Source organism: Homo sapiens, chromosome 9 (assembly GCF_000001405.40).
Source record: "Homo sapiens chromosome 9, GRCh38.p14 Primary Assembly".
NCBI classification, from domain to species: domain Eukaryota; kingdom Metazoa; phylum Chordata; class Mammalia; order Primates; family Hominidae; genus Homo; species Homo sapiens.
Genome location: NC_000009.12, coordinates 71,798,252 through 72,012,820, shown reverse-complemented (window position 1 = coordinate 72,012,820; position 214,569 = coordinate 71,798,252). Strand labels below are relative to the sequence as shown.

Genomic DNA, 214,569 nt, shown 5'->3' with positions numbered 1-214,569 from the left:
CTTTGTAGCCAAAAGAAAGAAAGTAGAACAAAGCCTTCACTGAGACTGGGGATGGGCTGGGGGTAAGGAGGTGAACAATAAAAATATTTAACCACTTGTAGCACGTGGTCACAGATCCATCAGCACAGAGGCCAGTTGCCAATGCCTGCTATGTGTACAAAGGTGCGAGCATAAGAGAGACAAATGTCATACTAACTTCTTCTATTCCCACTTTCCTACCTACCTGGAAGAGACAGGATAAACCAAAGAAGTGGGCCACCCAAAATCATGGAATCTCTTCTGGGGCAGTTGGGGCCTCTGCCATATCAATAAACCCAACTATTACTTCCTTTCAATCCATTCTGAGTCTACAAGTCCTAGACATTCAAGAAGTTGGCCGGGCACAGTGGCTCATGCCCAGCACTTTGGGTGGCCAAAGTGGATGGATCACTTGAGGTCAGGAGTTCAAGACCAACCTGGCCAACATGGTGAAACCCAGTCCCTACTAAAAACACAAAAATTAGCTGGGCATGGTGGCACACACCTGTAATCCCAGCTACTCAGGAGGCTGAGGCAGGAGAATCGCTTGAAGCTGGAAGGCAGAGTTTGCAGTGAGCCGAGATTGCGCCACTGCACTCCAGCCTGGGTGACAGAGTGAGACTCTGTCTCAAAAAAAAAAAGTGCTTGTTCCACTCCAACCTAAGCAAAGAGGACTTCGAGAGAACAGTTTAGAAAACCAGAATCTCCCCCTGCCTCAAATTTTGGGGCAACAAGGACTGGTGCACGAATCCTGACTGGAAGATTTTGGGAGTGAGTCTTGCTGGAGGAGGTAAGCATAAAACACGACAGTGGAGCACCCCACGCTTCTAGAGATGGAAACTCACAAATTTGAATTATTTTCACACACCCTTGAAAGAAAGTGAATCATCTTCTCTTTAATACAATTTAAGTATAACATAGAAAAGTGCACAAATCACAAGTGTATGTCTTCATGGATTATCACAAAATAAACATCCTATATAACAACTACCTGAGATCAAGAACATAAGCATTATCCCAGAAGTACCTGCCATGTCCTTCCTATTTCTCCAAAGATCATCACTATCCTCACTTCTTTTTTTCTTTTTTTTTGAGACAGAGTCTCGCTCTGTCCCCCAGGTTGGAGTGCAGTGGCACGTTCTTGGCTCACTGCAACTTCTGCTTTCCAGGTTCAAGTGATTCTCCTGCCCCAGCCTCCTGAGTAGCTGGGACTACAGGTGCATGCCACCACGACCGGCTAATTTTTGTATTTTTAGTAGAAATGGGGTTTCACCATGTTGGCCAGGCTGGTCTTGAACTCTTGACCTCAGGTGATCCACCCGCCTTGGCCTCCCGAAGTGCTGGGATTACAGGCGTGAGCCACCATGCCTCGCCTTATCCCCCCTTCTGATAACAGATTAGTTGTACCTGTTTCTGAAGATTTTGTAAATATAATTATTCAGCAGATAAGTTTGTGTCTGATTTCTTTCATTCAACATGTTCCTTCGGATTCATCCATGTTTTCAAATAACCGTAGTATACACGTTTTCATTGCTGTCTAATATTCTACTGTATGAATTGTGAAAGGAAAATAAATCTCAGGACCCCCAAATCACTAAGCCAAAGGAAAAATCAAGCTGGGATCTATGTCAGGCAAACCTGCCTCCCATTTTATTACTAAATAAGATAGCTACAAAGATAAAAAGCTACATACCTCCCTCACAATTTTCCCACATGGAAATTCCTTGTGGAGAAAGGTCAGAAAGAACTCAGTCATCCCTCTGAGGTTCACCTGAGACAAACACATATTTGATTGCTTCCTCTGCCCATTGTTTATGTTAAAATGCAGATTCACTGAGCCAGATTAAATTGTGTATTTGATATGGAAGGGGGCAGGGAAGTGCTGGGAGGAGTAGGCAGGTCCCTGGTGAGGGCTCCACCCCCAGGCCTGTGCCCATGGACCTAGATGAGGACAGGCACCCTTGCCTCTGTGACCAAATATTGCATTTCCCAAGACCACCCTGGCCTGCCATGCCGCCATCCTGCGGGTATAAAAACCCCCAGGATCCTAGCGGATATGCACACAAGCAGCTGGACGTCGAGAGGAACACACCGGTGTAAGAGCACACGGACAGATGCTGGCAAGCCGGCAGGCCATCGACCTATGGAACAATGTGGAGTTTGGCCAGGGTGGTCAGAGCAGAGCCTGGGCTGCTGAGCGGCCTGACTCCAGGGCAAAACCACCTTCCCACTCCATCCCCTTCTGGCATCCCCATCTGCTGAGAGCTACTTCGACTCAATAAAACCTTGCACTCACTCTCCAAGCCCATAGGTGATTCAGTTTTTCTGGTACATCAAGGAAAGAAACTCTCAGATACAGAAAGCCCTCTGTCCTTGCGATAAGGCAGGGGGTCTAATCGAGCAGACTAACACAAGCCACCTACAGACAGCTAAACTAAAAGAACACCCTGTAACACACGCCCTCTGGGGCCTCAGGAGCTGTAAACATTCACCCCTAGACACTGCTGTGGGGTTGGAGCCCCACAACCTGTGTGTCTGCCTGCTCCCCTTAGGGGTTTGAATAGCCAGGCACTGAAGAAGCAAGCCACACCCCATCGCATGCCCTGTGAGGGGGATAAGGGGAACTTTTCCCATTTCATATTCAGTGGAAAGCTGATCAAGGACTCAAAAGAATGCAATGTTTTGTCTCTTATCTACTTATGACCTGGAAGCTCTGGCTTCTCAGGTTGTCCCACCTTACCAAACCAAACCAATTTACATTACACATATTGACTGATGTCTCATGTCTCCCTAAAATGTATAAAAGCAAGCTGTATCCCAACCGCCTTGGGCACATGTCATCAGAACCTCGAGGCAGTGTCATGGGTGCGTCCTTAACCTTGCCAAAATAAACTTTCTAAGTTGACTGTGGCCTGTCTCAGATACCTTTTTGTTTACAGAATATATCACATTTATGTTTTTTTAAATTTTGGCAGACATCTGGATTGTTTCCAGTTTGGGGATGTTGTGAATGGTTGTGATATAAACATTCTTGTACCTGTCTTTTCTTTTGGCATATATTTCTGTGTCTATTTCATACTCAGGAGTAGAATTCTACATCTATGCAGAATGTGGTGTTCAGCTTTAGAAGACACTGCCATACATATTTGCAAAGTGGATATAAATAGTTTATACTCCTATCAGCAATGGATGAGAATTCTACTTGCTATACATTCACATCAATACTTTTTTTTTTTTTTTTTTGAGACAGAGTCTTGCTGTTGCCCAGACTGGAGTGCAGTAGTGCGGTCTCGGCTCACTGCAATCTCTGCCTCCCAGGTTCAAGGGATTCTCGTGCCTCACCCTCCTGAGTAGCTGGGATTACAGGTGCCTGCCACCAAGTGTAGCTAATTTTTGTATTTTTAGGAGAGATGGGATTTCACCATGTTGGCCAAGCTGCTCTGAAACTCCTAACCTCAAGGGATCTTCCTGCCTCAGCTTCCCAAAGTGCTGGGATTACAGGCATGAGCCACCAGGTCCAGCCACACCAATACTTTATATTGATGTCTGTTTAATTTTAGCTATACCAGTGGATTGTCATTGTAGTTTTAATCATAAATTTCCCTAAAGGCTAATGAGCATCTTTTCATATATTTATTGGTATTTCAACATCCTTTTTTGTGAATTGACTGTTCTTTTGCCCATTTTTATGTTGGTGAGCTATATTTATCAAGCTTTTTATGTGTTCCTTTTTATATTCAGATATAGGCATTGCAAATATCTTGTGACTTGCCTTTTACTCTCTTAGTGATGTCTTAGGATTAACAGAATTTTTAAATTTATTTTAGTCCAATTTATCAAACTTTTCCTTTATGTTAGTGATTTTTGTGTCCTACTTAATAAATCTTTGCCCCCACTCAAATACCTCTCTCAATAACTTTTAGGAAAAGCAGGCCGAAAACCAGTAAGAATAAAGAGTATTTGAGCAACACTATTAACAAACTTGAGCTAGTTGATATCTTTAACATAACAAAATGTATCTATCTCAGCCAATAAATAACCAGTGTTATGTTTAATGGGGAAACACTAGAAACACTCCCCCTATATTCAGGAAAAAGAAAAATATGCTCATTATCATTATTTTTATTAAACATTGTATCAGAGATATTATCCAAAAGATTTGGTGAAAAAAACACGTAAAAGAAAGAAAAAGACATAACGTTTGCTGGTTGCAAATGATATGGTTCTATGCTAGAAAATACAAAGCAATCAACTGAAAAATACTATAAATAAAAATTAAATTATGCAAGGTGATATAGTATAAAGTAATATACAATATAAATAGCTTTTACTTAACCAACATTCGGACACGATGGAAGAAAAATCCCCAATTTTAATAGGAAAAAAAAGCCTAGGAATAAGCCTAATAAGTAATATACCAGGTCTGTAGGAAGAAAATCTTGAAACATTATTGAAGGGCATAAAGGAAGACTTGAGCAAGTGAAAGACATACAATGTTCTTAAACTGGAAGATAACATCAAAGGTGTTAATTTTCTCCCAAGGGAATTTATAAATTTAATCTCCTCTTTGTCTAACGAAGAGGGTTGTTTTTTTCCGGGCAGGGGCTGGAGGGTAAGGACTAGATAAATCCTTAAGTGTATACTTAAAAAAGCTCTTACCTACAAAGGCAAGTACGAGGAGCAGCAGGACGAGCATGGCTACATCTCCCGGTGCTTCACGCGGAAATACACGCTGCCCCACCGGTGTGGACCCCACTCAGGTCTCCTCCTCCCTGTCCCCTGAGGGCACACTGACCGTGGAGGCCCCCATGCCCAAGCTAGCCACGCAGTCCAACGAGATCACCATCCCAGTCACCTTCGAGTCGCGGGCCCAGCTTGGGGGCCCAGAAGCTGCAAAATCCGACGAGACTGCCGCCAAGTAAAGCCTTAGCCCGGATGCCCACCCCTGCTGCCGCCACTGGCTGTGCCTCCCCCGCACCCACCTGTGTGTTCTTTTGATACGTTTATCTTCTGTTTTTCTCAAATAAAGTTCGAAGCAACCACCAAAAAAAACAAAAAAAAGATAGAAAAACTTTTTTAAAAGAAGAGCAGGCCGGTGCGATGGCTCATGCCTGTAATCCCAGCACTTTGGGAGGCCGAGGCGGGCAGATCACCTGAGGTCAGGAACTCAAGACGAACCTGGCCAACATGGCGAAACCGTGTCTCTACTAAAAATACAAAAAATTAGCTGGGCGTGATGGCTGGTGCCTGTAGTCCCAGCTACTCAAGAGGCTGAGGCAGGAGAATCGCTTGAAACTGGGAGGCGGAGGTTGCAGTAAGCCAAGATCACGCCACTGCACTCAAGCCTGGGTGACAGAGCAAGACTCTGTCTAAAAAAAAAAAAGAAGAGCAGTAAGCGGGAACTAACTGTAAGAAATATTGAAGCATACGAAAAAGCTTCAGTAATTAAAACAGTATAACAGATAGACCTGCAGAAGAGATTAGAAAGTTTATAAATAGATTTAAATACATGCAAATTTTTACGTTAGCAAGTGATGCATCTCAAATCCGGGAGCAGGGTAATGATTATTCAATAAACAGTGTTAGAATAACTAGTTAATGTCTGGGAAAAAATTAAGTTGGAACCATATCTTACATCTTACTCCCAGAAAATATCAAGTGGATCAATGATTTAAATGTAAAATATGAAGGCATACAACTTCTAAAAAGAAAACATATAGAAATTCAGAAATTCTTTTATAACTTTAAAGTGAAGACCTTACTAGTTATGTTTAATAGCCATTAAAAAAACGGCTAATTGCGGAAATAAACAAGAAAAGAAATAACAAAAACCAAAAAATGGCTAATTGCTAAATTCCAGTACATAAATACAAACAAAGGAAAGCTTCCTCATGAGGTGGAGTGGGAGACATTGTAAGCCAAGTCAATGAAAATCAGTGACCCTCTGGAAAAATCTTGGCAACGAATATCACAAAAGAACAGTTTATCTCCCCCAGTATTTAAAGAGCTCCTAGAAATTGTGGCTGGAGAAAGTCAGACTTTGTAAAATATTCAAGGAGATTTATTCTGAGCCAAATATGGGTGACCAATGGCCCATGACTCAGCCCTCAGAAGCTCCTGAGTGCATATGCCTCGGATGGTTGGTGTACAGCTTGCTTTTATGTGTTTTAGGGAGACGTGAGACACCAATCAACACATGGAAGATGCACATTGGCTCAGTCTGAAAAGGCAGGACAGCCAGAACAGGGGCTTCGAAGTCGTAGGCACATTCAAACATTTTCTGATTGGCAATTGTTTTAAAGGGTTTATTTTCAACAGAAAGTAATGTCTGAGTTATAAGGGGTTGTGAAGACCAGGGTTTTATCATGCAAATGAAGCATCCAGGTAGCAGGCTTTACAGGGAATAGATTATACATATTTCTTTCTTTTTATTTTTTTTTTCTTTTTTGTGAGACAAGGTCTTTCTCTGTTGCCAAGGCTGGAGTGTAGTGGCGTGGTCACAGCTCACTGAAGTCTCCACCCCCCAGACTCAAGCGATTCTCCCACCTCAGCCTCCCAAGTAGCTGACCTAACAGGCATGTGCCACCAAGCCTGGCTAATTTTAGTATTTTTTGCAGAGCCAGGGTCTCACCATGTTGCCCAGGCTGATCTCAAACTCCTGAGCAATCTGCCTGCCTCTGCCTCCCAAAGTGCTGGGATTACAGGCATGAGCCACTGAACCCAGCCTTATAAATGTTTCTTATCATACTTAAATAGTTTGTTCTATCAGTAATTCCTAAAGGAATTACACCCAATAGGGCCAAATGAGGCATGTCTGGCTCCCCCTTCTTATCATGGCCTGAACTAGTTTTTTGAGCTAACTTTGGAATGTCCTTGGCTGAGAGAAGGGGTCCATTCAGATGGCTGGTGGGCCTTAGAATTTTGTTTTTTGTTTACAAAATCAAAAAAAGAAATACCAACAAACCTGTAGAAAAATGGGCAAATATGAAGACACTGTTCACAGAAAAGGAAGTACAAATGACTGCAAATTTATGAAGAGTTGCTTAGCCTTACTCATTATAAAATAATTGCAATTAAAACTAACCTACAATACTATTTTCCCTTGTATTAGATTGACAAAAATGCAAAACAGTAATAATAAATTCTGCTGACAAAGCAATGGGAAGACAGGCACTTTTCACACATTGCTGGTAGGAGTTTAAATAAATAGAACTCCAGTGGAAGGCCACTTGTCCCTATCAAAATTATGAATGCAAATCTCTTTAACTCAGCAATCCCATTTCTGAGAATTTGTTGTGCATCCACAAGTGTATATTCTTAAAATGACATGTGTATACAAGACTATTCATTGTATTAATGTGACAGCAAAAGATCAGACACAAACATCAATAATAGATGAGGGTCTTGTTCTGTTTCCCAAACTGGAGGGCAGTGGCATGATTGTGGCTTACTGCAGCCTTGACCTCTTGGGCTCAGTTGATCCTCCCACCTCAGCCTCCTGAGTAACTGAGACTACAGGCATGCACCACCATGCCCAGCTAATTTTTGTGTTTTTTTTAATAGATGGGGTTTCGCCATGTTGCCCATGCTGGTCTCAAACTCCTGAGCTCAAGGGATCCACTCACCTTGGCCTCCCAAAGTGCTGGGATTACAGGTGTCTGCCACCACGACTGGCCAAATGGGGAATTATTCTTGAAGCAATTTGAAAATGTCAGGCCGGGCACGGTGGCCCACGCTCGGCCTGTGCTGGATATTCTTAATGTATTTTCCTTTAGTTCAAATCTTCAACTTTCCGTTTCCCTCTTCCCCAGCAGGCTGAGTGCTATGCTTCAGGGATGCCCTCTCAGCTTGGGCTGGATTGGGAAGATGGGAGGTAAAGTAGGAGGCGGAGCTTGGGAGAGTGTGATCAGTGGTATTCATTTGGCAGGTTTTCCCTCAGTAGGTCAGCTGCAAGTTGGCAGTGGCTGTTTTTCTGTTTTGTTTTGTTTTGTTTTGTTTTGTTTTGTTTTGTTTGAGACAGAGTCTCACTCTGTCACCCAGGCTGGAGTGCAGTAGTACGATCTCGGCTCACTGCAACCTCCACCTCCCAGATTCAAGATATTCTCCAGCCTCAGCCCCCTGAGTACCCGGGACTACAGGTGTGTACCACCATGCCTGGCTAATTTTTGTATTTTTAGTAGAGATAGAGTTTCATCATGTTGGCCAGGCTGGTCTCAAACTTCTGACCTCAGGTGATCTGCCCTCCTGGGGCTCCCGAAGTGCTGGGATTACAGGTGTGAGCCACCGCCTGCAGTAGCTGTTTCTCTACTTACAGCCACAGCTACTGCTGGGCAACACTCCTAAAACTGTCTAGTTCTAACAACTGCTCCCTCCTCTTTCCCCTTGAGCCCTAGCACCTATACATTTTCCCCACAGCCCTGCTTTTGCTAGTCCTGATATGCTTGATCATCTTTGTTGCTTTTCCTTAACTATACACAAAACGTTATAAATAGTCCCTCTATTAAATTTTTCTCAGCTGCCCCATTTGAGCTTGCCATCTATTTCCTGCTGGGCCTTTGACTGATTCAGCTATTGAGCTGATGGAATGCAGAAATAAAATGGAGATTTTTTTCATTGTGTACTGCTTTACACTTTTTAGTTTCTGAATCCTGTGAATCTATTGCATACTCTAAAATTTTAACATGTATGTTTTTATTAACTTTTCTTTTTGTTGAGATAGAGTATTGCTCTGTCACCCACGCTGGAGTGTAGTAGCGTGATCTTGGCTCACTGTAACCTCCACCTCCTGGGTTCAAGCGATTCTCCTGCCTCAGCCTCCCCAGTAGCTGGGATTAGAGGCACGCGCCACCATGCCGAGCTAATTTTTTGCATTTTTGGTAGAGACAGGGTTTCACCATGTTGGCCAAGCTGGTCTCGAACTCCTGACCTCGTGATCTGCCCACCTTGGCCTCCCAAAGTGCTGGGATTACAGGTGTGAGCCACAGCACCCAGCCCTTATACACTTTTCACTTTGAAAATAATCATATATTCATGGGGAATTGCAAAAAATAGTAGAGACAAGTCCCCTGTAGCCTTCAGTCTTCCTCAATGGTTACATCTTATGTAACTCTAGCACAAGATCAAAATCAGGAAATTGACATTGATATGATGTGTGTGCATATAGTCCTATGCCACTTTATGATGTGTGTAGATTCATGTAAACCTACTGAAGTTAGGATACAAAACTATCTCATCACCACAAAAACCTCCCTTGTGCTATTCCTTTACAGTCACACCCACCCCTCACCCTCACCATCCTTAACTCCTGGCGATCCCTAATTTGTTTTCCATATCTATGATTTTGTCATTTCAAGAATGTTATATCAATGGAATTATATAGTATGTGGCCTTTTGAGATTGGCTTTTTCCCACATAACACAATGCCCTTGAGATCCATGTTGTTGCATGTATCAACAGTCTGTTCCTTTTTATTACTCAGTAATATTCCATAGTATCAATGTACAACAATTGGTTTAACCAATCACATAGCAAGAGTCATTTAAAGGCTGAGTGTGATGGCTCACACTTGTAATCCCAATACTTTGAGAGGCTGAGGTGGAAGAATCTCTAGAGCTCAAGAGTGTGAGATCAACCAGCCTGGGCAACGTAGTGAGATCATGTCTCTACAACAGCAACAATAACAACAAAAGCCCGGCATGCTGGCACATGCCTGTAGTCCCAGCTACTTGGACGGCTGAGGCGCAAGGGTTGCTTGAGCCCCAGAGGTCCAGGCTGCAGTGAGTTATGATCGTGCCGCTACACTGCCGCCTGGGCAACAGAGTGAGATCCTCTCTTTCAAAAAAAAGGCATTTGGGTTTTTTGCAGTTTAGGGCTATTACAAATAAAACTTCTATGAACATTCCTGCACGGATTTTTGTGTGGACATGAATTTTTATTTCTCTGGGGTAAATGCCCAGAAGTATGACTATAGGTCATATGTTAAGGTGTGCTTAGTTCTTTAAGAAACTGTCAAAGTATTTTCCAGAAAGGCTGTATCATTTGATATTCCCACCAGAAATGTATGAAATATTAAGTTATCACTATTTGGTATTGTTACTATTTTCTATTTTAGCTGTTATAATAGATGTGTAATGATATCTTATTGTGGTTTTCATTTGCAGTTTCCTACTGGGTAATGATGTTGAACATCTTTTCATGTGTTTATTTGCGAACAATATATCCTCTCGGCTCACTGAAGTTCAAGCGATTCTCTGCCTCCTGGGTTCAAGCAATTCTCCGCCTCCTGGGTTCAAGTGATTCTCCTGCCTTACCCCCTCCTGAGTAGCAGGGATTACAGGTGCCTGCCATCACACCTGGCTAATTTTTGTATTTTTAGTAGAGACGTGGTTTCACCATGTTGGCCAGGCTGGTCTCTAACTCCTGACCTCAGGTGATCTGCCTGCCTCAGCCTCCCAAAGTGCTGGGATTGCAGGCATGAGCCACCGTGCCCAGCCCACAATTGTATTTTACAACAGTGTAGGTATAAAGATGGATCTGATCCAGACTGTATTCATTTTATATATTCATTATTATTACTATACTCATTTTTTCTTCTTTTGAGATAAATTAAAATTTAAACATTTTTATGGGCTCCTGAAAATATCCTGGGTCCTAGACACTGGACCTACTCTGCCTAATGGATAAGTCACCCCTGTTCCTCCACCAGTCTCACTGTTCACTGAGATCTACAGTCTGTGGAACAAAGTCCTAACTTTCTATCCTGAAAAATAGAAAACTCGTTGCCTTCAAAATCTGACTGCCACTTGCCTTGTAAGTCTTATTGACTCTCCTTTCCCAAAAGGATGCTTTTCCTCTGTTGGGCTGGCCTGACTCCTGTTTCTCCAACACAGTTGTTCCTGCTACCATTATTAGAGTTGTTTCTCTCCTTTTGGAATCTCCTTCCCCAAATTCTTACATCTGTCATATGGGGCCCAGTTCAATTTCTGGTGAGACACACACACACATGCGCACACGCACACACACACACACGCGCACGCACACACACACACGCAGAGAGAGACAGAATGGTACAGGCAGAACACATGAAGTAGATTTAAATAAGGTTAAATCCCTGCTCTGTCTTGAATGAGTTACTTTTCCTCTCTGAACTAAAGTTTTCTCATTTTTAAATTTCTCATTTCTATTTTCAGGATAATAGTACCCTTCTGTTAGGATTGTCATGAGGATTACCTGAGATAAAGCAGGGTCCCCAACCAATCCCTGAGCTACAGACTGGTAGTGGTCTGTGGCCTGTTAGGAACCTGGCTGCACAGCAGAAGGTGAGTGAGCATTGCCACCTGAGCTCTGCCTCTTGTCCTATCAGTGGCAGCACTAGGTTCTCATAGGTGTGTGAACACTATTGTGAACTGCACATGCGAGGGATGTAGGTTGCACACTCCTTATGAAAATCTAATGCCTGATGATCTGAGGTGAAAGAGTTTCATCTGGAAACCATCCTCCTTCTGCATCCCCTTCCCCCACCTGCCCACCCCTTAACCCAATACGTGGAAAAACCCCTCATACCAAAAAGTTGGGGACCACTGAGACAGAGTACAAAGCAAAAAACCCTAGTAAAGTATCTGGCACATAAACAAATTTCTTCCTTTCCCTTGTCACTGCTTCCTAAGGGTGCAAGCTTTCAGTGATCTATTTCTCTGCTGCAACTCCTATACTATGTGTTTAATCAAGCCCAGGCAATCTTTTCCTGGATTGGGTTAAAAATATAAATAAATATAGGGCCGGGTGTGGTGACTCATGCCTGTAATCTCAGCACTTTGGGAGGCCAAGGAAGGGGGATTGCTTGAGGTCAGGAGTTCTAGACCAGCCTGGCCAACATGGTGAAACCCTGTCTCTACTAAAATACAAAAATTAGCTGGGCGTGGTGGCAGGTGCCTGTAATCCCAGCTACTAGGGAGGCTGAGGAAGGACAATTGCTTGAATTCAGGAGGTGCAGGTTGCAGTGAGCCGGGATTGCGCCACTGCACTCCAGCCTGGGTGACAGAGTGAGAATCCATTTGAAGAAAAATACATAAATAAAATAAAATAAAATAAAATAAAATAAATATAAATAAACAGCTTTATTGAAGGATAATTGACATACTATAGATTGCACCTATTTAAAGATATAATTTGGGTCTGTTCCAAGATGACCAAATAGGAACAGCTCCGGTCTGCAGCTCCCAGCGTGATCGATGCAGAAGAGGGGTGATTTCTGCATTTCCAACTGAGGTATCTGGTTCATCTCATTGGGACTGGTCGGAAAGTGGGTGCGGCCCATGGAGGGTGAGCCAAAGCAGGGCAGGGCATAGCCTCACCCAGGAAGTGCAAGGGGTTGGGGGATTTCCTTTTCCTAGCCAAGGGAAGCTGTGACAGACTGTACCAGTAAAATCGGGACACTGCCACCTAAACACTGCTCTTTTCCAATGGTCTTAGCAAACGGCACACCAGAAGATTATATCCCATGCCTGGATCAGTGGGTCCCATGCCCACGGAACCTTGCTCACTGCTAGTCCGAGATCACACTGTGAGGCAGCACGCCTGGCTGGGGGAGGGGTGTCCGCCATTGCTGAGGATTGAGTAGGTAAACAAAGCAGCTGGGAAGCTCAAACTGGATGGAGCCCACCTCAGCTCAAGGAGACCCACCTGCCTCTGTAGACTCCACCTCTGGGGGCAGGGCATAGCTGAACAAAAGGCAGCAGAAACTTCTGCAGACTTCAACGTCCCTGTCTGACAGCTCTGAAGACAGCAGTGGTTCTCCCAGCACAGTGTTTGAGCTCGGAGAACAGCCAGCCAGCCTCCTCAAGTGGGTCCCTGACCCCCGTGTAACCTAACTTGGAGACACCTCTCAGTAGGGGCTGACAGACACCTCATACAGCTGGGTGCCCCTCTGAGATGAAGCTTCCAGACGAAGGATCAAGCAGCAATATTTGCTGTTCTGCAGCCTCCGCTGGTGAAACCCAGGCAGACAGGGTCTGGAGTGGACCTCCAGCAAACTCCAACAGACCTGCAGCTGAGGGACCTGACTGTTAGAAAGAAAACTAACAAACAGAAAGGAATAGCATCAACAGCAACATAAAGGGCATCCACACCAAAACCCCATCTGTAGGTCACCATCATCAAAGACCAAAGGTAGATAAAAATCACAAAGATGGGGAGAAACCAGAGCAGAAAAGCTGAAAATTCTAAAAACCAGAGCACCCCTTCTCCTCCAAAGGATGGCAGCTCCTCGCCAGCAACGGAACAAAGCAGGATGGAGAATGACTTTGATGAGTTGACAGAAGTAGGCTTCAGAAAATTGGTAATAACAAACTTCTCCCAGCTAAAGGAGGACGTTTGAACCCATTGCAAGGAAGCTAAAAACCTCGAAAAAAGATTAGACGAATGGCTAACTAGAATAAACAGTATAGAGAAGACCTTAAATGACCTGATGGAGCTGAAAACCACGGCACGAGAACTATGTGACGCATGCACAAGCCTCAGTAGCTGATTCGATCAACTGGAAGAAAGGGTATCAGTGATTGAAGATCAAATGAATGAAATGAAGCAAGAAGTTTAGAGGAAAAAGAGTAAAAGGAAATGAACAAAGACTCCAAGAAATATGGGACTGTGTGAAAAGACCAAATCTACATTTGATTGGTATACCTGAAAGTGATGGGCAGAATGGAACCAGCTGGAAAACACTCTTCAGGATATTATCCAGGAGAACTTCCCCAACCTAGCAAGGCAGGCCAACATTCAAATTCAGGAAATACAGAGAACACCACAAAGATACTCCTCGAGAAGAGCAACCCTAAGACACATAATTGTCAGATTCACCAAGGTTGAAATGAAGGAAAAAATGCTAAGGGCAGCCAGAGAGAAAGGTTGAGTTACCCACAAAGGGAAGCCCATCAGACTAACAGTGGATCTCTTGGCAGAAACCCTACAAGCCAGAAGAGAGTGGGGGCCAATATTCAACATTCTTAAAGAAAAGAATTTTCAACCCAGAATTTCATATCCAGCCAAACTAAGCTTCATAAGTGAAGAAGACATAAAATCCTTTACAAGCAAATGCTGAGAGATATGAAACTATTGCCACAATCAAGATACTAGATATACCTATCACCCTCAAAAGTTTCTTTGTGTTCCTTTATAATGCCTCTCTCAATCCTCCCACTCCCCATGCCTCCTTCCCTGGATAAGCACTGATCTGCTTTCTGTCACTATTGGCTAGTTTGCATTTTCAAAAATTGTATATAAATGAAATCATACAGTATATACTCTTGTTTATCACATCTTTCATTTAGCATAATTAATTTGAGATTCATTTATTCATCATGCTGTATACATTAATAGTTTGTTCTGGCCAGGCACGGTAGCCCATGCCTATAATCCCAACACTTTGAGAGGCTGAGGCAGGCAGATCAATTGAGGTCAGGAGTTGGAGACTAGCCTGGGCAACATGGTGAAACCCCATCGGTACTAAAAATACAAAAATTAGCTGGGCATGGTGGCGTGCACTTGTAATCCCAGCTAGTCATAAGGCAGAGGCAGGAGAATCAGTTGAGCCTGGGAGATGAGGTTACAGTGAGCCAAGATGGTGCCACTGCGCTCATGCCTGGGTGACAGAGTAAGACTCTGTCTCAAAAAAAAAAAAAAATCATTTATTCCTTTTTATTCCTGAGTAGTATTCTACTGCATGAAAATACTACAATCTGTTTATCCATTCATCTATGTATAGACATTTAGCTTTCCCCACCCCTCGGCTTTGAACTTTTGTAAATAAAATTGTCATGAACAACTTTGGGTGGACATATGCTTTCATTTATCTTGAGGAAATGACTAGGAGTAGAATGACTGGACTATATGGTAGATGAATGTTTAACTTTTTTTTTTTTTTTTTTTTTTTTTTTGAGACGGAGTCTTGCTATCGCCCAGGCTGGAGTGCAGTGGCGTGATCTTGGCTCACTGCAATCTCCGCCTCCCGGGTTCACGCCATTCTCCTGCCTCAGCCTCTGGAGTAGCTGGGACTACAGGCGCCCACCACCACACCCAGATAATTGAATGTTTAACTTTTCAAAGTGTTTTCCAAAGTGGTTGTCCTATTTTACATCCCCATGAGCAACGTATGAACATTTAGTAACTACTCATTATTGCCAACACTTGACATGGTCAGTCTTTTTAGTTTTAGCCATGCTAGGATATTTAATATATGTATGTGTGTTTATATGTATTAATATATTGCAAGGTTCATGGGTCGGTTACTTTGAACACAAGATACATTTCTCCTAGAAATATTGCCCTGCAACTGACACACCAGCGAAAGGCAAGTGGTTACCGGTAGCTGAATTAGTGCTCGTATTAATTGATTTTTTAACAGATTTTAAAATAGAATTTCTAAGCCTGAGACTCCTAAGCCCCAAGCTGCAACTTTAGGACTTCTGAACCTAAGTACCATACCCCCTGAGCTATGATTCCCTCTAAGCCCTGGTCTGATTGATAGAAGAAAAGATAAGGAGAGAAAGCTAGGCTTATTAACTACTTTTTTTTTTTTGAGAGGGGGTCTCACTCTGTCACCCAGGCTGGAGTGCAGTGGTGCGATCTTGGCTCACTGCGGCCTCTGCCTCCTGGGTTCAAGTAATTCTGTCACCTCAGCCTCTTGAGTAGCTAGGATAATAAGGGCATGCCACCATGCCCAGCTAATTTTTGCATTTTTATTAGAGACGGGGTTTCACCATGTCGGCCAGGCTGGTCTCAAACTCCTGACCTTGGGTGATCCACCCACCTCAGCCTCTCAAAGTGCTGATATTACAGGTGTGAGCCACTGCGCCCCAGCCTTTTTTTTTTTTTTTTTTTTTTTTTTTTTTGAGACAGGGTCTTGCTTTGCTGCCCAGGCTGGAATCACTGCTCCATACAACCTCTGCCTCTCAGGCTCAAGCAATCCTCCCACCTCAGACTCCTGAGTAGCTGGGTACACCACCACACCTGGCTAGTTGTTTTTTTTTTTTTGTATTTTTTGTAGAGAGGGGTCTCACTATATTGCCCAGGCCAGTCTTGAACTTCTGGGCTCAAGTGATCCACCTGCCTCACTCTCCCAAACTGCTGGAATTACAGGCATGAGCCACTGCACCCAGCCCTCATTTGCTTTTAAAAATTTAATGACTTTCGCTGGGCGCGGTGGCTCACGCCTGTAATCCCAGCACTTTGGGAGGCCAGGGTGGGCAGATCACGAGGTCAGGAGATTGAGATCATCCTGGCTAACACAGTGAAACCCCGTCTCTATTACAAAAATACAAAAAATTAGCCGGGTGTGGTGGCGGGCGCCTGTAGTCCCAGCTACTCAGGAGGCTGAGGTGGGAGAATTGCATGAACCTGGGAGGCGGAGCTTGCAGTGACCCGAGATCGCGCCACTGCACTCCAGCCTGGGTGACAGAGCAAGACTCCGTCTCAAAAAAAAAAAAATTAATGACTTTCATGTTTTACACAAATGTCCACATAAGGTGTCTATAAGGAATCTGACAAGCAGATGGCCCACTCAAATTGGGTAATTTGAAAAATTTAAGTAAATACACAATTTAGAAGGTCAGTATAGGGTACAGGGAACTCATAAGAGATAGGACAATACCCCAAGACTAGTCCTGCCTAGGCCTAAAGGAGAGAGGGAAAGAGTGGTTTCTAGTGATTACTAGAACCCAGAAACTTAGACAATTGTGTGGAGAGGGGCTTCAGTTGAGGGACACTACCAGCCTGCAGCCACCTTTAATGCAGGGAGACAAGGGAGTAAATCCTCTAACCTCTCCTTCCTCCAGTTCCCTGTGGATGCTTCCCAAAGACCAAACCCACAGGAAATCAGAAATCATAGAAGGCGGGTTGCTGTGGCCCCTAAATGTCAACCTCTTTGGGAATAGCACTGGAGGAGAAGGGGACAGTGTGTATCTGCAAGGCCAAAAGGAAACTTTCATTACAATCTCTCCTCTCTTCCCTTAAGCATCCACTCCTGTCCTCCAAGTGAAAAATTCATGTCCCCGACATAAGAGATATGCAAAGGCTCACCAGTAATTGTATCATCTTCTGGCGATGTCAATTCAGTCTTTTTTTTTTTTTTTTTCAAGGCAGGGTCTCACTCCTGTTGCCCAGGCTAGAGTACAGTGGTGCGAACATAGTTCACTGCAGCCTTGACGTCCCAGACTCAAGGGATCTTCCCTCCCCAGCCCCCTGAGTAGCTGCGGCCACAGAAGCACGCCACCACGCCCGGCTAATTTTTTGGTATTTTTCATAGAGAAAAATACCGTGTTGCCCAGACTGGTCTTAAACTCCTGGGCTCAAGTTTTACCATGTTGCCCAGACTGGTGTTAAACTCCTGGGCTCAAGTGATCCACCTGCCTCAGCCTCCCAAAGTGCTGAGATTACAGGCGTGAGCTACCGTGCCCAGTCTCTGTTTTCCTCTGTCACCTGTTTCGTGTTTTCTGTCAGAACTCAGCTGGTTGGGATTCTTTATCTTGTGGGGTAGCTCTATCATTGATTCCTGGTGAGTCTGAGTTCTTAGTGGTCTTGTTTTATTGGATGGCCATGTTTTCTACTGAGTAAGACTATTAGGTAAGCGAGAACTAAAGAGATGCCCCCGTGAATCCTCTGCATTCCAGCTGTGGTTCTCTTTTCCTTTATTGTGAAGTAACAACCTAATTTCTTCTGGTATCAGGATCAGTCACTCTGGCCAGTAGGATAGCTCTCTTCTCTGCCTGTTTGCTCAGAGGCATGAGAAGCCTAAAATGGTCAGGGCTACCAAGTAATTGGAATCATCACCATATTTCCTGGTGGAGAAACTTCTACAGGTTCTAGCATCTTCAAATCCTTTGAACTCAGGATAGTGGGGAAAGGAAGCAAAATCTTAAAAGGGCTGTTCGGTACAGCTGTGAGAAGGTACTCCCACATCCACCTCTTGTTTCCTATGCATTCTGGCTCTGGGGAAAAGGGCCTCTTAACGTTCACTGATGATTTAAAGCATATACTGGTAAGACAGCAACCCAGGACGGGCATGGTGGCTCACGCCTGTAATCCCAGCACTTTGGGAGGCCAAGGCGGAGGATCACCTGAGGTCAGGAGATTCAGACCATCCTGGCTAACATGGTGAAACCCTGTCTCTACTAAAAATACAAAAAACTAGCTGGGCGTGGTGGCACATGCTTGTAGTCCCAGCTACTTGGGAGGCTGAGGCAGGAGAATCGCTTGAACCCGGGAGGCAGAGGTTGCAGTGAGTCGAGATTGCACAACTGTGCTCCAGTCTGGGTGACAGAGTGAGACTATGTCTCAAAAAAAAAAAAAAAAAAAAAAAAGACAGCAACCCAAACTTACAGAGTTGGTTCCATTGATTGAATCTACAGTAGTCTAGACATTCTACCGTTTATCAAGCCACGTTATTCTAGGTAATGGGGCACATGTTAAATCAATGAATTCCATGAGTGCAAACAGATTTCTTTCTTTTTTTTTTTTGAGATGGAGTCTCGCTCTGTCGCCCAGGCTGGAGTGTGATGGCGCGATCTAGGCTCACTGCAAGCTCCGCCTCCCGGGTTCACGCCATTCTCCTGCCTCAGCCCCCCGGGGACTACAGGCGCCTGCCGCCAAGCCCGGCTACTTTTTTGTATTTTTTAGTAGAGACGGGGTTTCACCGTGTTAGCCAGGATGGCCTCGATCTCCTGACCTCGTGATCCGCTCGCCTCGGCCTCCCAAAGTGCTGGGATTACAGGCGTGAGCCACCGCGCCCGGCCGCAAACTGATTTACTTTCCTTGCCACAACATGAGTCCCTTGATTAGAGACAATGTTGTGTAAGTATGGTGGCTACAAATCAGGAATTCTCCAAGTCCAAAGACAGTGATTCTGATAGAAGTGCTGGAAGCAAGGAAGAGAAATCACTATTCAGAATATGTGTCAGATCTTGTGGGGGACAAACCACTATTCCCTCCATAATGAAAGAATCCCAATGTAATCAATGTATCACCCGATGGCTGGCTGCTGGCCCTGGGAATGGTATCATATCAGAGGCTCAGATTTGGCCTTTGCTGTGGGCAGGTGGGGCACTCAGCAGTGATGGTGACAAAATGAGGGGAAGTCTACATCTCTGAGTTCATCACTGGCTCTATTCCTGCCACTATGGCCACTTTGTGCATAGGCTCATTGAGAAAACACTAGAGTGACTGGAGAAAGAGATTACCTGACATCCACGGGACAGGTTATCTTGTCCACCATCTGTTCTGAAATATCCCTTCTCATGCTTTTCTCCCAAGCCTTCATGACACCAATTTTCCTCAATTGTTTTCTCCAAGTCCCTAACAATCTGGAATATCTGCTTCCTACTGTTTATAAATCATTCGAGATCTGAGCCATCTCTTCTTTCACACAAAGTGGACAATCGGAAGTACCATTCAAAGTTCTGCCCATTGGGAGGATTTCCGTTTGCTATGGTTTTTCACGGCTATCCCTGAATGAATCTATGCTACAGAAGCCAGCATACCTGGAAGACCTGTCAGTAAACTAGACCCATTTTCCTCCATCAAGTGGTCACAGAAATCTTCCCCTGGGGCCATGTGTATGAGGTGAGGGAGGGCAGTGAAGCAGAGGACCAGGCAATGCAGGAGGCCAGGCCTCTTGCTTGTGCAGTTTGCTTCACTCATGTAGGTTCGGGAGCCAAGTAAACTGCACAAGCAGGTTGATTGCATGTATCCCACTTCCATGTGAAATGTAATAAAAGAAAAATTTCAGCCAAATTCAATTTAAAGAAGTTCAATTGAGCAATGAACAACTGGCGAATCGGGCAACCCCCAGAATCACAGCAGATTCACAGAGACTTCAGTGCAGCCACATGGTGGAAGAAGATTTATAGACAAAAAAAGGGAAATGACATACAGAAATCAGCAGTGAGGTACAGAAATAGCTGGATTGGTTACAGGTTGGTGTTTGCCTTATTTGAACACAGTTTGAACACTTAGCAGTCTATGAGTGGTTGAAGTATGGCTGCTGGAATTGGCCAAGACTCAGTTATTGTTACAGGCGCATACTCTTAAGTTAGGTTTTCAATTTTGTCTGACTATTAAGCTAGGTTACAGTTCATCCACAAGGACTCAAATATAGAAGTACGGAGTCCTTCTCAGGCCGTATTTAGTTTGCTTTAACAAATGGAATGCTGCTGCACATGTAAACAGCTTTATGGTTCAGTGGATATTCCCATGCATGGTAGGTAGTCTGGGTCATACAAACATAGGGCAGCCCATGATAAGGCTTTCAGGCTCTACCAGGGTGCAGGAGCAAGCCAGAGCCACCTTCCAACGATAATAATCACCAGCAGGTCATAAGTTTCCTATTGAGGATTGCCAGAGGCTCCATAAGACACCTCTGTTGGTCAAAGGTATTTTGAGTATCATTGAATCTGTGGGGTCAGAAGGCTCAAGTGACAAGACAGCTGGTACCACAGCCTGGATCTGCCTCAGAACCCTTTCGTGCTCTCTATCCCACTCCAAACTGTCAGCTTCGCAGCTTCCTAGGTGATGGGTTCAAGTAGTATGCACAAATGTGGCTTGTTGCCTCCAAAATCTAAAGAAGCCCCAAAAATGTTGTGCCCCCTTGTGATCAGTGCAAAGCAGGGCAAGTTACTTCTCACTCTTAGAAAGTGAGAGACTTACCCCAGGCTATTGCACCCCTCAAAACATTACACATACAGCAGGCTCCTGAATGTTCATGGACTCTATCTCCTATCCTCTGGCATGAATGTGACTTACTAAGACTTCTAGGATACTTGCTACTTTCTGTTCCCCAGTTCCAGTTAGCATTATGTCATCATTGTAAAAGATGAGAGTGACACGATGTAGGGTATCAAGTTGATTACAGGCCCTTTGGACTGTTTTATAACAGAGACCAGGAGAGTTCATGTGGCCTGGAGACAACTAAGTAAAGGTATAATGTTGCCCTGCCTTGAAAATACGAACTTCTTCTGATTTTTGTTAATTATGGAAATGGGGGAGAAAGGAATATGACAGGTCAACGACTGTAAATGGACACTAGGGCCGTATTGATTTGTTCCAGTAAAGATACTACATCCAGATCATTGTTATTTTTGCCATCACCATCTGTTTAAGTTTGCAGTGATACACAATCATTTTCCATTACCTGTCTGACTCTTACACTGGCCAAACAGGTAAGTTGAATGAGCATGTGATAAGGATCAAAGCACTGCATCTTTTAAGTGTTCAATGGTGGCACCAACCTCTGCAACTCCCCTAAGGATGGGGAATTGCTTTCAGCTTACCATCATGAAGGAGGGTGGTGGTGCGGTTCCAGGGTCTTCACTTGGCCCTTTCTACCATAGTAACTCTCGCTCCATAAATAGGTAACAAATATGGGCATCTGCCTGTTACTAAGTATATGTAGCCCCACTGTATATTTTAAGGCTGGGAAATAACCACAATGTGGATCCAAGGTCCTACTGGACCAACCGTAAGATGAACCTGGGCCCAGACTCCACCAGTTATCTGAATGGTGGACCCCACTGGCATTTTTCAGGTCTCCTAGGATAAATGTCAGTTCAGAGTAAGTATCTAGTAACTCCTGAGAGGGTGTGTTATTTCTCTTTGCTCTATGTATAGTTTCTTAAGTAAATGGCAGTAAGTTCTTCCAGGGAAGAGGAGATGGATCATTCATGATAAACAGCTATGCCTCTACTATAGCATCCGTCCTCAAAGGATCCACCCTTTCCCTCTGTTGAGGGGCTTTGGCTAAGATCTGGGACCTAAGAGGCCAAGATTTCCCATTATGTAGATTTGAGGTTTTCCCAGTATAGCCCCAATTTTTTCACCTGTATATATCAAGAAGAACTTCAGTAGTGACCACAGATTTCATTTCAAGAGATCCTATAATCATTTAGTTATTGCCACAGATGCCTGTGGGCCAAAAATCTCTAATTACCTCTGTCTCTGTGGCTTACTGTAGCTGGTGTACTCAACTGTCTTTGACAGTTAAATGCTGCCATTTGGCCTCAGGCCTCTGGGATCCCATAGTCCCATGAGATCAGAAAACCCAGTCCTTTTGCAATTTCCCCCAAGGTTATCTCTGGCCTCTCAAGGAGAGTCATCACCTTTTCAAGCAGGCTGGTATCTTCCCACTGATGCACTTCCTGCGGCTTTGGTGACAAGCAGATGAGAGGGTGGCTGAGTAGTTGTTTGTAATAGAGAAGCACTGCTCTTTGGTATGCCAGGGAAGTTCCAACATTTTGACCTAATTAACTATAGGCCATAAGCAGGTCATGAAACTGACTCAAACAAGATTGTGCATCAGAATCCCCTGGAAAGCTTGTGAAAACACAGATTCCTGCCCCCTACCCCATAACTCTGATTCGGGAGGTCTTGGGTGGGGTCTGAGAATTTGCATTTCTGAGTTCCCAGATGATGCCAACCCTGTTGTTTGGGAACACAGTGTGGAAGCCACTGTTCGATATTTCAACCTCATTATATCAGAGGCCTAGAGAAGTTTTTCTCAACCTTTAATATGCACACAAATCACCTGCGAGGCTTGTAAAATACAGAGTTTTGCTTCAGTAGGTCTGGGGTGGATTCTGAGATTCTAGGATTCCATTCAGCTCCCAGGTGATGCCACTGCTGCCGATCCACAGACCACACTGAGTTTCAAGGCTCCAGGCCATGAGTTCAAGCTCAATTAACCAAGGCCATGAGTTCAAGCTCAATTAGCAGATCATTAATGTCACTCTTGGGTGGCCCATGCAATACATTAAATCCCAACCCATCTCTGTGAGTGTGGCTCAATAAAGCCATGTATTTTTTCTCCTTGGTCTAAGATCCTTAGGATTCACTACCCCTTAAGGGCTCCCTAGGCTCCTGACAATACAGTTTCGTACAATCCCGATCTAAACTTCTTTCTGTGTACAGGCTATCACTACTCACTTCAGGACTAGCAATTCCTTTCAGTAAAGGCCTAGTAGTAATGAGGGGCAGGTGTTGGGTGGAGGGAGGTCCTGAGGGGCACTGGCCTCAGCTTGTGTGACAACTGCCCCAGGTGCAGGTATTGAAAAATTTTTATGTAGGTAAGAACTGCTTCTCTCAAATAGTGGAGGCAGAGCTCCCTCGCATAGCTAGGGAAGTCCAAGGGAGTCTGGAGTTTCAAAATTCTGCTTTACCCACATTGATCCAGCCCCTGTTTTAAGCTCCACTCCTCTACCAGTGCCCTCACCTTGGCAGAAAAGGCCTAGTGAAGTTGGTGTGCAACCCAATTAAATGTTGTTATAATGCTCAGCATTAGGAACTGGACGTGGCCCACGGTGTCATCTGCTCTGTGAGTATAGGAGACACTTCATCCTTCAAAAGCTGCCACTTCATCCTTCAAAAGCTGCCACCCAGGCTTTCTGATTATCCACTTACAATCTCAACTGCAAACTCACAGTTTCATTTTTCCTTTATTCTTCATATACTTTCTAGCACTGTCAAAAGAAGCCAGGTGGTCCCATGGTCTATATAATCATTACTAATCACCATAATGTCAGTGCCACAGTACTTGATCTTCCAATGCCTTGCCCTCTTCCTGCTCTTCATCTCATGCCCACACAGTGATAATGTGAATAACCATGATGCTGCCCTATGACAGGGGTTATCTGTGTCGCATTTACCACTGGCAAGTAAGTAAATGCACTATCCAAACCAAGATTCCCAATCTGAGTGTCTTTCTCCTGGGGCCACCTGTAGTAGCAATTTCTATGTCAGTCAAGATCCCACAGAGGCTAGATGCGGTGGCTCACACCTGTAATCCCAGCATTTTGGGAGGCCGAGACAGGTGGATCACGACGTCAGGAGTTCAAGACCAGCCTGGCTAAGATGGTGAAACCCTATCTCTACTAAAGATACAAAAATTTGCCAGGCATGGTGGCAGGCGCCTGTAATCCCAGCTACTTGGGAGGCTGAGGAAAGAGAATTGCTTGAACTCAAGTAGCAGAGGTTACAGTGAGCCGAGATCGCACCACTGCACTCCAGCCTGGGCAACAGAGTGAGACTCCATCAAAAAAGAAAAGAAAAGAAAAGAAAGGCCAGGCGTGGTGACTCACGCCTGTAATCCCAGCACTTTGGGAGGCCGAAGTGGGCGGATCACAAGGTCAGGAGATCGAGACTATCCTGGCCAACATGGTGAAACACTGTCTCTACTAAAAATACAAAAATTAGCTGGGCGTGGTGATGCATGTCTGTAATTCCAGCTACTTGGGAGGCTGAGGCAGGAGAATTGCTTGAACCAGGGAGTCGGAGGTTGCAGTGAGCTGAGATCACGCCACTGCACTCCATCCTGGTGACAGAGCGAGACTCCATCTCAAAAAAAAAAAAAAAAAGAAAAAAAATTCCAGAGAGAAATAGATGACATACTCTGGATAGCTTAAAGAGAGTTTAATAAAGGCACTATTTACAAGGATATGAGTAGGGCATAGGGAATTCGCTAAGCATGGTACCGTACCCTGGGGCTAGTAACAGCATGGCACCATTACCACTCAGCATTAATGTTAAAATAAAGATCATAAGATTGATAGAACAGACTCTTTGTGGCAATAAGATACCAAATTATAAACAGGACCTAGGCTATGCCAGGCAAGCGTTAAGTCATGCACTCCTACACTTAAAGGATAAACTGTGCTCTAACTGCCACAAGGGTTTTCTTTTTCTCTAGCAGCTAAAGAAATGCTAGTCTTGAGATAAGCAATAGTAAAAAAACGTTGCAGCTCATGCCAACCGTGACTAACTGAACCCCTGTTGCACCAGCCACAACTATAGCCTTGATTGGACAAGAGACTGGTTTCAATAACTTTCCCCTGATAAGACCACCGATTACGGACTGGTTCTGGCTGGTTTATGGAGGTTGTGCATTTATATGCGTTCATGTCCTGAAAAGACCTTCTGATGTGCAGGACCTAATTTTTAAATGTTACGTATAGGGCCTAACATTTAAATATTAAGTCTCCACCCCAAGGTGAACATGGGTTGTATATAACATGCATGCTTGTTCAATATGCATGCGTCAGGACCACCTTCATGAATATTTATAATCCTCCTGTAACCTGTTGAATATGTATGTTTAGCCAACCCATTCATCATAAAGCTCTTACCCTAACCCCTCCTCCTTCGAAGTGCCTGTCTCTGGTCTTGCCTGGAGGCTGTGCTTCCCAGCCTGCAGGATGCCACCTTGCAAGCTATAACTCCTTATAAGAAATAAAGTCTCCTCACCTTTCCAAACTTGTAGATTTGTGATTTTTTTTTAAGTTAACAGGTGGCATGTGCCTGTGGTCTCAGCTACTCATGGAGGCTGAGGTGGGAGGATCCCTTGAGCCCACAAATTAGGAGTTCAAGTCCAGCCTGGGCAACATAGCAAAACCCCATCTCTTAAAAAACCTTTTTTTATCTAAAAAAAAAAAAATAGCTGCCCTACGTGTTCTACCCAACTCCAACAGAATGACATCAAAGTAACTGGAACATAATGGCACAGAGCACAGCATTTCAAAAGACGGTATCAGGTAAAACTGACAGCATTTAATACAGCACCAGCTGAACAAAGATTTCGGCTCTCTTTGAATGATTTCATAGGTAGACATCAGCCAGTCCAGCCCGTGTTTTTGATGCACAGTGCTTAAGATGTGCTCCCTGAAGTGAGATCACCCAGCCTGTGGCTTTAAAGTGATAGCTGAGTGATGGATGGTAATTTCCCATCTATTATGATAAGACTCCCTTTCCAAAGGATTTTTCTGCATTCTGCTAAGTGACTCTGGTTTTCATTTCCCTAACACATTTTTCTTCCCTGAATGCCTTTCTGATATGCCTTGTTTAAATAGTCAGTGGCTTATTGAAATTTTCAGGGACTTGTTTCTGCCTGCTACAGAATGATTTTTTTTTTTTAATATCACCTTGATTTGTTAGGATGCATTTGACCTCCTGTCACTGACAGGAGAAGGGGTGAGGTCTTCTTCTGCAGACAGTAAAGAGCAGGCAGTTTTATTTCTCAGATCCTTTTACAAGATTTGAGGAGTAAGGAAGAGACAGCAGATGGTTTTGAAGAGATTCAATCACCCATGGGTACTGCTGCAGAATGTGGGTCCTGCAGGCACGCAAATATTCAAAACAAACTAAACCTTTAAATAAATAGAGACCATGCCATTACCTTCTCAATTTGGGACGATAGACATTGATATATACATTTTAACTTAATATCAACATGAAATCAAAGGGCTATGTTCATCTTTTAGTGACCACAGATGGTACAAATACCAAGGTAGATGCCAAATATACCAAGCGATGGTGGGCTGGGGTACCGGTTACTCCACCTGAGGATTACATTTTATTTTTTGTAAATCTTTACTACTAACAAGTAACGCATATACAGTAAAGTGTGCAAATTTAAGAGTATGGCTCAGTGTATATATATATTTATGTGCAGTGTGTGTATATGTACTTAACTATCATCAGATCGAGAAGTAGAACATTTCTAGCACTCTGGAAGGTTCCCTTGTGCTCTCTTCTAATTATTACCACCCTACCCCCAAGGGTAATCACTATCCTGACCTCAATCACCATAGATTAGTTTCACCTGTGTTTGATTTTCACTTAAAGGAATGATACGATATTACTTCTTTTGTGTCCAGTTCTTTTTGGTTCATTATGTTGTGAGATTCAGCCATGTTATAATGCACATCACTAGTTTATTTCTTTTTATTGCTAAAGAGTATTTTATTGTAAATATATATCACAATTCTTTATTCTTTCTGTCACTTATGGGCATTTAATTTCTTTGAATAAATTTAACAAGTTGCAAATGAATATTTAGCAAATTGCACTCAGATTAAAATAACAAAATAATCTCTTATCAGAAGCTAAGAAATACATTTTCCTCCTCCTCATCCATATCCAAAGACGGTTCTGAAAATGCCTTTTCTTCTCTATTATAGCAACACCTAGTGGCTTGAGAAGGCCAGGTCTAGAGGTATGCATTTACGGCTGGGAAACACTGACCTTTAGCTTTGAAGACCTCAGGTAGCACCTAGGCGTCGGCTATAACCGCATAACAATGGTCCCCATCTGAAACCATTTAAGTCAGAATCTTTGGAGGAAGAGGCCAGGATTGGTAGGTTATAAAAGTTGCCCAGATGATTTTAATGTGCAGCCAAGGCTAAGAGCTACTTATCTAGACCAGTGGTTTGCAAACTTTTGTCAAATAATCAGAATCGCGTTTCAAACACAGATTGCTGGGCCCCGCCCACAGAGTATGTTTCAGTAGGTCTAGGGCAGAGCCCAAGAATTTGCATTTCTAACAAGTTTCCCAGGTAATATTGATGCTGCTAGTCCAGAAACCACATGATAAGAACCACCGATCTAGACTAAGTCTGTTATTTAACGCAAGAAAAAAACTGCAGGCCAGACAGTTGAAGCAATTTGCTGGAGTCATGGAGTCAGATAGTGACAAAGTTGTAACTAGAACAAAGGCCTCACAATTACTTTCCTCTCATCAGATATATCTAAGCTTGGATACTGCTGAATGTTATGCCATTTGAAGCTATGTAAAGAGATCACTCCCCCGCAATAAAAATGTAAAACAAATAGATGTTTGGAGAGGTGGGTGAGGTAACTCTTTTCCATAAACGTATTTGCAAAAACGTAAACATCCTGAGAAAGCGGAAGCAGAACACATACACGAGGACCAGTACTTGATGAGGACAAGAGAGATGGGAAACAGGCTGTGGAATTCCTTTCGGCACCCTGAATGTTAACCCCTGCTCAGGAAAGGGTGCATCTGTCTTCATCATGCCTCTCTCTCCTCCCCTCCTCCAGCCACCTCCCAAAGGCAGAGCTGCCGCAACCTGCCTGGCCCATGTGGTGGCAAGTCACCCAGTCAGGAGACACCCTGGCCAGTAGTTTATCTCTTTCTTCCACATCTCTCCTATAACACAAGATTTACTGTGTTGGTGTATTTTCCCATGACTCCTAAATCTCACTCACACTTGCCCCTTACAATAAGATTTTCCCAAATATGGCTGGCTTGTCTCCAACAGTTGTGGCCCACATCTGCCAGTTAGACAGCCCTGTGCCTGAGTCTGTAGCGCAACAGCTGTGGGGCTGGGTGTGAGCCTGTCCTCCTAGCTATGCTAAGCATGCTGTAATGACACACTACCCTGGCAGCTTGGACCTTTGCCTGCTGAGCCATTTTGGCCTGCCTTAGTGGCTCCCTGAACTGTATCAGGGTGTCACATGGCAGGAGAGCTTTGCCCGTGGAGCTGGGGAATCTGTATTTTAAATACATGTTACAGGTGATTCTAAAGTACACTTCTGGGAAGTGTGGACATTTTCAGCTCAGGATTTAAGAAGGAGCAGATTTATTCTACCAATGGGAACAGAGAAGAGAGAAAGGAAACTGCATCAACCAGAGATTGCAGGTGCAGAGCATTCTCATGTAAGATATTTAAAAAACTGTTTTCTGCAGAAAAAAACTGATGAAGATTAATTTTTGAATAAGGACATATGCAAAGACTTAAGGACTGTCTGCTATGGAATAAAAGGCAGCCAGTCTAGTGGTGGACAAGAGCAACTTGAGGGGGAAGAAACCCCAAACAGAACAAAACAAAGAGGGTCTAGAATATACCAAAACGATCTCTGCAACTACAGTGGTTACATCAACAGTTTCTTAGGAAAAATCGGGCTAATACCAAAATTCACATTTTGGCTTTGATGGTTTGCTGTATAAACAGTTTTCATCATTAAAGGAAGGTCCAGTTATTCTTTTTTTCTTTCACAAAGTCCCTGATTGAATCACCTCCTCCTTCCAGCATGTTTGTTTATTTACATACATACAGAGACACAAGTACATACATACATATATCCTATTACTGGCATCTCACTTTGACTTAAAGATGATGAAAGCCATTTCAGTCACTATCTCAGGGGATGCCACTTCCCTTACCTCCCCTGTCACGTTGGACATACCCACAATAGACCCAATACAGAAGAAAACAAAAATTCTTAGAAGTTCATACTGACTTACCTACTGAAGCAATGTACCAGATTACGTGTTCTTTACATGCCTTCCAATTCTAAAAATCTATAAGAAATCACAACTGCACACACAACAGGTGCTCTACAGTTTTGTAAATGATGCAGTATGTGCCCAGGCGTGGCAGCAGATAGACTTTCAGGCTTCAGGAGTCCAAACCTCTGTCAATACCAGGATTATTATCCACACCGTTAGTTTCTTAATGTGAAGGATATCTCAAAATTGATGTATAACACATTACAGACAGCGAGAAAATATTTCCAAATTATATCTGATAAAGGACTTGTATCTAGAATATATATAAAAGACTCATAACTCAATGGTAAGAAAACAACCCAATTTTTAAAATGGGCAACACATCTGAATAGACATTTCACCAGTGAAGATATAGGATTGGCTAATAAACACATGAAAAGATGTTCAGTCGGCTGGGTGCAGTGGCTCATGCCTGTAAGCCCAGCACTTTGGGAGGCCTAGGGGGGCGGATCACAAGGTCAGTAGATGGAGACCATCCTGGCCAACATTGTGAAAACCTGTTTCTACTAAAAATACAAAAATTAGCTGGGCATGGTGGTGTGTGCCTGTAATCCCAGCTACTCGGGAGGCTGAGGCAGGAGAATCACTTGAACCTAGGAGGCAGAGGTTGCATTGAGCTGAAATGGTGCCACTGCACTCCAGCCCGGGCTATAGAGCAAGACTCCATCTCAAAAAACAAGGAAAAAAAAAAAGAAAAGAAAAGAAAAGATGCTCAGTCAACATCATGAGTCATTAGAAATATACAAATTAGGCCAGGCATGATGGCTCACACCTGTAATTCCAGCACTTTGGGAGGTTGAGGCAGGCAGATCATGAGGTCAGGAGTTCGAGACCGGCCTGGCCAACATAGTGAAACCCCATCTCTACTAAAAATACAAAGATTAGCTGGGCATGGTGGTGTGCGCCTGTAGTCCCAGCTACTCGAGAGGCTGAGGCAGGAGAATCACTTGAACAAGGGAGGCGGAGGTTGTGGTGAGCCAAGATCCTGCCACTGCACTCCAGCCTGGGCAACAGAGGGAGACTCCATCTGAAAAAAAAAAAAAAAAAAAAAGAAATATACAAATTAAAACCACAGTGAGACTTCACACACACTAGAATGACAATAAATCAAAATGCACTGACAATTACAAGTGTTGGCGAGGATCTTGAGCCTCCTCAGTGTGGAGTCCTCACAAAGCTCTAGGATTGTAAAAGGGTGCAGCTATTACCACAAGTTTGGTGGTTCCTTAAAAACTAAATATGAATTTACCACACAATCCAGCAATCTAATCTCCCTCTTAGGTATATATATCCACGAAAAATGAAAACATATGTCCACACAAAGAGTTTGCATGCAAGTGTTCACAACAGTATCATTCATAATAGCCCAAAGTGGAAACAATCCAAATTTGAAGGGGTAAACAAAATTAGTATGTCCATACAATGGAATGCTATTCAGAAAAAAAAAAAATGATGAACTATCGGTACATGTTTTAACATGGCTCTACCTCAAAAATGTCATGTAAGGTGAATGGAGCTAGACTCAAAGACTACATATTTTATGATGTCATTTATATGAAAGGTTCATAAAAGGCAATTTTATGGACACACAAAAGATTAAGTTGCTTGGGGCTGGGGAGTGGGAATGGGGAGTGGCTACAAATGAGCATGAGGGATCATTTTGGGATGATGGAAATGTTCTAAAACTGGATTGTGGTGATAAATGCACAATGCTTGTCTATTTACCAAATCGTTAAATTATACACTTAAAATTGGTGAGTCTTACACATGTAAATTATGCCTCGATAAAGCATTTTAAAAATATAGAGACAATTATCACTATGAGAAAAGCTTTCATACAATTTAACTGACTTTACAGCACAATGAAGGCTGGTATTTTTCTCAGTAATTCCCAACCATTTCCAGGCCAAGAATTCCTTTTTAACAGCAAAAAAATCATAGCCCCACAATAGTTAAATTGAACCTTAAGCATAAATTGAGGAAATACATAATTTCAGGAATACTGTGATAATTTTAATTGAATTTGGACTTAACTAATCACATCTACTACATATAAAAATAGAATATAAATAGCAAGATATAGTAGTCAGTCTACTAACAATGTTAAGTGCAGATATAGAATCACCAGCTCCTCCATACAGGTGGGGTCTCACTCAAGGGACAGTGACTCCTGAGTTGAAACTCCTTCTAAAGCTTCCAACTCCTTAATGCAGCAGTGAACCAAGAAAAGAAAAATTGCTGCTTTAAGTTCAATTCCATGATGTTTTTAGTCATCTCTGCAATTAGTTTACAGCTGGGAAGAACATGATTTATTTTTCGGACTAGAAGCATGTCCCATGTGTGGGCAAAATTTACTTGACAAGTGGATCATAGAAAAAGAGGATGCTGTATGACTGGAAAAATATACAGAGGTTGACTGGTTAGATGCTGGTCCAAGCATACTATGGAGCTGTTTTGTGGATTCCTGATTTGTCTCTAATCTATCCCCTAGGGCCCATTTCAGTTGTACCTGCTTGTGTAACCACACAGCTACAATGCAAACTTTATATCAGATGTTCATGACCTTGCAGAGACAGCCTGGCCCCTCACTGTGGCTTGCTTCCTCTGGGATTTTCATTTTCTGTTGGATATCCTCTCACATTTACGGACAGTAGTATAGCATCATTAAGCATTTCCAGCATTACCAGTTGAGGATTTCCCACACATAAATCACTTAATAGGATCTGAAGTGTACTATTACCATGACCAAGAAAGGGATTCCAAAATTGTTTCCAAATTATTTATGAAACACTTGTTTGTTTCAGTAAGTCTTGTTTTTGTCACTGTCCACTGGCAGCCACTCACACTGCACCTGCCTTGTGTCAGCTGGCAGCCACAAGTGTTGCAGAGACGAGAAACATAGGAGAAACTTATTTTTAAACAGTGTGTAACTGTTTAGTTACACTTCTAAATAGTGAGCTCAGAATGTTTTTGGGTGAAGTATATAATATACTATTCTCCCTGTGTTTCCAGATTACTCATTATATGTTTTTCCAGAGTCACAGTTGGACCTATTGCTTTAAATTTAGAGTACTTAGCCAGAAAACATATCGAGTACAGTACACTGTTGGGAAGTGTAAATAATATAGTTTTAAAAATCATTTTATCTTATGTTTCCTGACTTTGCGGACATGTTGTAATATCCTCTGCTAAGGGATGTCAGTTTTGTCCTGTTCTAGACCATCTTTTCTAACCTCAGCTGGTCACGGCAATTTCCCCAGGGCCAATTCATTTCCTTTTTCAGTTATTTAGGTCATTGTTCCCATGTTATGATTTTTCTTCATAATGGCAAAAGAAATAAATAACTCTTACAGATTAAAGAAAAAATATAGGCCAGGTGTAATGGCTTACACCTGTAATCCCAGCACTTTGGAAGGCTGAGATGGGTGGATCACTTGCAGTCAGGAGTTCGAGACCAGCCTGGCCAAAATGGTGAAACCCTGTCTCTACTAAAAGTACAAAAATTAGCCGGGCATGGTGGCGCGCACCTGTGATCCTAGCTACCCTGAAGGCTGAGGCAGGAGAATCGCTTGAACCCGGGAGGTGGAGGTTGCAGTGAGCCGAGATTGTGCCACTGCACTCTAGCCTGGGTGACAGAGTGAGACTCCATCTCAAAAAAAAAAAAAAAGAAAAAAGAAAAAGAATTTGTCACAATAAATTTGTAACTATATTAAACAAGTAAAAATAAAAAGTGGAATACATAAGGTCATACTGAATTATGCTAAAAATTTATTTGTAATTTAAAATGCAAATTTAGAATTTGAATAAAAGTTCAGTGTAATGGAGTATGTTTTTCTAATTCACTTTCTATTTTTAGTTCAATTTTGTAATTTTAAAATATCAATTTTTTGATCACTTGATTTACTCAAGTTCCTTGGTGTGTGTGTGATATCAATTATAATTAGCAATAGTTATAGTTTTGACAAAGAAATAATGGACAGTTTATAAAGTTGTTACTGTCAATATTTTTTCTAAAGCTTGCTATTGCACTCACACCTTTATGGGTGGTATTATTTAAGGGTCTATAACTCAACAAGTATTAAAAACTGTGAATAGCAAGCCTGACTTTCCTGTATAAATGTTTTCATTGGAGGGGTTTGCTTCTGCCCTTTCAGTGTAATAGGAATTCCGTCTCCAGGTTTCTTTCTTTTACCTCCATCCAAGAGTTTCAAGATTACCTGCTTCCTACGCCCACAAAACCCCCTAGGATGATTTGAAAGGAATGTCTCAACCAAAAAGTATCAAGTAATATTTATAAACATCATGAAGAGAGTCCCTACTATGATAAGTGTTTTCTACATATTTAATACTCACAATAAGTTTACACTGTAGAAATTACAGCCCTCATTTTTCAAAGAAAGGCACACATAACATAACGTCACGAAGGTAAAGAAATGAGAACAGTGTCACAGCGGTGAGATTCAGATCATTCTGCCTCAGAGTGGTTTTATCTACTACTCTTGTTTAAGTCAAGATTTATGTTGTTTCATTTTAAGGCATGGATTTCACAACAATACATTACTACTAATTTATTTTTAAAAGTGTTATTAGTTTTTAATTGAGGTAAAACTGACATACAACTAAATAAGCAAAAAAACATTTTTTTTTCTTGAGACGGAGTCTCACTCTGTTGCCAGGCTGGAGTGCAGCGATGCAACCTCAGATCACTGCAACTTCCACCTCCTGGGTTCAAGCAATTCTCCTGCCTCAGCCTCCCAAGTAGCTGGGACTACAGGCACCCGCCTCCACGCCCGGCTAATTTTTTGTATTTTTAGTAGAGACGGGGTTTCACCATGTTGGCCAGGAAGGTCTAGATCTCTTGACCTTGTGACCCACCCACCTTGGCCTCCCAAAGTGCTGGGATTACAGGCCTGCACCACCATGCCCAGTCAAAATAAACAAATTTTAAGTGCTGAATTTTATGTTTCTGTACCTGTGTAGCTACCACCTGGATCAAGATACAGATGATTCCAGCATTCCAGAAGTTCCCCTCTTATACACATTCCCAGTCAATACCACCTCCCCAAAGATAACCACTATTCTGATGTCTATCACCATAAGTTACTTAAAACGATTTCTGAACTTTGCATAATGCGGCCCATAAAGTATATAATACCTTGTGTCTGGATTCTTTTGCTCAAGGTATCTGTAAAAAAAACTATATTTTAAAAAATGTTAGTTACAACTTATGTTGAATTCAAAGACATTTGATCTACTTTAAAAATGAAAAAAAGTGACCGGGCGCAGTGGCTCATGCCTGTAATCTCAGCACTTTGGGAGGCTGAGGCAGGCAAATCACCTAAGGTCAGGAGTTTGAGACCAGCCTGGCCAACATTGCAAAACGCTGTCTCCATAAAAAATACAAAAATTAGCTGGGCATGGTGGCGGGCACCTGTAATCCCAGCTACTTGAGAGGCTGAAGCCAGAGAATCTCTTGAAACCGGGAGGCAGAGATTTCAGTGAGCTGAGATCGCGCCACTGCACTCCAGCCTGGGTGACACAGTGAGACTCCGTCTCAAAAAATTAAAAAGTTCATTTAAAATATTTAAATGATTTACATATAAATGTTTACTATTAAAATTTAATCCATATACTTCAAATTAACATTGCTAGAGGTTATAGAAATGTTTAAACCAAGTTTTGATGAAATACTGTACCACTTGTACCACTTAGTTTAAAGGTGCAACCACATTAAAGTTTCATGTATGAGATTTGGAAAGGTATGATTTTTTTCAGTAGGTATGATGATTGACAAAATTGTGGGACTCACTAGCATAGAGATGAGTAAGCAATTCTAACCCCCTAGATTCCATCAGTGTAGCCAGTAAAAATTGTGGAAAGTGGTCCTGTAACATTCAGTATTGCTGACAAATCTGAACAATACGAGAGAAAAAAATTCTATGCCACAATTACAGGGCAATCATTCAATACAGGATTAATGTTACAAGGAAAGGAAAAGACCTAGAAAGAGGGGTAAAAGGAAGGGACAAAGATGTGTTAAAGGTTAATATTGTTATATATTTCACTTAAGAAAAAAGTTTAGGATCATGGAATATTTATAACTTTGCATAAATGTGACATCTATCAGTTTTAATTTTACATTATAAATGTATAATGTGTATAAGATCTATCTTATATAAGATTTAGGTCTTACATATATAATCTTGTATACATGGTATATCAATTCTTCTTTTGCAGAATGTAATCAAACAACCAAATTGATAAGCCTTCACTACTAATGAATCATTTTTTGATACACTGATCTTTCTCTTTTTGCCATAGCACGTAAGTGCTATAAAATAGGGTTATAAAACTTGCTGAGGTATCAGCTGGGAATGCATTTGACTGAAAGTAACAGAATTTCTAATTAGCAACAGCTTATGCATTAAATGTCTAATGAGACGTGTAATTAACTTTTTTTTTTTTTTACAACAAAAGAAACTTTATTTAAAAACTTTTTTTTACAGATATGGGTGCTTGAAAAAGCTCTGGACATGTAATTATCTTACAAGAATTCTAGAGGTGGGTGAGCCCAGGGCTGGTTAGTTCAGCAGCTTCACAATGTCAGGGCTCTGGATCACTGTCTCTGCAGCTCGTTTGGTACCCCTATCATGGCTGCAAGCTCTAGACATCATGCTTCCTCACAATCATATTCAGGTAGAAACAGCCTGTTTTGAAAAGTGCTTTCTTCTTGTCAGTGAGGTAAGTCTTTCCCAGATTGTCTCAGCAGATTCCCCTCATATGCTGGATACTCCTAGTTGCAAGAGAGGCTTTGAAAGAGAAAACGGGACAACGGGGGTACTATATTCTAGTATGTAGAGAAGTAAATAGGCATGGGAATGGCTTTTTGCCATATGCAGCTAATTGTATTTGTTACAGTTGATCAGAATCACCTGAGGAGTTGAAAAAAAAAAAATCCTGGGCTATATTCCAGACCAAATGAACCACAATATCCCAGGAATAAGAATTTTTTTTTTTTTTTTGAGATGGAGTCTCGCTCTGTGTCCCAGGCTGGAGTGCAGTGGCGCGATCTCGGCTCACTGTAAGCTCCGCCTCCCGGGTTCATGCCATTCTCCTGCCTCAGCCTCGCAAGTAGCTGGGACTACAGGCGCCCGCCACCACGCCCGGCTAATTTTTTGTATTTTTAGTAGAGACGGGGTTTCACCACGTTAGCCAGGATGGTCTCGATCTCCTGACCTCGTGATCCACCCGCCTCGGCCTCCCAAAGTACTGGGATTACAGGCATGAGCCACCGTGCCCGGCCAATAATTTTCTTAAAAGCTCCTCATATAAGTTTTATGATCAGAGCTTTGGCACTTCTATAATAAAGCACTGTAATATTTCAGAATATGTGAATGCAGTCTTGATATCCTCCTGCCAGATATCAAGGTGCAACAAATTAATGCACTACATTAAAGTGATTCATTTCATTAAAACAAAACAAAGCCTTCATCTCATTTCTGTATGTTATGATACAAACAGCTTTTGGACTAGAAGGGTTAATTCCTAAAAATATATGTAGAGGAACTAAATATAATAAAGTCTGCTTAAAATACAAAACAATCTTTCTTAGCACTAAGGAATGAAATGCAGCTATTAATATATGTCACTAGGTGATGCTCTTTGTTAAATTTTTTTCCTGGTAAAGTCATCTGAGGAATTAGTATTCATTCACATGGGAAAGAATTTATGGTAGGTCCAGTAAGACTTTAGTTGGCTCCTTAATCACAAAAGTTAAATAGTCCAGAAAAGAAGTTTATATGCAAAAAAGGAAAGCCACACAAATTTATGGACAGAAAATTTATTTCTTTTGAGACAGAGTTTCACTCTTGTTCCCCAGGCTGGAGTGCAATAGCGCTATCTTGGCTCACCACAACCTCTGCCTCTTGGGTTGAAGTGATTCTCCTGCCTCAGCCTCCGGACTAGCTGGGATTACAGGGATGCGCCACCAGGCGTGGTTAATTTTGTGTTTTTAGTAGAGATGGGGTTTCTCTGTGTTGGTCAGGCTGGTCTCGAACTCCCGACCTCAGGTGATCCGTCCGCCTTGGCCTCCAAAAGTGCTAGGATTACAGGCGTGAGGCAACACGCCCAGCGGGACAGAACATTTCTTTCAGTCAGGCTATATGTTTAGAATACTGAGACTTTCAAATTGTGAAGATAGTATTTCTATTCATTTTTGTCTCCACGTTTTTTTTTTTTTTTTGAGATGGAGTCTTGCTCTTGTCACCCAGGCTGTAGTGCAATGGCGCGATCTTGGCTCACTGCAACCTTTGCTTACCGGGTTCAAGCGATTCTCCTGCCTCAGCCTCCGGAGTAGCTGGGATTGCAGGCACCTACCACACCCGGCTAGTTTTTGTTATTTTTAGTAGGGTTTCACCATGTTGGGCAGGTTGGTCTCAAACTCCTGACCTCAGGTGATCTGCCTGCCTTGGCCTCCCAAAGTGCTGGGATTACAGGCATGAGCCAACTCACCCAGCCTCCACTTTCTTTAATGTCTTGATAAGATTTTATATTTTTGTTGACAGAGTTCTTGAATACTTTTTGATGTATTCCCAGGTAATATTTTCTGATGTCAGTGAAATGTTATCTATGTCTGCACTTTTTTTATGCTGAAATATTTTACAGTAAATTAGTATTACATCCTTAAGTATTTCAGTATGGATTTCTAAAATAACATTCCACTTAAATTATTCCCTAATATCACCTATTATCAAAAGTGAAATAGCCAATAAACACAAAAAGGGGCTCAAGCTTATTTGTAATTAGAAATACAATTATTAAGACAAAGAGATACTATTGCACACATATTCAACTGGCAGAAATTTAAAAGTCTGATACCAAGTATTAGAAGATGCAGAGTGCTGAAATTCTAATCCATTTCTATGAACAAGGGGATAAAATCTCTCCGGCAAAGTTTTGTTTTACATAGCAAAAGTGAAGATGCATCGACCTGATTCCCTCTACCACTGCTAGATACATACCTAACAGAAATGCACAGGTCTACCAACAGACACATGTAACAATGCTCATGCTAGTATTGATGTAACAGGAAAAATGTGAGATAACTCAAATGTCTCTCAATGTTAGAAAAAACAAACTATGGGCCAGATGTGGAGGCTCATGTCTGTAATTCCAGCATTTCGGGAGGCCAAGGTGGGTGGATCGCTTGAGGCCAGGAGTTCGAGACCACCTGGCCAACATGGTGAAACTTCGTCTCTACTAAAAATACAAAAATTACCCAGGTGTGGTGGTGCAGGCCTGCAGTCCCCGCTACTAGGGAGGCTAAGGCAGGAGAATCACTTGAACCCGGGAGGTGGAGGCTGCAGTGAACCGAGATCATGCCACTGCACTCTACCTGGGCAACAGAGCGAGACTCCATCTCAAAAAAAAAAAAAGTAAAATAAAAAATAAAAAATATGGCCTGGCATGGTGGCTCACACCTGTAATCCCAGCACTGTGGGAGGCCGAGGCAGGTGGATCACCTGAGGTCAGGAGTTCAAGACCAGCCTGGCCAACATGGTGAAACCCCGTCTCTACTAAAAAGACAAAGATCAGCTGGGCGTGGTGGCGGGCACCTGTAATCTCAGCTACTTGGGAGGCTGAGGCAGGAGAATCGCTTGAACCCAGGAGGTGGAGGTTGCAGTGAGCTGAGATTGCGCCATTGCACTCCAGCCTGTGCAACAAGAGTGAAACTCTGTCTCAGAAAAATAAATTAATAAAATAAATAAAATTAAAGAAATAAAATAAGAAACGTAATAAAAAAAGAAGAGTTAAAAAAAAAAAACAACAAAACCCAGACCAAGCTAATTTATATTGTTTAGGAGTACAAACATGGGTAGTAAAAAAATTAAGACAATAATGATCAAAATTCAGAATAGTGCCAACTATGGGAAGAAAGATGAACTTTTGCTGAGGGAGAGCCTCACTGGGGTGTCCTGATGCTGGCAGTTTCCTCACCGAGGTGTGTAAATGCATGAACTTTCCTTTATAATTATTATAAAAAATGCATACACTTATAAAGTGTATAAATTATATGCACTTTTTCTGTATGTACATTTCACGAGAAAAAAGTTAAAATGTGATGAAATATATAAAAATACAAAGCAGAATTGCTATACGCTTGTTAAACATTATTATTTGGAAAAAATTGCTTTTACTTTGTAAAAATTAAACATAAGCGACAGGGCTTTTGCTATGAGTCATTTATTTGAGATCATTTATCAAAAGGCACTTACCGAGGACCAATTTTTGAGGCAATGTAATAATGTTATTTTATTTTTACATGAGCTAGTTCTTATACAACCATCAATTCTGAATCTTGTTTAGTTTGATGTTAAGTAATATACACAATTTATATTGTTCATGTATGAAATTTGTCTATTTTTCCATAGCTTTTTCTGATTTCCTCATTAGGATTTCAAATATCTTTTGGAAAATACTCAAAGCCAAAAGGTGGTCAGAATTTCACATTCTAAATTGACTTTTTATTTTATTTTTTTTGAGACAGAGTCTCACTCTGTCACCCAGGCTGGAGTGTAATGGCACGAACTCAGCTCACTTCAATCTCCGCCTCCAGGGTTCAAGCAATCCTCCTGCCTCAGCCTCCTGAGTAGCTGGGATTACAGGCATGAGCCACCACGCCCAGCTAATTTTTTGTACTTTTAGTGGAGATGGGGTTCCGCCATGTTGGCCAGGCTGGTCTCGAACTCCTGACCTCAGGTGATCCACCCTCCTTGGCCTCCCAAAGTGTTGGGATTACAGGCGTGAGCCACTGTGCCCGGCAGACTTTTAATACAGTGATATTAATTCATTTGATGGTCTCCTCCTGTGTCTTCTAAATCAATATCAAAATCTAAATCATCATCACTTTCTTCATTTCTTCTGCAGCTTCTTCTATGGTTGGAACTTAGATTATTTTCAGTATGTTCTATTTTTTCTGTTTCTTTATTCAACCTAAAGATGAAAGAAAAAATTTCTATTTATTTCCCAGGCTATCATTATTTAACCATGTAGATTGAAAAGACTTTTACCACTACACTTCTTGAATAACAGAAACCTAATGAAGTAAGTATAAAGAAAAAGATCCACCTGGGAGTGGTGGCTCATGCCTGTAATCCCAGCACTTTGGGAGACCAAGGCGTGCAGATCACCTGAGGCCAGGGGTTCGAAACCAGCCTGGCCAACGTGGCAAAACCCCGTCTCTACTAAAAATACAAAATTAGCTGGGTGTGGTGGTGCAAGCCTGTAATCCCAACTACTTGGGAGGCTGAGGCAGGAGAATCGCTTGAACTTGGGAGGCGGAGGTTGCAGTGAGCCAAGATCGTGCCATTGCACTCTAGCCTGGACAACAAGAGCGAAACTCCTTCTCAAAAAAAAAAAATCATTGAACGCTAACTTGAGATCCAACCAATTATAATACTATTGTCACTAAAGTAGGCTCAAATAAATTAATATATGATGTCTATTAAAAGAAAAGTTGTTAAATAATGTGTAATTCTTTTGTAATGAATATGAATCTCACACATAAATATTTTATTTTCTTAAAAATATAGTTTCACTTTTATTGTAATGATAGAAAAATAATTTTAAAAGTCTATATTAGTTTGACATACAACTTAAGTCTAAGGGTTATGGATCACGGATCATCTCTTTTTTTTTTTTTTTTTTTTGAGATGGAGTCCCACTATATGTTACCCAGGCTGGAGTGCAGTGGCACCATCTCAGCTTACTGCAACCTCTGCCCCCCAAGTTCAAGCGATTCTCCTGCCTTAGACTCCCGAGTAATTGGGATTACAGGCGCCTGCCACTGTGCCCGGCTAATTTTTTTGTATTTTTAGTAGAGATGAGGTTTCACCATCTTGGCCAGTCTGGTCTTGAACTCCTGACCTCGTGATCCACCTGCCTTGGCCTCCCAAAGTACTGGGATTACAGGCGTGAGCCACTGCGCCTAGCAAGGATCATCTCTTAAAAGAAATTCATGTATCAATCACTAAGAGTAAAATTCAAACATAAAAGGAAACACTCACGGAATAACAATGTCTTCTTTCTTTCCACATTTTGCGCAAACTTCAAGTTCACAGGCACATGGCCTGCACATTATGTGATAAGAATCCTTCACTGTCTTTTGTAAACATTTAACACTAAAATAAAAAATAAAATGTTAACTTATTTATGTTTATTTCAGACTTATTTGATAAAATAAGATGTGTCTAAATGTATAGTTAAAAAGCCTAAGAAATCAAAATTCCTAGGTTTCAATTTCAGGTGTTTATCTTATGTCACTCTAAATTAATTATATCACATTTCTAAATAACAGTTTACAGCTGCAGAATAAAACTGCTGGATATTTATCCACTCTTAAAATTTTTTAAAGTGTCATTAAAAATGTGTTAAAACAAGATCAATATACAAAACTCAACTGTATTTCTATACACTACCAAGAAACAATCTACCAAAGAATAAAGGAATAAATCCAATAAAAGAAGTGCAAGACCAATACACTGAAAATTACAAAACATCACTGAAAGAAACTAAAGACCTAACTATACGGAAAGACATCCCATATTTTATATGAAAAGACTTAATATTGTAGGCCGGGAGTAGTGCTCAGGCCTGTAATCCCACCAGTTTGGGAGGCTGAGGCGGGCAGATCACCTGAGATCAGGAGTTTGAGACCAGTCTGGCCAACATGGTGAAACCCCATCTCTACTAAAAATACACAAATTTAGCTGGGTGTGGTGGCATGCCTGGGAGATGTGCCACAGTACTTCAGCCTGGGCAAGAGTGGGACTCCATCTCAGGAAAAAAAAAAAAAAGACTTAATATTGAGAATATTGAGAAGATAGCAATACTCCCCAAACTGATCTACAGACTCAATGAACTCTCTATTAAAATTCCAGCTGGCTTTTTTTGCAGAAATTGACAAGCTAATCCTAAAGTTCATACAGAAATTCTAGGCACCCAGGATAGCCAAAACAATCTTGAAAAGGAACAATAAAATGTGAGGATTCACATGTATTGATTTCAAAACACACTACAAACCTACAGTAACCCAGACTGTGTAGTACTGACATAAGAATAGACGTATATAGGTCATCAGAATAGAATTGAGAGTCTACAGGCAAAATAGTGGAAATATATTATGGATTTATAGAATATGTAAAAGTAAAATGTATGACAACAATAATACAAAATTGGCCGGGAGGAATTGGAAGTATATTATTATAAGGATCGTGAGGTACTTATTCTGTATGAACGTTATCAGCCAAAATGACAATTTTAGAACACTCTATACAAGAGCAATACATTGTCTTCAAGTATACATGGAACATTCTCTAAGACAGACCATATTCTGGGCCATGAAACCAACCTCAACATATTTTAAAAAAGAAAAAACTGGCCGGGTGCCGTGGCTCACGCCTATAATCCCAGCACTTTGGGAGGGCGAGGTGGGTGGATCACCTGAGGTCAGGAGTTTGAGACTAGCCTGGCCAACATGGTGAAACCCCGTCCCTACTAATAATACAAAAAAAATTAGCTGGGCATGGGGGAGCACATCTGCAATCTCAGCTACTTGAGAGGCTGAGGCAGGAGAATTGCTTGAACCCAAGAGGCGGAGGTTGCAGTGAGCTGAGATTGTGCCATTGCACTCCAGCCTGGGCGACAAGAGTGAAACTTTGTATGAAAAAAAAAAGAAAAAACCCTGAAATTTATATAAAGTATATATCATCTTGCCACAGTGAAATTAACAAAAAATCAATAACAGAAAATATCTAGAAAATGCTCAAATATTTAGAAAATAAAACACTTCTAAATAACCCACAGATCAAAGAGGAATTCACACACACAAAAAGAAAATATTTTGATTGAATGACAATGAAAATGCATCAAAATTTACAAAACGGAGCTAAAGAAGTCCTTGAGAAATTTATTTTAATACATGATTACAAATTATATTAAACAAAAAAGTTATCTAAACTTTTACCTTTAGAAAATAGAACAGTAAATTAAACTCAAAGCAAACAAAGGGGTGCTGTAATAAGAACAGAATCAATGATACTGAAAACAGAAAAATAAAATCAATGCAGCCAAACGCAGGCTCTTTGAAAAGATCAATATAATTCATAAATACATACACTGAAACATCAGGAATAAAAGATGGTACAGCACTATAGATCTAACAGACATTGAAAGAATAATAAGAGGCTGGGTGCAGTGGCTCATGCTGGTACTCCCAGCACTTTGGGAGGCTGAGGCAGGTGGATCACTTGAGGCCAGGAGATTGAGACCAGCCCAGCCAACATAGTGAAACCACATCTCTACTAAAAATACAAAAAATTAGCTGGGCATGGTGGTGTAATCCCAGCTACTTGGGAGGCTGAGACAGGAGAATCACTTGAACCTGGGAGACAGAGGTTGCAGTGAGCCAAGATTGCGCCACTGCACTCCAGCCTGGGTGTTAAACACAGCGAGTTCTAAGTTTCTCTTCAAAGAATCAGTATGTCAGTATGTTCAGTTCTTTGTTCTCCATTTTCAAGTTTAACTTCCTTGTTCTCTTCATCTCTTTGCCCCTAGTTTCAGTAAACAACCTTCCCGCCAGTTCTAATCAGTAGTTCACATCTGTTCCCCTGGTCACCTGCTCCGTCCTGAGTCACCCCTGGTCACCTACTCTGACCTGAGTCACCTTTAGTCACCTATTCCATAACCGTCTTTCCTGCCGAAACTGCTCACCCCGCCACTCTGGCTCATATCCCTGCTCTGTTTAAAATAGCCAGTTGGAATTAGCTTAGATTGTGTGGTCCAACCCTAGCCAATAGGGGAACGACACAGCAGTAGAGGCTACCTGCGTCAGGGATAAGAACCCCTTCCCCTCCTTTGTTCAGGTGTACTCTTGCCATTGCTCCATCCGCGAGACACACCCTTCTATAGAAGTAAAATTGCCTTGCTGAGAAAATTTATGTTTGAGTGCTATTTCTTTGGTGGCACCGAAAATTTATTTCTAACAAATGACAAAGCAAGACTCTGTCTCAAAAAACAAAGAATAATGGGAAAATTTTAGATTTAACTCTATGCATATAAGCCCAACAACTCTGTAGAAATAGCCAAAGTTTTGCAAAGAAAGAATATCAAAACTCACTGAAGAAGAAATAAATATACTCCTCTATCCATTAAAGAAAAATTTAATCATAACTCTAAAAAAACTCTCCTAATTTTTTTTTTTTTTTAAGGAAAACTCCAGGCCCAAATGGCTTTACTGGTAAATTCTATCAAATATTTAAGAAATAATACTGATCATATACAAATCCTTCCAGAAAAACAAATAGGAAGAAATATTTTTCAACTCATTTGATAAGGCTCTAATATCAAGACAAAAAAAAAGCAAACAAGAAAATGACAGATGAGTATTTCTAATGAACAAAGATGTAAAAATCCATGACAAAATGTTAGCAAATCAAATCCAGCAATATATAAACATCTTGCACACACGCTTGCTCACTCTCTCGCATGCTCATTCTCTTGCATGCACTCTCTCTCTCTCTCTCTATATATATATATATGCAGCAATGGATTTATCCTGGGAATACAAGGCTAATTCAGTATATTCAAAGCCAATAAAAAAAATTCACTAAAGCAATGTTCTAAGAAAAACCATATGATGATGTTATTAGATGTGAAAAAAGCTTTACAAAAATATAACATCCGTTTATAACAACTCTCAGTAAACTATGAACTGAAGGAAACACTCTCAACCTAAAAACAGATAACTACAAAGAAACTACAGCTAATTTCCTACTTAATGATGAAAGACTGAATACCTTCCCTGTAAGATCAGAAACAGGGCAAGAATATCTGCTCTCAACACTCCTTTTCAGCATGATATTGGAGGTCCTAGGCAGTGCAATGGCAGCCAAAAAAAAAAAAAAAAAAAAAAGAAAGGTCATAGAGATTGAAAAGAAGAAATAAGTGTCTTTATTTAGAAGAAAAAATCACTGTCTATATAGAAAACACCAATGAATCTATTTTTTAAAATGAACTGGACATAAACAGTGAGTTTAATAAAATCACAATATATGGGGTCAGTAAACAAACATAAACTGTATTTTTATGTTTCTAGCAATGATTAATTACTTTGTATAAGAAAAAGCAAAGAAATTACAACAGCCAAAAGAGTTATGAAAATGAAAAATGAGGTTGGAGAATTCTCACTATGTGATTTCAAGACTTATCACAAGGTAGTGATCAAGGTAGTGTAGTACTGGTGAAAGGACACACAGATCAATGGAATAAAGACCAGAAACAGACCCACGTACATATATGACCAACTGATTTTCAAGATAGTAGAAAGGAAACTGAATAGAGAAAAGACAGTCTTTTCAACAAACAATGTTGGAAAAACTGACTATCCCTAAAATTAACAAGAAATAGAACATAAATTCAAATATAAAATCAAGAATTATACAACTTCTAGAAGAAGAACCCTCAGCTAGGCAAAGACATCTTATCTACAACAACAAAACCATGATCTAGAAAGAATAATTTGTTAAATGGGCCCTCTCCAGAATAAAAAATGTCTCCTCTTCAAAACACACTCTTAAAAGAATGAAAAAACAAGCCAGAGGGTGGCACAAAACTTATTAAGTATTTTGAACATCTTACAAACGGCCAGCAAAGCTGTCTTTTGTGAGGATGATTTGCATCTGCAGAGGAAATAAAGTGAAGTAAACAACAGATATAAACAGGCTTTCTCTGAATCCCGCCCTTGTCTGGATCTAGGAAAGATCAACTCAGCTCTAAAACTTTAAAGGTCTGACAGAAACATTTACCAGAGGCCCTGTGGGGCTACCACCTGTGAGGTTTCATCTGCATAACAAGACTGCCTTTGCCCAGGTTTCTCCTCTTCTCCCCCACTCATAACTGTCTTTCCACAATATCCTGCTTTGCCACAATCTGAGCCCCCCATTCTCTCTGTAACATCAAGATGATACAAAAGCGTTAACCATCTTGCCTTTGCGTTTTTTTTATAGTCATGACTCCTGTGCACACGTATGCACACAATAAAATTTGTACATCCTTTTCCCTTGTTAATCTATGTATTATGTTTGTTTTATAGATTCAGATTACCAAAACTTCAGGGGAAAAATTCAAACCTCCCTAAAATGGTAAGGAAAAATTTTAAATTCTCCTAAATATAAATTTTTCCAAATTTCCCTTAAAAATGGCTATATTGTATTTTATGAGTCCATTGCTAAGAAAACTTCAGAAATGTCAAAATGATGATAGTTTTGCCTTCTTTTCATTTCTTTATGGAATACACATGTTAAAAGAAAAAATTCAGCTGAATTACATTTAAAGGAGTTTAATTGAGCAATGAATGATTCACGAATCAGGCAGCCCCCAGAATCACAGCAGATTCAGAGAGACTCCAGGCATGCCTCATGGTCAGAACAAATTTATAGACAAAAAAAGTAAAGTGCAGTACAGAAATAGGAAGGGAGGTATAGAAACAGCTGGATTGGTTACAGGTTAGCATTTGCCTTATTTGAACAGTTTGAACACTCAGCAGTGTATGAATGGTTGAAGTATGGCTGCTGGGATTGGCCAAGACTCAGCTATTGTTACAGGCGCATACTCCTGTTAGTTAAACTTAGGTTTTCAATCTTGTCTACCTATTAAATTAGGTTGCAGTTCATCCACAAGGACTCAAATATAGAAATAGGGAGTCATTATCAAGCTATCTTTAGTTCACTTTAACACACACAATTCCCAGAAACAATCACTCAAACAATTCTGACCATACATATACCACAACTAATCATTTTAGTGGAAACTATGGTCAAATAAAAACACAGGTCACCACTGTTTACATGTTTCTTGATAAAGGAAACAATATACTTCTTAAAAATACTACTATTGGGTGGGCACAGTGGCTCATGCCTGTAAACCCAGCACCTTGGGAGGCCCAGGCAGGAGAATTGCCTGAGCCCAGGAGTTAGAGAACAGCCTGGGCAACATAGAGAGACCCCATCTATACAAAAAACAAAAATTAGCCAGGTGTAGGGGTGCACACCACCTACCAGAGTGTAGTAGTCCCAGCTACTCAGAGGCTGAGGTGGGATGATCACTTGAGCACTGGCAATAAAATAGTAGGAAAAGAACACTAGTTTGGGAAACTGGAGACCTTGATTCTAGCCCGCCCTTGACATGTCCTTGTCATACTGACAGGACTAGCTGAATTTCCTAGGCTGACTAAGAATCCCTAAGCCTAGCTGGGAAGGTGACCGCATCCACCTTTAAACATCAGGCTTGCAACTAAACTCACACCCGACGAATCAGGTAGTAAAGAGAGCTCACTAAAATGCTAATTAGGCAAAAACAGGAGGTAAAGAAATAGCCAATCATCTATTGCCTGAGAGCGCAGTGGGAGGGACAATAATTGGGATATAAACCCAGGCATTCAAGCCGGCAATGGCTACCCTCTTTGGGTCCCCTACCTTTGTATGGGAGCTCTGTTTCTACTCTATTAAATCTTACAACTGCACTCTCTTCTGGTCTGTTTGTTACTGCTCGAGCTGAGCTTTCACTCATTGTCCACCACTGCTGTTTGCTGCCGTCGCAGACCCACCACTGACTTCCATCCCTCTGGATCCGGTAGGGTGTCCGCTGTGCTCCTGATCTTACCAGGTGCCCATTGCCGCTCCTGACTGGACTAAAGGCTTGCCATTGTTCCTGCACGGCTAAGTGCCCGGGTTCGTCCTAACTGAGCTAAACACTAGTCACTGGGTTCCACAGTTCTCTTCCGTGACCCACAGCTTCTAGTAGAGCTATAACACTCACCACATGGCCCAAGATTTCATTCCTTGGAATCCGTGAGGCCAAGCACCCCAGGTCAGAGAACACAAGGCTTGCCACTGTATCCGGAATTGGTGGGTTCTTGGTCTCACTGACTTCAAGAATGAAGCCATGGACCCTCGCGGTGAGTGTTACAGTTCTTAAAGGCGGCGTGTCTGGAGTTTGTTCCTTCTGATGTTCAGATGTGCTCGGAGTTTCTTCCTTCTGGTGGGTTCGTGGTCTCGCTGGCTCAAGAGTGAGGCTGCAGACCTTCACGGTGAGCGTTACAGCTCTTAAGGCGGCGCGTCTGGAGTTGTTTATTGCTCCCGGTGGGCTTGTGGTCTCGCTGGCTTCAGGAATGAAGCTGTAGACCTTTGCGGTGAGTGTTAAAGCTTATAAAGGCAGTGTAGACCCAAAGAGTGAGCAGCAGCAAGATTTATTGCAAAGAACCAAGCTTCCACAGTGTGGAAGGGGACCCCAGCAGGTTGCCACTGCTGGCTGGGGCAGCCTGCTTTTATTCTCTTCTCTGGCCCCACCCACATCCTGCTGATTGGTAGAGCCCAGTGGTCTGTGTTGACAGGGCGCTGACTGGTGCGTTTACAATCCCTAAGCTAGACACAAAGGTTCTCCACGTCCCCACCAGATTAGCTAGATACAGAGTGTCTATACAAAGGTTCTCCAAGGCCCCACCAGAGTAGCTAGATACAGTGTCGATTGGTGCATTCACAAACCCTGAGCTAGACACAGGGTGCTGATTGGTGTATTTACAATCCCTGAGCTAGACATAAAGGTTCTCCACGTCCCCACCAGACTCAGGAGCCCAGCTGGCTTCACCCCGTGGATCCCACTCCGGGGCTGCAGATGGAGCTGCCTGCCAGTCCCGTGCCGTGCGCCCGCACTCCTCAGCCCTTGGGTGGTTGATGGGACTGGGCTCCGTGGAGCAGGGGGTGGCGCTGGTAGGGGAGGCTCAGGTTGCACAGGAGTCCAGGGAGGGGTGGGAGGCCCAGGCATGGCGGACTGCAGGTCCCGAGCTCTGCCCCGCAGGAAGGCAGCTAAGGCCCGGGGAGAAATCAAGCGCAGCGCCAGTGGGCTGGCACTGCTGGGGGACCCAGTACACCCTCTGCAGCCGCTGGCCTGGGTGCTAAGCCCCTCATTGCCCGGGGCGGCAGGGCCGGCCAGCTAATCTGAGTGCAGGGCCCGCCAAGCCCACGCCCACCCGGAACTCCAGCTGGCCCGCAAGCGCCTCGCGCAGCCCGGGTTCCCGCTCACGCCTCTCCCTCCACACCTCCCTGCAAGCTGCGGGAGCTGGCTCCAGACTTGGCCAGCCCAGAAAGGGGCTACCACAATGCAGCGGTGGGCTGAAGGGCTCCTCAAGTGCCGCCAAAGTGGGAGCCCAGGCAGAGGAGGCACCGAGAGCGAGCGAGGGCTGTGAGGACTGCCAGCACGCCGTCACCTCTCACCACCATCTTGGAAGCAGCACACCGCCATCTTGGAAGTGGCCTGCCACCATCTTGGGAGCTCTGGGAGCAAGGATCCCCCGGTAACAATGTAATCTCTGAAAGTTACTTTAACTTCTCTGAGTCTCATTTTTTATAATGGATACTAAAAGTCCTGGCAGCTTAGCATGAACAAAAACAGTAGCATCAAATTATACTAGTAATCACTGTATCATCCCTTCCACAACCCCAGTTAAAAAACAAAAAACGCTTAAGATTTTTTTATGACACTGTTGTCATAGTAACACAACCTTTTTTTTTGGTGAGACGGAGTTTCACTCTTGTCCCCCATGCTGGAGTGCAATGGCGCAATCTCGGCTCACTGCAACCTCCACTTCCCGGGTTCAAGTGATTATCGTGCCTCAGCCTCCCGAGTAGCTGGGATTATAGCCACGCACCACTACACCTGGCTAATTTTTGTATTTGTAGTAGAGACAGGGTTTCACCATGTTTGCCGGGCTGGTCTCGAACTCCTGACCTCAAGTGATCCGCCTGCCTCGGCCTCCCAAAGTGCTAGGATTACAAGCATGAGCCACTGCGCCCAGCCAGTAACACAACTTTTTGTATTGTATAATTAAACCTATCAACATCTGGCAAATCTGTTTGAAGGAAGTAAAATTTCTCCTCTATCTTCTTAGGGTTTCCCTTTGGGACTGACATAAAATAGATTACTACTTGCTAGAAATAAAAGACTTTACGTGATTACAACTCTTCTGGCACTGCCTTCATTTCCTGGTTATTACACTTTAACCTTTAACATAATTTAGCTCCTGTCGTACTTTCATGTATGTGATGACGAGGTACTTTTGTAAACAGTGTTCCACAGTACTCCACCCTTGGTGTACAAAACAGAAACGCAACATTGCTGAAGTTTCATAAAGTCCTATTTTCCTGCAATGGCTCTAAGTCATCTGTAGTCAACATAGCAAGATCATAAAACTTTACTATGGGATAACATCATATGCTACTTAGAGAATGCTTTTAAGGAAACAATATCCCCAAATTCTAAGTATCTCGAGTATAAGAACTTATTACACAGTTCACTTCCTTGTGTCCCTAGATTACAAGTTTGAAAGTAAATGAAGAGGCTATATATACTACCTTGTCTTAATGCAGTAGACAAGTAGATTACAATAATTCTTAATTTTATTTTTTGAGACAGGGTCTCACTCTGTCGCCCAGGCTGGAGTACAGTAGTGCAATCACAGCTCATTGAAGCCTCAACTTCCCAGGCTTAAACAATCCTTGCACCTCAGCCTCCAGAATAGCTGGAACTACAGGAGCACGTCACCACGCCTAGCTAATTTTTTCTATTTTTTGTAGTGACAGGGTCTCACTATGTTGCCCAAGTTGGTCTAGCACTTTTGGGCTCAAGGCATCCTCCAGCCTCGGCCTCCCAAAATACTGGGTTTACAGCCCATAATTCATAACGGGTACAAAATATTTACCTCTGACCAAGTGTAGTTTATGAAAAATAAAAAATAAAAATTATTCAATACTTTAGGGCAGGCAATTTTAAATCAAAGCATGAACTGGAGTCCTCATGAACTGGAGAGGCATTGAAGGAAGTAATAAAAGCTCTCTACTGCTTTCACCTTTAAAGACAGTAAGACCATGGTTGTGGGCAACAAACGACAATACAGCCACAGTTTACAGTTATTTTATACTATCATGTGATACAAAGAGCTATCAATGACTAAAACTCCACTCTAGAACATTTTAATACTCTTGGAATGTGGTGACACAATTTTTTTGTTTTTGAGGCGGAGTCTTACTTTGTTGCCCAGGCTGGAGTGCAGTGGCGCGATCTCAGCTCACCACAACCTCAGCCTCCCAGGTTCAAGCGATTCTCCTGCCTTAGCCTCCCTGGTAGCTGGGACTACAGGTGCATGCCACCATGCCCGGCTAATTTTTGTATTTTTAGTAGAGACAGGGTTTCACTTATGTTGGCCAGGCTGGTCTCGAACTTCTGACCTCATGATCCACCCGCCTTGGCCTCCCAAAGTGCTGGGATAACAGGTGTGAGCCACTGCGCCTGGCCGTGGTGACCCAATTTTCAAATCACTAATTAACCTTCAGAGCCTCAGCCTGTTATAAGAAATGCTGGAGGCCAGGCGTGGTGGCTTACACCTGTAAATCCCAGCACTCTGGGAGACCGAGGTGGGCGGATCACCTGAGGTCCGGAGTTTGAGACCAGCCTGACCAACATGGAGAAATCCCGTCTCTACTGAAAATACAAAAATAGCCGGGTGTGGTGGCGCATGCCTGTAATCCCAGGTACTCGGGAGGCTGAGGCAGGAGAATCACTTGATCCCGGGAGGCAGAAGTTGTGGTGAGCCAAGATTGTGTCACTTTTCTCCAACTTGGGCAAAAAGAGCAAAACTCCGTCTCAAAAAAAAAAAAAAAACAATTTGGAACTGAAAAACGGCCAATGTGCATTGCCACACACTGGTAAACATGAAGGAACAGATAGATATGTAGAATATGGCCGGGTGTGGTGGCTTGCGCCTGTAATCCCAGCACTTTGTGGCAGATCACTTGAGGTTAGGAGTTTGAGACCAGCCTGGCCAACATGATGAAACCCCATCTCTATTAAAAATACAAAAATTAGCCAGGCATGGTGGCAGGCGCCTGAATTCCCAGCTACTCAGGAGGCTGAGGCAGAGGTTGCAGTAAGCTGAGATCGCCCCACTGCACTCCAGCCTGGGTGACAGAGAGAGACTCTGTCTCAAAAAACAAAAACAGACAAAAAAGACCTGTAAAATGTAACTGTTTACTTTTGTTTGATAAAATAACAAAAATAATAACCCAGTTTTTAAAAACTAGAAATCCAGACCCTAAGCCAACTTTCCAAGTTTAGTTTTCTTTTCATTTAATGTATATTCAAAATAGACTGAAACCTCCTTTTGATAGGCAACTTTGATTACTGTTCATGGATCACCAAAAGTTATGCAATGAGAAAAAAGAAAAAGTAACAAGAGCAAATGAATGAAGAAATGATAATTTATGTGGAACAAAAAAACAGGACATATAAAGACAGCCCGGGATTATCTGTATTGTCTATGAAAGTCAACAGGATTCTTGTTCATTTTCCCTCCATTCCCTGGTCCCTCCTCACAGGGTTTCCTATCACTGTGATTATTCATACCACTCTTCTACCTTTAAGTTTTTTCTAGACCTGTCTCTCTGGGTTTCATTTCATTTTTCTGCAGCCTTACCTTGTGTCCTCTGCATCTCTTTCTCCTTTTACTCACACCTAGCACTTTTTGCAAACTGCCCAGAATTATCTGTGGAGTCTCTCTCTCCAAATAGATGGTAAATTCCTGGGCGTCACAGATTCATTTGCTATCTTCTTTTGACATACAACACAGTGTCTTGTACATTGAGGATGCTATTTAAAATAATTGCAAATTGAACGCAGTTTCCTATCTGTCATCTTTAACAATCTTGCTTTTGCTCAGAAATTAAGAGCTCTGATTGGAATATTATTCCCCAATATAACCATGGACTGTTCCTAGAGACAATTTTGTTCTTAATACAACACGTGAATTATAGTAAATTATCTTTCACATCCAGTCCAGCTTCTTGGTTCTTGCAGGTAACAGCAGACCTGGTTACACAAGACAAGGTGTTCTAACAGGTATTATTTTGGTTCTATAAAGGAAAACTCTACTTAAGTTAGGGACCTGACATTAAAATAAAAGCCAGAAATAGATTATGAAACTTTAAAAAATCTAGATGCTAGTTTTGAGTATACTGTTTACTAGCTTACAGAGTAAGACACCTAATTTTTCTAAGGCTACCTCCTTATCTGTTCTTGCTACCTCTACAGGGTTGTTATTAGAATCCAACATATGTGACAGAGGTTTGAAAATGTTAACTTTGGCCGGACACAGTGGCTCACGCCTGTAATCCCAGCACTTTGGGAGGCTGAGGCAGGCGGATCATCTGAGGTCGGGAGTTTGAGACCAGCCTGACCAACATGGAGAAACCCTGTCTCTACTAAAAATACAAAATTAGCCGGGCATGGTGGGGCGTGCCTGTAATCCCAGCTACTCGGGAGGCTGAGGCAGGAGAATCATTTGAACCTGGGAGGCAGAGGTTGCAGTGAGCCGAGATCGTGCCATTGTACTCCAGCCTGGGCAATAAGAGTGAAACTCTGTCCCAAAAAAGAAAAAAAAAAAAGAAGAAAATGTTAAATTTAAAATAAATATCTTATTTGTCCACTCTGAATTCAAATTCTGGGGTTAAAATATATAATATATATGATGTGGCAGCCATTGGCCCTTGGCCTCTTAAAGTTTTGTTAAAAATAATTGACAAGAGGTGGATTGACTAATAGGAGAAAAGGCTATAAATTTACTTAATGTGCATACACAGGAGCCTTCAGAATGAAGATCCAAGTTCTCAACAGTTTCAGAAACTTATATAATATCTTGAGGTTATAGAAAGAATGGGGGCTTAGATTCTGGTAAAGCAGAGCAGGGAAGAGGTTTGGCCAGCAAAAGTGGCCTGGTTATGTAGAGGAGCCTCCCTCAGAGAGACTTTTAAAGGTGTCCTGCTCTCAGTCTCTCCTGGATCTGGGGAAAGAAAGAGAAAGGGGAGGGGGTATGACTGCATTAATGGAGATTCTATACGGATACCAATTTTCCCTACTTAAGACAGCTTTGCAAGGCCACTTTTGTCAGGATGGTGAAGTGGCAGCCATTTCAAAATACATCAAAGAAATATATTTTCAGGGTAAAATATTTTAATTACTGGCCGGGCGCGGTAGCTCACGTCTGTAATCCCAGCACTTTGGGAGGCTGAGGCGGGCGGATCACCTGAGGTCAAGAGTTCGAGACCAGCCTGACCAACATGTAGAAACCCTGTCTCTACTAAAAATACAAAATTAGCTGGTCGTGGTGGCGCATGCCTGCATTCCCAGCTACTCAGGAGGCTGAGGCTGGAGAATGGCTTGAACCCGGGAGGCAGAGGTTGCGGTGAGCAGAGATCATGCCATTGCACTCCAGTCTGGGCAACAAGAGCGAAACTCCGTCTCAAAAAAAAAAAAATTTATATATATAAAAATATAAAAAATATATATATAATATATATATATATTTTAATTACCTTCAATTACCTCCTTAGGCCAGCTTGAAGTACTTGGGATCTTTTCCTTTCCATTTACCCTATTTCCCCAAACAACACCAGCTTCCTGAACATTCTCTGAAGAATTCCAGCAATAATTCTCAAAATTCCCACCAATAGAGTATGATTTCTAGTTTTAAGGGACTTAACTGTTCTGGTTTCAACCTTTTACACTTAAAATTCCACTAGAAAGGATACATCATTCAGACCTTAAATAGTACAAAGACTGCACTTCCAAAATACCAGTAAAGGTTCTATAATACCAAAGCTACTTCTACATCCCAATTCTTACTAATAAGGATTTTATTGATCTAAGACATATTCTCTGCAATGCCATTCCTAATCCTTATTTGTGGAAGTGATGCTGTATCATGGCTCATGGTGGGAAAAACATACACAACTGCAGGGGTTTTCTCAGCTATTTATAGTAGATCTTTACCGTGTTTATGAGGAATGGGGAGGAAGGAGAAAGAAAAGACCTGGACTACTGTTGAAGTATTTACTATCTTTTAATTGTGCTTGGATTCTGGAAAATAGCATTTATGTTTTGACTATCTTCATCTTAATAACCTCTGCCATCACAAACTTACCTGATTTTTCAAATAAACTACACATAGGTACACACTCATCTAAAGAGAGGAACAGGCTAACAATGAAGTTTTAATCATTTAATATCTTTCTCCTGTTGTATTTTAGAACAAATTTTCCTTCCTAATTTATTATGTTCTTTGCAGCAGTAAGTAATCAGTTTTTCACTGAGTAATATGATATTTAATAATTACTTATTTCAATGAAATTGACTGAGATTTCACCTGGAGTTTGGTGCAAAATTTAACTCAATGCTTAAAAATACCAATTCTTCTGTCTTAGCCAATAAATCTTTAAAATGTAATGAATACAACTGATATGAACTTCATCTTCTATTTCCACTTAGTCTGATACCCTAAATTAATAACAAAAATAATGGGTGAAATTTGGGGCAGGATGTGAAGGGGCTTGATAATCTATCAACTGGATAAATAATCACATTGCTATGTTAGTTTAAGTGGTAAACATAAAACTATAGAAAGTCAGTCTTGGCCGGTGCTGTAGCTCATGACTGTAATCCCAGCACTTTGGGAGGCCAAGGCTGGCAGAGGTCAGGAGTTCGAGTTCAGCCTGGCCAACATGGTGAAACCTCGTGTCTACTTAAAAAAAAAAAAAGTCAGTCTTCAGGGAATAAACACACAAATTAAACACTCAATTTTAACCAAGACCTTTTACATTCTATACTGTTTCTTCTTGTCATATATTCTATCATGAAGGCACTTAACTTTGTTCATTTCTCTTTAGCTATTTCTCTTTAGAAAATATGAGCAAGTCAAAGACTCTTCTCTGGCTATGACCCTAGTATAGACTGAGAATCCCTTATCTAAAATATTTGGGGTGAGAAGTGTTCAGATTTTTTTTTCCCCCAGGTTTTGAAATATTTGCTAATACTAAGAGTTGAGCATTCCAAATCCAAAAATCTGAAATCTGAAATGCTCCTATAAACATAGCCTTTGAGCATTATGTTGGCACTCAAAAAGTTTCAGATTTTAGGACATTTTGGATTTGGAATTTGGGACGCTAAAACTGTATTATAAAATATAAAGCTTTTGTGGGCCGGGTGCAGTGGTCCACACCTGTAATTCCAGCACTCTGGGAGGCTGAGGCGGGCAGATCACCTGAGGTCAGGAGTTTGAGACCAGCCTGACCAACATGAAGAAACCCCGTCTCTACTAAAAATACAAAATTAGCTGAGCGTGGTGGTGCATGCCTGTGATCCCAGCTACTTGGGAGGCTGAGGCAGGAGAATCAGTTGAACCTGGGAGGTGGAGGTTGTGGCGAGCCAAGATCGCGCATTACACTCCAGCCTGGGCAACAAGAGCGAAATTCTGTCTCAAAAAAAAAAAAAAAAAAAAAAAAACTTTTGCATTCCCCTTCCTATTACCAATTGTGATACCCAATGCTTATTAGCATGTAAACAGTTGTTTTATTAGAAGATTCTACAATAAGGCATATAATGTTCAGATGTCCTGAAATAAACATATTCTTTAAAGAAGAAAAAACATGTAAAAATTCTTTCATAGTAATGCACTAAAAAATCCATTTATTTTTCCTTGACTACAAATGTATTTATTTGTAAACTAAATGGATTTGTATCCATTTATTTTTCCTTTTCATTGACTACAAATATATCAAAATGGAGGCAAGTCAAAGTGGTTAAAACATACGGACTATAAAAATTAGCCATTTAAATCATAGGTCTCCATTCAGATGCTACAAATTCAGATTGCATGGAGATCAAGGACTCACTTTGTACTGATCACTGCATATAGCATACATTATTCCTCAGGTACCTCCTAGTGAGTGGTATGCTCAGTTTCTAAGCACTGAGAACAAGTACAGCTTGGATGGCTACAGATGGAATCTACTGATAAATTAAATTTGGCCTAAAGCTGCCTGGGTACATATTTTAAGTTTGGCCTAAAGGTTTCTCTCTATATACTGAACTGTAACATAACTTGATGTGTAAACTGACTGTAACCTACTATTGTAACAGTAACCAAGTCTCAGCCAACCATAGTCAGCCAATTGTTCAAAGTAGGTTCAAATAAGGCAAATGCCAAGCTGTAACCAATCCAGCTGTTTATGTACTTCAGTTTTGGACAGAAAAAGGAAAATGACCTTTGGACAGTTTTGGACAGAAAAAGGTCACTTCCCTTTTTCTGTCCAAAACCGTTATTGAAGCACATGGCAGCCCTGAGAGTTGCTCTGAAACTACTCTGGTTCTGGGAGGTGCCTGATTCTTCATTCTTTGCTCAATTAAACTCTGTTAAATTTAATTTGTCTAAAGTTTTCTTTTAACATAACCTATCAAAATTGTGATTACAACTAGTTTAAGGAGACTCTGGTTTCCTTGAGTGCTTACTCAATGAACAAATATAAGTAATGAATGCCAATTGATAGACACATACAATAATACAATGCCAAGGACTGAGTGCAAGAAACTATCATGAATTTAACCATAAACTGGCCAATATATCTCTCTGTCCACTAATTTGTCTTCATTGAAAAATGAGGACAGTGATACTCTATTAAGCAACATTTTAGGGGTATAGAAATTCTTCCCTTTAAAAATAGAGGCTAAAAAAAGGAAAGGGGTTGGTTAATAAAATATTATCTTTAACGTCTTGGTTTGGCTAATTTAGTTACAAGAAAGCTTTGTAGCAAAGAGGGAGCAAGCACACGGTTAGGAAGGCAGCCTTATGGTGGCATAACTGTCAGAGGTGTGTGAACCAGAGCAACTCCATCTTGAATAGGAGCTGGGTAAAATGAAGCTGAGACCTACTGGGCTGCATTCCCAGATGGTTATTAAGACATTCTAAGTCACAGAATAAGATAGGAGATTAGCACAAAATACAGGTCATAAAGACCTGCTGATAAAACAGGTTGCAGTAAAGAAGCTGGCTAAAACCCACCAAAACCAAGATGGCCACTAGAATGTCCTCTGGTTGTCCTCACCGCTACACTCCCACCAGCACCATTACAGTTTACAAATGCCATGGCAATGTCAGGAAACTAACCTACATGGTCTAAAAAGCAAAGACATGAATAATCCACCCCTTGTTTAGCATATCATCAAGAAATAACCATAAAAATGGGCAACCAGCAGCCCTCGGCTCTGCTCTGTCTGTGGAGTAGCTGTTCTTTTATTCTTCTACTTTCTTAATAAACTTGCTTTCACGAGATCCAAGAACCCTCTCTTGGGGTCTGGATTGGGACCCCTGTCCTGTAACATAACCTATTTGGCAACATCTCAGTCCCCCATCTCATTTTCTCCCAAACAGTAACACCTTTTTCCCTACAGTCTAGAGGACCCCCTCCCCCCGACCAACCAATCCCCCCAGCCAACTCTCACATTATAGTACACATATAAAAGCAGAACTTCTCTGCTGACAAAGCTCTCTTAGCCTCCTGCTGCTAGAGTCCCACCCATCACCACTGGAGCCCTTGACTCAACTTATGTAAAATACGCTTTTTTTTTTTTTTTTCCAAGCTGGGGTCTTGCTCTGTCACCCAGGCCAGAGTGCAGTGGTGTGATCACAGCTCACTGCTGCCTTGACTGCCCAGGCTCAAGTGATCTTCCAGCCTCAGTCTCCTGCCTCAGTCTCCCGAGCAGCTAGGACCACAGGTGCGCGTCAGCATGCCTGGCTAATTTTTAAAATTATTTGTAGATATGAGGTCTTGCTATGTTGCCCAGGCTAGTCTCAAACTCCTAGAATCAAGTGATCCTCCTGCCTTAGCTTCTCAAAGTGCTGGGATTACAGGTGTGAGCGACTGTGCCTGCCTCCCTCCCCCACTTTTTTTTAAACCACTGGTTTAGTCAACTCTGAAGCCACAGAGGTATCTGAGTAGAGGTGAGATGAGATGCAACGATCAATTTAAAAGAGGAGAATTTACTTATTCAATGCAATGAAGTATGAATAGGTAAGGGGTACACTTGGGCAATCAGTGGGAACAAAAGTTGAGAGGCAATAAATCTGGTGGGGTTAAATACCTGGATGTGAGGGCCAGAAGAGTGACTCTGTTCAATTAAAATATTTAATGAAAAGGAAACAGTTTTTTAAGGAATAAAGCATCCTCATGACATGAAACTCTCAGGCCAGACATCTCTAGAGTAATGCTGGTTCCAAGGCAGGTTATATTAGCTTTTTCCTCCTTCACTTGAAATATTTTTATGATGAAATCTTCTTTCAGTGAACATTTATCACACAGCTTGTAAGGTCTGGGCTCCCTTCTCCTCATTTAGGGCAGTTCTGTTTTAGCCTGTTGTATTCATGGGACTCCTGGATAAGCGTTTTATTAAAGAATTTGACAGCTGAAAAGTTTGAAAACCACTGAACTAAGATACAGGATGTTTCAGTGCCTTGGCTTTGTGAGTATCTATCTATTCGGTACAGAGCAAGGCTTCTCAACCAAGACACTCTTGACATGTTGAGCTGGGTGTTTCTTTATTGTGGCGGGCCGTCTTGTGAACTGTGGGATGTTTAGCAGCATCCCTGGTCTCTTTACACTGTGTGTCAGTAGCACCCTTCCTGGGGACAAACTCCATCCTCAAGCCACCTCCTTAACTGAGAACCACAGATGTAAAGAATTCACAGGTCCAGTTCCAAGCTCAGACCCCAATCTGTTTGAGGACTGTGCTGTTTTATACCAGCTTCTCTTTTCTTTTCTACTACTATGGCAAGGTTAAACATTGGCTAACATTATAATGCTGGTGATTTTTTTTTTTTAATAGGTAGAGAAAAGCAGGCTCGAGATTCTCACATAAATGGGGGTATTCGTCTGCCACATTTCTAAATTAATAGGAGAAAAGGTTGCTTGGTTACCTGAAATAAAAGTCAAAAAAGGTTTCTAGGTACCAGCATAGGCATTTCAGGGCCTGAAAGCAAAATCCAATTATCTTTCCACAAGTATATGTATTAAAAAATAAAGGCAGGCTGGGCCAGGCATGGTGGCTCATGCCTGTAATCCCAGCACTTGGGGAGGCTGAGGTGGGCGGATCACGAGGTCACGAGGTGACCATCCTGGCTAACACGGTGAAACCCCGTCTCTACTAAAAATACAAAAAAAATTAGCCGGGTGTGGTGGTGGGCGTCTGTAGTCCCAGCTACTCGGGAGGCTGAGGCAGGAGAATTGTGTGAACCCAGGAGGCGGAGCTTGCAGTGAGCTGACATCGTGCCACTGCACTACAGCCTGGGCGACAGAGCGAGACTCCGTCTCAAAAAATAGAATGAATAAATAAATAAATAAATAAATAAAAGCAAGGTGGTCCTCAGCAGGATATGTGGTACTCAACAGCAGACAATGTCCATAAACAAGATAGGTGATATTTGTAAAAATTAATGAAGCATTAGGTCCAGGTGAAGAGGAGAAAAGGACTTTTTGAATTGAATAATACAATGCTGAGAAATCACTGAGAGAAAAGGAAAACAAGGCTTTGGAATCCAATCAATTTGCATTTGAATCTTACCTCCATCTGCTTTACTTTTGTCTTGGTAAGAAGTATAATCCTTCTGAGCCCAGAATAAAGAAAATAACTAATTTCATCTGGCCTTGCACTGCTTGAGGAAAGGGACAAAATCTTTTAAACATTTATATTTCTAGTACCTTGAAAAATATATAAATGTCTATAATGACTTTTAAGTATAAAAATATCAAGATTCCTTCCTTAAGATTTATACAAATTATTTAATATATTTTTACGTTTATTTTTTTCATAGGCATTACTGACTGGGATTGTTTTATATTTATAAGATCTCTTGTTTCTCCAACAATTCAGCTCCATATCGAGATTATTTACAGGTTCATGAATGACTTGGGATTGACCAGGAATGGTAATGAATGGTTTTCATTTATTTTGGGGTTCTTTTTCAAAAGTAAAAAACAAGGCACTTGAAAAATAAAACTTTATACAAAAAGATTTAGACTTTTCCTGAACCCTAATTCTTATATATATGAATAATCTTAAAGTCTGAACCCTCTTTTTCAAGTCTAACAATGCTTATGCCATCCTGTGTCAAGGGAGATACTGACAGCACCATTGCAGCCCTCCCGCAGGGAGTAGTAGGTACTGGCCTTAAGAAATGGGTAGGAGGATCTTGGTACAGATTGTGCTGACTTCTAATTAAGGGTGGTGGCTGGTCTTGGTGCTTTATCTTTATGAGCTTATCACTTTATTCCTATAAAGACCTAAAGCTTTGAGTAGTCAGAGATATTTATCTCATTACGTCAAAGGACAGTACCACTGTCACACTGTTTATGTATCGCTGATAAGTGAGATGCTTTTTATCCCCTCATCTTTCATAGCCATCATCCTATCCTCCTTCAGTACATACATAATTTTCAATTCATCTCTCTTCCAACTTAAGTTAGGACATTTATTCTTTTCTAAAAAGTCTCTGGAGATGGTCCAGGATTGTATTCAGTAACTGAGAGAAAATTCCATAAAGAACATGTTTATAAAAATACTGCAGCATGTCACCTCACTGAAAAAAGAAAAAGAGAAACATGCAATATTCTGTCAGCTACGAACGCAGTAAAATTTTTGTTTCCCATGGTTGAAACAGGTAAGTCTGAAGAGTTTATAGGTCAAACTCTTTTTCTTTGATTTAACTTTTGGCATTGGATCGCACGAACAAATGGAAATTTGCTAATTAACACGCGGTTTTTGGTGATTCACAAGGTAAACAAATGGGAGAAAAAGTTTTAATTTTCCCAATATCCAGGATATTATTACTTCTAAAAGAAATGTCACTTATAAAAAGCCCCACCATGCCCTGTATTTTATGTTGTGCAGAACTTTTCTTTATCTACATCATTTAGTTACACAATTTGTGGCAATAGATAGACACATGAAACAATATTCAACATTTTAACTGATGGAAATACTCAGCATGGCAGAAAAATAAATCTTTATACAAAAGATATATCCAAGGCTGGGTGTGGTGACTCATGCCTATAATTCCAGCACTTTGGGAAGCCGAGGCAGGTGGATCATGAGGTCAAGAGTTCAAGATCAGCCTGGCCAACATGGTGAAACTCTGTCTCTACTAAAAATACAAAAATTAGCCGGGCACAGTGGCATGTGTGTGCCTGTAGTCCCAGCTACTCCAGAGGCTGAGGCAGAAGAATCGCTTGAACCCAGGAGGCAGAGGCTGCAGTGAGCTGAGACCGTACCATTGCATTCTAGCCTGGGCAACAGGGTGAGACTCTGCCTCAAAAAAAAACAAAGACAAAAGGTATATCCAGTAAAATTCATATACAAACCCTAACAAATGACAAATCTAATTCATAAGTGATTAGCTTGAACAAAACATTAAACATTTTAAGTAATGCTACCATCAGCATAAGCAATGGATTCAAATCCCTTACAATGTTGGTCAAGTCTTAATATGCAGAGAAAGTGAAGTGAATGAATATAAGTGAGTTTTACTTTCTATAACACTCTCAATCCTGGATTGGAGTTTGAAAGCTAGGCTTTCCAGTATGTCTAATGTGCCATGTGTTCAGGACCTTCTGAAATACATGATGTTCTAGGCCAGGCAAGTAACCTCCTAAGTAATATGTTTAGACTGATGGGATTCAGAACATGCTACCCCAAAATATGGCGCTTTGGCATACTGAGTATTTTGAGCTGAAGAAATGTGACAAACAGCAAATGTAGGAAGGACTCTCTGATCCACCCCTGAAGTAGGCCATAAGACCCTTATATGAGAGGTGCCCTTCCTATACCTAGAGGAAAGGACCATGCTTATCTCTAAAAACAGAGGAACAGTAAGAGGAATCTGAATGAACAAGCCCTGCTGTTTAGTTTACTACCCTTAGCTCATTTAGTTTACTATGCTTAGCCCTTTGTTTTTATCCCCTATCACATTTTCCCCATGATTTTCCACTCCCATCAAACCTAGCATAAAACCACACAGGTTTACCCATTTCTTTGGGTCTTTGTTTCCTTATGAAGGCTTTGGTGTCACAAAAAGCTTACATTAAATAAATCTGTATATTTTTCTCTTCTTAATCTGGTTTTTGTTAGAGAGCCAAGGGTGAGAACTTAGACTGGTAGAAGGAAAGGACTTTTTTCCTCCTCTACAAGATCTTGTTTTAACTAGCAGTTTCTTTTTTTTTGGAGATGGAGTCTTGCTCTGTCGCGAGAAAACAAAATACATAAGTTCAGAAGTTCTACAGCAAAATATAGCATCTGGAAAATTTACAATAACTGATGTGATCTTTTTTACACACTGACACATTTAAAATGAAGATAAACATATAGGATTTAGCACATATTAAAGGTAAGAGATTTAAATACTGATGATGGATAAGGCAGGAATGTTTTTAAATCATTTCCTTTGTTACACAGCACTAATCTATTAAAATGCTGTGACTACATAAATGTTGTTTATTGCCTACACTTCAAATTCTTTTAGGAAACAACACTATAAAGAGAAAATGGAGATGGATCATGAAATCTTAAAATACCTTTATAGGAATAAAAACTTGTTGAAAATATTCAGAAAGCTACAAATCTTGTATGAGGCCTATTAACTAAAACTACATGATTTATTTTGCAATCAACATCTAATTACTCTAGCAGAGAACACAATTCATTCATGGAAATCTAAAATTGGGTAATGCAAATAGTTGCCAAATTTCCTTACTGCTAATTTGGGCCACTAAGCATAAAACTCATCAGACTTGTTTAAGAGTGTTTTCTTTTGGGAGGAAATGCTAGAGGAAGAAAAGACTAAAAGGAGCAAGAAGCTGGTAAAACTATTTAAAGGGGGGGGGGGGGGCGTGGCTCACGCCTGTAATCCCAGCACTTTGGGAGGCTGAGGTGGGTGGATCACTTCAGGTCAGGAGTTTGAGACCGGCCTGGCCAGCACAGTGAAATCTTGTTTCTACCAAAAAAATACAAAAATTAGCCAGGCATGGTGGTATGTACCTGTAGTCCCAGCTACTCAGGAGGCTGAGGTAGGAGAATTGCTTGAACCTGGGAGGCGGAGGTTGCAGTGATCTAAGATTATGTCACTGCACTGCAGCCTAGGTGACACAGTGAGACCCTATCTCAAAATAAATTAAATAAATAAATAAATAAAATAAAACAAAAGGGGGGTCAACTATACCTGTAATAAATACTAGACTGCTCCAAAACGGAGTACAGAAAAAAAAATCTAAAAAGCTTAAGTTAGTTTATCCTTCCTTAACACTTTTGCCTTTCAGTGTTCAAATATTTTGAAGTAAACAAATTATTTTATATCTTAAGTTTCAGATTTGCAAAAGGCTGTCATAATTTTTTAGTAGATATAAACAAAGGTCATATTGTATCTATTATTTAGACTGATTTTCTAAACTGTAAGCAAAATTTTTTCCCATAAAGGAAGAAGGAATGCATTCAAAGATGATGAAACTATTGAATAGTCAGAAAAATAAGGCAACAGAGAGCAAATATAGTCTAAATAGCTACTATATAGATTACCAAATTAAATCTTATAATGTAAAAGGAACAATGCTAATTTTTATTTAAGATAATCACTTTTCTCTTTCATGCAGCAATTACTCTCCAATATTGTCCTTACACAGCTGAGCTGAAGGATGTCAGGGAGCTGTAGAGGATGCACAGAAGGCTGATATAAGAGAACCCCAGAATTACACAAGAGTTAAGTCTGGGCGCGGTGGTTCATGCCTGTAATCCCAGCACTTTGGGAGGCCTAGGCGGGCAGATCACCTGAGGTCAGGAGTTTGAGGCCAGCCTGGCCAACATGGCAAAACCCCGTCTCTACTAAAAATACAAAAAAATTAGCCAGGCATGGTGGTGGGCGCCTGTAATGCCAGTTACTTGGGAGGCCGAGGCAGGAGAATCGCTTAAACCTGGGAGGCAGAGGTTGCAGTGAGCTGAAATTGCATCAGTGCACTCCAGGCTGGGTGACAAGAGCAAAACTCCATCTCAAAAAAGAAAGAAAGAAAAAAAAAAAAGGATTTAGGGATGGCAGGATCAGAAACAAAATCTAGTATCTTTTCATTTAGACCTCTATTCCCAAAGAAATAATAAGTTATCAATCTAGTGATTCACTTCTAATATTTAACCTCAGCCATTTCTGTAATCTTCATGAGTTGAATTAAAAGGTCTAAAGGTCTGATCCGTTTTAAGAATTGATAATTTATGGTGCATAGTATTACCTTATCAGTGGAAGACAGAATTGTAGAAAACAAATACTCTCTTCTCAGCCCTAACCCACCTTTCATGAATAAAGTTCTATAAAAATGATGCATATTTATGAAAGAATGGGGCAGGAAATGATGAATTTAACTTTTTAAATCTGTCGGCCTTCACAAACCAAGATTCAGCACACAAGATGAAATTCTACAGGGGAGAATGGAATTTTTTCATCATTTACTTTAACATTTATTTGGACACAATTTTGAAAATCAGGAAATGAAATAATAAACTATGATACATATACCACCAAGTAAGGTAATGAAGAATCTTAACTCACCACTTTTTAGGTTTTGATAATGGTTTGTATTTGCTGTATTTTACACGCCACTCAAGAACTTCTTTACAGCGCTGACATACTCCATCATGAAGTTTTGCATTAATTTTCTTAAAAACAAACAGAAAGACAAATTGAGAATTTCACGCGTGAGCCAGCATTGCAAATCCCATAAAAGAGTGTATGAGATGTAAGTTTTAAAATATAACTGAACCTTAATCTGCATAACAATTTATGATATATTATGTATTTTTATGTATATTACTCAATTTGTTATTTTTTCTTACAAAGGCAATCGTTCTTTTTTTTTTGTTTTTTTTTTGAGACAGAGTCTCACTCTGTCGCCCAGGCTGGAATGCAGTGGCACAATTTTGGCTCACTGCAACCTCCACCTCCTGGGGCTCAAGCAATACTCCTGCCTCAGCCTCCTGAGTAGCTGGGATTACAGGCGCGTGCCACCATGCCCAGCTAATTTTTTGTATTTTAGTAGAGACAGGGTTTCACCATGTTGCCCAGGGTGGTTTTGAACTCCTGAGCTCATGATTCACCCGCCTCGGCCTCACAAAGTGCTGGGATTACAGGCATGAGCCACTGGGGCCTGGCCCTCATCTAGAAAATTTTTAACCTTCCCATTGATTCTGATGTATATATGTGTCAAAACTCAAAACTGCACAGTTAAGATATGTGTATTTCATAGTATGTAAGTTATATCTCAATAAAAACATAATAATAGAAAAGAAAACCTTGCTCATATTTGAAGACTATCATTTCAACAATTCAAATCCTCCCCGTGAGTTGGAATTAAACTGAGAAATTGGGCTGTCCTGAATTGTCAGTTTGTTGAAGAGAACAGAGACTGAAATTTGAGGAAGGGGTGCCAGGGAGAAGCAGCTGGAAGCAAAAAGGCATTTCATTTTTCAGTTTTATGCTTTTGAATTCTCATGTTAAAAAAGTTTTAGAAAAGTTCCCCCTACTAACTTGGTTTCTTCAAACTTAAATAATATGTATTTGTATGTAAATATCTGTAGTGGAGAAAGGGCTTTATAAGGAAAAGTTTTTTATTGTAATTTTCTTTTCAAAATGTGTTGGGAAAGAAGGAAGATAGGAAAAATTTAAATGTGTCATGTATTTTCTCTAATAGTTTTATATTTTTGTAACATACTCATTTGATTCAGGACACAGACTATATATTTTCACTGAGTACTCTGAGAATTCTCTAGTTTGCTTTGGCTGTGAAAGCTTGGTCTTTGCCTATTGTTGGAATAATGAGCAGAAGACATTTAAAATTTTCTTTGCTTCTTTTGTTTTCTTTTAAAATTTCTCAAGGGGAGAAAGAAATGCACCACAAGTATGCAGATTCTTTGGGAGGCTATTAGATATTAAGTTAAAAGCACAATGTTTACATCAGATCATCTGAAAGAAACAATTTTTGAACAGCGCTTGATATTCTTGAAAGTTCTAAACAAAAAGATAAAATATTTGATAAAACATTTATTCAATGAGAAAATATTTTAGAAATATTGTGAAAAACCATAAATTAAGCTGTGAATATATTTCATTTTATTTAATTTTTCTCTTTCTTCAAGGAATCTTCACCATCAGGAAGTGTGAATATATTATGTTTAACTTTGTGATGAGAAATACATTCTGTTACTTACAAATTGTGTATGGGTGCATTCCTTCCTTCTGGACATAGATGGAGAGTCCCAGTTCTGCATGCTACTATATCCCCTGCTTACTCTAGGCCCCTAACTGTTGCCAGAAAGAAGGAAATCTGTGCCTACACACCAAACTCTTCGTCCTCTCAACCTTTGTACTTATTAATAGTTATCATGGACAAAGCTAGCTAAGAAATGCAGAAGCAAAGTTCACATTCATCATTTGTCTTCTCTGTCGTCTAGAACATCTTACTAAGCATTACTTATATTTCCTTAACTGAATGACTTTGAACTATGACTTCAATATGAATGTGATATTAACTTCCTAATTGGAACATTCTTAGAACACAGACATTTCACTACCTGCAATTTTATTGTATATAACACATTCTGCTTGTTAACTAGGAAGCATTCTTTGGTTCCTTGTTTGTTTCTGTATCCAATTTCTGACCAGTTCATCTTGATTTACAAAGCTGTGCAGAGTTTGGAAACTGGTTTCTTTAGGGTGGATCAACAGTAGAACAAAACAGGTCTTTGTGGGAACTTGTCCTGTGAGTGATGTGTGAAGCAGTATAAATAGATATGTTGTACAGGGTTCATATGACTAACAGGCACTACTATCAAATTAAACTTGATTTTTATGTGTTAAGAAATTAATGAGAGTAAGAATGAGAAAGAATAGTACTTTTCACTTAAAAATAGGTGCAGAAGAAAGAAAAGTATATACCTGTTTTACCATTCTTTGGCAAAACAGAAGTGAATTCCAGAGATGTGAGCAAAGAAAGTTAATCCTAGTTCTAGGAATCCTTCTGCCTGGGGGGAAGGAAATGACAATCTAACCTTATTCACATTTATATTTACAATTAACCCTATTTTGGCAATTACTTTTAGTGTATCCCTCATGGTAGAAGATCATAGGTAATTAAGGTTAAAACTTAAGTCTGTCCAAATATAAAATCAAAAGTTTTATAAATACAAAAGCCTATAAAGGTCATTTAGTTCGTTCAACAAGCTACTTTCCAGATTTGTGAAGAAAAAAAAAATCTTCAGTGGAAGAGTCCACTGAACTTAGGAATCAGTGAAAGAAGAAACCCTTACTTATCAAATGAATACTTTTCAAAGTTAGAATAAACTTAAGGAACATCAAAAAACATGCCTACTTAATATATACATAACGTCTTAAAAATGTCTTAGCCATCATTCCTACAACTTTTTTTTTTTTTTGAGACAGAGTCTCACTCTGTTGCCCAGACTGGTGTGCAGTGGGGCAATCTTAGCTCACTGCAACCTCTGCCTCCTGGGTTCATGCAATCCTCCTGTCTCGGCCTCCTGAGCAGCTGGGATTACAGGCGTGCACCAGCATGCCAGCTAATTTTTGTATTTTTAGTAGAGATGGGGTTTCGCCATTTGGCCAGGCTGGTCTCGAACTCCTGGCCTCAAGTGATCCACTTGCCTTGGCCTCCCAAAGTGCTGGGATTATAGGCGTGAGCCACCGCACCCGGCCTATACAACATATATTTTAGAGTCAGTGTTGTTATTGCTGCTTTAAGCATTCTATTTGTTGTCAAACAATATATCTTTAACACAGTAATGCCATACAGAAGTTGGGTGAGAAAGGGCCGGGTGCGGTGGCTCACACCTGTAATCCCAGCACTTTGGGAGGCCGAGGCAGGCAGATCACCTGAGATTGGGAGTTCAAGAACAGCCTGACCAACATGGAGAAACCCCGTCTCTACTAAAAGTACAAAATTAGCCGGGGTGCTGGCGCATGCCTGTAATCCTAGCTACGCTGGAGGCTGAGGCAGGAGAATCCTTTGAACCTGGCATTTGGAGGTTGCAGTGAGCTGAGATCGTGCCATTGCACTCCAGCCTGGGCAACAAGAGCGAAACTCCTTCTCAAAAAAAAAACAAAAAACAAAAAAAAGAAGCTGGGCGAGAAAGGACTTCAACTCCCAAGAAGGTAGCAAGAGCAAATTGTAAATATTATATCTGTATCAACATGCTGATGCTGAAAAATATTTTATAAAGTATCATTTAACAGAAGGAAGATACTACGGTAGTTGAAAAGAAATTTGAATACCATTCAAAAGCAACTAAAATAATTTTTCCTTAGGTTTTTTTTGTACATAATTCTTTCAGAATTGCCAAAGGTAAAACAAAGGCCTGTTTACTCCTCTTAACTGAAAACAAAAAACAAACAAAAACAGAATTAAAAAAATGAAATTCTCAAAGAAAAATGCCAATGCCAATTCCAATGCTAAAAATCTATTTCCATAAACTGGCTTTGTTCTTTTCCCTGCAGTACTCTTCTCCTAAAATAAGGTATTTTATGCCACTACTGCTGTAACAATGTTACTCCAGAAATAGAAACTTTTATATCTTATTTAATCATATTTAAAAGTAGGTACTTTGAAATTTGCTGGAAAGAGTCCCTTATTCTAAATTTGGCTAGAGGATAAAAGATCCCTGGATTTGGGGGCAAGAACTCACGTGACTAATAACAATAATGTGAAAATCTGACTTTTAGGCTGCTGCTTCCTTTTTTTTTTTTTTTTGAGTCGGAGTCTCACTCTGTTGCCCAGGCTGGAGTGCAGTGGCATGATCTTGGCTCACTGCAACCTCTGTCTCCCAGGTTCAAGTGATTCTCCTACCTCAGGCTCCTGAGTAGCTAGGATTACAGGCACACGCCACCATGCCTAACTAATTTTTGTATTTTTAGTAGAGACAGGGTTTTGCCATGTTGGCTAGGCTGGTCTCGAACTCCTGACCTCAAGTGATCCGCCCACCTTGGCCTCCCAAGGTGCTTGGATTACAGGTGTGAGCCACAGCACCTGGCTTTAGCCTGTGAGTTTCAAATCATAAACTACATTATTTAAATTCCTTTAAATATGGCTAGAACATTGTTGGACATAAAGTATCTTACAAAACACAACCAAAAAATAGAGGAGGGAATCAGAATGAGAGAAAAGTAAGGGCAGGAGGGAAATTACAAAGCAGTCAGGAGTGCAGCTGGAAAGTGCACTTGTTAGAGATGGGCCACAAATGAAATCTGAGCTTTCTAGCACCCAGTAAAACATAACTCATTGTCTGTAACATGCCAAAAATCCAGTTTCTCAGAAGCAGCACAAGTATTCTTGTTACTGAAGTGCAAAGTTTCATCTTTCCTATACCATGTGATACAGTAAGCGATGCTCGCAAAAATGTCCTTACAACACAAAGCATTTCACAGAACTGTTTTCTATCCTGGTTCTCAATGTAGGCCAGTGTTACAATGCCAAAACAGAGTGCAATACAGTTATTCTTAGGTGTACAATGTAGGTACAGATCCCTGATAGTCATAGGATCTGCAGGAATGCACTACATATAATAAGGCCATCTTCAATAAACACTATTTCTCTCAACTTAGCTCTAAAAGCATTCCCTTCTATTATGAGAAATGTCAAACTTGCAGAAAACAGTGGAAACAATAATACTAATGCATACATATATACACTCCCAGAGACAACTATTAACATCTTCTTACCTTTTTGCTTTTTGTGTGTATGGGTACAGGTAAAATAACTTATGGATATCAAGACACTTCACTTCTTAATACTCATCATATCCTAGCAATAAAGACCTTCTCGTGCTTAACCACAATACTGTTACCACACCTAAGAAAAATGAAAGATAACTCCTTAATGTCACTGAATGTAGTCAGTTTATATTGAAATTTCAACTTCTCCAAGACAGCTTTCAGAGCTGTTTTTTCCTCTCCAAATCAGGATCAATCCGTATTCAAGTACTGTATATCTGTTATCTCTCTTTTCACCTATGTATGTTTTTTCCCCTATTACATGAATATTTTTTGAAAGTAACAAGCAAGTCATTTTAGAGAATATCCTACATTCTGGATTTGTCCATTTTCTCATGCTGTAATTTAACTCATTGCTTTATTTCCTGTAAAGTGGAAGTTAGGTTTACAGGCTTAACTATATCCAGTTTAAATATTTTTTGGATCAGAATAATTCATAGGTGATGCTGCTACTGTTGTGTACTTCCTATTACTCCAAGTCAGGAGGCACATACTGTCCAGTTCTTGCCTTGTCAGCAATGCTGAATTTGATAACTTGCTTAAGGTGGTGACCCAGATCTCTTCAAATTACAACGGCTACAATAATCTATGGAGGCCATGTTAATGTACTGTACCACAGTAACACTTTCCCTCATGGTTTTGGCATCCACTCATGATCTTTGCCTGAATCATTCATTTTACTAAGTGATGAAGAATGCTAACTTGAATTCTTTTCTTTCTATATTAATTTTTTAAAAAAGATCGTCAGCTTAAATCAGTTTTGAGAAGTACATACATATCAAAAAATTCACCCATTTTAAGTATACAGTTCTAATGAATCTGACAACCAAACTTCCAATACTACCATCACTCCAAAAAGTTCTCTAATTCCCCTTGGTTGTCAGTCCTTTCTACTACCTCCCAGGTAATAATGATTTCAAATCTGCTCCTACAGTTTTGCCTTTTCCAGCATGTTGTGTAAATGAAATGGTTAAGTATATAGCCATTTGAGGAGCTCATTCCTTTTTATTGGTGAATAGTATTCCATTGTATAAATTACCATAATGTTTATTCAATTCACCAATTAAAGGACAGTTGGAGTTGTTTCTAGTTTGGAGTGCTAATAAATATTTGCATACGAGTTTTTGTGTGGACATATTATTTATCTTAGGTTAATTACTAGGAATGATATTTTTGGGTTGTATAATGGAATGCTTAATTTTATAAGAAACTATTAGTTTTTCAATGTTGCTGTACCATTTTGCATTCATACCAGCCATATATGAAGATCCAGTTTTTCTACATTATTTCCTGCACTTGAAATTTTATTTCTTACTTTAGCCATTCAAATAGGTATGTAGTATTATTTCATTACGATTTCAATTTACATTTCTCTAATAACTAATAATGTTGAACATCTTTTGATGTGTTTACTTGCCATCGTGGGTTTTTTGTTTGTTTGTTTCTTTAAGAGACAAAATCTCACTCTGTTGCCCAGGCTTGAGCGCAGTGGCATGATCATAGCTCACTGCAACCTTAAATTCCCGGGCTCAAGTGATCCTCCTGCCTAAGCCTCCCATGTAGTTGGGATTGCATGCATAAACCACTGTGCCTGGCCCCACCCTGTATTTTCTTTGGTTAAGTGTCTATTCAAATCTTTTGCGTCTTTTTTTTTTAAATTGTTCATTTTCTTATTATTGAGATGTGAGAGTTCTACATATTAATATATTCTGGATTAACAGCCCTTTATCAGATGTATGCTTTGCAAATATATTCTCCCAATCCATGCTTTCATTTCCATTATCTTAATAGTTTTTCCTAAGAGCAGATCTTTTTAATTTCAAAGAACAATTTATCAATTTTTTTCTTTCATGAACCATACTTTTTGACTCTTGAATAAAAAAGATCTTAATCTGTTTTCTTCTGCAAGTTCAGTAATTTTACATTTTACATTTAGTCTATAATCTATTTTGAGTTAATTTTTGGTTGTACATAGTGCAGAATCCAAGTAGATGTTCTTTTAAAATTATATACAGATGTACAATTGTTCCAGCACCATTGAAATGCCTTTGTACCTTTCTCAAAAATTAAGTATGTGTAAGGTCTATTTCTGGATTCAGATCCTGTCACATTAATCTATGTGTCTAGTCTTTCACCAATACCACCCTGTGTTGATTCCTGTAGCTTTATGGTAAGTCTTGAAATCAGTACTTCAATTCTTCCAACTATTTTTGTTTCCAAAATTGTTTGGCTATTCTAATTCCTCTGCTTTTCTATATAAATTTTAGAATCTGTTTGTTGATTTCAACAACAACAAAAAACCCTGCTATGATTTTGATTAGGATTACACTGAAACTGTAAATCAATCTTGGGAAGAACTGACATCTTAACAACATTCAATCTTTCAGTCCATGAACATTCCATTTCTTATTAGATAAACCCCAGTCATTTGTAATATATTGTCCTTTTTATACATTGATGAATTCCATATGCTAGTATTTGGTTAATGATTTTGGAATATATATGCATGAGGAATTGTACTCTATAGTAATTTGGATTTTTTTTTCCAATGTCTTTGGTTTTGGTTTTGTCTGTTTTGGTTCTCAGGTGCTGGAGAATTTATATAACTTAGAAGAGCACAAGAGAAGAAAGTCATACAATAATAAGAAAATCACACATAAGAAAATCATACAATAATATAGCATTGTATATATATATTATTTTTTACTGGACTTTATTACTTTTATAGATGAAAAATACCTCTACAGATCAATTTTATAGAGCTAAAACGAGTCTTTACATATAAATATTCAAAATATAGAAATTTTATAAAAATACAGATAAAGAATAAAGACAAGTCCTATCACTCAGAGATTCTACACTTTGCAGCACTTCAAGTATATATTTACATAAGTTCACATTTTTTCCACATATGTTGTTTTATAACATTCATTTTTCCATATTAATATATATACTTTCAAAGCATGTCTTTATTGTATGTACTATAGTCTCTCAGAGTAATACCATCATTTAGTTAACCTATTATCTACTCTTTGACAGTTTAAATGTTTCCAATTTCTGAATATATATATTTTAAATATATTGGCCTATAAATATCAGAAAACTTCTAATAAACATGTAAATTCTCATCCCATTATATTTATACATAACAAGTTCTGGTTCCATATGAACAACATTGTAAGAAAATACAAGCAATTTTATTAGATGCAAAATCTCATAGTAAAAAATAAATGTCCCCTTTCTTTGGTCAAGTGTGTACTACTTCTTTATTAAGCTTCTCTAAAAAGAGTTTACATGTATGGATAAGAATAAGAGAAAAAAATAGTTCATGTTCTTGTTTTATTTGCCACTGTATCAATACAGAAATCATTACAAAATGATTTTATTTTGTAAACATTGTTGCTATTATAATAAAGTATACAACAAGTCTCAAATTTGTGCATTATTACTCAACTCAACTGACTTATATTTTTAAAAAAATGACCAAACTTAGAATGAGTACACATAATTATTTGGATAGTGAGGCAAATGTTTCCTACTACCGTCCGTAAAAACTTGCTTCGCTTTTTTATCCTGGCAGTTAAGATTTTTTAAAAGAATAGAAGACACTGACAGTTCCCTTTTTGAGAAAGGAATTAAAATTCTTGCTATAATCAACTTACTACATTTCCTACAGACAGAACACCCCTACTATATGAAAACTTTCAAACCTATAAGCCCTTTTAAAATGTGATATGAAGTAATAATTTGCATGTGTACTATCCTCAAAAATACCTTATTTGGACAAGTTACTGAGCCTTACTATTTTTATGTATTTTATTATTTCACAAAATGAGCTAGTCATACAAATAGCCCAGAAATACTTTTGAAATGAGTTCTGGTAGTAAAATTGGTTTGTCATTTAAGGAGAAATATAAAATCAAAGTTATTACTAGCTTACTTCTTTTTAGGAAATTACGTTTGTTCCACATAGCTAATTAGAGAGAAATCAACACTTATAAGAATTCTTCACAAAAACTTAAGTCCAAGTTGAGCAAATTTATTACCCTAAAAAACCTGATATGCACACATATATCAATATTTCAGTAATATTTGATTTTTAATCTATAAAAATTTAATTAAAAGATATCTAAAGTATAGGTGATATAGATCTGCACTGTGAGCTAAAATAATATTCTCTGAAGTTTAGTCCCTCTTGCTCCCATTCACTCTAAATTCATCACAAGTTTTTAAAACACCAATAACAAACTGAGAAGTGAAAGTATATACTAGAAATACTCAAAATGATCCTCTTGTTCAATATACTCACAATATCTTTTTCTAGTCAAGAAATAATATTTCCCTCCTCCCATTTTCCTTGTTACTGCTAGAATCTTTAACAAATGACATCTACAAAAATGAACAATCACATTTTTATCCAAAGACTGAATATAAAATGAGTTCTGATCATCCCAAACAGAGAACCATTCTTTCAATAAGTGGGCAAAGCTATTCAGTTGCAATTATGCAGACAGGGTCTGTGTACAAACTAACCACTGATTTATTTCAGCAACCAAGCAAACTACCGAGATTTTCACTGACAAACCTAATGCATACACAAAGTGGAGCCACACCTACCTACAGGCAGAAACATGCTGTGGCAGTACCTTTTTCTGGCAGTTGAGAAAACCTATTTAAGCAACTTTATTTTCCCAAGTATATTTTTCTCACTTACTTTTAAGGAAATTAAAATAGGTTGGCATTGTATTTTAACAAATAAATATTTGCGAAGCATTCTAACAAACACTGCGCTGATAAATCTATCGCAACTTTGAAAGTTTCAACAGGCCAGGTATGGTAGCTCAGGGCTATAATCCCAACACTTTGGGAAGCCGAGATGGGAGGATCACTTGAGTCCAGGAGTTTGAGACCAGCCTGGGCAACACAGGGAGATCCCGTTTCTACAAAAAAAATGAAAATTAGCCAGGCAAGGTGGTGCACACCTGTGGTCCCAGCTACTCCAGAAGCTGAGGTGGGAGGATCGCTTGAGCCAGGGAGGTCAAGGCTGCAGTGAACTGTGATCATACCACTGGTGACAGAGTGAGACCCTGTCTCAAAAAAAAAAAAAAAAAAAGCTTGAACAAAGAACTCTAGTATGAAGATTTTTAATTTTCTCCATTCCAATTCAGCAAGGCGTGTTATGAACATTAGAAAATATTTTTAAGAAAGGATCTACAATGCAATGTTTTAAAATTATCTTTGAACTATCTTCATTATTAACTATGAGTCACTCGTAGTAAATAATAACTCAAGAAAAACTCATGTAAATGGAAACAAATAGCTATATTGTTGCAGCAGTAATATGGGAAGCACACCTTTCCTTCCTCAAAATTTTGAATGCCAATCACTTTATCTAGAAATAATATGTCTTTCCTGAAAAAAAAAAGACTCTCTACAAGTAGGGTAATACTTTCAATCCCATTTGTTCCTTCTCAAGATGTTTTGCCAATACATCTCCTTCTTTTAGTCATCAACTTTCTCTCTCAACCCTGTTCAGTCCCTTCTTTTGACACTATTTTCTCCAGGTCAACTGAATGCATAACTACAGCCTCAGCAATGAGCTCAACGAAGATTACATCCAAAACTATGTCCCTAGTGCTAACTCATGTCTCTGGAAGTTCTGATGTCTCAGATTGCAGGCAAGATACCCATTTTTCTCCTCACAGAAATCCTTGAGACACCTCAGATTCAAAGACCAAACAGCAATCACTCAATTAGCAATACAATCTGTTCCTCCTGTGTCCCAAACCTCATCTTTAAAAATCTTTAGATAAAAAAACTTAGGTCACTTTTTTTACTTCTTCCTCTTTCACCTGTATATCTCTTTACTTCCTTATATAATCTGTATTACTGAAGTGGCCTCTCAAACAGAAGATGGGTTACAGAGTAAAGACGGAGGGAGTGAGACCAAACAGCCAACAGTTATTTTTTTTCTGTTTCTCCCCTGGTAAATACACAGAGCATAAAATTTACCAACTTAACGATTTTTATGTGTATAGTTGAGTGGTATTAAATACATTCATATTGTACAACCATCACCACCATCCATGTCCAGAACTCTTTTCATCTTCCAAATCTGAAACACATAACTCTCATTGTCCCTTCCTCCTAGCCCCTGGCAACGATCATTCCACTTTCTGTCTGTATAATTTTACAACTTTAAGTATCTCATGTAAATGGAATTACAGAGTATTTGTCTTTTTTTTTTTTTTGGGTCGGGGGGCAGGGTCTCGCTGTGTTGCCCTGGCTGATCTCAAACTGCTGGCCTCAAGTGATCCTCTTGTCTCAGTATCCCAAAGTATGGGATTATAGGTGTGAGCCACTGCGCCTGGCTTTTTGTGACTGGCTTATTTCACTTAGCATAATGTCCTTAAGGTTCATTGATGCTGTAGAATATGTCAGAATTTCCTTCCTTTTTAAGGCTAATATTACACTGTATGTATATAACATATTTTGCTTATCTACTCTTCCCTAGATGGATACTTCAGTTGCTTCTAGGTTTTAGTTATTGTAAATAATGCTGCTATGAACATGGATGTACAAATATCTCTAAGACCCTGCTTTCAATTCTTTTGGGGATATACCCAGAAGTGAAATCATATGATCATATAATGATTTTGTTTTTAATTTTCTGAGTAGCCACCATGCTGTTATCCAGAGCGGCTGTGCCATTTCATATTCCCACGAAGAGTAATAAACAAAGGTTCCAATTTTGCCACAGCCTCAAAACATGTTACTTTCTGTTTGTTTGTAAATAATAGTCATCCGAATGAGTATGAGGTGGTATCTTGTAGTTTTCATCTGTAGTTCCCCAGTGATTAGTGACGAGCATGCTTTTGTGTGCTTACTGACCATTTGCATATCTTTGGAGAAATGTCTACTTAGGTCCTCTGCCCATTTTTGAATTGGGCTGTTTCTTTTGTTGTTGAGTAATAGTTATAGTATTATATATTCTGCATATATATATTTTTTTCTGAGACAGGGTCTTGCTCTGTTGCCCAGGCTGGAGTACAATGGCACCATCTTGGCTCACTGCATACTCTGCCTCCCAGGCTCAAGCAATCCTCCTACCTCAGCCTCCTGGGTAGCTGGGACTACAGGCACAAGGCACCACACCTGCCTAGCTTTTGTGTTTTTTAGTAGAGACAGGGTTTTGCCACGTTGCCCAGGTTGGTCTCAAACTCCTGGGCTCAAGTGATCCACCTGCCTCAGCCTCCCAAAGTGCTGGGATTACAGGTGTGAGCCACTGTTCTCGACCATATATTCTGGCTATTAATCCCTTATCAGGTATATGATTTGTACACATTTTCTCCCACTCTATGAGCTGCCTTTCTACTCTGTTGATAAGTGTCTTTTGATGCAAAAACATGTTTAAATTTTCAGCAAAGCCAAATACTGATAGCAGAAAGAGAAAGTGAGGCATTTATTGCAAGACGCCAAACAAAGAGAACTGGGCAGCTCATGCCTGAACTCCCAGATGGCTTACAGGTAAGGATTTTTTGTTTGTTTGTTTTGAGACAGTGTTTGTTTTGTTTGTTTTGAGACAGTGTCCTGCTCTGTTGCCCAGGCTAGAGTGCAGTTCAAGTGATTCTCATGCCTCAGCCTCCCAAGTAGCTGGGATTACAGGTGCCTGGCACAACACCTGTCTAATTTTTGTATTTTTAGTAGAGTCAGGGTTTCACCATGTTGGCCAGGCTGGTCTCAAACTCCTGACCTCAAGTGATCTGCCCACCTTGGCCCCTCAAAGTGCTGGGATTACAGGCATGAGCCACCATGCCCAGCCCAGGTAATGGTTTTTAAAGGCAGGTGACAAGCAAAGTCATAAATCAATATATGGAGATTATACACTGGCTTGACCTAAAAAGGAGGGGCATCTTGAAATGGGAGCACACAGGTCATAGGTGGATTCAAATATTTTCTGGTTGGTGATTGGTTAAGGAGGTGAAACTTTGTCTAAAAATTCGGGATCAGAAAAAAAAAAGTTAGCTCTGGCTTATGGGCATGACCTTCTGAAGGCTCTTCAAAAAGAAAATTAGAACAAACAATAGCAGTTAGAGTTTAGTTCTCAGTTCCCTCTTATCTGAGGTCTATGCGCCAGCAGATCCATCTAGTGGGAGTCCAGGTTTCCAAAAAGCAACTCAAAGACATATGTTATGATGTTATCTTTAGTTTCTACAGGGGACAAAGTATCTCCTGAATATAACTTCCTTGGCCATGTGTTAAGTTACTATTACACGTAACATGGCCCCAAAGCCCAAGAGCAGTCTAGCGATTCAGATATGCCAAAGAGAAGTTGTAGAGTGGTTCCTTTAAGTGAAAAGGTGAAAGTTCTCAACTTAGAAAAAACAAATTGTGCATTGAGATTGCTAAGATCTATGGTAAGAACAAATCTATCTGTAAAATTTGTGTAGTAGGAAAAAGTTGGAGCATTTCCTCCTGCATATAACAGGGGGATTATTCTAAATTATGAGTCACTTCTCTCTTGCTGCCTTCAAAATTCTTTGTCTTTGGTTTTCAACAGTTTGATTATAATGTATCTCAATGTGGGTCTCTAAATTCACCTAACTTGGAGTTCTTTGAGCTTCTTGGATGTTTACATTCATGTTTTTCACCAAGTTTGGGAAGTTTTCAGGCAGTATTTCTTCAAATATTCCGCCACTTTCTCTCTTCTCCTTCTGGAATCCCCAAAATATGTAAGTTGGTCCACTTAAGGGTATCCCACAGATTCTTTAGACTCTGTTCACTTTTTCCCAATCTTTTCTTTTATGTTTCTCATACTTGACAATTTCCATTGTCCTATCTTCAAGTGTACAAATACTTTCTTCTGGCTGCTCAAAAATGCCTTTGAATCCCTCTAGTAAATTTTTCACTTCAGTTACTCTACTTTCAGCTCCAGAATTTCTTTTTGGTTTCTTTTTAGGATTTTTCCTTATTGATATTTACATTTTATTCATATATCATTTTCTTGACTCTCTCCACATCTTTCTTTAGTTCTTTGAGTATCTTTCGGACAGCTATTTCAAAGTTCTAATAGATCCACCATCACTTCTTTTTCAGAGGCAGTTTCTGTTGATTTACTTTTTTCCTTTGAATGAGCCATATTTTCCTTTTCTTTTATGCCTTATGATTTTTTTCTTGAAAACCGAACATTTGAATCAAATAAGATAGTAACCCTGGAAGTCAGATTCTCTTCTTTCCCCAGGGTTTGCTTCTTTTTGTTTTGTTTTTTATTATCGTAGATTGTCTCATAAAGATGAAATGATCTAGATTCAATAAATGGTTACACAGAAAATGATTAGTACAGAGCTGAGGCAAAGTCATGACTCTGTAGAAGAGCAACTGTTAAGCCAGTTCTCAATCTCTAGTGTCTATAAGACCCTACTGAAGACTATATCAAAAATCAGATTTCCAGGCCCTACCTTCTGAGATTGTGGTTTTATAACTCAGGAGTTTCTGTTGTATAGACAACACTTTGACAACCTACAGTTAAGGGATGGGGAGTGCACTAGAGCAAGCAAGGTATGATTAATGCCAAGAAAGAATTCAGATAGAATGAGCTTCTATGAAAATAATCTCTTCCTCCCCCGACCATTTCCCAAGGCAAACTGAGTGTGTACAAACTGTACAAACTGAGTGTGTACAAACTGAGTGTGTGTGCTCCTTGGAAAGCTACTCATGTAGACTGGAGTATCAGATCTGAGCATCAAATACAGGAGAAGGTAATTACTAGAATAGTTTCATGTATGATTTGAGGAGCACATACATCAGAATCACAGATGAGTCTTGTTAAGAATGATCATTCCTGGACTCAACCCTAAGATATACTGATTAAGAATGTCTGGCACCTGGGATTCTGCATTTTAAACAAGCTTTCCAGATGATCCTTAAGCACACCAAAGTCTAAGAACCACTGCCCTAGGCAGCTAAAGCAAACCGACATTTCTAGAGAAATGTGTTCCCTATCTCACCTCTGCTACTGGGAATACTATTAAGGACGTGATATACTTTTCCTGAAAAAGAAAGTTATGATTCTTATAGTTTAAACAACACTGGTTAGTGTAGGTGAGAAATAATAAATCGCTGACAAGTGTAGAGTACCTTCTGCTTAAAAATCAATTTTTACAATTAATTAAATCATTTCCTTACAACTATCTTGAGGGATGAATAGTACTATTCCTATCTTATATAGGAAGAAACAAATCCAGGCAGGTTTAATAATCTGTCCAAGATCACACATCTACCAAATATTACAACCAGAGCTCAAGGCCACGCCTCTGACTCCAAATTTCATCATTTGCCCCACTATTCCATACTGCCTTTCTTTTGGAAACTAAATCTTAGACTGATTTTTAATTTCACCATTGAGAGCACTGATTCTTTGGGGTGATGAATTCTGAGCTCCAAACAAGTGACTTAAAGAAAGCTTTGAAACATACAGTGTTTACAGACTAAACACTGTTTAGTTACAGACTAAACATTCTGGAGACTGTTTCAGATATCTGATATATTAGTCTAGCATACGCAGAAACAGTCTCCAGAATAATCTCTGAACTGACAGGAAAAGATATGGTAGAGGCATAAGTCAGGAATCCAGAAGAGCTATCATTTAAGAAGCTTTTCCAAAATCACGTATCAAAAGGCATCACCCCCAGATGTAATTTTTCCCAGATTCTCACTCTGTATGACTAAAGTCCCTTAATTCAGACATGGATTGACATGGGTACTGCACTGTACAGAAATCAGCTGTTTTCTGGATTGACTTCCTCCATGGTCAGAAAAAATAAAGTTTACATCAGTAGTTTCTGGCCTTTATTCCTATTCCTGAAATTTAAGCCAAATCTAAACACCTCGAAGGTTGGGAGACTATTCCTTCTTCCTCACTCTTCCCACTGAATTACCTCTGCCTTAGTTATAAGTTCAAAGGTCAGACCAAATGTGCTAGTGAATCTAAAATTAGGAACATGCTAAGAAATGTGGGTAATTTCTAGATCAGTGATTCTCAACCTTTGTTTGTGTCTTTTTTTTTTTTTTTTTTTTTTTTGAGACAGGGTCTTGCTCTGTCACCCAGATAGAGTGCAGTGGTGGGATCACGGCTCACTGTAGCCTCCACCTCCCAGGCTCAAGTGATCCTTTCACTTCAGCCTCCCTAGTAGCTGGGACCACAGGCATGTGCCACCATGCCTGGCTATTTTTTTTTTTTTTTGGTAGAGACAGAGTCTCACTATGTCACTATGTTGCCCAGGCTGGCCTCCAACCCCTGGGGCTCAAGCAATCCTCCCACCTCAGTCTCCCAAAGTGTTGGGATTACAGGTGTGAGCCAACATGCCTGGCCTGTTTCTGTCTTTACTGTCCACATAGCCATACCTTCATCATCATATACAGAAAGTGGCAAATCATAATTAACGGGAGAGTAATAAGTATTTTGGGGAAAAACAGGGAATAGAGAACCTGGAACATTATCTTCCAACAGAGAATATCCACATGAAAATTAAAGGAAATATAGCTATATGCATGAGTTTCTATCTTCTCAGATCTTCTAGTATCCTTATCATTTAGCTCCCTGCTTGGTTGTTTATGTTTCTGGTCAATGTTCTTCTGCTTACTCAAGTCTGAGTGATTTTATGTGCATGGAACATGGCTGTACTTTGGTCAGGTGTCCAGACAAAAGCATTCTTAGGGAAGAATTATTTATCTACAAAGTTTATTATAAAATAAATCTTTTGGTTTTTATTATAAAAATAATAGCAAACTAAATAATTTTTATTCAAAAGACTGCTACCATAAATCTACAAACCACATGTCTAATTCTGTATAAAAATTCTCCCTGCTATTTTTACAACATTCTTGTGGCTACGAGTAGGTATAATTATCCTCGTTTTGCAGATGAGAAACCTAAGGCTCAAAGAATTAAGAGATTTGCTTGAGGTCACAAAATTAATCAGAAGCAGCAGAGGCAGAATCCATAAAAAGATATCTTTAAGTTTAAGGCATGCTATTAAGTTACAAGTGGAACATGTGTTCCTATAGCTTTTTAGATCTTCTAAATATTAAAATAAAACACATATACTACTTGGAAGAGCACACATTTTCATTGGTACAGTGTTTTGACTTATTCTAACACTGGTATATTAACTGCTTTGTAAATAAGGCCAAACATGCTGGCTTGTTCCTAGAATAACATTAGAGTATTATACATTATTTAAAAGTCACAAAATTTCGAAGTTGGAAAAGTTCATTTAGAGAACAAAACATAATTTTTGCTAAGCAATGTTCTAAGAGAGGAGGATATAGTTTTCTATGATGCTGTTCCCAGATTTTCAACATACTGAGATCTAAACAATGAAGATCTAACTAAATGGTGAGCAATATGGGCCAACCTATGTACAATTCAACTGGAATGCAAAAAGCACCACTAAAGCAGCAATTGCATAGTGTCATGAGGCAACACACATGTTTTTATAAGCACTCATTAAAAGTTAAGTCACCATTTGAGATCTTGTCCAACCGGTACGGTATGCCCCAAGTTAGTGATCTTAAAAGAGACAAACCACTGATGGACTATTGTTTAACATGTATTAAACAAAAAAGAAGAATGAGATTTCCTAATAGGGATGTATGGAGTTAAGTCTTACAAACATAATAATTGGTAATGTCCACAAACCAAATGATTTTGTCTTTAAAAAAAATCTGCTTCGTAAGTCATTTACTTGGGGCAGGTGTAAGAGGACAATGACCATCTTAAAACTAACTTCCTCAAAGATAGGTGCCTCGCTCTGGTCATATTAATATGTCACAAGAATACCCTATTTATGGTAACAATGAATTCAAGAGTCAACTCACATCAGGAAGAAATTAGATTGTACCATGATTCATTTGGTTTAAAGCTCAGTATTCACATGTGACCTGCCTAACTTCAGTTGAGAGCATTTTCTCACTCTTAGAAACAGCAGAAAGAGGATTTTGATGACAAGAATATAAAAATCTAAGGGATAAAATTAATATATATTCTTAATGAAGAATGCAAATTACCTGTAATAAAATACTACCTTTTATTTCCATACTTTTGCTGTATCTGAATTTGTCCTATAATTCTTTTCATTTTATTCTCAAATCATCCTTGTGTGAAGGAAAATAAGTGGTACTGTTATTTATTGATATTCTAACTTATAAAGAGTTGGTATAACTCACCCACAGTTATATAAAGAGTGACTCAGTATTCATGTGAAGAGTCTACTCCTGGTGTGGCCCTGACTCCAAGTTTAGGACTCCTTCCAACATATTAAACTATAAAATGTGTCACAGGTTAGAATTAAGTACAGTCTGTATCATGACCATCTCTTTATTGTCTACAGGAACAATCCAAAAAAATATGAGCTAGTATGTACTCCGCATTATGCTAAGCATCTCAAAGATTCAGAAGATTCATGATGTGTAGTCCCTTCCTCACAGTGCATTCTATAAATCTGAACAGCAAGCAATATATTCTTAGAGTTAAAATAGTGTTTAAAATAAGAAATTAACTAACTGATTTCTTCAAAGTGAGCTTTTAGAAAAATTTGCATTGAGAAGGAGGCATATAGATACAGGGCTAATTGACAGCTCGTGCAGATATTCACATAAGCCATTGCCTTTTTTTTTTTTTTTTTTTTTTTTTTTTTGAGACAGAGCCTCATTCTGTTGCCCAGGCTGGAGTACAGTGGCAGAATCTTGATTCACTGTAACCTCCGCCTCCTGGGTTCAAGCGAGTGTCCTGCCTCAGCCTCCCAAGTAGCTGGGATCACAGGAATGTGCTACCATGCTCTACTAATTTTTGTATTTTTAGTTAGAGTCGGAGTTTCATCATGTTGGCCAGGCTGGTCTCAAACTCCTAGCCTCAAGTGATCCACCCGCCTTGGCCTCCCAAAGTGCTGGGATTACAGGCATGAGCCACTGTGCCTGGCCATGAAATGCAAGTAACTTGATAAAGGACAGAAAATAAAGTAATCCAGTTAACTGTTTTTTACAGAGAGGAGAAACCCCGTGTTTTTAATGTTATATTATATAAATACTACTACAGTTCAAATATCACTTTACTAATGAACTAAAAATCTACTTCAAGAACTTATCAGCTATTTTTAATTTTAAGCTTTTTATCATAAGAAGGTCTTAGTAATATTACTAGATTGCTTACTATTGCTTCTTGTACACTGGTCTTATCTCCCAGCTAGACTATTAACACTACAAAGGCCAGAATGATAGGCACTCAGACTTTAAAATTTTGATGGCAATACTGATTTTTCTTGTTTGTGGCTTCTCCACCACCCAAACAAGACAAGATCGTTAGCTTGCATTTATTTTTAATCCCTAGGTTTGGTTGAAACCTGGAACTATGAGTTTACTTTTTTTTCTTCTAAAAGATTTACCTCTTCTATTTTTATAATTCTATATAACAACAGCATTAAATTTCACTACCATATTGTCAATCATTTTTAAAGTTAACCCAGTTTTCCTAAGTTCTTGGTTCATCAGTTTCTTCTCTCGCATCTTTTTATATTCTGGAGTACACCCCTAAATGTATACTTTTTTTTTTTTTTTTTTTGACAAACTTTCAGCCTGGATGATTTTTTGCCCTGACATATGAGCGAGCCATAGCTTAGCTCTATAAGAAATTCTAAATTCAAAATACTCCTTTACAGTATTTTGTAGACCTTACCCTACTTTTTATGATAATAGATGAGAAGTCTGATGCCTACTTACAGTTGCTTTGTAGTTAACCTCTTTTGTTCCTCTGAAAGAGGGTAGCAATTTCTCTTTACCACTGGAGTTTACCAACCTCACCATGATATGTCTAGGTAACATCTTTTTCCCACAATAATCCTAGAAAGCACTTGATAGAACCCTTCTACTTGAAGGCTTAAGATTTTCCTTAACTTTGGAGTTTTTTTTTTCTTTTTATCATTTCTTTCTTACCTTCCATGTCCTCTGTATTTCCTTTAGACAGAGCAGCTTTCTTAGCTTGAGCCTCCAAATATCAAATTTTATTTCATAATTTTTATCACTTTGACCTTTTTGACTAGGTTTTAGACAAGCCCATTGGCTTGATCTCCCAAATCACTAATTTAGTCTTTAACCTTGTCCTATTCAGCCTTTCTATTAAGATGTTTACATTTCTACAACCACAGTGGTAGTTTTTAAGCAATGTCACAGGATTCTTTTTTTTTTTTTTTTTTTCAACAGCAGTGTTTGCTGGTTTTTGGACTTTGAAAGCTATTTGAATCATTAAGGATATAATTTAGGATACTTCGGGTTTCGGGTTTTTAAAAGTACTCTTCTGTGACTTACATTACCTCTCTTAACTGGGCATGGGAGGGTTTCTAGCATGCGTTTCATGGTTTCTATTTTCCTAAAAAGTTTAGTCTGCTTAGCTCATATTTATAAATGAGGGCCTAAATCTACATTATCCAATATGGTAACCAGTATTCACATTTGGTTATTTAAATTGAACTAAAATTAAATAAAATTAAAATTCCCCAGTTGTGCTGGTTGTATGTCAAGTGCTCGATAGGGACATGTGGTTACTGGCTACCAAAATGGATAGCAATTATCGGGCATATTTCTATCACAGAAAGGTCTAATGGACAGTGCTGCTAGTGATTAAAGAGCTGTAGCTATAGAATGCATTACTAAAGCAGAATTGGGAATCACTATTGCTTTGGAAGTGAATTCAGATATTAATTATACAATCCCTGGCTCTGTTGACAGACTAAAAATTAAGAGCTATGGCTTTGCTTTAGTATACACAGGAAGCATTTTGCTTCTAAGCACAAGGGTTTCTTTGTTAAGCTCTAAGACCAACAGGGATCAGGTATACTGCTCTGCCTTTCTCTTTCATGGCATTTCCCCACTTTAGAAAGTTGTTCTTCTATCTTGGCATTATTCTAGAGTTTTACTGAAAAAACCTTAACTTCCACCCATATTATGTTGTAAATTCATACACTGTTTAGTTGTATAAATCTAATCCTCTCCATATCTTTAGTTATCTTAATTTTTAAAATAAAAGTAGAACTTATTTTGCTTTTTTGTTTAACTGCTCAATGTATATGTTACAAAGTTCGCTACATTCAGATATATAAAAAAACAGCTTGTTCATTTCTTATAGATAATCTGGCCTTTATCAGAAGCTACTGACTGATTAAAACAGTCTCTTTCAGCTATATGTTCCTTTTCTTCGAATTTTGCCTCCCTATATTTTTTCCCAAGAGAGTCTGATTGGACAACGGAGTCCACCGTCTCCTCCAGCTTCAGAGAAGGGACCTGTCTTTGTCCTGCTCTCCTTAATGCTGCTTTCTGCCGACAGAACCTTCTTCAGTTTTTTGGTATCATAGTTCTTTTTTTCTTTCTTTTTCTTCTTACTGAGATTTGGGGAAAAAGAAAACTCCTGCCTCAGCCTCCCAAGTAGCTGGGATTATAGGCGTGTACCAACATGCATGGCTAATTTTGTATTTTTAGTAGGGACGGGGTTTCACCATGTTGATCAGGCTGGTCTTGAACTTCTGACCTCAAGTGATCCACCCGCCTTGGCCTCCCAGAGTGCTGGGATTACAGGCCTGAGCCACCGTGCCCAGCCAAGAAAAGGAAAATTTTAAGTACATGTTCAGTCAGCCATTTTGAATTAGAAAAATACCTCAGTTAAATTTGACTGACTTTTCTTACTGGGCAGTGAATAAAAGACCTTAATAAATGTGTCCCTAGAGACACATTAAAATTAGAATTAACTACCACAGTAAGCCAGGAATTTTTTTTTAATATACTAAGGACTAGCTGACATTGAATCATCATATGAGAGTCAAAGAACTGCTCATTGTTCTGTATTGGTGCGTTTAAATTCAAGCAACAGTGTTACATATGTAAAAGTAACCACAATACTATTTTATATCAATAATAGATGACAACTTACCACACATGACTATTCTAGTTTTACTGAAAACCAGATTTAGCATTATTATGTCATTCAAGTTTATGGGAAACATGACATCCTATTACTATAGTGCCTTATGATAAAGACTAATGATGGTATATTGAACATTCACATATATAAGTATATACCATGATGTCAAATATATTACTCAAATTGATGACTTCAGTGGCATGAGTCATTTAAAAACAAACAAGACAGACACCTGATGTAAGCAACCTATATAAATATTCTCAGAACAACAAAGCATTTAAAATAATCCCTAGCTTAGCTTGGCATTTCATATCCATGATGCTGGGAATGGCCTACAATATCAGCTGACCTCCAAAACTGGGTCTGATTAGTGTAAAGTTGTAATTGAATTCTACTGCTGATGGACCATCATTTGAAAATTATTACATATACATAACTCCATCAACTACAAGAAGAAATACTTCTTTATGACATAAGACTCTGCAAAAACAAAAGCAAAACAGAAAATGCGTCATACAAGTTAGTTACAAAAGGACAATTTGCGTTAACATTTTAGAATGTAGCTCCAACTCTTCTAACTAAAAATACATCTGAGAAAATATCAAAGAAAATGTTTGCCATAAAGTTCTAAAAATGTCATTCCACCTCAAGAATAAGCAGATAAATTGGAAAAGAATTAGGACTAAGGTTGAGAAAATCAACTCCAAAGCTATGGGAAAGTCTAAGTTCACTTGATATTTTTAGAAGCCAAAAAACCCTACAGGGACCAAATTAATCACTGTTAGAAAATCAAATCACACTGATTTCTTTCAGCCCAAAGAAGGATTATCTGAAGTTGCTTTGTATATTTAAACAGTTAAGAGGATCTTTTGGAATGCTTTTTCACATCCACTAATACTATTTCTGAAAAGAGCCTGGTCATCTGGGTACCTGTATCTGTCCCCAAAAGCCACGACTTAAAGGTTAACATTTGTTCTATCTAGGGAGTGTTTTAATAGGAATTGTAATAACCCATTAGAGATGGAAAGATTGAGGATGCAAGAAAGCATGAACAATCTAAGGAAATTTACACATTAAATCCTTAGGTAGGCAAGATGGGCTCCAGGGTGTTGTGGAGCGGCTAGCCTCAGGGATAGTTTCATCTACGGTAATAATAAAATAAAATATATGGGTACAGACATTGGTAGTTTGATAGATGTGGTGGTGGTTTAATAAAAAGCTGAATCTAAGCAGAGTGAGGTTCTGTCAGCTGAGTACCACAGAGGGAAAGATGGACAAGGGAGCTGGGGTATATGCAAAAGAACAGTTACACTGATGAAACATAGGCTCCAAACTAGAAAAGCAGGGAAGGGCTGGGCGCCGTGTCTCATGCCTATAATCCCAGTACTTTGGGAGGCCGAAGTGGGCAGATCACATAAGGTCAGGAGTTCGAGAGCAACCTGACCAACATGGAGAAAACCCATCTCTACTAAAAATATAAAATTAGCCAGGCGTGGTGGCATATGCCTGTAATCCCAGCTACTTGGGAGGCTGAAGCAGGAGGATCACTTGAACCCAGGAGGCGGAAGTTGCAGTGAGCTTTGAGATCATGCCATTGTACTCCAGTCTGGCAACAGGGAGAGACTCTTGTCTCAAAAAAATAAAAATAAAATAGAAAAGCAGGGAAATCAAGACATGAATGAAGTACAGTAAAAAGTAGAAGGGCTAATGGACAGGACTACCCAATGGGGATAATAAATATTATCTGAGGGATATGGAAACCAGATGGATGGTGGTCAGTCTTTTTTTGAGACGGAGTCTTGCACTGTTGCCCAGGCTGGAGTGCAGCGGCGCGACCTCAGCTCACTGCAACCTCTGCCTACTGGGTTCATGCAATTCTCCCACTCCAGCCTCCCGAGTAGGTGGGGTTACAGGCGTGCACCACCACGCCCAGCTAATTTTTTTGTATCTTTAGTAGAGATGGAGTTTCACTATGTTGGCCAGGCTGGTCTCAAACTCCTGACCTTGTAATCTGCCCGCCTCAGCCTCCCAAAGTGCTGGGATTACAGGCGTGAGCCATGACGCCTGGCCCAGTCTTTTAAAAACTTTGTAAGTACAGCAGTTACCAGTGAGGAGCAAGTCTGTGGTCTGACCATGAGGGTAGACTTCTGAGGTGGCAATGAGATGTCAGATGTTGGACAGATTATCCATGTGTATGTAGCAATTACTAAGTATGATGACAGGAACTGTGGAAAGGTAGCAAGCCCAGGTACTAATGAGAAGGTGTAACTAGGAGTTTAGTACACATCTGGAGAGTATAGTAGTCTGACAGCATGTATTTCCGAGGAGCTACAGTTTTTGAGTAAGGAGAAACAAACACAGCAAATGGGAGAAATGGTTCTACATGGGAGAGGGGTGGTAAAGATGTGGGGTGAAAATACATCATCACTTAAGAGGATTACAGGGAAACAGTGCTCCCAGGAATAGCCAGGTAGGGCAAGAAAGTGAAAGACATTTTATATTCAATACTATGTCTCTATTTCATGACAACAGACTATAAATTGTAGAAGGTAAAGTGGAAGCATTAGGGGAGGGAGCATTGAAAGGTTGGAAAATTGCATCGGGTTAGGGTATGTACAAACCAAATAGGGAAAAGTAATAATGAATGATCTGGGAATCTAGGACATTAAAACACCAACCAGCCAGGCACGGTGGCTCATGCCTGTAATCCCAGCACTTTGGGAGACTGAGGCAGGTGGATCACGAGGTCAGAAGTTCGAGACCAGCCTGGCCAAGATGGTGAAACCGTGTCTCTACTAAAAATACAAAAATTAGCCAGAAGCTGTGGTGGGCGACTGTAATCCTAGCTACTCGGGAGGCTGAGGTAGGAGAATCGCTTGAACACGGGAGGCAGAGGTTGCAGTGAGCCAAGATTGCGCCACTACACTCTAGCCTGGCGACAGAGCAAGACTCTGTTTCAAAATAATAATAATAATAATAATAATAATAAAAAAAAAATAAAAAGCCAACCAAAACAAATAAATGCCTTTTGGAAGTTTCAAGAGAGTAGCTCAGTATCTTTCCAATAAATTCCCTTTCTGCTTAAGTTAGCAACTAAAGAATCCTAATGCTAATTACCTTCATGGACAGTGCCTTGCACACATCAGACCAGTAAAAAAAAGGAATGTTTATTTACTTCATTTGTAAACCAAAAAGAATTTGAGACAGGTCTCAATCAATTTAGAGGTTTATTTGGCAAAGGTTAAGGACCATGGCCCATGACTCAGTCTCAGGAAGTCCTGGGAACAAGTACCCAAGATGGGCTGGTTGGGATACAGTTTGGTTTTGTACATTTTAGGAAGACAGAAGTTACAGGCTAACACATAAATCACTGTATGTAAGGTACACATTGGTTTAGCCTGGAAAGGCAGGACATCTTGTAGGGAAGGGAGGTGGGGGAGCCTTCCAGATCATATGTGGATTCAAAGATTTCCTGACTGGCAATTGGTTAAAAGAGTTCAGCTCTGCCTGAACAATTGAATACAGCATAAAGAAATGCTTGCCTTTAGATAAAGGAGTTGTGGAAGTCAAGGTTCTTGTCATGTAGATGAAGCCTCCAGGTAGCAGGCTTCAGAGAGAATAGCCAGTGAATGTCTCTTAAAAGACCTTAAAAGGTGTCAGACTCTCCTAAGGGGAAGGAGATTCTCTACAGAATGCAAATTTCCCCCCACAAAACACAGCTTTGCAGGGCTATTTTAAATATGTCAAAAGAAATATATTTTCCGGAAAAATACTTTGATTTCCTTCAGGGCCTGCTATCTGTCATGTGATACTACACTAGAGTCAGGTTGGAAGTTGGTATCTTACTACTACAGAGTCTATTTTGTTAGTCTTAAGATCTCTATTTTAATGTTACTGCTGGTCAGTTGTGTCTAGACTCCAAATGGAGAAGGGTATGATGAGGCATGTCTTGACCTGTTCCCCACTTCCCATCATGGCCTGAATTAATTTTCTAAGTTTCTTTGAGGTCCCCTTGGCTGAAAGGGGGGGTCCATTAAGTTGGTTGAGGGGCTTAGAATTTTTTTTTTGTTTTACACATTCAATATATTTAAGTGCTATTTGGTCTGGAGTGATAAGAAAAATCTAAGAAAAGAATCTTAGGCATGTCAGCTATTCCTTTATCCCCTCCTTATTTCATTTCTTCCTTTCACAAAAGTGAAGATGTGAAAAACAGCACCAGCCATTGAGGTTGAAGTGAGCTGGCAGCTGGGGTGTTCTGAGGACATGCAGGATTCACTGTATACCTGCCTGTGACCTCACAGTAATATTTTTGCAGGTGTGGAGTCCTGAGGCTTAAAATAACAAATGCCACAGCTTGTAACTCTCAACCCCAAGGTTTTGTGTCTAACTATGCCCCTCCCTACTATAGTGTTTCTCTAAAAGGAAAATGGCCCATTTGGGGGTGAATTCATATTAATTACAACTTTCTTTTAGATTAATGAATTTACCTGAATGAAGAATTTGCAGAATAGTCTGTTTCTAAGCGTGAATTTATGTAGAAACAAATACTGGTGATACAATTATAAAATGTCATAATTAATCCAACAATAAGTATAATACTATTCCCTAAAAACAGTAAGTATAGTACTATTCCCCATAGTAGAGCAAATCAAGACAAATTAATTTCAGCTGTCATGTATTAGACATAAAATGAAGTACCTAAAATATATGATTAATGCACACAAAAAAATTATATTATATCAGGCCTCAACATTAAGAAACATGCTTTAGGCTGGGCATGGTGGCTTACACCTGTAATCCTGACACTTTGGGAGGCCAAGGCAGGCAGATCACGAGGTCAAGAGATCGAGACTGTCCTGGCCAGCATGGTGAAACCCCGTCTCTACTAAAAACTACAAAAATTAGCTGGGTGTGGTGATGTGCACCTGTAATCCCAGCTACTTGGGAGGCTGAGGCAGGAGAAGTGCTTGAACCCAGGAGGTGGAGATTGCAGTGAGCCGAGATTGCACCGCTGCACTCCAGCCTGGTGACAGAGATTCAGTCTCAAAAAAAAAAAAAGAAAAAAAGAAAAAAGAAACATGCTTTATTAGCTTCAAGTGGAAGCAACCTGGGAATCTAAGTATATGGAACATCCCCAAGCATAGATGAAATTATGCTGTGTGAAAGAGAGAAGAGAAAATAAAAGGTAAACAATAGTACGGATTACAATTCTTCAAAGCATTGAAAAGGGCACAAAGGAAAAGTAAAGAGCTTCACTAGCACTATTAGGTATAATATTATGTATATCATAATGCCTAGCACACCACAAATTATCTTGTCACTTGAAAAAATATGTTAAATTTAAAACAAATCAATGGAGGAGGGAATACATTTAACATAAACTCATTTAATAGCACTGGGAAACATATCAAAGAATATTTCTCAATTTGGAGAAAGATAAAAGAGGGTGACCTCTATAACACTAGAATCATCTGTAGAACGTCAGAGATGGTCAATTCAGATCTATGGTAGATTCTATGTCTGGCCAACTGCTTTGCTCAGTGGCTACCCTTAATTGCTGATGCCCATTGGCTGAGAAATAACACTTATTCCCATGACTGGCACTTCACCACTCACACTAAAATTCCTCACACCAGGGATTACATGAACCAATCTGGGTCTATTCCTTAAAGCTCAACATCTCTGGGCATGGGGAGACAGGACAAAGACCCTAACAACTGATACCAAGCTACCTGGACAAATAGTACAGTAAAGGTTTTTCCCACAGCAAAGTCTATTCATTCATTTTACAGTGTCAGGCATCACAACCCACGAAATTAGGATTACAACTTTATCTGAAACTAGAAAAAAATCAGTACCCAGGCTCAGTACCTTATATACAAAATCTACTTTGTAATGATCATCTTTACTCAACAGCAGCAGTCCCCAACCTTTTTGGCACCAGAAACGGGGTTTGTGGAAGACAATTTTTTCATGGACTAGGGTGGGGGTGGGGGATCAGGGTGGCTTTGGGATGATTCAAGTGCATTACATTTATTGTACACTTTATTTATATTATTATTACATTGTAATATATAATGAAATAATTATACAACCATAATGTAGAATCATTGGGAGCCCTAGCTTTTTTCCTGCAACTAGACGGTCCCATCTGGGGGTGATGGGAGACAGTGACAGATCATCAGGCATTAGATTCTCATAAGGAGCACACGGCCTAAATCTCTCCCATGTGCAGTTCACAATAGGGTTCACACTCCTATGAGAATCTAATGCCAGAGCTGATCTGACAGGAGGCAGAACTCAGGTGGTAATGTGAGAGTTGGGGAGTGGCTGTAAATACAGATGAAGCTTAACTCACTCACCTGCAGTTCAACTCCTGCTGTGTGGCCCAGTTCCTGACAGGCCATGGACCGATGCGGGGGTCGGGGGCTGGGGACCCCTGCTCCACAGGGAGACAAACTCAAACATCATGACTAGAGTTTGCAGATAAAGACTTACAAAAAGGTAAAGATGAAAAGACAATTAGAATTATTGTGACTTGTGGTTAGCTGAGATATTCAATATCTGTTAGAATGTTAACTTGTTTTTATTTCTGAAGAATAAAATAGTTGTCTTTTAAAATAGGAACACTAATATAATTAGTGTTCCTTCAACTTTCCCAAAACAAAAGGCAAGCAAACAAAAACAGAACTTTAAAACATCTAGGTGGTTCATCAGTCCTTTGCCTGTAATACCTATTTTTTTTCCCTCCCTGTGGCCCAGGCTGGAGTGCAGTGGCACGATCTCAGCTCACTGCAACCTCTGCCTCCTGGGTTCAAGTGGTTCCCCTGCCTGAGCCTCCCAAATAGCTGGGATTACAGGCGGCCACCACCACGCCTGGCTAATTTTTGTATTTTTAGTAGAGACGAGGTTTTACCATGTTGGCCAGGCTGTTTGCAAACTCCTGACCTCAAGTGATCTGCCTGCCTTGGCCTCCCAAAGTGCTGTGATTACAGGCATGAGCCACTGTGCCCAGCCTTCTTGGTTTTCTTTGTTTGTTTGTTTGCCTATTTTTGACTGAGGTAAAATTTATATCAATGTCATGCATAGGCCTTAAACGTACAATTTAATGAGTTTTAATATATTTGCTCTTATAATCTTCACTGCTCCTGCCACTCCAGAAAGTTTTCTTGTGCCTTTCTGGTCTCTATAGATGGAATCACATAGTATGCTCTTTTGTATCTGGTTTGTTTCCCTCCACATTAGTGTTTCCAAGATTCATCTGCTTTGCTTGTATCAGTTTTTCTTTTTTTTAAAATAGCAGAGTAGTATTCCATTGCATGCCTCTGCCACAATCAGCTTATATATATTCTCCCGTTGATAGATATTTGGAGGTTTTCCCCATTTTTGACAACTGTGAATAAAGGTGTGTGTAAACACAGAATCCTGTTCTGCTGTATAAATGCAATCATAACTAATCTTAAACTTGACAGCTTTCTGCCTAAATCAGGAGCCAAGAAAATGGACTAAATTAGTATCTACTTTCACATTAACTCAGCAAAAGGAGCCTCTGCTACAGAGCCCAGGCTGATGAGATGAGATCCACCCCAACCAGCCCACATGTATGGCATGTGATACTCCAGGGGCCACACCTCATGAGGAAAGACTCTCCCTAGAACATTTCAAACAAGCAATGTTTAGTATTGGTGGCAATAAACCACACTCATTTCTGTTCTGACCCTAATCTGGTGTCACACTGCTTCCATTACACCCAAAAATACAGTACATATATTTTTTAAAATCACACATACACATGGAGGGCTTTTGATTTACTTGCCCTTTGAATTGTCCTCCCACAGATCCCATCCAACCAATGAAGAGGCATGTGCTAATTATGTAACTCTGGGCATGTCATTCACCTCTAAGCCCTAATTTCCCAATATGTAAAATGGGATCATTTTGCATCTATCTTAGGGTTACTTTGAAGATGAAATTATTATAGATAATGTATAGCAAGTATACATAGTGCCTAAACATAGTGCCTAATACACTTAAGTACACAAATATTAGCTATAACAGGTTGAGTATCCCTAATCCAAAAAATCTGAAATCTAAAACTTTTTGAGCACCTATATCATGTTCAAAGTAAATACCTGTTGGAACATTTTGGATTAAAGAGTCTAAACTGATATAATGTAAATATTCCAAAATCTGAAAAAATCTGAAATCCAGAACACTCTGGTCCTAAGCATTTCAGATAAATAATACTCAACTTGTATTAATAAAACTATATTTCCAAAATTATTTAGAGTACACCCATAGACTTCCATTTTCCATCTCCATCTCAAGATGAAGACTATAGTTTCCTAAAATTAGTGAGCTCCACAACAAATTAGTTCAATAGGTATTATGTAAATCAAAGCGTTCCATAGCCAAGCAAGTTTTGGTTGAATAATTTTTTAACTGCAAAACATTGATTTATTCCAATGTATACTACGACCCACCTCTAAAAGTGAGATCTAGTATACAGTATTTCCAAAGTGATTTGATCATGAAATTTTCTCCTGCCCTATGAAGAAGATACATGACCTTGGGGCTCTAAGAAATATATTTTGGGAAATGCTATTAAAAACAATACTGACTATATATATATTATTAATAGCATCCTCAAAAGGATGACAGATGCTCCTCCATTTAGTTTAATGTTACTCATCCTTCTGATTTTTGGGGAGCTTTCCTTAACCCTCCAAACATAATCAAGACTTCATGCTATTATAGATACTCTCAGGGCTCCCTAGACCGTTCTTTCATAGCTCTTACTGCTGTAGTATTAACATACTTGAAAGATTATTTGATTAATGCCTGTCACTTCTCCCACCAAATCACAAGCTTCAATTAAGACTGTGACTGTATATTTTGCTCAACCCTATACTTCCAATATCTAGCACAATGTTTGGTACCAGATAACACATGTGGAATACAGACAGGAATACCAGAATTTCACTGCGGCCTTTTTGGCATAGTGCAAAACTGAAAACAACTCAATGTTTATTAATAGGAAAGTAGTTAAATAAGCTAATCCACATTTGTGCTGTATAATATTACACAGCCATTTAAAAAATAAGCTTAATCTTTCTGTTCTGACACATCCACTTTACTGAATGAGAAGGGCAAAGATGTATTTTATTACATATGCACTGTATCATACAGACATATCTAGAAATGTACACATCAAAGTGTTAACAGTGACTATATCTGAACAGGACTAAAACTGGGAACAGAGACTTTCACTTTTATACAGTACCTTATATACTTCTCTATTGTTTCAGTATTCTTCAACAAGCATGCATTTCTTTTCTAATTAATTTTTTTAGGCTTTGATCAACTGCAGGGCCACATAAATTATTATGGGCTTTATTCTTAGTTCTTATTTTTATCCCTATTTCTTAAAAATATTTTTGTAGCTGGGTACGGTGGCTCACACCTGTAATCCCAGCACCTTGGGAGGCCAAGGTGGGCAGATCGCTTGAGGTCAGGAGTGACCAACCTGGCCAACATAGTGAAACCCCATCTCTACTAAAAATACAAAAATTAGCCAGGCATGGTTGTGTGCCCCTGAAATCCCAGCTACTTGGGAGGCTGAGACAAGAGAATCACTTGAACCCAGGAGGTGGAGGTTGTGGTGATCCATATCACGCCACTGCACTCCAGCCTGGGCGAGAGAGCGAGACTCTGTCTCAAAAAAAAAAAAAAAATAATAATAATAATTTTTGTAATGATCTCTGTAGCAATCCTCAGAGGAAAGTAAGACAAGAGATAGTACTAACCCAGTATCATAGATTAAAAGCTATAGGTAAATTGCCTGACATCATCAAGCAAAACAAATGACAGAACTGGGGCTAAGGAATGGCTCTTTTCTCTTAGTCCAGTGCTCTTTTCGTTGGACATCACTGCCTTTCCAGTAAGGGAAAGAAGGCTGCCTTGATCTGCTCAACATCTCAGTACTAAATGACTAGAAAAGATTTAAACCTATTCCCACTGCCGACCCTCTGAATCCCCATAAGTCATTTGAGGGTACCGGTGACCAATGGCCAGAGGGACCTCTTTTAAATAACCCCAGGGAAGAGGAGGTTACAAATCCCGGCGCAAGCCCCTTCACTGTCAGATAATTCCCTCATATTGAGCTGAAACCTATTTTTGTTACTTTGATTCCCTGGTCCAAGTTTGGCCATTTGAAATGGCACAAAATTTGAATATACTCTCCTTTTCTAGAGTATATTCAAGCATATAAAGAAAGCTATCATCTGTGTCCTTTTGAGAATGAGTGCTTTACCTATATTAACTTCCAATAAAACATCTGTAATTATCCAACTTCTAATTGCAGTGAGTCCTAACAAACTGCTTGGCAGAGGAGGAAAAGAAAAACTATCATGTAGGACCCCTACCAAATCATAAAGTATTTAATACAAGTAGTCAATTGTTACTACAGTCCTCTAAGGCAGGGGTGTCCAATCTTTTGGCTTCTCTGGGCCATACTGGAAGAATTGTCTTGGGCCACACATAAAATACACTAACACTAATGACAACTGATGAGCTTAAAAAAAAAAAAATCACAAAAAAATCTCATAATGTTTTAAGAAAATTTACGAATTTGTGTTGGGTTGCATTCAAAGACGCCCTGCACCATGTGTTGGACAAGCTTGCTTTATGGGGAGTTACAGAGAACCGTGCATTTTTTATCACTCCTTTGTTAGATGTCACCAGATCAAATAGCTTTCCAGTGTAAAGAACAGGCACAAAGTTAGGATCAGATGCTTCTGACAAAGTCTTGGCTTTAGATGGCTACTCATAGCAGATGCAAGAATCTGTTATGATCACAGACAATTATTAGCTATTCATTACACAGATGAACAATCAACCGAATGATTTTTCCTCAGTAAAATATTTTGTGTTGTTTTTGTCAGAACCTTCAATAATGAAGTGGCCTGGTGGTCCTCCTGATTAACAAATGAGACTTTTTCATAACTTAAAAGAGGGAAAGGAATTAAAGATAAAAAGATAAAAATGGTCAAATGCAACTTAGTGACTGAACCTGAGACCCAGGAAAACATTTAGGACCAGAATGACATAGTTATTAGATAACACCAAGAAAATGCACAATGAAAAGTACAAGTAGGAGAAGCTACACTATAGTTAAATACTCATTAAAACTGCTTTTTACGAAAACAGACATGAAAAACAATCAAAAGCAAATGTTTGTGCACAACCTTAGGGTAAGAATACACAAGACGCAGACATCTATTTGGAATAGTGCAGCTTTTTATTTTTATTCTGGTTTACCTATTGATAATGGGAGCAAACTTGGGAAAGTCTTCCCAAATGTTGCTTCAGGTTTTCATTCTGAAAAACCTCTCAACCTAAGTGGGGGAAAGGAGAGCACTTAATTTAAAATATTCTTCCTTATTCTCCCTTACTGAGCTGTGTTGCCCTTCACCAATATTTATCATAATTTGTATTTACTTATCTTTCTGCTTTCTTTTTGCCCATATCACCTAGAAACTATAAACTCCGTGAAGGGAGAGTCAGCTCTTTTGAACACGGTATACCTATGAACACAGGGCCTTGCACACGGAAGGTGCTTATTAAATATTTGTAGAATAAGCAAAGAAAGAAAGAGGAAAGGAAAAGGAGATCACAGGTTACCAAAAACAGATGACTTTGCTTTCCCAATCAATGTCGGGAAATTAATCACTTATTGAACACTTACTATGACCTAGGCCATTTATGCATAATCATATAGTTTCGCCTCCCAACAATCCTGACAAATTTGCATTTGAGACCAAAGTAAGGCTCAGAGAAATTAAATATTATACAACTCACTCAAGCCGCACACCTAGTAAATTTGAGCTCCATAACTTTTGTGAATATTAGGTTTATCTGAGTGATGCTGGCCCCTAATATGCCCCTGTTGTCAATGATTTTCTCTCCATACAGCTATGGAGACAGGGAGAGAGATTCACAGCAAAGAGCAAATTAGTAGTTTTTTGTTTTTGTTTTTTGAGACGGAGTCTTGCTCTGTCGCCCAGGAGTGCAGTGATGTGATCTCAGCTCACTGCAACCACCGCCTCCAGGGTTCAAGCGATTCCCCTGCCTCAGCCTCCCGAGTAGCTGGGATTACCGGCACCCGTCACCACGTCGGCTAATTTTTGTATTTTTAGCAGATTGGGAGTTTCGCCATGTTGGCCAGGTCGTTCTCGAACTTCTGACCTCAGGTGATCCGCCCACCACCTCGGCCTCCCAAAGTGCTGAGATTACAAGCGCCCGCCACCACGCCCGGCTAATTTTTGTATTTTTAGTACAGATGGAGTTTCGCCATGTTGACCAGGTCGTTCTCGAACTCCTGACCTCAGGTGATCCACCCGCTTCGGCCTCCCAAAGTGCTGGGATTACAGCACTTTGAGCCACGGCGCCCGGCCTGCAAATTAGTACTTATATACAACCCAAGTCCTCTGGCTATCTAGACAGTCTGAATTTTTTAGCAGGACTTTACAGAAGTCCTGCTAAAGATAAACAGCAAAACAAGTATTTTTACATTAACCAAATATTTTTATCTTCAAAACAATTGTTACAAAACAGAAATTTCACACAATACTAGTGAGGACAGCCTAAGACAGCTTAATCATTCACATTTCCTCTATGGGCTTGGGGTTTTTGGAAAAAAAAATCGTAGCTGCATAAACTTGGTGTAAAATTTGAAAAAGCCACTCATGCCACAATCCTCGTTTCCCTCTGCTAATGTGATCCAGATGGGAACGCTGAACGACGTAACTGCCCCATCTGCACCTTAGATTTCATTAGGGTCCTGTTCACTCTGTGCAATTAGTTAAGTGTGCTGACCATCAAATATTTACCAGGAGACAACATGTCCAGGTCAAAGAAAGGGCGTGAGAATAACATTTTAGAAAGAGTTGCACTGCAGCCAAGACTAACTCTGGGCTGCGGTCCACACTCGCCCCAGCCGACTCCTCTCATTTCCTCTCTCCCCTCTCCAGTGAGCCATTCCTTCCTGGAGTCAAAGACGGTGCAACAGGCAGGTTCCTACCTTGGTCTGCACACTTTTATCGAACTTGTCATTTTTGAAGCTAAACGTATTCTGGTGCTTCTGAGGTCTGGAACGAGCCACGTTGCCTTTCTGGGAGCTCATCGCCGAAATCAAAGCCACCCCTCGCCGGGAGCAGGCAAAAGGATGAGGGGAAAGAAAACCAACGAACTACTCCCAGGAATTGACGCTTCTGTCAATGACCCGGAAGAAACAAACGCAGCCTTTCCGCCCCGGCTCTGGGTCAGCCCACGTGACTCTTCTGGGAGGTCAAAGAGCATCGCTCTGCCCTCCCTGCTGTTAAGCCAAGCCACTCCACGCGGCGCAGCCTCGACCCCTCCGGCTCCGCGCAGCCTCTTTCTCAAACCCGGAGAACAAGTCCCACTTTCTTCGAAATGAGAATTCCCCCATTGGCCCGAATGTGTAGTCCATCAAATCAAAGGGGCGGGGAACCTTTGTTCCTATTGGTTCTTCTTTTCCGCAATCCCCGCCTCCTGCTGAGCGAGCTCAGCCTCTCCTTGAGCTCAGAGCGCCTCCCACCCTGCCGGGCGGCCTCTGATTGGTGGAAGTGAGGCAAGGCTGGGCTCCGTCTCTCCCCCCGCCCGCTAGTAGGCTGGAGCCGGGGTCAGCTTTGGCACCTTCCTCCAGTCAGTGGCCAACTCCTGGCTCAGTGGGGATTGTGCTCGTCCCCTCCGTTCCCCTCCAGTCTTCCTCCCGCTACCGGAACGAGCCTCGCGCTTGGCAGGCTGAGGAGGAGCAAAGAAAGCAGGATTAAAGAGAAGGAAGACCTGGCTAGGTCTGGGTGGCGTCTGCAGTGCCAGAAAGGGAGGCGGTGGCGGCGGCGGCTGCGACCACGGCCGCGCGGGACGTGAGGCCCGAGAGCAACCGACGGGCAGCGGCGGCCGCTCCAGCGCCCCGCACCGGGGCCGTTAGTCAGCAGAACGCGAGCTCTTGTGGAGGAGCAGGGCCGGCGCGAGGCGAGACTCGGGAGCGTGAGCGGGGCCCCTGGGGCGCCGCCGTCCTTCTTCGCCCCGGCGCCGGGGGCTGTAGCCCTGGTCCCCGCTCCTCTGTCGGGCCAGTCTGCAGGCGGAGAGAGTCGGACGGCGCCCGGAGCGCGGATCTCGCCTTGTGGAGGACAGCGCGTCGGCTGCGGTTCTCTCTCGACCCCTTCTGCCCGGCGCTTCGGCCCGGGCCGCTCAGGTGCAGGTGCGTGCGGCCTCGGGGTTTGGGGACGCCGCAGCCCGGCTCGGGGAGGGGGCGCTAGGCCGGGAGCCGCAGCGCGGGAGGGACGAGCCCGGGCCGGCGGGGGGAGGGGAGCGGGAAGCGTCTTTGTTGTTGGCGACCGGGATCCCTTCTCGGCACAGGGGAAAGGCGGGGAAGCCACTCCTCATCGGGTCTGTGTTTTTGAGAGGATTCTCTGATGGTTGCGTGAAGGGGAGCGGTAGGACAGTCCCTGCGGTCCGTGGAGCGGCCGGAGTCAGGGGGTGGGGGAGGGAGGACCGACCGACACTCTAAGAAGGTCTTTGGTCCTCCTCGGTGAAGAGAAGGGTTCCATTTCATTTCCTTTGCTTTTCTCTCAGTGGATGAAAAGATGGGGTCAGGTTCCCATTCCCCTCACTGGCGCACTGAGAGATTCGCGGGTGCCTAAAAGCTTTCTCCTGAATGTCCTTATATCTCTGTCGGGCGCGATTTTAGATTGAATCTGCACGGGGCTTGGCGATTTGTGTATTCCGGTGGGGCTGTCGTAGGGTTCTTTTTCTTTAGATGGTTGGGCTTTAATCTTATTTGTTTTCGAACTCTAAGGTAGGCTTATCAGGAATCGTTTTTGAATTGGAAAATTTAAAGGTTTTGTTTGGGATTTTTTTTAACCCCGAAACAAAGTTATGTCAAATTAGATTGTACTGTGTGGGGGCTCTCGTGAAGGAAAGAGTGTATTTAACCTGGGGTTTTTGTTTAAAAAAAAAAAAAGTTCAGATCTTTGATCTTTGGTGAGATCTCTGCCAATGCCAGAAGAGAATTTTTTGTAAATGATGCTTTAAGTCAGTGTGAAGTAGATTTGGTAAGCAAAAGGATGAATAACGGAATACAGAGGGTGACCTTTAAATTTCGCTGTTTATGAAATGTGTTCCTGTTTAATACTTTTTGTGATATATGATGCTTGATCTATAGATGATTCATTTGGAATTTTTTTATGCCTCTAATAAATCTTTGGAGATCTTGTGCCAACATATGAAACTATAATACCTAATGAGTCGGAGTAGAAAGCCAGATACATGTTGTAATAACGTTAATCTGTTTAGATTAACAGGGAAATTTACATTAAAATGAACTTTTTTCCGTAAAGAGTTTCTCTACATATGTTTATAGCATGAATTTCAGTTGGGTGACATCTAATGATAGCCAGTATTTTGAAAATTGTCATGATTGCTAGTATTCTAATTTGAGACTGCTCAACTTGTTGGTAAGTTTTTATTTGGAGAATAGGGGTCGTGTTACTTAAGGAACAGCAGAGGTAAAAATCTCTGTTGTGCAGTAATTGTCATATCATTTGAAATCCAGAAGGAAATGAATGGCACCTTCACCTATATTTTGACCTCTCTTTTCTCCTACTCTAGTGTTAATAAGGTTAATTGGCAAGGACAGGATTAGATTTTTAGCAGGCTAGGCAGTTTTAATTTTGTCCCTTAGTGTGCAGTATTCTAGTTGATGAGTAGCTTGTTTCCTTGAGTATCTTTGCCCATTTTGAAATGTTTATGAAATGACTGCTGACAAAGAATTTTCTGTTTCCTGGGACAAACAAAATCACCAAAAAACATCATGAAAAAATAATGTTTTTAGTAGCTTAATGAACACAGAAGAATTAAGCAATTAGTGTCTGTTCCAAGTTTGACACTGAATTGGTCTACAACTCCAGGCACGCTATCCCACATCTGAGTCAGTTTTCTCCATCTGTAATATAGGGCTGATAAAATGTGCCACCTGCTCACTTTATAAAAAGGGGAGTGAGAACCATGTAAGCAACAGTTACTCTGGTTATGTGACATTGATATAAGTTAAATGAGAATACTTTTTAATGCAGTGCTCTTACTTTGTTTTGATATTATGAATTTCAATCATTTGATGAACAGTTAGCATAAAGATAAGGAGAATGACTCTCCCTATGCCATCATTTAAGAATTAAAATTTCTTCCGTATTAAGATTGGTGTTAAGATCTTTAGAAGCAGTGATGACAAGAAAATAGAGTATATTTTATTGGTTGGTTTATTTACTGGTAGATTTTACTTCTGATTTATCCAAAGTTTTGCTCTTAATTCTGAAAATTCCCCCTACCCTTCCTACTCTTTAAAATTTCTCACATACATTGCCCCATTTGCCTGTCGAATCCAGCCTTGTGAGTTGGAGAGAGGGAAGGTGAGTTTGTGGCCTTTTTTTTTTTTTTTTTTTTTGAGACGGAGTTTTGCTCTTGTTGCCCAGGCTGGCGTGCAATGGCGCGATCTCGGCTCACTGCAACCTCTGCTTCCCGGGTTCAAGTGATTCTTCTGCCTCAGCCTCCTGAGTAGCTGGGATTACGGGCACCCGCCACCACTCCCGGCTAATTTTTTGTATTTTTAGTAGAGATGGGGTTTCACCACGTTGGCCATGCTGGTCTTCAACTCCTGACCTCAGGTGATCCACCCGCCTTGGCCTCCCAAAGTGCTAGGATTACAGGTGTGAGCCACTTCACTGTTTGTGGAATTTTTACAGATGAAATAAATAAAGCCCAGATAAGTTAATTATTTCAATTGCCTAAAGCTAAGCAATTAGTAAGAAGTAGAATTGAGGCTTGAACTTGGGTCTTCTCTAGTCCTGAATCCTTTGCTTTGGAGCAGTGTTTTCCAAACACCTGTTCATGCCCAAGAGTTTTGTCCAAGTGAAGTGAGAACTAACATAGCAATATAAATGTTGGTGCCATACAATATAATGAATATCCATGTACCCATCACCCAGTTAAACAAACAAAACTACCAATTAAAACGAAGTGTCCGGCCAGGCTCGGTGGCTCACGCCTGTAATCCCAGCACTTTGGGAGGGAGGCCGAGGCAGGCGGATCACCTGGGGTCGGGAGTTAGAGACCAGCCTGACCAACATGGAGAAACCCCGTCTCTACTAAAAATACAAAATTAGCCGGGTGTGGTGGTGCTTGCCTGTAATCCCAGCCACTCGGGAGGCTGAGGCAGGAGAATCGCTTGAACCCAGGAGGCAGAGGTTGTGGTGAGCCAAGATAGCACCATTGCACTCCAGCGTGGGCAGCAAGAGCAAAACTCTGTCTCAGAAAAACAAAAACAAAAAACGAGGTTTCCTTAGTATGTTAATACCTCTCTTAAATGCTGTTCCCTTTTCCCCCCGATATCTAACCAGTGACCCAAAGTTGACATGCATCCTTCCTATATCCACGTGTTGATACTTAACTACATACCTTTATCCTATGAACATTATATATATATAGTTTTATTTTGATTGTCTTAAGACTATTTAAATACAGATATCTTTATTTAGCTTGCTTTCTTCACACAACTTGGCCAAGATTTATCTATGTTTATTTAGGTAGCTCTAGTTTATTTACTTTTACTGTTAGGTGGTATGTGCTCTGTTATATAACTATGTCAGGTTTCTGTTGATGGTCATTTTTGTTGTTTCCATTTGTTTGCTATTAAACAGTACTATAAGGAATATTCCTGTATATGTTAGGTATCTGTTGTGTAAGACTTCTAGAGCAGTGGTTCTTGACCCTACCTACATCCCATGTTCATAGAAAATATTTTACAGTACTTTAAAGAAAGCATTGGCCTTAATAAAATAAGAAAAAATTGTAATAAAGTAATATGTGTTTCACTTTGTAAATACTCGAGCTCAAGACTACATTCAAGATTAGCCACCAAGTGTAATGGTCGACCAGCAACATCAGAATCCCTTGGGAGCTTGTTGGAAATGCAGAGCATCAGACTTTAACCTACTGATGCAGATGCTGTTTTTTTTTTTGTTTGTTTGTTTGTTTTTTAATAATGTAAAAGACAGGATCTCTGGAGCCATACAACTCACTGTAACCTCAAACTCCTGGGCTCAAGGGATCCTCCCACTTCAGCCTCCTGAGCATCTGGGACTACAGGTATGCACCATCAAGCCTGGCTAATTTTTAGATTTTTTACAGAGACAGGGTCTTGCTATCTTGCCCAGGCTGATCTTGAACTCCTGGCCTCAAGTGATCCTCCCTCCTCAGTATCCCAAAGCACTGGGACATTGGGATTACAGACATGAGCCACTGTGCCCGGCCAGATGCTGTATTTTATCAAGATTCCCAGGTGATGCATATACGCATTGAAATATAAGAAGCACTGCTAAAAGAAATAGTAGTAATTAGACGCTTTGTACCAATGGATGGTGTCTCCATCAATACAACAGCTACAGATTAAAACAGGTATGTTAGCCATTCAATTACCAATGCTGGGCCTGTCATTGGTGGAAAAGTGGAAAATGATTTTCTGAAATAACAAACTATCCTCAGAAAAGTTTAAACAGAAATAAAAGTGCAATCTTACCTCTTTACACAATGATTGCATTCATAACAAATCATCTATGTTAAAACTATACAAATAAACTTGGTATTAAATCCTGTTTAGAATTATCTGACATTAGTGGGTTTTTTTTCCTCTTTCTGTTCCCCTCTATGAATGTCCAGCAGAATATTCAAGTCATGAGGCATGGAGCAGCACTATTTGTTTATTTACTTACTTATTTATTTATTTATTTTTTGAGACAGATTCTCACTCTGTTGCCCAGGCTGGAGTGTAGTAGCATGATCACTGCCCACTGAACCCTCGACCCCCGCCAAGCTCAAACAATCCTCCCACCTGGGCTTCCCGAGTGGCTGGGACTACAGGCATGCACCACCACACCCAGCTAATTTTTGTATTTTTTTTGTAGAGACAAGGATTTCACCATGTTGGCCAGGCTGGTCTTGAACTCCTGAGCTCAAGTGATCTGCCTACCATGGCGCTGCACCCCACCTGCCCCCTCCAAAAGTGCTGGGATTATAGGTGTGAGCCACTGCGCCCAATCTGAGCAGCACTTTCTTTATGCAAGAAAAGTGCCTGGCATTCCTGGCCTCTATTTAGTAGTGCCCCTCATTCATTATAGTAGCCAAAAGCTGTCATTGAGAAAGATTGCCCTGGTTTATAAATCTGGTAGTAGGTTGCTAGATCACAGCGTATGAATGTCTTCAACTTTATTAAATAACTGTCAGTTTTCTGTACAAAGTACAACTTCCAGTCCATAATGCATGAGAGAGGGTCTGCTTGTCTGCATTTCAGATATTTTAGAAGGTAGAAAAATATTAGTAGTAATATTTTATTAATTTTTGCCATTCTGAGGAGTATGAAATGGTACCTCATTGTAGTTTTTATTTGCATCTTGTTTTAATGTATTCTTTGTAATAATACTTGGTAGGCATTAAAAATATCTTCCAGCCTGGGCAACATGATGAAACCCCGTCTCTACTAAAAATACCAAAACTTAGCCGGGTGTAGTGGTGGGCGCCTGTAATCCCAGCTACTCAGGAGGCTGAGACAGGAGAATCGCTTGAACCTGGGAGGCAGAGGTTGCAGTGAGCCGAGATCGCGCCACCACACTCCAGCCTGGGGGACACAATGAGACTCCGTCTCAAAAAAAAAAACAAAAAACTTCTTCCACTCTTTAGCATGCATTTTCACTTTAAATATGTTGTCTTTTAATGACTAGAAGTTTTTTAATTTTAATATCAAATGTATCATTCTTTTGGAGAAAGCCTTCTCTATACTGGGGTTATAAAAATTCTTTCAGAGCATCTTTTAAGAGTTCACATTTAGATCTTAAATTTTTGTTGAACTGTTTGTATATAATGAGGTGCTCATGGATCTAAATTTACTTAAAAATGACTGCCCTTTATTGTGAAATTAGGTAATTTTTTATGTTAAGATGTTCTGATGAAATTACAGTGATAGTAATTGTTTTTAGTTCTTAATATCCCTTTGTGTCAAAATTAAAATTTGACACCTCTTTCATTCCAACTTTTCTCTTTTTTACTTTACCTGTTTTTTGAAATCCCTAAGGTTTGGTAACTACTACTTTAGTGTACTCTGATTCTTATGTTTCATCTGTGTCTCACATTTACCCACTACAGCATCATCAAATGTGAGTAGACACTCTTAAATACTAATCATTGATCCTCATCTGCATCTTCCACATTTCGGAGTTTGCTTGACATGTCTTTTCACCACTTTTTATTATGGCTAGGATTTTAAAAATGATACTGATGACCCTAATTTTTTTTTAACAGAATAGAATTTCAGGCTAAATTTAAATGTTACTTGAATATAAATTTTTCTCAGCTATAGGGTCAAACTTCTTTGTTTTCCTAGTAATTAAAAGTGAGAATGATCAAACAAGTTCTTGCATACAGCTAAAGCTGAAAAACGGGAAAGGAAAATTGGGCCAGTGTTCACTGGGTACCAGTCACTATTCTGGGAATGGGAGGGTGGGGATGACGTCTATGAGCAAAACAAGCAAAGCTCCCTAGCTTCCTGGAGCTTATCACCTACCAGAGGCCCACTGATAATATGCACAACAAATAATATATTAGAAAGTGATAACTGCTTTGGAATAAAAGAAAACATAGAGAGGGGTAAGGTGGACCAAAGGAGTTAGTTGAACCTGTTAAATAGGGAAGAAGAGAATGGGCAGAGATGTGCAGTCAGTGAGAGTATTAGCAATTCAGATATTAGCAAAATACTGGAAGAGTGGATAGAATATGGTCTTTAAGTGAAACCTGTGTTCCTGGCTCTCTCCACCTTTAAGTTGTGTGAACTTGACAAGCTAATTAACTTAACCTGAATTCTTGATTTCTTCATGATAACCTGGGAAAAGTATTATTAAGATTAAAAGATATAACAAGTGAAAGTGCCTACTTCCCGCCCCCCACTTGTTCTCATAGCACTCTGTACTTTATTTTCATAGCATTTATTACGGTCTATAATTATCTGTGTCATTATTTGATAAATATTTATCTCACTCATTCTAAAACATTGATGGAAAGAACCAGTCAGTGCAGTAAATCTATTTTGTTAACATACAGTCATTTGTAGACAAACCCTAAACCTTTTTCATGTAAAAATCATCTCATGCAGATTTATTGAGAAAGTGTTTTGTACTTATAGAATGTCTTTATGCTAGAGCTTCAGATTATATTACAGGTATTAGCCCATTAATTACCATATGTCATCTTTGTGATGAAGGCAATGGATATGTATCATCTTGCAGTTGAAGGAACTGAGGTTGCTAATTGCATAGAGACAGAAAATCAGAGAATTTGGATCAAATCTGATTACATTTGATTATATTTTCCTTTCTTTTCTTCAATAGTGTTAACATGGACTCTCTTTAAAGTATAAAAGCAAAAATACGTAGATTGTTGGAAAATCACTAGCAAACAAGCAATTAATATTTTAGTTATGACTTTTCAGTTTTTTCCTCATGAGAAGCTTCTTATAGTGTCTGAGGTGATGTTAGAATTCTATGCATGTAGCAAACACATGTACCCCATAAATAGGTAAAATATTATCTATCAGTGAAAAAAAAAAGGATGACAATAGTTAGAGGCCTTTACACTTAAAAATACTTTATACAGATAAATACTTTTTAAAATTATGGCTTATCAGAGTATTTAAGATTTATGTTGAGGATGTAGTCACATTAAAAGGGTAGGATTTAGAAAATGCATAGCACATGCCTAATGTAGATCAGAGTGAAGAAAGGGGGTTGAAATAACTTCATTTACTTGGTGCAGCCAAGTCTCCATTCCAATCACAAGAAACTTGAAGTAAAGCAAGTGCCTCCAGGAACAAAAAAGACATTATCAATCATGTCAAACTTGTTTGGCTTCTGAATTTAGATGTTTTTTTAAGTTTGTTTTGAAAATTAAAATCAATGGAAATAATTCGTATAATAAACTTTTCCCAAAAATGTCATCTGCAGATTGTGACCTAGATATTTTGTTTCTGATTACTGTCCTGCTTAGTGTGCTGATAATTTTTCACTCTAGCTCTGTGGACCCAACCCCTAAAAGTAATGATTATTCTCTGCATATCAGTTATTAGCAAAGAAAATGTCATTTAGTAACTTGTGTTGGCAAGCCTACATCTGAAACACTACAAGTTACATTTTCTTCCGAGCTTTTTAACAGACCTCATTGTCACTTTTATTAATCAAATAGTTAGGGGCTGATCACAGTCCCTTTACAACTAATTGATAACAACCTGCTACAGACTTCTTTGTTCCTTCTCCAGTTCCACTGCTTCATTTGACTAGCCTGAAAAAAATAAAAAAACTAAAAGGGTGGGGGTGGGGTGGAAGGTGGGGGTAATGAGATAATAGCCAGAAGCAGGACTTTACATATATAAAGGGCGTTCTGATACAAACCCCTAGGGTAATGGCTTTCCATTTTTCATTAGATTCTATAAAAAATACATTTTGCTTCATAACCTAGTTCATACACATGCACCCAAAAACCAAAATAAGTCTCACTAAAGAGATTATCTAAATTAATCAGCATGGGCACGGGTCAGGGGAGACTGTTTTTGCCCCCTACGGAAGGAAGTACAGCTTAAACAGAGGTTTAAAAACTAGTAAAAGTTTCATTTATTTGAAGGGGGAGTGATGAGTTGGGGAGATTTTATCAACAAAAAAGGAACTATATGTGATAAGGCACAGAAGCAGAAAAGAACCTCTCTTAGCGAGGAACAGCCTGTTAAATTAAATAAATGAATCGGACAGTGCTCAGAAATAAGGCTAGAGACCAAGGAGGGTAGGGGGAATCATGTATAGCATGCCAGAGAATTTAGACTTATTTAAGAGGGCTTGAAAGGCCCATTGGAACATTTTAAACAGGAAAGTGACATCACCTGGTGGCAGTGTAGAGCATGGATTAGGGGGGTATGAAATAGATATTAGTGAGTGATTTTATAACATTCATTGAAAAGTCGTTGAGCTAAAAATGTGGCTAAGAGGTTTGGAGAGAGGTCCATAGGAAGTAGACCTTGATTGAATGAGAGGAATGAAGAGGGGGATGGGGAAAGAGTGAAATGCAGGTGGAGATATTTCAGAGTCTAGAGTTTAAGGGGAGAGACCTGAAATCTTAGAGATTTAGATTTTTAGATCTAGGTAACATTGTAGTATAAAGGGTAGTTAAAGCATTAGGTTTAGGTGCGATAAAAAGAGGAAAACAAAAGACCAATCTATAAAAATAAATAAATAGGTTAAAAAAGAGTTTGAAGAAACCATCAGAGAAACCAAGATTGAAGGTTAATTTCAAGAAGGAAGGAAAGGACAACGATGTTAAATGCTATAAAGTGATCCTGTATAAATTGAAGATTGAAAAACACCTGTTATACTTCGAAATTGTTAAGAGGTTGTCAGTGATCCTACAAGTTGATGATAGATGTTATATTACAATTCATTTTGGGCCTGACAGGGAATATTGGTAAGTGAGAAGTAAAGAGGTTTGATTCTGAAAAAAGAAAAACAAAAAACAAACAAAAAAAACAACTCAGGTACAGTAGGTAGAATCTAGATACAGATACATGCAAAAAAAAAAATTATTTATTTATTTATTTATTTTGAGACAGAGTCTCGCTCTGTCTTCCAGGCTGGAGTGCAGTGGCACGATCTCGGCTCACTGCAAGCTCCGCCTCCCGGGTTCAGGCCATTCTCTTGCCTCAGCCTCCTGAGTAGCTGGGACTACAGGCGCCCGCTACCATGCCCGGCTAATTTTTTGTATTTTTTTTAGGAGAGACGGGGTTTCACAGTGTTAGCCAGGACGGTCTCAATCTCCTGACCTTGTGATCCACCCACCTCGGCCTCCCAAAGTGCTGGGATTACAGGCGTGAGCCACTGCACCCAGCCCATGCAAACATTTTTTAGGCAAGTGCATGAACTCTGATGTGGAAACAGCTTCATGCTTTCAAGATACTGAAAGATGGTGAGTGAGAGAGGCTGCAACTATAGTGATGAGGGGGGGATAGTATCAAGATATGGTTGGAGGAGTAAGCAAAAGCCACTTGACACAAGGCCTTTAAGGACCTGTGGAGAAGTTTGACTTTTTTTTTTTTTTTTTTTTTGGAGATGGAGTCTCACTCTGTCGCCCAGACCAGAGTGCAGTGGCATGATCTTGGCTCACTGCAACCTCAGCCTCATGAATTCAAGCGATTCTACCACCTCAGCCTCCCGAGTAATCCTGGGATTACAGGCACACGCCATCACGCCTGGCTAATTTTTGTATTTTTAGTAGAGACGGGGTTTCACCCTATTGGCCAGGCTGGTCTCGAACTCCTGTCCGCCTCAGCCTCCCAAAGTGCTGGGATTACAGGCACGAGCCACCGTCCCCGAACCTTGATTTTTTTACAAGTAGAGAGAGAAGCCATCAAGGAGTTTTTAAGCGGGAAATCACCTTGTAGGCCGTCTAGAAAAGAAACTGTAGATTAGGAGAACATATGAATGGAAGAAATTCACATTTACTCAAATATTTTTCTTTGTGTTTACTCGCACATTTTGAGTTGTTCTTTCTGTTTTCTTATTCTATATAACCCTAGTTAGTCCTTTCATTTCCTCATAGTGAGAAACTAGTACAAAAAGGATAGAAAAGGCAATCTTAATAAATTCAGAGAATTGCATTTGTTCTTATTTACAATTAAAGATGACATAAATTGACTTTTCAATTGAACTGTCTTTTTTGGGGTTTAGACTTTTAAGATATTAAAGTCAATGAAAATTTCCTGCCTATCTGATACTGTTCTGGCTTGTTTTTAGTAAGGCTCCTAAAGAATTTACTTTTCTTTTAGAAATGTCATTTAGAGGCTTTTAAAATATTCTCAGTATTTTTAATGGAATGTAGAATTAAAGTGTTTTTTTTTTCCTGTAAGGACAAGGCAGGAAGAGAGCCATATTTAGCTGCATAAAGATAATGTTAACATAGGATATGATGTCCCCGAAATAGGCAGTTTACAGAGAAGAGGGAGGATTTAGTATAATTTTGCCAGAGAAGCTCTATGTCTCATAGTGCATTATTTTCACATTAAAATTGAGGCAGTAGGGGGCATAGAGCTCATTTAAATAGAATTATAGCCAGAACCTTCATTTTCCAACTCTTGGGCTAGTGCTCCTTCCACAATTCCTATATTTCCTACAGGTCCAAGTAATGTTGTCAAAGATATATTTAATTCATCTAATAACAGGGTCCGTGGGATCCCTGCCTAAAAGGGTATTCAAGACCATTTAGTAACCTGATGTGCAACATTTGTAAGGGTGAGCAAACCACCCATCTTAAATGCCTGCTTTCTTCCTTATCACAAAGAAGTATTTACACCAAAGATACCCTAGACATATAGACTACCAAATAAAAACTACAGGCTCAGCCTATGAGATTCATCTCAAATAAAGGATTTGCCTCAATGTTTTTACAAACCTCTTCTGCTTTCCTCCATCCCACTCTTCCCCAGTTGCATTACTTGGCATACAGCTTTGGAAACATTGTTCTGTCAGCTTTGGCTAAAATACTTTTCACACCTACCCTAGGACATTTCTTTGAAAGAAAAAACAAAAACAGTATTTGCTTGTATTGTTGCTACTCAGCTCTCTTTTTTTTTTTTTTCCCTGAGAGTCTTGCTCTGTCGCCCAGGTTGGAGTGCAGTGGCACAATCTCGGCTCACTGTAGCCTCTGCCTACCGGGTTCAAGCTATTCTCATGTCTCAGCCTCTTGAGTAGCTGGGATTACAGGCATGCACCACCACACCTGGCTTATTTTTGTATTTTTAGTAGAGATGTGGTTTCACCATGTTGGCCAGGCTTGCTCTGAAACTCCTGACCTCAGGTGATCCATCCACCTCAGACTCGCAAAGTGCTGGGACTACAGGTGTGCACCACCACGCCTAATTTTTTTGGTAGAGACAGAGTTTTGCAATGTTGCCCAGGCTGGTCTCAAATGCCTGAGCTCAAGTGATCCACCTACCTCGGCCTCCCAAAGTGCTGGGATTGCAGGTGGGAGCCACCACTCCCAGCCAGAGATTTGTTTTTAAATTTCTCACATGTCTAAACCCGCCCTTTCCCATGTGTGTTGTTTGTTTGTTTGTTTGTTTGAAATAGAGTTTCACTTTTGTTGCCCAGGCTGGAGTGCAAAGGCACGATCTTGGCTCACCGCAGCCTTCGCTTCCTGGGTTCAAGCGATTCTCCTGCCTCAGCCTCCTGAGTAGTTGGGATTACAGGCATGCACCGCCATGCCCAGCTAATTTTTTTTTTTTTTTTTTTTAGTAGAGATGGAGTTTCGCCATGTTGGTCAGGCTGGTCTCGAACTCCCAACCTCAGGTGATCTGCCCACCTCGGCCTCCCAAAGTGCTTGGATTACAGGCGTGAGCCACCATGCCCAGCCTCCCATGTTTTTACTTCCTTTCCACCATGCACCCTATGCTTTTCTTCTTTCTCACTTTACACATTATCCTCCTAGCCTGGAGGATTTTCCCTCCGTTTTGGGAAGTCATATCTAAATGAAGTTCTAATTCTCTCACAAAGGCTTTCCTAATTCTTGATCTCTGCTGTCTTCTGATTTCTGAAAGCTTAAAATCTACTCCACATTAAATAGCCCTTAATTTTTTATTGGATGAAAAGACCCTACAGAACATTAATTCCCAATCTGTTAAATATATTGTTCTTATTTTCTTATATTAGGCATCTAGTCTATTCTTTGAAATCTTTATTCCATTTCTTCTTAAGCACTACTGAAAAAAAATGTATGAAAAGACAAAATTTCCATATTTGAAGAAGGTGGTGAAATGTAAACTTTTTGAGGCTGGAAAAGTTTTATTAAGCACAAGTAACAAGTGTTTGTTACACATCTAAGAGTAGTGCTATTTCTTCAAACCTTTACTTACAGATGCATATGATTAAGGGAAAACAGCTGCAGCCAGAGGAAAAGGAAGTGGTAGAGATGACAGTTTATGCAGCTAGCCAAACTGGGTAGACAAACTGAAGGCCACATTAGTAAGGATTGACTGACATGTTACAACATCTATGTAAAGAGAGTTAAAGAGTATTACATTTATATTGAGAGTGCATAAATGTTATAATTCCCCCATATCTCTACTAAAAAGGTATTATATATAGTATATGGAAAAGGGATTGATAGTTAAACGAGGAATATAACTTCCTTTGGGAAATAAATTCTTTGCAAGATGGCTTCATTTTAATTTCATTTTTTATATTTTTTGAGACAGGGTCTTCCCCTGTTGCCCAGGCTGGATTGCAGTGGCACGATCATGGCTCACTGTAGCCTCGACTCCTGGGCTCAGGTACTCCTCCCACTTCAGACTCCTGAGTAGCTGGGACCACAGGCGTGTGCCACCACACCCAGCTAATTTTTATTTTTTGTACACACTATGTTGCCCAAGCTGGTCTTGAACTCAGGCTCAAGTGATCCTTCCACCTTGGCCTCCCAAAGTGCTGGGATGAGCCACTGAGCGTGGCCTGCAGAATGACTTTATATCTCGTGTAGGGCAAGGTTACAAGAAGTTTAATGATATGGAGTGGTTGAAACCCTCTAAGCCAACTGTTATTAATTAGTTTTATAGGTTATTCTTGGAGCTGCCACTTCTGTAACTTTTCTTGGTTAATCTTTAGGTAAAAAGGGGACAGATTGATTTATTAGCCATTAGTTGGCACCTAAAATTCTTTCTAGTTATAAATTCATGTGTCTCCAATGAGAGACCTAAACATTTTCTTATTGTTCTGTACTTCCTCTTGGGCACCCACCACTGAACATCTTAACCCTTATTCTAAGAGGTTTTGTATATAATCAGCCCCAGGGCTGCTAGAAGAGAGAAATGACATTTCCTAACCAAATTCAGCTTCTTCAGCTCAGAAAAAAGGATCTTTTTTGTAACAACATGAAAACCTATACAGGGGTTTAATCAATTTTCTCTATGTCCATTTATCCCATTTTCCCTTTTAATTCTGTCATTTGCCTTTGAAAAGGTGAGGAGAGGGACACTCCTATGTCTTGAAGAAGGTATATATATATATGTGTGTGTGTGTGTGTGTGTGTTTTGGTAGAAGATAGAACTGTATATATACATAGACCCCCTGTTTATTTGCTTGACTTTGTAATAACCATCAGAGGACTTTTTAAACAGCATTTCCACTAGGAAAAGCTGAAGCCTTATGCTACAAATTTGGCATCTTTTTTATTCGCAGGCTGAAATTCTAACCCTCCTCCTTCACCAGTATCTCTAAGTTACCAAGAACTCAAGATATTTTTTAGAAGTTTGATATCTTGACCAAGTTCTCTTGAACCCCCACTGGATAGGTGACAGAACTAGGGATATTCCTTAATGCCCGTATGTAGACATATTTTCAGGGCAGGGATAAGAAGTCTGCTACTACATTTGTAGTCTGCAATTTTATGCAATTCTAAAAGATAAAAAAAGAAATTGAAGTCAGGAGTACAATGTAGAAATTCCTATCTACAGCTGAGAATGTTAATCATATAGAAGTGAAGTTGGGGACAGAATGAGCATTCACTGAATCAAGATATGAGTAGATTAAGATTCAGCTTGGTTTATTTTGTAACAAATGTCTTACACAGCACTGGAAATATCCATCTTAACCACAGATGAGATAGGTGCAAAAAGGAAGGGTTCTTTTAGCTTTCTGAATAGAAATTAAGATATTATAGCTGTTCTAGATTGGGTGAGTGGTAAAGCCTGAGAAGCTTAAAATGAAAATGTAATATATCTTAAGAACCTCCAGAGTTTTGAGAAAGTAGTTTTCAAGTCAGTCTGTTATTAAATATTTTGGACCTTTTGTCCCAAAATTTTGCATGTAGTTTCAGGAGTTTTCCATGAACCACAGCTCTAAATAGTCCTGTTGCATTCCAAAGTAATTTTTAGGCTTGACCCCAAGCTGTTGGCACATTAAGTGATTTTGCATGGAATTGATTAAATAGTACCTAGCTCCGAACCATCCAAATAAGGGTTTGTCCAAAGTCAGGTCTGAGAGCAATATACAGTATAATGTTATCCTGAGACATTGACATTTTCTGGTAGAAGATATTAATAAGAAAGTTAACTAAGTATTAGAACATTGACAGATTGGTGTTTCAGAGGCTGAACAGCTTGATGCATTCTTCAAATTGCAGACTTTACAAAGTAAGGTAATGTAGTACTTCTCAACTTTAAAAATCTATACTGGGTCATAGCCTCCTTTTTCCATACTGGTATTCTACAGAAGGCAGAAGAATCTTGAGAGTAAGTTGCAAAGACAGATAATTCAGCCTGAAACACAATTATATACCCTATTTGGCCAGGACATAGTCTTTAGGCAAGTAAGTACTGGTCTAGTCAAATTCCTTAAGAAGTTATAACTTCTTGGCTTCCAGGTCTAAGAACACTTCCTGATGACTGCTGAATATGAAACCTGGCTTTACCATTTACTAACACTGTGGTCTTGCATAAGTTAAACTTATCTATGTTTCTGTTTCCTCATCTGTAAATGGGGTGGGAGGAGGGAGGAAAAAATAATATCTATCTCATAGGATTGTTAAAGCACTTGGAGCAAGACCTAGTAAGTGCTGCATAAGTGTGTTTTGGTAAATTAACACTAGCCTGGCTTTTCTAACCTAGCAAAGTTTTAAACCTGAAAGTTTGGATTTGCCAGTCAATAATAATACTGTTTGATTTGTTTTGACAAAATTCAGCTCAGCCAGCAGTGGCTTTTGAGTGATTTCTGTGTGGCAGCCATTGCTAGGTGTAGGTATACTTGAATTTAAGTATGTGCAGTGGGGAGGGGTATGTTATATGGTTCAAAACTAATAAGGACAAACATGACCTTATAGTTAGTAAATGATTTATGAAATGGTTCATTTGATTAATTGTACAATCAAAAGAAACTTTTTTTTTTTAGGAGACGTGTTCTTGCTTTGTCACCTAGACTGGTAGTGCCATGGTGTGATCATAGCTTACTGCAGCTTCAAATTTCTGGGCTCAAGTATTCTCCTACCTCAGCCACCCAAGTAGCTGGCATGAGCCACCACACCTGGCTAAAATGAACATTTTTAAGCCCAAGAAGTCTAGTTCCTTTTGAAATAAGACTTTCTGGGCCCTTTGTATACATTTCCATGCTTTTAGAAGGTAGCTTTTAATAATATGTACAGACTGCAATTTAATTTTTTAGTAATAATGCCCCAAGTGCTAAAGATAAAACTTCTAAAAATTTTGGCAGCTGGGTGTCGTGGCGGGGCACCTGTAATTCCAGCTACTTGAGAGGCTGAGGCAGAGCCTACTTGAACCCAGGAGGCAGAGGTTGCAGTGAGCCCAAATGGTGCCACTGCACTCCAGCCTGGGCAACAGACTGAGACACCATCTTTAAAAAATCTAAAAAATTTGAAATTTAATGTATTTATTACCTTAATCCAGTTTTATATGTATACACAAATTGGTTATAGTATCTATTTTGTTACCAACTGATAAATAAGAAATAAGTCAAACATCAGTAGATGAAAGGACAAGCAAAATGTGCATTATATTGTGAAATATATATTTGATCTTCATTCTTGTGTTGTGTCATACAACTCCAACAATCCTTAGAATCTCCAAAGTGAAGTATCCTTTTTTTTTTTTTTTTTTTTTTTTTTTTTTTTTTGAGATAGAGTCTCGCTCTGTCGCCCAGGCTGGAGTGCAGTGGTGCGATCTCAGCTCGCTGCAAGCGCTGTCCTGGGTTCACACCATTCTCTTGCCTCAGCCTCCCGAGTAGCTGGGACTACAGGTGCCCGCCACCACACCCAGCTAATTTTTTTGTATTTTTATTAGAGACAGGGTTTCACCATGTTAGCCAGGATGATCTCCATCTCCTGACCTTGTGATCCACCCGCCTTGGCCTACCAAAGTGCTGGGATTACAGGCGTGAGCCACCGCGCCCGGCCAGTGAAGTATCTTTGTATGCTAACAAGTTGACTGAAAGCCATGCACCTCTAGGTAGCTATTGGATGGATGTTAGTTACCCAGAAACAGGCAGGATTAGAGGGTTGGGATTTACAGTCCTGCCTGTTAATCTCTGGGTAGGAGAGAGGGCGTGAAGGTTAAGTTGATACCAACAGCCAGTGATTTAATCAATCATTGCCTACTTAACAAAGCTTCCATAAAAATCCAAAAGGACTGGATTCAGAAAGCTTCCAGATGGCTGAGCACATGGAGGGTGGCATCCCCTTCCTACATGCCTTGCCCTGTGCATCTCTTCAACTGTATCCTTTGTAATATCCTTTATAATAAACTGGTAAATCTGTCTCCCTGAGTTCTGTGCGTCGCTCTAACACATTAATCAGACTGGAGTAAGAGGTTGTGGGAACCCCAATTTATAGCCAGTTAGTCAGAAGCATAGGTAAAACAACCTGGGGCTTTAGATTGGGATTGGAAGTGGGGAGCCCTCAACCTGTGGGATGTGACACTGTCTCCAGGTAGATAATGTTGGAATTGAACTGGGTGGGAGGACACCCACCTGGTGTCCACTGCAGAAGCGATTGCTTGCATTGGGGGAAATCTCTCATACATCTGGTCACAGAAGTATTCTGGTGATTGTTGTGGTGTGAGTGCAAAGGACAAAATAGTTTGTTTTAGGTACAATGGAATATTTTTCAGCCTTGAAAAGGAAGGGAAATTCTAAGACATGCTACAATGAAATAAGCCTGTCACAAAAGGACAAATATTGTATAATTCCACTTGTATGAGGTACTTAGAATAGTCAAATTCATAGAGACAAAATGGTGGTTGCCAGAGGCTGGCAGGAGAAGAAAATGATGTTATTGTTTAGTGGGTATAGAGTTACAGTTGGGGAAGATGAAAAATAAAATCTGGTGATAATTGCACAATAATGTGGATGTATTTAATGCCATGGAACTGTACACTTAAAATAGTAACTTTTATCTATATTTTACCATAATTTAAAAAACACAACATTATTTCCCTACAGTGACCAAGATACAAAAACCACTCATTTTGGAAAACAGCTGTAGGAAATGACAACCTCCCTTACTCTCTCACCTCTGCACTTCCCCCACCTTATCACCTGCCTTCCCCCCCCCAAATTAATTTGCTAAATGTAAATTTATGTTTATAAATTTTATATTAACTAAATTTTGGTAAATATAGTGTACTTGTTTAGGAGCTTTGTGTTTTTTGTTTGTTTGTTTTTGTTTTTTTTTGAGAGGGAGTCTCACTCTGTCACCCAGGCTGGAGTGCAGTGGCGTGATCTCCTCTCACTGCAAGCTCCACCTCCCGGGTTCATGCCATTCTCCTGCCTCAGCCTCCCAAGTAGCTGGGACTACAGGCGCCCGCCACCACGCCTGGCTAATTTTTTTGTATTTTTAGTAGAGATGAGGTTTCACCGTGTTAGCCAGGATGGTCTCGATCTCCTGACCTCGTGATTCGCCCACCTCGACCTCCCAAAGTGCTGGGATTACAGGTGTGAGTCACTGCGCCTGGCCAGGAGCTTTGTTTTTAGTAGCCGGAACAACTTTGAAAACCTGAAGTTTTTCAAATTATAAATTTCTTCATTCTTTTTATATACTATGGAAGATTGTATCTGAAGCTTATGAGAACATCTTAGTTACAAAGTTTTAGAACTAGAAGAAACCTTATTATCAGTTTATGCTTTTCACTTTGTAGAAAAGGAAAATGAGGTATAAAGAGATTGACTTCCCTAAAGTCACCAGCTTTTTAATAGTAAAACTAGAACTGAAAGCCATGGCTCTTTTGATTCTTAGTGCTCTTTGGACTACACTGTGCTATCGTGCTGTCCAAAGGCTTCGTTGGCATCTCACTAGAAGAATTTACTGGGTAAAATTTTTAATTACATTATTGGACCAAGAGTTAAAGCTGTACTATGTTCTCGAATATTTGTAAAGTATCTTCTGGTCCCATTGAAGAGATAAACAGAACATACTTGTTTGCCCTATAGACAGGGTATGAGTGTGTGTGAGAGAGAGAGTGCGTATGTGTGTGTTTGTGAGAGACAGACTGACACTGACTACTCTATCTCCAAAATCCTCTTTATTCTAGCAGTTACAGGAGTTCCAATTCTGCAGTCAGTCCTATTCAGACTATAGGCCTTCTGGGTCAATAGGCTTACACAAATATAAAGGAAACCCAATTTAGTTCTTTGCTTAGAAATATGAACAGTCAAGAAAGAAGCATTCCAACAGCATGAAACCCAAGATGAACAAGCATTACCTGAAAAACACAAATGAAGAGAACAAAAAGAAAAGCTTTATAGATATAGTGGATAGTCCTAGGATTCCTAAAAAGGAATTCCACATGGAACAGAGAAGATGGAGAGGAAATAGAAGAAAAATTATCTGAGCTAAGTAAAGACTCGGGGCTTTAGATCAAATGGACCCATTAAGTATAAAACAAAATGGACAAACAATAACACACATTTAGATAATAGGCTTATGAAATTTCAGAGCTAAGGATGTAGGGAAATCTCATAAATATTTTTGAGAGATGAGAATCACTTTTAAAAAATCAGATTGGTAGACACTTTTATTACTTGGTACTAGAAAATGTGGACCAATGATTTAAATTTCGAGGAGAATTTTAAGAAACAACCTATAATTCTGAAGCAGACCTAGTTTGCTGTAAGTGTGGAAGTATACATAACAGTGTAGTTTACTTCGCCAGACCTTTGGGTAAGGGGGTGGGGGGTAGTGCTTGGGAGTTGTAGTACAGCAAAATCAAACAAAAAAATCTTACAAAAAGGAGCTTGAGATTCAGAATCAACAGAGGTATGTGATGAAAAGAAGTACTAGGTAGGCAGGCAACTGGGCTGTGAACTAACCCAGAACATAATTATTTCAAATTAAAACAGAAATCACTGGGGTCTAAACATGTCTTTAAGAACAACATGGATTTTGTTGAACAAATTCTAATAAATTGGAATATGTTAAATGTAATAAAAAGGCAAAAACTTCAGAAAATTAAAGCCTCTTCTGAAAGTCCAAATGTGAAGCAAACGAAAATGTGCCTTATTTTTGAACAGTGAGGTGTAATTGAGTATCAAGAATGTAAACACCTTGACACTTGGAATTTAGTGACATAAAATTGCTGTTTATTCTCTGAGTTTTACCATGCCCCTTGGATGGGCAGTGAATGACACTGTAAGTACTTTTTATTATCCAATTAATGAGAATCAACCAATAGATAAAAACTTAATAAATTGCAAATGATATAAAACTTAATGTGAAACTTAATTGTATAGTCAGCAATAATGGTATATGATTACATGGGGGAGCCAGAAGAAACTTCCTAAAGTTGATAGAATAAGAAATACAGGTTCAGCTATAATATCTAAAGTTATAACTAATACAAACTAAAATAAATCAGAATGAGCATAGAAGGTGGGAATTAGGGTAAATCTTCTCAGTCTTTCGTGTGTGTGTGTGTCTGTGTGACAGAGTCCAGCTCTGTCACCCAGGCTGGAATGCTGTGGCACAAACTTGGCTCACTGCAACCTCTGTCTCCTGGGCTCAAGCTATTCTCCTGTCTCAACCTCCCGACTAGCTGGGATTGCAGACATGCACCGTCACTCCCAGCTAATATTTATTTATTTATTTATTTATTTATTTATTTTTATTTTTAGTAGAAACAGGGTCTCACCATGTTGGCCAGGCTGGTCTTGAAACTCCTGACCTCAAGTGATCGACCTGCCTCTGCTTCCTAAAGTGCTGGGATTCCAGGTATGAGCTACCTTGCCCAGCCCGCTCAGTCTTTTATAATGAGGCTACACTGTGATAAGAAATAATGGATTTTTTTAAAAAATGAGTATGGTAGTAAGCACTAGAAGAATTAAAAACAAATGACCCAAAATTGTAATTTCTGAGAACAAGGCTGAGGTTTGGGTTGGGATTAGGGAAGAGACTAAAGAAGTTTTAAGTGTTTTTTTGTTTGTTTGTTTGTTTTGGTCATTTTTTGTTTTTTATCAGTTTTGTACATGTATGTGGTCAGGAAGCCAAATAATTCTACAAATTCCCAGGGGCATTTAGTTATTTTTGAATGATTCTTTTGGTGTTTACTTCCATGTCGCTAGATAACAGTATTATATTACTACTTCTTACATGTTGACATCCCACTTACAGTAGAGAGCATAGCTGTCCCCCACCAGTATCGCACAAATACGCTCCCAGATCCCCCAACTTCCCTGTGTAATTTGCCATATCAGTCTCTTTTAAGATATGTCTTTCAGATTAGTCTGATTCCTCAGAGGAGGTTTTCCCAATATAAACCTCTACTCTTATGAGTTGGAGACAGTATCTAGGGAACTTCATTTTTTGAAGTGGACTTTTAACCAATCCTAATTTTAGCCTGGCGAGGAGACTTTTAAAAAATAGTGTAACATGCGGTTTGATTTTTTTTTTTTTCTTTAGACGGAGTCTCGCACTGTCGTCCAGGCTGGAGTGCAGTGGTGCAATCTCGGCTCACTGCAGCCTGTACCTCCTAGGTTCAAGTGATTCACCTGCCTCAGCCTCCCGAGTAGCTATGATTACAGGCGCCTGCCACCACGCCTGGCTAATTTTTTTGTATTTTTGGTAGAGATGGAGTTTCACTATATTGGCCGGGCTGGTCTCGAACTCCTAACCTTGTGATCCGCCCGCCTCAGCCTCCCAAAGTGCTGTGATTACAGGCGTGAGACACTGCACCTGGCTGGTTTGTTTTTTTTTTTAAACTTTGTCTTGTAATACTTTCATAATAGCAATGTTATTTCTTAAAATATCAAATCCCTATTGTGGAACTTGACTAATATTTATTTGCATACAGTAGTAGTATTATCACCGTTTACGTTTTTGTCTTTTCACTGTAGCTCTAATATGTTTTACAGCAGTTTCAGTTGCCTAAAAAACAAAACCTTTGTTGTTGTTTGGTAAAGTTTTTTTAACTTTATTGAAACACCTTATTTTATTTACTGCTTGGTAAATAAGGGTTGTGTGGGTCCATGCTCATATGCTGTATTGACCTGTAAATGGTTTTATAAACTTTTTGTATAAACTCTTAGAAATAATCTTTTTTGTAACTCTTAGAAATTCAAACTGGGGTACCCATAATATGAACCTCTTTTTAAAAAAAGATTGTATTCATTATTTATAATCAATAATCCTTAAATTTTGTGAGATTTGTGACTACATTGACTAGATAATATTGAGGTACATATGGGTGTTCTATGGTATGAAAAATACTGAGTAGGTACTCACCTGAAAAGTTTCTCAGGGACTTATTTTACTTATAAACTAGGGAATAATGTGCATTGTGGAATGTTTCTGGAACAATGTAATATGACAGCTTTTCTATGAACTTTGAGTTTGAGGATAAGCATGATTTGGATTCTTAGAATAGAAATGCCAAAAGCTGATGATTAGGGAGAGAAAACATGTGTCTGTTCATGTCTAGCTTACGCTCAGCAACAGGTAAAGGTGTGACTTTTAAAAGCCCTGAGCTAATTGTACTTTCCAGTCACCAAAAGTTTTATAGGAATATGTGATACTAGCATATGCAAAAACCAACAACCTATTTTACTGCTCCATCAGTAAGACTTTGTTCACTTGTTAGGACATTGCTCTGGTGGATCATCAAGATTGTAAGTGTTTAGGATACTGTTTTGGACTATGTTCAGAAATTCATTAGCTAATAGTCACAAGTGTTTTTTACACTTTCTCATGGTTTACTTGCAACTTCAGCTTACAAGGAACCTCTCAAGAACATGAATCCTTTTGATTCATCAAACCGTGGATTAAAACATATAGATAGCCTAATTGAGTTGCACTGCTCATTTTTAATAAAATGGCTTTTATGTTAGAATTGGGTTAGAAATAAGTCTGTGTCATAAAGATAAAATTTTCCAGAATAGTCTTGTGTAGGCAATCTCACTTAGTTCTGTGTGTTTTATCAATGTTCAACAGAAAGATCTATGAGATTTACGTATATGTACTTTGATGGAAAAGCCAGGAAGGAAGGTGCTCTTTAGCATTTGAAGCTAGTATGAATTTAAAGCATGGAACTGTTTGTTCTGGATTGTCTGGGTTTCAAAGGTTTTCGTTCAGCACTGCCCATTAGGGCTTTCTGTAGTGAAAGAAATATTCATACTATGCTGTGTAACTTGTAGCCACAGTGGCTGGTGGGATTGAAGAAGTGAATATTTAATTTTAGGTAATTTAAATTTAAATAATCATATGTGGAGAGTGAGTGCTTAGCTAGTGCAGTGTCTAGCAGTATCAAGAAACTGAGGGAAAACAAAAGTAATAAAAAGCACTGCATTAAAATAAATAGGACTTCTGACCCAAATTAGTTTGCTTGGCACAGCTTATAGACTCTTTACCCTTAATTTTCATCTTCTACTATAATGTCATCATAGATCTAACATCTTCATTTCTGAACCTTACTAGCTTTTTTTTTACTAGGATAGTAAGTTCACAACTTACACTAGAACTGACACTATTTTGATGTCTCTGGTTGATGCCTCCTATCTTCACCTCAACTTTCTTTTTTCGTCTAACTCCAGTACTTTCCACCAGTGAGAAAGGACTCTTATTTGCACATTGCCCAGTACATTTTTTTTTCCATTTGAGAAACTCCTCTAAATTTTTCTAAACTCAAATTATTAAGGCGTTTGTTCAGTTTACCCCAACAAAACCCACACTTCTAAGGGTGTTTTCAAGTGACCCATTGGCACTGTTACACTCTATATCTAGAATCTTATTGGTATTTAAAAATTGCAACTTTACCTTAAAAGTACCAGACATGATTCTTTTTCAAAGAAGAGGTTTTGCAAAAATTTCTTCTTTTAATTCAAAATATTAAAACATTAATATTTTTAAATTTTTTCTCCGAGTTTAAAAACTCATGTAGCATGCAGTTCATCCAGTTTGTGTCTTCAAGCAGAGCTGACTTTTTCCTGCAAAGTCACCTGAATTTTGAGCCCTTTGATCTCACAGATGAAACTTGTTTCATCTGTGAACCCGTTTCATCCATGAAACCCTGTCTCTACAAAAAGTACGAATAATTAGCCAGACATGGTGGCACACACCTGTGGTCCCAGCTGCTCGGGAGGCTGAGGTAGGAGGATCGCTTGAGCCTGGGAGGCGGAGGGTGCAGTGAGCCGAGATCACGTCACTGCACTCCAGCCGGGGCAACAGAGTGTGACGAGCTTTGGTCCTGCATAAGGCATGCCCAGATAAGATAGAAAATGTTTTAAAACATTGTTACAACTAAGTACCTCCTGTTCAAGTTGTAGTTAGTGAGTTAGTGGATTTTTTTTTTTTTTTTTTGAGACAGGGTCTCCCTATGTTGCCCAGGCTGGTCTTGAACTCCTGGCCTCAAGAGATCCTCCTGACTCGGCCTCCCAAAGTGCTCAGATTACAGGCATGAGCCACTGTGCCTGGCCCAGGAAACTTTGATACTGTGTTTTGGATGCTTCATCTTCTTTCAAGGTGAATATTCAGCTTCTCTGTATGTACTAAACTCTGTAATGTGTATGGCTTTCTAAAAACCATAACACTCAGAGCTTAGAGTTTCACATGTAGCTATACTTTGAATACTACTACAGATTACACAGAATGATATTGCATCCCCAGAGTTATCCATAAATGGAGTAATTCATCTTGAATTTTAGACTATAGTTCTTAACATGAAATCTAATATATCAAAATTTAAATGGTTTATCACATACAGTGTACTGAGCATAGTTGTCAACATATCACACAAAATGAAGAAAGATATAAGCATTCTTTTAAATGTTTTCTCTAAACCTGCTTTTAAAGACTTTTAATGCTAGTTCAGTACAACAAAAATCTTAAACCTTATAATAATTAGTAGTAATATGAGTTGGTCTGCATTACCAAGAAACTATTACAAGGAGATCAAAAGGAGATTTTTTTTCCCCTAGTAAATTGTTATTATGTCAAAAATTGACAGGAGTCATGTCAGTAATTTCTTACGTTAGAAGAGAGGAAGGAGATACAGTAGGTCATTCTATTTAGGGACTTTTTTTTACATTAGTCTTCCTGTTTTGCTGAGAAAGAATCAGTTATTTATCTTTTTTCTTTGTCATTGAGGAGGAAAACGTTACCAGGAGAAGCAGATTCTTAAATTATTATTTCATACAATTTTAGGAAATTGCTCTTGCTGTAAGTGAAGAAATTGTTGAATGCCCTGCCAAAAGGAAAACCTTAATTTTCACAATGGGCCATCTGTTTAACATTGAGGTGACCCCCTTTTTTTTTTTTTTTTGGAGACAGAGTCTTGTTCTGTCACCCAGGCTGGAGTGCAGTGGTGCAATCTCGGCTCACTGTAACCTCTGCTTCCCGGGTTCAAGCCATTCTCCTGCCTCAGACTCCTGAGTAGCTGGGATGACAGGTGTACGCCTCCACGCCTGGCTAATTTTTATATTAATTATTATTATTTTTTTAGTAGAGATGGGGTTTCACCATGTTGGCCAGGCTGGTCTCGAACTCCTGACCTCAAGTGATCCTCCTGCCTTGGCCTCCCAAATTGCTGGGATTACAGTCATGAGCCACCGTTCCCGGCCTGACCTTTCATTTTGTGTATTTATTGCAAGAGGGGCAAGATTCCCTCCTCCCTGGAATAGGGTCCTTCTCTGTGTTTCATAACACATTGAGTGATTTGAGTAACTTGCAAGGCTTTTTCCACCTGCCCCCACTTAGGTTCATAGATTTTTATTTGACTGCTTCTCTTTTGCCCCCATATGAAAAAGATTCTGTTTTGCCCCCATATGAAAAACCTAAGTAATAGTAACAAAACATTTTTGCATTTTTTCTTGACATGTAAATTTAGTGAATTTCTTTCTTTTGTAGGAGCTTCTTGGGTGCAAAGAGTTGAATCAGTCTTAATAATTTACTAACTCATTCATTTAAGAAATATTAGAAACCCTACTATATGTCAAGTATTCTGCTTGATACTAGATGTCCAGTTGTAAGCAAGCAGATGTGATTGTTACCCTCTGGAATTTCTAATCTAGTTCATGGCGCATTATCACCATCAATCTATGAGCATAGGCCCTGCTCTTGTTTTACTTAATTTCCTTTTTTTTTTTTTTCCCTTCAACCTCCATCCCCATTACCCCTTTGGTAAGCATATACTCTGACATATGTACCCTTAGAAATGTATTTGTCCTCAAAGATAATGTTTATGTCTGTTTTGCATGTATGTTAATGATATTATAGATCTGTTCGTACCTTACTTTTTTCACCCAATACCATTATATTTAATCCCTAGTCATCAGTCTTTGCTTCTGACTGTGTTAATTTTCTATTATCTGCATCCAACACATGCTTACTCATTTCCCCAGTTATGGAACCTATATTGCATCTCAGGCCCTGACACAAATAATACTTCAGATACACTTAAAGGACCTGTGCAAGTATTTCTTTGTAGTACTTACCCAAGAGAGAGATTCTGGGTCATTGGTAAACACAATGGCTTACCAAGCAGTTTACAAAGATTTCCATTTTCCCCATTCTCACCAGCACTTGATAATACTCAGCTTTCTAATTTTTTCTTTTAGTTTTGATGTATTATTTTTTGATTTCTCTGATAGTTGGTGAGGTTGAGCCTTTTTTCATATACTTGTTAGCCATATGAATTGCCTATTCCTATCTTTTGCCCATTGTTCTTGAGTTACCCAGTTTTTTCTTGTTTTTGCTGAAGTTCCCTACATTTTAAATATTCTGACAGTTTGGGATGATGAATTCATCCAAAAAAGGACATTTATCTTTTCTCTTTCTTTTTTTTTTTGAGACAGAGTCTTGCTCTGTCACCCAAGCTGTAGTGCAATGATGCAATCTCGGCTCACTGCAACCTCTGCCTCCCAGGCTCAAGTGATTCTTCTGCCTCAGCCTCCCGAGTAGCTGGGATTACAGGCACGCGCCACCATGCCCAACTAATTTCTGTATTTTTAGTAGAGATGGGGTTTCACCATGTTGGCCAGGTTGGTCCTGAACTCCTGACCTCAGGTGATCCACCTGCCTTGTCCTCCCAAAGTGCTAGGATTACAGGCGTGAGCCACCACGGCTGCCCTGACATTTTTCATTTAAGAGAAATCCTTTATTTGAATGAAGCTAAATCTACCAATGTTTGTCTTTTGTGGATTGTGTAAAAATTAGTTTTGCTCTTTAAGTCTGTGATCTGCCTGGAATTTGCTTTCTGTATTCCATGATGTAGTGATCCAACCACTTTACCCATGTGGTAAGTTTTCCCAGCACAATCTACTAAAGAATCCATCCTTTCCTACTGCTTTGAGAAACCAGCTGTGTCAATCCCTAGTCCCATTCACATAGGGGTTTATTCATAAGCTCTGTTACTAGGTCTATTTGTTTCTGTACCAGCACCACTCTGTCTTTATTACTTGGACTTTGTGCAGTGTGTCTTAATATCTGGGAGGGAAAATTCCTATCTACCCCACAAATACATGTATATACCTTTGCTCTTTATAGACATTTTCTGGTAACTTCTTTATTAATATATAATTGACATACCATAACACTCAAATATTTAAGATACAACTCAATTTTTGTTTGTTTGTTTGTTTTGAGATGGAGTCTCGCCCTGTCGCCCAGGCTGGAGTGCAATGGCGCAATCTCAGCTCATGGCAACCTCCGCCTCCCAGGTTCAAACGATTCTCCTGCCTCAGCCTCTGAGTAGCTGGGATTACAGGTGTGTGCCACCATGCCTGGCTAATTTTTGCATTTTTAGTAGAGATAGGGTTTCACCATGTTGGTCATGCTGGTCTTGAACTCCTGACCTCGTGTTCTGCCCACATCGGCCTCCCAAAGTGCTGGGATTACTGGTGTGAACCACTGCGCCCGGCAATGTTTTTAATATATATATTCACAGAATTTTCACAGAATTGTGCAACAATCACCCAAATCAATTTTAGAACATTTTCATTACCCCAGAAAGAAACCTGTTATCCTTTAGTTATTATTCTCCATCCCTCCTGTTCTCCTCATCCCCATTTTATGGATATATATACTACCTTTTGTTTTGTTTTTGTTTTCTTGGTTTTTTTTTTTTTGAAATGGAATCTCAGTCTGTTGCCCAGGTTGGAGTGCAGTGGCGCGATCTCAGCTCACTGCAACCTCCGCCTCCCGAGTTCAAGCAATTCTCCTGCCTCAGCCTCCCAAGTAGCTGGGATTAAAGGCATGCACCACCACACCAGCTAATTTTTGTGTTTTTAGTAGAGGCGGGGTTTCACCATGTTGGCCAGGCTGGTCTTGAACTCCTGAACTCAGGGGATTCTCCCGCCTTGGCCTCCCAAAGTACTGGGATTACAGGCGTGAGCCTCTGCTGCGCCCAGCCTACATTTTGTTTATCCATTCATCAGCTGGTGTACATTTGGATTGCTTACGTTTTTCAGCTATTGTAAATAATGCTGCACATGCATGTACAAGTTTTTGTGTGGACATGGGTTTTGCTTTCTCTTGAGAGTAGAATTGCTTTGTCAAATGGCAACTCTTTAAGTTTTTGAGGAAATATCAGATTGTTTTCTAATGTGACTACCATTTTTCTTCCTATCAGCAGTGTATGAGGGTTCCAATTTCTCCACCTGCCAAATAACCTTTATTATTATGTCTTTTTGATTATAGCTATCTTAATGGAGATGAAGCTGTATCTCTTTGTGGTTTTGATTTCCATTTCCTTGATGACTGATGGTGTTAAGCATCTTTTCACATGCCCATTGGCCATTTGTATATCTTTTGGAGAAATGTCTATAAATCCCTTTGTCTATTAATTGGGTTGTCCTTTTATTGTTTTTTTTTTTCCTTTTTTTTTTGGTTTGTTTTTTGAGACGGGAGTCTTGCTCTGTTCCCCAGGGTGGAGTACAGTGGCGTGATCTCAGCTCACTACAACCTCCACCTCCCGTGTTCAAGTGATTCTTCTGCCTCAGCCTCCCGAGTAGCTGGGAATACAGGCACGTGCCACCATGCCCGGCTAATTTTTTGTATTTTTAGTAGAGGCAGGGTTTCACCATGTTAGCAGGATGGTCTCGATCTCCTGACCTCATGATCCGTCCGCCTCGGCCTTCCGAAGTGCTGGGATTACAGGCTTGAGCCACCGTGCCCAGCTGTCCTTTTAAAATTGTTGAATTGTAAAGGTTATTTGTATTTTCTCACATTCAGTAGGTTGTCCTTTCAGTATCCTTGTGTCTTTTGAAACATGAAAGTTTTTAATTTTGGAGTCTGATTTATCTATTTTTTTTTCTTTGTTACTTGTACTTTCAGTATCTTTTCTAAGGAAACATTTTATAACCCAAGGTCACAAAGATTTATGCCTATATTTTCTTTTGAGAACTTCATAGTTTAGATCTTACATTTAGTCTTTGACTCATTTTGAGTTGATTTTTGTATATGGTGTGAAGTAAGAGTAAAATTTCATTCTTTTGCATGTGGATATTATGTTGCCCTAGCACCATTTGTTGAAAACACTTCTTTCACCATTGAATTGTTTTGGCACTCTTGTCAAAAATCAACTGACCATAAATGTCAGGTTTATTTCTGGATTCTCAGTTCTATTCCTTAGATATATTTGTCCTTATGCCAATAGCATTCTGTCTTGATTACTGTTGCTTTATTATGAGTTTTGAAATTGGGAAGTGTGAATCCTCCAACTTAGGTTTTCTTTTCAAGATTGATTTGGCTATTCTGGGTTCCTTGAGGTTCTGTATGAATTCTCTGCATTTTGTTTTTCTTGATTATAAGTGGAGGAGTCTTTTTTCTTAGTTTTATTTTTTTATTTTCTATAGACCTTTATACTTTTATATAAATTTTATAATCACTTTTGAGTTCCTCAAATTTCTGCTGGAATTTTGATGGGAATTACCTTGAAATTTTCATTCTGGGAGAGTTGACATTCTCAATGCTATTAAGTCATTCTTTCCATTTTTTAATGTTCTTATTTAAAATTTTTCTGCATAAAGGTTTTCTGCATTCTATTTTATATTAATTCCTAGATAGTCGTTTTGGTTGTGGGTGCGATCTTATTTATAATTTTTTTAACTATTTTTAGTTGTTTAATGCTAGCTAACATTGAACTGTACCAACTTTACCTAAGTTCATGCATTTGCCAAAATTGCTGAGAAGTCTCATTTGTTTTAATACTTTCTAGATTCTTTTGGTTTTCTATCAGGGTAATTATATCATCTACCAAACATATTGTTTTGTCCCTGTATATCTATTAAGAAAACCATGTGTTTTTTTTCTTTAGTTCATTAATGTGAATTACTTTGGTTTAACATTGGAAGATTTGTCATTCTTGTCTTTCAGCTTGATTTTGTATTTTGTATTTATATACACTTTATATGTTGTTTCTTTTTTTTAAGGTTTTTAAGGTTTTTTCATGCATGTTCAAAGTGAAGTGGACTTACAGTTTTATTTACAGTTCTAAGTTTTGGGATAAAGGTTATAATAGCCTCAGAAAGCAATTGTTGAGCAGCATTCATTTTCTGGAATAACTTCACTTAATGAAAGTATTTTAAGTGAAGGTGGTCTTTGATTTCCCTTTGAAGTTCTGATGGTTATTTGCATATTCTAGCCTTTGTGCCAATTTTGTCCTTTTATATTACTCAAGAAGTGCGTGAGTTTTGTCTAGGTTATTTATTGACACATGATATTCTTTCATTTCTAGAAACTATGTCTGTAGCTCAAAGTCCTTTTTCCTTTAGTACATTATTTCGTTTATTTTGCTTATCTCTTTCTTGTGATCAGTCTTGTCTGAGTACCCTTTCCACAAAACAGTAGTTATGAGTTTGGGTTACAGAGTCATTCTGTCATGTATCAGTTCCATTGATCAGATTTGTGACATTAGGCAACTTATGTAACTATTCTATGCCTCTGTTTTCTCAATTGCAAAATGGGTGTAATAATAGTCCCTAAAGCAGAGGATTGTTGAAAGGATTAGTTAATATGTGAAAAGTGTTTAGAATAGTGCCTGACACTTTGTAAGTGTTCAGTTAATGCTATTTGCTATTAGTAGTAGTGGAAGCCTTTTCTGAAATCAGCTGTTGGTTCTCCATTGCTTTTTGTTCTTTGTTTTGTTGATATCTGCTCTTAATTTTCTTTTTCTTGTTTTCTTTTTGTTTACTCTCTTCTTAAGTTGGACACTAATATTTAAAGCTAGACTTTTGTAATGGATAATTGTAACTCCTTTAGATGTGCCCTGCACTATCATTTTTCTGATGATTATATCTGACTTATTAAGAGTCATGCTTATATTCAGGCTTTTCTTCTATGTCTTAAGCTTATCAGTATCAGTAGCATCCTCAACAAGTCAGGTACCCCAGCACATTTTTACCTCTTAAGTAGTCTCTCTTTTGTCAATCCTCTTCGTATTCATATTCACCAAAGTTTTTGTTCTGGATTTTTAGGGATATACTTTGTTGTCTTCACCCTCCTTGCTCCCATTGCTCACTTGTACAAAAAACATTGTATTAACTATTCTCCTTTATTTCTCATATCTCAGATATCTCATAGAAGTCCCTTGGGATTTGGGGGGTTTTTGTTTGTTTTGTTGTTATTGTTGAGACAGGCTCTCACTCTGTAGCCCAGGCTGGAGTGTAGTGGCTCTATCACAGCTCGCTGTAGCCTTGACCTCCCATGCTCCAGCAGTCCTCCCACTCCAGCCACGCCAGTGGCTGAGATTACAGGCACACACTACCATGCCCAGCTAATTTTTGTATTTTTTATAGAGATGGAGTTTTGCCATGGTGCTCAGGCTGGTTTTCAATTCCTGGGCTCAAGCAATCCTCCTACCTCGGCCTCCCAAAGTGTTGGGATTATAGGTGTGAGCCACTGTGCCTGGCCTTCCCTTGGATTTATCTCCTTCCCTCCTTGCTGGAGTTTTTCAAAGAGAGACTTGATTTGGTTAAGTCTTACGAGTTTTTGTGGGCCTGCAGATCTCTCTCTCTCTTTGTTTTTTTTGATAGAGACAATGTTTTCCTATGTTGCTTAAGTGGTCCTCCCATCTTGGCCTCCCAAAGTGCTGGGATTACAGGAGTGAGCCACCACACCCAGCCCAGATACCTTTATCCTTATATTAAAACTGTATTTTTGTTCTATGTACAATTCTAGGTTAAAAGTTTGATTTCATCTTTAGCTTAAAATTATCTCTCCATTGTCTTTTGGCTTCCAGTGTTTATATTAGAAAGTCATATGTTCATCTGATCTTGTTCATTTTTAAGTAGTTTGTTGTTTTTTGGTACACTTTGAGGTGTTTCAATCTGACTTTTTTTCCCCCTTTAATTCTGAGAAATTCTTAAATAGTCTTATCTTTATTTTCTCCTGGAACTTCTATAGTATGGATAGTGATATTTCTACTTCTATTTCTATCTATTAAATTTTGTTGTTTTCTGTCTCTTAATTCCCACAAAAAAATTCCATATTTGCAAATTACTCAACCTGATCTTTTAGCTCACTGATGTGTTTTTCAACTGTTAACTGCTCAAGCAATCCACTGCGTCTGGCATGAGTTTTATAAGAACAAGTTGGACTTGAAATTATCTAAGTTTAACAAGCTATTTCAGTGATTTTTTTTTTTTTTTACAGAATAAAATGTTTTTCTTCAGTAACTTGCTCACACTATACTAAAACCTAGATTTATTTGTTTTGTTTATAGTTTTTGTGAAATTTTTCAGACTTAAAAAGTATTCAATTAACTTTTGAAAGTAGGTCTGTGTTGCTGCCCTATACCAGGCCTCTTATTAGGAAAGTGATCATTTGCAAGTTGTTGTCATTAAATAAGCCCCAGTTATCTGGCTTTTGGGCAGTGGAAGAGGGGAGTCATTCTGTCAGCATTAAGGAAGTGAAGTTGTCATTAAACTAGACCCTGGCACTGCAGTTTTTCTCCTTTCTGCTTCTCTCCTTTGGTGTTCATCCCCAGAAACTTCTTCACAGCATTATATATGTTCAACCAGCCAGCTTTATTTCAAAAGTAGTTTATTATAGTGTATGAAAGTTTTTCTGCTGGGTGCGGTGGCTCATGCCTGTAATCCCAGCAGTTTGGGAGGCCAAGGCAGGCAGATCATTTGAGGTCAGGAGTTCGAGACTAGCCTGGCCAACATCATGAAACCCCATCTCTACTAAAAATACAAAAATTAGCTGGGCATGGTGGTGTGTGCCTGTAATCCCAGCTACTGGGGAGGCTGAGGCAGGAGAATCACTTGAATGTGGGAGGCGGAGGTTGCAGTGAGCCAAGATCGCACCACTGCACTCCAGCCTGGGCGATAGAGTGAGACTTCGTCTCGAAAAACAACAACAAAAGTGTTTCTGGCTAAGAGATAAATTATAGGACTATAGTCTAGATACGTACCATTTACTTATTAAGCTTTTTAAAAGGCTATTGTGGCTCAGCAGTCAATGGTATATGAGGTAATCAGGGTTGACAAATAACCATAGACAGATATTAAACAGACAGCACTGATATTATACCTTGTACCTCATCATCTTTCTGCAGGTCATTTCCTCCTCTGGAACAGATCCTTTGAGTTCCTTCCCTTTCATCTTCTTCAACAGACACTTTATCCTCCTGACCAGGATAGTAAATTTGTAGCCAGAGTCTATAGTAAACATCACTAATTTATCACATCTTTTGCTGGCTAAGCCCTGTGTATGCCTTAGAATCATTCTCAGCACAACACTTCAGGAAGCCCTCAGTTAAAGTTAGCAGATGACACTTAGTTGTTATTTCTGTCCTATTTCTTGTTCCAACCAGAGTAAGCCATTAACTTATTCAGGCTGTATTTTGAAGCCTAAAAAGAAATAAAGGTAGGAAGCAATTAAAGCATTTCCTAATATCCAAGATGTTTTTCTGCCCTTCCCTCACCTTTTGAAGTCTTTTATGTTATACCTACCCTTGTTCCTCTCTTCCTGTGCTTTTTTCTGCTGCTTCTTATAAACACATTTATACTGAGCATTATAGGATATATTTGATTCTGTATTGAGTGAAAAGGGCATTTTTTCCCCCAGATATTCTCAACCATTTAGTCACTCTGTTGAGTTGTTTTCTTCCCATTTTTGGTGTAATAGGGTACTTTTTTCCCCCTATTCTTATATTTAGATTTTTTTTTTTTCTTTTTGGAGAAAATTGGATGCCACCAAACCTGTAAGGTGTTGGTTTTAAATGCCTTTTCTCTGGAACTAAGCAATGGCCTAATTTTGCTAAAAAGAGACAGGAATTTGAAAAAGGACAAGATAGAAGGAAATACTGATAGAACTAACAAGTATTACTTTATTTTTGTCCCTAAGTTAAAGTGTGACAATGATATGGCCATCACTCACCGTATGTTGTATGATGGGCCTTCACTACACCAACATTTGATATTCACAACCAGGTCCTTCAGTGTAGGTATTGGCCTTGTTTACTTATGAAGAAAATGAGAGTCAAAGAGATAGTTTGCCCAAGGACATACAGCTGGCAAACGGTAAGTGGTAGAGTTAGGATTTTACCCCAGCTTCCTAACTTTAAACCTTGTACTCTTTCTCTTCCAAACATTTAGAAAAGTTTACCTTTAGTAGATTTTACCTTTTTTCCACAATAAACTTTATATTATAGCCTTTTTAGTTTGGGCAGTAATTACATACATACATACATGCATGCATACATACATACACTTTAATGTTCTATAGGTTATTTGGGCCACTGGCACTGTGACCAAAGTGATAGTCTTCTGAGCGTGTTCTGAATCTGTGAGGCAGTGTAGCCCAGTAACATAGTGTAGTGACAGCCTGGAGTCAAATCCTGGCTCCACCACTGCCTCATCTTGTGCAAGTTTCCTTTCTCACAACAACTTACACAGTTGTTCTGAGAATTAAACCAAGTAACACACATAGAGCACTTGGCACAATGCCTGACAAATAGCTTCATAAATGCTATTAGTATGTATTCACTTTATGCTAAATTCCTAGCTTCTCCATGAGGTTCTAAGAACTTTTGCTGAGTTACATAGAAATTACAGACTACACTAAAGATATTTCATACCTTCAGGTTATTTGTAAAGAAATGGCAAATATTACCTTTATCATTTTTGACATTTATGTTAAATGAGATAATAATCACTGCTATTTGAAACCTGTCATATAGGATTTGAGTCTGTCTGCTGGTCAGGAATATTTGCCTCACCCCAGGATTTAAAGTACTTCTAGAAAGAAGCCAAAGGCCGGGCGTGGTGGCTTACTCCTTGTAATCCCAGCACTTTGGGAGGCCGAGGTGGGTGAATCACCTGAGGTCAGGAGTTCGAGACCAATCTGATCAACATGGAGAAACCCCATCTCTACTAAAAATACAAAATTAACCGGGTGTGGTGGCGCATGCCTGTAATCCCAGCTACTTAGGAGGCTGAGGCAGGAGAACCACTTGAACCCGGGAGGCGTAGGTTATGATGAGCTGAGATTGCGCCATTGCACTCCAGCCTGGGCAACAAGAGTGAAACTCCGTCTCAAAAAAAAAAAAGAAGCCAAAAATCTGTTTGGAATCATACCTAAAATAGTAATAGTCATTAACCACCAATAAAATTTACCCATGTCTGTGTTTTAACTTTTTATTGTATGAGTCTACATTCAGTTATTAAAATATTTGCTATCTCCTTTTCTTTTTCAGAGCATGAATAATCTTTCATTTAGTGAGCTATGTTGCCTCTTCTGCTGTCCACCTTGTCCAGGGAAGATTGCTTCAAAATTAGCGTTTTTGCCACCTGATCCAACTTACACACTGATGTGTGATGAAAGCGGAAGCCGTTGGACTTTACATCTGTCTGAACGAGCAGACTGGCAGTATTCTTCTAGAGAAAAAGATGCTATTGAGTGTTTCATGACTAGAACCAGTAAAGGCAACAGAATTGCTTGTATGTTTGTACGTTGTTCACCCAATGCGAAATACACTTTACTCTTCTCACATGGAAATGCTGTTGATCTTGGTCAAATGAGCAGCTTTTACATAGGACTAGGATCACGGATTAATTGTAATATATTCTCATATGATTATTCTGGATATGGTGCCAGTTCCGGGAAACCCACAGAGAAGAACCTCTATGCAGACATTGAAGCTGCTTGGCTTGCTCTTAGGACAAGGTAAATTGTGGTTGGAATTTATTTTTCATACTCGTGGTGGTTAGCTAAAAATATCTTGTGTAAGAATAGAATAAAAGCTGTTTTTATTATACATAACTGCTATATAGAGGTTATATTTACTATTATATACCTGTGAATAAATATTTTAGACAGCAATTTTAAATTTCACATAATAGCAAAACAAAGTTTTTAAAGACAGTTTCAGGTTTGTTTGTCTACATTAATACACGTATATATGTATGTTTTTTTTAACTTAAATTCTTAGCTGGAAGTCCATGGTGCATGCCTATAGTCCTAGTTACTTAGGAGACAAAGTCAGGGGAATCACTTGAGGCCAGGAGTTTGAGGCTGCAGTGAGCTATGATCGTGCCACTGCACTCCAGCCTGAGTGACAGCGTCAGACCTCATCTCTTAAAAAGTTAAAAAAAAAAAAAAATTAAATCCAGTGACAAATGTTTGGTTTTTGTAAGCTTTCTTATTGGAGTGTGATATAAAAAATGTTTATTCAAAGCTGCAACCTTTCAAGGAAATGAGAGAAAATACTGACATAGCTAATTATTCACTTGATCTGTCATTAACAGTATGAGGCTGGATTGCTTTCTATTAAAATCTTAAGCCAAGATTTGCATTATTTTATGTGATTACTTCTTGGGAAGTACAACTTAAAGATACCTTATTGGAATTATTTTTCAAGTATTCATTCTGTAAAACTGAGATTTTACTTTATATTCTGTGTTCCTAAAATTGGGAGAGATTATATCAAGTTTAAAAAAATTTTTTAGGCTGGGTGCGGTGGCTCACGCCTGTAGTCCTAGCACTTTGGGAGGCTGAGGCAGGCGAATCACAAGGTCAGGAGTTCGAGACCAGTCTGGCCAACATGGTGAAACCCCATCTCTACTAAAAATACAAAAAAAAAATGTCTGGGCGCAGTGGCTCATGCCTGTAATCACAGCACTTTGGGAGGCTAAGGCAGGTAGATCACGAGGTCAGGTATTCGAGACCAGCCTGGCCAAGATGGTGAAACCCCGTCTCTACTAAAAATACGAAAATTAGCCGGGCACAGTGGCGGGTGCCTGTAATCCCAGGTATTCGGGAAGCTGAGGCAGGAGAATCACTTGAACCTGGGAGGCGGAGGTTGCAGTGAGCTGAGATCACACCACTGCACTCAAGCCCAAGTGACAGAGTAAGACTCTGTTTAAAAAAAAAGAAGTTTTAATGTTATGATAAATTGTTTAATAAAATTTTCTTACTATGTCAGTTATTCTTTGATTATAGCAGCATACATTTTGGGGAACTAGAAATTGCATTAATCTTTTCTAGTCACCAAGATACCTAAACATTTTTCTTGAAAAAAAAATCACAATTTGGTAGACTTCAGTGTATTATTAGTCAGGTTAGTGTACAATAAACAGATACCTTAATATAGGCTATTCTTTATATTATATGAAAATAAAATATCTGACTTCCAGGATGTTTTAGACTGAAGCTATAGGATATAAAGAAAACTTACTGTTTCTAATTTAATGTTTAAATATTAAAGATTTCATTTAGTCAGGAAAAATTTCCTCAATTTTAATAATAAAGTAGTTAATATTATTAAAGATATTAAAAATATCTTTAAAACTATTTTTCCCTCCAAAGAAATGTAATAAAGTTATGCTCTCATAGCGAAGTTCTACATAAAAGGGATTCTTAAAATCAACTGAAATTATATAAAAACATAAATATGGGGAATAAGGAAAAAAAGATGGCAAGTAGTAGGTAAAGAGTTGATGGGGGATGGTAAAGTTATTGTTTAATTGATAAATTAAAAACTGCTTTAAATAAAAATCTTTTACATATATTGATATCAGTTCCATCAAGCCTTAAAACAAACAGAAACTGAGTGCCCACTTTTTAGAGTCAGTCAGTTGAATAACGTATAACAACTATAAGAAAGTATTATAATTAAAAAAATAGCTTTATTGAGTGATAAGGTTCACACTTTTAAAGGTTAACTTCAGTGGAATAATGAAGTTTTAAAGGGTGCTAAGTTAAAACTGATAGCCAGCTTTCATTATTAGTGCTTCCCAGTAACGCAAAAGGGTCACTTTACTCAAACAAAACATGTTAGTATTCAGTTCAGTGTTCTGTGTCTATATGAAAAAATCCCATTTTTTAAGTGGTCAACTTTACTGTTTTTTTCTTTTCTTTTCTTTTAATCTTGGCATTTACCAATTTGAAGAAAACTTTGAAAAATGATTTTCAGCCTTAATTTTTTTAACATATTTGATAGCCAGTGTTAATCAGGAATGGGCAGATTTCATCAATAATCCCACATACTATTTTAGCACTTATATTTTAGAATTTTAGACCTGTGTTTTCTTTCGTGTTGAAACCAAAATATAGTTGGAGTTTCATAAGTGTAGGTACTTTAGGAAATATTACTTCTCTGAGCCTGTGTTTCCTCATCTGTTTAATGAAGAGATTGAATTAAATGATCCCCAAGATCTTTTCCAATTCTGGAATTCTGTCATCTAATGAAATGTGTGTAATTAGAATACATGCCTTTTATTTTATTTGCCTGATTAAAAGTTAGGACTTAAGTAACCAGGAGAGAGAAAATAAATAATGAACTTAAATAATGTTCATTTTTGGGATGAATGAACATTGGAATGTCCTTTTTGGGAAAATTGGATATCCATAATAACTCCAATTTCTGACCTTCTGATGGACCAAAAGAAACTCGGGGCCTGGCATTCACTATGCACCTTTCCCACAAAGTCCTTGAGTTCCTCATCTGTGTGCTTCAGAGGTAAAAAACACTGAACTGGGAGTCAGTATACCTGGGTTCTAATTATAGAGCTGTCATCTACTGGTGACTTTGAAGATCTGCTCATTAGGCAGCTGGACTCTAGATTAGATGGTCTCTAAACTCCTTTCTAGCTCATACTGTTAGGCAGTTGTTACTCTTGTGAGTCCCCTCATGCTTAATTGTCAGCTACCTCTGCGACTCTATCCTTGAGCATTGTCATTGCTAGCTGTAGCCCAAATTTCATGATTGCCACCAACAATGCTGATATTCAGCTGACAGCAACAATGCAGCCTCAAGAACTGTGGTCATGCTGCAAATGTTCATTCTCCTAATTTCTTCATTCGTATGAAATATGTGCAACTAGGTCTGTTGTAAAGAAAAAAGCTTTTCTGAGTTTGCTAATATTTAGAGTCAATTTGAAGTAGACAGAGCCCCACTTTCTGTGTCCTATACAAATGCTTGTGTAGTACTGACTTGAAGAAACTATATGGGGAGAGCTGTGTTACTACCTGTATAGTTGAAATAGTATTATGCCCCTGGAAGAGAACACACGGACAGTTTCCCTCGCTCTTTCCTGGTGAATATCCAGATTCTTAGAAAGATATTTTACCTTTGCAAAAGATTTCCAAAAGCAGCTGTTATGTTCTTAGCTGCCAGAGTGACTGCTGTCTGCCTTCTAAGTGGAAAGGTGTATTTAATGTCACTATAACCTTTAAGCCCACATTCATTAGCTCAGGTAGCACTGTACTTACACTTGCAGTAGTTTACATTTGGGATGATTATACTGTAGACAAGTAGCAAGCAGTTCCTTGAACATACTAGGTACCCAATAAATATTTATTGAGTCAATGAGTTTTCATCTATTTAAACCTGTGGCCATTTTAAAGGGATTAAAATAGTACCTTGTAATTTTAGCGTAAAGTCTAATCATAAATAATTGGACCATGTGGTGTTTGGAATTCTTTTTTATCTTTTCAACCATTAGTCCATTTCTACAACTAAGCAAAGATCAATTTTAAGAAAAATCGTAAAATCATAATTTGCCCTTTACTAAAACCATACATATATTCATTTCATACCATAACTATATGTAACAGTTCATCAATATGACCAATTTTGGAAATTAAAATGAGCCACTCTTGATGTGTGGAGAAATAAATAACTTTTGTTACACTGAACGGAAAATAAATATGACCTATTCATTCAACATCAGTTCATTAAAATATTAGTGATATGCCCCAAGCTTAGTCAGCAGTAAGCTAGGTTGAAATATTATAGTGTAATAAATTATTTAATAAATTTATTTCTTAAGATTGAAATCTTAAAATACCTCAGCAATTATTCTTCCAAAAGATGAAGTAGAGAAACACATGAAATAAACTGATGATACAGACTTTATTGTAATGTTAAAACTAACAGTAATAGCTAAGAAACTTAAGTTTAAAAAATGGATTAGTTGACATTGTCTTATTCTAAGATCAAATCCTTTGGAATGATGGAACATTTCATATCACTCCAACTTTTTTGGTTTTTGTTTTTAACGCCTGAACTTTGTAGATATGGCATTCGCCCTGAAAATGTGATTATATATGGCCAAAGTATAGGGACAGTACCGTCTGTGGATCTTGCTGCTCGATATGAGAGTGCTGCTGTTATTCTTCATTCTCCTCTGACTTCGGGAATGCGAGTTGCCTTTCCTGATACCAAGAAGACCTACTGTTTTGATGCATTCCCAAAGTAAGTAGCAATATTCAAAATAGTTAAATTCCAAGAAACTTGGGAATTTTTTCATCATTTAAAGTATTCATGACACAGTTCACTCAACCATAAACTTCATTTTATATATATTAGCACATAGAAATTATGAAAAATTAATTTGTAAAGAGGGTATTAGCAGGTGACCAGTCAGAAGGCTGAAATGTTTGAGGAGTAGTAATCCAGATGAAAATTGCTGAGGGCCTTACACCTCAGGTGGTGGCACTAGTATTGGAGACAAGGGAATTAATTTGAAACATAAATTTGACAGAACTGAGTATCAGACTGGGTGTAGGATGCTAAAGAGAAAAACTTGAACATGACTACCATGTTTCTGCCCTGAGGTGCTAATGGATAGGGCCATCCAGTGAGACACTTGATGTTAGAGAAGAACAGGTAGAAGCTAAAATGAGTAAATATCTGATTAATGATACCTAACTTACAAAAGAAGTGAATTGAAAAAAAGTTGAATCTTAAATTAACTAGATTAGTAAGTATTGCTGCCACAAAACCTGCAAACATACTTAGATGTATTTGAAAGGAAAGTAGCTACTTTTCCTTCATGCTTCTCAAGACAGGAGGTAGTTCCCACCTACTCTTCATAGTTGGAAAAAATTAATGGCCTATTTTTCTCAAGGAGAAGACAAGAAATAAGTTGGCAAATTTTAGTTTTCTCTCCTTTCTCCAATTGGCAGCAATACAAAGGATTTTTTTTGTGAATGGCCGATGGGCCAAAGGCAAAGTCATCACATGGTTCAAGAATTATTTTAAAAACACAGAATTTTCATCATTAGCCAGTAATGGATCACTTTAGTAGGGAAAGTATGTGAACACATGATCTTATCACAAGGGCAAGCTGTGGGCATGTTTGGGTTTTTATTTTGTTTTGGGTTTGTTTTTGTTTCAGGTAATGTGGGTATAGGCATTATACTGCCTCTGTCTAGCTGAATGGTAAAAATGATAGGGATGTATCTGAGTATCCCCATATCAGTGTTGTTGTCAACTTATGTCTCCATCTAGCTCCCTCTTTCATTTCTGGTGCACCAACAGAGAGCAACACTAAAAATAAACTGTTTGGCCAGGCACAGTGGTTCACGCCTGTAGTCCCAGCACTTTTGGAGGCCGTGGCGGGTGGATCACTTGAGGCCAAGAGTTCGAGACCAGCCTGGCCAACATGGTGAAACCCCGTCTCCACCAAAATTACAAAAATTAGCCAGGCATGGTGATGCGTGCCTGTAATCCCAGCTACTCGAGAGGCTGAGGCATGAGAATCCCTTGAACCTGGGAGACAGAGATGGCAGTGAGCCAAGATGGTGCCACTGCACTCCAGCCTGGGCGACAGAGCGAGACCCTGTCTCAAAAAATAAAAATAAACTGTTTGAAAAAGATAATATACTTCTTTTTATTTTTTATTCAAGTTTTAATTCCTCTACCGCTGAACATCTTTCTGACAACAGATAGTAAACCCAAGTATTTATTCTTACCAAATGCAGCCTTAGATTATTTCATTGATGGTTTTTTCATTGTCAACATTCCATTTTCATTTTATGTTTATTATAATACCTTTCTCTAAAGATTCTTAAAAAGAATTGTCTGTGTAGTTTCTGTGTCCTCCAAGTTGCCTTTTAAAAAAGTGTTTGTTTTGATTCCTCTGTTATTTGAAGTGTTCTCCTCTCATGTCTGATAATTCTTGGTTGCCTGCTTATATGTAAGTAAAGGAGCTGATCAACTCTTTACTCTTACATATAAGCAGACAATCAAGATTTAGCAGATCAACTAAAGGGCTGATCTGATAATAATCTCCAAAGAAGGCTCTTTCTTTCTTTCTTTCTTTCTTTTTTTTTCTGAGACAGAGTCTCGCTGCGACACCCAGGCTGGAGTACAATGGTGTGATCTTGGCTCACTGCAACCTCTGCCTCCAGGGTTCAAGTGATTCTCCTGCCTCAGCCTCGCGAGTAGCTGGGATTACAGGCATGCGCCATCATGCCTGGCTAATTTTTTTTTTTTTTTTTGTATTTTTAGTAGAGACGGGGTTTCACCATGTTGATCAGGCTGGTCTCGAACTCCTGACCTCAGGTGATCCACCCACTACGGCCTCCCAAAGTGCCGAGATTACAGGCATGAGCCACCGCACCTGGCCCAAAGAAGACTTTCTAAAAGTCCCTCCTGGAGGACAGTGGCCTGACTACCAGCATTCTGGGAGCCACATAGGGAAAATGGGTTCATAGTAGCCAGTATGTAAATGTATATGTTTCCATTGTCTCTATGATACCTCTGTTCTAAACTCTGGCAGTCTTCTAGTTCACAGACATTCCAGTCTTGGGGGCAGGCAGTTTCTGGGTATATGAACAGGCAAAAGGAACTGGGAAGGGGAGGCTAACTTTCTTACACAGACTTTGCAAAAATCCTGTATATTTCAATCACCCCCTTCATCACCATGGTAATTCCTTAGCTTTCTGGGGTATTCTGTTGTATAAATTGGTTTCGTTCATCACTTTACCATCTATCTGCCTAAAATTGTGTTTTCTTCTTTTAATAAATTGTTTCACACATTAATCTTCTTTCCAGCTCCAACATTTTATTATATTTTAGTACATTCTCCTTGTTTTTGTATCTTTATCCTCAAACAAGAACAAAAACATAAAACATTTTGCTGTCATTTTAGTAGGAGACTAGGAGAAAGAATATAGTGAGTGCAGAAAGTGAAATTAGCGCATACTTGAAATGGTTCTTAAATTTTCTCTTCTTCTGGACACCTAAGTTTCTCTGTGCCAAAAGTCAACATTGTAGAAAGGTACAGTAGAGTGACAAGAGCATTGAGTGATTCCAGCAAAACCATCAAAACAAGTGCATGAAAATAACTTCCTCAGATAATCTTAAGGTAGGGAGTATGTAAAAGGCAATTTTTGAATCTTACTGGAAATTCAGGAGACATTCTTACCTTCTGAACTGATTCATACAATTCTCATATTTGAATTATCTGTCTGATATAGCACAAGAATATGTTCCTTTACATAGTTAATTTATTGCATTTTTCCCCCTTCCTTTTTCCCTGCAGCATTGACAAAATCTCTAAGATAACCTCTCCAGTATTAATAATTCATGGGACTGAAGATGAAGTCATTGACTTTTCACATGGCCTCGCATTGTTTGAACGTTGCCAAAGACCTGTGGAGCCTCTCTGGGTTGAAGGAGCAGGTCACAATGATGTGGAACTTTATGGACAGTATCTTGAAAGGTTGAAACAGTTTGTGTCACAGGAACTGGTAAATTTGTAAAATATTCTGTAAATTTGCTACTGGGTTTTCCTTTCTTGCTGAACTGCACTCTTTGGTAAATAACATAAAACCTGAAGGTTTTGTTTGCAAATCATGTCAGTTGCCTTCATAAATGTACAGGTAATGATTTGTTAACAGACTTAATGAAGGTTTTAATTACCAGAACTAAAAACTGGAAATAACAGTACCGTGCAGTCAGGCTGTGTAATTTATATTTTTTCTGTGAATTTTTTTTTAACATCAAGATGAGTACTGTATGAGATTTTAATTCTATAAAATCAAATGCTGTAAAAGTATTGCCAAATGCTTTTGCATACTAGAAACAAATTTATAAATATTTTTAAAACATCTCAATATATTAAATCTTATCCTGGAATACAACTGTAATATTTTGAAAAAAGCTATGTATCTAAAGCAATTTAAGTACTCATAATGGAATGAACTGTAAAAGAGATTTAAAACCATGCAAGTTCACTAGAATTAACCTAAACCCTGTTGTACAGGGATAGAGGTTTAAAGTTATTTTATTGTAAAATACATTGAATTTTCTGTATACTCTGATTACATACATTTATCCTTTAAAAAAGATGTAAATCTTAATTTTTATGCCATCTATTAATTTACCAATGAGTTACCTTGTAAATGAGAAGTCATGATAGCACTGAATTTTAACTAGTTTTGACTTCTAAGTTTGGTACTGTGAGGCAAGTACTTAAAATTTTCATGCTGGTTACTTAAAAGGCATTTAGAGATTTCAAGAATGATTTTGTATACGATGTTTTAAATTTTGACTGATCTCATAGTCTTCATAGAATTGCAGTAGTCTTCATTGTATGAAATCCCGAAAGTCCATGAGTTGATCTTAAAGACCACTAACAGACTGGCTATCAGATCCCTTTTCACTTTGGCTATTTTTTTCATTTTTTGAGATGGAGTCTTGCTGTGTCACTGAGGCTGGAGTGCAGTGGCGCGATCTTGATTCACTGCAACCTCTGCCTCCCGGGATCAAGTGATTCTCCTGCCTCAGCCTCCTGAGTAGCTGGTATTACAGATGCTTGCCACCACGCCTGGCTAATTTTTGTATTTTTAGTAGAGACAGGGTTTTGCCATGTTGATCAGGCTGGTCTTGAACTCCTGACCTCATGATCTGCCCTTGGCCTCCCAAAGTGTCGGAATTACAGGCATGAGCCACTGCGCCTGGCCCACTTTAGCTATTTTTAAAAATAGGACCTATTGTTTTGGATTACTATCTGAGAATTTCATGGATTCACTCCTGGGTATAGGAGATAAGAATACGTTTAATTCATAACTTTTATATTAACCAATATAGTAAAAAAATAAAGCTCACACATACAAAAACTAAGTTGCCTTTCCTTGAATGAACCCTGTCTGAATAAAACAATGAAAAATAAAAATAAAATTAATGGTATGTAGTCTAATTTGTAAATGAATGAATATGGAAATAATACACACTGTGGATATATTTTAAGGCCTTATGTAGTTTTAATTGTTCTGCTCGTTCCGTGGTTATGTTTAAGACTATAGTATATGACTCTCTTCAAAGTATATCAAGTATTGTGAATGCTTTGGTTCAGATGTGTCAAATTAACAGTAAAACAACAAATATACCACTGACCTGTGCTTATTTGCCTTTTTCCATGCTCCCCACCCCCACACTAGAAAGAGTGAAAAAAAATTACCCTTCGTTTTTATAGGACATAGTTTGAAAATTTTTAAAATTATATCATCACTTTTTTGGAGAGGTCTTTCTTTCTCAAGATTGTCTTGTAACCTATACAGTTTCTTCTTTGTACAGCATACAACCCAGGGCTTAGCTAAATGTTTTCTTTGATTACCTGGGGAAATCTAAATATTGATCCTATTCATTCAGTGTTCGTTCATTCAACAGACAGTTACTGAATGTATAAATCATGCAAAAACCTGTGCTAGGTAAAGACAGACTGTGTCCTCATAGATTTCATGGTATAGCTAAGGAGACAGGCACCTCATTGCACAAATATTACTATTTTGATAAGGGCTGAAGGAGATTTGTAAGGTATTGTAACAGGTAAAAGGTACTTTTGGGAGGGGAACATAGGGAGCAGGGCAAGGAAGAGTCCCCCAGAGAAGTGGTATTTCAGCTAAGTTTTGAAGGATAACTAAGAATTGGGTAGACCTGGGTGACCCAGGGGAAGCATTCCTAGCTGAGGGGAATGAATAATATATGGAAGCCTAGAGGAAGGAAGGTGCAGTTAAATATGAAGACTGGGCCAGGGGCGGTGGCTCATGTCTGTAATCCCAGTACTTTGGGAGGCTGAGGCAGGTGGATCACGAGGTCAGGAGATCGAGACCATCCTGGCTAACACGGTGAAACCCTGTCTCTACTAAAAACACAAAAAGTTAGCTGGGCGTGGTGGCACGCGCCTGTAGTCCCAGCTACTTGGGAGGCTGAGGCAGGAGAATCACTTGAACCCGGGAGGTGGAGGTTGCAGTGAGCCGAGATCGCACCACTGCACTCCAGCCTGGGTGACAGAGCGAGACTCTGTCTCAAAAAAAAAAAAAAAAAAAAAAAAGAAAGTTTGGCCTATGCATGAGGCTGCTAATTAGGAACACAATTACAGATGGCATGGTGAACCCTAGTCTTTATCCTAGAAACAAATAGGCCATTGATAGAAAAAGGAAACAGCACTTGTCAAGAGTATAGATGAAAAAATCTGGAGATTTTCGCTTGCTGGAAATAACGTGTAAGTCAGTTGTGTAGAAACTGATCTAATTTTAGAGTGGTGAAAAATACATCATGGGAAAATGATACACAAAGTGCTGTTCAAACCACATTTACATTACTAATGTTATTCCAGGATGCAGTGAAAGGATATTTACAAATTAGAGCAAATCCTGAGGTATTTGCCAAGTTGGAAAAGGTACCGTAAACTGAAACTCCCAAACCAGCTGAAAGATGTGACTAAGGAGTAATAGCTACCTTCAAATATTTGAGAGGCATGTACAATGTATTTTATCTGGCTCTCAGAGCAGGACTGGGTGAAAATTACACAATACCAGATTAAAGCTCAGTATGAGAAATAACTTTATGGCTATTTGTCCATAAAGGAAAGGGATTGCTTCCTAAGCATTAATGAGTATCTTATCACTAGAGACAGAGCAGAAGCTGAATGACATCTGTCATAGGTGTCACAGAAGAAATTCCAGATTTAAATGAAAAGTCGAACTAGATGTACTGTGTGTAAGGTCGTTTGAGACTTTGTATTCCATTTTGATTTCCCCTACTTACTCCTGAGAGCTTACCTATGGTTTTTAGAAGACAGTATGATGTAGAATTAAATTGGCAGTCAGATCTGGGCCTCTTGTCAGCTAACAGTGACTAGATCTGCAACATTGGGCAAGTTATTTCTGGACCTCAGTTTTCTCACTAGAAATTAATGGAACTAATTGAATAATAATATCCCTTACATTTCTAATGTAATGTGAAAATTTCAGCCCTACTCACACGTAATGGCTCATATCAGTTTTTAGCCTTAACTGATGACTAAAATGGTCCCAATTTGTTTGTTTTGATATTTGGCTTTTGTACATACTAACATAGTACAATTTTGATAGTAACACAAATCCTTGGTCTTGTGCCATATCCTCCAAGTACAAAAAAGAATGATGAAGAAGAACTTTCATGAACTAGTTTGTCATCTTCATACTTTTCCAGGTTTCTTACACAAATTTACCAGTTCTGTATCCTACATGAATATATACCATAGATTTTTTTTTTCTCGGTGATTTCTATAAATATATAGGTAGTGTTCACTTTAAGAGAGCTTCATAAGTGAAAATGAATTTTAAGCAGGGAGAGGTGGCTCAAGCCTGTAATCCCAGCTACTTAAGAGTCTGAGGTGGGAGGACCACTCGAGTCCAAGACTAGAAGGCTGCAGTGAACTGATTGTGCCAATGCACTCCAATGGAATGAGACCCTGTCTCTGCAAAAATAATTATAAAATGAATTTTAGAAATTGTAGACTGACAGCAATTATCATGTAAATAGTGGTATTCTTGCATTTAGACATACATGACAAAATCTTAAGAGTGATTTTTCATAAACAGTTATGGAAAGCCACATAAACTCAGATTATGAAAACTGCAGAGATGATATAGCCTAATCCCTTTATTTTACAGGTGCAGAAACATAAAGAAGGGAAGTGATTTTCTCAAGGTCTACAGTTTTCAATGACGGTACTATGTATTCCATTATCTTCTCTTTACCAAACTTAACTGGATTAATATACCAATGATCCTTTCAAATTATATGACATAAACTTATTTGCTCTCCAATGTTAGTCACAATTGTATTTTTTTAATGGGTAGGTTCCTCCTTGTCAGTTATTCATTGAATAGTAAATTGGTAGATTGTGCCAATTAATTCTCAAGTTAATGATTATTTAAAGAATTTAATACTAATTCATTTTACTAGGCACAGTTACAGTTAGTTATGTTGAAACCTAGTGAGGATGGTAGCCACAGACACATGAATAAACAAGTGTTTACTTCAGAAGCTGATTTACTATAAATTGTAACACACAGAATAAGCAATTACATTGAAAAAAGTATCAATATAGTTACTACGAATTAGCTTTTAGCTTGTTGCTTTGTTTTAAAATAGGCAATTTATTCAAACATGATAACATGTTGTATTCTGATAATGTGCACCCCAAATGTCCAGTAACCAAAAAAGTAACAATTTATGCTTACGATACTTGGAATTAGGCTTTGAGTTTGAGCTTGCAGAATGGAGAAGACATTTGTCTATCGTATCTCTAAATGGATTATGCCTCTGACTGAATAGTTGAATGAGTAATGCTAAGGAAGGAAGCAAACACCTCTATGCTGGAAATGACCCACTTGACATTAGAGTTGTGTGTTTTACTTTTTCTTTTTTTAGGGAAAGTACAAAGGTCTTAACAAATGTCAGTGAGCTGAAAGCTGTTAAACTGGCTTTTTCGTATGAAGCCAGATGGACATGAAACTATTTTACTCCCTCTGTTTCCTCTTGTAGGCTGTGTACTAAATTTGCATAATATGACACTTTTAGAAAAAAGTTTTAATAGTGTGCTTTAAAAAATGACGTTATATTAGAAAAATGGGGAAATGCTGTTTTTAGATCATTTTTATCTCCTAATAAAATGCAAGTTTCAGCCACTGTAGTACTTGATTAATTCAAAATTTGGATTTCTTTTTCCTCTAAAACAACTACTTAAGGCAGTATATTGAAGTAGATTCAGTCTTCTGGTTTTTGAAGAAGAAAAGAAGTAGAGAGGGTAGCAGGTAGGTTTACGAATATAGGGGCACTATGTATGGTGAATTCATAGACTATAAATCAAAACTTATAATTAGCATTCTCATGTTATGAATCTTAAATGAAACTTGTGTTTCTATTTGAACACCTAATAACTTTGGTAAAGTCAGAGGCCATCTATATTACTTCACCAAAGTGAGAATTTGCTACTTTTTGAGCTCTTTTAAGTCTAGAAGTCTGGGCTCCAAGCCTTCAAGGCCCATCCCCGGGAAATAGAATGGGCAGAAGGGAGGGAGACAAAAGAAAATAGTTTATATATCCCTAAATATATCTGGTGCTGTCAAAAATGATAATTAAACTTGCTAAAGTATTCAGTGTAATCCTAAATGAAAAAGAGTATAAATGATTACACCTCTGTAAAATAAAATGTAAGTGTCTATGGAATAAAAACAGAAGGAAATAAATACAATGAAACAAATGATTGTGTTGAGGCAATAGGATTATGGGTGAGTTTTTTTCCTTGACCTACTTAGAAAGGTATCTTTTATGTTGGTGTGTTATTTTTTATGGTAGAAAAGAAGGGGGGAAACCTATTTCTTTGCTGTCTCCTGGTTTTCACTGTCAGAAACTGGCTTCTGGACTTCTGAAATCATAAGACTCAAGAATAGATAAAGGAGAAGTAATTCTCAAATGTGTTTTTAGCCTGGCTATCAGAGCAGCAAATAAAAGTAGCTGGAGGAGGGGAGGATTCCTTTATTTGGGTGAGCAATATTGAATTTTGTGTTTTGTTTTGATAGGGAGTGTAATGAATAGGATAATAATATCTGAAACTTACCCTCACTGAGTAACAGGTCTAAAGTACTTTTTAGGCAATGCCTACATAATATATTAATGTTAAAAACTCAACAATGCATTGTTATAGTTACTACTTTACCATCTGTAGTCATTTCCTTAGCCCATTACAGCTTTGTTTTTACTCACTTCCTATGTGCTATTATACTACACATACATTACATTTCTATATGTTATATAGGCCCAACAATCCATTATATACATATTATTTGAAATTGCTTTTTTAAATCAATTAAAGGAGGAAAAATATGCATTCATCATTACATAATTATCAATGTTGTTTGTTCCCGTAGATTCATATTTCTGTAGGGTCACTTGATTTCAGCCTGAAGAACTTCGTTTAGTATTGTAAAATGAGTCTGCTAACAAATTCTCAGTTTTGCTTATCTGGGAAAGTATTTATTTCATCTTCGCTTTTGAAAGATAGCTTTACTGTATATAAGATTCTTGGTTGCCTACTTTTTTCTTTGAGCATATGAAATGTTTTCCCATTGCCTTCTGGCTTCCATGGTTTCTGATGAGAAGTAAGGTGTTAATCTTAAATCTTATTGAAGTACCTTTGTAAATGATGCATTGTTTTTCTCTTGCTGATTTTAAAACTTCTCCTTGTCTTTGACTTTCAGTATTTATACTATAAAGTATCTGCTTGTGGGCATCTTTGCTTTTTTTCCGGAGCATTCATTAAGCTTCTTGGATGTATAGGTTATTGCTTTCTAATAAAATTGGAAAGTTTTCTGCCATTATTTCTCCAAATATTTTCTTTTCTCTCCTGGTACTCAGCACAAGGGCTACAGGATTACAGCTGCTCTTATGTTAATGGACCTCGGGCTGCTTTGCTTTTTTAGATTCTTACGTTTATTCTCTGCTTTCCTCTGTTGTCCTTTCATATTGTCAGCTGTTGCTACTTAACTACTGTGAGTTTGTTTCTTTTGCTCCAACTTGCTTTTTGTGTATTTCTACTCAGATGATCTAGGAAACTTGATAATTAAACTTATTATGTTATGTCTAAATTAAGAGCAAAATAGCTCTGCTTAAATCTGTGAAAGGCTGTGCTGTGAGCAATAGCCAGATAGCCAAGACTAAAGTTGCCCCTACCCTGAAGTAAGAAGTAGTAACACCAGGCGCAGTGGCTCACACCTGTAATCCTAGCACTTTGGGAGGCTGAGGCAGGCGGATTACTTGAGGTCAGGAGTTTGAGACCAGCCTGGCCAACATGGTGAAACCCCATATCTACTAAAAGTACAAAAATTAACCAGGTGTGGTGGCATGCCTCTGTAATCCCAGCTGCTTGGGAGGCTGAGGTATGAGAATCGCTTGAACCTGGGAGGTAGAGATTGCAGTGAGGCAAGATTGTGCCACTGCATTCCAGCCTGGGTGACAGAGTGAAACTCCATCTCAAAAAAAAAAAAGGAAAAAAAAAAAGTAGTAGTTACTAGTTGCCCAGTTGATTTGGTTCTGTCCAGCAGGTAAGGATTACTAGGGCTGCTTGCTAGGAGTCTGCTTTTCTTGTGAATGTTACTGCTGTTATTTTTTGTATTTCTTTTTTAAGAATTCATGAATTTTCAAGAACCAGAGCAATATATCCCCAAGTTTTGCTAGTGTTGAGTCAGTGGTTTCTAAATGACTCATCAGCAATGTGAGAAATTGAGGGGGAATATATGAAGTGGTAGTATGCATCAATCAGCCTTGAGCTTAGTGTAGTTTGATAACCATCATTGACTGAGATGATGAATATGGAAGTGTTCCCTTTGAGAACAAAGACAAAAAGTTGAGCAGTTGCAAACATTGGGGAGATACAGAATAGAACTTAGAGTGACTCTGAAAATGAAGGAACAGGTTAATCAACACCAGAAACAGAATAGGAGGAAACATGCAATAGTTTAGGTCTAATAAATCCTTCCAGACAAATACATACATAATTAGAAGGCAGTGTAGATATAAATGTAGCCCAAACACCCAGTTAAGGAACACTTCAAGTCATGAGATACTCTGAGCATAACATTAAAAAAACAAAAAAGATTCTGGGTTAATAGTTAATTTGAGTATGAAGAAATAGTGTGGAACTGTTGTTTGAAATGCTGGAAACAGGCTGTATTGGTGGGAGTATGACTAGGGTGTCTTTAGCACTATTTAAGCCCTTATTTTGGTCACATTTGGACTTGGCATTCTTGTGCTTTAGAGAAGCCATGGTCTTCCCAGGAGAAAAAAGGCAAATAATAATAATAATGATTAAAAGAATATAAAAGAATGTAAGAAAAGCCTAATAAGAGCTGTTTGCACCAGTCGTTTGGATCTTTCCCAGTGTTTTCCCTCAAAGCCTCACTCCGGTACTTGGAGTGAGACATGAGAGATATTGCTGTGTACTGTCCCTTTTAATCCTCCCAGTTCTAGGTAGTTCTCTCAACAAAGAGTGCCATGCAGAGTATTGTAAAGGAAGAAGATCCCCCAGAAACAAAGGCCTTCTGCATTATAGATCTACCTTCTAAGAAGCTATCTGCTCTCTTATCTGTTAGATTGGACATCTCTGAAAGGCAGAGAATATGTCTTTCATTTTTATCTCTGCACCCTTCCCTTCCTTGGTAACTGAAAGCTTCCTGAAAATTGAATTAATATAAAGAAAGAACATGTTCCAAAAAAATAAGACTTTTCCATTTTGTTGCCTTATTTGAAAGCAATCAATCCTATCAATACGATAGCCTTATAATTCAAAGCTGTGACTTTATGTTTTCCTCATGTATCTTTATTATATTAGAGAAGAAACTAGTAAAATTAACAGTACAAGGGGGATATGAAGGGTAGCTTTTGAAATGTTAGACATTAATCCCTGAGCCACCGTTTCATCACCAGTTAAAGGTAGATAATTATCCTTTCTGTTGACCTTAGAGGTTTACTATGAAGATTAAATAATAATCTTAATTGGGAATACTTAGTGCCCTAAAGAAATGTAAAAAAAAAATAAGGAATTGTTTATGTTCTATAGGTGGATCTACACCTAGCAATTAAGTATCAGGCCATGAATTACTTTTTTTTATTTCCTCTCTTTTTTAGAGACAGGGTCTTGGTATGTTGCCCAGCCTGGACTTGAACTCAAGTGATCCTCCTGCTGCCTTAGCCTCCCAAGTAGCTGGGACTTGTAGATAATTTTTGAGGAGTTTTTATTTTTGATAATGTGCCAATTTATAAGTGAATTAGCAGTGAACACTTGAGTCTGTGGAACTCTGATTAAAGTTGGCCCATTTCTTTTCTTTGGCCTGTAGTACCTTAAAGTGATGGTTCTCCAGGAAGCTGGCACACCTGGTGAACCACAGCAAATGAGAGCAAGTGCACCTTTTGTCCTGTCCAGTACAGCCTCATTCTCATGACACTTTCAGTCCAAATGTATTCTATTGTCCCCAAACATGCTGCCTTTGTGTTTTCATTTTGATGTTTAAACTAGAAAGGATGAAGGCAAGACAAACAACAAAGGAACAGCTGAAAGGAAAATCCCATGGTTTCAGAAAACATTTAATCTGTAGTGCAAATCCTTGGTGCTCAGTTTTCCTTAAAAAAAAAATCCTGATTGCATTTTTTAATCACAGTGCTTCTCCACTTATGTCAGAATTAATTATTCAAATTTAGTTTGTTAGAGGTTTGCTGTTTAACTTTAGGTGAAACCCCATCTCTACTAAAAATACAAAAAGTTAGCCGGGCGTGGTGGCACCCGCCTGTATTTCCAGCTACTCGGGAGGCTGAGGTAGAATAATTGCTTGAACCTGGGAGGCGGAGGTTGCAGTGAGCTGAGATTATGCCACTGCACTCCAGCCTTGGCAACAGAGCGAGACTCCGTCTCAAAAAAAATAAGAAACTTAATAAATTACTAACACATGGCTGGGTGGGGTGGCTCACGCCTGTAATCCCAGCACTTTGGGAGGCTGAGACGGGCAGATTACTCGAGGTCGGGAGTTCAAGACTAGCCTGACCAACATGGAGAAACCCCATCTCTACTAAAAATACAAAATTAGCCGGGCCTGGTGGTGCATGCCTGTAATCCCAGATACTCGGGAGGCTGAGGCAGGAGACTCACTTGAACCCAGGAGGCGGAGGTTGCAGTGAGCCAAGATTGTGCCATTGCACTCCAGCCTGGGCAACAAGAGCAAAACTCTGTCTCAAAAAATAAATAAATAAATAAATAAATTACTAGCACATTAATAAGATTTAATATCTTTTAAAGCAGATTTTTAAATGTAAAACTTTTAATGTCTTAATATTTTATTTATCTTTATGATAACACAAAAATATGACATACAGGAAACTCTGTATCTTGACTAAATTCTTATAATCTGTGTCATTAGTTTCTCATTCAAGTGTAGTGGCAGCAGAGTCACTCCTTTGCATTAACCAGGAATCAATGAATTTAGATAGGAGGGTTTTTTAAAACAGTCTAATCCATTAGGGATAATCCCTTGAAAGTGGTTGTCCAGAGTTGCCATTCATTTAGCTGCCCTGAAAAACAAGCTAATAAACAGAAAATCTCCTACTTATGACTTTCCTGGAGCTTTTCCATACTTTTCAGTGGTGGCTGCATTGAAGTAAGTTCATCTCACCAGACCTTGGAGAAGGGGAAGGAAAAACACTTTGATTTACACTACTTTACGAAGAAAATATTTATTCTACTGTATAATGTGATGTAAAATGTACATAAGTGAACAACTGAATAGCAATTGACTTATTGATTTGAATTGATTTGACTTAATCCATACGTTGTTTATGTTTTCTGATTCCAGCAGCTAATTAATCTTTTTTTAAAATGAGGTTATAAAGTGCTATACTAGCTTGTATAGTTCTGAAAAAGAGGTTTTAGATTGGGGTTTTAAAATGCTCTTCATCAGGCCGAGTGCAGTGGCTGATACCTGTAATCCCAGCACTTTGGGAGGCCGAGGCAGGTGGATCACAAGGTCAGCAGTTTGAGACCAGTCTGGCCAACATGGTGAAACCCCGTCTCTACTAAAAATACAAAAATTAGCCGGGTGTGGTGGTGCACACCAGTAGTCCCAGCTACTCAGGAGGCTGAGGCATGAGAATCACTTGAATCTGAGAGGCGGAGGTTGCAATGAGCCAAGACTGTGCCACTGCACTCCAGTCTGGGCAACAGAACCAGACTCCATCTCAGAAAAGAAAAAAATGGTCTTCATCACCCACAGCTCCTGTTTCCCTACTCCCTTGCCTGCCCCACCAAAGAAAGGTCTGAAAATTCTCAAAATAAGGAAGACTGTAATTTAGAATAATTAATTTGGTGTAAGAAAACAAGAACTTTTAAATTTATGATAATCCTCAGGAGATAAAATTTGTACTTTCTAGAGAGCATTCAATGCAAGTGACCAATTTATTTTTATCCCTGATTTTTCCATATTCATAATGCTGCTTATAGCAAAGGACTTTTTAATAATCCTATAATATATGTGAAAGGGCTCTTAAAATTGTAAAGCTATATTCTATTCCAATTATTTATTATTAGAGAAAAATGAGCATGATGTCTGTGTATAGGCTGTTCCATTGAAATTTCCACGAAGATGCTTTGGTGCCTCACTCATATTCCTTAATCTGTACCACTTCAGTGCACACGGGCCCACTTGCCAGCTGCCAGCACTTGTATTTCTTCCCTGAGGGCTTTCTCTCACTACCTGAGCCAGTTTTGCTGTCCAGTCTGCCGGAAATATTGCCAGAATTACACTCACTGGGAGCAGCCGTTAACCAAAGACTGGCTGGAGTTTAGGCACACCCCAGCTCCCTTGCCTTTCAGGTGGGATAACTGAGCTTCGTGTCCTTCACAGGTTCCCAGAGTTTCCCCAGAGAGATTACAAAGATTATGCTTCAGTCACTTAGAATCTTAGCTATCTTAATTTCAGACTTTATTGGTTGCCTTTTCCCTCCTTGACATTTCCCCATTCTCCTGGATCTTCTTCATAGCCTAAAATAAACTGTAGACCTCCTAAAATAAAGTGTAATGAGACAACTTATTTTATTTTGCTTTGCTTTATTGTGCTTTGCAGATACTGCTTTTGTTTTTTACAAATTGAAGGTTCATGGCAACCCTGCGTCAAGCAAGTCTATCGGTGTCATTTTTTCCAACAGCATGTGCTCATTTTGTGTCTCTGTGTCACATTTTGGTAATTCTTACAATATGTCAAACTTCATATTATTACTGTATCTGTTATGGTGATCTGTAATCAGTGATCTTTGAGGTTATTATGGTAATTGTTTGGGGGTGCCATGAAACACGCTCATATAAGATGACTAAGATGGCAAACTTCATGGATAAATGTGTGTGTCCTGACTGCTCCACCAACCAGCCATTCCCTCATCTCTCTCCCTCTCCTCAGGCCTCCCTATTTCCTGAGACATAACAATATTGAAATTAGGCCAATTAATAACTGCGATGGCCAGGTGCTGTGGCTCACGCCTGTAATCCCATCACTTTGGGAGGTTGAGGTGGGCAAATCACATGAGCTTGGGAGTTTAAGACCAGCCTGGGTAATGTGGAAAAGCCCTGTCTCTACCAAAAACCCCAAAATCAGCCAGGTGTGGTGGCACACACCTGTAGTCCCAGCTCCTTGGGAGGCTGAGGTGAGAGGATCACTTAAGCCTGGGAGGCAGAGAGGTTGGCAACAACCAGCCTGGGTGACAGAGCAAGACCTTGTCTCCAATATATATATTATAATATATATATATAATAATATATAAATTATATATAGTATATATATAATATATATTATATATAATAATATATATACTATATATAATATATAATAATATATAGACTATATGTAATATATATAATATATAGACTATATACAATATATAATATATAGACTATATACTATATATAATATATACTATATATACTATATATAATATATAATATATATACTATATATAATATATATACTATATTTAATATATATTATATATAGTATATATAATATATGATTATATATACTACTATATATACTATATATAATATATAAATGTATATACTATATATAATATACATACTCTATATTATATATATAATATATACATATATATAATATATATATATTATACACAGACATCATGCTCATTTTCTCTAATAATAATTGGAATAGAATATAGCTTTACAATTTTAAGAGCCCTTTCACGTATATTATAGGATTATTTAAAAGTCCTTTGATATAAGCAGCATATATATTATATGTATTTTATATATATATTATATATTTTATATATGTATATATAATGTAAAAACCCCTGCAATGGCCTCTAACTGTTCAAGTGAAAGGATGAGTCATTAGTCTTTCATGTTAAATCAAAGGCTGGAAATTGTTAAGCTTAGTGAGGAAGGTATGTGTAAGGCTAAGACAGGTTAAAAGCTAGGTCTCTTGTACCCAACAGTTAAGAAGTTATGAATGGAAGGCAAAAGTTCTTGAAGATAATTAAAAGTGATACTCCAATGAATACATGGATAAGAAAGTGAAACAACCATATTGGTCATAGGAAGAAAGTTTTTTAAGTGTTCTAGAAAGATCAGACCAGCCACAACATTCCCTTAGGCCAAAGCCTAATCCAGGTTAGAGACCCTATTTCTGCAAAAGACAGAAAAAATTAGCCAGGCGCAGTGGCTCACGCCTGTAATCCCTGTCTACCAAAAATACAAAAATTAGCTGGGCATGGTGGTACACACCTGTAATCCCAGCTATTTGGGAGGCTGAGGCAGGAGAATCACTTGAACCCAAAGGCGGAGGTTGCAGTGAGCCGAGATCGCGCCACTACCTCCAGCCTGGGCAGCAGAGTGAAACTCTGTCTCAAAAAAGAAAAAGAAAAAATTAGTTGAAGGTGATGGCGTATGCCTGTAGTCCCAGCTACTTAGGAGGCTGAAGCCAGAGGATGACGTGAGTCCAGGATTTCAAGGCTACAGTGAGCTATGGTTATACCACTGTACTCCAGCCTGGGTGACAGAACATGATCCTGTCTCAGGGAAAAAAAAAAAAAAAAAAAGAATATATATATATATATATATATATATACACACACACACACACATATTTATTTATATATATTTATTTATATATGTATATATTTATTTATATATATTTATTATATATATTTATAGCTATATATAAAGCTAATATATATAATATATAAATATTATATTATATATATAAATATATAATATATATATAAAGCTAATGTAGCTTGTCACTTTCAGTTGAAGCCAGTGTTCATTTACCATTCAGTTGAAGCCAGTGTTCATTTACCATTCTGGAAATCTTAGGGCACTTAAGAATTATGTAAATCTACTCTGCCTATGTTCTATCAATGGAACAACAAAGCCTGGATAATAGCACATCTGTTTACAGCTTGATAACTGGATATTTTAAGCCCATTTTTTGAGACCTACTGCTCAGAAAAAAAGAATTCTTTCAAAATGTTACTGCGCATTGTCAATGCACCCTAAGAGCTCGATAGAGATGTACAAGGAGATTAGTGTTTTTATAGTGGCTAATGCAACATCCAAGCTGCAGCCCATGGATCAAGGAATAATTTTGACTTTCAGGTCTTATTAAGAGATACATTTTATAGGGCTATAGCTGCCATAGATAGTAAATCTGGTGAATCTGGGCAAAGTAAATTGAAAACCTTCTGGAAAGGAGTCACCAATCTGGATGTCACTAAGAACATTTGTGGGCCCTACACGGTGGCTCACACCTGTAATCCCAGCATTTGAGAGGCCAAGGTGGGTGGATCACCTGAGGTCAGGAGTTCAAGACCAGCCTGGCCAACATGGCAAAACCCCATCTCTACTAAAAATACAAAAATTAGTCAGGTGTGGTGGCAGGCACCTGTAATCCCAGCTACTCAGGAGGCTGAGGCAGGAGAATTGCTTGAACCTGGGAGGCCGAGGTTGCAGTGAGCCAAGATCGTGCCACTGCACTCCAGGCTGGCCAACAGAGTGAGACTCCATCTCAAAAAAAAAGATTTGTGATTCATGGGAGGAGGTCAAAATAGCAACATTAGCAGGAGTTTGGAAGAAGTTGATTTCAACCCTCATGGATGACTTTGAGGAGTTTAAGACTTCAGTGGAGGAAGTAAGTACTGATGTAGTGGAAATAGCAGGAGAATTAGAAGTGGAGCTTGACAATGTGACTGAATTGCTGCAACTTCATGATAAAACTTGAACAGGGCCCGGTGAAGTGGCCCTGTAATCCTAGTAATCATGACTGTAATCTCAGCACTTTAGGAGGCTGAGGCAGGAGGATCACTTGTGCTCAGGAGTTTGAGACATGCCTGGGCAACATAGTGAGACCTTATCTCTATTAAAATAGTTTTTTTTAAAAAATTAGCTGGGTATGATAGCATGTGCTTGTAGTCCCAGCTACTTGGAAGGCTGAGGCAGGAGGATTGCTTCAGCCCAGGAGATGGAGGCTGCAGTGAGTCATGATCATACTACTGCACTCCAGCCTAGGCAACAGAGCAAGATCTTGTCTCAAAAAAGAAAACACAATCTTGAACAGTTGAGGTGTTGCTTCTTATGGATGAGCAAAGAAAGTGGTTTCTTGAGATGGAATCTCCTCCTGGTAAGGATGCTGTGAACATTATTGAGATGACACAACAAAGGATTTAAAATATGACATAACCTTAGTTAATAAAGCAGCAGCAGAGTTTGAGAGCATTTACACCAATTTTGAAAGAAGTTATATAGAGAAAATGCTATCAGACAGCATCTTATGCTTCAGAGAAATCTTTCCTGAATGGAAGAATCAACTGATGCAGCAAACCTCACTATTACTTTAAGAAATTGCCACAGCTATTCCAACCTTCAGCAACCACCATCCTGGTTAGCAGCCATCAACACTGATATAAGAGCCTCCACCAACAAAAAGATTACAACTTGCTGAAGGTTTGGATGATTGGTAGCCTTTTTTAGCGACAAGATTTTTTTTTTTTTTGCAGCAAGATATTTTAAAATGAAGGTATGTACATTGCTTTTTTAGGCACAGTGGTATTGCATACTTAATATAATACAGTATGATAGAAACATAACTTTTTTGTTTGTTGATTTGTTTTAATGTGCTTTCTATACACACATATCTCTTAAGACAAGTTTCCTGGGCTCTATTTTCATCCAGATTGCTGTCGTAATCCCTCCTGATAGAAAAATTCTAGAGGTACTTCAGGGTAGACTGCATGCTGTGAGGACAAAAATAGATTTATTTTTAAAATTTTATTTAAGTTCTAGGATGCATGTGCAAAATGTGCAGGTTTGTTACTATCAACCTGTCATCTAGGTTTTTTTTTTTTTTTTTTGAGACGGAGTCTCGCTCTTTCGCCCAGGCTGGAGTGCAGTGGTGCTATCTCGGCTCACTGCAAGCTCCGCCTCCCGGGTTCATGCCGTTCTCATGCCTCGGCCTCCCGAGTAGCTGGGACTACAGGCGCCCACCACCACGCCCGGCTAATTTTTTTTTTTTTGTATTTTTAGTAGAGATGGAGTTTCACCGTGTTAGCCAGGATGGTCTCGATCTCCTGACCTCGTGATCTGCCCGCCTTGGCCTCCCAAAGTGCTGGGATTACAGGTGTGAGCCACCACGCCCGGCCTTGTCGTCTAGGTTTTAAGCCGCACATGCATTAGGTATTCATCCTAATATTCTCCCTCCCCTTGCGCCACACCCCCCCAACAGGCCCAGTGCATGATGTTCCCCTCCCTGTTTCCATATGTTCTCATTGTTCACCTCCCACTTATGAGTGAGAACATGTGGTGTTTGGTTTTCTGTTCCTGTGTTAGTTTGCTGAGAATGATGGCTTGCAGATTCATCTATGTCCCTGCAAAGCACATGAACTCATCCTTTTTAATGGCTGCATAGTATTCCATGGTGTATATATGCCACATTTTCTTTATCCAGTCTATCATTGATGGGCATTTGGGTTGGTTCCAAGTCTTTGCTATTGTAAGTAGTGCTGCAGTAAACGTACATGTGCATGTGTCTTTATAGTAGAATGATTTATAATCCTCTGGGTATATACCCAGTAATGGGATTGCCGAGTCAAATAGTATTTCTGGTTCTAGATCCTTGAGGAATCGCCCCACTGTCTTCCACAATGATTGAGCTAGTTTATACTCCCACCAACAGTGTAAAAGCGTTCCTATTTCTCCACAGCCTGGCCAGCATCTGTTGTTTCCTGACTTTTTTAATAATCGCCATTTTAACTGGCATGAGATGGTGTCTTATCATGGTTTTGATTTGCATTTCTCTAATGACCAGTGATGATGAGCTTTTTTTCGTATGTTTGTTGGCTGCATAAATGTCTTCTTTTGAACAATGTCTGTTCATATCCTTTGCCCACTTTTTGATGGGGTTGTTTGTTTTTTTCTTGTAAATTTGTTTAAGTTCCTTGTAGATTCTGGATATTAGACCTCCGTCAGATGGATAGATTGCCAAAATTTTCTTCCATTCTGTAGGTTGCCTGTTCACTCTAATGATAGTTTCTTTTGCTGTGCAGAAGCTTCTTTAGTTTAATTAGATCCCATTTGTCAATTTTGGCTTTTGTTGCAATTACTTTTGGTGTAATATAAACATAACTTTTATATGTACTGGGAAATGAAAAAAAATGTGTGACTTGCTTTATTGCAATGGTCTGAGACTGAACCTGCAATATCTCTGAGGTATGTCTGTATTTGCATTCAAACCCTTGTCTCAGGGTCTACTTCTTGAGGGAGGGTCCCTAGAAAGATACTGCCATTGCTTAAAACATATTTGTGGCTCCCAAAGTCACCGAATCATGGACTATTTAGATCCACGTGGAAGGAGGCTTAGAAAAGCGGTATAATGGAAAAGGGAGGCTTTTTAACATTAAATATCTGGATTCAAATTCTGGCTCTACCATTTACAGCATGACTTTATACCGTCCGCTCAAAACTTAAATGTTCTCATCTATAAGTGGTTGCAATATTAATACTTGCCCTGCCTGCGTTACTGGGTCTTTTCGAAGATAATACATGGGAAATAATTTAGGTAGATATTCATACAAAGATTTCTATTGTTATTATTAATTGAAGAAAGCTTCAGTACACCAGTTGAAATTGGAATAAGTGAAGAGATAAGGCATTCTGGGTCTGAGACAGGTGGTTGTTTATGAGAGCCATGCCAATCAGTTAGATTTAAAAACAAGGATTTGTTTGCAGAATGGGAAAAAAATAATGTATAACACTTTCTCAGCCCAGTCTGAAGAGTGGCATTCTATGTGATTGACCACTGAAACCATTATATCCTATAAAGGAGGTACAGAGGAGGAGAAAAGATATATTAGCAGAATTGCACTAAAAATTGCATAGAAGACAGAGGAAAACCCTGGAAAGCAATGTAATTTCTTGGTGTCTCTTCTTTATTCTTACCACTGTTTTACATCTCTATACATGACTCTATGGGTTGGCAGTGGTTAAGCCTGAAGACCTCGTAGTTGAAGTCAATCTGCATTGACCCCAGGAAAGCTAGACAAAATGGGTCCAATGCTCTCATTGCACAATCTGGAATTTCCAATGCCCTCCCCAAGGTTTCTGTGAATTCCTGGGTAACTATGCTCTCTAGTGACCACCTCTGGCTCGGAACTCCTGTTTCTACAGAATTAATTCATTTATGAATTGTCTTTCTTTTCCTGCAACAATGTCCCTGTTTAGTATCTTTTTTTCTGAAACAGGGTCTTGCTCTGTGCCCAGGCTAGAGTGCAATGGCACCATCTTAGCTCACTGCAGCCTAGGCTCAAACAATCCTCCTTCCTCAACCTCCCAAGTAGCTGGGACTACATGCATGTGCCACTGCACCTGGCTAATTTTTTAATTTCTTGTAGAGACAGTCTTGCTATGTTGCCCAGGGTGGTCTCAAAGTCTTTGCCTCAAATGATCCTCCTGCCTTGGCCTCTCCCAAAGTGCTGGAATTATAGCCATGAGCCACTGCACCTGGTTTTGTATCTTATTGACCTACAAATAGAACAGAGCCTTTTTTCTTGACTTAAACACACACACGCACACACATGTTCCCATGAGGTGTTTGTACACATATAAGATTTTACTGATGGCTTGCAATGACACAAAGGATTCTATTGGAGCACACAAAAAAAAATATAACTCTGAATATTAGATACCCCTGTTTGTAAAAAGTCAGTTGGTCATTTCCTGCCATGTTTTTTGCTTGTCTCCTTTATTCTTGAATTGTGCTCTCAAATTTCTGATTCTATGAAGGTGAAAATGTGAACATGTTTTTTTGCTTCCTTTTCCCCTGTGGGATCATGCCTCACAGTCCCACTTTGTACCCCAAAGCAGTGCCTCTTGGTATTTTTCTAAAAACATATTTTCCTGAAAAATGGCAGACATGGAGGTGCACCTCTCGGATGTCCCTTGAAGGCACTTGCTTCAGGAGCAGAGCTGACTGACAGCTTCCAGCTGCCAAACTTATTTCTTCTGTGGCTATCACATTGAGATTGTGCTTCCCCTGGGATGCTCCCAGCCAGTAACTACACATAGTAAGGCTACTAGAGGGAGCCATTCTTGCTGGATGGGGACTTCTCTATAGAAGTCCCATGGGAAATTTGCCCAGGGACTCCCCATTGACCTGGCCAGACTTTCTCAGAACTGTGTTGCAGTCCGAGGCCCATCCTACAAATTTAGCTCTGCTCTCCTTTCAGAGATATCATAACTTCGTCACAATCTGAAGGCTTTTCTTCCCTACTCTGCCCTCTCCATTTACTTTTTACAGCTTACCCTCTCCCAATAAATCTCTTGTACATACAATTTCATCTAGCTTCATGGAGAGAGATTTACTGGGGAGAGGGCAAGATATAGAACATTCCCTAAGAACTATGCCAGTTTCTAAAATCATTTTTTCCTACCCTGCCACAGAGGTATATCATAGAATCTCTTTGCTTATCGTATTGGAAAGTATTAACTATTTGTATATAATGGGTATACATTTCTCCATGACAACCAGATTTTGGTCTGAAGCCCAGTTGCTAAAGTCAAATACATTCATCCATTGGTATCCTTGGGGAATTGGTTTCAGGAGCTCCCTCAGATACCAAAATTCATAGATGCTCAAGTCCCTTATATAAAATAGGGTGATATTGCATGTCACCTATGCATATCCTCCCGTATACTTTAAATCGTGTCTAAATTACTTACAATACCTATTACAATGCCTATATATTCATTCATGTGTCTTTCATTCATGCGATTTAACGTGGTACTTGGTCTGCAACATATTCAAATTTTACTTTTTCTAACTCTGGAAATTTTTCTGAGTATTGTCTATCCATATGAATCCATACAGATTGTCTATCTATGAATTGTCTATGCATCCATAGATGCCTAACTCATGAATATGTAGGACCAAATGTAACAGTCTTTAGAACTCAATCCTCTTTCCTCCTTAGTTAAAGAAAATAGGGAAGTCTTAGTCCTCAGTCTGTGGTTACTCAGAAATCACTTCTCAGTCCACTCAAAGGCTGGTGGTTGTACTAGTGGCTCTATTCTGCTGGTGCCCCATTATGAGGAACTTTGCTGAGCCCTGAAGGCCAAGGCGCTTAGTACCTGGTCTCAATAACATCCCTGCAGTTTTCCCCATAAACAACCCATAAATTCAGTCCTCTGAAACTTATAAGCCTACAACTTTTCTCCCAGATTTCAGAAATATTTTCATCCTCTAAAATGGGATTTCAAAATGAGACCCCATTGCCAGGCATGGTGGCTCATTCCTGTAATCCCAGCACTTTGGGAGACTGAGGCGGGCAGATCACTTGAGGTCAGGAGTTTGAGACCAGCCTGGCCAACATGGTGAGACCCTGTCTCTACTAAAAATACAAAAATTAGCCAGATGTGCTGGTGTGCACCTGAAATCCCAGCTACTTGGGAGGCCGAGGCCTGAGAATCGCTTGAACGAGGGAGGCAGAGATTGCATTGAACCAAGATTGCACCATGGCACTCCAGCCTGGGCGATAGGGAGACTCTTCTCAAAAACAAAACAAACAACCACCAAAAAACCCCAAACACCAATGACAACAAAAACCCAAAGTAAGACCCCATCTCTACAAAAAAAATATATAAAAAATTAGCTAGGCATGGTGGTGTACACCTGTAGTTCCAGCTACAGGAGGCTGAGCTGGGAGGATCACTTGAGCCCAGGAGGTCAAAGCTGCAGTGAGCCATTATTGCACCACTGCACTCCAGCCTGGGCAACAGAGCGAGATCCTGTCTCTAAATAAATTAAAAAAAAAAATGGGAATATTTCCCTCTTCTACCTTTGAAGTAGTCCTTCATTATTTCCACTTTTAATCTCCATAATGAATCATTTGAAAATAAAGATCTACATCGTCCTCAGGGATAAAACCATCAATGAGACAAAGACTTGGTTATCCTTCTGGGACAAGAGTGATGGTGAGTAACTCTCAAGTCTAAAGCTGAGAAAAACAAAACAGGTAATTTTACAGTAAGTTACTGTTCTCTGTCAAAAAACCAATAAGTCAATCCACTACACACATTCTCTTTATTGTATTTCCTTGATGGTGGAGATTTGAACAAAGCAAATTTGGTGGTATCATAATTTTAAGCACCAGGCAGTGGACAGCAGAGACTGCTATATCCAAAAGAGACCCTGGGATTAAGTAATTCATGTTCCCAACTTGACAGCTGGAAGGACAGTCCAGGGTGGGAATGGTCAGGTTTTGGTCCAAGACCATATAATATTAAGGCAAAAACTTGGCTTAAGCCAAAGGTATAAGAATGTAAGTAGAAAAGCAAGGAGATACATAGAATTAGTTTCATTACTTGTTCTCTGGGTAAATGTGGACTTGTTATTTATGTAATCTGAGTTTTTTTTTTTCTATCTTTAGACTTTGCATTCTAATATGCACCTTGTAGACTTGTTTGGAAAATAAACTATGAAGAAAAAGGTGACAGTGGTGTACTGGTTAATATATATAATATATATACACATATATATGTATATATACACATATAAATACATATAAAATAGATATTTAATATATAAATATCTATATTTATAATATATTTATATATATTATATATAATATATATATATATTTTTTAGATGGTGTCTCCCTCTGTCACCCAGGCTGGAGTGCAGTGGTGTGATCTTGGGTCACTGCAACCTCCACCTCCCAGGTTCAAGTGATTCTCCTGCCTCAACCTCTCGAGTAGCTGGGATTACAGGTGTGCACCCCCACGCCCGGCTAATTTTTTATTTTTAGTAGAGATGGGGTTTCACTATGTTGGCCAGGCTGGTCTCAAACTCCTGACCTCAGGTCATCAGCCCGCCTTGGCCTCCCTAAGTGCTGGGATTACAGGCGTGAGCCACTGTGCCCAGCTGGTAAATATTTAATAATAGGCTCTTGGGGTTGAGGGAAAAGCCCTAATTTGTAGTACTTGGTTATTTCTATGGTGTAAATATTCATCCAGTGGCCAGTTCCAAGCTACCAGTGGTTTAGCAATCAGCTGGTGAAATTCCTGAAAATTGCCTATCATAATCCTGTATGAGCCAGCAAGTGCCAGCTTCAGCACACCACTGAATGTGTAACACTTGACATATAGCAAATACTCAATAAATAATAGTTGCCTTCTCATCCTCACCAGGCCTGAGTTCTTTCTGCCATGCTATATAACTATTGTTTGATGAACACTATTTGAATTTCTCAAGATATGAGAGCCATCATTGTACTTATTCATATAAATAAAATGAACTCTGTTTCCCATATGAAGATGCCTGCATTTCACAGATTTTCAAGGTGTATTTGGGATGTACTTTCCTTTTTTTTTTTTTTCCGAGACTGAGTCTTGCTCTGTCACCCAGGCTGGAGTGCAGTGGCACAATCTCAGCTCACTGCAACCTCCACCTCTTGGGTTCAAGCAATTCTCCTGCCTCAGCCTCCCAGATAGCTGGGATTACAGGCACGTACCATCACGCCCAGATAATTTTTGTATTTTTAGTAGAGACAGGGTTTCACCATGTTGGCCAGGCTGGTCTCAAACTCCTGACCTCAGATGATTCACCCTCCTTGGCCTCTCAAAGTGCTGGGATCACAGAGGTGAGCCACAGTGCCCAGCCAGGGATGCACTTTCTAACAATGTTGGATCTGTGACCTGCACAGAATTCACCAGGCATAAATTGTGGCTTCCCAGAGAGGTTGACATTCTTCAGAGCAGCTGAAACTAAGGTACATTTAAAGCCTGATGAGACCATAAAGCAGAAGAGAAATGGTGATTTCAAATAAGAATATTGAATTAAAGGCAGATGCTCTGAATTATAATTTAGCTCTTTCTCAAACAGACAATTCTATGTAGCATACCCCAGGATGAATAGAAGTGACACATTTATTTATTATTTTCTTCAATAATTCCCTGAACAATTCCAGCTATCCTATTTGTTTGCTTGCTTTCTTTAAATTTAAAGATGTACTATGGACTTCAATTTCTAGGCAAGAAGGAATGACTGGTGCAGAATTACCCTCCCACTATAAACAACTAGAAAACTGTAAAACATATATGAAACAACTGTTTTCAGACACACTGGAATCACAGTATATTCAACATTTTGATTCCTGAGAGAAGTGATATGATTAAAATGAGCCCTACAATTGTCCTGGCTTTTGGTCTTGAGGTGGGGTTGTGAGACGTAATACAGGAACATCTAGTTAAATTTCACATATACAACACATTTCAGATTATAATGAATAATTTTTAATATAAGTATGTATACAATACAATGTTGTATTCTTATTTGTTAAATCCAGCAATGCTACCTGGAGGCAATTTTTGGACTGTGACACAGGGAGAGAAAACTCAAATGGACTATCATTTCATTAGGATGAGGAGATAGAAATTCTAGTTTGGTGAGTCTGAGGCAGGTAAAATTTCCAGGGCAGAAAACTGTAGGGGAGCAAACTACAGGGAAAGAACTCAGAAAATCTCACAAGGACCTCCTTGATTTCTTGGCTGCATACTGTCACTCTGTATGCATAGGGTGAAACTCCACAAGGCCAGCATGTAAAGGAAGAGTTCACACAGGGCTTGGGGACATTTGAATTCTGTCCACCCAGGGCAGAAAGACTTTTCTGAATATTTATGGCCATCAGAGGGGATCTGAGGAGGTTTATACCTTAGTAGTACTGCTGTATTGGTCCTAGGATAAAGGCAACACTAAACTCAATATAACAAAATTTTAAATGAGGCTTCAAAAGAAGCAAGATGATCTGAAAGTAGCAACTGCCTGCCAAAACTAATTTCAACATTTTTAAAAGAGGACAACAAAATCTCAACACTATACAGTGTCACATACATAATGTCCAGCACCCAATCAAAAATTAGTGGACATACAAAAAAGTGAGAAATTGCAACCCTATCCAGTAGAAAAATCATAGGAACAGAACTAAAAATGACAGAAATTATGAAATTAGCTAGCAAGAAAACAGTTATAAACATGTTCAAGAATTTAAGGGAAAACAACATGAGAAGACAATCTAAACTATAAAGACATAAATTGGGCAAGCAATTTACCTTCCACTTCAATATACCTTACCACTTCATTTAAGTATGATATTGTGTACCATGATCACATACAATCTAATAGCACATGAAGACAGGAAAAAGTGGTCTGATACATCATTTGCTGTGGAATATCTACAGAAAAAGTGAGGTAACCCAGAAAATACTGAATTTCTCTAAAACAGTTCAATCTAAGCATTCTCAAGATAACAGTCAACTCTCTAGTATAAATCATTCAAGAAAATGCAGATCTGGGACGGGCGCGGTAGCTCATGCCTGTAATTCCAGCACTTTGGGAGGCCAAGAGGGGTGGATCACCTGAGGTCAGGAGTTCAAGACCAGCCTAGCCAACATGGTGAAACCCTGTCTCTACTAAAAATACAAAATTAGCCGGGCATGGTGGCACATGCCTGTAATCCCAGCTACTCAGGAGGCTGAGGAAGGAAGAATCACTTGAACCCGGGAGGCGGAGCTTGCAGTGAGCTGTGATTGCACTACTGCACTCCAGCCTGGGCAACAGAGTGAGACTCTGTCTCAAAAAAAAAAAAAAAGAAAACACAGATCTGAAAAAAAATTTTTGGCCCTAAGCCACTCCATTTTAGAGATTGTAGAACCAACTTACATTATGATATCACAGGATGTGGGGAGGAATGGGATTTATACAAAAATGCTGCAGACATTTTTTTTCTGTTTTTTTTTAGAGACAGGGTCTTGCTATGTTGCTCAGGCTGGTCTTGAACTCCTGAGCTAAAGTGATCCTCCCACCTTAGCCTCCTAAAATGCTGAGATTACAGATGTGAGCCACTGCACCCAGCCTCTGCAGGTAGGCTCTTAAATATTTTCACCTTGACGTCATGTGCAACCATAATGATCTATTTTGTATTTGGATTAGTCAGCTATTCTACTTGCCTGTTAAGAAAGCATTGGGGCTTTTCAAATTGTTTTTTGTCTTTTTTTTTTTTTTTTTTTAGAGACAAGGTCTTGCTATGTTGTCCAGGTTGGTTTTGGACTCCTGGCTTCATGTGATCCTCCCGTCTCAGCCTCCCAAGTAGCTGGGATTACAGGTGTGAGCCACCATGCCTGGCTGATGCTTTTTGATAAGAATAAAAAAGGAAACACGTTTGCTGCTGAAGGAACTTAATTTGTATTAGGAAGTTTTTGCTTATGTTCTATACTAGTCTCTATAGCTGTTTTCTCTTCTTTCCACATATGAAAAAACATGTGTTTCATCATTAGCCTCTCACTTTTACCCTTCATCTCTCCCATTCTTCCTCTTCTTCCCTCTCCTTGTGAATCCCATTCAAACTTTCCCCTACTAAGTCAACAATAGATAATTTTACCAAGCTGTTATATCATTCTAACTTGGAAAATAAAAATAAACAGCAACCACTAAATAACTCATGCTTACTATCGCATGTTGAAAAGTGAAATCTATCAAGAAGTAACTGGGATTCATCAAGAAGTTAAAGAGTGTCCAACTTGCTCTAACACAGCAGTGTTGGATAGGGTGGGGCTAGTCAGATTTTATTTATTTAAATTAACTGACTGAATCTGGGGTACCCCAAAAAACATATTGTAAGAAGCATGTATTAGGCACATTGCCAGGATAATACATTTTTTTTCTACTGCCAGACTTCAATTTGGTGGATGAATAAAGTAAGAGAGCATGCAAGGATATTCCCTTTTCACTATCATGTCAATGTGACATTGAATTACATTATATTTTTAATTCAAACACAACTGACCATGCCTAAGGCATAGCATTGTTAAACACAACTTCAGAGAACAAAGAGATTCTGAAGAAGATGCCAAAAAATAAAATCAAATTCAAATCAAACTGTTTGCCACAGCCTTCTCAGATTCAAGTCACACTGTCTTGGAAGGGACTAAAGGCTTTCCCAGATTTTCTCTTGTGAACAAGGTACAAAACTAACTGAACCCATGCTGAAAGTGTTTTGCACATACCCTGAGGATTATAGACTATTCTCATATTCTTGCAATCAAATGGGGTGTGGGAGTGGGGCAGGAGAGAAACACCAGGAAAATACTAAATGGCAAAACTTATTTGGATAAGGGAAGAGTGTCGAGAGAAAAGGAAAAAAGAAGAAAAAAAAATAGACATAGAAAGGATGCTGTTCTGATTTTTTTTATTCTTGGGGGAAGGGAAGTTAATGGATTGATATATTTTTGCTCAATCGATTTTTGCTTAGATCGGCCTTTTTGACTGGCTAGGGAAAGAAGGACAAGATAAATATGTACCTTCCCAGAAGGTCTTACACGCTGTATACAAAGACTTATTTGGAGTAACTGTTCACCAGGTATTTAATTGAAAGTGTAAGGGAGTATTCTGGGTGTAAAGTAAGGATCACAGTGAGAGGTTGATTTTTGGGGCTTGGAGGAAAAACGTAACAGTTAAAGTCTCGGAAACACCTCATCAATTTTCTCATTGATGAGATTAGAGTAAAACTGAACAGGGACCATTCTTGTGCCTGGTGCATATGTTAAAATGAGGGAAAATAATCAAGAAGAGCGATCTTTGAAGCAATTAAATATTGAATAAGACATAACTTTGAACCAGGCATGGTGGTTCACACCTGTAATCCCAGCACTTTGGGAGGCTGAGGTGGGCCAATCACGAGGTCAGGAGTTTGAGACCAGCCTGGCCAAAATGGAGAAACCCTGTCTCTACTAAAAATATAAAAAAATTAGCTGGGCATAGTGGCAGAAGCCTGTAATCCCAGCTACTCAAGAGGCTGAGGCAGGAGAATCACTTGAACCCGGGAGGTGGAGGTTGCAGTGAGCCAAGATAGCGTCACTGCACTCCAGCCCGGTTGACAGAGTGAGACTCTGTCTCAAAAAAAAAGAAAAAAAGAAAGACATAAAAAAAAAGACATTATTCTGGCCTGTCGCGGTGGCTCACACCTGCAAGTAATCCCAGCACTTTGGGAGGCCAAGGCAGGCGGATCACGAGGTCAAGAGTTCAAGACCAGCCTGGCCAATATGGTGAAACCCCGTCTCTACTAAAAATACAAAAATTAGCCGGGCGTGGTGGCGGGCGCCTGTAGTCCCAGCTACTCAGGAGGCTGAGGCAGGAGAATGGCGTGACCCCGGGAGGCGGAGCTTGCCGTGAGCCGAGATCGCGCCACCGCACTCCAGCAGCCTGGGTGACAGAGCGAGACTCCGTCTCTAAAAAAAAAACAAAAACAAAAAAACAAAAAAAAAACTTATTATTGAACACTACATGTTCTCATTTATACTCTGCATCACTTAAGAAAAGATTTTAGTTTGATTGACATAAAGTCAGGTGATATTTTCCCCCATACATTGGTAGCTAAGACCTCAAAATGAGATGAAGTTTCTATGCTTTATGAGATACCTAAGTGGAAAGAATATCAGATTTTTGTGTCAGTTGTGTGACTGCTTCAGCTGGGAAGGACCCAGCATAAACCTTAATTTTTCTGAATCTCTTTGTTCTCTATAAAGAAGTTAATGTCTTCTTGTTGGGTTCCTATAAGAACTAAAGGAGATAATGTTTGAATAAACAGTCTTATAAACCAATAATCATTTCCCCCCCCTTTTTTTTTAACAACCACTTTTCATATGTCATTTTTATAAGAAAATTAGCGACATTCTTTTTTTGGAGTGGGGAACGGGGGGCGGGGGAGGGACGGAGTTTCACTTTTGTTGCCCAGGCTGGAATGCAATGGTGCGATCTGGGCTCGCTGCAACCTCCACCTCCCGGGTTCAAGCGATTCTCCTGTCTCAGCCTCCGGCGTAGCTGGGATTACAGGTGCATGCCACCATGGCTGGCTAATTTTTGCATTTTTAGTAGAGACAGGGTTTCACCATGTTGGCCAGGCTGGTCTCGGACTCCTGACCTCAGGTGACCCGCCCGCCTCAGCTTCCCAAAGTGCTGTGATTACAGGTGTGAGCCACTGTGCCTGGCCTGAAAATTAGCAACATTCTTTGCTATACACATTGACAAATATTCAAGTTTGTCAGAGGAGTCTCATCTGTTTGGGCCATTTGATTCTAGAAGCTGACAAAAAAGCCAGTTTTATTTCCAGATGAAATTAATGGTATATGTGGTTATTGTATTTACATGAAACTAATAATTCTGAATTTTATTTTCACTAGGACGTTAAATTTAAACCATTTTAAATGCTAAATACATTAAACAAATAACAATGAATTCATTTTCAAATACCTGCACTCTAATTTTGCTGCCAAACTGATCAGAGGATAGAAAATAAATAAATTTGAAAACCATGAAGAGTCATACTGGTAGGTTATGAAAATCAAAGTCTCTCCTTAAAAATCACCTCCCAAATCACTTTGGTGCTTCACTAATTGAATATATTATCAGCTATTTGCTTAGCAGATGTAAATTTCTCTGAAATTAAACTATCAATCCCCAAGTCATGGTGTCTTTTTTCTTTTTTTTTTTTTTTTTGAGACGGAGTTTTGCTTGTTGCCCAGGCTGGAATGCAATGGCGCGATCTCAGCTCACTGCAATCTCCACCTCCTAGGTTCAAGTGATTCTCCTGCCTCAGTCTCACTAGTAGCTGGGATTACAGGCAGATGCCACGACGCCCAGCTGATTTTTGTATTTTTAGTAGAGATGGGGTTTCACCATGTTGGTCAGGCTGGTTTCGAACTCCTTACCTCAGGTGATCTGCCTGCCTTGGCCTCCCAAAGTGCTGGGATTACAGGTGTGAGCCACTGTGCCCAGCCAAGTCATGGGTTTTTTTTAAAACTTACTATGCTTAACACTATGACAGTGATGCTATAAAGCAATATTATCACGTTTTTAAAAAATGTGTTTGGCCAGGGGAGGTGGCTCATGCCTGTAATCCCAACACTTTGGGAGTCCAAGGCAGGCTGATCACTTGAAGTCAGGAATTCGAGGCCAGCCTGGCCAACATGGCAAAACCGTGTCTCTACTAAAAACACAAAAATTAGCCAGGGAAGGTAGTCTGTAATCCCAGCTATTTGGGAGGCTGAGACAGGAGAAATGCTTGAACCCAGTGGGTGGAGGTTGCAGTGAGCTAAGAGCATGCCACTGCACTCCAGCCTGGGTGATAGGGTGAGACTCCATCTAAAAAAAAAAAAAAAAAATTGTTTTACCTGACTGTGCAGTTGACATCTGTTTTACAGCTCCCTACAAAGGGAAGGCTCAGTGCTAGATTCTCCTATTTGGAGTTGGCTCAGTTTCTTAAATTTATGTTTACATCTGTTGCCGAATGCATGACATTTTTAGCAATTATTTCTGTTGTTTTTCTTTCTTTCTTTCTTTCTTTCTTTTTTTGAGGCAGGGTCTCACTTTTTACCCAGGTGATGCAATCTTGGCTCACTGCTACCTCCACCCACTGGGCTCAAGCAATCTTCCCGCCTCAGCCTCCCAAGTAGCTGAGACTACAGGTGTGTACCACCATGCCTGGCTAATTTTTGTATTTCTTGTAGAGACAGGGCTTTGCCATGTTGCCCAGGCTGCTGTCAAACTCCTGGGCTCAAGTGACCCACCTGCCTCAGCCTCCCAAAGTACTGGGATTACAGGCTTGAACCACTGCTCCCAGCTCCTTATTTCTTTGAATACTTTTTGAGCCCCATCTTCTTTTTCTTCTCTTTTTGGGACTCTGATGACATAAATATTGTATCTTTTATTTAGTCCCACAGGTCTCTGAGGTTCTGTTTATTTTCTTCCAATGTATTTTCATTCTGTTGTTTAGATTGGGTAATTTCTATTGCTCTGTCTTTAAGGTCCTTGATTCTTTCCTTTGACCTTTATCTTCTGCTATTGCTCCTGTAATTACCCTTGTCTGCTGCAAAGATAGAACCAATTCACTCTAATAGTAGTATTGCTGTAAAGAAAGAGGTAGCCAGGCATGGCGGCTCATATCTATAATCCCAGCACTTTGGGAGGCTGAGGTGGGCAGGTTGCTTGAGCCCAGGAGTTTGAGACCAGCCTGGGCAACATGATGAAACCCCATATCTACAAAAAATACAAAAAGTAGCTGATCGTGGTGCCACACACCTGTAGTCCCAGCTCCTCAGAAGGCTGAAGTAGGAGGATCACTGGAGCCTGGGAGGTCAAGGCTGCAGTGAGCCATGATCATGTCACTGCACTCTAGCCTGGGTATCAGAGTGAAACCTTGTCAAGAAAGAAAGAAAGAAAGAAAGAGAAAGAAAGAAAGAGAGAGAGAAAGAAAGAGAAAAAGAAAAAGAGAAAGGAAGAAAAGAAGAAGGAAGGAAGGAATGAAAGAAAAAGAAAGAAAGAAGAAAGAAAGAAAAAGAAAAAGAAAGAAAGAGGAAAAGAAAAAGAGAAAGGAAGAAGGAAGGAAAGAAAGAAAGGAAAGAAAGAAAGAAAGAAAGGAAGGAAGGAAGATTAATGTAAAGCAAGGAAAGCAGGAAGATAGTTCTCAAATCAACCTCCTTGAGAACTCAAAGATTAGGGTTTTTATGGGTGATTTGGTGGGCAGGGGGATAGGGGATGGGTGCTGCTGATTGGTTGGGGGTGAAATCATAGAGTTATGGAAAATGATCCTTGTGTGCTGAGTCCACCTTTGGGTGGGGGACACAGGACTGGTTGAGTCATGAGTCATGGATCTAGATGGGTCTATTTTTAGATTTTTGAGGAACCTCCAAACTGTTCTCCAAGGTGGTTGTACTAATTTACATTCCTACAAAGAGTGTATGAGGGTTCCCTTTTCTCTACATCCTCGCCAGCATTTGTTATTGTCTGTCTTTTGAATAAAAGCTATTTTAACTGGGGTGAGATGATATCTCATTGTAGTTTTGATTTGCATTTCTCTGATGATCAATGATGTTGAGCACTTTTTCATATGTCTCTTTGTCATTTGTACATCTTCCTTTGAGAAATGTCTGTGCAGATCCTTTGCCCTTTTTAAAATCAGATTATTAGATTTTTCTCCTATAGAGTTGTTTAAGCTCCTTATATAGTCTGGTTATTAACCCTTTGTGAGTTTGTAAGTATTTTCTCCCATTCTGTGGGTTGTTCCTTCACTTTGTTAATTGTTTCCTTTGCAGTGAATAAACTTTTTAACTTGATGTGATACCATTTGTCCATTTCTGCTTTGGCTGTTTATGCTTGTGGGATATTACTTGAGAAATTTTGCCCAGACCAATGTCCTGGAGAGTTTCTCCAAAGTTTTCTTGTAGTAGTTCCATAGTTTGACGTCTGAGATTTAAGTCTTTAATCCATTTTGATTTGATTTTTGTATATGATGAGAAATAGAGGTCAAGTTTCATTCTTCTGTATATGGTTATCCAATTTTCCCAGCACCGTTTTTTGAAAAAACTGTCCTTTCTCCAATGTATGTTCTTGGCACTTTTCTTGAAAATGAGTTCACTGTATATGTATGGATTTATATCTGGGTGCTCTATTCTGTTCCATTGGTCCTTGTCTCTGTTTTTATACCAGTACCATGCTGTTTTGGTTACTATAGCTCTATAGTATATTTTGAAGTAAGGTAATGTGATTCCTCCAATTTATTCTTTTTGCTAAGGATAATGTTAGCTATTCTGAGTCTTTTATGGTTCCATATAAATTTTAGAATTGTTTTTTCTACTTCTATGAAGAATATCATTGGCATTTTGATAAGGATTGCATTGAACCTGTAGTTTGCTTTAGATAGTATGGACATTTTAACAATATTGATTTTTCCAATCCATGAACATGGAATATCTTTTCTTTTTTGTGTGTGTTCCTTTCAATTTATTTTATCAGTGTTTTATAGTTTTCATTGTGAAGATTTTTCACTTTTTTGGTTAATTCTGTGAAAGGAAAATCAGTCTTGGGACCCCAAAATCACTAAGACAAACAGGAAAGTCAAGCTGGGAACTGTGTCAGACAAACCTATCTCCTATTTTATTCCTAATTAAGATAGCTACAAGATTTTTTTTTTAAGCTACATACCTCCCTCAAAATTTGCCCACAAGATCTTGACCCTAAAACAGTTCTGTTGAATTTCACCCTGGTAATATAAATTGATAGCTTATCTTCACGGATGAGAGATAAAGGACAGAACTAAAAGTTATCCTGATGCTCAGCTGAGACAAATACATATCTGATTACCTCCTCTGCTCTATTATTTATGTAAAAAATGTAGATTCACTGAGCCAGACTAAGGCATAATTGACTATTCCTCTACCCACCTCTCACATGTAACTTGTGTGTTCAGTGAAAGGCTGATCAAAGACTAAAAAGAATGCAACTATTTGTGTCTTACCCACCTATAACCTGGAAGCCCCCACTTCCAGTTGTCCCACCTTTCTAGACTGAACCAATGTACATCTTGCACATATTGATTGATGTCTCATGTCTTCCTAAAATGTATAAAAGCAGGCTATACCCTGGCCACCTTAGGTACATGTCATCAGGACCTCCTGAGGTTGTGTCACAGGCATGTCCTTAACCTTGGCAAAATAAACTTTCTAAATTAATTGAGACCTGTCTCAGATACTTCCAGTTCACAATTCTTAAGTATTTAATTTCATTTGTGGCTACTGTAAATGGGATTACTTTTTAAATTTCTTTTCCAGATTGTTCGTGTTGGCATATAGAAATGCTACTGATTTTTGTAAGTTGATCTTGTATCTTTCAACATTACTAAATTTATCAGTTATAATAGTTTTTGGTGCAGTCTTCAAGTTTTTTGAAATATAAAATCATGTCATCTACCAACAAGGATAATTTGACTTCTTCCTTTCCAATTTGAATGCTCTTTATTTCTTTCTCTTGTCTGATTGCTCTAGCTAGGGCTTCCAGTACTATGTTGAATAATGGTGGTGAAAATGGGCATACTTGTCATGTTCCAGATCTTAGAGGAAAGGCCTTCCGGTTTTCCCCACTCAATATGATATTAGCTGTGGATCTGTCATCAGTTATATATGGCTTTTATTATGTTGAGGTATTTTCTTTCTATACCTTGTTTTTTAGGGTTTTATCTTGAAGAGTTGTTGAATTTAATTAAATGCTTTTTTTGCATCAACTGAAATGTCATATGGTTTTGTCCTTCATTCTGTTGATGTGATGTATCACATCTATTCATTTGCATACATTGAAACTTCTTTGCATCCCAAGTATAAATCCCACTTGGTCATGGTGAATGATGTTTTTAATGTGTTGTTGAATTTGGTTTGCTAGCATTTTGTTAAGGATTTCTGCATCAATATTCATCAGAGATATTGGCCTATAGTTTTCTTTTTTTTTTTTTTTTTGGTGTGTCTTAGTCTGGTTTTGGTATCAAGGTAACGCTGGCCTCAGAAAATGAGTTTAGAAGTATTCTCTCTTCCTCTATTTTTCAGAATAGTTTGAGTAGTATTGGTAATAGTTCTTTAAATGTTTGGTATAATTCAGCAGTGAAGCCATCAGGACCTGCACTCTTCCTTACTGGGAGCTTTTTATTACCCCACATGATCTTTACTGACACCTTGAGCAGAAGTTGGGGAGTGTTCCCATTACTTAAGGTGGGGATAAAAGTCCCAACTCCCCACTTGGTCTTCTCTAACACCATGAACAGGGGGAGGAGAAGGGGGTTGCTTTGTTGTAACTGGGCAAGAACATAAATCTAGGCTCCCTCTTGGCTTTTGGTGCAGGTTATGAATGGGTCACATTTTTTTTCAGTGGTATTTGGCTGGGGTAGTTGTTTTAAAAAACAACCTTTTAAATTTCATGTATGAGAGAAATCACATATGTGAAATTTAAAAAGTCATTAAATCCTGAATTTAACGACTTTTTAAATTTCCTGAATTAAATTACTTTTTAAATTTACTGAATATGCAGTATTCAACATACTGATTTTATTTCCTTTAGGTATATACCCAGTAGTAAGATTGCTAATTATATGGTAATCATATTTTTAATTTTTTGAAGATTTCCATATTGTTTTTCTTAAGGGCTGTACTAATTTTCCTCTCTTTTATTTATTTATTTATTTTGTCTGGGACAGAGTCTCACTCTGTCACCTATGTTGGAGTGCAGTAGCGTGATCTCGGCTCACTGCAGCCTCTGCCTCCTGGGTTCAAGCGATTCTCCTGTCTCAGCCTCCTGACTAGCTGGGACTATAGGCCAGTGCCACCATGCCTGGCTAATTTTTGTACATTAATTTTCATTTCTATCAGCAATGTGTAACGGTTCCCTTTTTTCCACATCCTTGCCAACACTTGTTGTCTTTTGGTTTTTTGATAGTAGCTATTCTAACTGGAGTAAAGTCACATCTCATTGTAGTTTTTATTTGTATTTCCCTGATGATTAGTGATGTTGAACATTTATTTCGTATATTAGTTGGCCATCTGCATGGGTATTTTTTTGAGAAATAAATATCTATTCAGGTCTTTTGCCCATTTTTAAATTGGGTTATTTGTTTGTTGTTGTTGTTGAGTTGTTTGAGTATCTTATATATTTTGGATATTAACTCCTTCTCAGGTGTTTAGTTTGCAAATACATTATTCCATTCTGTTGGTTGTCTCTTTGCTCTGTTGATTGCTTATGCTTGTCCTGTAGTTAGAGAGAGCAGACTTTTATTAGGCCTTTTTTGTCTGCACCTGTTAGCATTTTCTAATTGCCCATTTCTCTAGCACCCAGTTTGGGCTATATGAAGCAAGAAGAAAATCCATGATATCTAGCCGAGCCCATCTTCTCTCTCCCTTTTAGAAACTTCTTATACCTGTTTTATATACAATATCCAGGGCCTCTAGCTGTACTTAGCAGGAGAAATAAGAAGATGTGTGTGTACTCCATTGTGTCCTGAAACCAGAAACTCAGAATTAGATTCATTCCTGTGGTTCTGCTTTCACTGCTGTGGCATTATAATGGTTCTAGGAAGGAAAATTGACATTGAAACCCATATACTTTTTATTGCTAACACTCACCACTCCTAAATTCCAGTCCATCTAGGCATGTATAAAGAGTTTTAAAGCCACACCCAACACAACACAGCTTTTCTCTTCCTGTGTCACTGCAACAGGTGGCAAATGAGGCAATTCTGGTGCCAAAAATCTAAGTTTCCCAGATGTTGAGTTGTTTGCCTCTGGCTAAGGAAGTGTGCCCTCACCAGCTGTCCTTTTTTCGGGAAATATATCCACTGTGACAGATCTCAATTCTCTATCATGAAGGCACCACTTGCTTTCATGGTATTTTAGAACTGAACTGAAACTATCTCTTGCAAATAACACTCTGTGTTGGGGTAAGAGAAGGAACCACTTACTTTTACATATTACTTTTCTTTTTTCTTTTTTTTTTTTTTTTTTTTTTGTTTGAGACAGTGTCTGGTTCTGTTGCCCAGGCTGGAGTGCAGTGGCATGATCTCGGCTCACTGCAACCTCTGCCTCCCAGGTTCAAGCGATCCTCCCACCCCAGCCTCCTGAGTAGCTGGGACTACAGGCATGTGCCCCCACATGCGGCTAATTTTTGTATTTTTAGTAGAGATGGGTTTTCACCATGTTGGCCAGGCTGGGTCTTGAACTCCTGACCTCAAATGATCCACCTGCCATGGCCTCCCAAAGTGCTGGGATTACAGGCATGAGCCACCACGCCTGGCCTACATATTTCAAATGTACTTTCTAACAACGAATGCGAGCACTTCAAGCCTTTACATCTTTTCTGCTGGCACACATTTCCAATAGCAACTGGGGCTGCTGTTGAGGGAAGCACAGTTTGTGCATTGCAGAAAGGCACCCAGCCAATGGAACAAAAGGGAGCAAAGACCCAGTTCAAGCTCTACTAGCCAAATCATGTACCCACAGGGCTGCATCACCCAGAGGGGGTGACTTTTTCAAATTTGCACAAAGGCTTTCTATAAGCAATCAGCTGGGCCCTGAATCTAACAATAGCAGTATTGCAACATCTCAAAAGAAACACTCTCTTGTATTCTATAAACTCATTATACTTGAATATTCAATTGATACTCATGCATAATTTATATCATCACTTCAAAATAATTAATTTTCAGATTTTCAGGCCTATGAAGAAGAGCTACAAATCATCTGAGGAAAAACACATTGTAAATTTTGACTAGGATCAAACTGGCTTTTTAAAAAGATTTTCCATTCTCTCCCTGGGAGGACACCATTCTACCAGTGGGTATTGTTAAATATCAGGTACTGGGTAGATAACAGAGGTTTCCTGATATGCACAATTCGCTGCCCCATAGCTGTGAACATGCCCCCTTTTTCACCCACTGATCTGTTACACATCAGTATGTCCTTCCAAGGCAGTTGAAAATTCTTGCCATATGGGATTATCTGTATCACTGAATAAATCTTGATATTGAAGCTTCAAACAGGTAACTAAATAGTTGTGAGAAGAGGTCTCTTTCTTGTCTACTTAGCCAGCTGGTGGTCACTTAATGGGAATGTTTTTTCTCAGAATGAGAGCGCTGTGTTCCTTGGATCAAAGTAACTTATAAAATATATCATTGGTCCTACTCTTAGTATAAACCAAGTGTTGACTTACGTATGACAAAGACTCTCTCCTTTGGCCAAAACTTTAGTCAGTCTCTTCTGAGTTCTCTGTTTGACTAGCCCCAGTCTTGGGCTTCCCTCTCTGTCCTTTTAGAATCCAGTTTGAACAAGAATTATTCTAAATTGGTTTATCAAAAATGTCCCAACCTTGGTGTGTCTGACCACCCTCAATATCTCACCATTCTGACCTGCCTTCAGCAATAATCCTATCCAGTCAGTTTAGCCATGTACCCTTATGTTCGATGTTTTCTCTTAGTAATTTTCCATCTGCTGACTGCCACCCTACTCCTTGGTTGTAAATCTCTACTGGTCCTTGTTGGAGTTGAGTCTAATCTCTCTCCCCTGCTGCAACGCCTCATTTCAATGGTCCCTTTGTCTATCACCATGGCCCCCTCTTGAATTTAGTCTGCCTTCCCATCTTTAACAAGTACTTGGATAATTTTTTCCTTTAATGGGTATAGAACAGTTGACTCATTTCAAAATAAATAATAATAGAGCATCAAGGCATACTACAGTCGCTTAGTATATAACAACGACCCTTTCTTTCATGGCTTCTCCAAAATATTAAACTCAAAAATGAAAATGCTGATAACAAGCTGGTCACAGTGCCAAAAGCACCAAACTAGAGTTGAGAAGTCCCGGGCTTCATCCCCCTCTCTGCCATTATCATTTGCCCAATTCAGCATAACTCTCAATATCTCTGCACCCCAGGGTCTATGTCTGTTAGATAAGGAGATTTACCTGAGTCTAAAACACTCTCATTTTATTTTACTTTTTTAGAGATGAGGTCTTGGTATGTTGCGCAGGCTGGATTCAAACTCCTGGGCTCAAAGGATCCTCCCATCTCAGCCTCCCGCATAGCTGGGACTTAAAACACTCTAATTTTTATTCTTCCCAAACAAGTAGAAGTACAGCTTGAGTGAATCCTTTAAGTTGTGTTTTTTTCCTTTCAAACATTTACTTTCATTTGACCAACACATTTAAAACTTTTTCCCCTTCATGTAGAAATTGTTTCCCCATCTACTAATCTCTTCTTTCTCAAATGTAATCATTTCTAACAGTGTAGACAATAATTCTATAAATAGCCATACCCCTTTTTCCATATGCTATTATGCCAAAAAAGGAGACCACTTTGAAAATCTATTGTAAAGAAAAAAAATCAATTTACTTCCTATAAATTTTCTTTTAGTAGTTAGGGGTGAGCAGAATACATGTTTTATTATCTTACTACTAATAATGTATAACAACATTGTATAAGGAATGGTGTTATGAAAAGTAGATTAAATCATAAAATTTAGCTAATACAGCTCTCTAAAATGCTTGTCATAAGCCCTAAATGTCCACCTTGCCACGTGAACAAACATCCACTATCAAAATGTTTAGTTTCGAAGTGTCTAGTTTGGAAATATTTATCCAATGTGAAGGAGTAAAGCAAAACAAATCCCATTAAAAGACCAGGTTCTGGTCCTCATTCTGCCATATGCCATGAGATCCTGACTGAGACATTTATTTTCCCTAGACCTTTGTTTCCACATCTGAAAAATGAAGATTAGTAAATGCTAATTTAGATGCTCTATTAGTTAAATGTTTCCAATCTTATAACTCTATGTCAAATAGTTCTTAGACTATCCTTCAGAAATCTCAAATATTCAGAACTAATAACTCCTAATACACAGATTAAGAAACTGGGACTCAAATAAACTAAGTAATTTGTTCAAGGTCACAAAGCTAATCTGTGGACTGCCTGATTCCTTATCCAGATCTGTCTGATTCCAAAGCTCATCCTTTTAGCTCTACCTTCAGTGAAATTCTCCCCTTTCAGGATGTCAAGAGAAGAAACCCTTCCTATTGTAATGGCACAAGTATGGCTTTTATAATCTTAGCATAAAATCTGTACCCTAAAGAAGAGCCCCCTTGGAGAAAGTACAGAACTGTCTGAAAGTTGCCTTCTATACCTTGTCCTACAATTAACTAAGACAGTGGCTCTCAAAGTGTAGTTCCTGGACCAGAAGCATCAGTAATACTTGGAAACTTGCTAGGAATGCAGATTCTCAGACTCTACCCATTGCATACTGGATCAGAAACCCTGGAGATGGGGCCCAGCAAGCTATGTTTTAACAAGTCCTCCAAGTGATTCTGATACGTGATACAGTTTGAGAAGCACTGAGCTAAGTTATGTGGCCTTGGGCAATGCATGCAACAACTCCCAGCTCCAGTTGCCAGCTCCAAAATCCTATGGTACTTCTATGACCCAACATCTGAATTATTAATAGGAGAATAGCTGGGCGCGGTGGCTCATGCCTGTAATCCCAGCACTTTGGGAAGCCAAGGTGGGCAGATCACAAGGTCAGGAGTTCCAGACCAGCCTGGCCAACATAGTGAAACCCCATCTCTACTAAAAATACAAAAATTAGCTGGGTGTGGTGGCACACACCTGTAGTCCCAGCAACTCGTGAGGCTGAGGCAAGAGAATTGCTTGAAACAGGGAGGTGGAGGCTGCAGTGAGTCGAGATCGTGCCACTGCACTCCAGCCTGGGTGACAGACAGAGCAAGACTCCTTCTGAAAAAAATAAAAAATAAAAAAAATAAGAGAATAGATTGGATTCTTATCCCTAATTTTGAGAACCGATACCCAGTAAGGTGAATAAGGAGAAAGCAGATAAGGAGGACAAAGAGGACATCCTTCACACAGCCCACAATTAGTCAAAGCGGCAATTTTGTTTGTGATGATTTATGTCACTGATGCCAGTGACATCCCAAATTAGAACATCTTTTTTGGAGTCACTCTGAATGCATCTCTTTGGAAATTTAAAAATTTATTAGGTGACTTGGAGCTCAGCTCAAAGAAAGAGTCAATTTAAAATATGCTGTTTCCTTAGCACTGCCTTAAGTCATTCAGGAGACAGTTTCTGGGAATGAAGTCCAATAGATCTTTTTCATAAACTGGAACAAAGTAATATCTCATTTTTCAGGAGTTAAAACCTTTCCCTCCCCATCCTGGACATGACATATATACTGGGATCTATTTCAACCAGAGGTCACATAACCAGCCTTCCAGGTACCTTTAGAAACTCATGTTTCCCCAGCTTAGCAATGACTCAGTAGACAGCACGGAGTATTAATGGCCTTAAATGCCATACTGGCGCCAAGGGTCATATTGTCATTATTTATTAAACATTTTATTTACCCAGAGCCTAAGTTGTTGTAACTACATTCTTATGTAGGGCATGGCTTGAGTCAGAAATCTTGTCATTAGGTTAGAAGAGATACCATTTTTCATTTATGAGGTTGAAGCTACAGATCTATCATGAAAATATCTGGTACATAGTAAGTATTCAATAAACATCTGTCAAATGAAATAATGAGTTCACTAAACTAGTGCACAGGCTTAAATTTGGTTTCTAAGTAACTGTGACAGTTCTACAGCATTTTGAACACAAACTTACCTATTTCTTTTTTTTTTTTTTTTGAGATGATTCTCACTCTTGTCACCCAGGCTGTGGTGCAGCGGCACAATCTCTGCTCACTGCAACCTCTGCCTCCCAGGTTCAAGCGATTCTCCTGCCTCAGTCTACCTAGTAGCGGGGATTACAGGGGCCTGCTACCACGCCTGGCTAATGTTTGTATTTTTAGTTGAGATGGGGTTTTACCATGTTGGCCAGGCTGGTCTTGGACTCCTGACCTCAGGTGATCCGCCCACCTCGGCCTCCCAAAGTGCTGGGATTACAGGTGTGAGCCACCACGCCTGGCCAAACTTACCTATTTCTTTCATGGTGGGGAAGGAAATTAACATGTTCTGAATACTTACTATGTCCCAAGCACTTGGTACCTGCTTTTCTCATTTTGTCCTCACAACAACCCTGTGAAGTTGGAGTTGTTACTCCTGCTTTGTAGGTAAGAAAACTGAGGCCAAGATTCTTAAGATTGAGCAGCTGGTAAACATCATGACAGAGCCAAAATTGGAACATAGTTCTTATCCTCCCACTTTTCCCCCATTGTCCAGTATGTGGGCAAAACAGCTCCTCTGAATTGGGGCTCGGATGGTTGATATTTAGCATTTGCATCCAAAGTTGTTTCTCTGTCAAACATTTCCATTCACTGAAATAAAACAGCTAATGGCCAGGTGTGGTGGCTCACACCTGTAATCCCAGCACTTTGGGAGGCTGAGGTGGGTGGATCACTTGAGGTCAGGAGTTCAAGACCAGCCTGGCCAACATGGTGAAAACCTGTCTCTACTAAAAAAATAAAAATAATTAGCCATGTGTGGTGGTACAAGCCTGTAGTATCAACTACCCAGGAGGTTGAAGCAGGAGAATCGCTTGAACCCGGGAGGTGGATGTTGCAGTGAGCTGAGATAGTGCCACTGCACTCCAGCCTGGGCGACAGAGCGAGACTGTGTCTCAAAAACAAAACAAAAACAACAACAAAAAATAGTGCTGGCCAAGCACGGTGGCTCATGCCTGTAATCCCAGCACTTTGGGAGGCCGAGGCAGGTGGATCATGAGGTCAGGAGATCGAGACCATCCTGGCTAACATGGTGAAACCCCGTCTCTACTAAAAATACAAAAAATTAGCTGGGCACGGTGGTGGGCATCTGTAGTCCCAGCTACTCGGGAGGCTGTGGCAGGAGAATATTGTGAACCTGGGAGGTGGAGCTTGCAGTGAGCCGAGATAGTGCCACTGCACTCCAGCCTGGGTGACAGAGCGAGACTCCGTCTCAAAAAAAAAAAAAAAAAAAAATAGTGCTTAACTATCTGAAAGGATTCTTAGCTGGTGAGCCCTGCAAAAATAGATGGTGATTTGGATTTGACTGAGTCTCAGACCACAGTTTGCCAACCCCTAGGTAAGACAATAGTATTGGTCATTGTACTCTGGTTATGTAAGAGAATGTCCTTGTTTTCAGAAAAATACTACACATGAAAAATGTACAGGCAAAATGGCCAGCGTTATCTGCAGTTGTAGACAGGACAGAGGCCAACAGTAGGGGAGGATTGACTTTTACGTTTGGTGTGGCATCTTACCAAAACATAGCCAGAAAAGAGCTTTAGTTCTTTCCCCACCTCCAATCTCTTCCTCTGCTTCAACACCCTAGTGGAGTCAGAAACCAGATTGTGCATGACAGAGGAGGTTGAGGAAGTTGAGAATACCAAGTGGGAGCAAAAGAGAAGAAGAGATCATGACTCACCCCTTGCCTCCGTAAACTGCCAGTCCACTTTCGGTCCTAGCATGGAGATGGGCACAGTTTGAGATCAAATTTGGTATTTTGATGGTTATATAGGACTAGATATTTTAAAATATTAGACTGAGGCCAGGTATGGTGGCTCATGCCTGTAATCTCAGCACTTTGGGAGGCTGAGGCAGGTGGATCATGAGGTCAGGAGTTCAAGACCAGCCTGGCCAAAATGATGAAACCCTATCTCTACTAAAAATATAAAAATTAGCTGGGTATAGTGGCTTGTGCCTGTAATCCCAGCTACTTGGGAGGCTGAGGCAGGAGAATGGCTTGAACCCAGGAGGCAGAGGTTGCAGTGAGCTGAGATCACGCCACTGCACTCCAGCCTGGGAGACAGAGCAAGACTCTGTCTCACAAAAAGATAAAAAATAAAAAATAAAATAAAATAAAATATTAGACTGAAAATGTGCTTGCTACTTAAATTGACTATAGTATTTTCTATTTCCCCAAAAAGAACCAAAAAGTCATTAAAATTGCTGACACTGGCCGGGAGTGGTGGCTCACGCCTATAATCCTAGCACTTTGGGAGACCAAGGCAGGTGGATCACCTGAGTTTGGGAGTTCGAGACCAGCCTGACCAACATGGAGAAACCCCGTCTCTACTAAAAATATAAAATTAGCCGGAGTTGGTGGCATGCATGTAATCCCAGCTACTTGGGAGGCTGAGGCAGGACAATCGCTTGAACCCAGGAGGCGGAGGTTTCGGTGAGCCGAGATTGCACCATTGCACTCCAGCCTGGGCAACAAGAGTGAAACTCCATCTCAAAAAAAAAAAAAAAAAAAAAATTGCTGACATTTTCATCCAAGTGTCAGAGAATAATTAGTCAGATAAAGTGTTAAAGGAACAGTGGGAGATAGATTTAAGTTGTGTAGAGATGAAGGGAATTTTCTTCCTTTCCCCTTCTCAAGGTTTGATCATTTGAGTCTATAAAATAGACTGACAATAGACAGATTAACAAGAAAAAAAGGATACAAATGTAATAATGTGCACATGGACATGGTGTCCTGCAAATATGAGACTCAAAGCAAAGCCAGATGACTGAAGCTTTTATACTATACAGAAAAGAATAGAGTCTTGGAGCCCAGTGACAGGTTATGGGTAGGAGTGGGGAGGAAATACAGGGTGAGCAAAGACTGTCTTGTTATGCAGATGAAGTCCCTCAGGTAGCAGAACTCAGAATAATTAGATGGGGCCAGGTGGTGACTCTTGCCTATAATCCCAGCACTTTGGGAGGCTGAGGCAGGAAGATCACAGGAACCCAGAAGTTGGAGACCAGCTGGGCAATATAGTGGGACTCTGTCTGTACAGAAAACAATTTAAAAACTAGCTGGGCATGGTGGTGCATGCCTGTGGTCCCAGCTACTTGGGATGCTGAGGTGGGAAGATCATTTGAACTCAAAAGGTCAAGCCTGCAGTGCAGCAGGATGGTACTACTGTACTCCAGCCTGGGCAACAGACTGACACAGACAGACAGACAGACAGAGAAAGAAGGAAGGGAAGGGAGAGAAAGAGAAAGAGAGAGAAAGAGAGAAAGAGAGATTAGATGGGAGCGCTTGTGGTAAAAGTTTCTTTGTCAGACCTTTAAAAGTGTCTGACTTTTAGTCTGCGTCTCCTGTGAGTTAATCTTTCCTAGATCTGGATAAGACAGATAAGGGAGGCCTCAGAGACAGACTGTTTGTGTCTGCTGTTTCTCACTAATGCAGATTTCCTCTACAGATACAAATCTCCACTACACAAGGACAGCTTTGCAGAGCTATTCCTGTGGTCTGCAGCCCCTCTGAATAGCCATATCAAGATACAACAAATAAATATATTTTGGGGTGGCATATTTTGGTTTCCTTCTGTTTCCTGGTTATGTTCTGTGAGTCCTGATTTTCAACAGCGATATAACCTAGAGGGTGGCAAGAGAAGATATTGTAGAGAAGGTGGCAAGGGCCAGATTTGAAGGCAGAATAAGTCATATGAGAGTTTGGGACTTTTCCCTAAAGGCTTTTAAAAAAAAAGCCTTTGAAACCAGGCACGATGGCTCACGCCTATAATCCTATCATTTTGGAGGGCCAAAGCAGGAAGGTCACTTGAGGCTAGGAGTTTGAGGTCAGCCTGGGCAACGTAAGGAGACCCTGTCTCCTCAAAAAAACTTGATCTCAGGAGTTTGAGCTGGAGTGAGCTGTGATTAACCAATGCACTCCAGCCTGGGCAACACAGTGAGACCCCATCTCAAAAAACAACAAAAAAGCCATTGAAGAGTTTGAGATAGGGAAATTTTGTGGCCGAAGTTGTGTTTTTTTAAAAATCCTTCTAGTTTCAGGCTAAATGATTATTTGAAGGGCAGTAGAGGCAGGACTCACCAAAAGGAGGACATGGTTTAGGCAAAATATGATGGTGGTTTGGTCCAGAGTAGTGACAGTGAAGATAAAAGAAAGAATTCTTTGTTTCCTTTTGCCTTTAAAAAACCTGCTTGTGGCAAAGGCTGAACAGAGCATTCCCCAAAGTTGGAAGTGTGTCCTGGGCAGCTGTCCTCACTTTGGCTTAAGTAAATTCTTCAAAATTATATTGTGTGCCTCAGCTTCGTCCTTTAGGTTGACAAAGATTTTGAGAGAAGCGATAAGCTTGATCATAGTTGGGGATGGACTTGTGGGAAGTCAAGGGCAGCCCCCACATTACTGATTTGAGCCACTTATTTAGTCAGCAGCACCATTTCTGGAGACTGGGAACTTTGTTGATCTTGGAAGAGACACAGGGCAGACAATATTGTCTCCATCTTATTGATATAGTGACTAATATTCAAGAAAACCAGGTAATTTGCTGAAGTCCACACATATTATTTCTGAGAGCCGCTGCCTTGTTTTCTACTTCAAATGACAATGCTTGAGCTGTTTGGTGTTAGTTCCCTTTGATTGCATTTGGAAACAAATGCACTCCCACAGGTGAAGTTAACTGTGTGATTTAAAGAAAGAGAGGAAGAAACTGGGTTCTGATCTAATTCTCAAAGTATGTATACATTCAGCAGTTTCAGCAAAATATCATTATGCTTCTTGGAATCACGGAAACATCCCATGAAATCTTTGATTTCAATACAATTGAAAAATCTCTGAACTTGCGCAAGTAACATTTTGTTTCTTACCCTGCCACAGGATTCTGAAACTTATCTTTTAGAGCAGCGTTTCTCAAGCCTTAATGTGCAAGGTTGGGCCCAGTGGCGCTCACCTGTAATTCCAGCACTTTGGGAGGCTGAGGCGGTGGATCACCTGAGGTCAGGAGTTCCAGACCAGCCTGGCCAACATGGCGAAACCCCGTCTTTACTAAAAATACAAAAATTAGCCAGGCGTGGTGGCGGATGCCTGTAATCCCAGCTATTTGGGAGGCTGAGGCAGGAGAATCGTTTGAATCTGGGAGGCAGAGGTTGCAGTGAACCGAAATCAAGATCACGCCACTGCACTCCGGCCTGGGGAATAGAGTGAGACTCCGTCTCCAAAACAACAACAACAACAACAACAAAACAACAAAACAAAACAAAACAAAACCAAACCTTAATTTGAGTCACTTGGAGATCTTGTCAAAATGCCAATTCTGCTTCAATAGGTCTGGGGTGGGGCCCAAGTTTCTGCATTTTTAACAAGCTCCCAGGGGATGCCCATGATGCTGACTGACTTTTAAGAAATCAGAGTTTTCGATGTACTCACTACTTCTCCAAGTACACATGGGCACTGAGACAGGACCCAAAGGAATTTCAGAAATGTAATTATATTGGGGATAAACAAAACTAGATCTTGCAAAATGATGAGGCAGACAAATGTTCTCAGGCCTATTTTTCTACTTTCCAAATTCCTTTCCTGGCTCAGCACCTTGCTCGGGCCTTAGCCCATCTTTCTGCAGCTAGTTAACGAATCCTTGCCTACGGGTAGACAGAAAGGTGGTTTTTCCTGTTACATCTTCCCCATCCCTCCCTGGGAAGCTTCAATTTCAGATGTACTTTCAAATTTCAAGACCCAAAGAAATAAATGTTTAATGTGGAATGACAGACAATACTTTGATATTTGTGGGGAAGGGTCCTCGCTCAGCACTCCTCCAGTATCAGTTCTAGACAGATCTTGGAGAAGAGAAGAAACTCAGCTTGTTCAAGTGGCTCATCCTATAGGAAATACTTTCTCCGGCTTATTTCTCTGTGCCTCCTTAAAATCAATCTATGATATGCCAAATATTAACAAGGAAAAAATTATCTCCGAAGAAGACACTGACAATTTTGCCTGTGCCCTCCTCAGTCAGAGGCAATGTGGGGTGTAGGGAGCATCGTAGAACTGTCAGCGAGTTAAGGGATAAACATGTTGAGATAGATTGGATTAAACAGCATTGTTCCAATTAATCATGCTGAATTTAGGGCCAGGAGACATTAGATTCTGCTCTTGATTTTGACATTTACATTCTCTGTGACCTTGAGCAGGCCATTTCACGTGTTTGGTTGCAGTTTTTTCATATGTAAAGGGCTACAACAGGACAAAATGAGTCCTAAGTTTCCTCCTGATTCTACAATCTTTGTTTCTGAAGTTATTTCAGTGCAGGCTTGAGTGCAGCGGCTCGATCCCTGCTTACTGCAACCACCTCCGGGTTCAAGCAATTCTCCTGCCTCAGCCTCCCAAGTAGCTGGGATTACAGGCGCGTGTCACCACGTCCGGCTAATTTTTTTGTATTTTTAGTAGAGATGAGGCTTCACTGTGTTAGCCAGGATGGTCTGTATCTCCTGACCTTGTGATCTGCCTGCCTTGGCCTCCCCAAGTGCTGGGATTACAGGTGTGAGCCACTGCGCCCGGCTCTGAAGTTGTTTCAAAAAAAAAAAAAAAAAAAAGAATTTTTAAGCTGCAGGTTTTCACAGTGGCTGGTCATCAAAATCTCTTTGGAGAGCTTTCAAAAATATGGATCTCTTTCTACTCTGTTCTGATTATTTGTGGATGCAGCCTTGGAAACTATTTTCATGAAGTTCTCCAGGTAATTTCTGTCCATTAGACAAATTTGGGAATCATTAATCCAAGCCACAAGGGGGCGCCCAGAAGATGCTGCTTTTCTTCTCAGTGATTTTTAAAATCCTTTTGAAAATTAAAATAGAAATAAAATTGATTTCCTATTTCCACATCTAATTTTGTTTTATCTCATTTGAAAGAAATGTCTGATTGAAAGCATCTCTTTGGTATTTTAGGTTTAATTATTTGCTGGGTGAGCTAAAGTTATATTAATATAATGTGTACATAATCGCCAGCATTATAGACATAAAATGACGTATTAAATGAATGTAATCTTCAGTATTTAAGCTAAAGTTGGAGGTTTGGAGCATGGCAAGCTATATCCTGATGTGAATGAAACTTAAATGTTCCAAATTTTCCAAGACAATTCCTTGACCCATGGCCCCACATGTCCCTTGATCTTTTTGGAGGAGCTTCTAGAAAGAGTAGGTTATACTTTTCGTCCCCAAAAATGACTCTATCATTTTTTTCCTCAAAACATGCATATTTATTTATTTGTTTATTTTGGGAGACAGAGGCTGAAGTAGAGGGGCATGATCTCCGCTCACTGCATCCTCCATCTTCTGGGTTCAAGTGATTCTCATGCCTCAGTCTCCAGAGTAGCTGGGATTACAGGTGCATGCCACCACGCCCAACTAATTTTTGTTCTTTTAGTAGGCACTGGGTTTCACCATGTTGGCCAGGCTGGTCTCAAACTCCTGACCTCAAGCTATCCGCCTGCCTCAGCCTCTCAAAGTGCTGTGATTACAGGCGTAAGCCACTGCGCCTGGCCAAAACACGTTTTTTAATTAAAAAAATTTTTTTTCTGTAAACATGTTTTGTTTAAATCATCTGTAAAATGAAGTTAATAAAAGAACAAACCTGTTAGGATTGTTTTGAGGATTAAATGGATTAATAGACCTAAAGTGTTAGGAACTGTGCCTAGCATATAATTAGCATTCAATAGATATAAACTATTCATATTTTTCTTACGTTGTATTTATTATTCTCTGTCTTGACAGGGTCTCCACCACTCAGTTACCCAGTCCCAAAACTCAGATTCCACTCTTTTTACCCCATCCCTCAGAGACCACATGCAATGGGCAAAACTTATTTCTCTCTTGAATGTACTCTCTCCTCTCCATTCCCACAGACATACCCTTCATTTGATTTCTCATTAGTTTAGTTCCAGGCCTCTGATATATATTCCTGAAGATCTCCCTACTCCCATAAGAGTGACTGTTCTAAAACACAAATCTGATCATGTTCTCCCGCTAATGAAATCACTTCAATGGCTGTATGCGATTTACTCTCAAAGGGTTCAAAAATTACATATATATATATGGAAAGAAAGAGAGGGGGAATGAAAAATGGGGCAAAATGTTAACAGTAGATAAATGGTACACAGGTATGTTGTATAATCTTTTTTATTGTGGCAACTTTTCTGTACGCTTATATTTATTTTCAAAACAAAGTTAAACAAACAAACAAAATGCTTCACTGGCTTTCCTCAGAATAATATCCAAAGCCCTTACCTACTTCTCTAGATTTATCTACTCTCTTTCCCCCTTGATGTTTAAGCTTCAGCCATAATACATGATTTTACTTCATTACCTGTGAGCTTGCTCTTTTCCAAATTGAAATGCTGTGGTCTTTCCAAGTTGTCTACCTGGAAAAGTCCTGTTTATACTTCAATACCCACAGCATAATCCCTTCTCTATGATACCTGTGTTATTGGACTGAATTAATCATCTGCCTCCCTACCCGGGTTCACTGTGTTCCTCATTTTGACTCTTCTCCCCTTTTATCACATTGTGTAATTCATCTATTTCTTCTTCTAATCTCAGAGTTCTCCAGAACAGAGGCCCCATGTCTTATTCACTGTTGCATCCCCAAAGGCTGAAATCCTGATTTCTGCCCGCTCGTGTTTGCAAGTTCATTTTTAGTTGCCAGCTGTGCTGGTTTCTCACCTTCTGCCATTTGAAGTGGCCACAATGGCACTCAGCTCGCGGCTGCTTCCTGTTGTTCCCAGCTGAGCCTTGGCTCCTAGCTACTCTCCCTATTTTTTTTATTTTTATTTGTTTCCCCATGTGAAGGAAGTGAGCCCGTATAGACGCAGAGCTGAAATCTAGTGATCATCATTCTTTGTTGTAAAGCTCACCCCCACCCTTGCCGCTCCAGTGACCTCCTTCCCTTTATTCTAATTCTGTGTTTTAGAGCCAGTTGCTTTACATCTAGGAAGTCTCAGTTTTCTCCTCTAGGAGAGTATGCTTGAGTCCAACATTCCTTGTTAGAGAGGATTTTTTTTTTTTGCTTATCCCTCTTGTTCAGACAGTGCATACAGTTCATTTGATCTAATTCTTCGTGCTAATTTGTCAAAGTTCATCAAACATTAACAGAAACTAACTAGTTATTTCCTTAGAGTTATGTAAGTCAAAGACCAGCGTGCTGCACTCTTGGCGAATGTGTGCCTTTTTGGATTATGTTTTCATTCTACAGATATTTTAGGAAAACGTAAGCTTAGCCCATTTCTAGCAATAAATGGCTTTTCTAAAAGTTCCAAGTTTTCATTGCTATCTTTCAAAAATATTTGTTTTGTGACTAAGAAATAAAGGGAGCCTCTAGAGAAGAAAAATATCAATATTGGTTATAAAACACATTCACTCTGAAATACCAATACCACTTCACTTGTGTGTGAACATAAGAAGTATGACTCTGAAATGAATGCTTCATGACAGCAAGGATCATGTCTTTCTTTCTTGTTCAACACCCTATGTCCAGTGCCTTGAACAGTTCCTGACCCATGGTAAGCGCTCAACAAATATTTGGTGGGTGCCTTAGTGAAGGAAGTCAGCGAACCTATTTGGGAGGATGTCATAGTTCAAGGAGCTTAAATATATTGAAGCAAGTGGAAAACAGGATCCTGAATAGCTTCTTTGGGCCCTGAAATTTGTCTTAAGAATACCACATGATGTTTCTGCTGTAGCTATAATGAAGATGTTCAGCCACGCCTGGTCAAGGTCATCTCATGGTGGGTCGTCTCTAAATGTTTCTGGAATGGAAAGTTGTAACAATATTTTTTGGTCACTTTGTGTTCCCACTGTTGTACGTTGCAGTATTTTGAGCCAGAGGTTTTCTGGAGTAGTTTTACTGTAATACGGGGCTGAGTTACTGACAGCCATCCCCTTTCTTACCTGCTTTTTACCAACACAGTACAGTTTCCTATACCTATCAGTGATAGGGAAATGATACAGCTGACATTAGTACACATGAGTAACCCAAAGTTGTTTTGTGTTAATCTTCCAGGTCATATGCTCTAACTTTACTCATGTTTTAAATGATTTGCTGTTATTTTCTTAAAGACCCATTTTATTTTCTCTTTGAGTTCATGTTCTTTTTCTTGGCAGCCATGTCTAGATATTCTTTTTTTTTTTTTTTTTTTTGAGGCAGGGTCTCACTCTGTCGCCCAGGATGGAGTGCAGTGGTGCAATCTTGGCTCATTGCAACCTCCACTTCCCGGGTTCAAGTAATTCTCTCTGCCTCAGCCTCCCGAGTAGCTGGGATTACAGGCACCTGCCACCAAGCTGAGCTAATTTTTGTATTTTTAGTAGGGATGGGGTTTCACCATGTTGGGCAGGCTAGTCTCAAACTCCTGGCCTCAAGTGATCTGCACACCTTGGCCTCCCAAAGTGCTGGGATTACAGGCATGAGCCACTGTGCCTGGATATATATATATATATATATATATATATATATATATATATTTTTTTTTTTTTTTGAGATGGAGTCTTGCTGTGTCTCCCAGGCTAGAGTGCAGTGTCACGATCTGCAACCTCTACCTCCCAGGTTCAAGCAATTCTCTGCCTCAGCCTCCTGAGTAGCTGGGATTACAGGCACCCGCCACCACACCCAGCAAATTTTTGTATTTTTACTAGAGACGGGGTTTCACCATGTTGGCCAGGCTGCTCTTGAATTCCTGACCTCATGATCCACCCACCTTGGCCTCCCAAAGTGCTGAGATTTCAGGCGTGAGCCACCATGCCTGGCTGATATTCTTGATCTATTGTTTTCTTCAGATTTTCTGAAAACTTTACTCCTTTGCTGCACTTCAAGTCTGCAAAATTGACAAATGAAAGTGTCGGGGCAGTTGGGGAGAAAGAGGCCTTCAGATATACTCTATAAATCATCAAAATATGATGTGCTATATATTCTCGGCATAAACTGGAAATGAAAAAAACTTGCTACAAATAGGAGTGACTCCTTTGGGCTTAAATTGGATTGGCAGCAACACAGATTCTGCTGTGGATTGAAGTCATTTTCTACCTCGGCACTACTCAGTCCATGGGGAATGGTGAAGTTATGATTTTGCAGCAAGATTCTGGGAGCAGGCCAGCATCTACATCTGTTCTAAACTGTAAGTGGGGCTGGAAAAATGCTTTGAAAAAAAGCCAGGGTAGGGAGGTGAAAGAGAACACAAAACCTTTACTCTCAAAAAGGCCATGGACAGTGAATCGATCAATTACAAAGACATTAGATTTAGAGAAAAGTTCTTACAGAAACAACATGTATATAATAATCCTGTCTCCATCTTCATCTGTTAAGTTTACTCTCATTTCTGACCATTCAAGAGTCATAATACATAATACAAGAAAACCGTATTAGGGAGGACTGAAACGTGACTTACGATACTTGGGATGAGTCTTTAATGAGTGAAATTCAGTGCTTTGGTAACACTTAGTAGACATTCAACACATTTTAGTGAATTGCATAATGGATCTCTCTTCTCCAAATATGTGACTACACCATCTTATAGGAACCATTTGTTTTCATTTTTACATTTTTTCCACCAAGCCGTTCTGTCAATTGAATCACATTAAGACCATGGGAGGAGTGTGGCCCACTTACCGGAAAGAGTTTGGAAATAGGCTGGCCTGGGTTCAAGTTCCCACTCCATTTCCTGGCTATGCTGCATCATGCAAGTTGCTCTCTGACTCTCAGCTTTTTCACCTGAAGCGGGGAGAGTCATGACTAATTCACTGGGTTGTTGTGAGGACCAAGTGAATCCTTGGGAACACAGAAAGCACAGGATAAGTGTCAGTTCCCTTTCTCTCTAATCCCTGTGAGTTCCATTTTCTTCTATCTTCTTCTTGTCCTCCAGACACGGGTGTATATCCACAGTCTTGATTTCTGGAAAGGTATCTTTGTCTGATTGGAGGCAGTGAAACAAACTTGGCTTGTACAAACTTTAAATTATTTTTTTCTGATAGCCAAAAGTAGCTAGAAAAAAAAACCAAGATGGAAAAACAGATAAGTGGCATCTATGCACAAGGAGGGAAATTCTGAGCCCATTTGGATCAATCACAATGGATTTTGGGAAGCTGGGGCAAGGGTCAACTGGGCTATTTAGCCAAAATGCCAGATTCTTGGAAAAACTTTGAAATGGCGGTTAAATCTCAGTAAGCAGCAGATAGAAAATTCAAAATAATAGTAATGATTGAAATAATTTCTATATGACTTGCAAGTATGTACAAGCATGTATACTTTCAGTTTCTCAGAAAAGCACAATATATTTCCTAATTAACAGAATATACCAAAAAAAAAAAAAAGCTCGAAAGGGTCCCTGGGGCCTTACTCAGCCTCTTTCAGTCCATGGCTTCCCTATGTAAAATGGGAGGATCAAAGGATTGAAATGGAACTGATTATTTCTAAGGTCCCTTGTTTAATCTAACATTCCAAGATTTTGTGCTTTTTAAAAACTGATATTAAAATTATTTTAAACTTCCTATATTAACAACAGATAATAGGGATTTACTGAGACTTCATTTAATGTAAATGACTCAGGTCATTCATTTCCTACAATAGTCCCAAGAAGTAAGTACCATTATTATTCCCATTTTACAGATGAGGAAACTGAAGCTGAGAGAATTTAAGTAATTTTTTGAAGATCACTCAGTTAAGAAATGGTGGAGCTCAGATTTAACTGGGACTTTCTGAGTCTATAATTCATGCTTTTAACCTAAACCTATACTGTCTCCCAGTATACAGCACACACATTGTTCATCGAAAATGGAATTAACTTTATTGGCAACAGAGAAAATTCAATCTTGAGGAAAACATTATCTTAAATAAATAGTATAGTGGATAATTATACATATTGAAACCAAGAAATTTTCCAATGCTTTGGACAGTGAGTCCTGTGGGTGGCCACAGTGTTTTATTTATCTGGCTCCTTCTTGCCAGACATACTAGGTATTGAGTAAATTTTTATTGACTGAAATCTATATTGCATGACTTCATTATTAATCAGTATAAGGTCTTGAAGGCTGGAAGCAACTTTTATAGCTCATTTCATCTATTGACTCCCTAGCCCACCCCCAATATTTTATAGAAGAAGGAACTGAAAAGAGGGGAGACTGTGAGATGTAACAAGCACCCAGGGCTCCTAATTCACAGTCCAGGCCTCTTTCTACTTTGCTGTCATATGGAATTCTTTGCTTCCTGAAAGACTGTTACTTCCTGACAGTGTATTCACGGTGTTCAAAGCCCAGCTCTGCACTGGTTGAGATACTCAGTCCTTCAGTTTAAGCCCTCTCCATTTTTGTCCATTATCCACCCTCAAAACAGGCTGGGAGCATGGCAGGAAATGCCAGCTGGCATAGCAGAGCACTCCCTTGAGAAAGGACTAATTTTGCCTGGCCTTGGAGAACTTGCTTGCCTTTTTGCAGCTGTGTCTGCACCAATATGTCTGGATGTACAAGAGCCAAGGGGATGTTTCACCATCTGCCGGTTCAGTGGGGAATTGGCCTTTCTGCTATGCTCACAGGGTGTTGGAAGGTTTAGTGGCTCAGGAACAGCCTGCTGAGGCGCTCCTTTTTGGATAGAATGTTACTCACAGAAAGGAAACTGTGCTGAGCTCCAGAGCCAAGGGTGTGCTTGAGGCTTGACAAATGGTTTGCGCACAACTGCAATAGTAAGCGTGCTCTGAACACATTGCAGCACTGATGCGTATTTTCTCTTAAATATACGCCCTTATCCCATTTGGACAATCAACTGAGAAGAGTCTGGCTTAAAAAAAAAAGAAATAACTTTTTCTTAATTACAAAAATAGTACATATTTATTGTAGAATATTTAGAAAGTACAGAAAAATACAGAGAAGGAAATAAATACTCTTCATCATATTACCATTCAGGGAGAATCGTTGTGGCATTTTTGTTATATACTCTTTACAGCTTTAAAAATGATATTTGTGGCTGGGCACAGTGGCTCATGCCTGTAATCCCAGCAATTTGGGAGGCTGAGGCGGGTGGATCACCTGAGGTCAGGAGTTTGAGACCAGCCTGGCCGACATGGTGAAACCTTGTCTCTACTAAAAATAAAAAAAATTGGCCAGGTGTGGTGGCTCACGCCTGTAATCCCAGCACTTTGGCAGGCCAAGACGGGTGGATCACGAGGTCAGGAGATTGAGATTACCCTGGCTAACACAGTGAAACCCCGTCTCTACTAAAAATACAAAAAATTAGCCGGGCGTGTTGGCGGGCGCCTGTAGTCCCAACTAATCGGGAGGCTGAGGCAGGAGAATTGTGTGAACCCGGGAGGCAGAGGCTGGAGTGAGCCAAGATCATGCCATTGCACTCCAGCCTGGGCAAGAGAGAAACTACGTCTCAAAAAAAAAAAAAAAAAAAAAAAAAGATATTTGTATGGATCCTATGTGTTTTTTTGTGTGTGTATGTGTAGATATTCTTTTTTCTTAAAATACATAATAAACATCTTCTCATACCATTAAATCTTATTTTACAATATTTTCAGCAGCCTATACTATTCCATCCTATGCTTTTACCATAATGTAGTTAACCAGTTCCCTCTTGTTGGGTACTTAAATGTTCTTCAGGTTTTTTTGTAATTATAAATAATGCCGTGATCAAAATTCTTTTCCCTAACTCTGATTGTTTTCATAAGCAAATCCTTTTTTTTTCCCAAAGAGGGTCTTGCTATATTGCCCAGGCTGGAGTGCAGTGGCATGATCATAGCTCACTGCATCCTCGACTTCGTGGACTCAAGCAATCCTCTGCCTCAGCCTCTCAAGTAGCTGAGACTACAGGCATAAGCCACTATGCCCAGATACTTTTTTCAGTTTTTATTTTTGTAGAGACAGGATTTCAACATGTTGCTCCAGCTGGTGTCGAACTCCTGGCCCCAAGCAGTCTTCCCACCTCAGCCTCCCAAAGTACTGGGATTATGAGAATGAGCCACCGTTCCCAGCTGTATGCAAGTTCTTAAAAGCAAAATTGTTGAGTCAAAGGTCATGACTATTTTCTACTTGGTATTCACTGCCAAATTGCTTACCAGCGTTATGCCAACTTACATTCCTACCAATGGCATATTAGAGGGCAAATTTCCTAGTGTCCTCACTAATGTGGGGAGTTAGCTTTTAAAATCATTGCCAAGGAGAGAAGTGAAAAATATTAGCATTCAACCTCTACACTTAAATGTAGGTGATTTACCACAAATGTTCTTAATTTATTTTATTTTATTTTGTTTTATTTTATTTTGAGACGGAGTCTCATTCTGTTGCCCTGGCTGGAGTGCAGTGCTATGATCTTGGCTCACTGCAACCTCCGCCTCCTGGGTTCAAGCAATTCTCCTGCATCGGCCCCTGCTAGTAGCTGGGATTACAGGCACCTGCCACCATACCCAGGTAATTTTTGTATTTTTAGTAGAGATGGGGTTTCACCATGTTGGCCAGGCTGGTCTCGAACTCCTGATCTCAGGTGATCTACCAGCCTTGGCCTCCCAAAGTGCTGGGATTACAGGTGTGAGCCACTGCGCCTGGCCAAATGTTCTTAATTTAAACCAAAGTAGGTTGCAAAGAATCACAGACAGTCTCTTTTGTTCCCAGATAAAGACAATCACACTTGAGCTAGTTTTGCACATTTTATTTTTTTTTCCTGTTAATTATACCAAAAACCATGACACCATCCTGCACTCAGTTTGCAGATGAAAATATTGTAGAGCAGATAACCATATATGTATGGGATTAGTTTTATTGGCAACAGATTCATAAATAATCATCCCTTGATATCTGCAGGGGATTGGTTCCAGGACTCCCCACGGATAACAAAATTCAAGGATGCTCAAGTCCCTAATATAAAGTAGAGTAGTACTTTCATATCACCTATATATATCCTCCTTTATACTTTATTTTTTCCCTTCTTTCTTTTTTTCTTTTTAAATAGATGTGGGGTCTCCCCGTGTTGTCCAGGCTGGTCTCCAACTCCTGGGCTCAAGTGATCCTCCCACTTTGGCCTCACAGGCACGCACCACCATGCCCTGCTAATTTTTGTATTTTTAGTAGAGATGGGGTTTCACCATGTTAGCCAGGCTGGTCTCGAAATCCTGACCTCAAGTGATCCGCCTGCCTTGGCTTCCCAAAGTGCTTGGATTACAGGCGTAAGCCACTGCACCCGGCCTATATATATATTTTTTGTTTGTTTGTTTTGGAGAGAAGGAAAGTGGTTATTCTGCCTTTTGCAGTGATGATAAAGAATATTTCTGCTGGACGTGGTGTCTCACACCTGTAATCCCAGCACTTTGGGAAGCCAAGGTGGGAGAATCACTTGAGCCTAGGATTTAGAGACCAGCCTGGCCAATATAGGGAGACCTTGTCTCTACGAAAAATTTAAAAACTAGTCAGGCACGTTGGCATGCATCTGTGGTCCCAGCTACTCAGGAGGCTGAGGTGGGAGGATCACGTGAGCCTTGGAGGGTGAGGCTGCAATGCACTGTGATCATGCCACTGCACTCCAGCCTGGGCAACAGAGCAAGACCCTGTCTCAAAAATAAAAACAAAAAACCAAAACAAAACAAAAAGACAAATAAAAAACAAAAGGAGTGAGTACAGCTAGGTCGTTCTACTAGACTGAGGTGCTCAAGAGAATGACTTACCCATCTTTGTATTGCTAGTTCTTATGACAATGCCATTTACAATATGTTCTACTCAGAATTTAGTATTTCTCCCAAAGATTTGTACTTGATCTTAGCACAAAACCAGAGGTGATAAAGGAGAAAAAAAAGTTCATTTTGTTTCTTATCAAATAAATGGAGTGGATGAGATAAATTTCCAATTTTAAGAAAGATTTGTAGTTGTTTTATTTTAAGTAAACTAGTGTAATGTTACCTACATATGATTTTCTCAACATATTTGCAAAATCACCCTTTATAAAAATACATACACTGTATTTCTGAATTATTTATAGTGTATCATTTAGATGAAATAGGCAGAAAAGTTGTTCCAAAATAGCAATGGGAAAAGAAAACCCTATGAAAGATGATTTTATTTCTATTTTAAGATTTCTTATAGTAAGAAACACCTCATTATAATGAAAATGTAGCTTAAAACTTAGCTCAAGGCAGTGTGCTATAATGGACAAAGCAGGTCAGGGTCAATGAATCTGCATTCTGATCCCAGCTTTGTAATTAATCAGGGAAACTTGGACAATCCAATTACCCTCTCTGGGTCTCAGCCTTCTAATCTGTAAAATATGAGATTTGGACTTGTTGATCCTTTCCAGGTCAAAGGGTTTCTGATTCCTTTAAAAAATATATATGCATATATATTTTTTTACAGAGACGGGGTCTCACTCTGTTGCCCAGGCTGGAGTTGAGTGGTGTGATCATTGCTCACTGCACCCTCTAACTCCTGGGCTCGAGGATTCCTCCCACCTTAGCCTCTGGAGTAGCTGGGATTACAGGGGCAAACCACCGCAACCAGGTACAGAGTTTCTGATGCTATTTGTGATTTTAATAATGCAGTTTAGCCAGATAATGTCAAATTCTGTTAGTAATTTGGCTGATGTCTTATTTAACAAAAGAAAACATCATTTTGAAAAATATCTCTTTGTAGAAAGCTGAATTACTGTTCTCTAGAAGCAAGGGCAAGGAGTTACACAATGAAAGAAAAGAGTGAGGGGCAAGAGAATTGAGAAGAAGACTGGAATGGTGAGTGTTTTAAGGTGAATGAAGGAGTGAGTAGCTGACATGGAGAAAAGGACAGGTGGGTGTTCTCTAAGGAGGATGTTTATGAAGATTTGCTCTGTGTTGTGCAATGAAATTCCTTTTGTTGTTGTTGTTTTTTAAAGAGACGGGGTCTCACTATATTGCCCACACTGGTCTCAAACTCCTGGGCTCAAGCAATCCTCCCACCTCGGCTTCCCAAAGTGGAAATTCCTTTTTTGTTGCCTCATCAAGAGACCCAGAGTTAAGACCTAAATAATCTATATAACCCCTTCATTGTTCTTTGTGGCAAGATGTGGTTCTTTATAGTTATGACAATGTGATTAACCTGAACATGAGATGTCCATGTTATTTTCAGGTTAGATTTATGACCTAGAGAGATCTACTTTAATGCAGCCTCACTCCTAAAATAATGCTATTAAAAAGCAGACAAGGAGATCATTTATTGAGCATGCAACAGCCACTTTACATATATTGTCTCTAACATTTTGAACAATTCTACATTGTATATCTTTTCTTTTCCATATAAAATCTGCCTCTGGGAAGTTAGGCACTTTATTTGCTCTTAGGAGAGTCTCAAAGAAATCTTTAATGAGATAAGCACAATTTTGCACATTTCTGCAATAATCTCAGCCATTGCTAGCTGTTCTTTGCTATATTAAAAATTAGTTAGATTGCTCTAAATTACATAAACATTACAGAGTTAAAATAAATATTAGCCAAAGTTGAATCTTTAAACATACCATGCATAAAAAATATGGTTGTATTCTTCCAAACCAAATATTTTATAAATATTTAAATGAGTGGACATATTAATTTCCATAATTATAACAGCAAAGTAAAAAAAAAGTAATTATCATGTTGAGCATGTGTAGTAAAAGCAAAAGCAAAGCTTGTAAATGTATTTGGAACTTCGGTTCCTCCTCTTAGTTTGTACAGAGTGACCCCCAAATTGATATAACCAGGTCTCCTGACCCCCCAGCTTGGTCTGATTTTTGCTACATGGACTACCTCAAACACAAAAGACCTCAACCTCCACTTCCTCCTGTTTGTCCATTTTGCCAGCAATCAACCTCTACCAACAGCCATTTGATTATAATTACACCTTGTTTTCCCATTTGGGTCAAGGCTGAACTCAGGCTCTTCTGGATGGTGAACTGCTGAGGGACATCATAAGAAAGTTTGAAGTTCTGCATAATTGCTGTAACAACCTGCCCTTCAGCTCTGATCTCCAACCACACTCACACTGGCTGGGCCACTCCTTTGAAGACAAAGAAAACAGTGCCAGAGGCTGTCCTACTTAATAATAAGCCTTTGGCTCTCTCTGCCCTGTATGCACATGGTGCCCTCTACTGGCAAAGTGGAGCCACATCCAGGAAGGGGATGGAGAATTGGATTATTAATGGCTTTGGGCATTCAGCGAAATCAGACCACAGTACCTGCTAAGGCCTTCCTGATAGCTTTTTGTTTGCTGATTATAAGCATTATTTGAGCTAAAAGTAGAAAGCAGTATGCTTTTATTTGCAATTTAATCATGCACGTTGCTATGGTAATGTAAAATACTTTACAGTAATTTGCATGCACTTTATCGCATTATCGTTTTAGACATTTTTTTATATGTAAACAATAAGTTTAATTATTTATTAAGTTTAACAGTAATCAGGCTGGTAGCTCACTCCTGTCATCGCGGCACTTTGGGAGGCTGAGGAGAGAGGATCATTTGAGATCAGGAGTTCGAGACCAGCCTGGGCAACATAGGGAGAATCCCCACTTCTTCTCTACAAAAAATAAAAGAAAATTAGTTGTGCATGGTGGTGCACAGCGGTAGTCCCAGCTACTCAGCAGGCTGAGGTGGGAGGATTGCTTCAGCCCAGAAGGTTGAGGCTGCAATGAGCCATTAACGTGCCACTGCACTCCAGCCTGGGAGACAGAACAAGAGACATTGTCTAAAAAAAAAAAAAAAAAAAAGAAAGAAAGAAAGAAAAAAAGAGAAACAAAAAACAAACAACAATCAGAAAATTTTCTTCAAAATAATTTTCTTAGTATGATTGCCAACAACCTTATATTAAGGGGATGAACCCAAATTATTAAATAAAATAAAAACACATCTGAAAAAAAAGGCTATAGAAGAAAGTGCACAAGAACAGGCACTTATACATACTTTTCAAAAGGACATAAACTGCACTTTTCTTGGGTGGAGGGGCGGGGACACAGTCTCTCTCTGTTGCCCAGGCCAGGCTGGAGTGCAGTGGCACGATCTTGGCTCACTGCAACCTCTGCCTCCTGGGTTCAAGGGATTCTCCTGCCTCAGCTTCCCGAGTAGCTGGGATTACAGGCATGGGCCACCACGCCCCACTAATTTTTGTATTTTTAATAGAGATGGGGGTCTCACCATGTTGGCCAGGCTGGTCTCAAACATCCTACCTCAGGTGATCCTCCTGCCTCGGCCTCCCAAAGTGCTGGGATTACAGGTGTGAGCCGCTGCACCCGGCCAAACTGCACTTTTAGGCACTGTTTCTCTTCAGATTTCCTTTGTCAACAATATATGGCAGGACTTTTGATGCCCAGATGCTAACACAGAAAGATGATTAAGTCACCTTTATGCAAAAAAGCTTGTGTCTAATGCGCAGAAAATAAGTAGATAGCATGTTATAAATAAAGGTTTGCAAAGATAAGTTGTTTGATACTGAAAAGGTTTGCTGTCTCTTCATGTAATTAAACAATACAAATCTATGTATATTATGCCACTGGAGTCAAACTCTTAAATGGTACTTGATGTGCAAAATCTTCACCTTTAAAATAATTTTTGAATTTTTTTTAAAGAGAGTCTTGCTATGTTGCCCAGTCTGGACTCAAAACCCTGGGTTCAAGGGAATCCTCTCACTTCAGTCTCCTGAGTAGCTGGGACTATAGGCACACACCACTGCACCTGGCTAACTTTTACAACTTTAAAACAGGCAGATATTTCATTTCTGTGCTGTTTTATAGGCTGGCTATGTGTAACAAAGTTTATTTTAAAATATTTATTTATAATAAACAGCTGGTCAGTTGTGAGAGCCAACTATGTCTCCTAAGCCCTTGTATTAAATAGACACACTCTAAATATAAAATGTTTGGCATATAGTCATTGGATTTTTTTTTTTTTTAGATGGAGTTTTGTTCTTGTTGCCCAGGCTGGAGTGCAACGGCACAATCTCAGCTCACCACAACCTCCACCTCCCAGGTTCAAGTGATTCTCCTGTTTCAGCCTCCTGAGTAGCTGGGATTACAGGCATGTGCCACCACGCCCGGCTAATTTTTGTATTTTTAGTAGAGACGGTGTTTCTTCATGTTGGTCAGGCTGGTCTCAAACTCCCGACCTCAGGTGATCTGCCTGCCTCAGCCTCCCAAGGTGCTGGGATTACAGGCGTGAGCCACCGCGCCCAGCTAGTCATTGGATTTTTAAAACAATTACAACCTCCAGAATTCCCCATGTTGTATCATATTGAGTAGTTAAAAAATTATTTAAGTATTTTATTCTTTCAAAGAGAATTTTACTCCAATCGCCTTCAATTTCGTTCTATCATACTCTGGAGTGGACCCACAAGTTTACTGTGCATGTTCATTAAACCGTAAAGTGTTTCACAATTTTCACTGTTAGTTCTAAAGTAGCATCTTCAGCATATAAACAAATAGTTTGGGGATGCTGCTGGAAAGCTAAAATAATCTTTTCCACTTTTGCTTTGTACAGGGAAAATGCCTTGTGTCTGTCTCTTATGAGGATCATTCCTAGCAACAGAAATATTTATTCCTCCAGCTTTTAGAAATTTATTTTCAAATCCATCACATTCTGCTTGTAAACTTGCAGCACCCTCATCAAGATTATGAGCATGATTAGGATCTATAACAATATACTTTAAAAGGTTATGAGCATGATTAGAATCTATAACAATATACTTTAAAAAGTTACTCATACAGTAATGGTAGCTTTCAGGATGATTTCTGGGCAGTACTCTACATGCTCATCCATGTTAAATGTCTTCACATATTTAAAAGAAAGGCTTCCATTCTTGCAATAGCCTTTTAGTTTTTTGTGGGTTTTTTTGTTTGTTTGTTTGTTTGTTTTGTTTTGTTTTGTTTTTAGACAGGATCTTGCTCTGTTGCCCAGGCTGGAGTGCAGTGGAGCGATCTTGGCTCACTGCAACCTCCACCTCCCGGGTTCAAGCAATTCTCATGTCTCAACCTCCCAAGTAGCTAGTACTACAGGCGTGCGCCACCATGCCCAGCTAATGTTTGTATTTTTAGTAGAGACAGGGTTTCACCTTATTGGCCAGGCAGCTCTCGAATTCCTGGCCTCAGCCTCCCAAAGTGCTGGGATTATAGGCATAAGCCACTGCGCCCAGCATCTTTTAGTTTTTAGTAGCATCCTCAAGTCATACTCCCGGTTGACTGACCAACTCTTCTGATGCTAAAGCAGTGGGAGCCCCTGATAGCTTTTTCCGAGAGAAAAGTCACTGATTTATGCTGTGGTATTAAGTACTTAACTTTCATGTTTCCATTCTTTTCCCTTGAAAAGAGAGCTGTGACCACTTACACAACATTAGCTTCTGAACATGCAGCTATTTACACAGTAACTTGGGTGACACTACAATTTTAGATGCAATGACCCAAACTTCATTTTATATAAAGATACAGATGTCACTTTTTATTTTCAAAAGTTAAACTATTCTGTTCTTCTTGATCATTATGATTTCCTAGCTCTTTTGTGCTGGCGTAGACATATAGTAGCATAACAGCCAAAGCTGATGAGCCATTTGACAATGAACCAGTTTTGGAGAGGCAATCTGAACCAGACTATCATAATGATAGAGAATGTTGCACGACATCGGTCTTCGCTTTATATTCTTCTTTTGTGGTGTCATTGCCAATAAAGGCTTGAAATTATCCCACAGTCAACTGTTGAGGACTATCGTGTTTGGAAACATGAAGAGTTTGACACAAGCAGTTTCATGTCATGGGGTAGGATAAACTGCTTATCCTCTTTGGGGTGTCCATCTTACTATTTTTATTACCAATACATATTATGAAACATTTCTTTTTTTTTTTTTTTTGAGACAGAGTTTTGCTCTTGTTGCTCAGGATGTAGTGCAATGGCACGATCTTTGTTGACCACAACCTCCGCCTCCCAGGTGCAAGCGATTCTTCTGCCTCAGCCTCCCGAATAGCTGGTATTACAGGCAAGCGCCACCACGCCCAGCTGATTTTGTATTTTTAGTAGAGACAGGGTTTCTCCATGTTGGTCAGGCTCATCTCAAACTCCTGACCTCAGGTGATCCGCCCGCCTCAGCCTCCCAAAGTGCTGGGATTACAGGCATGACCCACTGCACCTGGCGAAACATTTCTTTTAAAAAAAAGTTTCTTTTTAAAAAGAAAAATTATTTTAGGTTCAGGGGTACATGTGAGGGTTTGTTATGCAGATCGTTTTTTGTACATATTATTTCATCACCCAGGTATTATCCCCACTATCCAATAGTTATCTTTTCTGCTCCTCTCCTTCCCCCTACCCTCCCCCATCAAGTAGAACCTAGTGTCTTTTGTTTCCTTCTTTGTGTTCATAAGTTCTTATCATTTAACTCCTACTTGTAAGTGAGAATGTGCAGTATTTGGTTTTCTGTTCCTGTGTTAGGTTGCTAAGGATGATAGCCTCCAGCTCCATCCATGTTCCTGCAAAAGACATGATCTTGCTCTTTTTATGGCTGCATAATATTCTATGGTGTATATGAACCATGGACATATACTTTGGTACGCATACGTGGTACATATACGGGGCATATATGTACCATGGACATTTTCTTTACCCAGTCTGTCATTGATGGGCATTTAGGTTGATTCCAGGTCTTTGCTATTTTGAATAGTGCTGCAGTGAACATTTGCATGCTTGTGTCTTTATGGTAGAATGATTTATATTCCTTAGGTATATACCCAGTAATGGGATTGCTGGGTCAAGTGGTAGTTCTGCTTTTAACTCACTGAGGAATCACCATACTGCTTTCCACAATGGTTGAACTAATTTACACTCCCACCAACAGTGTATAAGTGTTCCCTTTTCCCCACAACCACAACCTCACCAGCATCTGTTATTTTTTGACTCTTTAATAATAGCCATTCTGACTGGTAGGAAATGGTACCTCATTGTGGATTTGATTTGCATTTCTCTAGTGATCAGTGATATTGAGCTTTTTTTCATATGAAAAAAGCCTCTCTTTATCTATGTAAAATATTCTAAACTAGGAGCCTAACCACCACACATAGTGGATGACCTAGAATGCAAGTTCGGTTTAAAAGGCTTGAAACTGGGGCAAGGGGGCCTCCTTTTCTCCCCGTCAGCACCTCTGCCAACCTTTCTAAAACACTATATTGAGTTTCCTCAAAGCAGGCGAAAACAAAAGCCTTTTCTATTGCCATGTAGTTTTAAACCAATGGCTTCTTTTGCATACTTCTATTTATTGCTTAATTAGGAGAAAAAAATTATTCTTGTTGAGAGGAAAATTCTTTTAAAAATGTTGCAAACTTTGTAAAATACGGCACATTGTGAAAAAAATTTAGGTTTCTTTTCCACGAAGACGACAATTAAAAAATGATTAAAGCTTAATACAGATACTCAAATAATTTTAGAACTAATAGTCTATGTTGAATCTATGTATCAAGTTTCAATGAAGTGAAAAATATTCTGCAGAGATGGAAATATATCACATTTTATATTTTATTCATTTTCTTTGCAAAGGATATGACATCTTGGAAGACAGAACAGATAGAAAATGGAAACATGTTAAAAAATGATCTTACATAATTATGACTATCACATATGCTGAAATTTGGCTTGCTCTGCTATTGCTAAAGGGCTTAGGCAAATTATGTACCCCACATTTTAGAATAAATATTCAAAGATAAAAAATTAATCTTAATAGAAATAAGAGGCTCTTTGGCTTTAATTTCCTTATTTTTTAAAAAAAAAACCTCATCAAAGCTAGAAGATGGGGAAATAGTTCATTTATGAAATTGACAGCCACACTGTAAGAGATACATATAAAGATAAAAATCATAATCCTAAGTACAGAAATCTCAACCTTTGGCTAGAAATAACCCAGAATACTAACTGCAAGGAAATGGAGGTATAACCTGTCAAACGTTTTAATAGGTTAAAAAATCAGCTTCCTCCCAGCACTTCGGGAGGCCGAGACGGGCAGATAACGAGGTCAGGAGATCGAGACCATCCTGGCTAACACGGTGAAACCCCATCTCTACTAAAAATACAAAAAAATTAGCCGGGCGTGGTGGCGGGCGCCTGTAGTTCCAGCTACTTGGGAGGCTGAGGCAGGAGAATGGCGTGAATCCGGGAGGCGGAGCTTGCAGTGAGCCGAGATCGCGCCACTGGACTCCAGTTTGGGCGACAGAGCAAGACTCCGCCTCAAAAAAAAAAAAAAAAATCAGCTTGAAAAATATTTAGCAACCTTACCCATACTTGCTGATGATATCTTTTATAGAGTTAAGCCTCAGTATCTTATAGATTGTACCATTATTCCAATAGATATTTTCAAACTGTCATCAAATGTTACAGCTTGGTTCTTTCTGTTTAGGTAAGGTCTGAATGGATTTGTACTAATTTCAACCTGTATTTTATTTTTAAAAAATGGCCAGGCATGAGTTATTGTAAGCATTTGGTAAACTTTTAATTTTACAGTTTTAATTTTGTTTTTTCTTTTTTTTAGAGAGGCGATCTTGCAGCCAGGTGCAGTGGCACATGCCTGTAGTTGTAGTTACTCAGGAGGCTGAGGCAGGAGGATTGCTTGAGCCCAGGAGTTCGAGGCTGCAGTGAGCTGTGACTGTGCCACTGAACTCCAGCCTGGGTGACAGAGCGAGCCCTGTCTCTTAAAAAAAAAAAAAAAAAGAGAGAGAGAGAGATGGTCTTTAATTTTGTTTTCTACTAAGAAATTTTTGGGAGAAGGTAAACAGGTTTAAAAGACATTTTGTTCAATGCAGTGCTTTTCCAAAGCTCTTATTCGGGGTGCTCATTAGGTTGGTGGTTTGTTGGGAAGTGTCACCTTCTAATTCAGCTCATTAACCTTATTCTGGGAGACAGGCAGCAACTTCTCTGAAAAGGTTGCATGGAGCCTCACTCTAAGGCAGTCATTTGGATAGTACCAAAATACCTTTATGATGTGTGACAGTTCATAAACAGTTTCCAAGTTTGTTAATTCATTTGATTATCATAACAACTACTAAGCAGTGAGAACAGACACTATTGTCCTGTTGTATAAGGTTCTAGAGGTAAACAAACATCCAAGAACACAGAGCTATTAAGTGGTGGAGGGAAGCTTTGAAAGCTAAATTTTTGTGATTCCAAATCTCAAGTTCTTTTTACAACTTTATAGTAAAATCTTTTAGATTCTTGTGTGTGTGTGTGTGTGTGTGTGTGTGTGTGTGTGTTGTGTGTTTAGATGAGGTCTAACTCTGTATCTCTGTTTGCCAGGCTGGAGTGCAATGGCATGATCAAAGTTCACTGTAGCTTCAACCTCCTGGGCTCAAGTGCTCCTCCCACCTCAACCTCCCAAGTACTGGGAGTACAGGTGTGCACCACCACACTGGCAATTTTTTTCTAGTTTTTATAGAGATGGGGCTTCACTATGTCACCCAGGTTGGACCTGAATTCCTGGCCTCCAGTGATTCTCCCGGCTTGGCCTCCCAAAGTGCTGGAAGCACAGGTGTGAGTCACCGTGCTCAGCCTTTAGATCCTTACATAAGCATATGCTTAACTGCTACCAAATAGCAGTCTTTAACCCTCACCAAATCGTATTACTTGGCATAAATGGTGGCATCCCTGGGTTACAAGGATGTATAGGGAAGACAGAGGCCAGACTAAAGTCATGATGCTTAGTGGCATCTTAGCAACTAGGTATGTGCTGTCACAGTTTTACCTCAAAGGAATAAACTTTAGTAAAGTTTAAATAGATTAGGACCATCTGTTGTACAGTTTCTTCCCATTATCCCATCACCATAGCAACCCACATACCAAATAAGCAAAATTGATTGGGAAAGATTACAAGAAAGTGTCAGTAAAGGTGGCCTCCATTCCTAGTTCCAAAGTTATCTCAGGGTTTCAGCTGGTGCTCTATCTTCCTGTTGCCTGGAACCTTGTGACTTTTAGCTCACATTTAGTCCCTGATGGACCCCTATACTCTCAACATTTGGCACCAAAGGGTTCTCCTGGGTTTTTGCATGACTTTCCCAATACCCAGTCTTCATAGATAAGAACAGTACCAACATTACATAAATGCTTCAGGTCAAAAAAGAAGAAAATAAAATAATTTCTTTTTTGTTGTTGTTGAGATGGGGTCTTGCTATGTTGCCCAGGTTGGCCTCAAACTCCTAAGGCTCAAGCAATTCACCACCTTGGCCTTCCAAAGTGTTGGGATTACAGGTGTGCGATGCCATGCCTGGCCAAAGGAATTTCTGTTCTAATAGATTGTACAGACTTTTCAAAATGGATTATCAATGATCACCGAGTGGCCTTTATGATAATAAAGAAAAATAAATAAAAAAATGTTAAGCATTTATTAAGTATCAGGCAGTATGCTAAGGGCTTTGCATGCATTGTATAATTAATTCTTTCAGCTACTTCAAGAGATGAATATTATTATCATTCTCATTTTACAGATGAAGAAACTGAAGCCAGAAAGTTTAAGTAGCTGGTCCAAGCTCACTTCACTTATAAATTATGGGGCTGAAATTTTCACCTAAGCTTAGAGAGGCATATTGATCATAAAAGCACGGTTTGGGGAGAAAAACGGAAGGGCATATGGGCCAAGAGGTGGTTGAAATAACCACTGACTTCATTCCTTAAGGCTAAATATGCTTTTATTTATACAAAGCTTCTAAGGTTTGAAAATAAACAAGAGAGACTGAAATAATAAGTGAGGTGATCAATATGTTAATCGACTTGATTTATTTATTTCATTGTATACATATATCAAAATATCACACATTATACCCCATAAATAAATTTATTATTTGCCAATTAAAACATTTAAAAGGCTGGGCACAGTGGCTCATGCCTATAGTCCCGGCAC

The 214,569-nt window shown here is 39.5% G+C and overlaps 2 protein-coding genes and 2 pseudogenes across 19 annotated transcripts, besides 13 other annotated features; 2 read left to right on the top strand and 2 right to left on the bottom strand.

Annotated features, from left to right (window-relative positions):
- Positions 4,685-5,062, top strand: HSPB1P1 (heat shock protein family B (small) member 1 pseudogene 1; annotated as a pseudogene).
- Positions 4,899-5,430: an enhancer, noted in NCBI's record as "H3K4me1 hESC enhancer chr9:74622307-74622838 (GRCh37/hg19 assembly coordinates)". NCBI's record gives its function as "activates a minimal SCP1, AML or CMV promoter by ChIP-STARR-seq in naive H9 embryonic stem cells {active_cell/tissue: H9 hESC(naive)}" and the evidence as "EXISTENCE:reporter gene assay evidence [ECO:0000049][PMID:30033119]".
- Positions 21,711-22,910: an enhancer, noted in NCBI's record as "CDK7 strongly-dependent group 2 enhancer chr9:74604827-74606026 (GRCh37/hg19 assembly coordinates)". NCBI's record gives its function as "activates an origin of replication core promoter dependent on BRD2, BRD4, P300/CBP, MED14 and CDK7 cofactors, with strong dependence on CDK7, by STARR-seq in HCT116 cells {active_cell/tissue: HCT116}" and the evidence as "EXISTENCE:reporter gene assay evidence [ECO:0000049][PMID:35650434]".
- Positions 26,763-101,182, bottom strand: C9orf85 (chromosome 9 open reading frame 85). 11 transcript variants are annotated; one of them, NR_157409.2, is made up of 5 exons: positions 100,985-101,182; positions 65,709-65,815; positions 41,203-41,316; positions 31,237-31,340; positions 26,763-30,164 (listed from the first exon to the last, which is right to left on the bottom strand). NR_157409.2 is itself a non-coding variant. In NM_001365055.2 (5 exons), exons 2-5 carry the CDS (start codon positions 94,308-94,310, stop codon positions 39,979-39,981), a joined length of 417 nt encoding a protein of 138 aa, NP_001351984.1. In that variant the 5' UTR covers positions 94,311-94,396; positions 100,985-101,182; the 3' UTR covers positions 39,364-39,978. The 11 variants fall into 11 exon arrangements, 7 of the variants coding, with proteins under 7 accessions (NP_001351982.1, NP_001351986.1, NP_001351984.1 ...); NR_157410.2 differs by lacking the exons at positions 26,763-30,164; positions 31,237-31,340 and adding exons at positions 39,364-40,129; positions 70,887-71,016; NM_001365055.2 differs by lacking the exons at positions 26,763-30,164; positions 31,237-31,340 and adding exons at positions 39,364-40,129; positions 94,266-94,396.
- Positions 47,566-48,310: an enhancer, noted in NCBI's record as "H3K27ac-H3K4me1 hESC enhancer chr9:74579427-74580171 (GRCh37/hg19 assembly coordinates)". NCBI's record gives its function as "activates a minimal SCP1, AML or CMV promoter by ChIP-STARR-seq in primed H9 embryonic stem cells {active_cell/tissue: H9 hESC(primed)}" and the evidence as "EXISTENCE:reporter gene assay evidence [ECO:0000049][PMID:30033119]".
- Positions 48,311-49,055: an enhancer, noted in NCBI's record as "H3K27ac-H3K4me1 hESC enhancer chr9:74578682-74579426 (GRCh37/hg19 assembly coordinates)". NCBI's record gives its function as "activates a minimal SCP1, AML or CMV promoter by ChIP-STARR-seq in naive H9 embryonic stem cells {active_cell/tissue: H9 hESC(naive)}" and the evidence as "EXISTENCE:reporter gene assay evidence [ECO:0000049][PMID:30033119]".
- Positions 58,680-59,326: an enhancer, noted in NCBI's record as "H3K27ac-H3K4me1 hESC enhancer chr9:74568411-74569057 (GRCh37/hg19 assembly coordinates)". NCBI's record gives its function as "activates a minimal SCP1, AML or CMV promoter by ChIP-STARR-seq in primed H9 embryonic stem cells {active_cell/tissue: H9 hESC(primed)}" and the evidence as "EXISTENCE:reporter gene assay evidence [ECO:0000049][PMID:30033119]".
- Positions 90,819-91,324: an enhancer, noted in NCBI's record as "OCT4-NANOG-H3K27ac hESC enhancer chr9:74536413-74536918 (GRCh37/hg19 assembly coordinates)". NCBI's record gives its function as "activates a minimal SCP1, AML or CMV promoter by ChIP-STARR-seq in primed H9 embryonic stem cells {active_cell/tissue: H9 hESC(primed)}" and the evidence as "EXISTENCE:reporter gene assay evidence [ECO:0000049][PMID:30033119]".
- Positions 91,325-91,830: an enhancer, noted in NCBI's record as "OCT4-NANOG-H3K27ac hESC enhancer chr9:74535907-74536412 (GRCh37/hg19 assembly coordinates)". NCBI's record gives its function as "activates a minimal SCP1, AML or CMV promoter by ChIP-STARR-seq in naive and primed H9 embryonic stem cells {active_cell/tissue: H9 hESC(naive and primed)}" and the evidence as "EXISTENCE:reporter gene assay evidence [ECO:0000049][PMID:30033119]".
- Positions 91,831-92,336: an enhancer, noted in NCBI's record as "OCT4-NANOG-H3K27ac-H3K4me1 hESC enhancer chr9:74535401-74535906 (GRCh37/hg19 assembly coordinates)". NCBI's record gives its function as "activates a minimal SCP1, AML or CMV promoter by ChIP-STARR-seq in naive H9 embryonic stem cells {active_cell/tissue: H9 hESC(naive)}" and the evidence as "EXISTENCE:reporter gene assay evidence [ECO:0000049][PMID:30033119]".
- Positions 92,843-93,349: an enhancer, noted in NCBI's record as "NANOG-H3K27ac-H3K4me1 hESC enhancer chr9:74534388-74534894 (GRCh37/hg19 assembly coordinates)". NCBI's record gives its function as "activates a minimal SCP1, AML or CMV promoter by ChIP-STARR-seq in naive H9 embryonic stem cells {active_cell/tissue: H9 hESC(naive)}" and the evidence as "EXISTENCE:reporter gene assay evidence [ECO:0000049][PMID:30033119]".
- Positions 100,915-100,974: an enhancer, noted in NCBI's record as "active region_28457". NCBI's record gives its function as "activates an Ori minimal core promoter by ATAC-STARR-seq in GM12878 lymphoblastoid cells {active_cell/tissue: GM12878}" and the evidence as "EXISTENCE:reporter gene assay evidence [ECO:0000049][PMID:35858748]".
- Positions 100,985-101,034: an enhancer, noted in NCBI's record as "active region_28456". NCBI's record gives its function as "activates an Ori minimal core promoter by ATAC-STARR-seq in GM12878 lymphoblastoid cells {active_cell/tissue: GM12878}" and the evidence as "EXISTENCE:reporter gene assay evidence [ECO:0000049][PMID:35858748]".
- Positions 101,105-101,414: an enhancer, noted in NCBI's record as "active region_28455". NCBI's record gives its function as "activates an Ori minimal core promoter by ATAC-STARR-seq in GM12878 lymphoblastoid cells {active_cell/tissue: GM12878}" and the evidence as "EXISTENCE:reporter gene assay evidence [ECO:0000049][PMID:35858748]".
- ABHD17B (abhydrolase domain containing 17B, depalmitoylase) lies at positions 101,628-150,369 on the top strand. 8 transcript variants are annotated; one of them, NM_016014.4, is made up of 5 exons: positions 101,628-102,187; positions 137,738-138,207; positions 142,559-142,738; positions 145,815-146,022; positions 150,214-150,369. In NM_016014.4, exons 2-5 carry the CDS (start codon positions 137,741-137,743, stop codon positions 150,238-150,240), a joined length of 882 nt encoding a protein of 293 aa, NP_057098.2. In that variant the 5' UTR covers positions 101,628-102,187; positions 137,738-137,740; the 3' UTR covers positions 150,241-150,369. The 8 variants fall into 8 exon arrangements, with proteins under 8 accessions (NP_057098.2, XP_016870277.1, XP_047279403.1 ...); XM_017014788.3 differs by lacking the exon at positions 150,214-150,369 and adding an exon at positions 106,034-106,437 and having other exon boundaries at positions 145,815-147,669; XM_006717134.4 differs by lacking the exon at positions 101,628-102,187 and adding an exon at positions 102,305-102,375.
- Positions 101,865-102,104: a silencer, noted in NCBI's record as "silent region_19945". NCBI's record gives its function as "represses an Ori minimal core promoter by ATAC-STARR-seq in GM12878 lymphoblastoid cells {active_cell/tissue: GM12878}" and the evidence as "EXISTENCE:reporter gene assay evidence [ECO:0000049][PMID:35858748]".
- LOC100420790 (glucosamine-6-phosphate deaminase 2 pseudogene) lies at positions 208,015-208,538 on the bottom strand (annotated as a pseudogene).

Bases quoted from the DNA above. Each gene is read 5' to 3' on its own strand.
- C9orf85 (NM_001365053.2), bottom strand. From the start codon at position 101,086: ATGAGCTCCCAGAAAGGCAACGTGGCTCGTTCCAGACCTCAGAAGCAC. The intron at 65,816-100,984 runs GTAGGAACCTGC...TTTGTTTTTAAG, and splicing joins ATAAAAGTGTGCAGACCAAG to AAAATTAATGCAAAACTTCA. The intron at 30,165-41,202 runs GTGAGTGTTTCC...TTTTTTTTTCAG, and splicing joins AAAGAAGACATTGTTATTCC to ATGGAGTCTCCCTCTGTTGC.
- ABHD17B (NM_016014.4), top strand. From the start codon at position 137,741: ATGAATAATCTTTCATTTAGTGAGCTATGTTGCCTCTTCTGCTGTCCA. The intron at 142,739-145,814 runs GTAAGTAGCAAT...TTTTCCCTGCAG, and splicing joins TGTTTTGATGCATTCCCAAA to CATTGACAAAATCTCTAAGA. The intron at 146,023-150,213 runs GTAAATTTGTAA...TTTATTTTACAG, and splicing joins AGTTTGTGTCACAGGAACTG to GTGCAGAAACATAAAGAAGG.